Source organism: Xiphophorus maculatus, chromosome 3, assembly GCF_002775205.1.
Source record: "Xiphophorus maculatus strain JP 163 A chromosome 3, X_maculatus-5.0-male, whole genome shotgun sequence".
Lineage (NCBI taxonomy): Eukaryota > Metazoa > Chordata > Actinopteri > Cyprinodontiformes > Poeciliidae > Xiphophorus > Xiphophorus maculatus.
In genome coordinates this window covers 15,346,571-15,631,261 of record NC_036445.1, presented here as the reverse complement: position 1 = coordinate 15,631,261, position 284,691 = coordinate 15,346,571, and the positions used below count along the sequence as shown (strand labels likewise).

General features: G+C 39.2%; 18 protein-coding genes across 31 annotated transcripts in view; 14 read left to right on the top strand and 4 right to left on the bottom strand.

Annotated features, from left to right (window-relative positions):
* The window catches only part of nkd2 (naked cuticle homolog 2), a 29,726-nt gene extending 1,161 nt beyond the window's left edge, over positions 1-28,565 (top strand). Inside the window, exons 4-10 of one of the 2 annotated variants that reach the window (XM_023329711.1) lie at positions 24,020-24,080; positions 24,396-24,523; positions 24,988-25,083; positions 25,238-25,379; positions 25,844-25,901; positions 25,982-26,106; positions 27,222-28,565. In XM_023329711.1, the coding sequence (XP_023185479.1) occupies positions 24,020-24,080; positions 24,396-24,523; positions 24,988-25,083; positions 25,238-25,379; positions 25,844-25,901; positions 25,982-26,106; positions 27,222-27,835 (1,224 nt within the window). In that variant the 3' untranslated portion in view covers positions 27,836-28,565. Of the gene's footprint in view, positions 1-24,019; positions 24,081-24,395; positions 24,524-24,987; positions 25,084-25,237; positions 25,380-25,843; positions 25,902-25,978; positions 26,107-27,221 lie in introns of both variants that reach the window. The other variant, XM_014470856.2, reaches the window with a different exon arrangement.
* Positions 28,566-44,861: 16,296 nt separating this feature from the next.
* plekhg4b (pleckstrin homology and RhoGEF domain containing G4B) lies at positions 44,862-75,173 on the top strand. 2 transcript variants are annotated; one of them, XM_014470854.2, is made up of 24 exons: positions 44,862-45,119; positions 49,060-49,257; positions 50,123-51,368; positions 54,532-54,735; positions 56,173-56,296; positions 56,715-56,808; positions 64,367-64,453; positions 64,665-64,781; positions 65,084-65,182; positions 65,575-65,717; positions 65,792-65,930; positions 66,030-66,152; positions 66,492-66,644; positions 66,931-67,802; positions 67,894-68,143; positions 68,894-68,983; positions 69,103-69,327; positions 69,482-69,652; positions 69,734-69,911; positions 70,728-70,844; positions 71,275-71,556; positions 71,910-72,142; positions 73,382-73,444; positions 74,829-75,173. In XM_014470854.2, exons 1-23 carry the CDS (start codon positions 45,051-45,053, stop codon positions 73,424-73,426), a joined length of 5,259 nt encoding a protein of 1,752 aa, XP_014326340.1. In that variant the 5' UTR covers positions 44,862-45,050; the 3' UTR covers positions 73,427-73,444; positions 74,829-75,173. The 2 variants fall into 2 exon arrangements, with proteins under 2 accessions (XP_014326340.1, XP_023186744.1); XM_023330976.1 differs by lacking the exon at positions 73,382-73,444.
* A 7,687-nt stretch (positions 75,174-82,860) lies between these two features.
* Positions 82,861-84,934, top strand: LOC111608124. The gene is made up of 7 exons (XM_023330977.1): positions 82,861-82,948; positions 83,030-83,195; positions 83,318-83,410; positions 83,505-83,561; positions 83,794-83,895; positions 83,978-84,106; positions 84,195-84,934. The coding sequence occupies exons 1-7, from the start codon at positions 82,917-82,919 to the stop codon at positions 84,222-84,224; spliced, it is 609 nt and encodes a 202-aa protein (XP_023186745.1). The 5' UTR covers positions 82,861-82,916; the 3' UTR covers positions 84,225-84,934.
* Positions 84,935-89,187: 4,253 nt separating this feature from the next.
* On the top strand, positions 89,188-90,991 carry LOC111608184. Its single transcript, XM_023331460.1, has 7 exons — positions 89,188-89,333; positions 89,414-89,579; positions 89,697-89,789; positions 89,884-89,940; positions 90,174-90,275; positions 90,352-90,471; positions 90,557-90,991. The coding sequence occupies exons 1-7, from the start codon at positions 89,236-89,238 to the stop codon at positions 90,584-90,586; spliced, it is 666 nt and encodes a 221-aa protein (XP_023187228.1). The 5' UTR covers positions 89,188-89,235; the 3' UTR covers positions 90,587-90,991.
* A 1,680-nt stretch (positions 90,992-92,671) lies between these two features.
* Positions 92,672-102,809, top strand: LOC102229605 (phosphatidylserine synthase 1). Its single transcript, XM_005804657.2, has 13 exons — positions 92,672-93,111; positions 93,517-93,608; positions 94,903-94,947; positions 95,044-95,168; positions 95,283-95,441; positions 95,644-95,795; positions 96,811-96,952; positions 98,448-98,560; positions 98,662-98,727; positions 99,223-99,322; positions 99,474-99,542; positions 100,686-100,752; positions 101,398-102,809. The coding sequence occupies exons 1-13, from the start codon at positions 92,930-92,932 to the stop codon at positions 101,478-101,480; spliced, it is 1,395 nt and encodes a 464-aa protein (XP_005804714.1). The 5' UTR covers positions 92,672-92,929; the 3' UTR covers positions 101,481-102,809.
* A 1,363-nt stretch (positions 102,810-104,172) lies between these two features.
* On the top strand, positions 104,173-105,629 carry nhlrc1 (NHL repeat containing E3 ubiquitin protein ligase 1). Its single transcript, XM_005804681.2, has one exon. The coding sequence runs from the start codon at positions 104,357-104,359 to the stop codon at positions 105,554-105,556; it is 1,200 nt and encodes a 399-aa protein (XP_005804738.1). The 5' UTR covers positions 104,173-104,356; the 3' UTR covers positions 105,557-105,629.
* A 1,666-nt stretch (positions 105,630-107,295) lies between these two features.
* On the top strand, positions 107,296-152,389 carry kif13a (kinesin family member 13A). 4 transcript variants are annotated; one of them, XM_014470846.2, is made up of 40 exons: positions 107,296-107,682; positions 107,906-107,996; positions 122,549-122,561; positions 124,867-124,927; positions 125,661-125,753; positions 126,284-126,464; positions 132,262-132,349; positions 132,849-132,983; positions 133,067-133,179; positions 133,265-133,376; positions 133,699-133,911; positions 134,001-134,111; positions 134,193-134,327; positions 135,652-135,782; positions 136,033-136,119; positions 136,759-136,934; positions 137,116-137,335; positions 137,958-138,120; positions 138,242-138,385; positions 138,473-138,622; positions 138,929-139,093; positions 139,222-139,395; positions 139,491-139,642; positions 139,732-139,864; positions 139,951-140,097; positions 141,131-141,163; positions 142,968-143,067; positions 143,151-143,277; positions 143,360-143,415; positions 143,511-143,635; positions 143,940-144,116; positions 144,200-144,292; positions 144,407-144,559; positions 146,267-146,335; positions 146,428-146,481; positions 146,749-146,836; positions 146,925-147,076; positions 148,479-148,631; positions 149,375-150,557; positions 150,995-152,389. In XM_014470846.2, exons 1-40 carry the CDS (start codon positions 107,628-107,630, stop codon positions 151,126-151,128), a joined length of 5,940 nt encoding a protein of 1,979 aa, XP_014326332.1. In that variant the 5' UTR covers positions 107,296-107,627; the 3' UTR covers positions 151,129-152,389. The 4 variants fall into 4 exon arrangements, with proteins under 4 accessions (XP_014326332.1, XP_023186894.1, XP_023186895.1 ...); XM_023331126.1 differs by having other exon boundaries at positions 146,267-146,344; XM_023331127.1 differs by lacking the exon at positions 141,131-141,163 and having other exon boundaries at positions 146,267-146,344.
* A 1,167-nt stretch (positions 152,390-153,556) lies between these two features.
* LOC102229344 (RNA-binding protein 24) lies at positions 153,557-161,651 on the top strand. The gene is made up of 4 exons (XM_005804656.2): positions 153,557-153,859; positions 155,152-155,275; positions 155,434-155,488; positions 160,119-161,651. The coding sequence occupies exons 1-4, from the start codon at positions 153,692-153,694 to the stop codon at positions 160,486-160,488; spliced, it is 717 nt and encodes a 238-aa protein (XP_005804713.1). The 5' UTR covers positions 153,557-153,691; the 3' UTR covers positions 160,489-161,651.
* Positions 161,652-162,402: 751 nt separating this feature from the next.
* LOC102229084 (protein lifeguard 1-like) lies at positions 162,403-170,305 on the top strand. 2 transcript variants are annotated; one of them, XM_005804655.2, is made up of 7 exons: positions 162,403-162,527; positions 165,329-165,698; positions 165,780-165,883; positions 166,797-166,997; positions 167,261-167,389; positions 167,482-167,625; positions 169,487-170,305. In XM_005804655.2, the coding sequence occupies exons 2-7, from the start codon at positions 165,374-165,376 to the stop codon at positions 169,634-169,636; spliced, it is 1,053 nt and encodes a 350-aa protein (XP_005804712.1). In that variant the 5' UTR covers positions 162,403-162,527; positions 165,329-165,373; the 3' UTR covers positions 169,637-170,305. The 2 variants fall into 2 exon arrangements, with proteins under 2 accessions (XP_005804712.1, XP_023186897.1); XM_023331129.1 differs by lacking the exon at positions 162,403-162,527 and adding an exon at positions 163,720-163,854.
* Positions 170,306-178,512: 8,207 nt separating this feature from the next.
* LOC111608031 (SUN domain-containing protein 2-like) lies at positions 178,513-184,712 on the bottom strand. The gene is made up of 8 exons (XM_023330259.1): positions 184,636-184,712; positions 180,262-180,352; positions 179,994-180,160; positions 179,821-179,894; positions 179,613-179,733; positions 179,412-179,515; positions 179,114-179,287; positions 178,513-178,846 (listed from the first exon to the last, which is right to left on the bottom strand). Exons 2-8 carry the CDS (start codon positions 180,348-180,350, stop codon positions 178,739-178,741), a joined length of 837 nt encoding a protein of 278 aa, XP_023186027.1. The 5' UTR covers positions 180,351-180,352; positions 184,636-184,712; the 3' UTR covers positions 178,513-178,738.
* On the top strand, positions 184,673-188,741 carry LOC102228553 (sphingomyelin phosphodiesterase 5-like). The gene is made up of 7 exons (XM_005804654.3): positions 184,673-185,791; positions 186,918-186,993; positions 187,069-187,209; positions 187,328-187,417; positions 187,492-187,555; positions 187,681-187,840; positions 187,998-188,741. Exons 1-7 carry the CDS (start codon positions 184,709-184,711, stop codon positions 188,103-188,105), a joined length of 1,722 nt encoding a protein of 573 aa, XP_005804711.1. The 5' UTR covers positions 184,673-184,708; the 3' UTR covers positions 188,106-188,741.
* A 655-nt stretch (positions 188,742-189,396) lies between these two features.
* On the top strand, positions 189,397-190,891 carry malsu1 (mitochondrial assembly of ribosomal large subunit 1). The gene is made up of 4 exons (XM_005804679.3): positions 189,397-189,781; positions 190,191-190,366; positions 190,460-190,541; positions 190,620-190,891. The coding sequence occupies exons 1-4, from the start codon at positions 189,475-189,477 to the stop codon at positions 190,775-190,777; spliced, it is 723 nt and encodes a 240-aa protein (XP_005804736.1). The 5' UTR covers positions 189,397-189,474; the 3' UTR covers positions 190,778-190,891.
* A 6,261-nt stretch (positions 190,892-197,152) lies between these two features.
* LOC102235316 (peptide YY-like) lies at positions 197,153-198,345 on the top strand. The gene is made up of 4 exons (XM_014470849.2): positions 197,153-197,217; positions 197,360-197,542; positions 197,646-197,735; positions 198,248-198,345. The coding sequence occupies exons 2-4, from the start codon at positions 197,379-197,381 to the stop codon at positions 198,270-198,272; spliced, it is 279 nt and encodes a 92-aa protein (XP_014326335.1). The 5' UTR covers positions 197,153-197,217; positions 197,360-197,378; the 3' UTR covers positions 198,273-198,345.
* Positions 198,346-201,130: 2,785 nt separating this feature from the next.
* LOC102227957 (MAGUK p55 subfamily member 6-like) lies at positions 201,131-212,277 on the top strand. Of its 2 annotated transcripts, XM_005804651.3 has the most exons (14): positions 201,131-201,269; positions 203,905-203,989; positions 204,481-204,605; positions 205,212-205,330; positions 206,105-206,257; positions 206,860-207,009; positions 207,171-207,398; positions 208,805-208,936; positions 209,748-209,850; positions 209,947-210,018; positions 210,111-210,272; positions 210,707-210,909; positions 210,990-211,118; positions 211,224-212,277. In XM_005804651.3, the coding sequence occupies exons 3-14, from the start codon at positions 204,575-204,577 to the stop codon at positions 211,398-211,400; spliced, it is 1,659 nt and encodes a 552-aa protein (XP_005804708.2). In that variant the 5' UTR covers positions 201,131-201,269; positions 203,905-203,989; positions 204,481-204,574; the 3' UTR covers positions 211,401-212,277. The 2 variants fall into 2 exon arrangements, with proteins under 2 accessions (XP_005804708.2, XP_023186331.1); XM_023330563.1 differs by lacking the exon at positions 205,212-205,330.
* Positions 212,278-213,234: 957 nt separating this feature from the next.
* On the bottom strand, positions 213,235-224,256 carry gsdme (gasdermin E). Of its 2 annotated transcripts, XM_023330565.1 has the most exons (11): positions 224,138-224,256; positions 223,897-223,932; positions 223,608-223,748; positions 223,313-223,505; positions 222,898-223,072; positions 221,923-222,043; positions 221,737-221,835; positions 214,591-214,718; positions 214,338-214,509; positions 214,173-214,246; positions 213,235-214,062 (listed from the first exon to the last, which is right to left on the bottom strand). In XM_023330565.1, the coding sequence occupies exons 4-11, from the start codon at positions 223,453-223,455 to the stop codon at positions 213,844-213,846; spliced, it is 1,131 nt and encodes a 376-aa protein (XP_023186333.1). In that variant the 5' UTR covers positions 223,456-223,505; positions 223,608-223,748; positions 223,897-223,932; positions 224,138-224,256; the 3' UTR covers positions 213,235-213,843. The 2 variants fall into 2 exon arrangements, with proteins under 2 accessions (XP_023186333.1, XP_023186332.1); XM_023330564.1 differs by lacking the exon at positions 223,897-223,932 and having other exon boundaries at positions 223,608-223,840.
* A 2,845-nt stretch (positions 224,257-227,101) lies between these two features.
* osbpl3 (oxysterol binding protein like 3) lies at positions 227,102-272,040 on the bottom strand. Of its 6 annotated transcripts, none has more exons than XM_023331624.1 (23): positions 271,886-272,040; positions 257,536-257,689; positions 252,650-252,766; positions 251,929-251,982; positions 250,797-250,910; positions 250,435-250,599; positions 250,191-250,314; positions 248,298-248,401; positions 247,957-248,049; positions 247,703-247,862; positions 240,865-240,995; positions 240,196-240,297; positions 238,492-238,650; positions 237,814-237,907; positions 237,466-237,710; positions 236,168-236,305; positions 235,954-236,017; positions 235,789-235,867; positions 235,238-235,382; positions 232,380-232,524; positions 232,172-232,298; positions 230,538-230,660; positions 227,102-227,948 (listed from the first exon to the last, which is right to left on the bottom strand). In XM_023331624.1, the coding sequence occupies exons 2-23, from the start codon at positions 257,629-257,631 to the stop codon at positions 227,852-227,854; spliced, it is 2,676 nt and encodes an 891-aa protein (XP_023187392.1). In that variant the 5' UTR covers positions 257,632-257,689; positions 271,886-272,040; the 3' UTR covers positions 227,102-227,851. The 6 variants fall into 6 exon arrangements, with proteins under 6 accessions (XP_023187392.1, XP_023187395.1, XP_023187393.1 ...); XM_023331627.1 differs by having other exon boundaries at positions 238,492-238,629; XM_023331625.1 differs by having other exon boundaries at positions 257,536-257,686.
* Positions 272,041-274,451: 2,411 nt separating this feature from the next.
* On the bottom strand, positions 274,452-277,795 carry c3h7orf31 (chromosome 3 C7orf31 homolog). The gene is made up of 9 exons (XM_014470862.2): positions 277,686-277,795; positions 277,424-277,498; positions 277,264-277,335; positions 277,128-277,157; positions 276,832-277,022; positions 275,840-275,928; positions 275,577-275,751; positions 275,381-275,469; positions 274,452-275,309 (listed from the first exon to the last, which is right to left on the bottom strand). The coding sequence occupies exons 2-9, from the start codon at positions 277,489-277,491 to the stop codon at positions 274,452-274,454; spliced, it is 1,572 nt and encodes a 523-aa protein (XP_014326348.1). The 5' UTR covers positions 277,492-277,498; positions 277,686-277,795.
* Positions 277,796-281,832: 4,037 nt separating this feature from the next.
* LOC102235053 (dual 3',5'-cyclic-AMP and -GMP phosphodiesterase 11A-like) overlaps positions 281,833-284,691 on the top strand; it is a 13,289-nt gene continuing 10,430 nt past the window's right edge. The window contains exons 1-2 of the mRNA XM_023330352.1: positions 281,833-282,867; positions 284,493-284,651. Coding sequence (XP_023186120.1) covers positions 282,091-282,867; positions 284,493-284,651 — 936 coding nt within the window. The 5' untranslated portion in view covers positions 281,833-282,090. The remainder of the gene's footprint in view (positions 282,868-284,492; positions 284,652-284,691) is intronic.

Here is a 284,691-nt window from a genome sequence, read left to right as displayed (position 1 = left end):
AGCTGGATGGAAATGTAGTTATTTCTGAGAGTGACAGATATAAGTTTACTCTGGTGGCTCCTGGCATCATGACCCAGGGTGGTGTCTTTCTCTGTAGTGCCTCCCATTCTAGTGGCTTCCGAGTGGGCAGCCCTCTGTGGCGTTATAACATTACATCACTTCGAGGACCAGGATTGGAGCTGGACGGCAGAACTCCACAGCCAGGGGCTGACGAATCATGAGATGGGTAGTTGTTATAGTGGAAGAGTTATGGATTATATCAGGGCCGTAAACCGCCCACTCTGTGCAAATTATAAGACTCCTTTGCTCTGGTTCAGAGGAGTCTGACTTTACACTCCCCTGAAGGAAAACCACGAAAGGCGTAAGCTTGGCGCTTATTAGTCTGCAGATCCCACCCACCCATCAATCAAAGTCATGAGACTAATTTCTTTTTGCGTCATTAATTCCTATAATTATGAGCTTATTCACACCCCAAACAGTGGATCTCTATCAACTCTTTTCATGTGTCTTTTAGTGATTGCAGCAGTTACATCTTCTGACTGTGTTGTAGTGAAAACATATTTCTGACTATGCTGTGTTTACCGTATTATTTAATCTATTCTAAGTTTGAAGTTTGTTTATCTACTGTGACTCGCAAAAGTATTCACACCCCTTAACAATTCCCACTTTCTGTCACATTAAACGCCAACACAATTGAGAAGTTGATAATTAAGAAGTGGACCGCCATAATTTTCTGCCAAAAATGTTCAAAACGTTGGCCATGCATTTGTATTCTGACACAGTTTAGTCAATATTTTGTACAACCACCCGCTGCTGCAATTTCAGATGACTTTTGGGATGTTTCCACCAGCTATACATGGGATCAGGAGGAGGAAAGTTATTCTTATGCTTTAATGTAAACCATTCTGGTGAAACTTTGGTTGTTTTTTTAATGGCTGTAATCTGCAGTAAGGTCAATATTTGGCCCAGTCTCAAGTCCTTTGCAGTTTTTGATAGGTGTTCTGAATAAAAGCAATCCCACAGCATGATGCTGCCACCACCTTAATGGGCATATTCTGTTCATGGCGATTTTTGGGGACGTCTGATTAAAAAGCTGCGAGTAAAGATGCAAATCACACTTTTACGTTTCATCTCTAAATCGTGTATCACTTAACTTTCATTTCGTAATCATTTCAGATCCAAATGAGGTGCATCAAAGTTTGACGGAATGTGAAAAGCCTGAATATCAAGAGGTTTTAATTGTTCTTTGAAGAATTTAATTTATTATTCCTCAGTATTTTTAGAAACTTGAGGTCTAAACTTGAAAATACAACTTCACACAAAGTCTTATCTGTGCTCAACACTTTTAACTGCAGCTGCTTTTACAAAAACAGACAGGACTTAGGAATTAAATTTCAACAAGCAGTGACAGCTCTATTTATTACTACTACATTTGTGTAAAATCCTAAAATGTTCCTAACATTAGTTTTTTCTTCTTCTTTGGCGTATATAGGATTTAACTTCATTACAGCACTTTTTCAACTATTTCCAAACTCTGCAAATGAATTATTTACTTGGATCAAATTACTTTGTTGAATTTTCAGGACATAATTATTGGATTAAAGGATCTTGAATGTCTGGAGATCAAACCATGATAAAACATCCCCAAGTCAAACAGTAAATAGCTGGAATGCTTCAGGCAGTTTAAACTTCTGCCTTTTTTTTTTCCAGGCATATTTTCTTCTCCTGTGTGTTACAGCACATGGCTCTCATAAAAAACGAGAGTTAAAATCACTGAAGATTATAAATGTGGGAGAAGACTGGCCAAACACATGGTTTAGCTCTGACCATCCCCCTAGTTCTCACTGTCAAATAGGGGGGTGAGCAGGATTCCTGAGTTGTCTGGCTTTGACTTCAAAGAGAGAACTGGGAGTTATAAAAGGGCTCTGATAACAGTGGAGGCTCCGAACCCTCACTGCTAACTTCTCGAAACCCCCCCACCCGTCCTGCCCTTATTTGGGGGATGGGCTGGATGACAGATTCCCAGAGTGACAGAGGCGGGGAAAAAAAGCATCCATGCAACCAATATGTCCTTAAATCTTCCAAATAAAGCAATCATTTTCATCTAGGAGATCGTGACTGCTTCTCTGTGCTGTAAGAAGAAATAACAAAAGATCAAAGGACTGAAAGAGCTGTTTAAATATTGATAGTACTGCAAATCATGAGTCAAGATTATAGCTGGAAGGCTGCCCTCTCCGTGTGATCCTACTGTCTTCTTAAAGTTTGGTTTAAGGAGACAAAGCCTGTGGGATTTAGCAGGATAACTTGCCTCACTCTGGCTACAGTCACTTGGCTTTTGACACCTCTATGCAGGTGTTCGACATGACTTCAACCTGCTCACACACCTGGTGTAATGTCAAAGCTCCACAGATGAAATGAAAGCATAAAAATGCTGTGAAAAGTCAGTGAATATGTAAAATTGCTTCTTACTTGTGAAGGAAAAATCTGCGTTAAGGTTTAAAGGGATAGTTGAGGATTTTTAAAAATTCGGTCTTGTGGAGGTCTTTATAAGTAATGGATCCCTTTACTGTTGTAGACATATGTCATATTGCAGAGAATAGAAATGGAGAAATCCTCAATGCAGTGGAAGGTAAATATTGTACATATTCATGGGATGCAATGCTATATTAGTGGCTGTTAAGAAGCTGACCATCTGAACTTTTATTCTGAAGTAGTTAAAAGAAAACTGATGCATTACAAGTGTTAGAAATATCTAAAAGTAAAATTTTTTAGATTTTATGACACTTTTTTGAGATATGACAGGAACGATTAGGCCCTATGTATAATAATAATAATAATAATACTTTTACCATCAATTATCGCTTTGGTCAAGTCAATTTGACTAGCAATTTTCATATCTATAGTAGGTAAAAATATTTGATGCAAGGCTAGTTTTCAGAGGAACCATTTTAGGCTAATGCTAGAAAGTATAACTAAGGTGCCTCAAAGGTAAAGGAAAAACAACAGCTTTTGCAAATACGACTTTTGTGTTTTTCTGAATGCACTGGTTTTAAGATGATGCAAGTCTTGTATTGGTCCCTCTCAGAAAACCTGTTAGATTAGCTTCAATCTGTGGGACAACCTAGTCTGGATTTAAACTCACCAAAGACACCAAGAGAGATTATAGAACTTCACTAAAAATACAGATTGTTCCTTAAAGTGTTTCCCCTTTAAAAACAGCGACCCAAAGCTAACATGCTCAAGGAGTCAAATATTGACAAGTTAATTCATCCTTTCTGCACTACCTTTTGTTCCCAAGTTTCCCAAAGAGTTGGCTGGTGAAGTGGGAGTGTGTCAACATTTTAAGTTCCACAACAAAGGCCTGCATTATTCCTCTTTGAAAGGTAAATGATATCTCCCTCCAAGTAAAAAAAAAAATGTTCAGGAAGGGATTTAATAATGTGCCAAAAGTTCAAAGACGTTAATTTATTTTGACTTACAGAGAGTTGCACGTTACTTAACCTTTAATATTTAATTAAGTTTAAGAGCATAGTTCCCATGCAGCCCACTAAACTAATTGTACTCTAATGTTTTTTTTAGAATTCATTTGGAATCTGTGAATAAAACTTTCCCTGCGTATAAAATCCCCTTTCAGTGATCCAGTTCAAATAGCTGTTTAGCTTGGACACTTTTACTGCTGGGCTTTTTTGGGTATGTCTTCTAGTTGTCATGTTAATTTTGAGTCATCTGAGTGCGATTTGCATCTTAGGCTGGAATATTTGTACAATCTGAAAACTACAGCACCTGATGTATTTCTATTTCTCAGCACACTGCTGTATGTATAAAACTGTGATCACCATTCTGAGTTTGTAATTGTGCATGCATGGGATGCGATCTTGTGGGTCTTTAAGTACTTAAAGGCTTCTTTTATGAAGTATTTTTGTCAGCAACATTTTATTTATTTATTTATTTATTTATTTATTTATTTATTTATTTATTTATTTATTTATTTTTGCTTTTGACTCATCTAACACCAAAACTGGGAAAGAAGCTGTTAGCTGAGGCAGGGAACAATACATGGTGGAGAGGAGACAAAAAGGTGTGCTCATATATGTACTGCTTTTGAAGAGACTTGAAGGCATTTGGAGAGTTTGTTTTTTTCCACCTTTTTTTCTTCTTTTTTTTTTATATTTGGCTTCACAAGAAGGCGAGCTGTGAGCCTTCATCTCTGAATGAAAAGCATGTGGCTGGCATCCAGAACAGCGGGGTCTTTCAGCACGGCCCCAGCAGACATCTGTTTCTGGTTTGTACAGCAAAATCCTGGAGCAGGGAAGAGGGGCTGTGGTGGGAAGGGGGTGGTTGGGGAAAGGGAAGGAAAAGCGGAGGGAATAAAACTAGAACTGGGGTTAGGGTGTTTTTTTTTTTAATGTTCTTATTTAATAGTTTTAAAGGTAGGTGGATGAGGGCCTCATTAAGATTATCCACTGACCATTAACCTCCTCTAACCTTGTCTACAGGTTCAATGAATGCAAATGAAGCACTCTTATGATCATTTGGTGCAGACAGTCTGCCTGTGGGTACAACATCTCCTGGTTGTGTTTGACACCTCTCACAAGGTGTGAGATGGTTCATGCCTGCCCTTTTTTTTCTTGCTTTTAATTAATTGTTTCAAGCATGTATTGCCTTTAAAAGGTCAGGTTTCTCTGTCCAAAACGTCTGAGTGAAGAACCGGCGGGGTTCAGGGGCCCGTCCCTAATGGAGATAGATGTTAGAACCCTCAGAGAAGATTAAATGTTTAGTTTGTCTGAGGATATTTGTACTTTTGGAACGGTTCTGAAGCAATTTACTCTCTTTTACTGTGACTGGGCAGTGCTCATTAAAATGCTCACCATCCAATATAGTTAACAACAGATCTGAACCTTTTGGGGATTACTAGAACAATGATGTACCAACTGGTTGTATTGATGCTTTAAAACTGGTCATTTTTACTGAGACCTTTCTAGAAAAAAATGCTAAAAGTTAAAAATATTTCTTAATTTATCTTATCATGGCAATCATAATTTTCTGTTCTGTGCTGAACTACTCTCTTCTGTGTTGTACCAGCCTGTATGGCCACATAAAGATACCAATGTATTGAAGTCACTTCTGTTTGGTTAGCATTGCTAATAATCTCTGTTAAAGAAGCTATGAAAGGGTTACGTACATTGCCTTTCAAAAGTATCCATACATTAGAATCTGTGAACTTTTTCAGTTTTGTGAACCACTGACCTCAATGTATTTTAATGGGATTTTACGTAGAAGATTAACACTGTAGTACATAATTGTGAATTGAAAGGAAACTGATATATCGTTTTTAAATAAAACTGAATAATGAAACATGCCCCCTCTACTTTGACACCCCTAAACAAATCCATTGCACATACTTTCAAAAGTCACCCAACTTTAAAAAAAAAACTCCACTTGTGGTTTTTAATCTCTGAAAATATTAGTAAGCAAATATCTTAAGGAACATAGCAGTAAGATCACGGATAAAGTGATCTTACTAAAATTCACGGAGAATTTTAGAGTTTTATAAAACAACATGCAAAAGCTTTGCAGATCAGGCAAGAAGAGCATAAATGAGCAAAGCTGCCAAGATGCCAATACACTAATTATGTGTGCAGTATTTGTATTTGTGCTCTGATTGCAGTCACATGCAGTCACAGCCTTACAATTTAGATTTGCATGTGTAATTGCAGCAAAAAGTGTTTCTGTAAAGTATATGCAGGGGCATTGAACATATATATGTATTTTAAGACTTTATTTATAAACGAGAAAAACAAAATCTTCAAAAAATTTGCATTATTTCCATTCCACTTCACACACATTTGCAACACATTTGTGTTGGTCTATAACCTAAAATCTTAATAAATACATTGCTGCTTCTGGTTGTGTCTAAAAAATAGCAGAGAATAGTTTACAAGGTATGATCACTTTGGCAAGTTTGGCACAGACTTGATTCAAATTAGATCAAGTTTTTCTTTGTAGAAAAGGTTAAAGTGAAGTCAATGTTCTGGTTTCAGTTTCAGATCTAATTCCATTTTTAGGTTAGCTGTAATTATCAGTTTTATTGTGCTTTTATAGGGAGTATTGACTTGATTAGAGTCACTCTGTCTAGAAAAGCATAATCTAGCTCAAAGACACACCTGTCCTGTCATCTAGGCTGCATTAAAGAAATGTTCTAAGTGTATTTAATGACATGTAATTCATAACAGAGATATTTCAAAGAGGCAGCAAAAAGCAGCACTGCCACTGTTGCCTACTCCTTTTATTGTCCGGCCTGGGCCTTGGCCTCTCCAGTAACTGTCTTTTGCTGGTTGAAGAAGAAAAAATAAACGAGTCTGTCTGAAATGAGTAAAATATTTCATCAACACCAGTGATGCAATGATGGTGGAGAGTTTCCAACCCAGCAGATGCAAAAAATATGAGCACTCCAAGCAATCCTTATTATGAAAAAGTTAGGATTTTTTTGTCATTTGGATGGCAGAATCAACTAATCTATTGCCACAGATGCTTTCTGTAATATTTCATCGAATTAAAAAGGGGGACCAAGCTGACCAATGGCACATGACTGACCTGACTTTTCAGACTGATCTTTTAAAGCTGCATCACTGCATATATATGAGTTATCTTTTGTAAAGTACAAAAAATTGTTTTAATGTGAATGGGAGATAAAAGTATTGTGGCCGTTTTGGTTTGGTAGTGTCTTGGTTATTAATGGTAAGTCGCACCAAGGAGGTGATAATGTTTTAGTCTTGGCTAAGCAAACCTTTCTGTGTGGAGTTGGAATGCAGCATCAGCTCTCAACTCTAGCTACTTTCTAGAACTCTAAAACATTTACATTAGGTTATTAAGTCATCTCAAATTGATTGGACAACTGAGTAGTATGGAGAAGGTGGTGTGCTGCAGTGCCTAAGAAACAAATACAGCTCTTAAATTTGATTCAGTTTGATACTAAATGTTGGAATGAATTTATGTAGGCATACTCCTGCTACTTAAAAACTACAACATTTGTTGTCGATTTATGCTGTATGTATTGCTTATACTATCAGTCAATAAGATCATTGTTGTTTTTCTGTTTAAAATAAGAGCATTTGAATTATGCACATCTTCCACATGTTTTTTTTTGTAAATACTGTGATACATTGAAACGGTGGAATGTTAACCCAAAGTTTGAGAAAGTCTTACCAGCTCTTGGCTAATTGTATTTATCTGTCCTGACACAAGGCACACTCTTAAATAATTGAATAAAAATAATTATACCCATATGAAAATTATGTGCTAAACTCGGTTAACGTATTTTCATGGTTATACCGAACTGAAAGTTTGCTTCTTCACTTTGCAGCCATTGCTCGAAACTTTTAAAAAAATGTAAAATTTCAAACCGTTTTAAAGCCACCAGGCAATCAGATTATTGTATGGATAGTTTGACTGTGTGAGCTTTATATTCCCTAATGACAATCATGTGCAACTCGAGTGTGCATTGCATACAGTTATGGTCTATGTGTCCAGACTAGTAGGCAGTCTGGAGAACATGCATCATTTGGCTTTAAACATCGTATGTTGTTGGGCTTATAAAAGTATGTATTTGTGCCTTGATGTGGCTGTCATAAAACATGTAGCATCCATCCTCCTGGGCAGCCTCAACATTGCTTTCTGACAATCTCTTTTGGTTTGATGATATTGTCACAACAGCTGTCATGCCATAAAAGAGCTTTGTTCACACAAAGCTGTTAGATTTAATGAAATAAATAGATGTTTTTTTTTCTCCTGCACCTCAAACCAGAACAGAATTTAATTAGGGGGGAAAAAAAGGACCCATACAAGATTTAGAAACGTTACAGCGCCTATCTTCAGACACAGAAAATGAAGCTGTTGCCTTTAGAGATAGCTCATCCCCATCAACGCCGCTTTGAAGTCACTTACTTCTTGTCGTTGCTTTCATGATATTTATGAGATGTCTGTTTGCGCACTTCAGAGAGATCTGTGCAGCTTCACAGGAGCGGATGACAGCGAGTCTTGAAACACTAACATGTGAATAGCTCGACTTCCAGGCTGGAATCCATCCCACGCTCTCAGCGACACTTGCGTGCCCCACATCTGCTTGGTCACTTATGATGGCAGGTGGTTCTCACCCCCGCTGAACCCGGGTCAGCGTGCCTCTGGCTGTCCGAGGCAACCCCATCATGGGTTAACGCCGGTCTGTGTCTTTGCCTTTTGCTCCCTGCCAAGAGAAAGAAAATACCTGAAGCTGGACTCCAATGCTTAGCGCTGACATTTTTGGCAAAGGCTGCTGGATTCAAGTCTGTGTTTGATCTTGTGCACTTGAAGCCAAGTAAAACACCAGGAGACTTAAATGTTATTACTTTTTAGTGTGTCAGGTATGTTTCCATATAAACCTCTGTTCTTTTCCAAGTGGACTTTATTTCACAAGCCTTAGAGCTGCTGGGGGAATAAAATGTTTTTTCAGTCATAGCTGGTTGTTTGTTGTGGGATTGTATTCTGTCTTTGTACAGTGTTAATTTTAACTTCATAATTAGTGGGAATAAATCCTAATATAGGCCAAAGGGACAACAGAGGAAGTTTTTAAATCCATTAAACATGATCAGACGAGACATTGTAGATACGCTGCCTTTCAAGATGCTGATTTTTAACATTTTTGTGGACAGAAAAAGCCCGAGGTTTTGCTTGTTTGCTCAAAGAGAGCCGGGGATTCCACTTTTACACATGACTGATCCATTGAATTCAGCAAGTGGAAACCTGAGGTTGGGTTAGACGTTGACCAATGTACACATTACAGTATACAACCAGTAGAAACTGAATCTTTTCATCCCACGGTGGCATCAGAGGGGGCCTTAAAGCTACAAGTCAGATTTTAGTATAATTAGATATAATAATAATTTAAACATTAGTTAGCATTTCACTCTGTTTTCTGTTTCCTCATTTTATTGTACGTTTTAATTTCATAAAAGATTAGCTGTCTTTTAGTTGTCGCCAACAAAAAAGCCCCGTACCTTTTCCCCCTTGTGATATCTCAACTGGCGTGAGGCAACTAATCAGAGGTCAATTTGAGCAGCAGTTGTATTTTGTATGTTTGTTATTTTTTCTCTTCACTCATGTTTCCTGTAATGAATTGTCAATGATGAACACTATGTTCCCCTGATCAGAGATGTATTCAACTCCCACCTCTAGGAGAGCTGGATTCTGGGGGAAGCTGAGGACATGGAGTCTGAATGGACCGTGTCTCTCGCTCTAATATCTGTCTGCCCTTAGTTGTGGTCATAAAGTCTGTGGTGCCGGTCCCTGAATCTGTTGGTGGACACCAGCAGTAAGGGATGCCGTCAAGCTCAAGAAGTTGTCCTACTGAACTGACTGGCTTGTGGGACTCCTGAGGCATCTGAAAGGTACCTGTGTGCTGGTGGAGAGGCAAAAACAAGGACCAGGGAGGAATAGTGCCTTTGGACTGGCAGACTGGGGTTGCTGCTGGTTCCTGGCTACATAGAGGGGAGTCTGGCTGGCAGTTGAACTCTGGCTTCAGGAGGATCAGGTGTGCCATCACGACCGCAGTTGCACAGTTCCATTGTGGTGAAGAGTTCTGAGCCCATCAGGTGAGGCTTTCAATTTAATGGTCAGTCTACATTCCTATCCTCACCAGATGTCATGAAGTTTGGCTCCTGACCTAAAGAACGAGATCCCAGACACAAACAGGGTGGCTGGGCTTTCACTTTGAGACAGAGTGACAATGCCCCCTAGTTACCTCCCTTGGGATTTTAACTAGGCCCCTCCAAAACCCTCTCATTTTTTAGCACTTAAAAGGGTGAAGCAGTGATGAGAATACTGCTTTTCAAAGAACTGCATGCGTTAGAGCATATGCTCCGAGATGACATGCAAACAAAGGAGAATTCACTTATTTTGTTTTTAGTGAACATTTTAAAGGAAAGGTGTGAAGTCCTGCTGTGGATATCCATACTTCATTACCCAGTTTTGTAAATCTATTATCAGTGTATTTAAGTTTGTGGGAAAAAATTCCACAGTGGACATTATTAAAGTAGGACACATACTACAGATTACAGCTTCCTGTAGGCTGAAAACAAAAGGTTAGCCACAGGGTACATGTGGAGAGATCCTGTTTTTGTGAGTCAAATCTGTTATACTTTTCTGTTTATGCAAAGTTTTTGTCTTGTTTTTAACTTCTTCCTTGCATCTGCTGTATTACGTAGATTAAGCCTTACACTCATTCTTACACACTCTTGCGCTATATAGTCAGCATTACCATAAAGGCTTATTCAAACGGTCTCGTTCTCATTGCAAAGAGAAGCTCAAAAGAATTGGAAATCCTGACAGAAATGTGTTCACAAGTGAAAAGATTTCCCCCAACATCCATCTTCCAGCTCTCCATTTTCATGTGCAGAATGCCATTTCTTGAGAGATATATCAAACTCAACCAAACCCAGACCCCTGAGGAGTTTGCCTCTCTGTTCTGCTCTGAGCAGATCCTTTCCCTCTTTGGGACCCCAAGTGCTGCACATGTGTAGGTATCGCTGTTACTCAGCTCATAAAACGATACAGTCACATCTGAAAGTGGTTAGCTGCTGAAACACACTGCTAGGTGCTTCAAAGTTTGGACCTCGACTTCTGCAGACAGCACAGACTGGGACTTCCTCAGGCACAGAGCAATTCCCCACAGCTTGGGTATGGCTGCAAAAAACTTGCTTTTGTTACACAAACCTGTTCTCTCCATCAAAACCTTCAACGGGTTTCCACTACAGCGGAAGTGCATGGTGAGCTACAGGAAAATTTTAATGATTCTTCATGTGTGCTCAGAAGAAAAGAAAATTGTTTTCATAATCTGTGATGATTTTATAGCCCAACACCTTTTGTGTTCTTTCTATATGTGACAGGAAGGGAGGGAGAGGATGAAACGTTCCTGAAAGAGGCCTCTGTTCTCATTTCCTCTGAAGGCAGCCCTCTTTTCTTCCACCCTCCCATTTCTTTCCTGAGCCCCATCTACTTCAAAAAGCTGACCTGGCCCTGTGTGCTGTGTAACATGTTTACCTAAAGGCTCATTTCAAATAAACAGCGCCTCTCCTTGAGATGCCTTCCCCCCTCACTGGGAGCCTTTCAGAGACACCATATGGTTACAGGAGATACATCACAATAAGGACCCTTTCTTTTAAAGCTTGCCGTTCTTTTATTATATCGCAGAGAAGATGATTACTATGGAGAAAAGGCTTAAAATAAACAAAAGCCCTCAGCGAGCTCCAAACTTTCTCATAACGACAGCAAAATTCACTTGTATTGTTGCTCAGCAAGATTTTCCTTTATAACCAGCACCCACTTCTTTGTGTTGATAGGGGCCTGGCTGATCCTATCGCATCAAAGATGCCAGTGTATCAGAGTATTTGAACTTTTACCCCCACTGTCACATGCTTTGCTTTGAGAACTCATGGTAGCACCTGATTATCTCATAACGCTTGAGGTCTTACTGCACATCAGCACTCTCTTCTTTTTTGATCCCTAAATCCTCTTTCAATAAATTCTTATCAGATGTCAAGGGTCCCCCAAGTGGAGCGCTCAGAGACACTCTGTATGGGCTCTGCCAGGCTTTTTGCTTTGCACAAGAGATAAGATAGGGTGCAGAAGGAAACCAACGCAAATGTATTGCAACCCTTGTTTAAGCCTGGACTCTTTCCCAGACTTGTAGACTTGGTTTTTATAATTATGGCTGCCAGAGCAACCGTTTTGCTGCTTGCTCTGCTGCTGCTGCTGTTCTGCAAAAAAAAAAGTGAACTGCAACTGGAGGTGGGGCTGGGCTGAGCTTCCCTCCGCGCCGTAGCCTTTTGATCCTGCTTGTGCCATGGATGAATTACGTTTCAGAATTTCACACTGGGGAACAGTGTGAACACACAGATAGTCTGTCAGGTTTCTTGAAGTACTCACATTTGAGCCTCGATCTAAAGAGAACAAGCACATAGATTTTTTTTCTCAGTGACTTTTATTACTTTCTTCAAATTCAAAAGTTTACATAAACTTTGATAACTATGTCTCTAAGCTCTTTTGGGAAAGCCCAGAAGGTGATTTAATGACTTTTGTAAGCCTACAATAGATTAAGCTAAACATTTTTGAGTTAAATGGAGACATACAGTATATTTTAAAGCCAAATCTCAAACACTGCTTCCTTGTGTGACATCATAGGAAAATATAAAAATCAGCCAATTAGCCATATCAGGAAGAGAACTGTGGACTTTCACAGGTCTAGTTAATCTTTACGTATCATTTCCTGATGCCACCTCTATATGTTCGAACAATTTTACTCAAGAATAAACACCATGAGAATGTTCCTCCATCTTAATGTTTAGGAAAGATAGGATTATTTGTCCCAGAGATGAATGTGAAGACATAGATGATGGCTGAAGTTGGTTGAAGATTGCCTTCATCAAGCCTGTACCTTTATGTGTTGAAATGTCATTCAGACTGGAAGAAGTCAATACCCCAAAAGCATGATTTTGTCAGGGACAAAACTGTATTTTTGGAGACATTTTCTATGATCTGATGAAACCAACAGTTAAGTGTTTGGTTACAATGACCAACTTTGCGTTTGGAGAAGAAATCTTGCAAATCTGAAAATGCCATCCCACGTCAGAAGTACTTGAGGAGGCAGCAATAAGTTATGGGGATATTTAGCTGCTTGAGGGATTTCTGTACTTCCTAAAAACAGATGGCATCATAAAGAAAGAACAATATGTGGAAATAATGAAGCAACATCTCAAGACATCAGCTAGGAAGTTAAAGCTTGGGTACAAATGGGTCTTCCAGATGGACAATAACCTCACTTATAATTCTAAATTAGGAACAAAGTGACTTAAGGACAATAAAGTCAATGTTTTGGAGGATCTCAAGGTTCTGATTCTCAGTCCCATAGAACATTTGTGGGCAAAATAGAAAAGGTGCTTGTGTGAACTAGAAGGCCTACAAACCCAGCTCATCTACGGCAGTTTTGTTTGGAGAAAGGGGGCGAAATTCTAGCATGCTATTATCAAAAGGTTCTGGAAGAAAACTTGTAGCATATCACACAAATTATAAAGTTTAAAAGACAATTATACCAATGGCAAAGAAAAAAATAGGAAAGCTTCTGAATTAAAAAAATCTATAAAATGTACTTTCTCATTATTTAGCAAGTACAAATGATTTTTAACTGAACACAATGTCACAAAGGTGTCTTTTTGAATGAAACGTTTTGGAACAAAACCATGTAGTGTTACACCTGTAAAGTAAATGTAACGTTTTGGATTGTAAACATTTAAAGATTTTTCCACTTGCCACAATTTCTGAAGTGATTTATTGCGTCCATGGCCTCATACTCATTCCCTTATTTCTTTTTGAATATTGTAGGCCTTCAAGTAGTTAGATGCATTTTACCCTCCATCTCATCTGTTCCTCTTCAGCTTTTAACTTGCTTCCCATTTCATGGGAGGTTGCACCTAAAACACCATAGCATGCTCCATGCCTTCACATTAGTTAAAAAAACGTGAAGTCTCCTCGGCTTCCTGAGCACAGCGGGGGTGTATTTTTAGGAATCCTCAGGAAAACACTTGGTGTTGACCCTGTGATGACCTGCTGTCCAGTTCCAGGCGTGTGAGGAACTTCACAGCCTGGAATTGAGCCTGTTCTTCCAATGTTAGGAATTCTCGTGGTCTCCAAGACTGACAACGCCTGTTGGCCGGAGGAGACAGAAGTACCTGACTGTCAGGGAGAGTTACACAACAGCAAAGAGAGAAAGGAGATTAAAGGTATACAGACGCTTTGAACAGGCAGACACAACTTTTTTTCCTCTTTATGCCAGAGTCTAGGTATTCAGTGTCAAAAACTATGCCACAGTCTAGGAAGCCAAGACATTTTTACCCCGAACAGGATGGCCACAAGCCTCAAATTCTTCATAATATAGAGGAGCAGTACCATTTATGCAAACAAGCGGTGTCTGGGGACCTGAGGTTTGGCAGACATTGCTGGTTATAGTTAGGCTATAGCAGATGAGTTATTAGAGGCTCTGCTTCCTTTATGTGCTGCATCCTACTGAACTGCACTGTGTATTTTGGCTGCTTCTGTTCTGCAGCCCTGAATCTCCTTAAGGGTTCAATTCAATAATAGTACACTATAACAGTCATTCATCTCAGTTTCTCCAACATAACTCTTAGACGAATGTGTTGAGAGTTCATGCTACATTGGTGACTCTGGTTTTGGCTCTATAAGCGCCCCTTTTTGTGGTTACTTATATGCATCTGCACTTCCGCAGGTTGGTCATCCATAGGGAGCAGTAACTAGTGGAATGGAGAGTTGTGGTTTTAATCATGAACATGTCCTTCTCTTGTTTTAAAACATGTTAGGGAAATCGGTCTGAGATCTTTCAACAACATGGGTACCTTTCAAAGTGAGGAGACTAAAACTTATGGTAACACTTTATTTGAAGGGGTGTGCATAAGACTGACATGGCACTGTCATAAACATGACATAACATCTGTTATGAACATGGAGTCTTCATGAATGTCCATGTCTATTGTCAGGAAGTGCCATTCAGTAAATGACACTTTTAATGCAAAGTTGTATTAAAAGTTTCATTAAAAGTCCATTAAAAGTGTCATTATTTATCGAATGACCCTTCATGACAATAGTCATAGACATTCATGTTGACTCCTTCATCTTCGTAACAGCTGGTGTGTTTATGATAGCATTATGTCAGACTTATGCACACTCCTTCAAATAAAGTGTTACCAAACTTACACACACAGGCAGATGACACTGTTTTAGCAACCCAGTATATGAGTGAGTTCCAAACAATAATCAATTATTCATGTTGGCCAAATAATGAATCAAAATGCAGCTTGTAACCTCATGAATTTTCAATCATGTTTCAGTCACATTTCACCACATGTGACTGAAACGGTCAGTGTGTCAGTCATATGTGACAAATTAGTATGTTGGTATGTTTTCTTGGAAGGGAAACACCAGGTTGTTAGGCAGTCCTTATCCCAGTGGGGGGGTTTTTCTTTTTGCAATGATGCAACAAAAGCTCATGTATTTTTAAAATCATAAACCATTTCTAAATCCCTAACAATAGCCAAAGTTGTGGTTTGTTAGTTAGCTGAACAAACAGAAAAAGCAAACCAGGATTGTTTGCATCCACATGTCTTAGGGTGATTTTGAGGTTTTATTGATATTGTTGCCTTAAGACAACTTTTTGTATTTAGGCATTTTTTGCACTTAAACAGTTTATAGTGTCATAACATTTCCTGTTCGATGAGGTTGTCTCAATCCAGAAATTTCTTCTCGGAGGAGAACCTACAGCTGCAAACAGATCCTGAGTCTGTGAGCAGAGCTAAAAAAATGCATATTATTGAAACATTTTTAACAATGAATATCTCTTTTTTGTTTTGGAAAATCGCAATCTGAAGATTCTCTCTCCATCTCAATAACATCTCAAGAGTTCATGTCCACTTGATGGCATTTTCAGACTCCCTAAATATCTGCTACCAGGGACACCTCTGCACTAAACACTTTAAACACTAACCATGCGTTCGTTGAGGGAATAACATTACAACATGACATAGAGCTCACAAGTTGATTTTGTAAAATACCCAATTTAATATTTTGGATTAACAAGATAGATAAATAGCTGAGCTGCTAGGTGTTGTAGTCATTTGCTCTGTTGAAGATCCCTTGCCATGGCCTTTCTACATGCAGCTAGTATTTTCAGACTGTGAATGTGTGGATTATCTCTGGGTACTCCGGCATTCTCGCATAGTTGAAATATGCATGTTAGCTTAAGTGGACTCCCTAAATAGCCATTATATGTATGTGCCTATGGTTGTTTTGTTAGGGATGATTTGGGTGACGGTGGTGGGAGTTCGTCCTGCAACTGGTGGGTTGCCAGTTCAGTCTGTCCTCTGTTGTTGTGTCCTTGGGCAAGACACTTGTCCCACCTTGCCTGTTGGTGGTGATCATAGGGTCTGGTGATGCAGCCTCACCTCTGTCAGTGTACCCCAGAGAAGCTATGGCTACAATCCATTAGCTTGCCATCATCAGCATATATGAATGCCTAAAAGTAGTTAGTCTATTACTATTGAATGTTAGTAATGGAGAAGAATTACTGTAACATGTACAACCCATGTAATACCAAAATATTAGTGAGAAAATGTCTACAGCTTCACAATATCTCCATACATACCCAGGATTTCTACTTCAGAGAGAAAACTAACCACTTGTTACAAATAAAAGAGTTAAAAATGACGAAAAAGAACATTATTGAAAACAGATTGTCTATTAAACTTTCTCTAACATATACAAAAGAGCAGATGGTATTTAATGACTGGTGAAAATGCCTCACTTGACCCTGTCATTTAGTATTATGGGGTACCTGGGTTAAAATGGCACTGCTTATAAATTCTAAGACTTGTCGCCACTCTTCCACCCTGACGTGCAGCTGTCCTTCCCCAACATGGTTTGTTTACATTTCTCAGTCACCCACAAGAGCTGTGTAACGCCTCTCGCTCCCTTCAGCCTCCGACCGCAGGGCCTCGCCCCTATGATCTGCCACGGCTGCTTTTCAAAGCTCTGACTCAAATCTCTTGCAGCCCAACAAAATGAGTGGTGAAAACTGTGGTGTCAGGGGTTATCTCACAGGTGAGAGCAATTATAACTGACATCTCAATGCTCGACGGGCAGCTGGAAACCCGATACTGGCGACAGCCGAAAGGAAAAAGCGGTCAAACAGGTGACAGCGATGTGTTGAAATGGTTTATACATTATGGAAGTAGACAAAGCAGTGTTTATCAAGCTTGTTGACCGTGACAGTTCAAACTGTTGGTTTATGCTAAACCTCTGCCAACATGGGATCTGATCCCTTTCATTTCTCAGATGAATGTGTGCAGACAGTAACTACTTTTGGACCGTGACAGGACTGGGTTATAGCCACCTCACCCACAGCCTGGCAATCTGGCATCTTCTATGTTGTTTAAAGGGCCCGTGGAATGTGGAACAAATCCCCTCAGCTTTATCGGCCTGGACGCACTCCCCATTGGCTCCCACTGAGAGCCGGGGGCTTACAGAATTTCACGTGGAGGCCAGAAACGAGGAACATCCTTTTTGGGTCCCAATGTGGGCTTCGATATGCCATCAGCTTGTTCCACTCACCTCTTTCTTGTTGTCAGGTTGTGAATGTGCTCACGGTTGGTTGGGCATGCATCTTTTGTTTGGTTTTGATGAATCCCTGTTGTGTGGTGCTATAATAGAGTTTTATCACAGAAAAAAAATTAATGTAGAAATGTGTGTAGAGTATTTGCATCCTTACAGTTTTTTTCACTTAAATGACAAAGATAAGCATTTTTCAAAAGATGATTTCATTTATTGAAAGACAAAATATATCCAAACCAACCTGAACCTGTTTGGAACTACCCTTGCTGAATTATCAATTAACTCTAAATAGCCACAATTTTTTGTTCATTTTCACTAGCCACTTATATACCTGATTAATACCAGATTTGAAGAATAAAGAAATCACCTAAAAAGAACCTGTCTGAAAACATTAAGATTTCAAAAATAACACGTCTTGTTGCAAAAGCAGATGAGGAACTAAGTAAATGACACAAATCAGGTCACAAAGAAATTTCTATGGCTTTGGGTCTCCACCAAACCCCAGTAAGAGCCAATGAGAGCATGGCCTACTGAAATTATTCCAAGAGTGGATTAACAAGTCATCCAGAAGGTCAACGTTAAAGTCAGTGATTCAGATTCAACAATAAAAAAGAGCCTTAGCAAAAATGACATCCATGGAAGAGCTCCAACTTGAAAACTAGCCAACCAAAAAAAAAAAACACACATACACACACCCACACGCCCACACAAAGGCCATGGCAATGTGAGACACAAAGTCTCACATGGCCAAAAAAAAAAGGACACCTTGATGATCAATAAAACTTTGGGAAAATATCATGGGGATTGGTGAAGCAAGACAAAACTCAAGCTTTTTTAAGGTGCACATAATATTACATCTGATGTGAAGTTAAAACAGTACTTCAGTACAAGAACATCATAGATGGCGGTGGGTGCTTTGGCCGCTTCAAGATCTGGATGACTACTGCATGACTTCTGATTGAAACTGGAAAGTTCTGGAAAAAAAAAAAAAACTTCCACCCATCACTGTGTTAAGCTAAAGGGCACTTGGGTTATGCATGAGCCAAAGCAGACCAGCACGCAGACCCTGAAGGGCTTACAAAGAAAAAAATGAAGGTCTTGAAGTGGCCTTGTCAAAGTCTATGCTTTAAATCCAATTGAGATGGCACGGTCTGACCTTAAACAGGCCCTTTATGCCAAAGCCCTCCACTGTGGTTGAATTAAAACAACTTAGGAAAGACGTGAGCCAAAAGACCTCCACAGCGATGTCAAACACTCACTGCTAGTTATCACACAAACGCTTGACGGCAGTTGTTGCCACCAAAGGTGCAACAACCATCCGATTTCATCCATTTCCAAAAATAATGCATATTTGGCAGATTTGTTTGTTGCTGTAGCATTAACATTCAGTAAGTTGGAACATGCCTGAGTTATTTCAGTATTATTTGGCCTCTGAATTTAATGAAAGACTGCTCATACCTGAATAAGCCTGTCAATCTTTTGTGCGAGTGCTTCATAAAATGCATCAAAGATTTAGGTGTATTCTCAGTGAAGCAGTTTTTTTGTGGTTTTTTAAAAAACATTAATACAGCAAAGACAGCCACAGCTTCCTTCATATCAGTTGCACAAATATGTGAGTGATCTTTCATGCTGCCATAGCTTCATACATTTGCCTCATCTCGATCGGTGAGTTTTATGGAGTCATTGGTATGAACGGCATGATTCCTACGGTAGCTGAATGTGAGACATCTGAGGGCATGGTGCTATGCTCCATTACATCAGGCTCCTATCAAAGCTCATTTTAATGAAGGCAGGCTGATTACAGCAGTGGTGGCAGATTCAAGGCTGTCAGCCAGTGATGCTAATCTTTGTTTAGGGATTCAGGAGGTCACAATCAAAGTGAAAGAAAGATCAGTGACAAAGAGTGAAGAGGACGCTCATTCCTCCGCTGATTGAAGGGGTGCGGCTGACTTTTAGTGGCGTGCACGCTGCTCTTACATAGACAGGCAAGCATGTTCGTCTCTCACCACAGCTGTTGTTATAGTAGGACTGTAGAGGCTGCATTTTAGCAATTCATGTTCTGCCAAGGGAGAGGTTCTGCCTCCTGTTTGACCTTAGAGAGCTTCCTGAACAGGCGGCCATATCTGGGCCATCTCTGCTGTGTGACACAGATGGTCTTCTAGAGTGACCTCTTGTCCAAAGGTATAAAAGATCAGATACACATCCGATTACATTTTTTTTTTTCCAATCGGAAACTCCAATTTATGTAGTCTTTTTATATTAAAAATCAAATTGTGAGCAAACCATATGGCTAAACAAACAGAGGACATTTCATATTGATATATACTATATGTTGGTCACTTATTTAATAGTTTAATGTTTTAACGGTCAAGGTAAGCTAGATCCATCTTGTTTTGTTTTTTTTAACTTGAGTTGCAAAGGTTTGCTGACTCTATGCATATTTCCTGTAGAATAGACTCTACTGTACCATATCATACCCAGATGTTTCCAAACTCAATGTGTTTCAAGACAAACGGGTTCAAAACTGAAAAAGATGAAACAACTTTAAAATATTTTCAGCCTTCCGGTTGTCTGCTGAAGTCCAACTCTCTTTGTGACTGAACTGCGTTGCTTCTGTGTAAACTCACTCTTTCATCTCATTAGAACAAACCTTGTAACATAATGAATAAATCCCTGATGTGATACACATGGCTTTGTAATGGTTGCATGTATGTACATTTTTGCTTTCTGTGACTTTATTGTTAAACAACTCAGTGTTTAAAAAAAAACAGTTCACACTGTGAAATCTTCACTAAATAACCTTTACGTTAAAGTTGCAAAATAGAACGATTAAAATTCTTGACCGAGCGTTCACCGTTCATGCTGAAAACCAGCCATTACCACACGCCACAGGATTTCATATTATGCTAATATTTAAAATTTTGGTATTCGAAAAAATTGTAAATGACCAGGTACATTCAGTTCTCACTGTTTCCTGAGATCATCTGAAAATCCCAAACATCTATTTCCACAAAAAGTAAGGAACTTTTAAGCCACAGAAGGACAGAGATAGAAAAATTACAAAGAGAATGAGGTATTGGTTGTAACGTAAGCAGCTTGTACTTTAGCTCTCTTGCTGGAGAAGAAGCAGAAGTTGCCACAAGTTGTACATCTAATCTTCTTGCTTCAGAGCCCCAAATATTTTAGGCAATGGCCCCTTCCCCCTCCATCCACCCGTCATCTCCTTCTCGTTTGCTCTGCCTCTTTCCAGCAGAACTGCTCACATCTGGTTTTGAGTCGAGGCCAGGTTGGTTTCAGCTGGAACGGGGGGCTTTTATTTCTCAATGGCCCCCGTCCCTCTCCAGTTTCAATCTCAGGAATGCACAAGAAAGTGACGCTTGTTTACGAATGGGTTTTCCTTTCTTTGTAGTAATAACATTTGGGTTCTGATTTTTCTTCACAGGGAACGCCACAATAATTTCCAGTTAATATTGGGGTTGAGAAGGAATGCTGGTCTGCTGGCTGGTGGTCTTGAAGCCTTTTCCGGTGGCGCCCTCTGAAATTTAAGAAAACTCCCACTAATAGCTTCATAGCATTTACCTCCCAATGCTCCCTTTAACATCAAATGCAACAGAGAGCTTAGATTGTTGACCTGGTTTTCCTAGAAAAATAAAAAGGTGCCGATATTTTTGACAAAATAAATGAAGAACAACCTTTACCCATGCTCAGAACTAAGCAGGAAAAAAAAAAGACACACAAATTCAAAACTCCACACAGAAGAAGGTCGGATCCTGTTTTCGTGTCTTTCCAGCATGTGTTTGTACTTCGACACGCATTAAGACATCCGATCGAGCTGCCATATTTCCTCACCCGAGGGAAGAGGAGCCGTGTAAACAATATTAATGTTAGCCTTCGCTATTTTTAAAAGCACAATTTTCAAGTTGCATCATAAGGTCTGGAGCGTGGTCCTAAAGAAGTGTGTGCACTTATTTTTAGGGGGTGAGCCAGAGGGGGAGATGTGAGAACAAAGATGTTCAGTGTTTTCCAGAGGGAGGATGGGTGGTAGGTAGGGAGGGGGTGGCGGAGGTGGGGTGGGAGGACAGACTGCTGGGGGATGTCTGATGTCACCTGGTAGGGAGCTATGAAAGCTTCCCCTGGTTACCTTATCCCACATAAAAGTCTGGCAGAAGACTGAGGCTTTAGGGAAGCTTGGCAGAACAGCGACATTAAACAGGAACAAACATCACTCACCTTTCTTTCTCTCTCTTATGTCGAGGCGTCGGAGAGGCAGAATGTTGACACAGAATGTTGTCACTGCATATTTCCAATACTTAAAAAAAAAAGTATTATCCACATTGGATAATGTGGATCCAATACCTAATGTTTTTTCTCTCTTAAGATGTGCACATTTAAAATGTTTCTTTCACATCACAGCAATGATTTTAAGAAAAGAAAAGAAAAAAACAAAAACAACCCTTTTGTTGTAGGGTAGAGATTTGCGTCCTAAAGAGTCAGTTGTGATCTGATAGTGAAAAAATGAAAGCTGCTCAATGCCAGAGAGCAGTTAATTGCACATGTGGAGGGCAGATTTGATCCCGACACCGTGGGCGATGTGGAGGGAGATGTGTTTAGATGGTGAGCTGCAGACTGCGGTTAGGTACAGGCTGCTTTCTCATTAGCTCCACCAATGGATGTAATGAGCACAGAGGTGGGGCTGGTGCTATTGGTATGGGGACAACATGTGTTTGAAACAAACCCTGTCGGCCCCCTTAAAATAGTGTGTGGCAAGCAACGACAAGTTCTGCATCCCTTACGTTTGCAAAGAAGTCCTCCATCTTTAATGCAACAATTTAATGAAAAAAAAGTTGATGGATAATTCTTCATTGTCTGTTGGATTCAAAATCACCACCTACATCAAACACCTACAGCATGTTTCCCCTCATTTTTGTGTTATGATCTGTAAAAGAAAAAAAAATCTGTGTCAGTTAAAATCAAAATCATCAGGTCAGATATCAAAGAATGCCAGAAATGATGATTCTTTAGCCAGAAAAAGCATGATTGGTCCACCTCTGGAAGATCATGTCTAATTCAGCTGTGAACAGTTTGCTCTGCCACCGTATGGGGGAATGAGGAAGGGAGGAATCAATGGCTGTTTTTGATGTTCCTCTGAGTCCTTACATACTGGCCTTCATTAGGGGGACTGCAGGATAAAAGGGAGGGGATAAAAGCTTCCAGATCAGAGGGAAAACAACAACTTGTCTGAGGAAACCACAAAAGATGGATGCTGTGCGTTTTGTGTATATAAATACACATTTTCTTTCTTTTTGTTTCAAGAATGTGTGCTTTATGATTTAGGGTTTTCTTGTTTATGACAGAAAAAAAAACAGTTTCCATTTCTCCCAGGCCATCCACCAAGCACCATACGTCTGAAAACACCAACAGATTGGTCCCGTCTCCTAACTAGCATTCTCCTCTGCACTTCTCCTCTTATCAACCTTGCTCCTTTCTCGACTTTGTTCCTCTGAACTTCCCTTCCCTCCTTCTTCCCTTTTATCCCTCCTTCCCCTATCTCCTTCCTCCTGCCCGTCTCCCAGGGGTTCCTGTGGCCGTCTGGGCCTTGACCTCCAAGGCTTATCGGACTGCCTCCCATTTAGCTGCGAAGGTCACGACCAGATTACGTCCTGACGTATCGTCCTCTGAAGTCCGGAATAATCAGTCTTTGAGATTCTTAAACAGAACCACAACAGGCCCTGGCGCTGTGATTACTCTGAGAGGCAGAGGGGGTAAACGGGGAGGGGGCTCGCTCACCTAAACGCATTCAGATGTTCATGCTCTCATGAACCTCGGCTCCGTCAAAAGGTACACGGAGTTCTTTTGTTTTCGAGCGCCCTGTCTGTTTTTTATTTGTCTCAATTCAGTGGGCCTCCTTGATTCAATCTGGTGCGATTTTATTTCAAAGCCTGCTGAGCAGCTTAGAGGAACGAGGAATGACGTAAATAAGTTGAATCATTTGTTGTTCAAATATTTGTGGTTTAGGGCCTGTGCTGCACTTAATTTTCATTGTTTCCACAATGCACTTGTAATTAAAAAAGCCTGAGTGTGTGTGTTGCTGCTCCCTCTGCGCGCTTTGCATTTGCACATGTGTGCAATGCTTTGCGGTCCAGTTTTATCCAAGATACGAATTATTCACAAATGGAAGAAGACCAGGTTTTCTTTCCATCCCTCTCTTCTTTCTGTACTGGTGTAATTAGTCAGTTTCATCCTATCTGCAAGGAAATTTCCATCTGGCATACAGCATAAATGCCGCCCAGACCTCATTCTGTGGCTTGTTGCTCATAAGCCAAACTTTTCAGAGTTGAGCTGCTTAAAAAAAAAAAAATGAAGCAATACAACAGAACTTTTTTCCTAAACTCTGGGTTTCCATCAAACACTTCTCAGTGGGTCTCTCATGTCAAACAGGATGAGAATAAACAGGTTGGCTGAGAAAGCGAGCGAGAGAGAGGATGCTCAGATGATGAAGTGCATCACAAGCTTTTTGATGAATGTGAGGGATCCAGTTGAAGGGCTCGGAGGAATCTTGAAAGCTTGGCTGTGGCCGCGCTCGCTGCGTCCCAGACAGTGAAACACAATAAGCGTGCAGATGTTCAAAGTGTTTGGCCGCGCTGGAGCCTGGAGCCCTCTGCCACTCATCTGAGTAGGAAATGCTTTAGCTGGAACTGTTTGTTTTTTCTGTGTCTGTGGTCTGAACTGCAGATTCGCTTACATCTCTAACCCTCTCTCTCCTTTTCCTCTCTCCCATCCTCTGTGTCTTTCTCTCCTCTTTTCTTTTCCCCAGGAGTTTCCGAATGCTGAACTGAAGGAAGGACAATTCACAGACCAACACTGTCCCCTTGAGGGTAGGCGGAGAAGACAGTTAGCCTATCAGATGTATTATGACAGATTGTACCATTTTTTGTTGGCTTGTCCCATGTAGTTGAACAAAAATTGTAAAGTTGTGTTTTAATCTTAAACTGCTCACTTTGAGCTGAGCACACAAAGCCTCATGGCTGCAAAAAGCACCCTTAAAAAGAAATCTTATCAAGAAAAGTAGGTAGGCATCACAGACATCTTTCATAGCAATTAGATTGACATTGTGAGAGTCAAAGATTGTCTTGCATAGAACAAAAGGTTGTCTCCGACTCTTATTTATTGCTTTTCTTTTGCATCGACAGTGATTCTTCCCCAGGAGAAGGCTGAGGGTTGTGAAAGCTACCTGCAGTTCCTGCACTCAGAGGATGGAGAGAAGGAACCTCTCAGAGACGGCACCAAAAGTTCCGGGAAGAAACGCATTAGCGTCAATGTAAGAGTTAATGTGATCTGGCAGCATTTTTGCCTTGTCTGATGTAATTTTTGGATTACAATCTCTCAGTGTTTCTCATCTTAGTAAGTGAGGTTGCAGCTGAAAAAAAAACCTAAGAATCGCTTTGCATTTTTTCATAATTAAAATTTGGTGATTCTGTCTCTCTGTTTTTCACTTTCTAAATGTGAATGCATAAGAAAACGTCTAACTCTATTTTGCAGAGTTAGGCAATCTTTCCTATTCTGTAATGCACGTTTAATGAAAACCTTTGTTGCTGACTAAATAAAACCAGAACAAGCTGTACTTTGCTGCCCCCTGCTGTTTTAAATGCGGATGTGTCTTGCCGTTGGCATGCCTTTGGAGCATAATCGCAGTGATGATGAGGAGGATAAAGAGCTACGCTGAACTGTCTGAGTGTTTATGTGTATGAAAGAGGGACAAATGTTTTTTGTTTTTTCTTCCAGGATGTGGAGTGTGATGTTTCTTTGGAAGATGACAACCGTCAGGAGTGGATCTTCACTCTTTACGACTTTGACAACAGTGGGAAAGTCACCAAAGAAGTATGTGGGCTGGCTTTGCCTCTGGCTACTGAGCTGTTGCTTTTGTAATGCTTCCAAAACGTCCCATCTAATATGTATTTAGACGCATCTTTTTAGTAGTTTTTTTTTTTAAATCAAATTTGGAATTGTAAACGATGTTTTTTGATCTCTAAAGGACATGTCGAGTTTGATGCACACCATCTATGATGTGGTGGATGCCTCTGTGAATCACTCCTGTCATAACAAAAGCAAGACTCTGCGCGTGAAGCTGACCGTCACCCCGGAGCCGAGGAGCCACAGACGAGACACGGGAGCAGGTGAAAAATGAACCGGCTCAGGTTTCCTATTCAGACTTAAAGAGTATTAAAAAAAATCTGAACCTTGATTTTGTTGTTATTTTGTCTCCAGGCTTTATTCCTTACTCCATTATTGGAATAATTAATTCTAAAAAAAAATTAAGTATGTTTTTCATTAATTTATACTAATAGGATATAATTTATATTTGATTTGCAATTAATTTTAACATTTTTTCAAATTAGTTTTTGGTTTAATACAGATTTATCCAGAAACAATAGTGGCATTTTACATGTTTTTTAGCTCATAAGCCCTCTTTTAATGGTTCTGTGATTGTTAAACTCGGCCTGATTAGATACCAAAGTATTTACACTCCCCTTTTTTCAGTTTAGAAGAAGTAAATTGATATGCATTGAGACTAAATCATAACAATACAACAGGTTTGTGTTCATTCAGTCATTATTTAACTTCAACTGTACTTTTTCAGAGCGCTGTCACCACGACGAGAGCCGGTCATCTGACAAGCGTCTCTCCTCATACTTCAGGTTAGTCTGTCTGAAACCTTTCTTATGAAAAATATGTTCAAGCCACACATATGACTTTTCTTTTTACTCTCCTACAGTAGCAAGGGACAGAGCAGTGAGCCTCCGGCCGCCGAGGGTCAGCATTACTGCGTGGATGAGAACACAGAGAGGAGGAACCACTACCTGGACCTGGCTGGTATTGAGAACTACACTTCCAGATTTGAAGGTCAGTTCAGTTCGACATTATTTAACCATTTTGATTTCAGCATACATGTACTATCACCACACATTCAAACTAAGATTTAACTAAAGCAGGAATAACTTAAATACTTTGGCTGTGAAAGATGGAAGCTTTATTCATAATTAAAACATTTGACATATTTTCCATTTTATTTGGTCTATACAAGAACTCAAGTTACATTTATAACTTCTAAAATACTTCAGATGCTCTTTCTTCTGAAACTCCCATCTATTGTCATCATTTTCTTCAGATACCAAATTCATAAATATTTATTTATTCCTGTAAATAAATAATAAAATATTTATAAAGATCTCTCATTACACATTTTTCATTCAGAATTTTCAAGTAAAAATAATTGAATAGTCTAATTTCAGTGAGTTTCGAAATGTATGCTCCATCTCTGAATGTAATGAAAATATCAATCTGGATCTCACTTTTTATAGTCTGTTCTGAAAACATCACTCACCTCTTTTTCATAATAACATGGTAATAGCTTTAAGTCAGCAATGTCTCGTAAGGTGAGCTAAAATAACTTTTGATATTGTAATTGCAGTTTTATCCCAGGATGTATACCTGAGAAAAAATATGTAAAACGTTCCTCCACTAATGCACACCATGGCAGAGTAAAAACAAGCAGTCAGGGTCACTGGAGCTCTCCAGCTGCTGTCAATCTGTGCCACAGCTACAGTTGCTGCAGTTACCGACATGCATCTACATGGCAGCGTTCACTGCAGGGCGGCATAGCTAAAGAAATAACAAGAGGGTAAAAGTTCACCAAGTGCAAGCTGTAAACTTCAACTATTGCATGGTTTCCAAGTTCAGTTTCAGGTTGGATTTTGAGTCGGACATAAACTTTCTTTGGGTCTCTATTATCTCAGAAGCTACAGGTTTCCAGACTGTGTCTCAGCCCCCCTTTTCACATTGACCTGGATTGATACAGTCAATGTGATAGGTTGATGTTTTGTCTGCAAGGGGAAATGTGTCCAGGTTTCCTTTTGTTAGCTTTACTGCAGCATTTCAAAAGTTTCTTTCAGTTTTACTGTGAAAAATATCCATTTACCTTAATTTAATATACCACTACTTTTTATGCTGTCTTTCAGGAACGAACCCAGACTGCCCCGCTCAGGAGACTCAAGTTCATAGCTCACAAAGCCAGAGTCGCTCTCGCTCCCACGAGCCAGAAGCCCAAGTTGTTCACCACCGACGTTCGCAGGTCATTGGTGAAAGCTACAACCCTGCAGAGCCTCGAGCCAAAGGTGCTCAGTTTCTCAAATCCCCTAAAGGGGTCTATAAGGGAAGTGGAGGTAATAACGGAGGTGGCAAATCCAACAAATGCCACAGTTACCACCCTCCCACCCAAACGATGCTGCACAGTGGCAACGCCGCAGGTCACGGGGGTCAGGATGTGTACCACCTGCCACACCAAGCTCAACCCTCAGCCCACCACCAGCACCCTCTGCAGCACAGTCACAGCAAGCGGCTGAAGGCCAGAGCTCGCGATTCCATGTCCCCGACCAAAACCCCTCTGACTCCGCAGCCCCACCACCAACAGCAGCCTGCCATGCCGTCCATGCTGCCCGGCATGGAGAGGGAGCAGGCGTCCGGCCCCCCCGGGAGCCCAGGGATTGTTGTTCCTGTGGTGCAGCGCCATGAGCATCACCATCACCATGAACACCACCACCACCACCACTACCACCACTACCACCAGACATGACAGCTTTATGTATAAATACATATGAGTAACTGAAACCATTACAGGACCAAACCACGCTATTCTGAAGGACTAATCCAATGGAAGCACTCTCCATCCTGGATCTTCAAAGCTTCCTGCAAACTCTACAGATATTCTAAGAAACACTGTACTGAGCTGCCAAGTACACTGATGGTAAATGGTGTCTGCTTAGCAGGATCTCGGCATGTAATAAGAGAGAAATGGCGCAGTTTTTCAGTATTTTCCCCAAATGTTGTACTTGAAAGCCTACACTCCTTCCACATATTTTTTAAGGGGTTCAGTAAAGAAGAAATTCAAATCAGACGACTTCTGTTGTGTCACTCAGTCTCTTCAATCAAAGTCCTATAAAGCTATAGTATGTGTCCGAATAGTTGTTGTTCCGTGTGAGACTTTTTCACAAATGCAGATCTCAGGTGTAAAGGTGCTGCTGCTTGCAAGCTTTCCAGAGAGGCCCCGCTTTCGTGGGACCGGTGCTGTGGGGCCAGGAGGCTTCCTGTTTGTGCGAGGGAGGGAGGAGAGGGGAGAGGGAATATGAAATCACCACTGCCAGTTTTAATGCAAAAATATCTTCGTATATGTATTAAAAATCTATATATGTAAACACATTTTACTGTATAATAATTATGCTCTATATGCATATTTCATCCTGGATCTAATTATGCATATATGTATTTTGTATTTTATATATTTTAATAAACATTATATAGCTCATTTATACAAATGCAGAGAGGTCTTTCTTTTCTTTTTCGCCAGGCATGTATGCCATTTATTTATTACCATACATGATTCCATTGACCCTTTGGTCAAGTGTGCTTCTGTCCTCTGCAGTGCAATTCTAGCCATTCCTGCAAATTATCAGTGTGATCTCAGTTGACATTTTCTTGCAGAAATGTGTCCTTTTTGCTGCCCCTTGTTGACACAAAGCTGTTATCTAAAAGCATTTGCCACATTGTGTGGATTGAAACACTCATACCAGCTTGCTGCCATTTCGGCAAGCTCTGCCCTGTTAGCAACCTGAACCTCTTTGGAACATGATCCTTGGTGCTATAACTGGGCTTTTTTGGACACCTTGAAGTTTGAATTGTCTGATGAAGATTTGTTTTTGGCTCACCTAATCATAACATTTTCTATTACCTATTGCAATTAATTGCAAATCAACCAAGAGTTAGTAAAGATTAAGCAGTAAAATTTGTGAAAAACAGTTGACGTCTGTTTTTATCCTCTAGGTGGCGATAATTGGTCATTCATAGGGATACACTTGACAATTGCAGCTGCAGATGAAGCTATTGACAACACTTGTGCTAAGATATAAACCCAAAGACTGCTTTTAGGATTATGTTTCTTATAAATTAGAGCTCTTGTAGAACAATTAAATTCTATCGAAAATGAAACTTAAACTATCTTTAAATCCAAATTCAAATGTTGCGTTTCAGAGAACATTTTAAATAATTTCAAATATTTGATGTGCTCTGAACAGAAAGCTTTTCTGCCTTGCAGCCTTTATAAAATCTGCTGACGTAAAAATGCCTGTAAACAGGATAGCACCAATTTTCACTGTAAATAAACATAAATAAAACACATCACTTGGCAGCATCTAAACAAATCATGACTTCTGTTCTCCAGCAGAAATGACCCAAAACTAACTGGCTATATAAAAGGTTTTAAGATGGCCTAGTCAAAGCTTCAACTTAAATCCAAATTAGATGATGTGATTTGACCTTAAAAAGGCTGTTCAGAGTTGGAAGCTTCACCATGTGGCTGAATTTAAATTATTCTGCCAGGAAGAGTGGTGCCAAAATTCCCACACATCAATACCCATTGACAGTTTTGACAGCAAGACAGTTTTTTTTTATTCAGGTTATCTTTGACATAAAAAAAATCATAATATGAATCATGTAAGCATAACATAAATAGAAAAGGCCAGATTAATTTATAGGAAGCAACTATTTCTCAGGCCATTGTTTATGGCAAGTATGGACTTTGATATGTAAATTCAATCTAATCAAAAATATATTTTTGATTGATTGAAGATTATTCAGCAGCTTAAAGAGAAGACAGTGAGTAGGTCATCATGCAGTTGGTACTTGCAGCAGCGAAGGAAGACACTTCCTGTCGCTCCTGCTCAACTTGTCTGTTAATGTAATGTGACTACACAGAGTTAAAGAACTGCGCCAAAGCAAAAGTAATTTAAACTTGACCAGTTGTGATGTATAGACGTTCATTTTTTTTAAGGGGTCGGTATAATAGTTTCTTTGTGGCTTTTAGTAATTGCCAGCCTGGGCTCAGAGAATAAAAGCTGCTCCTCGCTCAGTTCGGGAGGGATTTGGCGAGGGAGGGATGAATCCGAGCCCCAACTGTGACTAACAATGGCAGCTAAGAAAGGCGAGGGGAGGGTCACTCTGATGCAAATACCCACTTTTATTCGGCTTGGAAGAGAGCATGCACTGATAGCAACCAAATTCCACCAATAACTGCGAGGATAGGTGACGAAGAAGACTTTTTTTTTTTTTTTTTTAAAGCTCGTATTTTGACTGGTGTCAAAAACTAGTGGTGTGGAGAATTTCATTGAAACCGAGGCAAGTGGAAAACTTTCCAGCGGAACCTGGAGGCATCACTGAAATGTGCCAAATGCACCTGCTGATGGACAACACTCCGTTATATTAAAGGTAAGGTAGCCAACCAACCAGCCTGCAAGTACTTTACGTTTGTTACGCAGTTTACGCTAACGCTCTCTTTCAAGCGCCATTTATGACAAGTTTAGCCTTTAGCAAAAGCACATTTTCTTCTGTGTTTAAGATTCTCGAAAAATCTCTCATTATTCAGAAGTTTTTTTTCTCCCCTTCTCACCCGTCTCTTTCGTTCCTCTCTGCAGCTTATTTAGTGACACTAAGCCTGTCTAGAGAAAACGTGATTATCTGGACCCATCAATACGGTAGATTTCATTCAAAACACGCATGAGAATGGCTTTGGTGCATAATAGATCAGTGGGAGCCTGTCTGTCTGTGAGGAAAACTGAAAGGAATCTCATTTTAGTGTTGGGAAAGTTGAGGGTGCGACAACAGTTTGATCAGGGCCGGATTTAGGATGATGTGGGCCCCTGGGCTGTTGCCAGTTTTGGTGCCTCACCTACTCGCATTTCTTTCATGGATGCAAAGCATAAATTGACATTCATATATACTGTTCAAGGCTTTTCATGTACTATTCTTTTCCTGAATTGATTTCCAGTTCTCTCCACCTCCTAAAGAGTTCATTACAAAAATGTTTTAAAGAAAATATAAAGTCAAATTATGGAAGTTTAGAAACATCTCAACACTAAGATGTTATTCACATGCATCTTAATTTTGATCAAATTAAAACCAAAACTACTCAACTGCATTAGCAGCTTTCATGTGCCATATATGAAACCCACACACTCACTGCTCCAGAATCTCTGTAGCTCAAATACTGCAGCACTGAGCCAATAACAAAATGAACTAACGTTACTCTATAATATTTACACAGATAATGCGACACACATCTCAACCTGCCCAATAATTGAAACTTAAAGTTGAACTCAGTGAAGTTTCTTACTGATGTAATCATTAGCTGACTTCTTAGGGATGTACATGTAGCTTTGAAATTAAATTCCCAGATGGTTAGTTGATTCATGAATAGAAAATGAAACACGACAAGGACAGAAGTAATGCAGCAGAACAATGTGAACTCGACACCCAGAATCCTAATCCAGTCACTTCAAAAACAACAAAATTATGGAAGGAAGATAGGAGCATTTTTAAAGCTGGCTGTTGTCATATTTGATATTTTTAGTACGAACAGTTAATCAAAAGTGGAGCTATGACATCATTATTTTTAAGTTTTCAGATTTTTGGCTTCTTCAGAGACTTATCCAACAAACTTAAACACCTTCCCTGATTTCTGTGAAGACCTTCAAAATGTGTGTTGGTGACACGTAAAACAAGCAAGATAAAATACAACTACATTATCGCTCCTAAATGATCCCTCTCTTTGAATCTGTTCTCCAATTGCTTTAAGTTATTTTTATTACATGATTGTAAATTTGAGATCACCTTTTATGGCTGCATCTTTTCTGCAGGGGTGAACTAAAACCATACTGGGAGTGAAATGCTACTGTAAAGTCCCATCACATCCCACAGAGAGACATGAAAGCAGACTCAATGTGAGGCCTTTATCTGAACAATTGCCCCATTCTGTCTCGCACCCCAACCCTGACCACCCCTAAAAACCCCCTTTTTTCCAGATTTCCACTTGATTAAGCCCTAAGCTGCCTAGAGTTGAATCTGGAGGGAAAATGGCTCACTAATGATGACCCTCAAATCTGATGTAAAAAGGGGAAACGACCTTTTCCTGCCTTTAATTTTAGTCAGACATGCTGAGATAAAAACAAAAAACAAAACATCTTATCAACCAAAAGTATTGCTGCACACTGAGGTGTGCATTTTCCAAAGTATCCCTTTAAGAAGCGAGACATGTCTACTGTTAAAACCTGACTCTTTTTCTTTCACTTTATATTACATTTCTTGGCATTTCTGGCATTTTTTTTTTAAAGTTAAATGTTTATATAAATGATTCCTAATGGTTTTGCTGACCTGTTGCTTGTTCATTGCAAGCAATGCAGTTTTAGCACTTGACATTAATTTTTCACAGCTGGTTTTTCCCCTTATTTGTAAGTAATTACCTCTGTTGGTGAGAGTAAGCAGTGGCAGTCTGCAGACAGCACTACGCATTCTCTGTACGGTGGTGAGGTTGCTGGGCAATAAGAGCTGCTGGGTAAAGGCTTCTTTCTGCCCCGCAGGCTTTCCCCCCTCTGTCACTCTGACTGGATGTCCTCTGGCTCTTCTCTCAGCTTACTTTGTTTGCATATTAATGGATCTGAGCATATGAAGGTAACCACAGACCAGCGTTTTCATTCTGATAACCAGTATTATTGCAGATGCTTGTACATGTCAGTCAGGTATCTTCTAATGTTAAGGTAGTCTAGTAGTTACCTTACATGGTGTAATATGCATTAGTGCGATTCAGAACTTTATATATAATTGTTGGCCACTAGAGGAAGACAGTGTGCTGGAAAGTTTAAACCCAGAAGTATGTCAGCTTTTGTTGGTATGAGTCTGCCTTAGAGCTTTGGCAGCTATCAGCTAGTGAGCATCAAAAGATCCATTCCTGAATAAAATGAAAATATTTCATAAGACCAAAAAAATACCTTTGATACAGAGATGCCAACTTACGTGAAGGATTGTCCATTTTTCTGCGGAGTATAATCGCTTGCTCTTTAGGGCTCTCTTTGAAAGAACATTAATGTGACATGACAAGAGGGTGATCAGTCTGGCGCTCTGCTGACTTTGAGGTGCTAAGGAAGCCCAGGTTGCTTAAATAGCGGCCTTCAGCTTGTTTGCATTGTTAACTCTCTTGATGTTGACGTGGTTTATTTGTGAGTATGTCAGGTAGTGGTACATTTGAGAGTGTGGGCAGCATTTCCATGAAGTTTGCCAGTGAAGAGAAGCAAGAAGTGAAAACACCAGCAGATGTAATGGCTCTCCAGATTTATTACTGACTGGAGAAACTTAATTCTGGGCCTCATTCAAAATGTACAGCTTCTCCTCCCTTCCTCCAGACACTAAGACACTGATTCCCTTTTCAAATTTTAAATGACCACTTATCTGAAAAGAGGATTTTGGACCCCTGAAACAAATCAAATACAAAACTGAGGTCAGAGGTGTATACGCTGTGGTGATTTAAGGGAACTCGATGTGAAACGATGTGTAACCCATGTACTTAAGCATTGTGTGTCACATCTTTTCTCTTGGTATTTGCACTAAATTATGAAGGTAAATATTTGTTGAAATACTGAAATCTCACATGTAATTAAATTTGTTTGTAAGTTAAATTCTGAAGGCATTATTTTACGAATGGTCTCAAACTCCAGTCCTCGAGGGCTGGTCTCCTGCAACTTTTTAAGGCCATTTTACATCTTATTTTCATTTCCTGTGGTTCTTATTCCCATTTGGATGAGATAGGTCAGAAAATGACCCTTGATGAAACCTAAGGAAGTTTGAGTGACCCCCTGCAACAAGACAGGGGCAATGGTTGCTTCAGAAAGGGAGCAATACCAGGTTAAAAAAATAATGTCTTGTCATTTGTATCTTGAACTTGTTGTCTGTTGCTTCTATAAAAGCAGAGTTGATGCCCCTGCTGGATTCTGAGAATGGAAAGACTATTGTACATGCTTTGCGTAGCATTGCTCTGATTTCTGTCTCACCACAAGAATTTAGATGTTTTTCTGCCTTTTTATTGGCTTACGGTGGCAGAAGGAGAGGGTCGCCCAGGGCACTGTTCATACTGCTACTGGATAATAGTTATCAAAGGCACATAATTACTTTTCCTTACAGTATGGTATGAGCAGCTTATAGAAAATCTGTTAAAATCCTCAAAGCGGGCATGAAACTTCAAAGCTACCTCAAGATAAATGACACAAGGTCAACATGAAGCGTTTTTTGGGTGACAACTTTGTTTAATTTCCATCAAGATCCCAACAGAATGCCCAAAACTACACAGATATCTTGGTAAATTTGAAAACAATACCCGCATCTTGATTAGGAAAGTAGATTCAGAAAAATTAATTTAAAAAAAAGACAAAAGGTGCTAACATAGTCATCTGAGAAGACTTGGTATGACAATTCAAGAGTGGAGACCTCTTTCTGTCTTTATTTTCTGAGAAATAATATATAGATAAGTCGTTAGTGTGAATGCTCCTGGCATTCACACTATTGAGTTCCACTTTTCTGCTTGCTCTGTAAATTTTGCCGCTCTTCTTCACCTGCATACTTTGTGCTATTTTCAGCTTTCAACTTTTATACTATTCAGCTTGCTCTAATAATGCCGAATATAACTCTTGGTATTCATAACCTTCATAATTTTTATTATATTCAGCTTTTTATTAATTTTTCTCCGTAAACCGCTCCGTCCTGTGGCAGAATTGAGAATTACAATATAAAATGTCCGTTGTGTTTTACGGCGGATGTTTCCGGTCCTGCCTATTAATTGCAATGAATCATCCAGTTTAGGAGCTGTGATGGAGGAAACAAGGCAGTCGCGATTTTGATGTTGGACAGTATAACAGCTTTTATGCTGTTTAACACCTGGGAATAATTAGAGCTTTTGACATTGGTTTTTGTTGTACTGCATGTAGCATGTTTTTTGTAGTCACCGTGCTAAACGATGCCTCCAAATGAATGTTGATATCTCAGGAACCATAAAAGGTTTGGATTTCATTCACCCACTGTTTTTATCAGAAGGAATAGGGGAACGTTTCTGTCCTTTTCCAATTTTAGGGTTTACATGAGTTGTTTTTTTTTACATTTCATGGAATATATTACTGTAACCCATCATGCTAGTTGTAGCCTATTTGTTATCATTAGTATTTTAGCTAGTTTTAGCTAATTTTGGCTTTTATTTGGGTTTTTTACACTGCATGGACTATTTCTTACCTTTCTGCAAGTCTTCAGCAGTTGGCTTCAAACGCTTTTGCCATTTTCACCAAAAGAATTCAGCATTGAGCATTCACACTTGCATTTTCATAGGAAATGCACACTTTCTAGTTTACTTTGATTTTCACAAGAGACAAACATCAGAGGGCTTTTTGTTCCAAAATGACCATAGGCATTCTTTGGTTGAACATTTTAATTTCAAGCTCTCACTGAGTTAGACTGAAAATGATAAATGTTGCACCTAAACATATAAAAAAATATTGTAAACTTGGATTAACCCAATGATTCTTAGATCATTTACAGAAGAGGTAAAGAGCCAAAATGTAAAATACCAAATCAGGATCTACTGAGCTAAACAGTTTCTGCTATAAAATCTCTTTTACTCCTTTTGGTGAACTAAAAGAAGTCATATTTAGGATTTGTCTTGGGTTTGTTTGTTTGTTTCTGAGGAGCAGTGTAGTTCCTGTTTGTAAAAATGTCAGTGAGACATCTCTTACGGCAACAGACTATTTAGTCCCAAAACCACAAGATTTCAGGAGTCTATCACTGCTGCATCTTTAAACAGGAAGGAATCATTACTCTGGCAGCAACACACAAGTAGAGTAAGCTTTTAGTTTATAGGAACCCTGACAAGAAGAGTACGGACATACAATGTTAGAAGAATTAGCTATTTTTAATTTAGATTCATGTTTAAACACACACTTAGAACATTCCTTATGCTTAATTTATATATTTAATCCATATTTAATCCGGTCTTTTTGTATTTTAAGCATTATTTGTCTTTTTCAGGACGCAAAGATGTTATTCACATACATCAGTGCAGATGTATATAGAAATAACTCTAAAGAATAAAGCACCTTTTGTCTTTGAGGATCTCCTCAATGACCAGTTGCCTCGTTCAGATGGTTCCTGTCCTCAGGAGATGTGTATAATTAGAGCCATGGAAACAGGAAACACCTCACCCTCTCTATCATTCTCTTCACCCTCTGTCTAACCCCCGTGTCTCTCTTTCCCCTCCTTTGCATGTGCATGTACAAGTTATCAGGTGCAAGATGCTGCATATCACTGTAATTAGTCAGGTGATGGTTATCACTGTGACTTATGTTGTTTTCTTTACTGGAATGAGGACATAGTTGTCCTCCATTTTTGTTTCTGAAGAAGGTGGATGAAAGAAAACAGAAACATTAGGGTTGAGATGTTTGGAAAAGTTGACTGTCAATCTGCCTAAAACTGAGGAATGTAGGGTTTTATACATAAACCAAATCCCTTGATTGTCTTAAGGCTGTTAATTAATATTTTAAACATCAACATTAAAGCTTGAATTACACAAAAATTAAATAACAAATTCCTATAACAGCACTAGGAGTTTGGTGTTATTTTATTTTCCATGGGCAGATTGAACTGAATATCTGTTACTTTGCAGCCATGACCTGCTTTACTGAAATGACATATTCTCTTGTCTTTTCCATATTGAAGAGTTCCTGAGAGAAATAGACCTAAGTCATATTTATACCCCAAGAATACCTAAATTACCTAATTACTAATTAAAAGTTATTTAGTTACATTCTTTTTCTGAAACTGCTGATGTGGGCAGGATTGATTTTGGTAAATAAAAATAAAACTGAAAATGGATTTTTTCTTCTACACAATAAATAAATGTCCTCAAATTGAAGGTTGTGTTTTTCAAATATTTTCTTTAAGTGTTTTTTTTTTCATTTTCTTTAGCTTTACATTATTCTTTCATCTGTAATCCTAAGTCCGTAACTATGAGTTGCCATTTTGTCCTTCTTTGTTATATTTTGATAAATAGATGAATTGTCATAAAACACAAAATTCTCCTCTAATTTAATCGAAATGTTTATCGTTTTTAGATTGTTTACTCTACTTCGTGTTGCCAGGCAGATTCTGTTCAAGTGGTTTCTTGGTTTCACTGGTCCGACAGTAATCAGCCTTGGGTTTCACAAGAAAAGCTTAGTTCACTGTGAAGGATGCACTGTTGCGGCCTCTAATTTCTGCCTCTTCCCGCAAAGATCAAAGACTCTGGGAACCAGGTGCACAGCTCGCAACTTGTCATATTTCTATCTTTGTTACGCCACAGAAACGATACACTGCCGCACCATCCCGTGCTTCTGTGGAAGGAGACGCTTCTCCTCACTCCATATCGATACTAACTAACTCCTCTGTTTGCGCTCAGATATGCAGAGTTCACAAGAGAAAAAAATGTCAACACCTTTTTTTGCACCCAGAGGAGCAGCTCCAACCTTTTCCCCTCTTCCCAGTGTGGAATGTACACCTGGAGGTGTTTGCTGAGTGGCTCAAGTAATCCATATAACAATGCATGATGGCGTCTGCTGCAATCAAAGGCATTAGAGGATCTCCTCATTGTAATAATCCTTTATTTTAAGACTTCTGCTTAGAGGACTTAAATATGATTAAAGTTCTTTGTTTCGTGGGAAATGTGAGAAGATTGGTAACTGATTTGCAAAAAAACAAATAAGATAACGAGTAAAATGTTTGGACACCCAGGTTAAGTGCAGTGTTTTGAAACCTCTCTTGTTTGACATGGCAGGTCGAGTTAAAAAGCTCTGCATTTGGTTTCCTCTCGCAGCGCACTCTCTCACACACACACATACACACACACACGGGAGGGAGATGGGTGCAGATAAAACGTGAAAAGGGTTACGCCCCACTGAGGAATTGGGATGCCTTGAGGGGGGGCTGGGAAACCTTCTGCCTGGCTAGCCTTAATAGAGTGATTCCTCCTCCTCAGTCAACAAAACAGAGACTCTCAGATGGGACACGTCAGGTTGCTGCAGGATTCGGACTCAGGGGCTGGTCCTCTCCTTTGGTTAGACAGCTGCCTGCTCTAAGTGCTCAGAGAGTCGGAAACTCCTCCGTGCGCTGTTGGAGGGTTCACATCTGGAGAACAGAGTGAGGTGAGTTCTGATTTTCTTGGGGCAATAAATTAATCAGGTTTGCAGGAATCAATTTGGGTTTGCCGTCAAAGTTGTTTAATCAAGTAGGAATTGGAAAAAGCAAAGCAAGAGGTAATATGTGGTCAGCCACACCTGGAATATTTCAGATACATTCAGAAAAATACACCCAGATGTTGTGTTTGACATAAAGAAAGTCTCGCATTTGACTTATAAAAATAATCTATAAAAAATAATCTATAAAAAGCAGATTATTAGGCAAACATTTAGTTTGTTAGTTCCACAAAATCCAAAATTGGTGTATTTATTTAGGAAATAATTTGTCTCACTCAACTTATTGCTCCCTGTGGTACAATTAGGTGTTAAAGGGAGGGAATCTATTGCCCATGTTTTATTACAACATTTTAATTACAAGGATTACTGGCTGTAACTTGTTTATTATAAGAAGTAAGCCTTGCCTCAGCATACTTCTTGCTCTCATTACATTCCTCGGTGTATTAATACTTTGTCAGCATGTTCTCCTTGACTTTGTGAACCACGCAGTAACTCGATCTGGCCTCCTCCAGCCACCTGTGTTCGCGCGCTCGGGGAAAACACTGGCTTTTGTGTCGGAGTGAGATGTCCACACAGCAGATAGAAGGGGGCTGCGCTGGGGTTAGCCGTGACAGGTGGCACACTCTCCAGGCAGTAAAGTGCACCAGCATGGTTGGTTAGACTGTCAGAAGAACAGCTGTGGCACAGTGCCGAGGTCCGCTACTGGGACAGAGAATTTTATTGAGCGTTTAGAATGGCCTTTGTTGACATTTCTCTACTTTTTGAAGGCCTGTCATAAGTTCTCTTTGAATTTAGGCTTTTTTTTTATCCTTTTGCAATCCAGGTTGTTTTCATATTTACCTTTTAAGGCGTAACAGTTTTTCCCTTTTTATTTAGTTGGAAATATGGGGAGGATTAATATTGCAGCACCAAAAAGTATGAAATGCCATAGAGCTTTCTGTTAATTGTTTTATCATGGAGAAAAGGAAAGAACAGTAAAGACAAGTGTTTGTGTTTGTGGGTGTTATTCCTTATTCTCTTAATGAAACAAAAGTCTTTTAAAAAACATCTTGCATTAGAAAACCTTTCACCAGCTGATAACTGGACTTGACTGCATTATGACTGAGATTAAACAAACACAATAATAGCTAAGAAGCTAAGCACAAAGTAATAAACAAAGTAATAAATCAACATAACAGAACCCTGGTGACAATAACTACTAAATGTGGCAGGATTTTTTCCAACACTAATAAAAATCCAGATGCAACTAGATGAACATTAAAGCAAACCAAAACACAAGCAATTATGGTTGGACACTCTATGTTTCACTTCCACACACAAATTTTCAGATATGCAAATAAATTACAGTAGCTTTCTTAAACTTTTGTAAGTAAGAAAGCCATTTTGGATTTTGAGGTCAGGGTTGGTGACCTTTTAAATTGTAAAATATGACCTCAATAGACTTAGAAATGCCAACTTGTGTGTAAAAATGAAATGCCTAAATAAATTTGAATCCCCAGGTGTAATGGATAGGAACATTTTGTTGTTGTTGGTTTCATAAGGCAACACATCAAACTGGAAAGAACAAGTGGAAGTCCTGCTGAGTTGTTCTAGAATATCTCTATTTATCATGTTACTATGTGCAACATAAACTGAGTTGGAACCTGTTTTAAAATGTTTGGAAACCAATGATAAAAAGAAAAATATGTGAGTTGTTTTAAACTATAGTCGTTTTCTTTGATTTTCCTTACCTCAACTTAAATTTGATCAGTTTCTGATTAGCTTTCCTTTTGCTGACTGAGAGCCATTAGACAGGTTGAGTGAATACTCATCTAAAAAAAAAAAAAGAAATTAGATTTTTTTTTGTTTCAGCGCTTTCACCATACAGTGAATCGGAAGCTGTCAGAATGTGGATTTGTGGTATTTATAAGCCCCAACAAGGAATTTGTTTTACTCTATCAAAAATTTTGAAAAACCTATTAAGTAGTTTTTAACTATTGAATGTCTCAGAAGCCTGTTATTCTTAAAAAAGATAATATTTGCCTATATGATCAACTAAAGAATGTTAAATCTCTCAGGGTCTGTGTCATGTATCTGTTTGTTTCTGTATTTTAGTTTTTATTTACAGATCCAATTCATAAATGGAATAAAAGAAGTCCAAAAGAAAAATCATACACTTTTTATATCAATGAAGATCACTTCAAATATTAAGTCAAAAGATATTGGATGGTTCATGGTCGCTTTAAATGTTTAATGTGAGGGAGATTTTACTAAAGATTTGCACTTCATAATGTGACGTGGTTTTAGTGTTTGGGTAGCTGTGCTAATAAAGCCGAACTGTGAAGCAGCAGGAGAAGCAGCTCCCTAAACGTCCCCATTGATTTTGTTTTTAGCTGACTACTGAGGTTGGTCAGGAAAGGTCAGAGGGGACAGTATCTGGCTGAACCTGAATGATGATGTGAGTTCTCAAGTCATTGTGAGGCCGTCAGAAAGAGAGGATGACTAGTTCACTTTGTCCACCACATTTACTCACTTCCTCCTTCAGTCAGGCCTAAAGTGAGTTGTAAATACAAAACCTATTATGTTATTCTCTTTTAAAGACTCTTATAGCAGCTAAAAGGGTTTAAATGTCTCTTTCAACATTGAAATGCACATTCATATTTGGTTGGAGCTGCTTTGATCCATTAAATGACTGCCTCACAGGTGGAGATACTCTGACTGAAATTTTCCAAGCAAAATTCACAACATTTTAGCCTTTTTACATCTTATTTAATTTTATTTTAGAACATTGTGGAGAAATTCCGATTACTTTTTTGTTTCATAAGATTTAATTAGAGAAACTAAGATAGAGTAAGTCACTGTAAAGTACATAAAGCAAATGTCTAATTTTATTTTTATTTTTTTTATTTTTAAAGGAAGCTTTATATTCTTTCTGCCACAACTTTTTAAGAAAAAGGTTGACGTTTTAAGTTTCCCCCACAATTTTGGGAGGACTGTGTGCCTTGTGGGACTGGTATGAAGTGAGGTAGGAAGAAGGTGTCACATTCCACAGTTTGGTGCATGTTTGCATTAGTTCATCACAATGACCATCAATCTATTGCTCAATATAATCCATCGTCTGTTTACAATGTGGCTCTTTTTGTCTAAAGTTTGCCCAAACTGGGCTATTAAGCTTTCTGGAAGCTATAGCTTTCTCCTCTGTATAAGCACCACTGAAGGAGATGGGTTAAAAAAAAAAAAAGTCAATTAATCTTTTGTTGTAGTAGTATAACCCCTAAACATCTCATAAAATGTAAATAACTTTAAACTTTTAAGTAGAAATACTGGACAGAGGTATAAATGTGTTCTGTCACCACAGAGGCCCAGTTTGTGACTGTTTTCAAACTGGGAAAGACGAGATGTATTATGGGTAATAAGTAATACCGGTATTTGTCATTCAGCCAGGAAATGGCAACAAAAGCATGAATACTTACACAAACTTTCCTATACCTACAGTCAGGGCAACTTGAACTGAGACAGTCTAGGTTGGACAAGGACCTGAGTTTGTCTTCAAATGCACCATCAGTATGAAGGTACGGGAGGTAAAGCTACAGCTACAAAACATTTTGGGGGTCACAGAGCTTTCAAAACTACAATTTATTTCAAGACTTTTTATTTCTTTTTAACATAAGTGCCAATAATTGTGGATTGCACTGCACATCTTGCATCCTCCACCTCCTTTAAGTCCTACTTTTTTGTTATCTGTGAGACATGAAGATGAAAAACGATGAAGCTGCAGCTCCTGTGTCATCTGACTAATTTGTCTTTTATCTGATATCGTGCCTCCCCAGGGGACTGCTCTATCTGATTTTTCACATCACATAAATAATGTTTACCAGAAGCTTGCGTAAATAGGGCTATTTTAAACCTGCGATTGCCAGTGGAAAAACAACCGGAAAGGTTTGACTGTTAGTCGGGCAGAGACATCAGCCAGAATGAGTCTTATATTTCTATCACAGATGAAGACTGAAATCATTACATTTATTTTTGACTTTTACATTAACATAGATGAGCTTACCAGTTCAGCCTTTAGGATGCAGTTTGTTAATCCCAGTTTTACATGGCTCTCTGCTGACCTCAGTCACCAAGAGAAAAAACACACTGATGTTGTCTCCTGTGACCACAGAGGACACATTCCTAAAAAAGACACACTGTATGAAGTGGGTAAACGCAGACAGAAGGAAGTTATTCTGGATCCTCTGACGAAGACAGATCTTTTCAAAGGCAAACTTGAGTAGAATTTCGTCACTGTTGCATGAGTAATCCTTTTGGATCACGTTCTATGATTAGTTAACAGCATATGATTGTATATTTGTCCATATACGCCATTCCTCGTTTTGCGTTTTCCTTGCTTCTTCTAGTTTTGGTCAGGATATTTTTTAGCTACCCTTATTCAGCAGAAAGTAACTGTTCTGTAACAGTGAAAAGTCTGAGGTCAATGAAAGCTAATCAGTTCAAATTAGCGTCTGCTGGTTCTCTGTGTCCATGTTTTTATTGAGGCAGAACTTTTAAGTGGTTTTTTTTCATTTATTTTGACTTGTTTGTTTATACTTTTTGATAAAATTCAAGTGTAGCATTCAGTATATCATATGTTATTCACCCGACTTGCTTCATTTTTTGGAGTTAGGCTCCTTCTATTAATATTTAACTATTTTTTGTACATAGTAGTTGTATGGAGGCAGTCAATCAAAACTTTTGATTGAGTGACTGTATCAAAAAGGTTTCTGATACAGTTAGATTAGGTTTTAAAAAAATACAGCCAGAGGTGCTTCAAAAACATCCATTGTCAAAGACCTGAAATGTTCATTCTTCTTTGTTCCTTTAGATTCTGTTCTAGGACCAATTCAGTTCACAATTATACGACTAATGTTACATTTTCTTTACACAACTTTAATTTTCATGTTTACTTCTGTATTATTGTGAGAAATCCATTAAATCTTCCATTCAAAATCTGAAAGTTTTATTTAATTTCCTAAAATACACCTAAAAGACGTTTACACTGATAACACTGGAATTGACAATACAATACAAAGCATTTGGGTTGATGAAAAGTACAGCAATACTTTGTTTAAACTGATACATGAATTAGCTTTTGTGTTGAGAAATAGACTCAGTTTTACATTTTTCTCAAAAATAAGAAATAACAACAGTTACTGTGGTGTTATTTTTATAACTAAATCGTAGATGCTATTAACCACTCTGCTTTAAGAATCATCACTAAAGAAGGCTATGAAACACCAATGCAGTGTATTATATCAAAAAATATATTTTTAATTGTTTTAATGTTTCTTTTAAAGCTTTTTCAAAAAATCTGAAACCTCCTTTCATTTCCTTATTGTGCTTATAGTTCAGAAGCTCATCGATTCTAGTTTTTGCATTTTCCTCGAGAACAAATGAGAATGAAGACTGCGAAGAGACTAAAACAGAAAAAGTTCTTGTTTCAGAAGTTTCAGTAGTAATTATAGGTTTTGTCTTTGTCCAAATAGCATACTGCTAGAGGGAGGAGGACTATATACTACATGAGGTATGTGTGTCCTCTGTTTACATTGACGATTATAGAGTAGAGACTAAAACAAGACAAGCTTGGAGATTTAACATCACATCACAGAACACATATTTTCATAGTTTAGTGAATCAGCCTTTAATATCTCCTCTACACACAAAAAGAGTCCATTTTATTGGATAGTCGTGCAGAGACTTGGCCCACAAGTGTTGAGTGACTGCAGCCAGTGACAGTGGGTTTTCTTGTTTCTCTCTGGTCATTTTGTTGTCTGCTGCCAACCATTTCTCTAAATATAAACCAACTTAATTACCTTTCCTCACTACTGACTCTGTTTAAACAGGCTGCCTTAATGTGATCTTCGCATTCTCACTGAAGATCCATTCTCCCCTCGTCCAGGTTTCTGAGTCTGTCCCTGTTTAATTTTTTTTGTTGTTGTTATTGTTGTTCAGATGTAATTATTAAGGAATGTTAACTAAGCTGTAATTATAACTTCATTTTCTAGCCAGCTAAAGAACTGCACATTCCACCGTGACAATATTTAATAGGAATGCTATTATACACACTGACCTGAGCCGCTGCTCCTGTGCTAATGTCTTCCTTTCTTTTTCTTTTTGAAAAGCAGCAGAATAAGCTGAAACCCTGGTCCATTTGTATTGTGGTGACAAAGGGAGACCATTGAGGCAAGAGGGCTGGCGGGGAGCTGCTAGTTGGAGGCAGGGGGTGCCGAGGGTTTTATGTGTGGGGGAGTTTGGAGAAGAGTTGGTCAGAGTCTGATGCACACTCATTGTTTGAATGTTGGGGCTTGGAAGCAGCAGGCTATGTGTGAGTATTTTATGAATGATGAGCTGCAAGTTGCTGCATTTGTCTAGCTGGAGGAGGCTTCAGTAGTAGAGCAGGAGCGGCAGCAGTAGCAGGGCGGGGGAAGTTGTTTTGGGAGAGGAAGGGAGGGTGAGTGACGGGGAAGCCAGCTCTCTGCCTCTCTCACGCTCTGGAGTTTAGTTAGTCTGCTCCAGTCGCCGACTGCACAGCACGCTGAAGGAGAGACAGAAAGTGGCAGGCAGAGGGGGTGGAAAAAATGGAGCTGGACCTGGACCAGTTGATATCATGAGAGTGGAGGATCAGATCAGCAACTCGGAGTTGACCACATTATTTATTGATGTTTTGGATCTTCTTCTGGTGCCTAAATGCTGTCACAGGGCAAAATGCACCCCAGGGCAAAGTCCCGCAGCTGTGATAACTACCTGAGTATTAAGGTATGAGCTTCAAAAGTATTTTTTATCACAATAATTCTCTTTTGAGTATATTGTTTCATTTTCATTCTGTCAACTGAAAACAAAACTTTTTTGGGAAATGTCTGATTACGACAACCTATGCGTATGATTGTAGACATTCCACAGATAGATGTTTTTGATATAGCAGTGCACAAGCAGCTAATATTATGACTGCAAGGCCTGTAGACAAAACATACCTTTCGACTTTTTGTACATGCAATACGTGAAGCAGAAAAAAGCGCAGCAGTGTGTCTGATTTTGAGTTACTTTACTGTCCAATACACATGAATATCCCTTTAATTTGATCTAATATCTGTTGAATAGTGGCTTTAAACATGTTTTAGTGTTTAGATGAGCCTTATTTCACCTTTTTGAAACTATACAAAGTCAGTCAGTCCTACATTTGTTTTCTCTGTGAGATGCTCCTCTTTTATCAGCCTCTCAATTGTTTTTGGAGTGCACACTTTCTATATTTACCCTGCTAAGTACCAGCAGAGTTTGTTAGCTCCCTTTGTCTCTGCTGCCCCTGCGCCGTTAAAGAGACCTCCATTCATTATTAGACCTCTTTGAAGAAATTCAATTTTTTCAAAGACATCCAAGAAAACTTTAAGAATGTGTGTTTTCAGGATGTTAATAACATCAATAGGGGTCTGCTGGGATTGTGCGCTCAGCGTGGGGACAATATCCTGTCAGTGCTGTTTACATCCTGTTGGAAAAAGTCATTAGATCCAAGCTGAAGATATAAGTCAACTCTTTCTGATAAATTCTGTGGGAACTTTTTGGGAAAAGTACCTCAATCAATTTACATCAGTCTGATGACTACTCAAACCACTTTTCACTATTTCTCATGTTGTCATATTAAACTGTTCACTCTGAGATGGAAGGAAAATAATAAATGGTGTTGAATATTTCCTAAAAATAGAAATATGGAAACAGTGCAATGCACCCCCACAGCATGATTCTACCATCACCATGTTTTTAGGAATATTAATACATTTGCAAGACTCACTTATCTGTTTAAGATTAGCCAAACCTTTCCCTACTGCCTCTCTTTTCCTGACCGTCCCTCATCAGATGAGGTTACCACTGATGCAGATCTAGAAGCTGAATCCAGCTGCTCAAAGCGGGGGTCTAACCTCGCTCCTTTGTTGGCATCCTGGCACCTGGCAGAGTGGGGCATGTCTGAGCAACCTGCCGCCTTTCATTCACTCTGCTGCCTTCAAGGGATGTTAGCAGGTTGGTTAGTGAGCAGCCTGTATGGGGGCTTCAGGGCTCTCCTGTTTCACTCCCCCGGTGACTTCATGCTCGACTGGAGTCCTGGTAGGCAACGTCTTTTGTGTCCGTGACCCACTAAATGCGTCGGTGACCACCTCTGTCCCTCTGACTCTCTGTTTCTCTCTCTTTTAGCAGCCTCACTGACGCACTCTTTTGTGCTGGTTTTGAATCTTCATTCATTTTAAAGTCATGAAGTACGCTAAAATAACTTTATTTAATTTAAACCAAATAAAACCTCAGTTTCAATTTCCCCTTCAAGTTTTCCCGTTTCATCCCTCACTCTGTGTGTTCACCTTGCGAACAGCTGTTTTCACCCACCACTCAGACGAAACCATCCCACCTGGAACTCAAACCCGACAATTACCACCTCGGCCCTTCCATCAACATAACCAGCCGTTTTACAAAGACCTGGCATCAAAAAGGGTGGGACTTCCCACTTTGCTTCCATCCTGGCTAAAGCTCTGAAGCCAGACACACAAAACTGCATTCCTCTGTGGCTCGGAGCGAATGGGAAGTCCAGCTTTGGTGGTTTGGCTTAGTCCTCCAGCTGATATATGCAGATGTGTTTTTTTTGGAGCAGACAGTATTCTCAGGTGGTGCTTGTGTCCAAAGAGCCTGAAATTTCTCATGAACTCTGAACTATATTATCCCAGAGGAATAAGATAATGCAAATTTATCAACTTTGTGCCATTTTGTTGCAACGCCATTGCGCCGGATCAGATGGAGAGCCACTCCTGCAAGATGAGCTGTATTTGAACTGCAATTGAACTCAAATCTCTGCTCTGTTAGGTAATTGCTCTTCAAAGCCCTGCTTGTGTCACTGGCAAGTTTTTGCTATGCCTTTGAAACCTGAACACAAACTCGCCAGTCAGTCCTAGCAAGGGCTTTCCTCCCATTGTTAGCGCTCCTCTAATAAAACACCGCCTTATTCTTCTCCCCTTAGGCGCAACAGTGACTAATGACTAATGCCTAGAGAAATGTTTGTCTCAACCAAAGCAATGTCTGACTGCTAATGGAAGTGGGCGTTTTTGTTTCTGGGCACCAACACTGTACAGCACATGCCACTTAGAGACTAGGAGTGCACAATGAATGCCTTGTTGCGGGGTCGCAGCTTGTATCCAAATGAGCTGAATTGTACTCACACTAATTCATGATGGAAAGCTGCTCAGATGAACCGGACAGTTCCTGTAAAAGGGTGAAACATAGGCTGTCCTACAGGTTGAAACTCTAAAGGGTGTCTCTTAATTTCCACATGGCATTTTATGCATGTATATTGTCATGTAAATGTAGCATAGATCTTCTAAAGAAAGGAGCATAACAAGCCATAAACCCTGCATTCTTCAACGCGCTACACGGCTGTTATGGTGCCTCAACTTTCCCTGCCATTCGGCTGTATATCTGGATGCTTATCATTGAAGACAGATGTCTTTATTCCACTGTTGTGTTCCACTCAGGAAGGACAGATAGCAGGGCGATGTTTGGCCTTGGCTGTGACTAATCAGAGGAAGGGCACAGCTTCAACCGCAAAAGCAACCTACACTGCAGGTCAACCTCATTGCAGGACCTCAGTATTCTCAGATGTCCTGTCGCACCGTCAGACACGTTGTAGCCAACAGCGTTGGACATTTTCCCCTCTGTCGGTGGCGGATGGTGGTTGGGGAGGTCATGTGCGAGTCAAATAATGTGTGATGACTTTGTAGTTATTACAGAATTACAACCCTGCCTAAAACATCTGACCAGTCTGGACTTTCCAGTTTGGTTGTTTGTGTGTGATGGAGGTGATGTCACTTTGACCAGGTGTTTCCCGTCGCTAGGACGCGCTAACATCCTGACTCTTCTGCTAATCCTGCACAGGGACTCACGTGCTTACAGATGAATGCTTAGTTGAATTTATCTGCTCTGTGTAGATAAAATGCTGTGCAAAAGTTTTAACTCACACTTAATTTCTAATATGTTTGCTGCCAAGGAGGCAAACGATAATGCCCCAGGTTTTTTGATGGTCTTTCGAGAGTTTTCATTGTTTTTTTTATTTTAACCTGCAATGTAAGGGTATGCCATACCAAAGCCTTTATTTGTCTCTCTCAGAATAATTATAATTTCCTCCAAGCTATTGTGTTGTGATGTATATTGTTGCCTCAGTTCTAATCATGCGTTTTAGACCTGGTTTAGTTTGGTTGCCATCAGATTATAAAGCATTTCTCCACCAGGGTTTGGTTGATTTTAGCCAAATAAAATGCTGTCTTTGGAGTAAAATGCTTCTGTCTTGCAATTGTACTGCTTAGCCTTGAGAATACAGCAGATTGTTTCACATGCAGTACATTCCTGCAGTACCTTTCTTCTGATTGATACATTTGTGCAGCTATATCATTTTGGTCCATTGTAATATCTCTGGAAAAAAAGGTAAAAGATAAAGTACGCAAATGTGGAAATGTTAAAAATAAACCCAACAGGAACAGCTGAACTTTATTTCGGGTTAATCAGAACCATTGATTGTAGTTGTCCAAATATTTCGTATGTCAGATGGAAGACGTTTAGATGATGATCAAATTTTTTGCATGACAAAAATCTGTGCAAACAGCATTGTTCACCTCAGTACATGCCTTGGAAAAGCATATTTTTCTGATTTATGCTTCCCGTTTTCCCTCAGGACGCAGAGTCCTTGGATAACTGCATCCAGAGCACCTTGTCTGCACTGTACCGTCCCTTCAGTGCCACCGCCTCCACCGTGCTGTGGCAGCTCTTCAGCGTGGTGGAGAGGCAGTACCGCGGAGACGGCCTCCGCTGCCTCATCGACTTCTTGCTTCCTGCCAAGAGGATCCTGCAGATCGTCCAAAAGGAGAGCTGCGTGAGTGCTTCACTGGACACGGTCAAATTGAGGAATCTGGGAGTGCCTGCTGGGATTTATTTTAGCCTCCATTTTGGGGCACAATGTAGTTAGAGATTTACTGCAGGTTTGATGAAACCAGGTTTCTTCCTAACTTTTGTAGGGAATATGAAACTTGAGAGAAAGGGCATTGAACAATACAGTTGAGGCTAAAAGGTTTTACTGAATAGTGAAAGTAGCTCTGAGAAAGAGTTGATTAATGACTTCAAAAAGAAATAGAATTTCTTTTTCAGGGAAACAAAGGAAAAGGGGTACAAAGTGAAACTCAATATTTCTTTTTCTCTCGAGTTAGGACTCTTAAGACCAAAGCACTGAAACTTTATTCCTCTGTATTCAACTCTCTGCTGATTACACTGTGACGATAGCCACAGAGCAATAGCCTCACATAAGCCTGGCCCCTGAGAACAGATCGCTGTGCATGAGAGTCTTTGTACTGCAGGCAATATGAGAGCTTTCAGGGGGAGATCACCTCCTCAGTCTTTCCCTCGGTTTTCATAAGAAGTGAAAGAAACCAACCCTTGAGCGTTGAATCTTTAGGTCTGTTTTTTTTCTGTTAATGCTGTCACAGCAGAGATTTGTGTTGTGGTTGCTGCGAAACCAGGCCTGATCAGACAGGATTTTTTTGTCTTAAGTTGAATGATCTCTGTGAGTGAGTCATCCAGAACATACTGTAAAAGCTTGTCTCGCCATTACAGTTAAACATGTGTTTGAGCTGCTTTGCACATGTAAGTTGAAGTGAGACCAAGTGCTGGGAGACATAAAACATGAACGATAATAATACGTTTTGGTAAATCTAAAATTAATTGATGTCTCTTCGTTCTTTTAGGTAAAGTTCAGAGGCCTGCTGTTTTATCACGAAGGATGGCCTCTCTGCATTCACGAGAAAGTCGTCCTGCAACTTGCACCGCTGCATAAGGTTCGACTAAAGCAAGGAGACTTCTACTTCCAGATCGTTCCTTTGGGGCGCAAAGCTGCGAAGCTGGTGATAAAATGCCTGTCTGCCAGCGGGCAGGCCATCGCAGAGATCCCTATTCCAGAGAGCATGTATGGCAGCATCTTCACAGCTGAGTTGCTGCAGAATGTGACACGAGATCGAAACCTGCACCCTCTACAGAACTGCCTGCTCACCAGCGGTACGGCCGTGTACAAGACGCCGTGGAAGAACGTGGTCAACCCGCTGTTTGTCAGCAGCACGGCGGACGCCATCATGCAAGCTCGCTGCAGCAGCAGAGGCAGCTTCAGGGGTCACCTGAGCACCTGCAGCACCAGCGGCTCCACCGGGACGCTGGACAGCCACCGCAGCTCCAGAGAGTCCCTGGTCTCTCTGGGAGCTGACTCCATCTTCTCTGAGCCCACCTCCCCAAAGACAAACCACAAGGACTCAAGTGGTGAAAACCAACGTGTTTGTAGGGACAAAACAGTAGCACCAATCATTACAATAGAGGGACATGTAGAGGAGTTTGGTAAAGAAACAGGAGATGAGGATGCTGGTGGAAGAAAAAGAGAATCAGGGTCGAATAGGTTCTCTTTTGATACGGATCTCAGTACTCCAGACCTTCGTCGCCGCCCAAGAGACTCTGTTGGATCAAATGGAAGCAGCAGGAGACGTTTCAGGGAATCCTACATGGAGGCCCTGCAGAACCCAATGACCCTGGGGTCCAGCTCTGAATCCATTCTGGAAGAAAGCCCTGAACATGGCACTGGCTCGAGAGAGCGAGCCGTTACACCGGGTAGCAGCCCCGACACCCGCGCCTCTCCCAGAGAACATTTAACCTGGAAGTTTGGCAGTCGGAGTTGGCTCAGTAGCGACGACTCCAGGCCCAACACACCCCTGTTCTACCTGCAGAAGGGGCTACGGAGCGCCGAGAGGCGGTCAGACAGGCGCTCCAAGTCGCTGGAGAGGACTAACAAGGCAGGCCAGGTAAAAGGCCACCGAGAGCGATCCTCCTCTGGAGGCTCAACGAGCGTCTCTCCCAAAAAATTGATGAACGGTTACACGCTCCGCTTTGGGAAACTGGATGTGGAGGCTGTGTTTAATGGAAATGAGAAGAGGAGCAGCAAAGAGGACTCAGGTATGTCCTGGTGCAGCAATTATTAACCTCATGACATAAAATCCCAATAATACACATTGAATGTCGCACTTATAATGTGCCCCAATCTGGTGTAAATAAGATACTATATAAAACATGACCTAGCGACACAAAATGTATTAAGGCTGCTCTACTTCTTTACCCGTTTAGTTGTTTTTAGCTGTAAAACACAACAGCTGCTGAACCTTCTGTTAAAGCAAGTAACTGAATGCTAAATGTGTTTTTCAGGAAACCTTAGAAAAATTATGAGGTAAATTTTCATGTACAGTTATCTAACAAATTAAGTTTACCACAAGTTTATTACATAACAGTAATTATGGTGGGTGATATGTTCCTTCATTGTCATGTTATTGTACTTCTAGCTATCATCACATACGCCTTGCTTTTACAGTAAATATTTCTGTTCTGAAATGTGCATTAATCCCTGACAAGAAAATTGTCCTAAAATGACAATGCCTCACGTAACTATTCCTCAAATCTGTGTAATCGTTTTCAACTAAGAAATAATGCATTTGTGACCTAAATGAAGGGATTTAGTTTCTCTTTTTCAAATTCTCATGACTGCTTGACAAGTTTTGCTTTCTCTAACGTTATTTGGATTATGATGACTTATCACTCATCAAGTAATGCCCTCTGCGCTTGACAAACCTCAAACTAATAGCAGGGTGTGCAGTAATGCCCTGCAGCAGGACCAGTCGCAACAGTTCATCCAATGGCTGGTTCTCTAGTCGGAGTAGAGGCAGCTTATGTATCTTAGGCTTTAATGTCTCATTAATGAGTGATTGCCTTTTTTAAACCCCACGCTATGTGTTCTTTGGCTCATTCAGGGAGGCATGTATGGCCCTACCCTGGAAAAAAAAACGTTTGAGCTCAAGCCTGTGTTTTCTTTCCCGCCATTAGTCTGTTTTGTTTTCTGTTGGTCTGCGATGGGTGGCACAGGAAAACAGAGATGTGAGGGTCCCACCTCGGAAATCGTGCTGTTTTTAAATTATGCTGGGTCTTCCGTGAATTGTGAGCGCGCACTGAAAACTGTGTGTGTTCTGCTAAATATCTGGATGCGACCAGGAATATTGCTGAGAGAGACATTTCCTGATGAAAGAATAACTGTCGATCATCTAAAACACTGTAGTAAAAGCACATCACTCTTGCCGAGATTGTATTTCAGCGTTTGCATAGCCAGTTTTCTCACAGTGGTAATTCAAAGCCTACAACAGATCCTGTAAATCCTGTAAACTGACCGTAGGGACCCCTGCATCCCACAATGAGATGAAGCTGCAATGCTATTCGGGTTGCCGGGGGATGAACTGATCCCAGATAGGTTCCCTCTTTTACAAAAGTTTCCTTTGTGAGTCAAACAGTCACTGGGGATCCAGGGAAAGAAAATGCTTTCAAACCATGGTGATGTTGAGAAACATTACCTGTATTGACTACTTCTTGTTTTGAAAAGAAAAACCCAGCCAGATGCTGAATCTCTCATAATGACAGGAAATATTTGCAATACTTGAACTCAGTTTTTATCTCGACTGCAACAAGCTATGCAGATTTAGGATCACCTTTTGCCTAAAAACACAAGATGATACAAGGGCGGCTTTCCTTTACGTCGGTTACTTCCTCTCTAAACAAAGTATTTTAGGAAATGTGCTGCAAACACAGACCTGGTGACACAGTCGCACAGGAAATGCACAAACTGTTTAAAGACAATAGAGGCTGATCATGGAGGGTTTACTGTCACGGAGCACAACAGGACAACACTAGAGGCCTCAGTCTGGTTAAAAAGACAACAGTTAACAGTCATCCTTTAAATCATTGACAAAGACAAGCAGAGCTACCCGCGGAGTGGGTGCAGCACTTTATTAGTAATGGTTTGATGACATATGTGTAAACAATTACTTGAATTTTCAAGTTTGGTTTACACCAAGGTTCACACTAGTTACTGGTATCAAGACACACCAAGGTTTTTAAAAAGTTACAGTTTCAAAATTGAGCAACTTTTTTTTCATATTGCACACTCAAAAATCCACAGTGACCAGAGTTTTCTCTTGCTGTGCAGCACTTCTGAGTTCCCTCTGAACTTCCTACTTACAACCTTTCCAAAGGTTACATTTTCAGCCAATCACAAAGTAGTAGTCTGACACCAAGAGAAAAGAAAAGGGGGTTTTCAGAGACTGTGTGATGCCTGATGGGTTGAGAACAAGGTTAATAAAATGTATGAAAAACCAAAAAAACATTAAACATGCAATTATTCAGTATATTCACTTAGTTTGGCTAATTAAATAAAATTTACACACCAACATCGGAGAACTTGAGTCACTTGTGTTAAAACAACAAAAATGTTTAATTACAATAAATCCATGTAGTAATTTGATGTACAGTATTTGTTTTATTACTGATTAACTTATTTCTCAACAACAATTCTTGTGTTTTGATGTTAGCATCCTTTAGTAAGGTACCCAGGAGTGTGTTTGCAGTCTGTTTGTTCCCTCTGGAAATGAATTAATGGGTTTGTATCTGTAGGAGCAAAATACGCCAGTGCATGACTGTTAAGCAGAAAATTAAATGAAATGCTTTTCAATTTTTTCTTTTTAAATTTTTTTTACTCTGAAATATTTGTGTATTTGAACCAACCCCAATCAGTCTGATACTCCTAAATAAAATCAAGTTTAATTAAATGAGTTCAGAAGTCGCATAATTAGTGGAGTCCACCTGAGTGTGATTTAACTAGAGGCTAGAAAGCAACTACGGCTGAGGGTTTACCTTCTGCCAGGAGAACAACCAGAAATGAACTGCCAGAGCGAAAGTGGCCTTTAAGGCTGTGATGTGTGGACTCACTTGGGAATGTTAGACCATCATTCCTGTAAACAGAGCCTCCGGGTTGACTGGGTTGAACAGGCGGAGGTAAAAATATGAAAGTCTAACAACACCAGACTCACCTGTGACTCAGAAAAACCACACACCTGGTCTCATTGATGACTCAGGGTGAACTCACTGATAGATAACATCTAATTCTCCACAAATAACCACTTCTTCCAGGGTGCAAGGGACAGTAAAAAGGGAAGCCTCTAATTTAGTTCTATAGTTGAACACTGGTAAACCTCTCTAAGGAACCTAACAGAGCTGTGCTTACAGTTTGTACTTATCTCTACAGGTCAACGTACCGACAGCGTTAGCAGTGACATCAGACGGCACAAAACAAATGTTGAAGAATCACACAGTCCCAAAGATGAAAATGGGATTACCCTAAATCCAGGTTCTGCTCAGAAATCTTCCTGTGACTATAATCCGGCCTTTCCCAAATTGATGTCAGAAATCAATCAAGAGCTGCTCACTTCAAGGGCTGTGATCTTAGCAGGTAGGAAACTCTGAGTATCCAGTGAGCTCGTCTCACATGTACAGTGCTGTTCAAATGCCGACTTGTATTTCTTTAAATTAATTTGACTTCATTAGTTAGGCTTCTTTTATTTTTTTCATTTCTTCTTTTTTGTTCTTTCTGAAGGCCTTTTAGAAATTTCCTTTAGATTTTTTTTGTTTTTATGTGGTCCAATACCTGAGCATTTTTAATTCAATACAGTATTTAACCAATTAGCCATTAAGGATTGAGGCCTGTATTTAAAATCATTTAAATCAGTGAAGCATCAACATGTAACAGTCAATAAAAAGGAATCCATTTAAAATCATGCTTTTTGGCACTTTGTGACTACTAGCAAGTGAAAATACACTATTTGCTCCAACTATTTTTGTTACTTCGCACCAATAAAGTTATTCCCAAATAACTTTTGGGAAACCGGACTTACAGGGCATAATGATCTGAATGTGCTATTGTTACACACGAAATCAATATTGTTCAGGTTTTTGAACGCAAGACCGGATTTTCAAAGTCGAAGCCTTGTCTTGGATGTACTGGACTCTGGACCAGTCAACCTCACAGCACATCCTTTTTAAAATCCAACTTAATCTGAAACTGCTGGCCGCATTCAAATGTAATGAATTACCTTTTCAATGAAAAAAAAAAACTTTCATGTTGCTATCTGTGCTCCTATGTGCTAAAGATAAGAAAACAAGAGGAAGACACATGTTCCACTGGAAATATTATACTGCTTTAAGACTTCAAGGGATTTTATTGTGATTTCTTGCAGTAAATTAAAAATATTGCGTAATTACAAGCAAGATGAGAAATGTTAATTTACATTTTTTACAAATAAAAATCTTTACATGGTGGCTTGCCCTTGTGTTCAACCCCTAGCACATACATTTCACTGCAATTACCACTGCAAGCCGGATTTCACAACTTCTAATAGGTTTAATAACATTCCTGTATTGAGCTCCATCTATCTGTCTTCCTGTCAATTCAGATTAGGCTCTAAGTCCCATATGAGGAAATCCTTCCCACAGCATGATGCCACCACCAACATGTTTCACCATAGGGAGGATGTAATCCATGGGATGTAGGGTGTTCTCTTTAACTGATCAAATTTAACATCATTTGATTACCTAACCCTGCTTTTTGCTGACTTGTCTTGTGTGTCCCTTTGCCTTCATGGTGCTATTTGTTCACTAATGTTTTTCTAACAGACCATTAAGACCTTCACAGAACAGCTTTTTTAGGTTAAATGACATATAGGGGAACTCTATGGACTAGTTAAATGCAATTGAATTTGTAGCATCAGAATATAGGAGGTTGGATGCAAATACGTATGTGTCACAGTTATTTTTGAAAAATCATTTTCATTACACTGTAATCACATGAAATCCCAACAAAATGCGCTGAGATGCATTTTCTCTGTTCCAGGAAACCGAGACCGTGGAGGGAGACCAGTGCTTCAGGTGTGCACCAGAGCCGAGGTGTGGGCGCTTGACACATGCAGAGTCAGCGATGTAACGTGTTTACTGGGCTACTACCACTCAACTCTGAGGTATGTGTCACGTGTTCAGGATTATGCACCATTAAACGCAACCAAATTGGAATAGTAACTACAAATGATGAACATAAGTGATCTTTTTCACTTGTCATTTCACAATCTGTACAAACTGGTTCTTTAAAGCAGCATATTTGAACATTTTGTTCATGAAAGGAGTAGGCACTTTTACCCAAACATGTCTGCTGCTGGAGACGTCTATAATACCTACATTCAGCATTCCTCCACACAGAGAACATTGTGCATGTCTTTGATGTTAGTCAAGCAAACATAAAATGTCTCTAAACCCAGCACAAGATAATCACATATAAAGGGGGTTTGCTCCCTTAGAATAGAGAGTATTAATTTCTGTGTAACTGCATGCAATCATGTGCTGGCTCAAGGCAGCACACTAACCGTAACTCTCTGGTTGTAGGAAAGAAAGGCGTGATCAAGGTCTGGCTGTTATAATAGACAGCAGAAAACAGCAGCCTGTCCCAACTCTGTTGTCATCTCTGTTTGAATTTCAGGTGAGCCCGCTGTGGAAAGTATGTAATTACCCTCCAACACACCCAACGGCTTTTTTTTTTTCTCTCCGCCTTGCTAAAAAAGTCTGTAATGTTATGTCTCCGCACCAGAGCTATGATATGTCTCATTCCTTACACGTTTGCAATTGTTCTGCCTCTCGGACTCCGACACCGTGTGGTTTGTGTTTATGTTTTGTGTTTTTTTTTGTTTGCTTTTTTTTGAGGAGGCACACCTTAAAGAGTATAGTGTGTCAAGAAAATCCGAGCTCATCCCACTTCCCCATGCTGGAGATTTTAGTTTAACAGTAATAATAAATAAAGTTATCTTTAAAATGAATCACTCAAGTGACATCAAGGCCCAGCAGTAGACTTAAGTGTCAATAAAATAAATCTAGTTGTGTGTGTTGTTTTTGTCTCATGCAAACTTTGCTTTAATTCTACTTTTTTCTATCTAATCATAAGAAATCATAGTCAGTCAGAAAGAGTCATTAAACAGGAAAAGCAGGTTTCCTGGAAAAAGAGGAAGTAAGTTCCAGCCTGCAGATTTATAAAAAATAGCTGAGACTATTCCTTATTTTAAATCATGAAAGTTTAAAGAATGAAATCTAAACATTTTTGGATAATTTGATAAGATTCAAAGTAAAATACTTATATTAATATTGGTTTACTTGTAATAATACTTACACTTATATTTGTGGGAACACTTACAAGGAAAACAAGTAACTGTAACTTTAGTAGTAAATAATTAGAATCATGTATTATTCTTTTGGTTTCTTTTCAGAAAAACATCTGTAATAACTCACATTAGGATTATAATAAGGATAATTAATAAGTTATGGTTATAAAATCATAAATGAATGATAAATCAGAGAAGCTGAAGAAAATAAATGTGATATAAGTTATGGTTATAAAATTATAAATGAATGCTAAAATCAGAGAAGCTAAAGAAAATAAAAGTGATATAAATGTGATTTTGACATTGAACTTGAAATGGTGTAAAAGGTGTAACTGCAATTAAACATCACTGATATGTTGGAGGTAGAGAGTAGGTGAAAGGTGAAAGGCAAGGAACTAACAGGAGAGCAGAGATGATCAACGCCTTATTTAGAAAGTAGGTGAAAGGTTGTGCAGGCAATGGACAGGAGGTTGAGCAACTCTGAGACATTAGCACAGACATCAGGACATAATGTCTGTAAGACAGTGATGGATATGAAATCATCTGAGCAGTCAGCCAATGAAACAAGCCCAGCAACAGTGCTAGCCAAAGAAACCCTATAAAAGGTGAGTGCAAAAGAGGAACCTTTCGTTGGATCCTCCGGGCAGCTTCGAGCCAAGAGATGGACAAAGAACTCTGCAGCTGAAGAAGAGCCGGGGCCACGGAGCCGAAGACTGTCCGGCCATGGGGACCAACCCGTCAGCCCCACAACCTGTGGCTTCAAATCGCACTTCTCTCATCGGCTGGGTTCAGACCCCAAAGACAAAGATGAAGACAAAGGCAAAGACAAAGAAGAAGAACTGGTGCCTTCCTTCCTGCCAGCACCAAGTCCTGTGTGACCTCACCATCCATGCGGAGAAGAAGCTCATCAGACCTACAGAGATTCCTGCCTTCGCTGATCAACATCTTCCTCCTGCTGCAACACCTTCCTCATCATCAGACCTGCGGAGATCCTGGCCTTCATCGATCGGCGTCTTCCTCCTGCTGCAACACCTTCTTCATCATCAGACCTGCGGAGATCCTGGCCTTCATCGATCGGCGTCTTCCTCCTGCTGCAACACCTTCTTCATCATCAGACCTGCGGAGATCCTGGCCTTCATCGATTGGCGTCTTCCTCCTGCTGCAGCACCTTCTTCGTCGTCGTGCCAGGTCTGGGGTTCGAGGCGCCATGCTCCGTCCGTCTCTCTCAAAGGTTCCCTTTTTTTAGTTTTCAGTGTCAGCAGTAGGGAAAGATAGACTAGATGATTGATTTTACTTATTTGATTATTTCTGCTACTGAATTAAGCTGTACTGACCCTTGCAAAAATGCCTTACTAATAAAATATTTAGCATAAAGAAAATCTAAAAGATGTTGTGGACATTCAGTTAATGAGTCACCTTAAAGTTCTTTGATGGTTGTAAAATAGCTGTGATGTTTGATTCTGGAGAGGAAAAAGTTTAAAATGTTTTTAAGTTGCTGGTAGCCCAAATTTAAAACGTCATCCTTGGGACTCGCCCGAGTCACTAAAACCTACCTGGTTCAATAACAAATGCAAGTTGTAAAATAAGAGAACGAGCGACCGTTAACAGGTGTGCTCTGTGAAACTAGTTGGCTGTAGGCTGCTCAGTCTGGCTAATTCACAGAGGGAAGAAGGGTGAGACACCTGGATGTAGGCCGTTAAAAATCAGGTGAATCGTTTCTCGAAACCAGCTTAAACAGAGTTTACTTCAGTTCTGGACAGGGTAAATCCCGGCAGATTTAGGAAACTCAATTAACCCGTTAGATGGAGAGCTGGTAGCACATCTCCCCTCTCAGAAGAGGAAGCAGAGAGTGAGACAGTAGAGACAGAAAGGAGGGGGGGGGTGTTGCGCAACAACAAGTGGCGCCCGAACAGGGACTCGACTAACGGAGTAGGAGGGCCCTATGCCAAGTCAGTAAAAACAGATGTGAGGATCTGAATAGCTCACTTGGTTTGTTAACTCTTAAGGAATAGAGTTAATGGTGACTGATATGGCCGTCAGTCACAACCCTTGCAGTAACTGTATGGCATACAGGTGAGGGAAAGCTTCTACTGAGGATAGATGACCGGATCCAGACAGTGAAGCTAGTAGCCAACATAGTCTAGACCCATCCCTGCTCGAGAGCGCAAAGAGAGGCTTTGGGGGATAGACAACTCGAACCGACAGAGAGACGGAGTGATGGATGATCACTTCGAGGAGGAAAATCTGGGGAAGAAACCGGAGGAAGCCGGCCGCCCAGATCGTTTGGAAAAGGAGGAGACCTCAACAGAACTGCATCAACTTTCTACACAGCTACTGTGACTCAGACCTGAAGCAAGGGGGGACGTTGGTTCCAAGAATGAGGAACTGAAACATCAACCCCTGACAAAGGAAAGTTGGCTCAGTCTTGCTGGAGTGGTTCGTGATGTAATGCTGACAAGAAAAGAAAAGACCAGCCTGCAAGCATGCACAAGAAACACAGAAAAGTATCATCAGCTGACGATGGATGAGGAAGCACACCGCGTCCTCCACTGCAGCCATCGAGAAGACATCCGGCAACAGAGGAACAAACACCAGCAGCTGACATCATCACACAGACGCAGACATGGTTAAAGACATCCTGCTGGACCCGGAGCTTGAAATTGAGCCAGCACAACCCACCAGTAAGAAACGACCGCAAGCGACATCTGAGAAGCCAGGACAACTGGAAGGGGCAATCTACACCGATGGATCCAGAAAGGGGTCCGACCAGTCGGCATACTGGGGATTTATTCTGAAGCAAGACGGCAAAGAGAGATGCCGTCAGAAAGGAAAAGCTCCCGGTAGTGCTCAAGCCGGAGAAGTAACGGCAGTACTGGAAGGATTGCTGGAGCTGGTGAAAAGGAAAATCAAGATTTGTGGAAGAAGAAAGCAGAACTGAGGCTCCGCCCGAAACTTGAGGTGCAGCGACAAGGCGCACACCTGAGAAGAAGCCCTATGGAGGGGCAAAGATGACGACCTTTCGTGCCACTAAGAAAGGTTGTCTCTGCCGGTGTCGAGGTGGGACAGAACACCTAAGGACAGGTGGTCCTAGAGTAGCACGGGGACCAGGTAGTACGGTGCGTGCATAAGGCCCTCGAATATGCAGGCGTGCTACACCCCCGTGAAGAACTGAGCAAGCAGGACTGCTGGATGTCCCTTCAGCCCATCCGATGCAGCTGTGTGACTTTGAGGTATGTGGTCGATACGCAGGGCACCCAGGGCAGCGGATGGAAGGTTTGTTCATCAAGAGCACAGTCCCATGGGGTTCAGTCTGCATGGACGTAGCAGAGCCAATGGGGATAACAGGAAAGAGAGGTGAGAAGTACCTCTTGGTGCTGATGGACACAGTGACAACTGCTAGAAGAGCAGGTCTTCCCCTGCAGAGGAACTCCGTTCACGTCACAGAAAGCAGGGAGGCGAAGACACTTCTTCTTTTTGCTCAGAGAAGAAAAAGGGAAGTTGCAGCTCAAAGTGTCACTGAAAACAGGGCAGAGAGTTTGGATTAAAGCTCAAGATCGGCCTGCAGCTACGGGGATCAAGCTGAGATTCAACGCCCGAGTTTTTGTAAAGCAAGTACTGAACTTCAACACAGTACTACTGATGAAGAAAGGGGTCCATGAGGAAGCAGTGCTCAAGCCAGTTCTTAGCTACAGCGAACCAGAACATTACGAGACGATGGCCAGAGAATCAAGCACCATGCCATCCTACAGTAGACTGGCCACTATTACAGGAAGGTTGCCGTTCAAAGAACAACTTCAAGGCTTTGGACTGGGAGGGCCGTGAAGAAATTGGGCTATGCTAAAGAAGAACTCCAGTCACAACCTGATGGATTAAAATGGAAAAGGATCATGATTACGTATAAAGCATCACGATGCTTATGCGTTTTGCTTTGCTCTGCTGAACAGCCAGAATTTTTTTTTTTTTTTTTGAGGCCTTCTGTCTCAGCCCATCTTCCCTAAAGAATCATCCCACATCCTGAAGAACCGACAGTTCATCCAGCGAAGGTTCCTGTAGAAGAATCAGAGCGATCCAAGTTTTCTTCGACATTCATCACCTCATGGGGGAAATCAAAACTCCAAGGAGGGGGTGTCAAGAGAAGTGGAGTTTTGATGACTACACTGAGCCCTCTGTGACAACTGAGGATGAAGAATCTGCATCTTCACATCCCAGACGAACATCTTCTCTTTCCGGGGGATGAGGACGGCGAACTGCAGGAGGGTGATGGACTCCCAGCATGTGAAAGGTCTGACCTCGTGGAGGGGGTGTCAAGAAAATCCGAGCTCATCCCACTTCCCCATGCTGGAGATTTTAGTTTAACAGTAATAATAAATAAAGTTATCTTTAAAATGAATCACTCAAGTGACATCAAGGCCCAGCAGTAGACTTAAGTGTCAATAAAATAAATCTAGTTGTGTGTGTTGTTTTTGTCTCATGCAAACTTTGCTTTAATTCTACTTTTTTCTATCTAATCATAAGAAATCATAGTCAGTCAGAAAGAGTCATTAAACAGGAAAAGCAGGTTTCCTGGAAAAAGAGGAAGTAAGTTCCAGCCTGCAGATTTATAAAAAATAGCTGAGACTATTCCTTATTTTAAATCATGAAAGTTTAAAGAATGAAATCTAAACATTTTTGGATAATTTGATAAGATTCAAAGTAAAATACTTATATTAATATTGGTTTACTTGTAATAATACTTACACTTATATTTGTGGGAACACTTACAAGGAAAACAAGTAACTGTAACTTTAGTAGTAAATAATTAGAATCATGTATTATTCTTTTGGTTTCTTTTCAGAAAAACATCTGTAATAACTCACATTAGGATTATAATAAGGATAATTAATAAGTTATGGTTATAAAATCATAAATGAATGATAAATCAGAGAAGCTGAAGAAAATAAATGTGATATAAGTTATGGTTATAAAATTATAAATGAATGCTAAAATCAGAGAAGCTAAAGAAAATAAAAGTGATATAAATGTGATTTTGACATTGAACTTGAAATGGTGTAAAAGGTGTAACTGCAATTAAACATCACTGATATGTTGGAGGTAGAGAGTAGGTGAAAGGTGAAAGGCAAGGAACTAACAGGAGAGCAGAGATGATCAACGCCTTATTTAGAAAGTAGGTGAAAGGTTGTGCAGGCAATGGACAGGAGGTTGAGCAACTCTGAGACATTAGCACAGACATCAGGACATAATGTCTGTAAGACAGTGATGGATATGAAATCATCTGAGCAGTCAGCCAATGAAACAAGCCCAGCAACAGTGCTAGCCAAAGAAACCCTATAAAAGGTGAGTGCAAAAGAGGAACCTTTCGTTGGATCCTCCGGGCAGCTTCGAGCCAAGAGATGGACAAAGAACTCTGCAGCTGAAGAAGAGCCGGGGCCACGGAGCCGAAGACTGTCCGGCCATGGGGACCAACCCGTCAGCCCCACAACCTGTGGCTTCAAATCGCACTTCTCTCATCGGCTGGGTTCAGACCCCAAAGACAAAGATGAAGACAAAGGCAAAGACAAAGAAGAAGAACTGGTGCCTTCCTTCCTGCCAGCACCAAGTCCTGTGTGACCTCACCATCCATGCGGAGAAGAAGCTCATCAGACCTACAGAGATTCCTGCCTTCGCTGATCAACATCTTCCTCCTGCTGCAACACCTTCCTCATCATCAGACCTGCGGAGATCCTGGCCTTCATCGATCGGCGTCTTCCTCCTGCTGCAACACCTTCTTCATCATCAGACCTGCGGAGATCCTGGCCTTCATCGATCGGCGTCTTCCTCCTGCTGCAACACCTTCTTCATCATCAGACCTGCGGAGATCCTGGCCTTCATCGATTGGCGTCTTCCTCCTGCTGCAGCACCTTCTTCGTCGTCGTGCCAGGTCTGGGGTTCGAGGCGCCATGCTCCGTCCGTCTCTCTCAAAGGTTCCCTTTTTTTAGTTTTCAGTGTCAGCAGTAGGGAAAGATAGACTAGATGATTGATTTTACTTATTTGATTATTTCTGCTACTGAATTAAGCTGTACTGACCCTTGCAAAAATGCCTTACTAATAAAATATTTAGCATAAAGAAAATCTAAAAGATGTTGTGGACATTCAGTTAATGAGTCACCTTAAAGTTCTTTGATGGTTGTAAAATAGCTGTGATGTTTGATTCTGGAGAGGAAAAAGTTTAAAATGTTTTTAAGTTGCTGGTAGCCCAAATTTAAAACGTCATCCTTGGGACTCGCCCGAGTCACTAAAACCTACCTGGTTCAATAACAAATGCAAGTTGTAAAATAAGAGAACGAGCGACCGTTAACAGGTGTGCTCTGTGAAACTAGTTGGCTGTAGGCTGCTCAGTCTGGCTAATTCACAGAGGGAAGAAGGGTGAGACACCTGGATGTAGGCCGTTAAAAATCAGGTGAATCGTTTCTCGAAACCAGCTTAAACAGAGTTTACTTCAGTTCTGGACAGGGTAAATCCCGGCAGATTTAGGAAACTCAATTAACCCGTTAGATGGAGAGCTGGTAGCACATCTCCCCTCTCAGAAGAGGAAGCAGAGAGTGAGACAGTAGAGACAGAAAGGAGGGGGGGGGTGTTGCGCAACAACAAGTGCCTGCACTTCCAAGGCATATTTTAAAAAATGCCTGACCTCAGGGCTCTCGCACCGAGGCCTGTCTTTACTTGTCTGTTTTTAACCACCAGCTGGGAGCTGGTTGGCTGCTAAAGCCAAACGATACATATCATCATGCTATGGTTAAGCTTTTCTCTATGTGATGTAAGATTGTCTTTTTTTTCTCTCATTGTGAGACACTTATATGGGAACATAATGCATTGTTTTCAATTGGAGTTTTTCCTTGATTTTCTCAGGCTTTAGTACCAAATGCACTTTATTCAATCCTGTTCTTGGTGGACAAAGATGGATCAGCCAAACTGGACAGGGATTTTGGCGTACAGGTAAAAGTGACGTCTAATAGTTTTACTTATTTATACGTCTGAAAGATATCCGGTTGTTTCTCATTCATCTTTTCACTACATGATCTGATGACTGAGATTAGCTGCGTGCAGGAATTGACCTGCAGGCATTTAAATCTACTTTTCCTCTGAGGCGAGACTAGCAGCATGGTCTTGACTCAGACGTTTATTTTTTCTTTCTTCCTTGGCACAGATTGAGACGCTTTCATCCCTGAAGGCACTGCTGAAGCACATCGACCAAACCCAGCTGACACGAGACCTGGAGGGCACCTATCATTACGACCACAACCACTGGATCGGCTTCAGACAAGTGCGTCTGACGCAGGCACCTTTTCTGTTGCCAGAATCGTAAATACATCTGTTAACCCAGTTTTACAAGGCTCGAGAAGCTTTAAAAAAAGTTTTCTTTTTGGTTGTTAGCATTATTTAGTTTTTTATTGCAAATAAAAATACAAAGGAAGATCATTGTAATGTTGCAAACAATTATAGGGAAAAGCCTGCGAGCTTGTTGAAGCATGATTGGTTTCACGTGTGGCAATAGTTTCGTTTTGACTGTGGTAATGCTGTTAATCCATGGCTGTCTCGGTTTGTTTTCTTTTCTGTTCCCTGCAGAAAATTGAGCCCTTTGCCAGCAGCTGCAGTGCAGCCATCAGCTTCCTCCAGGAGTCCATCAGGACTCTGAGTGTTTCTGGAGACCTCAAGACCTCTCAGGTAAAGCACTCACTTAAATACAATAAAAAGCTTTGTGCGTGAGAAACATCTGGAAATTCCCTAAGGGGACAAATTTGGGTGTTTTTCTTAACCCTGACTTTATTATTTACACAGTGCCATGCAAAAGTATTCCCACTTTTTGCACCTAAAATGGTGGTTTTACAAAGTATTGATTCGTAAGCTAAATAAAAAATGCACACCACACTTGTCAGATTTTTATTAGGAAATAACTGACAACCATGTTACTCCCCTATTACTTCACTATTATGAACAACTTTGTGTAAGTCTATCTGATAAAATCCCAACAAAATGTAGAGAAGTTTGTGTTTGTATCAGTAAATGTGAAAACGTTCTGACCGATCCGTTGTGAAATTCGTTAATTTGCCACTCAGGAGGTGTCTGAGGTGTTGGAACAGCAGAGGCATCTCATGAAGAGTGTACTAGACGACACCCATCTGAACAGACTGCGTCTGGAAGGAGGAACTGTTCTCGCTCGCATCAGGAAGGAGGAGGCGTGTGAGAATGAAAACTACAGGTACAATTAGACGACAACTTGGGACCCGTGACGTGAAAATGTAAATTACCAACTGTAGTGATTTTGCTTTTCAGAGATGCAATTGAGATGTTGAATGCACTCTACAACCAAGTAGATGAAGAGGTTCATAAACTGGTAATCCTGTCCAACAAGTCGCAGAAAGAGTTGGAGGATCTGCTGGAGCTTCACAAGTTTGAGGAGCAGACACAACAGGTGAGTTCAGATTCAGACATCCCTTTCCACCAGATCCTTATATAATGTTTGCTGTTGATAACAAAACTACTTGGATGATCATTGTGTTTTTCTTTCTAGATAAAGCGCTGGTTTAGCGTAGAGGGAGAGAAGCATCTTCTACCTCTGGAATCTGTAACTTTGTCTACGGACAAAATAAAAGAGATGAAGGAGAGTTTGGAGCAGTTTCTGGAGGAGTCAGAGGTAAATAAAAACTACAAAAAACAACTTCTGCATGGTTCTGTTGAATCATGTTGTGGTAGACATGAGGAGTCAGTATCTTATCTACAGTATTACCTTGATAAGGAAAATAAACGCTTAAAGGCTAAAACCTATTCCAGTTTTCCTCCCATTCAGAGAAGCCTTTAGCTTAACACGTCCGTGCAACTTTTTTACCAATTCTCCAATTCTGTTGCCTGCTGCATGTAGTATACTGACTACTCATGTCTTTTTATTGAAAGCCCACCTGAAAAATCCAAACTATCTCTTACAGACTGTTTTGTCATTCATTCGTCATTCTCATGCATTCTCTTTTCCTGACAGTTCCAGACGAGGCTCCTGAAACAGAATCCCAGCTCCCCTCCAGAATCGGCTGCTTGCAACTTTAAACAACGTCTGGGGTCCATCTTAAGCAGAGTACAGGAGCGGAAGGCTAAGTTAGAAGTCCTAACAAACCTGTACGAGTTCTATGACTCGGTGAGTTTCAGAAATCATTTTTAAATTCTGCCTAAAGTCAAGTGATATGTTAGTTGTTTTTTTTCTAGACACACAATTTTAAGAAAATATATTCATATTTAATTTACTATGCATCGCTATGAAAAGTATAGAGAATTTGTTCTTGTTTTTTCCTCATTTTTGTCACAGTTAAATGTTTCAAATGATCAAATCAATATCAGCCATTAGTAATTTGAATAAACCCAAAATGCAGCTTTCAGCTTATGCTTTTGTTCTACAAGTGAAATGCTTTCCCTCGCATGTTTAGGCGCAGCAGTGGATAGAGCACTGTCAGGATTATTTCCACCAGCTGAGTTTGGACGGCCCCGATCAGACATTTTCACCGTCTGTGGTGAAAATCCTGCAGGATTACTGCACGGAAGCATCTAAATTCTCCATGGACAACTTCAGTACTCTCAACAACATGGTGCTCTTGCTGGAGTGCCCCCAGCAGCTGCAGCAGTGGAACTCCATGTGGCACAAATGCCAGAAGACCAAACGGCAGCTGGAAGCGACGTTGGCTCGAGCCTCGTTGTCAGACCAGAACCCTAGTGCTGTCGGCACCGGGGATTCCTTACCGGCTGCAGAAAGCTGTGTGGTGCCCCTAGAACTTCCCAGAGCTAATGGATGTCTGCACTTGCCTGGAGCTATTACCTCGCTTACATTTGAGGACAGCAAGAGTCTCTCTGCTGAATCTTTTTCAAGGAGCCCCTCTGGCTCCATCTCATCTCCATCGCACTTCACGTTCCCCGTGGACAGAGAAGACAAGCTGGGGCAGAGCTCATGCACTCTCGATGACACGGACAGCGACTGCACCATCGACTCCACCGTCTCCTGCCACTCTGAGCCAGTGTACTCCAAGGCCACTCGGCTTCGAAAGCACCCGATGAAGAAGATCATGAAGAAGACCATGAGCTACGAGCTGACCCCGAGGGACGGCGGCCACTCAGACATCAGCCACGTTCACGGCTACACGGGGGTCTACATCAAGGGCTTGGAGGTTGCCAATAATGTGTCAGCAGAGAAGAAGCTGCTGAGGCCTGATGTGACCAGTCCCGTTCTGGGACGCAGCCGCAGCCTGTCCACACCTTCAAGGACACACAACAGACGCAGTGAAGGAGATGGCAAGAAACAGAGCAGGTGACGGTTTAACCCAGTTATTCTGGCAATAACTTCACATTAACAGTAAGTTGCATTATGTGCTTATCATTCACATGTTTGTGTTTCCCAGTAAAGTTCAGCACATCATGGATGAAATGATTTCCACAGAGAGGGAGTACGTTCGCTCTCTCAGCTACATCATTGAGCACTATTTCCCCGAGATGGAGCGTCTTGACTTGCCACAGGACCTGCGAGGGAAGCGCAGCATCATTTTTGGGAACTTGGAAAAACTGTGGGACTTCCACAGCCAGTACTTCCTGAAGGAGCTGGAGGCCAGCGCTCACTCTCCGCTGAGCATCAGCAGCTGTTTCCTGCGACATGTAAGTGAAGGTCTCTGTAAAAGTGCCCTGAGTGAGAATGAGATGTAAATCAAGTCAAAGCTCTCTTAAAATAGATGAAAATCTTAGGAAATAGATGTATCAGCAACTGAAAGCTGAAATCTGTCAAAAATACACCAGCATACTATACTACTGGTGTATAAGCAAAATAAATAAATTATATCACATATGAATAAGAAGGTTTTAAAGCAATTTATCATATATAATTTAAAGAAGTTGAAATATAGAAATTAAATTCAATTACATTTTTATTATTATTTCAGTTTATGTGCCTGGTTTTTATTTTTCAATTAATTGAATCAGTATGTCATGTTCTTTGTTTTTCTATTAATTGTGATCCTTATTTCATTTTTTATAATTTGTTTTTATTTTATTTCCCACATTTTATTTGCATGTTTTTTTCTGCCTAGTTGTTTATCCTTATCTCAGTTTTATATTTTTCCAACATTTGTCAGGTTTTATGTTTTCCATTATTTTTTCTTTCTACAATTCTTTTACGTTTATAGCTTTAATTAATAATTAAAATTTAGAGGTTCTGTGTTTTTATTTCTACTTTTAAAATTCTGCTTAAGGCATCACTGGATTTACGTATGTAATTAGAAATAGTTTCTAATTTTTCTATAATTCATGTGCCTCCCAGTATACTCTTGGTCTTTTAATGTGTTTGTGAGCTGAAATGACAGCGTGCTCTGTGATGTAGACGTTGTGGTAACTGATTCACGTTGGGTGCAGGAGGATCAGTTTGGAATGTACGCTCTGTACAGCAAGAATAAGCCGCAGTCAGACGCTCTGCTCAGCAGCCATGGCCATGAGTTCTTTAAGGTGCGTTTAAAACTGCTCTGGTCACATTCCTCGCGGCCCCAGAGTTGAGCAACAGGTCACATCACCAGAAACCTGTTGATAAAAAAGTTTGAACTGCCTTCCTCTATCTGTTTGTCTAGAATAAGCAGCTGGAGCTGGGAGACAAGATGGATTTGGCGTCCTACCTGCTGAAGCCCATTCAGAGGATGAGCAAATACGCACTGCTGCTCAAAGATCTGATAAAGGAGTGCAGCTACTCGCAGGAGCAGGAGCTGAGTGACCTTCGTACTGCTGAGGAGATGGTGAGGTTTCAGCTTCGCCACGGGAACGACCTGCTGGCGATGGATGCAATCCGTGGCTGCGATGTGAGTACCCAGGGAATGCAATCACATCTCTATAACTAAGGTGACTGGGGGGTCATCAGAGCTATTTTCTGAAATGGAAGTCATCTTGTTTTCATCCTATGAGGAACTGCATTGTTCTCTGTGACGCATGTGAGCGGCCATGTTTCCTCTCCAGGTGAACCTGAAAGAGCAGGGTCAGCTCCGCTGCCAGGATGAGTTCATCGTTTGGTGTGGACGCAGAAAATACCTTCGCCATGTCTTCTTGTTTGAGGACCTCATCCTCTTCAGCAAGACCAAGAAAATAGAGGGAGGATACGACATTTACATCTACAAGCAGTCCTTCAAAGTAAGATTTCCGGGTTTTTCAAATGTATTTCTGTCATTGTTTACTGACTTGAGTTAAACTTTTCTGTGTTTTCCTTTGCAGACAGCAGAAATAGGTATGACGGAAAATGTTGGTGACAGCGGCCTTCGCTTTGAGATCTGGTTCCGTCGGAGGAAGTCCCAGGACACGTTTATACTCCAGGCCAGCTCGGCTGAGGTCAAGGCAGTGTGGACGGCTATTATTGGGAAGATCCTGTGGAGGCAGGCCCTCAGAAACAGAGGTGGGTTATAAAGTCAAATAAAAAGTGTCCATACAGCACATAAAATCTGTGACTATTTTTATACCGATTTGCTAGAAAAAAGTAAAAAATATTGCTAAGTTGTTCACCATGACTAGATAATGTTAGGAGAAGACAGTGGATTTGTTGCCACCAATGACAAAGATGTGAAAAAAGCTTTTTCTGTCCTAGCATCACAAGCTGTAAACATGTTTTACTGAACTCTTCATGTGCAATAATGTCAAATTCTTTCTGCAACAAACCCTCCAAAAAGGCTCAGAGTGAAACAATGTCACTGTTATGTATGGCAGAGGATGTGTCATGCTGTGGACCTTAGAGTTCCATTACTGTTTTCTTTTTTATTTCATTCAGACAATAATAAATATGAATAATTCACTTAACTAAAATAAATGCTCGAAAGGGAGCAAAAAGTATAAACTTAAGTAACTTTTAACTTATATATTTCTTATGTATACTTATGGATTGCATGACCTCTTGTGACCTCTGCCAGAAAAAAAGGAAAATGGGTTTTCATTTGGTTGTTCAGCAGGATGATAATTCAAAACATATCATCGTATTATATTTCTATACTTCATTTTTAACTGCATCCAAGTTATTCTTCCATCCAACATGGATTCATTTCATCTTTTCCAATTTGTATTTCTTGTGCTAAGATCATTTATATTCTTGGAGTATATTTTAACTTTCATACAGATGTCTCAAAAATAATTTTGAATTCCTGTGATGGTGACCTGATTCTTTTCAGGTGAAAATAATATAAAAAGTTTTTGTGTTTTGTTTTTGTTTTATTCACTGTAGAGCTACGCATGCAGGAAATGGTTTCCATGGGGATTGGTAATAAACCTTTCATGGACATAAAGCCCAGTGATGCAGCCATCAGTGATAGAGCCATTGACTTCATCATGAAGGGGACAGGTGAGCTGTGCTCTTCTAATCTGATTTTACTCATCTTCCTTTTTCATTTGAAGCCTTAAAAGTACCGTTTAAATTTGTCCAAGGACAGGTTCTGTAGATAAGGTGTGAGTGGTCAACATTTTATCCACACTATCCATCTTATCCAGATAACTTAATTTTTAACCAGTCAAAGGAAATGTGTAAAAATGTAAAACAAAACAAACGTTTGAGAATTAATGTTTTTAACACCCAGTTACTCTCTGGCAAGCTACAGAACAGCTGCATCAAAAATCATAAAGTTTAAACTTTTTTTTTTACTAAAGCCAAATCCAAATTATCTTTAAAAACATTACCTAATTCATGTCAGAAAATTAGTTTCCTTTCTCAACACTGGAAATTACTTTTGCCTTTTCAATTCAGGCATCGTCTCTATTCTCTTTTCTACCCACAGAGTGTCGGACGCGGGCGTCCATCGCGGTGTCGTCGTTCGAGCACTGCGCTGCGTTTAAGAGGCCCCACTCCACCATCTCCAACAGCAGCACCTCCTCCTCCAGCAGCCAGTCGTCCTCCTCCCTGCTGGGCTCCCTCAACCTCCATCTGTACTCCTCGCCGTCTCACCCTCACCCATACCTGTACCCGATGGGCAGCGTGGCGTCCTTCGCCCAGTGGCCATATGACTGCATAGAGGAGGACGAGCTGGAGCAGGACGTCGTGAGCAGCAGGCCCTCCATGAGTCAGTGGCAACTTGATTTGAACGTTTAGATAAAATAGTTTAAAGTTAGAGTTTAGAAGGTATTACAGTGCTCTTTTTTTTATTATTATTATTTCCGATTTACTTTTTCTTCTCTCTTTTTTTTAACTCTCAAAGCATTTGCTGAAAAATTGGCAGGATAAAAATATTATAATGTTTTTCAGATTTTTGTTCTCCAAAGTGTCTTTTTTGGTGCTACCACTAGGAGCTGCCAAACGCAAACACATGCCGAAGCTTTAGCTCCATCGCAGTCCGTGTGAAACATGAAAACTTTTGCCTTCAAATATTTTATACTTTCTTTCTTGAATAACCTTCTCTGTGTGTTTCTGTGCCAGTTACTGAGAGCTCAGAGACGTCCTCCTCCCAGTGCAACTCCAGTGACAGCGTAACAGGGCTGAGCACCCTCACCATCCCTGGACCTCCCAGCGTCATCATGGAGACGTTTAACAACAACAACGAGTCGCCTGATTTCCTCTGCTCCTCCACGCCTCCTCCCTCCATCACCTCCACGCCGATGTTCCACAAAGATGAAGACCTCCTGCCGCAGGGCACCAAGTTCATCACAGCAGTAAGTGTCCGTCTGATTGTTGTTTTTTAGGCCTTTTTATCTGAAGTCACACTCTGTGCTGCAGATGAGCACATTTCTCCGGGGATTTCTTTTCTAGCGGTGCTCTTGGAATCATGTCTTCTGACTTGCTCCAGTCCAAAGAAACACTTTTGCCCCTGGTGCTACTAAATAAAATTTGTCTAGAGCTGGAAAACCTACATGAGGCTTAGAGGAAAAATTTGCTTATTGAGTTTTAGGAATATCTGATATTTAAAATGTGTCCAATTTTACTTCTCCTTTAGATTTTGAACAAAAATTGTTACTGAAAGATAATGAAAAGCTTATGTAACCTTATTTTCTCATTTTTGGCCAAAATAAAGCCACAATGTGGAGCCTGATCAGTCGCAATCTGCTCTGGAGATCTGCTGAAGTGGCTGAAGTGTAATACAGTTTGATGAAAGTGTTGATCCAACATTTTTCAGAAATCTTCTTTACAGTCAGATGAGGATAAATTATCCAAGTTTGTGAATACGTGGGAATTTTTGTCACACATTCATGTTCTTTATTTTTGCATTTTTTTGTAGCATTCTGGTCATTCGAGGTTCATTTTATGATTCTTTCAAATGAAGATCCAGAGTTTGCAGAAGAGCAGACAGTTAAATGACACTGCAAGTCATGTCATCAATTTTTGGCCATTTGTGTTTTCTGGTAGAAGTTTTGCTTTTTTAAGAGCTACAAAAAAAGTCAGAATAAAAAACAGAGGAGCGCTTTCAGTATTTTAACATTTAACAAAACTAAAGACGACATTGTTTGGATGCAGCCACTGATAACAGCCAGATTATGACTCAGAGTCAGAGCCTTCTTTTTACCCCGTAACTAAGGCTACACACCATTATCATATTCGGGGATTTTAAATTAAGGCTTTTATTGATGTTTTTGAATTGTTCCTTTTTTTCAAGGACTGATTGTAGCAAACTATAAAGGACTTTAAAAGTGAGAATTGGATGCAGTTGAAATTTATTGTTGTTTATACTACTAATACTAATAATAATTACAATAATTATTATTAATATATAATTATTATTATTATTTTTAATCATTTGACAAGTTTATACTTACTGTTTTGCGTTGTTATTAAAATAACTAGCTCTACTGTAAATGAATTTCTCGCCTGGAGGTTTAGATTTTGGCTTTAGATTCTTGTTGAGGCTTTAGATTCTCACACCACTTCTATTTTCATTGCTGTTCTGCTTTTACCAGAGAGCAGCCACTCATGTAGCGGTCGGCCTCTCCACAGTAGTCTGACTGGTGAGGGTTAGCCCTGTAAGTAACCTCAGTCACAGCAGTGGACATTTTTGTTCTCTTTCCATCCGCATTAACTCCTGAACTGAGTACTAATCTAAGTAAAAGTGTTTTTGGTTTTTTTGTGTCGATGTTCGTGTTGCATGACGGTGTGTACAGATGGATTCAGCAGACTCTTCCTCTGTCTGGCTGTGTGTTCCTGTAAGCGTCTGGCTTTCTGCTGCCTCATTCTTCTGTTTTTATCTGTGGACCCAACATCAGGGGGAAAACACAACCCACGAAAGACGCTCATGTTCTGCATGTTTGGACACACGCATGCTGTCGTGCATCTGTGTTTTATGGCCTTGCAGTGCATATGAATGTATTGTTTTTGAATAAAACCATTCAACCTGTTCAGCCGACTGCTGTAGGAATAAAAATGAATTCTAGTAGGGCGAGCATTAAGAACAATATATGTATTTTTAAAAAATAGCTAACTTCTCTGTCTTTGCCCTGATTTAAATACACAAATATCATTATATTGATTTTTATTTTGTTGTATTAATTCATAATTTCTTCTTATTGTTTAGGCATATATTTGCATTGTGATAGTTTTTTTTTGTTTTTTTTATTTTATTTTCATCCTTGATGACTTAGACTTAGACTTAGACTGACTTTATTATCATTTTGCATGCACAGGGTGTATGCAAAATGATAATAAACTCCTTACCAATTAAAAATATACCATGCACTCCTTGACATTATTCTTATTTTTAGTTTTAGTTAGTTCTAGAGTATTTTATATATATTATACACTTATAAACTAAAGCAAAATTCAAATGTGAATGCAAGCAACTAGATCTTTTTAAAATAGTATTTAAATCAAAAGTAAAGAGCAGAAATAAAGAGATTATTGGACTGAAGGAGGTTCAAAAGGTAGGAGTTTGTGTGAACATTTGAGAATTCCTGAATGTAGTGAAAAGCGCTTTGAGACAAGATAAAACGCCTTACAAGTGCCTTACATTTTCCATTTAAATTAAGTTCAAGTAAAACAAAAATCTATTATTATATATTATTATTATTATTCCAGAATTGTCTAAAGCTGTTTATTGTTGCAAGGTAACACAGAAACTAGTACTTATCTCTAGAGAAGAAAGCTTTATGATTTTTATTAATAATAATATTATGTAACTAATACTTTTTATGCACAACCTCAATATTTTAGTGACACTCACACATCACATTACCTTGTAAAGGACTGTTTGACGAGATATTTTCCTTCCAAAAACGCTGCTTTGTCCTTGTTTAGCATGTCCAGCGTTGCATGTTCACTTAAGTAGAAGTTTTACTGCTGCGATGTGTGTATTTTTGATGTATAGTCATTGAAGCTATTTATGTTTCTTTTCTGTCTTTTTTTTTTTTGCAGTTGTGAAGTTTTCAAGTCGTACAGCAAATTTCACACAAGAGAAAAAGAAGATGAAAATAAGAACGTCTTGATTTTTGGAGCACTAAGACTTGGATTAAACTGAAACAGAAAAATAGCATTTTATGACAATACTGTAACTCACTTAGACTAACACGTGCTGTTATGTTTCTGTCTGTGTCATGGTACGTCAGAGGTCTGTACATTTGATTCAATGAGATAGTTATGTGTTTATATTGTAGATGTATTTTGCAAATAAAGTAGTAGACACTTTCAGACAGTGCTGCGTTGTATTCCCGTGACTTCTGAGTTACACATTTGTACAGATTAATAAAAAGTTTAAAGCTGTTTCTGCTTTTATTCCTCCAACACATTAATGATTGCCGCTGAAGCTTTTTATTTTTATTTTTATTTTTTGGCTAATAAAGATAGAAGTGTGAATGTGCGAATATACCTCAGAACAAGTGACAAAAATATTTCCACTACTGGAGTGTGAACTTGAAACCACACAGAGCCCTCTGCGTACAGACACAATGCAAAAGGAGACCCGATATCACCGTTACTCAAAGAGACGCAGAGTTAAAATGTGGTTTATGCTCTCACATGAGGGAAACTGACGTTTGGTTACCGCAGCTCTTGCGATTTTGCAGTCCATGTCAAAGCATCAGACGCAGACCACAGCCCGGGCTGCGCTGCAGGGGCTTTTGCTCTAGCACAGGCAACAGAGTCAAAGCCACACATGTAAGCATAAAAGGTGTCACTGTCTCCTCTAAAAGCGTGCAGTTCCACAGTTCTCTGTGCACAAATAGCGTCACTGTACCACGATTGGTTTAAACAATACGAGCAGTTTAATCATTTTGCCTTTTTCTCTTTGAAGAACCAGAAGCAGAGGATTGCAGAGAGGAAAACCTCCAGGCCCAACACGCACAGCCCCATCACTTCAATCTGTCACAAACAAAAAACATCATTAATAAACAATATTGCCACAATGGAAATATTTATGTGAGCTTCTGCTGATAAATGTATTGGGATCAGTTTTGGTGTTACTCTTACTCTCAAAAACGGATCATTTTTTGGATTCCACCGAGCCAGGTCGACACTTATCAGAATTGCACCAATAATGGCTACAACAATGCAGCCACAGTTAACTGCAATGGACACCTGTAATGACAAAAAGTCATGCATAGTTTTTTTATTTATTTTTTATATAGATAACTACTGTTGCTTAAAAAAGTTGTTAAAGTCTCACCATCAGCAACGCTGGATATTTGAACAACAAGTTGGAAACAAGTCCGGCTATTACAAACTGTAAGGACGGAGAATGTAGACGTCAGACTTCCTTTTATTGCTACATATTTTTAAAATGATTTAGTGCTAGTTGGAGCAATGACTTACAAGGGCTCCGGTCAGCTGTGAGACTCTGAAAAGACAGAAAAGGGACTGGTCCATTTTCTGAGTTGCAGCAAAGAGTATGCCCACTGCGACACTGAGGGTGCCGCTCATTATCTGCAGAGACTGAGAGAAAAAGGTTGAAAGTAAAAAAAAAAAAAGAAAAGATGTGTCAGCTAAGACGCTAAGAGGTTGTATATGAGATCGGGTTGAAGATAAAGTAGATGACTGCAAGTAATACTATTAATAACATTGAATTGCGCAGATGGGTTACTTCAGTGGAAAAATGCTCAGTTTTTAAGGAACAGGCAGTTTTGATGCAAGCAGTAGGAGACGTGTTTAATTTAGATGTGCAATAAGAAATGGAAAATAATATTCTCTGTTTTCTGGTAAGCAATAAATAACCTTGTGATCTTTATTAGAGGTGGTAAGTAAAAACAATGTGCTCATTAGTGTCTGAGATATACAGTATGTATGTCAGTTCTTTGCGCAGTGGTGGGGTAACAAGCTTGCAGTACTTGCTGGTGAGATACGGGAAAGGATCTCACCGTGAAGTTGTTCTGCAGCAAGCTGCTCATTATAAATCAAATACTAAAAACCTGATAAACAAATGTGATGAACAGAGAAGTACAGTATGTATCGGTGTCTAAATATGTTTGAAAGCAGAACAAATTATTTTGTTATGAGGACCAAAAGACGAGTGAAGATTATTTTTCACACCTATTTTTTGATGCACCAGAAATAAGTTATAATGCAGTAGCAAAATATCAGATGATTTAAATACAACTGGAAATTCACACAATGTGCAAAAGTTAACACTTAAATGTAGAAATAAGTAAAGGTTTAAAAAAAAAAAAACTAAAATTTGTACTTATCATTTGTTACAATGATAACCTGAAATGTGGGTTTGAAGATTATTTCAACATGCTTTGCAGCTTTTGGACAAGTTTTCGTTCTAGAATTGCCTCACAGCATGATGTTGCTGCCATTATGTTTCAGCGTGAGAACGGTGTGTTCAGGGAGATATGTAGTTTTTGTACTTTTGCATGTGTAGATATTTCTACACATGCAGAAATATTGTGAATGCATAGATATTTCACAATGTGAAAGCTGGATGAAATGTTTGAGCTCCAGCAGACATTTTTAAATCATCACAGTATGATGAATCTGCACATTTTAGTTAAAGTCATAGACTTGTTTTTGTTTTTGCTGTTTCTCATTGTCAAACTCACAGCTGAAGGGTTTCTGTATCTTATGTTTTCTCCTACATATAATGTTGTTTTTAAGATATTTAAGTGCCCAAAGGTCTGTATTATTATTATTATTATTATTATTATTATTATTATTATTATTATTGTTGTTGTTGTTCCACGTTTCCTATGCCCCCTTCACGCTTTCTAGTAACCTCAAACTAAACTTCTGACGACTTTCTGTCAACAGTAGCTTTTCTCTTGTCACTCTGTCATAAAGTCCAAAGGATTTCACTTGTATAAACTCTTTCTGTCCAGCAGAGCTGCAGGTCTCTGCAGCCCCTCCAGAGTAACTGTGGTTATTCAGGATACTTTTTGCTCTCTACTCTCTGAGGCCTTCGGACAACAACTTCATTTATCCTGGCATTAAATTATGCACAGATTCAACTGGATTTTACTTAAAGATCCATCAATGACTTGTTTTAGTTGAACAAACATATTATTCAGCTGAATTATCAGATGAATAAGGGATAGACTTAGACAAGTTGCGTTTGTTTTGTGAGAATGTTTATGGTTTCCACTAATTCAGACAAAACTGGTGTTATAAAAACATCCCCTATTTTTCACCACTGAGTGAGTCATAATTTAGAGATGTTATCAGTGTAAGAATATGCTACTCCAGTAAAGAAAAATAAAGTTACTAAAGTTAAGATTAAGAAACACATTAAGATTAACTTAATCTTAATCACAACTCCTCATTCAAGTTAAGATAGCATATTTATTTTCTAGATTCCAGTTTCATTGTGACCCCAATAGTCTATTTTCTTACCTTTGCTACATGAACAACTTTTATTTAACATTTTAAAATTCTAATTTTGATAGATATGAAATTATAGATTCGTGTTGTAGTTTAGTTTTAGCTATGTATCTTTCTGTAGAGAAAGGGGTAGGAGTCATTTTTTGTGTGCAAGATGTTGTTTTACTGCGATCCAGTGATGTATGTGAAAAACAAGAAGTCCAGCACATCCTGAGCAACAAACAGAAAGGGCTAAGCTGATGGGAAAAATAAAATTGTGTTAATTATGTAATACAACAGTTTTCTTTTTTTAAATGCACACTTGCACGCTTGGGGAGTTCTGGATTATAAAGTGTGAAAACTTCAGCCATTGCACGTACATGAGACTCAATATAACCTAACCCATAAACTTCCTCTTGCTGCTGCCCAGAAGTGCAGAAAAACATCTCTGTGCTTCTTTTTGCCTCCGCCATGTTATCTCAGCCTAAATCTTGATCTCATTTTTGACTGTCAGATGAACTATTTAACAAAGTCTTGGCGCTTTGTCTTCTGAGAAAGCGCAGCAGATCTGCAGTTTAGACTGAAGGCTTCTCCTGCTCACCTCCTAAAGAGCTCGCCTTCATACCGCATCTGAAAATCTCATCTCATGTAGTTGTCCTAGAAACTATCTTCTGATATGTAGGACAAATAAGCCTCCAGCTGTTACTGGTACGTGATGTATTGGCTGTCAGACTGTTGTAACACTCTTTTGTCTGTTGAGCTCAATGATCTAAGTTCACCTCACTGGCACAATTTCTGAATTTTCAAGCAACTTTTATAGCGTTATAAGTTGTCAACCACTCAAACCTGATCAAAAACGTACATAAGCAGTTTTTGGTACTGCCTGCTTTGACATCAATGACAACTTGATGACTTTTTGGAAAACTGGTAAAGTTCTTAGTCTGTTTTGATGGAAACAGGCATTAGAAGGTTGAGCAGGACAGACAACAAAACCTTCATTTATTTGCTGCGGTGCCTCAGGGAAAGGTTGACTTCTCTGTTTTGCAGGGATTGCCAAGTACATCCCATTTTTCTTCAGTATTTTTTTCTAACCTGCTCCTTCCATCTTGCTGTCAGTTTTCTCCTGACCATGCATCCGATAGCGTCTCTTTAATATGCCATTTAGACTTATTTCTTAGAATCCTGCGTGCCATCTAAAGTTATTTATGCTTTCTTCTTTTTTTAGAGCCTGACAGTTGTATTTAATTCACTTCCCTTTTTTATTTTAACCTTTCATAGCAACCAATAATGCAATAACAGCCGATAACATTATACTTGCCAACAAGGTAATAATCATTTTGCACCAATGTCAGTAATGTGTCACGTTATTCCATTAAAAAGCTGTGCTAAAGGCTTAAGTCATTACTTCAGCTGATAATGTGAGAATAAAATGGAAAATCCTATTTTTCCTTTGCAGTTCATATATAACAATGGGTAAATTATTTTTCATAGTCAACATAAGCATTCAACAAGTACATGTTCACTGTATTACTATGTACTACATATATTACCTTTATATACTGTACTGCTGCACTATCTCTTTAAATAAAGTATTGGATGGAATTTTGTACAGAAATTTATTTAGAATATTGTGTAGTTCCTTAAATGTTTTCATGTATAATTCCATATGTTAAGGAATAAAATTCAACTAATTAACATAAATCATTTTTGATAGTTTGAAATGTTGAGAATAGTGATCATTTGTTTACTTAGTGTATACTGACCAGTAACTGTACCATTTCTTATGTAATTGAATTAAAAAAAACAATTACTGTAAAGTTATTATGCTATTGGCTTTATTGCATTTAAATTAGCAGAACTATCAAATTATTGACTATTATTACATTATTTGTTGCTACATCATTGCTTAGTATCAAAAGTCTACTTTTCTTTATATCATTTTCTTATAAAGTTTTACTGTTTTCTCCCACAGAACTTTTGAAATGTCTCCTTTCGGCTCAAAATCCTGCAAAGCCAGCGCAGCACTGGATGAAACGTGCAGAGGTCCATCATGAGTCCAGACAAATTTTCTATTTTTTAAATACTCAGCAGATAACCAGAAGTGCACAAAACACGGGTAAAGCTGGTGACCTTTAGTGTCTATTTAAACCACGTGTATGAGGTTGTTGGTACATTATCAAATTTCCAGATTTTGCCAGATTTGGTTATGGTCGTATAAGACGTTTCTGTGTGATTATAATTGAAAAGGAGCAGACTGTTTGGTTTTTTTTTTACTTATTTTCCACATTCTTACCCCCAACACAGCTGGTTGTTTCTGTAGCAGGTCGTGCAGTTGACCTTTTTTTTCCGGCAGCATCTCTGAAGCCTGGTAATATCGGATCTGACTCGGCGGAGGAGGAGGTTGTCTCCTTCCCATTTGCATTGGCACATCTTCCTCATGGATGTCCATGTCTACATCAGCAGAGGCCATGGTGCTTCTTTAACCTAAAGAAATAAACTCATAATTACCTATATAAACAGTGCTGTTTTTAAAAGTTTTTATTTTTTTTACTTTTTTGACAGTTGCCAGGCAGGAATGGCAAAGGAGAAGATGTCCAGGATGGCCTAGTCAAAGACTACAGCCTCTGTAAATAAATGGGTCCGCTCTAGCGCTACGCCACGCGGTGCCTCCAATTTCTCTATTTATGTGCTTCCGTTTCATTTTAGCAGTGTTATCAAAATGACAATTGCAACTTCAAGATGTTGTCAGATTGTCCTGAAAAACTGCAGGTAAAGTTACACTTCAGTAAAGTACAACATTAGAAATTCATTTAAATATTCAAACATATTAGGACAGATAAAAAAATAAAAATACTGAGCAATTTAGTATATTTATTGCTGTTAATTTTGAGGTTTGTGTTTTCTGAAAAGTGAAAAATGTGATTAATGTTACAAAAAATAAAAAACAATTATTTAAGAGGTGGAAATATTATGCTGTGTCCTGCACAGTCTTAACGGTCAACAGACAGGATGCTGTGGTGGCGCAGGGGCAAAACACGACCCACTTATTGAGGCCTTAGTCCTCGTGGTGGTTCAATTCCTGGCCTGGTGACATTTGCCGCATGTCTTCCCCTTCCTCATTACCCTCTTTCCTGTTGAACTACTTTTAAATAAAGGCCAGTAGAGCCAACGAAACTTTAAAAAAGAATGGAGGAAATCAATGTCCCAGAATCTGTCAGACGAGTGCAAAAACATCTACAAAATCCTTGATGCTTTGAATCCAGAGTGGAGTTTCTGCAATCAGTGATATTAGGGAGAGTCATGTCATCCACAGCTCTTCGCTCACTGTGCTGTGTCAAGTTCAGCATCAGCACAGCCATCTAGTAGAAACTTTTAGACGACTTTATGCTTCACTTTGCTAACAAATCCTCTCAAGATGCTGATTTTATTCATCAAAAGCACCAATACCTGCTTTACTGACCATGGAATCCCAGAAGAAGAAAGACTCCAAACTTAACAATGTATATGACCTGAAGGCCACTATTAAAGCAACCAGAGCTTCTCTAACGCCTCAGCAGGGCCACATGCTCATCGCCTCCAAATCATTCTGCACTGACTGATGCAGTTATTTATGTCAAATGAGCTGAAGCCAAGGCTCAAGGACAAACTCTGCATGGGCATCACATTTTGTTTCCTCTCTAATTGAGAAACTGGGTGATAAATATCACTCTTTTTCTGATTAATCAACGTAATATAAGAGTTTCACTGTTTAAACTGAAATATTAAAATCAACAAACTTTTCAAACATTTTCTAATTCATCGAGATCTTCCTGTATCGTGCACTCCAGTAAGACATAGATTTAAGAAAAAAAAAGACTTGACTAATTTACGTAAGGTCGATATAATAAATACTTTTATGTGGTTAATCCTAAGAGAATTTTGTCTTTGCATCTGAGTTCTTACAAAATTTAAAATAGGAAGACATTTATATTATTGTTGGCTTTGGTTAATAGGATAATTATGAAGAATGCTTAAAATTCACACATTAATTTAGATCATTTTTGATAAAAAACAAAAAAAAACAAAACAAAAAACAACAAAAACAAACAAAACAAAAACAGTACTAAAAACTAAGAACAACTCTTAACCAGAAAAAAGAAACTTGTTAATGCTACAATATTTCATCACAAAATTTGCAACATAGTTTCATAATTAAACTTGCAAAAAAGATAACTGAGATACATATTTTATACTCATAAATTGCTTGTTATATAAAATTCAAGAAATCTCTCAGCCATTTAATTAGGAGAATTTTTTTTCTAGAAAACAACTTACCGAGTTTCACTCGAGCAGAATCTTTTTCACTCTCTGTCTCAAGCCAGGCGTCACTCTACAGACATTATTTTTACTTCCCTAAAACACACATGAGGTCATTACCCACTTTAACTTCCTCAACCTGACACTCCTCTCTGCAAAACTGCTTCATTTAATCAAATTCTGCACTTTTTTATGTTTCTCTTACTGAAAAAGAAGCACTCTACAGAAACAAACTCGTTCTGCATGAACAGTCTCACCTTTTAAAAGTGTGTGTTTTTCTAAGTCTGTTTGGTTGCAAAGCTTCTTGTGGTTGTGAGAGATGGTGGGGGTGTTGCATGAAGGTGGGGAGTCAGCGAGCGAGGAGAATTGACATTCGAGGTCATTTCCTCTTCGGACAAATGAGACAAAGCTGCAAATTTCATGTCTAAACCGAGCAAAGGAACAATGGAAAGGTGAAGCTGGCATCAGTGGAAACTTTACTAACTGATCACTGTCAGCAGCATGAGCTGTATTAACATTTTATGGCTTTACAGGAAAATGAAGAAGACGTTTATTTGCAACGAGTCAATGATCATCACCATCCCAATCGGAAGCCTGAAGAACATTCGGGAGGGTCAGCTGATGCCGGAGAACTTCCACTGTGTGTTCAGGGACAACTTCAAGGTGTTTGTCGTTCGAGGGAAGCCAAAACCTCTGGGGGTGAGTTTCACTGACTTGTGCTGTAAATTAAATCATAGGCACCCGCTTGTCTCTCAAAAGAATCCGCAGATTTTTCTTTGTTCTGTTTACTTATTTATTTGTATAATTAAATTTCTCATTAGGCAGCTCAAGCAATTGCTGGTGTGTTTATTTTCGCTCTTGGGTGGATTTTGCCATCAATGGAGATCTACAATTTCACTCTTCCAAGTGTTTTGGTAAAAATATTTGAAATGCCCACATATTTAGCCTTTTTGTTAATCTGATGTGGTTATATTTCCACCCAGTTAACATGATGTATTGTTTTGTTAGTTCTTGATCTCTGGCATGGTGTCCTTTGCTGCAGGGAAATGTCCAAACATGCATGTGGTAAGTCAAATGAATTATAATGAAAAAACATTAAAAGGAGTTCCTCTAAGAAAAGACACAGAGTGATTATTTTTTGGCACAGCTTCCTTGAGAAAAATGCGTTCATTTCAATTCTACTTATATAATGTTTCTAAATGGTGTGGTGGTTTAACTTCATGTAAAACCACACAGCTTATGATGCATCTTGTATTGCGTTATCTGAATGTTAACTCGGCTTTATTCCACTTTCCAGACTAAGCTGTCATTCTCCCTGAACATCTTCAGCTTCTTCTGGTCACTGGTGGCTTTTGGTTTCTGCGTGGGCAACTTTTATTCACATCATCCATTTGACCCGGTATAGCACAAAATCAATGTGTTTCATTCTATCAAATGTTGCTCTTCGGGATTCTAAGTATTTGTTTGTCCACATTATTTAGCATCATCGGAGGATAGCTTATGGAATTATTGGCCTGGTCATAACTCTGCTGGTGTTTGAATGCATGATCGCGCTCTTCTTGATCTACTGGCTGAGTAAAGCTGTGTGCAGAGAACATTTCAACACCTTGGTATGTGTGTTGTTTTCTTCATTAGTTTCTCTGCCACATATATGAAAACATGTAGAGTCATTCATTTGCTTTGTTTTTTTCTCTGCAGCCCATCATACTGCTGAAGCAGGAGGACTGAATGATGAACACAGAGCAGAACCACAAATAATCAACTCCTGTGTGCATTTTTATTTTGCTGCCTTAAACTTTCTTCGTTTTTTTTTTTTTTTTTTTTTTTTGCTCAAAGGCAAATAACAGGAAAGTCTATTTAAAAGAAGATAATGTGTATTCCTATACATCACTGCTAATAATCGCAGTACGCTTTAGAAAGCATGCTTCTGTAAAGTTTCTTTTGTATTTCAATTCATGGGGTAAAATACTGGAGCGAGTTAAATGAGGAGTTAAAGTCAAAATTTAATACAATGTAAAAGGAAAAATATAAGGAGGTTATTTTCACAAGATATAGAAATATGGGTGACAGCAGAATGTGTATATGTAAATTGAGGCTAACGCATTTGAGTGTGTGTGTGTATGGATGTATATATTTGAACATATGTATATCCAGAAAAAATGGAAAATGAATTAACCTACGTTTACTTTTTTAAAATTTATTTTATTTGATTTTATAATGAGGATGATTTTATAATGTGTTATGAGTTTGTGGGGTAGGAGTTCAAGTTTCTTACTTCTTCCTACAACTTTTTGAGCATGTTAAGATTATCGTGGTGCAAAAATGTATATATCTTTTGTATTCCTTGTTCTTGTGTGTGATTTTATACTTCTATCAGGTTCAAAATAAATAATTTTCACTTATTTGTGGTAAAATAAATAAATGAATACCGAACTCCGTAACTATTAAAAAATCTTGAGCGTTTTGCTTGTTCATGTTCATGTTTGTCTTATCAACTCATCTCTGAATGTGGGTGGTTTGCTAATTGTTTGTCTTCTTACTGAACATAGAAAAGATTAAAAAAAGGACATAAAAATATTTGATATATAAGCGACATACTACCAATAGGCATTTGTTAAATTTGATTGATATTTATAATAAATTACTGTCATTTGTTCAATTGGAAAAAGATATTGTATTTGTTTATACAGGGGCAGATCTGCAAAGGGTGAAAAGAAGGCAACTGCCCCGCTAAAGTTTTTAATCATGCACAAAAACTAAACTCTTTTTTCCCCAGAAGTCTCTTGTAGCCTTTAAATTAATTTAGCTTTATTAAGCTTTATACTAAATAAAACTCAGTTACGTCCCTGCGTCTCCCGCTGTGGGGACGCACACGCTGCTGAAATTGAAATTAATGAGGCGGTCTGTCTGCAGGCCAGCAGAGAGGAGCAACTGAGTTCTCCAAGTAATGTTTTAATACACAAAGTTAAAGTCTAACTAAGTGAGCAATGAATCAAATGTTTGTCGAAGATGAAGAACCGTCGCGGTTTAATACGTCTCTTCTTGGCTTGTAGACAGTGTGATTTTTAGGAGCTTTAGCAGATCCCCCTGATTTTGCTTACAATAAACACAATAACAAACTTGTTGAAATACAAAAAAAAGAATAATTAGGGCTGTTTTACCGATGTCTCTGTAAGAACAGTGTCACATTAATGTGGTCACACATTTAAACTGTGCTGCACACTTATTGTCAGAGTGTGGAAATAAATAGGCTACAATGACAAAAAGTGCTTGTGTGAACGTGCTAAATTCACACAGTTTGATTTTGTCATAGATTTCTTATGAAATAGCAATTTAAAAAGAAAACGTGACACTCGCAAACTGCAGACGACAGCGAAAAGGATTTAAAAGTAGAGACGAGCCTTGTTCGGTGGCAAAAAATGGAGGTAAGACCAGGAAGAAGAGAAAACAAGAACTGAAAGAGTAAACATTTTAGATAAAGCAGGAGGAACACGTTTGAAGAAGAGCAACAGGTGAAAAACTAGATGAAAATAAAGAAAAATATGTTAGTGTAAGAAATAAAATGAGAAGGTTTCAGAGTCTGAGAGAGAGAAAAGATTTACGGAGGAAACTCATGAAGGAGAAAAGCAATGAACTGATTCAGAAGCCTATGTTCCAGCTAATATGTGTGTTTTATTTGTAGAAATTCCTGTGCAGAGACATTACAATGAAATAACATTTATTCATTAACAGTCTACAAGTGTGTTATGAAGCTACAAACAAAAGTATACATGTTATCATTAATTACATCAAATTAAATATGAAGCAAATCCAATTACTACATAAATGTATGCAAAACATTAAGTCATTCTGAATGTCACTATATGTTTTCAGACATATCAAGATACAGAGACAGAGACACAGACACAGACAGACACAGATAAAACACTTTTCAGAGCATAAACACAGTGGGTTTAATGAACCTACCAAGTCAGACAGACAGATGGGGGTAGAGATGCCAAAAATATTAAATCAGCACTTCTCCAACAACATAATATTCAACTACAAGTAAAAAGTGGCTGTCAAAGAAATTACTAAAGAATAAAAATGTAAATGCTAGAAAGAAATTGCTCAAGCAATGAGTAACTATTCGATCATAATACCTGATTTAATATCTTAAAAATTATGTAATCAGAGTGATAAAAGTAGAAAGTTACTTGCACATTTTGGTATGTTAAATATTAAAATGTGAAAAACAATACAAACAAAGTAATTATAAAATAACTAAATGACAAGGGAGATTTACTGTATGTCTATTCCTGTCTTTGGTGACTTTGGAGACAGTAAATGGTTTTTTAAGCGTTCTTGTAGACTATTTGTTGTCTCTATTTCAATGCCACCAAGACCTTTTGTTACTCCCTCAACCTGAATGTACTGTTTGCTTTCATTACATGCAAAATACTGACTTTTATTCTGCACCCTTGGTGTCAAATATTGACTGAACTACATTGTGCAAAGCAACACTTGTAACTTCAGGTTTTCTGTTCATGTTATTTATTTAATTACTTATTTTTCTACTTATGATCTAAAACACTTCCTGTCTTAAATAGGATAATAATAACTTAGGTACAAACATAGAGAACATTTCATGTTTTTTGAGGGATGGTAGTTGTAAATCCATGGTAATCACTCTGCCATTTTAGACAAATTTATACATATTTAGGAACTTGCTAACCTTGGGTGTTGGGTTCCCTTGGACACAAATGACCACAAGAGGGAGACAAATCCAAAGCAAGTCAAGCTGTTAGAACTGTGATAATATGAAATTACAGGTAGAGTCGGTTTTGCCCTGGCCTGTTTCAAAAGGTAGCTACATTTTGTTGAACCACAATTCAGAAGCACCTATTTGATTTTTAGTTTTGAGTGAATTTTTATTTTGTTATTGCTTCTGTGAGTATTAAGTTATTCCAGTGGCCAGTCTGGGTCGTTCGGTCATTAACAGAGAGGTACCAACAGTTTGCAGAAGTCAACTTTTCCAATCTAAGTTCAAAGAAAAGCTTGTCCACACATTCATAATTCTTGCAAAATGTTTTAAGTAGAAAAATGTGCAGGATAACTATGAAGGGTACGTAAAATTTAAGTTGTTTTTTTTTACTTTACAAAAAAAGATTGTGCTACACCAGAGCAAAACAAAACAATCCAACAAGAAGTGAGTGTCACAGTAGCCCATTTGTAAATTTGTAACATTTATTTGCAATTTAAAAAAAAAAGCATCCTAATTTAACTCATTTCTGGCACAACAAAAAGTGTGACACAACCAACAAAAGTAAAACACTTTTTTTTTTTACCAGAAAGAATGACATTTGATTGGAAAATTATGTTCCAAAAGTAGATTTCTAATTTAACATGCAAATAAATTTATAAATAAATATAAATGTATTCATATTTAAGTAAATATAAAAATAGAAAATATTGAAAATCGTAAACTTCTCCTGCCTGTACAGTAAAATTATTCAAGAAATCTTTCTATTGTCTAATGAAGAAATAGATTTTAAGATATTTTATTCTACCGTGTTTCCTTTGATCTCTATTTCGCTCTCTGTCTCAGCAAGATTCTCATCATTTTCTCATCATTTTAATTTTCGTAAGACACACATGAGGTCTTCACCCACATTAACTTCCTCAACCTGACGCACGTCTCAGCAAAACTACTTCATTTGGTCAAAAGCAGGGGTGTGTGTGTGTGTGTGTGTGTTTTCTGGTTAAAGTCAGGTTAGGTTTAGCAAGAGAAGATAGTTGGTTTGAATGTCATTTCCTCATTGGGTAAGTGTGAGAAAGCTGCAAATTTCAAGTCTAAATCGAGCAGAGGAAGAACGGAAAGGTAAAGCTGGCTTTAATGAAAACATTCGATCCGCATTTAGTTGTGTCTACTATCTTCTACTCTTTAAGTCAAATGAATCGTGGAGGTTTTAGATTTTTTGTTTTTACCTAAATGTGTGTGTTAGTGAAAGATAAACTTACACTAAGTCCTGTTAGCTTTTTATTAATTTTGTCAAACTTCCAGGAGTTGAAGAAACAAGAGTTTTTAGTTTAGCACTTAAAAAAGTGAAAGAAGAAAAAGGCAGGAATATTTCCAGAGTGAGGAGGAAGTGTGTTACGTTGATTTAACTCTTGTGTGTTACGAAGGCAAACGTTCATTTTAATGTAACCATCATTTTGCGAAGCTTGAGGATAAAGTCATGACACGCTAAATGTATTTGAGCAGAATTCATTGTGATGTTGCTTAAAATTAATTATCAGATCAGAATTATTGTTCATGGAAGTTGGAACAATAATTTAAATGATTCTAATGTAAAATAAATAGTTATTTTAACTTGTAATGTGAGTAAAAAAAACAGGACTGTTCGCTCCTTTAACAAGGTGAGGGCAGTTAATTGTTTTTTTGCATATTGTAAAATAAATACTTGGTTTAAATTCTAGTATTAAGTTAAAAGTCACATTTCAAGATTAATGAGTTATCAGAACTAAAAAAATCAAACAAGCAATGTTTAGACAATTTGTCTCTTTAATTTCTGAGTTAAACCCAAAACAATCTTGTTGATTTTAATTGCATTTTCAAAGCAGCAGGCGAATTTTCATTTTCAAGTTAAGCCACTTTCAAATGTTTTTTTTTTTTTCAAAAATATTTTTTAGGGTTTTATTAACTCTAGTGTCCTTTATTTGAGAGCAATTATACAGGGTAGTGAGAGAGGGGGAAGACATGCGGCATGTCACCAGGCCGGGACTCGAATCTGTCATGTTCACTTTGAAGACGAAGGCCTCCACATGTGGGCGCTGCTTTGCCCCTGCACCACCACAGTACCTTCAATTTTTTTTTAAGTGTAATAACTGATCACTATGAGCAGCATGAGCTGTATTAACATTTTATGGCTTTACAGGAAAATGAAGAAGACGTTTATTTGCAACGAGTCAATGATCATCACCATCCCAATCGGAAGCCTGAAGAACATTCAGGAGGGTCAGCTGATGCCGGAGAACTTCCACTGTGTGTTCAGGGACAACTTCAAGGTGTTTGTCGTTCGAGGGAAGCCAAAACCTCTGGGGGTGAGTTTCACTGACGTGTGCTGTAAATTATAGGCATGATCTTTTCTCTAAAAAAAAAAAAACATCAGCCATTTTTCTGTATTCTCTTTAATATCTTTTTCTTTGTTTTTAAATTAGGCAGCCCAAGCAATTGGTGGTGTGTTCATTTTCACTCTTGGATGGATCTCCTCAAACATTTTAATCATCATCTTCAGTGCTCCAAGTGTTGTGGTAAAAACATTTCCAGTGGTCACAAATTAAAACATCCTGTTTATTTGATGTGGTTTTAATTTTACCCAGTTAACATGATGTTTTGTTTTGTTAGTTCTTGATCTCTGGGTTGGTGTCCTTTGCTGCAGGGAAATGTCCAAACATGCATGTGGTAAGTCACACATTCTGGGATTTTAAGGAAAGCATAAAAAATTGAAGGAGTTCCTCTAAAAAAGGCCAAAGCTAATTTTATTGGCACATCTTTGTTCTGTTTCAGAATATTACATTTATATCTCTAAATGATATTGTGAACTGGTTTGTTCTAATAACCCAAAACGTTACAGCTTATGATGCATCTTGTATTGTGTTATCTGAATGTTAACTCAGCTTTATTCCACTTTCCAGACCAAGCTATCATTCTCCCTGAACATCCTCAGCTTCTTCTGGTCACTGGTGGCTTTTGGTTTGCACATTTGCATATTGCGTGATTTTCGTTGGACAAATGAAGTAAGTATGTTTCATTCAGTCAAATGTTGCTTTGCAGGATTCTAAGTATTTGTTTGTACTCTCTCCTTCATGGTAGAAGTTCTATATGGGAATTACCGGTCTGATCATAACTCTGTTAGTCTTTGAATGCATGATGGCGCTCTTCTTGATCTACTGGCAGAGTAAAGCTGTGTGCAGAGAACATTTCAACACCTTGGTATGTGTGTTATTTTCTTATAAATGTCTACTAAACATATGACAGAACATGCTTAGTCATTCATTTGCTTTGTGTTTTTCTGCAGCCCATCATAATTTTGAAGCAGGAGGAGTGAATGATGGACACAGAGCAGAACCAGGAATAATCAGCTCCTGTGTAGTTCTTAAACTGTAACAGGATTTTGGCAAATTTTGTTCTTTTTTGTCTTTTCTTTTTTTGCTTCACAGAAAAACAATAGGAAAGTGTGTTTGAAAGCACACAATGATTCCAATTTGTAGTACATAATAATATGTAGCTTTCTGCCTTTTCGTTTAATAAATATAGTCCGCCGATTATAGTAACGTGTTATAAAAAGCTTTTGTTCATATGCTGCAGCAGAAACAATTTTATGGTTGCCTAAAGTTTTGCTCAACCTTTCCAAAAACAAAAGAAGTTTGTACTTCTTCAAAGTGCACAAGATGTATAGAGAAGCTTCATTTTGGATATGGGAAATTTCATGTTTCAAAAGGTGAGAAGTGATATAAGTGTTTTGCAAGATTAAATGTAAAAAAAAACAAACAAAAAAAACCCCTCTGTAACTATTAAAACCTTCTTAAACCTAAAATAACTGTTTGACCTTATTGTGTTGCTGACTCATCTTGTTAATTTCTCGAACATAAGTAAACTGTGTAAATGCAATATATTATCAAATATATTAATATATAATATATACATTTATTTTAATAATTTTTTGAATATCATACAGCTAAACAATTAAAGACCATTAGATGGAGAACGTTGAGACTACAACACTTCTAACTCTATGTTTGCTTTTATTTATGTATTTATTTATTTATGATCAACACACTAACAACATCCTGCTTTGTATGAGATAATAACTTAGGCACAGACGGGAAAGTGCATAGTGAACACTTAATGTTTATTTTAAAAAAAAAAACAATAAACCCTGCATGCATAATGTTCATTTGTACAGATGGAAGTTTGGAGAGAAGATTTACAAAAGTACGGTGAAAACTTTTACATTTTAGACACAAATTTATATTTAAATATTAAATTTGTTGTAGAAGTATAAATATTTTTAAATTTATACTTCTACATATTCAGAAAATTGCTAGCTTGGGTGACGATTCTCATCGGAAGCCAGATGTGCAGTCATGAGTGGCCACAAGAGGGAGACAAACACAAAGCAAATCAGGCTGGTTTTTTTTTTCCAACATTCCCTGGAAGTCGCTGTTTGTATTCCAGGAAAAACATTTTATTAAAACTTTCACAGCTTTTATATCTCGCTCAGTTGTCTAAAAATCTTCATTGGTGAGAAGTTCTGAGTTAGCAACAAAAAAAAATAAAAAATAAAACTAGACAATTTTGTTTGTTCGGTTTTAGACATCTGTTCTCCACTTCATTTCATAAATTGCTTTATTCCATTGACTCGTTGTGTTTAATGTTACACCTGAAGAAACTGAAGCGGTGACTCAAATAAATTTTTAAAGCGATTTGTCATGGTTTAAAGTCCTTCAGCTGAAAACTCACCTGATGTGCCAGTGATGACTGAGCCACCTTACTGTACTGACTCACTTGAACAATTAAGGTCAGAACGTTTTAGCAAAGGATATGGATATTTATCTCCATTTTTTGGGTACTTGATATCTAAATGAAAAGGAAAGTTTTTTTCTGAAAGAGTAGATTGTATCACTGAGCAACAGTCCAGTCTTTTTTTCTCTTTAGTCCATGTAACATTCTTCCAACATGTCTGGTTCAAGAGTGGCAAACAGATGTTCCTATTGACAAAGCACAAAATATCTGAAGGACTCACTGACTGGCAAATTGCACTTTAAACAATGATTTAAAAAATCACGACTGCTCATAATCCATCTGACTGGCTGCCACAAAGAATCACACTCTTGAACGGGCTTTGCCTCACAATCATCTGAAGGCTCGTATTTTCATAAATATCCTCTATTTAAAATCTCCTTTTTCATTGGGCTCATATAATAATCATCAAAATGAGCATAAAAAGAATCTTCAAGAGTTTAACTATTTGAACTAATTAAGGGATGCATGCAACAATTTGGAGTGAAGAGCCATCTGGATGCCGAAAGAACTGATTCTTATTGGTGATACGAGTCAGAAGAACCAGATCATTGTCGGGAACCCTAACTCCCATCCCCGCACACAGCTACTCGTTCACATAAATGATACGGTCGAACAAAACTCTTCCGCTTTGTGTAGCACCTCAGTTTCCCATCATAACCTAAACTGAACGCGTTCCCTGGAACCGGGTCTCTTCTCTGAGCTCATCGCGTTCTGCTTGTTAGTTATGTAACTTTATATAATTTTTTTTTTTTTTCGTTGCCTGCTCGTCTGATCTGGTGGCTGCGGATCACTTTCTCATGTCGCCCCGGGCGCTGTGAGGAGCCGCCGCCGCCGCTCCTGCTCCGCTGGCCGCGTCCTGCCTGCCATGGCGTCCGTGTATAGCGGATCCCACACGTTGAGCAAAGATGATGTCAACTACAGGATGCATTTCCGAATGATTAACGAGCAGCAGGTCGAGGATATCACCATCGAGTTTTTCTATAAACCGCACACCATAACGCTGCTGACATGCACGGTGCTCAGTTTGATGTATTTCGCGTTTGCAAGGTGAGAGGAGTCCGCCGCTAACGCTAGCCTAGCCTAGCTTAGCCTAGCCTAGCCTAGCGTCAGTGATGCTCGGATACAGGAAGCTCAGCTAGCGAGCTGTGGTGCTCTCTGAGCTTTTCTCATCGTTAGCATCGTGGATGATTTTATTTTTAAAATCTTTAAAGTAATAAAACATGGACTACAAAGTAAGCGTTGTGTAGGTTATGTTGTTTTTCTTTCGCTGCAACATTGCAGAAACGAGTGACAACATTGCATTTTTAGCTAAATGTGCCATATTAGTTTATGTTTTGTTATCTGTGAGCCCGAGTTACATATTCACAGTAAAGGCAATATAAACTATGGTTACGCAACGCGCGTCATAGTTCAGTGTTATTAATTAGTGGCTGTTTTTCATCCTGTCTGCAGAGATGATGGAAATCCTGACAATAATGTCTGGGTGGGGCTCATCCTGGTCATCTCCTTCTTCCTGGTCATCAGTGTTTTGGCATTCCCCAATGGTGAGTGCACAACATGGCTCGCAGGAATTGTGGATGTTATTTTGTGCAGTAATGTCAGTAAGGATGGTTGAAGACATTGATGCTGTAAATTAGGCAGAGAGAGAAGTTTGTCACGTAAGTTCATGCATCTGCAAGCAAGCAAGAAACCTGCAAGCATAATGATTGAAGTCCTTGTCTAAGAGATGCGCCGATCTGGTTTACAGCAACCCTGATTTCTTTACGGACTGTAAATTACTAAACTATCCCTTGTGTGTTTTCTGACCATGTTGAAAATTTAACTGGGTTCACAATAAAACGATTACAGTTAAATAAAATAATGATTTTTTTTTTTTTTCTACAAGTGCAGGAAAATCTTTTAGTTTATTGAGCAGAGATTTAACCTAGCACAAGATTTTTCTGCAAAATCCTTTGAAAATAAATAACAATGGAGTCCAACATAATATTTGAGAGAAAATAAACTCTTAATTTGCCTTCATGTGTCAGACCGTTAAATCATTGACAAATTTATTGGACCTACCGTACAAAGAATTTTTAAATGGCTTCTCTTCGATCGATACGTTAATTATTTATGAGGACCAGAGGAGTGATTAGCCCGTGCGTGCGAAAGAGTTTAACAGGATTTCAATTGAATTTCAAAACAGATACAATTATTGACATTTTTCAACTGTCTTTAGTATCTTAGTGAGGAATTAATGTAGCTGGCATTACTTTCATTGGAGCGTAACTTTACACAAAAACAGGAATCGGTACCTTACTTTGCTTACTTTAAAATATGGCGTGGTACGTTTTTCTTTTTAAAGTGGTCAGTATAAATCTGGCTGAAGATTCAGCAATGCATGGATAGATTAATAATAAAAACAAGAGTCAAAAGGTTTTCATCTTACATCTTTTTCTTAGATACCAAAGCAGGCCTTCGCAGACCTTGTGTAGTCCTTGACATCTCAAAGCAATTTTTGGTTGACAACGGAAGATCTACTAAATATTATGCAGGTGATTATAATAAGTAGATTAAGCTGATTGTAATCACCTTAATCTAGTGTGAAGACTGCTTTTTTACAATAAAGGTAGTACAGAAATTGCCTGTGTGTAGGAGGAAAGAGCAGAACATTTGAACACAGGCGTGAACAGCGTCTGTCAGTGGGTCATTCTTGCTGTCTATTGTTAGTACAAGGCTTAGGCTGGCATGAAACCCGTGAAGTATCTCCACTATGATTTCAGTGAATCAGTAAATCTTAGTTCAATCAGATATCGGTTCCCATCATTTGACATGTTGGCTTAATAAATCTGCTTTCAGGCCCCTTTACCAGGCCGCATCCAGCAATATGGCGGATAGTGTTTGGTGAGTGTCTAGCGAAAGTATTTCAGAGCAAAAATAATATTTTTTTTTTATTACAAATTCTTTCCTTGCTGAAGGTCATGTTCTTCTGTTTTTAAGGTCTGAGTGTGCTCTACTTTCTGTTCCTGGTTTTCATCATCTTCCTCAACTGGCAGCAAGTGAAGCAGCTCATGTACTGGTTGGATCCCAACTTGCGCTACGCCAAGAGAGAGGCAGATATTATGGTTTGTGACGACGGCGTACAGTAAAAAAAAAAATGATATTCTCTTCTATTTGCCTTCTGCTCCCACCGTTGGCGGGGATCGCTGTAACGTGGGTGTCTGTGTTATCGCCTGCAGGAGTATGCAGTGAACTGCCACGTCATCACCTGGGAGAGAATCATGAGCCATTTTGACATCTTTGCGTTCAGCCATTTCTGGGGCTGGGGCATGAAGGCCCTCCTCATCCGAAGCTACGGCCTCTGCTGGACCATCAGTATCACCTGGGAGCTCACGGAGGTAAACAAACTCTCCAAACAATAAAAACTCCACAGCTGTGAGGCTCCTGGCTGCCTGCCTGTCTAAATCACCAAAGCTTGTGATGTAATGTGTTTATGTAACGGAGCAAGAGTCAGATTAGTTTGACATTAGATATTAAATTCAGATTTTATACTTGTGGTCTGGTCTCCAATAATAATTGTCCTTTTTTCTGAATTAACAGCTTTTCTTCATGCATTTGTTGCCCAACTTTGCGGAGTGCTGGTGGGACCAGGTGATCCTGGACATCCTCCTGTGTAACGGAGGAGGAATCTGGCTCGGAATGACCGTCTGCCGCTTCTTGGAGATGAGGACGTACCACTGGGCCAGTATTAAGTATGAATTTTTACACCCCAGAATTTATCAGCAGCCGTTTCACATCAGCGTTTTGTCTTTTAGCTGTGACTTCCTGGTACAGATTCTTGTTCGTTCTAATTTCTCTGTAAAACTATAACAAAGCTTGGACCGTCATTAATTATGTCAGAAGCGAGGAAATACATCTCCTCTGTATTTTTCAGATGATTAAGACAGACAGATTTTTTGTAATATTTAAACAAAAAAGGCAAAATAAATAATAAGTTAACATTTTAATCTGTCTTAAGCGCAGTATATTAGCTCTTGTTTAGGGAAGCATTACTGAAATGAAACTGAGATTTCCAAACGATTCATAACAAAACAGAGGTTGAAACGTCAAAAAGATGAAACGGATCAACTGAATTTTTACATCGCTCAGCCTTTCTGTTATCAGCTGAAAGTCCTGCTCTCTCTTGCAGGCTGAACTGCAGACAGCTTTTGGGATGTTCTTACACAATTGTGATTCCTCTGACTCTGTTTTTAAAAACCTCAAAAATAACTAGCTAGCTTATTTTTTTCCACCCAGTAACAACTTCCATGCTAAAGATAGTTGATGCTCTCACCTGGAAGCATGCATATGCTGCGTTTACTGATGAAAAAAAAAGGATTTCTGAGTTTGTGAATAAGTCAACTTGATTTAAATCCAAATGTATAAGGCGTTAATAAATAATAAAACAAACTCAAAAATGTTTCTTTTTTGATAATGAAACAAATTTCATTGTCAAAGTATATAGTGTTTCTTGTTAATGTTGTTTATTTAGCTTCTTTTGCAACTTTAGAACATTTGTGTATAATTTAATCCCCTGTATAAAGGTATTACAGATGGGATTCTGAAATTATTTTAAAAGATAATCCCAGAAATTAATCAAAAAGCGAAGTCGAATGCTTTGTGTTGTGACGTTGGTTCTGTTTGCTCTTGCTGAAGGCATTAGAATAATATTCTTTTATAAATCTGTCAGTAAGTCTGTGTAATCCCACTTCTATCCCACTCAATCAGGGACATCCACACCACCACGGGGAAGATCAAGCGAGCCGTGCTGCAGTTCACGCCTGCGAGCTGGACCTACGTGCGCTGGCTTGATCCGAAGTCCTCCCTGCAGCGGGTCACCGGCGTCTACCTGTTCATGATCATCTGGCAGGTGGGTCACCGGGCAAATCCTGCTCTGGCGTCTCGACAGTGACTGAAGCGCTGACGATTCGGGTATCATCCAGCGCGCTAAGTCCCCGCTGAGCTGATTCCTTTGTCTGTTGGTGAAATCCTAATCCTCACGGATCCATTAAGTACACAGGTGTCTTGTCGTCGACACATTGACTGCTAATCCTTTAAGGCTGAGACTGTTTGCGGTAATGAGAAAACAAAGGATGGAGAACATGAGTAAATGTTCTATCCTCTTGCTGTTAAATGCGATGTTAACGATTTTATTTTGTTGGCAAAAAACTGCCTTTCTTTTCGTAACACACCCAGTTGAAGCATTGCATGCTGATGATTGACTCTTTTTTGAGAACTACTTTAAGAGATTAATTCTGATTCAGAGTGTGGACTGGCTTCTCTCACATCCTCTTCTGGATTAGCTGTTTGCTTTGTTGTTGCCAACAGGTTTGTTTTCTGGTACCCCTGCAAAAATGCCGAGGATAAAATACAACAGCTGTTTAAGATCTCAGCCCTTGTTTCTTTACAAACATTTCCCACATTTTGAACAAAGTCTCTATTGAATGTCGTTTTCCACACCCATGCTTGTTCTGCACTCATGTCAGCATGTTTCAAGATCATATTTCTATTAGGTGGAAATAAAAAAAAAACTGTCTACTTTGTAGCTGCTCGAAACTTATTTCCTCCTTTTAGAAATGTTTCCTGAAATAGCAAGTTTAGCATTATTAAAATAAGATGGGGTGTATTTTATTCATTCTTTTTACAGTTCAGAACAAAAAAAAACACTCCACAAATATTGTCGCCACTCATAGGAATGTTATATTTAAGGATATTTATTCAATAAACATGTTAAGAAAAAATAAGTTTTAACTAAGTCATTGGTGCACTTTTTATTGTCAGCTCAATACTTTCCTATAAACCATTTCAGAGTAGATTGATTTTATACAACTATGTCAAACGTATAACATGATCTAATTAATTTAGTAAAACCATTTATGAAACTCTGTTTCACGCCACTGTCCAGAGGTGTGCAGCAACACGTGGGGGAGGGACAGTAATACACTATCTTCTGTGCACCTGGTGACAACTCATCCCAGACACTTTCACTGTACTTTTGTGTAAAAGATTTCCAAATGTAGGGACAGTATAGCAGTAAATCTTTGTGGTTTTGAAACCATAACTGTCGAAAACCTGTTTATACTGAGAAACTGCTAACCGGTTCAGGCCTAGTCAAAGAAATACTTAAAACGCCTAAAACTTCTGCAACTGTAACAAACAAGATTAGATTAGGAGACACGTTTGTTTTGTCATTAGAAACCAGCAATTTGTTTTCAGTTGTTTCTCGGATCTTTTTATTAGCCACAGGCAACGCATGGCTCAGACTTCTTCAAGTCTGGAAGCTACACTGTATTTGTCAACAGGCTTTCTTTGGGTGTTCACACGGCCTTAGTTACTGAAATCAGCTTTATTTGTTTTTCTCACAGCTGACAGAACTGAACACGTTCTTCCTCAAACACATTTTCGTCTTTCCCGCGAGCCACGCTCTCAGCTGGTGTCGAATCCTGTTCGTTGGTATCATCACAGCTCCGACAGTAAGGTACGCTGTTACGACTTTTCTTTTTCTCTGGGGCAAGAAAGAGGCTGAGAAGTATTAGTGAAATAAATTAATGCCTGCATTGTGTTTGTTTTTTGTTTCAGGCAGTATTATGCATACCTCACAGATACGCAGTGTAAGAGAGTGGGGACACAGTGCTGGGTCTTTGGGTGAGTATTCATGGAAAATATGCAACGTTAGTCGAATAAAAACAAGACTATAGTGGCAGACAGACAGACAGACAGAGGTGGAGATAACTCATAAAATCAACAGTAAATATCCTCCTTTTAGTTTTTTTTTTTTAATTTCTCTAAGGTATCCGATTATGAGGGCTTCTGTCCTAAACCTTCTTTAGGTGACCCACAGATTCCTGTCGTTAGATTTTGAAAAAAACAAAATAAATCTTCTGGTAAAATTGTTCTTTTATTTTATTTGAAGGATATATGTCAAATAAAATTTTGAAATAGATCTAACAATTTTTTTAAATTTTTGGTTCAGTTCTTTTCATCAGAAATAATGGTATTTTAACTGGGGGTCTGTAAACTTTTTATATCCACCGAACATGTTTGACCGAGACCTTGAGTCTCCTCGTTCAAGCTAAAAATACCCTCCAGGTTGGCCAAAGGTTTCAGTCCGTGATCGTTTTCCCCTCTTGTTGTTTGCAGGGCGATAGCCTTTCTAGAGGCCTTGGCGTGTATTAAATTTGGACAGGACTTGTTCTCAAAAACACAGATCCTCTATGTGGTCCTCTGGCTGCTGTGTTTGGTAAGATCAGGATTTCTGTGCAACTTCACACAACTGCTGCTTAAAAATATGTACTTTAACCACCAATCAAATAACTTTCAATAACTTATTGTTATAGATGAATGCCTGTTACTGAATTATTTGACAGCTTGTGCTATGCTTCTGTTTTCAGGCCTTCATTACATTCCTGTGTCTGTATGGGATGGTGTGGTATGCAGAAACATATGGTCCAAGGGGAAAGGTGTGTTTATTGTTTCAACATTCAGGAATGTGTGTTTTTATTATCCAGTACTTAGAAGCAGGGTGTGTGGCATAGAGAGACAGTGACTTTCAGGTTTCACCCAGGGTTGGCTTCCTGTTAAGATACATTTTTGTTATATCTGAAATGAGCGCCAAATTATTTTTTTTAGTGCATTGAGATGACATTTGTTGTGAATTGGCGCTATGTATATAAACTGAATTGAATTGAACTTACAGCTTTTGTTAACAGACCATTCAAAAGCACCGAATTTAACTTATAGCTTTAATACACCAGATACCATCTTTAATGTTCACTTCTAATTATTTTTAGTGAACTATCTCAGTAAAAGGAAGCTATATTTTTTCCTTACATAACTCTTTGAAAGGTTATCTTAGTCAGTTCCTTCATGTTCTAATTAATTTGGAAAATAATTCATGTAATTTAAGTGATGTCATGCTAATCTCAACAGGATTTACAAAAACACTCTATAGCTTGTAAGCTAGTTGTGTCCATGTCTGAATGTGAGAATAATGTAAAGTAAAAAATACAGAGAAATTAATCTTTAGGCCAAAAGTAGGGATGGCAAAGTCTTAATCTTGAATGTGTGTTCATTATGTGAAGAATTAAATGAGGATTTATCTGGAGCACCCTCACCAAGAATCTAACAGTGACAGTCGTTAATACCCGGGTTGTCTCCTTTATTTGAAGCCGAGGTTCTAGTTGTTTCATTTCCTGGGGCGAAAAAGTCAAATAGAGATACTTTTTTGGTCGGTGAAGAAAAATATATCTTCTCCATTTATTTACTATTGCTTCAGCTAAGGAGCAGTCACATTTCCATTTCACTTTCTTTCAAAATATCTTGTTCTGAAAACTAAACAATTCTTTTCTTTGCTGAAAACAATTGGATGTTGTGCTCTTCTGTTACATAAACTTTGCCATCATTCATTTATGGTAGTAGTTAAATTTTCTCTAGGGCAGTAACTGAGCTCTTATTGTTGGTACAAAACTTTAAGGTTTTGTCTTGTCAAGTCTACTTGGTCTATTGGAAACATTGTGCAGGATCAGTTGCATGCTGTTACATATGATGTGTGCTCTGTTACAGGAATGTGTGTCATGTGTCTTTACTCTCCTCTCCTCTTGCAGAGCCTTTCAGAGTGTGAAGACAGTAATTACGCAGAGTCTCCTGACCACATGTCTGGGGATTTTAAAGGTACGGAGTCTCTACTGTTGTCTGTCAGTGACAACATTTAGGTTGTTTTATTTTTTGTTTTTTTTGTAAAGCACTGGCCCCTAGTGTCTGAACAAAAATTCAGGGTTTGTTTACGGTCTTGAGAAGTTATGAAATCTGCTTTTACCAATTTCTAGGTCTGGATAAGTATGGAAAATGTCAAATTGAGTTTGGGTAAAAATTGTATTTTACAGACTATCCTCCACTTGGATTATTTTTTTAATCTAATGATTTTGTTTGAGCATAACCATGACTAAGTTTGGTTAAAAGGCCAAGCAAAGCATAAAAACTGCAATTATATTTTCTTTACACAAACAGGATAACGGTAGAAGTGTTCACAGACTATGCTTTAAAAATTATGCAAGTAATTTAACATACTTTAGCTGGTCTTTGAAAAGTCCAGGTGTCAGATTTTGAGATGGTGCTTTACTCCAGATGCCAGAGCAGCAGGGGAACAAAAATCAAAAGTCAAACTATTAAACATAGATGAGGCCCACCTACTTAAGTACTTAAAACCTGATAAGTTTTATTTTATTTTTTCTAGTCAAATGTTCTGAATCTTACAAAAACTATAAATATGCACTTTTTACCTGAATTTATTTTAAATGTTTGAACTTCACATTTTAGATGACATGGACTCAAACGGTGAGAGCCCCACGATCAGACGAAGAGGGAAAAACAAACCCTTAAACGGCATCGACAGCCAGTAGTAAGCTGAGCCGGGGAGGCCGCGAGACATCCGAGCTCCTTCTGCAGAAGATCCTGAAACTTCACCATCCCACCACCGCCGCCGACACTTTCTGGAGAGGAGGAGAGCAGACATCAGATAATAGGAAGTGGATGAACAGGTGATTGCTGTGTTGTGATGAAAAGTGTTGCGGCTCAAACTACAGAGATGCACGTCGCATTGTGTACTCAAGAAACTCCTAAACCACTAATCACAGGTTTCTTTGTGTGTGACTGAGAGCGAGGCAGTCTGTGGGCGTGTGAGAGAATAAAAGCGGCTGTTGCTATGACTGCATGTCCATTGTAGCTTTTAAGTTACAACACAATATCACTGAAGGTTGGCATTCATCTGGCTGAATGCCAGTAAGTTGGTATCATAATGTTAAAAGCCATTTTAAAGATTTAATCACTTTATTTGAAGCCTGTATGTTTTGTTGGGGTTTTTTTTGTCTTTTTTTGATACTTGCATTCTTCACTGATTATCGGTTTATTTCCTAAATGTTTCTCTCTCTTTTTATTTGTTTTAATACTTGAATGTGGACAGAATTTCCATGCCAGACAGCTTTAGCTTGTTAGCGTGATCAGCTGAGGTTCATTTTGTAAAGAAGCACACGGTTAAAGCACTTTGCAGGAGTTTTTCCCTGAAAATACTGTACATTTCGTAATGTTCTAGTATTATGTGAACTATTGTGATCCAGAGTGACTTTACTTTCTCCACTCCGCCTGTGGCTGCTATGTTATTTTAAATTTTGCTATATTTGAAGGACAATTATTCAGACCCTTGCATGTCGGTGCGCAGGTGGTTTTCTTTTCCTGCCGACCTTCTCGCTCTGTTCATTTCTTTTGCATGACTGTCAAATCAAGTGTTTCAATAGGATAATGTTACAACAGTAGGAAAAAAGAAGTCTTTATAATATCTAAATCTGAACACATGTATTGTCTTTTACTGTCATAACATTTTTATTCACGCCTTGTGCCTGTTTGCATGGAATTATTTCTTATTCCTAACGCTTCTCAGTCTGTATTTAGACTAAGCTCTCTGTTATTGAATACTCTCACCTGGAGTTCTTTGTTGTCATTTTGTTCTATCAGTATCATCTCAGCACTGAGATATTTCTCGTATCCTCGACAATCCAAATGCTGGCCTCGGTGAAACGGTCTCCCGGGCAACATTAGGCTTTGTAAATGGTACAATGTCTCTGGATATACATTTCATTTTGCCAAAACCATTACTGTTGAAGATGACGTGTGCTGTTTGTTTCACTGTGAAAAAACAAATTCAACATATTAAAATGTTTTACATTTCCTCTTTATTTTCCAATCTTTGTGTATTTTTTTTTAATAATCCTCCTTAAGTTTAAATTAAGAATTAGAAACATGTTTAAAGCTGATTTTACTTTTTTTTTTTTTTTACTTAACACTCGTGGAACTTGAATAATCTTATTCAGGCTCTGAAGGACACCCCTGCAGGATGTAAGTGCTCCTCGACCTGCTGACTTCAGCGCCGCCCGTCTGGAGTCAGATTTCATTCGAGCTGCACATCTTGAAAGTCATACAGAAATAGCTTCCTAAGGCTGACCCATACCAGGATTTACACGGCCTTGGAACATATGTACTACCCCTGACCTTTTCCACATTTTATTTTATCTTACAACCACACATTTTAGTATATATTTTTGGGTTTTAGCTTTATGAATACAAATTAATGCATAAATATGCAAATCATTTGAAATGTTTAGCATACATTTGTATTCAGATGCCCTCAGGCAAAGTTTAATAAAAACTACCTTTTCATAATTTCAACTTCAATATTTTTTGGATCCATCTCTAGCAGTTTTGCTAAATAGCATCTGCAAGCATCAATTTTCTTTTGTATTTTGGTCTGGACTTTGACTGGACCATCCTAACACATCAACATGCTTAAACAAGTCGTCCTATTGTAGTTTTTCTTAATCCCCTCAGCATGATGCTGCCATAACTCTGTGTACAGGGTGATGTGTAGTGATGTATTTATGCAACATAACCATTTTGCATGTAAGATAACAAAAATAAATTTTGGTCTTTTCTGATCAGACCACTACACAGTGTTCCAAATTATTATGCAGGTGATATTTTCTCAGATCTTCTTAAATGGTCAATGCAAATGATTTTCATCAGCAGAGATCCTTTCTCTTTCCCATATTGCTTGAAACCTGTGGCCTGCTTAATAATGTGGAACATCCTTCTTAAGTAGATTTCCTTTAATTGAGGCCACCAGACAAACTGATCAACCCAAATTAATTATAGTGATTCAAAGAGCCCTGACACACAATACCATCTATAAATTTAATAGCACAACAAAAAAAAAATATCTTTATGACACTTAAATCCAATTTGCATAATAATTATAACACTGTGTATTTTCCACATGTCTGTTGTGTCATTAAACTTGCCAGTGCCAATCTAGTACTTTAAACCAAACCTCCAATGGAATGGATTTCCTGTTTCCACTCTGTTCCCTTAACCTTCTCAGATTCATTACGCTTTTTGCTCACTAGTGTTCAGCAACAAACTTGTGCAAATGCTAATTGCAAATAGCAGCAATAAATGTACAAAATTCATCTTATGAACTGTTATGTCCAAAAGAGGGCGCCAGAGAGCCTCAGCTAGCTTTAAAACATCACGTGGTGACTGAGGCCTCCAAGCAGAGGACATGTAAACACAGAGCTTCTCCAGTTCATTTTGTTCTCTCCGTCTTTCTTCATCGTGTCGCCTGAAATTCCCAGATTTTCTGCTTGGTTTTTGAACCTTATTCAATCTGCATCAGTTAGCTGAACTACCTCAGCAGAGGCTACCAGGACGTCACTGAATTTCAGTCATCATGGACCAGACCTCTGATCTCCCACATCGTTCCTGCCTGAGTCCAGAGGCGACCCTGAGGGAAATCCAGCTCAACTTACTGGAGTGTAAAGTCTGCTTTGAGATGTTTAACTCTCAACAGAGGGAGCGCAGACCACAGAACCTTTCCTGTGGTCATGTACTCTGTCTGGAATGCATCACAGCTTTGTCCCACCCTCTCCTGAGGAAGCTGGAGTGCCCGTTCTGTCGACAGCTGTGCAGTGTTGACAGCACCTCCCATTGCCAGGTTCTCAGTGACCTGCAGGAGCTCCTTTTGTCCCAGAAATCCTCGTCCTCCGCTCCCCCTCACAGGTCCAAAGGAGGATTTATCTCAGAAACAGCTCTGCATCTTTTTGCTGCGTTTGGGGGCTGGGGGACTCTCACCAACCCCACTGGAATCGCAGTTTTGGGCTCTGTGGGGGGAGTAGTCGTGGTGCATGATGGAGAGAAGAGAGTAGTGGTGTTTAACCAACAAGGGAGGAAGCTGCACAGTTTTGGAGAAAAAGGAACAGGTAATGGGGACATCTGTTACCCAGTGGATTTGGCAGTGAGTCCTACTGGTCATGTCATAGTGACAGATGCAGGGGATAAATCTGTGAAGGTTTTCACATCCAGGGGAATACACGTAGTGACGGTCAAAGATTGCTTCCAACTTCCTTGGGGCGTGGACACAGACTGTTGTGGGCGCATCCTGGTTTCTGACCTCCAGGCTGGCAATCTGCTCAGAATTAAAGTGAACTTTAGTCATGGCATTATCCTGGAGAGTCAAAATGTCCTAGCCAACCTTTGTTGTCCCAAAGCGGTGGCTCACTGCCAAAAAAACGGAAACACAGCAGTGTTGGAGCATCCAAGAGGAAGGCACCACAACAGAAATTTGAAGGTGTTTACGAAAGACTTCCACCTTCTTTACCAGATGGACAGCTTCAGCCTGATCCTCCAAACGTCCTTCAGGTTCAACATATCAGATGTGGCTTTCAGCAGTGATGGAGATGTGGTTGTGTCTGACTGTGATCAGGGGTTGATTTGTAGTTTAGGAAACCTTCAGAACCACCCAGTCCTGACTCCTCTTGTCGGGGTCCATCTCATTCGACCTGCTGGGTTGGTAATACTGAACAACACGCTCATCACAGTGGATGGTGGCGACCATACGGTGAAGATTTATTCTAGTAAACCCGGTGCTTGATGCAACATGGTCATTACATAATAAGAAACCAAGACAGGGTATTGGAAAAACAGATTAAAGTTTGTTTGAAGTATTTTGTTGTTTTCATGCTTTCTACTTTTAAATATTTCTGTAGATTAACTTGTCTGTTTGAAGGATACTTATTATCTGCTGGGTGTACGCTATGAGCAGGGTAATTAAGATACCCTAAGAAGTTGTGATTTATTGTTTTCTAAATTTTGCCCTTACACTGAACAGCTAAGAAGCAGTTCTGTTTGTTTAAGTATATTTTCCTGCTGTAAAGTGAACCTCCACTTCAAGCCATCTATGTGCGTTTCTTCATCTATCCGTTAACGTCTGGTGTCCTTCTGGTGCTACATTACTAATACTTAATGGCAAAATAAGAGATGAACCCCTCCCCCCGAGCAAAATCTTCAAGACAGGTTCATCCAACAATGACTAATAAATACTGGGATGACTACTTAAACCAGCCGAGTCTGATTACTGAGTGTTAAACTGCTGAAAACGGAAACAGCGGAAAATAAGCGATTGTGATGAGTAAAGCAACAACAATAACAGTGAACACAAAAGTAGAAAACAAAACAACCCTGCCACAAAAGTCCAGAAAGAACAAAAGTGACAAAACTTCACATTTAAAATTGGCACACAATGTTTAAAAGTTATAGTAAAGGCACTGAGATGCTGATTGTGTAGCAATTTTACACTATCATCCCATATTTTTGTGTGCATTGAAGAGGTCAGTGTAAGTTTTGGTAATTTGATAGTTTTATAATAAACCAGTAATGAAAAAGAAGAAAAACATGATCTGTTTTTGCATTTTTATTTTAAAAATATAAATAAATAAATGTAAAAATATAAAAACATAATAACTGAAAAATGTGCCGGTTTTACCTTCTTGTGGTCAAGAATTTAACTTAAGTAGAAATTCAATTCAAAAAATTCAATTTTCTTTTCTTCTTTCTATTTTTAATGCTGATAAGATCACTATCAGAAATAGGGTAAAAAGAATTGTCCCTTTTTCATATTTCACTTCGACTATTGTATTTTCTGTCGGTAGGAGGCGCTGTTTCTTCAGAACAAATCAATGGCGTTGCAATATATGAACGTTTTCGGATATATTTAAAAAACAGAGAAAAGCTTTTGTCTTGTCCGGATGTAAACAAATACGTATTTGACTGTTTTTGTTGAACTATGTGCTCAATCATCCCCACCATATGTGACTTCATGGAGCATCATTCTTGATATGAAGAAAAAAAAAATCTAAGTTTTACTGTTTGTGAGGACAAGCCCCAAAACTGCTATTATTTATTTATTTATTATTATTTTTTTTTTATATTAAAGTGTCTAATAATTACTGTTTTTTGCTGAGAAAACTCAATTACAACATCAACAGACTTTTAAATGTGAAAGAGTATTTCATGGGAAAGAACAAAAAAAAAAAAAAACCACAAAAAAAACAAACAAAAACGCACCTGATAAGTTATAATCTTAATAATCTGACCAAGGTTACGTAAGTTATTAACATACTATCAGAAATTTTATTTTGGTGTGCTTTGGAGATAGTTTTGCTTCATAAATCAATTTAATTTCTTTAAAGTATGCCTTAATTTATGCTCATGTTTGTTGCGTGTTTATCACTTGTCATTATGCAGTTTGCCATTTCTCTGCCGTTGCTTTTCTCCTCCCTGTTGAGGAGCGGCGCGGTGCGTAAATCCTTTCCCCTCCTTTGGCACAGCCTCTCCAGCCCTGCCAGAGGAGAGCAGTCGAGCTCCCGGTGGAAGATGGCGGTGTTAGGGATGCTGTCTGGGGCCGGAGCAGAGGGCTCGATCCGCACAAGAAGAGATCCCGGATGGATTTAAAGGAAAAAAAATGAACTTGTCCGGATCTATTTTCCTAAAAATCTGGACTCCTTGGGGGCTTTTTCCGATGAGCAGCGTCTGCTGAAAGCGGTTTTAGTCTGCCAGAAATCCGAGGCTGCTTGTCGGGGGATTTACAGACTATACATTTATAGCTCGGCGCACAGACAGACCAGACAGGGTGGGAGTTAAAAAAAAAAAAAAAGTGGACGAAAATGTCGGATACAAAGGTAAAAGTTGCTGTGAGAGTTCGGCCCATGAACCGCAGGGGTAAGTGTTCAAAACGACGATTTCCGCCCGCAAACTCCTCTCTCGTTCTCGCTTGATCTTAAACTTTTGCTTTCCTCACCATTCTCTTGAGTTATAACCCTGAAGTCATGCCCCAGTGTATTTTCAACACAGCGAAAGTAGATCAGATTCTCTGACTTTTCACATCCCCACATTCTCCCTTATTTTTTCCCACAAAACAAAAAAAACTTCTCTCTTTCTGCAGAGATTGAGCTGAATACAAAATGTGTGGTGGACATGGAGGACAACCAAACAATCCTGCAGCCTCCACCCTCAAATGCAAAAGGAGAGAACAGGTAATCAAAGCTGAAATGCAACACGTAGTTTGTTTCAGCAGATGATTATGAACGCAGTAACATGCATCGTATGACTTTTTTTGAGATCATCAGAGCTGAAGTCGTGGTAGTGGGTGAAATGTCAGAACAATATTACAAAGCCATGAGAGAGCAGTCTGCTGCAAGAAACGAGCAAACAACTATGTGTGTCTCAGAAAGGCTGCAAATGTTTTCCTTCTGAATAAAACTACACAGGTTATAGTTTGTTGAGAAACTTTAGCGTGTTTCGGCTGCATAGATGTCAGCAAATAAATACAGAGGGTTTACAGAAATACTGCACTGCTGCTGCAGAGGACACAGTGTCTGTTAGCCACCTGACTGCAACATGACACATCTTATGTCATTCGCTTGATCTTTCCAGTACCAATCATTGCACTGTAACACCTCTATAATACGTCTCGTCTAGAAAGATTCCAGAACCGTACAGTTCATCGTCCCACTTTTCTCGGTCTCCATGGCTTCCTTCAAACTCTGAACTCTGCTTATCTGTAAGTGAGGAGGACACGATCAGGAAGGGCATGGGGGGTCTCTGCTGTGTACGGTTTCAAAGCCCATCGTCGTGTTGCAAAGAGGAAATCGAGAATGGGTTCCTGCAAAGGGACAGTTGTGGAACAGGGCGGCAATGGGAAATTGAAGAACTGGAAGTGAGCAAATGTAGAACATTTGACTGAATAGAGCAGAGATCTACAACCTGCCTCTTAGTGTCTCTTCTGGTCCTCTTTATTAAGGGATTCTTAATAGCTGTTGCAAAATGGTGAAAAACTACAATGTTTTCCAAACATAAAAATAATAGACAGTTTTAGCAGATTTTATATGTTTTCTTGCAATGCATGGTTGGTATTTCCACAACAGGCCAGTACTTAAGCAGCATCAGATCATTTTTTCTTTAGTGCTTTTCATTTATCAATGTGATGCAAACTACAAGCTGTTTTTCTTTATTTTCCATAAATATGAAACCTTCCGTTGTTCTATGGCATGTTCTTTTGTTGACTGCTTTTACAGGTTTTCATAGAAATTCATAAACTGTCTTTCTTGGGTAGAGTGAGAAGGTTTTGTGGCTCTACGCTAATGTTATTTGACATGAGTGAGGGCAAAAATGGTTGCTGACTCTTGGAACAGATGAAAACTCCATTCAAACTGGTTAAATTGAAGCAAATTATCACTGTGAAATTACAGTTTCCTTATTCAGATAACTTTAGAGGACAGTGATTATTGTCAGGCTTTTAGTACTTGGTCATGCAGCCACACATCACAGTGTGGCTGCATGATATCAGAAAAATGTGATATCCTGTTGTGTTTCTGAAGGTTTTATTGATGACTATGATGTCTTTCTGCTTTGGGTTAAGTTGAAACATTAACCACAGATGGTTGACATTGTGGAAAGAAGGAAGTATTTCTATCATGGCAACATGGTTTTGTTGAAAAACCGGAGTCAGGCTACAGCTGCTATTTTTGCAGGGAAATTTCTAAATGGCTTGGGAATAAAGTTTCCTATTAAAATTTTAAACTAGCATGAAGCATGGCACTAGATAACCAACTAATATGTTTACTGCTTTCCAAACTGCTTTTTGTTGTATTGAAATTGGGCACAGTGACATTGTGGTAATGTTTGATTTTCAATATATTCTGTAGCCATGCATGCCAACAACAACTGTCTATGGTAGTGGCAGGATCATTCTGTGGGCATTTCTTTGCTGTTATACCTGTTACTGACTGTGTGTAGCACTTAGCTAAGAAACCTCTGGTCAAGCCAGGATTGGATCAGCACAGGAACAAATATAGGTCTTGGGTTTGTTCCTAGAAAAAGTCAAGGCTGCCAAAAAAGCTGCTGGGATAAGATTTAAAAGTAAATTACAGTAAACTCATTTTGTTCTGAAACATAAAATTGCTGCCTGGGATCTTAAACAAGGTGTTGCAGGTGATGTTAAATATAGCATAGTTTAAAGAAGTTGACTTTATTTGACACGAGAAGTCCAATTTGTTTCAACTGTTTAACCCCAAACCTCAGAGTGTTGCATTAAATCTCCAAATCCAGGACTAATTTATGGGGTCCTGCACCAAAGCGCCATTAGATTGGATCAGTTCTATCAAGCTCCCAGCATGCTCCATGTTTCATTAAGAGTCATCTCTGCTAAAAGTGAAGAAAGGGTGAAAGTTTCACATGATCTCTGTGCACAAAGGCTCGCTGAAAGTGTGTGATCTGCGCTGCCTTCTGATCTGACATGCTCTCCCGGTGTAATGAGGAGATCAGACTGCGTTTAGGCAAGTGATGGGTGTATGCTCATATTTCATGCCCGTTAGCAGTTGTCAAAAATGTCATATTTGTCCCACAATGAAAGCTGCGCCTCAGTCTTGCGCTCGGCTTGCTAGCTCTCCTCTGCTGTCTGTGTCACACATGATTAGACACCTGACCTGATTACCCACAGGCGCGCAAAACGTCTAACAGAATGCTGTAGTTTAGGCCTGATTGTTTTCCTGTTGTATTGATCGTTTTAAATGGACAAACAGCTTTTTAGGGTGCTCAAATATTCCCAGAGTGACTGCAGAGAACAAGAATGCATGTGAGATGTCTAGCTCTTTTCTTATGAGCTAAGGGGAATCTTGTAAATTTGTAACACTTTCTTAGTTCCCTAGTCAGCATTAAATAATGAGCTTACTGTGCCAGTAGCTCTGGTCGTTGCACTAATCTGTATTTAAAGCAATTATCAGAAGCGAGACTGCTACACAATGGCTGCCGTCCAAGCGATCAAGCTCAGAAATCAAGCTCAAAGCGCAGTTCCTTGCAAAATAATTTAAGCATTTTTAACCCTTTCACTGCGTTACAATCACAAACTATTATGTACTCTATTAAAATTCTAACAAAGTTTAAAGTATAATTACGCTATAAAACAATTTCTCGATCATTGAGTATCTCTTGGAGCACACAGTGTGTTGGGACTGCTTCAAATCCAGCAAGATAATGGGTGTCCACCTAAACTGATGAGTAGGACCAGGAGAGCATTAATCAGACAAGCAGCCCAGAGGCCCATGGTAACTTTGAAGGCGACATACGGGTCAGATGGGAGAGTCTGTCGATTGGAAAACAATTAGTAATGCACCTCCATCAATCGGGCATTTGTGGAGGAGTGGCAAAAAGAAAGCCATAAGCAGACCAATCAATAGTTTGCTTCTGTCATATAGAAGACTCTGCAAAAAGGTGAAAGGTGCTCCAATCAGATGAGTCCAAAGTGTCCTTTGTAGTCTCCATTCTAAACTTTCTGTGAGGCAGAGAACTAAAAATACACATATTCCTGAACACACCATTCACACTATGAAACATGGCATGTTTTTTACATCAGCAGTCCCAGAAATGCTGGTCAAAGTTCATGAGAAGATGGATAGAGGTAAATGCAGAGCAGTCCTGGAAGAAAACATGTTAGAGGGAGCACAAGACTTGAGGCATGGCGCAGAGTTTGACCATCCCAAATATGTTTATTATTCTAAATAATAATAATAATTTACAATAATATAAATAATTACATTAAAATTTAGGCCATACTTTAACTAGTATGGCCTAGTTAAAGTGCAGAGCAAAATCCAATTGTGAATTTGTGAACAGATTAGACAGTGTGAAAAATTGCTGATCTGAGATACCCTCCAACCAATCTTGCTGAGCTAGCTTATACAGTACCACAGCAGAGTAGAACTTTCAGTATTGTTCTAAAATCCCCAATAAAACATGTAACAAAATGTAAAAAAAAAACAACAAAAAAAAACATGTACATCATGGTTCAGGAACTGTGAGAACTTTATGCCAGTTATGTGTTACCTCTTTCCATGTTGACAAGCGAGACACAAACATATTTTACCTTATCATCCAGTGGAAGCCTTCATATCTGATTGATGTTCAGTATCAGATCCACAGGAATGTATTTCATGAAGTTAAAATATGGTGGAAAATGTTCTGTGGTTTGTTTCAGTTTCACCTTCACTTGTCTTTAATTCTTGGTGTTTTAGATTTTGATAAAGTCATTTTGGTTCTGATCCTCAGTCCAGTTTGCAGCCATACAGCTTGGATGGTTTTCACTGTATTTATGTAACATTTCTGCTCAAAGATGCAATTCAGGCATGTAATTATTCAGGATCTCAATACTGCTGCTGCTCACTGTGTGTGTGTGTGTGTTTTGGCTTCCTTGGTTTTGTAAAACCATGTAATTTTCCCGTTTTTTCTGCGTGTGGAGCCCGCAGTAGAGGGGCGGGAGTGCCCTGATCTGTGGGGCTTTGCCAGCTTTTGAAGACACCTGTCCCTGCGTGTTGGAAATGTGTCAAATTCAGAGGGTATTAGCCTGCTGAATATGGCTGCAGGGGCCATGGGAAACTTTCTCTCTCGTGGGAATGCTCAGGCAGAGCGTCAGAAAGGAAACAGCTATAATAGATATTTTTATGAACACACCACTAATCTTTGGGTGTTTGCTTAGAAATACATGGGTTTCTTGATGGAAGAAGGGGGACATCTAAACATTCTTTTAAACAGTTCTACCACCGTTTTTGCTTTGTAAAAATGTTCGCAATTCTACATTTTTATTTGCATATTCTTTCAAGTTGATTGAATTGCACAGCTTTTCCTAAAAATAAGGACTTTTTTTTATTTCCTTTGATGACTAAGCCTTATTGTCTGCTCTGCAGAGCCTTTGGCCTTCCCTCGTGAGCTCCTCACCCTTCTCCCCAGCTCTCCTCAGAAGTGAACACTAATCTCACTGAAGGACAAATCAAGCAGTTTGTGACTTCAGGCCAAAAGGTTATATTTCCCTGAGTCTCACCTTTCTGCTCGTTGGACAGAATGGCATATTTGAAACAGAAGTCTGAGAGAAGTATTTTTTCTTTCAGGTTCCAGTCATCTCTCCTTAGGTGCATAGACATAATAAATGCTGGAAGGAGCTGGGGGTGAACAGAAATACCTGAGGCGACTGTCTGTGTAGGGGGTGAGTGGTGGTGTGTAATGACAAGAAAATACCCTGCGACCCACAGAATGGGGCCATATTACACTTATGGTGCATGTTAGTCACCATGCAACAATTGAATGTATTGTTCATGGTGAAAAACACCTGAATCTCCACAATTTTGACCTAAAAAATCAAATGTTTGTCTTTTTATCCCCAAAAGTGAAATGAAAAACTGCTTTAATCTGACATTTTATGATGATCTGCAGAGGAATGTCTTTATCTGATAGTGTCTGTCCCCTAGCTTGTAATTTCCACCCTAATCTCTTCTTATCATTGGTGGTTACAAGAGCTCAATTGGGTTTATCTCCACCAGACTTTGTTGTGTTGCTTCCTTAGGTATTGTAGTCTGGTTGGTGTGGAGAGGGGCTACAATTAGAGCCTCCTCTGTTAGGATGCTGCTTTTACTGTCCTCCCACTCTTTGAATTATCCTGAACTAACACCCCCCATCACGCTTTCTGCATATTTCAATTCAGTGACTGGAAAGAAAAAAAATTGTAGGAAAATAGTGCTCCCGTTTTACAATGCTGCACATTTGGCAATGCTGCATACACTATCTGATCACTAGCTAGGCCAGAGTGCCACAGACTTTTTTGGGTATGATGCAAAATTGTGCTGCATGACCACAGGAAATGTTATGCTATACGTACACCGCACGTCTGCGTCTTCATTGCAGAATCAACAACTCAAGCACCACATCATGGACTTAACAATAAGGTCACTTAATTGCATTTTACACTGTCTAGTCGTTATTTACTTTCCTCAGGATGCTGGATGCTTGAAAATGAAACTAATGGGAAGTTTGTCTGGTTAATTTGGCTAATAACCACCTGACCACTTCTGGGAACTCACACATCATTGAAATTTAATTCTCAGACAGTCAGCTGACCTTTAACAAGAAAACATGAGAGTCACATCACAGCAGAATGAACAGAACCGTCTCAGCAGAACATTGTGAATTTCACATCCATTGATCCCAACACATGCGCTAATCAGAACTAACACACATAATTCAGAGATGTGACAGGGTGCTCTCCCTTTGTACTCAAGTATCATATTTCTTTTAGTTTTGTGTCTGATTACAACGAAAACGGCCTTTGAGGTCAAAACTCAGTATTTGGAGTTTCCCCAGCAACCCGGAGTTCTATATTTAATTTGGCTTGTGTGTGTGTGTGTGTGTGTGAAAAAGTCTGAACTATTTACAAGCACTTGCAAAGGTTTGTTGTTCATTAAACCAGTAATACACACAATTCTGTCCAACAATTATTTGTAAACATGTTCCCCTAGTGTTGGAACACATAATATGGAGAAAAATATATCGTTATTGACCCATTGTGAACTGGAAGGGGTAGATATCACCTAATCTTAACTGCAGCTGAGAGGGACTGATGTGTAAGGATGAGGCCACCTGTGAGTGCTTATGGGGGGAAGATGCCTGGTTTTACATTACAATGTTCAGGAATCTTCAACAACACCAGAAAAAGCATCTAGATTTTTCAGTATTGCTATTTTGCGAGAGATGGATCAGTGCTTCTGCTAAATATGGAGATGAGGCGACATTTCTTTAGAAAAGTCAATCACTTTGGAGGTTCTACTAGAGACTGTATAAAAAGCATTTAGTGTTCTCTGTTCATTTGTAACTACTGCCAGCACAGATGTTAGTGTTAAACTCGTAGAGGTCAGTAACTTTTGACAAAGTGTCATCATGTCTTCTAACCTCCAAATAAAATGACAATGCTGCCTTGTCCAGTGACTGACCTCAGGAATGTTCTTTTTGTCTTTCCATGCTGCTCATTTTGTGCCAATAATCAACCTTTCCACTCTGCGGGATCTTGTTCTCAGAGTCATTTGGCTCTAAAGTATTCCACATCGGCTCACATTTTCTCCATAAACCTGTGGGTTAATTTTTTTTCTTTCTTTTTTTTTTGTTTTGTTTTGGGGGTTTTTATTAAGGGGAAAGTGCTATAAGCAAAGCCCTGAAGCGGTTGCATTCACTTTGCACTGTTCACTGGTTTATTTAGAGGGTGGGATATTGTTTATGTCTTGATGCGGAATTGAGAAAAGATGGCGCCCTCCCTCTTTGTTAAGCCTGCACCTCATTAATGTCAGATGTGGCCTCTTATATGGAGGGGCAGCAGCGTATGTAAAAATCCGCATTCAGACAATTCTTCCATAATGGTTTTCTTGCATGATTCTTTGTGATGAGGCCTTTTTGAAGTTTACAAATTAGCATTTAGTTTTCATTTTAATTTAGTCACACTAAGGGGAATAAATGCCAATAACATTTTAAAGCTTTAATTTAAGGTTGTCTTAAGTATTTGCTTAGTTTCTTTAATATGTTCAGGCTCATGACTTGTGTTTTGTTTTGCCCTCAGTGAGCCAGCTTACTCTGGATTTTGTTGTCAGCAGCAGCATGCCAGGTCTATTCAAATGAGTGGCATTCAGCCGACAGAAAACGTCACAGGAGGTGTGTCCCGGCGGTAAAAGTGTCACTTCCCTTCCCCTGGAAGAAATCAAATCTCAGTGAAACATTTCGATGAACTTCACGTCTCCTCAGCTGATGTGCTGCCTTTCAGACCTTTTAAGACGTTTGGAGCACACGTGGTCTGTTTTATGCTCTGTGTTTGAATGCACACTGACGTGGACCTCAGCCTGCTGACCCGACTTGTCACTGCGGTGTCAGAAAATGGCGGAGCGGATTAAATTAGAGCCTTCCTCCATCGTATGCCACATTGTGAACATTTGTTATGGAAACTTGGAGGCCCCATGCTGATGATGGCATGATTATCATGTGTGCTGCTCGTGGCAGTGCTTTTTCATTTAGCCTGTTTTTCAAAATGCACAGTTTGGCTTTCATATTGGAACTTTGACTCATGAGGCTGGTAGGCTGTGTGTCTCCTCCATGTTTACTGCCGTTGCTTAGAGACAGCAGACAGAAAATACAAGAGGCTCCTGGGGGTTTGTTGATGACCCAAAGAGTGATATCCCTCAAGCCACTTCAAATATTTGCATAAGAAACTAATTTTAGCTTTTAGAACAGTCTAAGCTCTCCTTTGCTTCAAAAATCCTGAATTAGTTATGACAGAGCCAAAAATGTTGTTTAGAATGCTGTACTCTTGATTTTACTGGCATACTGTATTTTTAATTTGTTACGTGTTACATCTGTTCTACATTTCAGGGGAAATAATATAACTTTTATGCCTGTAAATATTGTCTAATCTGATGCTTAGTTTTGGTTACTATGCAAATCTTAAATGTGTGACATGCAAAATATTAGTTAAGATGAGTTTGATGCTTTGCTACATGTTTAGACCTCCTGAATCTCTCTAGCTTCTCTACAGAATTAAGGAGCTGTCATCGGTTTAATTAATGCTTTAGAACATCATCATATTTAGCAAATCCTCAGGTTCCTCGCATCAGCAGGTTCAACCAATGTCACTTCACCTTTCTTCAAAAAATCTGAACTAACCCTTTTAGCATTTATTAGAAATGTACTGAAAAATCATTTGTTGACCGGAATTTGCCCATTTTCATCTTGACTGGCATGAACAGCCAGCTAGAAATCAACTAATCCAATTAAGTAATCACACCATACTGGAGTGCTAATGGGTTGTGCTAACAATAACACTTAGTGGTGGAAGCTGTTATGGATGGAAGAAAAATCCAAGTTATCCATTTCTAGTAGGGTTCAGACCATTTTTGTGCATCCAACAACAAATTTAATGTGCTTTAATTCATTTTCTAGGTTTGGCAAAACTATAAATGTTCAGAACATATGCTTTGATGACTAAAGGAGGATAATTCTTATTCCTATGTTTTCTGTTTCAAAACGTCTGTCCATGTCAAAGTACATTTCTTTTACTTTACTTTTTTAAACGTGAGATTCATTACTTCAATTGCCCATTTAGATCTCAAAGAAAACTGAAAATCTGTTATCCAGAAACAACCTGGTCATACGAAACTATGATTGCTTTAAAGTAGCTTTGCTTCATATAAGCATGATGTTGATGCAGTATTGTTCCAGTTTACCATGAAACACTGATAAGAAAAGTTTCACTTAACATTTGTGAATTCATTAGATATTTGATAGATAACATTCTATAAATATCTAAATAAACAAATGTGGTTCTGTTTTTTAATGGGTTTTTTAAAAAATCAAGAATCATATAGATGATGAATTAATTTTACATATTTTGTTTTGTTAAAGACTTCTAGATATTTAACATTGACACTAGGTGTGTTATGTAATAAAGCTTAAGAGTTCGTTTTAGCAGAGGAAGCCTCCCAAGTGAGAGGCGTGTAAGGAAGAGGTTCCAGAAATTGTTTGTGTGGCGGGATCGAGCTCCCTCTGCCTGTTTTTGTCATTAGTCCACTAACTTCCTTCAGCGTTGTGTTGAAAGCATTTCCAAACATTCTTCACAGACATGTCTGACTGCAAACACTTGTCCTGTTTACTTTAAAATCACAGTTCCTGATAAATACAATAGCTTTGCTTTAGTTCGTAACTTTACATGGAACCAGACTAAATGGTCAATGGACAGATTCTGTCTGCCTCTACTGTAACACTGCCTGCTGTGTGTGCAGCAGGATGACCTCTATTGGAAACTCAAGTGTCCCATAAAACACTGAAAGCTTATTTTAAATGTTAGCTCATAGCCGCCCAGTGCACAGTCCTATAGCTCTGATGTTAAACTCCTGAGAGGTTTCCACTGCACTGCTGTTTGAAAAGTCATTGTCTCAAAGCTTGTTGGCTGCTTATGCTGGGAATAATCCATAGTTGGGGGTCAAGGGAGGTTAAAAGGGTGGAAGGGTGGGGGTAGCTGCAAGAATAGACCAAGAGGAGGGGCACAAGTATGTGACGGGGAGTGGCGGTAAAATATCTCACACTGTAGATGTGTGCATTTGCACAGGAGAAGATAATCTGCATTTTCTACTGGGATGATTAGGTATTCTCTTCAGACAGAAGTAGAAATCTTCCTAAAATATAGAACATTAGATAAACATAACTTTTTCTTTATTTATTTACATACATTTTAAAATGGATAATAATCGCTGTTTTTAATTGTCCTGCTTGCAGGGTGTTTATAGATAGTGGTTTAAATCAAATGATTTGCAAAAACATGCAAACTGTTTGCTTTGTCTAATACATCTGAGCTCAGCCTTGCATTGTAATTTTTTGTTTTGCATGGATAGATGGCTCAGTAGTCAGATGATACAGTAGATTAATCTGGTTTGTTGCCTGCTGAGCTTGAAGAGTGCAGTTTTCAGTGGCATAATAACCCAGTGGCCTTAATCCAACTCTGTAGCCACTAGGGCAGTGTGCGGGGGTTCCTCTGCTGCAGCTCTGCTCTTCATACAAATGCTCAAATGAAATAATAATAATAATAATAATTAAAAAAAACATTCCAAAACATGTTCTGTGTGATCGGAGTGTATGTAGTCATCCACAGAGATTTAATATATTTTACAGGGATCTTACTCAGTGAAAACCCAAAACTGGTTGAAATAAAAAAAAAGTCATTTTTTTCAGGGTGCATTTTACAATTTAAATCTTTCTATTTAAGCAACAAATATTAATTAACAGAACTACTATTGTCAATATAATGATAATGTTGACCTTATTAATTAAAAACAAAAATTATACTCATATAAGTCTAAATAATCCTTAATCTAATGAATTAGCCAGGATTAGCCAGGATAAAAGCTAATGTAAAAGTTGCCTTAGCATAAAACACATATTTGAAATATCTGAAACAAAAAGCTAAATTAAGAAGACATAAAAGAGTGTCCAGTTTGCTTTTAACAACCAGAGAACTCTGAAACATCCTCCTGTCTTCATGGATGTTTATCAAGTTAGATAAAAAAGAAAAAATTATGAAAGACAATTTTTCACTTAGTTAGTTTCTATGAACTGTCTCAGCATCAGGTAACTTACCTGGAGCTCTCCCTGCAGACCACACAGACCTCATGGGAGTCCCGGCCTCAGGCATCCTCTGATAAAGCTGAAGCAGCAGCTGAGCGCGTCTGCCTCCGGTGGGGTACGAATCTGATGCTATCTGGCACTTCTGGGCCAAACATGTACATTAATAGAGCCAAAACTGTGTCTTTAATAAGCTCTCAGCATCTAATGTGACATGCATGCTGGAATAATAATAGAGACCAGTGGGGTACAGTAGACTCACTGACTGATAATCAGATTCATGTACAAAACAGTGAAAATATAGTTAGAATATGCGGTGAAACACTTGTTTTTTATAGTAACATGAAGTCAGAATCTTCACCTGAAAGTGCTCTTTTAGATACGAGTATAATTACCTGAAAATCCCAATTTTAGGGAAGAATCTCTGACAGGAGACAGACTGTGCTAAAGCTTGCACGGATTCGGAGGAGCACTCGGCTTTTGGGGGGGATTAGGGAGCTTATTTCCACAGCAGAGTGGGAGAACTGGAGCCTTATGTGCTTTACCTTACTGGGAGGGGGGGAGGTTTTCGTGTTTTGATAAGGAGAGGGAGGCAGTTTAGATGAACACTTGAGTTTTAGAAGAAGTCTTTTGTTGGAATAAAAATGAGAATGTCTCAGGAAGTTATATTCTAACATCTTAAATAAATCTTGTTCCTCCCATTGTCACGCGGAGCATTCCAGGCATACCAGAGCTGGAGACATTAAATGTACACTCAACAGATTAAACAATGAGCAGGAGGCGACGGACTGCAGCAGCAACACTGTGGCGGCTCGTTTTCTGCTGCAGATGCTGAGCGGTTTATTCATAAAGTTTCACACATGTGTGTTTTAGTCCCATTTTTCATTTTATATGTGGTTTCTATAAATTTCCCTCCCTCTTAGTATTTCTTTGTTGGGCAGCATTTTGTTTTTGTGAATTACTGAGCCGGTTTATTTTTACCTGATAGACTTATGCTTTGACATCTCATCCATTGTCTGACCGTGGGAAACGAGACTGTAGTTTCAAGGTCTTGAGCTGTCTGCAGCTTATCTGTATTACAGCCTGATGTTCTTCCTGGACATCCTCTCATGTCTATAGTATGAATTGATATATGAGACCTCGTCACTGTCTTTGTCATCAGTAGTCAGTACAGGAAAAACAGATTTAAGCAGTAAAATGTGCTGTCCATAATGTTAAAACTAAGCAAAAAAAAAAAAAGCAATAGGACTTTTTTAAGTGCCAAAGAAATGTAAAAAGGCCCATTTCCTTCTGCACCTCAATCCCCCTCTGTTTAAAGTATTGCTCCTTCGTTTAAGTCATGTTTTTGCTCGAGTATGTGTTGTTAAACTGTTTATACAACTTCCTACAACTTTTCATTGGCAAGATCATTATTATTATTTTTTTTATCTCTGCTAAGGACAGTACCAATAATATTGGTACTAATAATACATTTTTTACTTGTTGTTCAAGATATCCCAATCAGGCTGTTTTGGAGTCCCTGAAAACGAGCCAAGTCATATAAGATTAGACATTATCTTTTGTTGTTGAAACAGTAAAAAGTTGGTGACAAAATGGTAATATCATTTTTGCTTTCTAGTTCAAGCCAAATGAAGGCAAAATTAGAGTCAAAATGATGACATGATGAGTTTTTAACAATGAAAAAACCAAAACTTAAAAACTGAGCCAGGAGTGGAAACGGCAAAGGAACCAGGTGAACTCATTAGTGGTGGCGAGGAACAGCTGTGGCAGAGAGGAAGCAGGAAATAAGGGAAGAAACTAATTAACACAAAGAGAGTTGAATTAAAGACAGAGAAGTAAAACCTAACACAGAGCTAAGAGAATAAATCCAACTACACAAAGAACTGGAAGATAAAACTAAGAAACCCAAACACCCCAGGATTGTGACAGGGATTTGCTACTCCTGCTCAAATACTTCTACCTCAGTTTGATGACTTTAATCACCCACCACTGCCTGTCTTTGAAGGAGTGGTTGCGCACGGCACCGTTGATGCTGGATCAGCCACTGCTCAACTCAAACACAATAACTAAAAACTTTCCTTGTGTCCTTGTCACAGGAAAGTTTTGCAATGTTTCTGAAGTGAATAAAAAAATAACATTTCAGTTCAGAGTTAAAGACACTTCGATTCTGCCCCATAAATGATACAGACTCCTTGCATGTGGATGGAGACTATAAGACAAAGATCTTGAGGTGCTTAAATTAATTATTGTGTTAAAGAGAGACAAAACGCAAAGGTCTCGGATTAGATTTGGATTATGAACCCTTACGCCCCCACCCCTCTGCTTCCACTACGGCCCCCTCGCAATCATCATGTCCTTCATTATAAAGAGCTCAAGCACAGCTACAGGCTCACATGTATCCTATAAAGGAGATAATCATTTTTGCTCTGAGGAGAACACTTTGCATGGCAACAACAGATTTGAATAGAGAACATTTCTTGTTTGGATGGGTGTGGGTATCCTCTGATGCAGCTCTCTAGTCGGTGACTCAGCTCAGATTTGTGTGAGACTCTCTGGAGGGGCGTGTGTGAGGGCGAGTTGGAGTCTTCCTGATGCACCCTGCCCTGCATTAGTTACCATGTGAACCTGATGCCCACCCTTGTCTCTGTGCCAAAGGAGTTCTGCAGGAAAGATGTGCTGACTGCAGAAGGATTGAACCGGCTGAATCGCTAGGGGTGGAGGTGTATTTTAATACACTGCTGTGCACAATACAGCACAGCATGGTTGCATTTATCCGTGTACAGCAAGGGGCTGTAACCTGAGTCAAGGAGCTGTTTAGCTTCAGTTCAGATAACAACCATTCATGTGATAGACAGACGTAAAGTTATGCATGATTGTAAAATTTAAAAAAAAGGGTAAACATAGTTTTTAAAATGTTTTCACTGCTAAAGTCTGAAAAGTGCATCTTGTATGTGTATTCAGCACTTTTTATTTGGCACAAAGGCAGCATCGTGCTACGGGAATCCTTCTCTTTGGCAGGATTGTAGCTTAGCAGTCTGGAAGATTCACAGTTTAACACCACACTTCAGATTTTCTGAAGTGAAAGTGAAATGATCCAATGAGGTACATTTAAGTTAATGGTGACAACAGCAAAATGTGAAAAAGTTCCTTCTGTTCAGAGGACAACCTTACGAAACATAGGGACGTATAGTTGGCTCTTTTGTCCTCGATGGCAGTTGCTGGTGGTGGAGAGAGCAGCTTCCCCGAACTGGCCTCTGTGTTAAGTCCACAGGAATAAGAGCTATTTATTCAACAGAGTCAGTGGGACATTGAATCTTAAATCTCTTCCCTTCCTCTCGCTCCACTGGCCCAATTATGAACCCAATCACAGCAGCACCTTCCAGCCATGCACTTACTTAGTGGAAGTGAGAAAAACAAGAGAATAAAGATGTCACGTGAAGCAAAAGTGTCTTTTACATAAAAATTAAGCATTTTCTCATGACCGGAGAAGAGATTTATTTTAAGTGAATTTGTCCTGTGTGAATTCTAACCTCTTTTTCCTGTCTGTCTCTTTTTTCTGCTCTATCCCTCACTCACCCCTGTGTATGATGGATTTGACCTTCTGCTTCAACAGAAAACAGTCCAAGGTATGTATGTTTTATCCATTTATTCGACAGACATTTGTTACTCACAGATCAAAACATCCAGAAGTAACAGACCCAAAAGGCCGGACAATTTCTCCTGCACAGGTCGATTCTTCACTGTGACGTTGTTTCTACAGACATGATTGAGTTTGGTTTTTTTATTGGTCGATCGGTGGGTGAGCAGGAGCCAGATAGATGTCCGTGTGAATGTGTCAGCACTCTGAGATCTCCCAAACACCCACAAAGGCTCCACAATGAGAGAGGGATGAGTGCGGACATTGGGGCTGTGTGTGCGCTCATTGAATGCCGCATTGTTGCAGCGCACCCCCATCTCCCCCCCTGACAACATGCTAGTGACTAGCTCAGAGATGTTTCACACACCAGGGACGGGCTTTGTGCTCAGTACACTCACTCAGGCACCCCCCACACCCCACCTCCACCCCTCCCCGACTGGACTGTGGGCGTGCATGGTCTCTGGGGCATGCGAACCTGAGCTGCCCTGTAATAACCCTCCACTAAGATGAGCACGTGGCCGTCTGCTTAGTTATGACACTCAAATCATTCTTCCTGCATTTCTCAGTGCAGTCGCAGAAAACTAGTTTTTTGTTTTGTTTTGTGTTTTTGACAAAAAATTTGTCTTTTTCCTTTTTTGCATCATCATGATTTTCACTGCTGATTAATAGTAATTGTCCAATCAAGAGAAATCTGTTGTGCAATCACACCCTCTGGCTGGACGGAGACAGAAAAGAGGGCACTGGAGCCCCAGTTTCCAAACCAGCTCTAATTGAGAATGATGGCACTTTTGTTCCTTTGAATGGAACCCACTTACTTGTCTGAAGTCACAAGAGGAAGTCTTGCTTTCAGTGCATTCAGTGATCTCAGAGATTCCCAAGCTGACTGTGCAGCCACGACTTTCCCTGGCCATTAGCCCTTTTGGTGATTAGGAGGGAGTTTCAATTATTTTGTGGTATTTGTGTTGGGAGGGAAAGTGTTTTGGCAGTGCTACTGCAGCAGACTAAGGATCAGGGAGGAGGCCCTCTGCAATCTGAGGATGAGTATGCAGCTTCTTTTTCTTTTGAGTCTTGGAAAATAAGGAAATAAACTAAATATTCCCTGATATGCAAATAGATCCAAAAATCTAGTGAGAAAATTTCCAGATGTAACACATTAGAAAAATGAAAACATTTAATTTAAAAAAGTTTAATTTAAAAAAGAGCAGTTTAAAATTTTACAAGCAGTATCTACGAAACAAAAAAGAAATCAGAAGTAACACATTTTACGTCTAATCTGCACAAATTGTGGAGCTTTTGATCTTTTGCAGATTAAGTCAGAAATGCACCAGAGATTAGAGGGAGATTTTATTTTGTTGGGCTTTGATTGGTTATTGACAGATCAAATCCTAATGACTCTTAACTTTTTCCAGTTCATTAAATGCATCAGTATTGACCGGCACCATTTTTGGTCTACAAACACATCAAAACCCCAGGCAACATGTTTTTTATTCCACTTGATTTTGAGTTTAGTACAAATCACATTAATGTTAGCAACATATGTTAACACCACCGCTATCAAAACCTCTTTGACAAAACATTTTTCTCTGCAATGTGGCACACCTGAAAATAAATCCGAAATCAGTATCGGCGAGGAAAAGCCTTATCAGTGCAAGAAAAACATTACATGTCAGTGTCCACTCTGGACTTAAATCCTGCTGAACTGCAACTGGCACATAAACAAACACAGATGCATCTCACCAAAGCTGTTCAAAATGAAATTAGAGATGCATAAATGATTATATGCTGCATGCAAACTAGCGGGGGGCTGCTCTGTCTGAGATAGCCTTCTCTCTGTGCCTTATTAGCCCAGTGTTCCTGCAGGTGCCTGGAGGATAGTGGGCCTTTCTGTTGTTAAAGTCTGTGCTGAGAGACCTGGGCCTGAAAGCCAAGAGCCAGCCAGCCTCCAGCACCGGGAACAGCTATGACCCAGTTTCCTTGGAGATGAGGGTCACCGGGTGCTGAGATTCTTTCCTCGGAAGCGCACACACTGATTTATGAATTCATTCCACTGCAACAGAGAGAACTCTCTGCTGCTTAACGCAGACAGTCACGGTCCAACCTTGATGAATGTCACCTCAAACAAAGCCTCTCGGGTTTCATCTTACTCTCTCAGACAAGCCCTGTCCTGCTGTTTGACTGTACAAAGCTGTACAATAATCCCCGCTTCTGTGCGCTTGGGGTTTTCTTTGCACCCGGCGTGCTCCGACAGGTGTGACAATCCATGTTTACATTGTCTGACTCCATCTCCTTCACAGGTGTTTGCTTTTGACCACTGTTTCTGGTCCATGGATGAATCCAACGTTCCCAAATATGCCGGTGAGTCACTGATCCTGCCCTCTACAAAAGGGCTCAGATGATGAAGCAGGCCTGTGTGAAGAGCTTTGTGTTGCAACTGTATAGGCAGGGAAATTCCAGCCTTGATGGGATGCAAAGCCTTAGCAGGATTTGGACAAATGGGATCATTTGGATTTTGGATACATACATTATCCAAAATTAGTTGGCGCTTGTTTTCTTCCAAGTAAAAAAACATAAAAGCATGTAAGACATTTACCTACGTCCTCATCTTGGAGTGTCATGCCCTCTAATGTTGTAGATGAAGCCTTCTCAGGAGCTTTTCAGCTGCCTAACCGGTGCTATGTTCAAACAAATTCATAAAACTTTCATATAATAATCCTTCTGAATACTTGCTTTGCCATACTTCTCTCATTGTGAGACAGAAACATAAAGCTTGCGTCTACTTTGTGTTGAACCGACCGGGCAGTCTGCTCAGTGAAAGGCTGTCTCAAGGGCCCGAGCCAAGGCTTTATTTAGCTCATTAAACAGCTGTCCCATTCAATGGGTCCGCGGCAGCGAGCAACAAGAAAGATTTCTCTGCACAGCTTTACATTTTCCACACGACCAGACAGGAATCTGTCAGACCCTTATTCAGTGCTCTGTGGACCTTGTCAATACACATTTCTGAACTGGTTTTGCAGACTAGTGAGGCAACCTGATAATGGTGAAGACTGTTTATCCTGATCTCCATGGTGACTGAATCTTTCTCTGAAAGGTCAAGAGGTGGTGTTCAAGTGCCTTGGAGAGGGAATACTTGAAAATGCATTCCAGGGGTACAATGCCTGCATATTTGCCTATGGACAAACAGGTAATAAGAAAAAAAAATCTTTTGAAATGCTGTTTTGCATGCTGGATTGTTGGATAATGCTTTCTGTTTACACTTAACAAATTGATCTAGAATGCCATAGCTGCAGGCAGGTTTATCTCTTCAATGTTTTGTATAGGCTTCAAAATTTAAAATTGTTTTTAAAAAGGGATAATAATTAATTTCTCCTCACCAAATACTTTCCAGTTAGGACATATAAAAAGGGAAGAAGTGTTTTCTTAAATAGTTTTAATAAAACTACTGTTTCTTTAAACAGTAGCTTTAAGAAACATCCATCCATCCATTCATTAATCTATTTTGCTGTTTTTGCTGGTTCTGTATTTAAATTCCAACCAATCAGCCATAAAATCATAGATAACTTTTCCATTTATTCTTTAAATATTTCTAAAAAGGATAGTGAACTTTGAGAACTCTACAAAAGCATGGAATTTTTACATCAACCATTCCGTCTTACTCTTTCTCTTGTTTTTTTGTTTTTGTTTTTTTTTTACAAATATCTGCTATGAATCCAGGTTCAGGGAAGTCTTTTTCCATGATGGGAAACGGAGAGCAGCCTGGTTTAATCCCTCGACTGTGCTGCTCTCTCTTTGAGAGGGTCCACAAAGAGGAGAACGAAGCCCACACTTTTAAGGTGGAGGTGTCCTACATGGAGATCTACAACGAGAAGGTCCGAGACCTGCTGGATCCCAAAGGGTGAGTGTGGCCCTGGCAGTTCAATGAGTTTTACATTTTGGTCTGCTTTCGATCTGGCGGAAAAGCAGCTGGCTACCAGAAACCTGGTGTTGATTTACTCCAATTCATAACATGGCACTGCGCTCTGGTGTCACTGTTGTGTCTGCTAGTCTGAATGGTGGGATGCTGACAGAATAATGTGTGTAGGAAGCTGACCCAGTCATTTCCTGCTGAACAGCAGCTAGCATCGTCCTCTGACACTGTTGCATTCTTTGCCTCTGTGGCCTGATGTGGGTTGGCAGTCAGACTGCGAGGAAGAGTGAGCTTTGAAAGAGCATGCTTCAGGGTCATCTGTTCGTGGATGTTGGATCATAATGGATGTCAGATCGACCCTGTGGGCTAACAGCCAAGTAGGAGCAGCAGTTCACTGCTTAGTTTGTTACAGATGTCTGAAGATGCGGCTAGATTCAGGTTTTGAAAAAACACTTTCTTCCTGCTCAATCTGTGACCCTTGATCCTGTCCTGACAAGTAAACATTACCTACTGTGGTTTGGACATGAAGCATTGGGAGTGAGAGGCATACTCTAGCACTAATGTAAGCTGGTAGTTGGCCATTGTCCTCTGTTGCCTGGGTAACCCAGGCTGTTGGGTTACTGCAGTAACAGATTAGTAAAGATGACACAAGGATCACTGTTTCAGTTACTGATTCGTATCAATATCTGAACGTTAAAGAAGAATGGTTTCCCATGCAGTGGAGCATCTGTTTCACTTGGGTTAAAAGCAGATATAATACAGATTTATTAATAATTAACAAGGGTAGAACAGGATCAATACTCATATTGCCATATGCTTACTGACAAGGCATTCATGAAAGTCATAACCGGGAAAAATTTAGAAACTGTTAAAAATTTCCATCATACCTGTTCTATGGTTCGAATTCCTGTCAAAGAGACATCAGTGATGAAATGATCAGAGTTTCTGGAATCCTGTGCTGCTCACTACTACTCAGCTGGCTGAAACAACGCTAAAAACATCTTCCCTTGCTCAAGAAACACAAGTTTGATTGGAAATTTCATTTGAGAAAACGTATTTACATGAAAGCTGTACTCTATTTAGCAAGTTTATTAAATAGTTAATTCTCTCTGTTGATTAAATAATAAATGGCCCCATTGGGCAGTAGTGGCTCAGAAGGCAGAACTTCATTTTGTAAATGATGGGTATTTGGTTCAAACACAAACTCAGTCCATCTTAGTTGTTGTGTCCTTTGGCAAAATACTTCACACGAATATCCTGTTGGTGGTGGTCAGTGGCGCCAATTGAATGGCAGCACTGCTTCTTTCAGTCCGCCCCAGGGCAGCTGCGGCTACAATGTAGCTTATGACCATCATCGTGTGAATCTGTGAATGACTGATTGTTATGTAAAGCAGTTTTGAAGTCCTTGAACTTAATACAGAGCTATACAAATTCAGGCCATTTACCAAATGAAATCTTGTTTTATATTTTCACTTAGAGTACCGATCTTCATACTAAGCTTGTAACAACATCAAAGTTTCGAAGTCGATACTGATGCCAATCGAATACTCTATTCTAATGGATACAGCTTCATGTTTTTATTTTTTAAGGGTTATGGCTCTTTCTAGGAAAGCTCAGAAATATCTTATCAATAACAATATGATAATGTTTAATTCTCTTAATTAGTATAAAGCCAATAAACATGTGAGAACTATCTAAATAAGTCTTTATTTTAACACGTGATTTTAGTGTATTGCGAAGCAATAGGGAATATAACACTTGGTAGAAGTGGTAATATCACCAGTGGAAGTATGTATCTTGAATTCATTAGTGCATGTAATTGTAGAACCAGTTCATTGACAGTATAAATATGGAGCAGATCCAGCGATAGTGCGGTTATGCCTGTTTGTTTTTCCAAACAGTTTTATGTAACTTTGTCTTTATGTATCAAGGATTTTCTATATTCACTCATTGTACACAACTAGCAGACAGCAAGTAGCAGCACAAGGGAAAAACAGCAGAAAAAACACCACTTTATACATTTTACACTTTAGTGTCATAAGGTGTGGTGAGGGTTGGTGAGGCAGACGCTGTAGACCCAGGTAAGATGAAAAGGATGTCTTTAATGAAGGGTAAACACACTCTAGGAACGGGCCGCACGGCCGAGCTGAAGCCAGGGCTCGACGCCGGTAGCCACCGCTAACAGACAGAAACACGGAAGACAGAGCACACATTCGACGAGGACCCGACGAGGAACAAAGAACACAGGTGGAGTTAAATACACGGGAGGGTAATCACAGAGACGAGACACACCTGGGAACAATCAAGGGGAGGACAGGACAACGAAGAGACGCAAGGACACAAAAAACTCTAAATGAACACAGAAAACACAGATCCTGACAGTACCCCCCCCTCAAGGGCGGCTACCAGACGCCCAAAAAAAAAAAACCACAACAAGGGTGGGCGGAGGGGCGCCGGATGGGGGGCCAGAGTCCAGAAAAAACAAAAACACAACAAGGGTGGGCGGAGGGGCGCTGGACGGGGGGCCAGAGTCCAGAAAAACAAAAAACTACCCACCATCGTGGGCGGAAACACAAGAAGGGCCAAGAGTCCATAAACAAACAAAAAACTACCCACAGGGTGGGCGGAGGCAAAGGAGGCGGGAACCACGGAGGTGGTCCGGTGGTCGTCCGCGGCGCTGGAGGCGGGAACCACAGAGGCGGTCCGGCGGCCGTCCGCGGCGCTGGAGGCGGGAATCACGGAGGCGGGAACCACGGAGGCGGTCCGGCGGCCGTCCGCGGCGCTGGAGGCGGGAACCACGGAGGCGGTCCGGCGGCCGTCCGCGGCGCTGGAGGCGGGAACCACGGAGGCGGTCCGGCGGCCGTCCGCGGCGCTGGAGGCGGGAACCACGGAGACGGGAACCCCGGAGGCGGGAACCACGGAGGCGGTCCGGCGGCCGTCCGCGGCGCTGGAGGCGGGAACCACGGAGGCGGTCCGGCGGCCGTCCGCGGCGCTGGAGGCGGGAACCACGGAGGCGGTCCGGCGGCCGTCCGCGGCGCTGGAGGTGGCGATGAGTCCCGGGGGCCGCCCACAGACGGCGACAACGAGCCCCCCGAGGCAGGGTCTCTGGTGGAGCACAGGGGGTCTCGGTCGGAGCACAGGGGGTCTCGGTCGGAGCACAGGGGGTCTCGGTCGGAGCACAAGGGGTCTCGGTCTCGGGAGGAACGCTGGGGGTCTCGGTCTCGGGAGGAACGCTGGGGGTCTCGGTCTCGGGAGGAACGCTGGGGGTCTCGGTCTCGGGAGGAACGCTGGGGGTCTCGGTCTCGGGAGGAACGCTGGGGGTCTCGGTCTCGGGAGGAACGCTGGGGGTCTCGGTCTCGGGAGGAACGCTGGGGGTCTCGGTCTCGGGAGGAACGCTGGGGGTCTCGGTCTCTGGAGGAACGCTGGAGGTCAGGGTCTCTGGAGGAACGCTGGAGGTCAGGGTCTCTGGAGGAACGCTGGAGGTCAGGGTCTCTGGAGGAACGCAGGGAGTCTCGGTAGGAACACAGGGAGTCTCGGTCTCAGGTGCGCCGGCTGGAACGCCGGCTGACTCGGCCTCGGGTGCGCCGGCTGGAACGCCGGCTGACTCGGCCTCGGGTGCGCCGGCTGGAACGCCGGCTGACTCGGCCTCGGGTGCGCCGGAGCGAAGCCTTGGAACCGGCCGCGTAGGCGAGCCGCAGCGAAGCCTTGGAACCGGCCGCGGAGGCGAGCCGCAGCGAAGCCTTGGAACCGGCCGCGGAGGCGAGCCGCAGCGAAGCCTTGGAACCGGCCGCGGAGGCGAGCCGCAGCGAAGCCTTGGAACCGGCCGCGGAGGCGAGCCGCAGCGAAGCCTTGGAACCGGCCGCGGAGGCGAGCCGCAGCGAAGCCTTGGAACCGGCCGCGGAGGCGAGCCGCAGCGAAGCCTTGGAACCGGCCGCGGAGGTGACAGCTCCGGAAGGCGACGAGGGGCCGGGTCCACCGGCGGCTCACGTCGCTGTCTCCGGGCGGCCTGGGGTGCGCCTGCTGGAACGCCGGCTGATTCGGCCTGGGGTGCGCCGGCTGGAACGCCGGCTGATTCGGCCTGCGGTGCGCCGGCTGGAACGCCGGCTGATTCGGCCTGCGGTGCGCCGGCTGGAACGCCGGCTGATTCGGCCTCGGGTGCGCCGGCTGGAACGCCGGCTGAAACGGCCCCGGGTGCGCCGGCCGCACCGGTTGGGGGTTCTGGTCCCGGAGCTGGAGCTGGATCCGGGCTGGCGGAGAAACTGTGCGGCTTGGGAGGCAGAGGTTCGCCAGCCATGACGGCTAGAGCCGCCATACGCTCCCACTCTGCCTCCCTCTGCAACTCCACCAACCCCTGGTGCGGAAAACGAGGAACCCAGTAGTCCAGTAGGAGCCCCAAGCGGATGGCGAAACCGAGCCGTCTGCAGGCAGCGTACGGTTTGGCCATCGCCTCCTTATATTCCCCGATCGTGTCCGTCAGCTCCTTTAACTCCACCGGGTCCATGGTGAAAAGAAAAACGCGTGCCTCACCGTACTTCCTGGTCGGGTCCTTCTGTCATAAGGTGTGGTGAGGGTTGGTGAGGCAGACGCTGTAGACCCAGGTAAGATGAAAAGGATGTCTTTAATGAAGGGTAAACACACTCTAGGAACGGGCCGCACGGCCGAGCTGAAGCCAGGGCTCGACGCCGGTAGCCACCGCTAACAGACAGAAACACGGAAGACAGAGCACACATTCGACGAGGACCCGACGAGGAACAAAGAACACAGGTGGAGTTAAATACACGGGAGGGTAATCACAGAGACGAGACACACCTGGGAACAATCAAGGGGAGGACAGGACAACGAAGAGACGCAAGGACACAAAAAACTCTAAATGAACACAGAAAACACAGATCCTGACATTTAGGTCATTTAAACCACAGAGACATAGGACAGAAAAGGTGTAGCAAATTTTTTAAAGAAATTTTTTAAACTATAAATCTTATCTTTAAATATTAATATGCAATATAGATTATGTGATTTTAGCAAGTCTAATAATGCAGTATTTAGATTGCTACTTTATTATAAATATGGAGAATTTAAACAGAAGGCAAAAACCTTGAGACAAAAACATGATTTCACAATGTAAGCTCATGAAGAAAAAAAAGAGCCATACTATAATATAATGTTACTGAAAAGGATTCTGAATCTTCAAAAGAACACAAAAACATTTTATTCGAGTCAGTCCGTCAAATGCCATACTGTTACCACAAACACTTATTAGTACAGCCACAATCTTCACAAACAGCCCCCTACCACCGAGCCTCAAAATGACACCCTTTGCTTCTTGTGGTGTTGGGTTTTGTTGATTTGACTGAAATCTGCTGCAAACTCCTGCGCCTGTGTTTTACAAAGTGAAGTCCACTTCAAAGACCTCGCTGGCTGTGACCAATTTTTCTGTAATTTCCGAGAACTGACAAACTCTCACACAATGTGTATTTTGCAGGGAATCTTGCAGTACACAATGTTTCTGTTGCTTCTTTGTTTCCAATTATTGACATACTGAAGCTATAAACTATAGTTGACTCAAAGTGTCGCGTGATCACATAATACAAAATTATCTTTGACATGACGTCTAGTTCAATGTGCCTTTCCATCATTAGGATGAGTTTATATCGTTTGGTCTTCAATGAAAGGAGAGTCAATACATTTGTCATAATGGCGGCTTCAGCGACGCTCTCCCATTGTTTTTGAAATAACTAAATTCCTCTGCCCTCTTGACTCCTTCCAACCTGCTCTGTTTTCCCAGGAGCCGCCAGTCCCTCAAAGTTAGGGAACACAAAGTTCTGGGTCCATATGTGGATGGCCTCTCGCAACTTGCTGTTACCAACTTTGAGGTTTGTCTTTCGCTTTTCTGCAGTCATGACACAGCCAGAGCCGAATCCAGTTGGTTATGTTCTTATGATTCATAAAGTACATCAGAAATACCTTTGTGTAATCAAACCACTGATTTATTATCTTTAGTTAATGGGAGGATTTAGTTTAAAATCCTCCCATGTAGAAGTCGTAATGAGACATATCCCTGCTGTGGCTACAGTAATGAGGTTGCATGCAGTTTATATGCCAGGCCTTGGCAGGTCCTTCCTCAGTGACGGTAAAACGTCTCCACCCTGTTCCTCTGGGCTCGGTGTTGCCTGTTCTGGGTCCAGTGGATTTCCTACTGCCTGTTGTGACCCAAACTTGAAGAAATGGCATAACGCCTCATGTGAAAACCTCTAGCATTTAAATCGGTCATAACAATTTAGAAGTCTTAAGCTTACTCTCTGAATTTATTGAACATGCTGACAAAAAGCATTCTTTCTCCGTCATTATTTCCTTTTGATTTCCCCCCTTTAGGATATTGAAGTGTTAATGTCTGAAGGAAACAAGTCACGCACAGTCGCAGCAACCAACATGAACGAGGAGAGCAGTCGATCGCACGCCGTCTTCAGCATAATCGTCACGCAAACACTCTATGATCTACAGTCCGGAGTTTGTATTGTTTTGCTCCTCACACACCTTTATGGCGGTGGCTTTTAATTTTCATTTTGGATCTTTAAATCTGTCTCAAACAGAATTCAGGGGAAAAAGTGAGCAAAATGAGTCTGGTTGACCTGGCAGGAAGTGAGCGTGTATCCAAAACTGGAGCTGCCGGGGAGCGACTCAAAGAAGGCAGCAATATAAACAAGTATGTTGATTATGTGTTGATTATTGTCAGTAAAATTTAATTACTGGATGACTGCACTGTTTGATGCATATTTGTGTTGTTTTAGGTCTCTTACCACATTGGGGTGTGTGATTTCTGCTTTGGCCGATCAGTCTGCTGGGAAGGGGAAGGCCAAGTTTGTGCCTTACAGAGACTCTGTCCTCACCTGGCTGCTAAAGGTTTGAACCCTCTGCTGTTACACTTTTTAAGAACTGATTGGTATAATTATCTGAAAGTTTATTAAAGCATTATCTAGTGGCAAACACATTATCAAGTAAAAAAAATCACCTATGCAATATAAATACAAATTAATCTTTGATTTAAGTCTAATTTGTCTTTATTAAAATAAGACTGAGGATAGATAAACACATTTACCCATAATTACGTCTAGTGCCAAATTGCCACAATGTAAAAAAACACAAATATACAGTTTAATATTTATTCAGTTTGTTTGTCAGTATGTTTGTCACCATATTTAACAGTATTTTACCTTGACCTCAGGATAACCTTGGTGGGAACAGTAAGACAGCCATGATTGCCACAGTGAGTCCAGCTGCTGATAACTACGAGGAGACGTTGTCCACGTTGCGTTATGCTGACAGGGCCAAAAGGATTGTCAACCATGCTGTGGTGAATGAAGATCCCAACGCTCGCATCATCAGGGAGCTCAGGGAGGAGGTGGAGAAGCTTCGTGTTCAGTTGTCTCAGGCAGAGGTGAGATCTGGCCCGTCACAGATTGCGACTCTGTTCACCAATCACCAGTGATCGTGATCCGATTCTTTTCCCTCACACTCTTCCTTCAGTCCATGAAGGCACCTGAGCTGAAGGAGAAACTGCAGGAATCTGAGAAACTCATTCAGGAGATGACAGTCACCTGGGAAGAGAAGCTCAGGAAGACCGAGGAGATTGCTACTGTATGGATATGAGTCACAGAAACCTTAGCAGCTGGACTGCCTTTCCTTGCACTGCTGCACTGTTATTATCTGTGTTTACAGGAGCGACAGAGGCAACTGGAGAGCATGGGTATCTCTTTGGAGACCTCGGGAATAAAAGTGGGAGAAGACAAGTGTTTCCTGGTCAATCTGAATGCTGATCCTGCCTTGAACGAGCTGCTGGTTTATTATCTGAAGGTAGAACTGTTTCCAAAAAGAAATGTAATTCTTCTGTCTTTGCCATCACGACACTGTGACCTCCAGGGTTCGATGAGATTAAAGTAGCATTTGCTCAGCGATTGCGAGCAAATGTCAGATTTCCAATTTTTGTTCAGCTTTAATGTAATCTGATTTCTCTTTCAAAACAATAATTAAAAAGCTCTAAAACTAGTTCTCCGCAGTCTTCTTGTTGTAACTGTTCATTATATTATGAACAAGATTGCCATCTTGCTCTCTGTGCCTGTGTGTGATACAGAACATACAGTACTTTTGTTGCTTTAAGAAAATGTTTAAATTAAGGAGACATTTCAAACTGCTTTTACCGTGGGATAATTAGTGTGGTTAGCAGTAATAACTCTCTTTTGTAATTGACAAATTTGCAATGATAAGCAACCAAACCGAAAGAGTTTTGCTCTTGTTTCTAGCCTGACAGAACAGCTAGCATGCCTCCTTTAAAAACAAGCTGGCTTCCTTTCTAGAAGTTCTTTCTAGAAATTTCTTAAACATTTTTGCTTGCTTGGTTTCTTTTCAAATTCCTCTGTGATACTTAAAATTGCTAACTTTGAGTCTTCTTCACAGCTTCAATTTGTGAAGAGTGTTGTTGTTCCCCCCGGCTTGCTAGAAATCAGGTCTGATGCCTTCACCGATTGGTAAAAGATCAGATTTTATGAGTTTCCCAACATGCCAATCATCTACAATTGGGCCTGTTCTGGTCAACAGCCGAGTTTTCTAGTTCTCTTTTTCCGAGAGTGAGCTAGAAAACATAGTGACAACCCTCTTGTGTTGTCAATTATTACATCATCATACACAATGTCTGTAAAAACGTCCTAGCATTGCTACAGGAGGCAAAACTCCCTTAAAAAATACAACTGAGTCTTATATTCAGATGGTAGAGAGAGTAAAAGAATTTGTCCAGTTAGAGCAGGCCGGGACCATTAAACAGCTAGAGGGACCTGTAATAGCAGAAGTATGTGAGAAAACAGTCTGCATGGCGTACAGAACAACAGCCCTTTGTCTGGCCTCTGCAGTCCGGCCCGGCGTATCTGTGAGGAATGACTAAGGCAATGTGAAATGGGCTAGAACATCCTCTGTTTGCTGGAATGTTTGTGCCCCCTCTGCACAGGCCATTTTTATTTTTACCCCACTTAAACCTGCTCCTAGTTTAATTTTCACTTTCCCAAACGTAAGGGCTGGATTGCTGCATTAAGATTTTTATAAATGTTCTCATGCAATGCGTTAATACATCAGCTTAAATCAGATTTGCTGTCCTGCTTTGATCAATATGCTCTCCATCTGCGTGAAGGAGCACACCCGCGTGGGTGCAGACACCTCTCAGGACATCCAGCTCTTTGGCATCGGGATCCAGCCGGAGCACTGCGCCCTGGACGTCTGCCCCGATGGTGATGTCACTTTAGTGCCCATCGGCAATGCCAGGTGAGCTCCTGTAAAGTCTAACTGGGTGCTTGCTATCTCTCTGCCTATCTGTCTGCGCTATGGATGACTGGACTGCAAAGTTTCTCATGACCTCATTGCTGTGGAAGCTTATGAACTGCTCCTACACTTTGATACTGGAGCTTTGTCTTCCTCCCTCTCGCAAAATGATTGTTTCTGCTGAGCAATTCAGTTTTTCCCCATCTGTAGATGAAGATCAGAAACTCCACTAACATGTTTGTGTTTTCTGCAGGACCTGTGTGAATGGCACAGTGGTTGACTCCTTGGTGCACCTATGGCATGGAGATCGTATCTTATGGGGAAACAACCACTTCTTCAGGTATGAGTCCTTCACTGTAATCCAGATGTTAACAGTTGTGAAAATAAAAGGCAAGCCAAAGCAAGTTTATTTGCGTAGCACCGGTTGTACAGAAAATAATTCAAAGCACTTTACAGGAAAAATAAAGACACGTGGAAGAAGAAAATTACAATAAGATGCAAAATACATAAGAACAAATAATATTAAAGTTTAAACGTCACCTAAAAGAAATAGAAATACATTTTTATTTCTTTTCTCTCTTTTGATGAGAACTCTGGCAGCTGCATGTTTCATCTGGATTTTGCAGCTCCGTTAAAATAACTGACTGAAAATAAAGGCATGAACAAGCTTATACTGCTGTTACTCCACATGATCCAAGCTTCTCCTCCAGTCTGTTAATGTTTTTGGATGTTTTTGATTAAATGCTACGCTGGAAACCAACAAAACAAAGACAGACATTTTTGGTGCGTCACAGGACGCACTGCATGTCACTTAAAACCTTTACCGGTGCTGTCTTAGTCCTTTGGAAAGATCAAAAACTGGATTTTAAACATGAAAAGAGGGTTGTTGATACATTTATTAATAAACTATCTTTGGAAAAAGTGAAAGGCTGGTCGTGAGTCGTGAAAGGGACTGATTAGGTCTTGCGTTGCCTTTCAGAATCAATTTGCCGAAACGGAAGCGGCGGGACCGTTTGAAGGAGCTGGAGAGAGCTTCACCCAGAGAGAGCTTTGTGGAGGCAGATGTGGAAACAGCCAGCGAGGCTTCCTCTGAGCAGGACTACAGCTATGAGTTTGCCCAGATGGAAGTCATAATGAAGACTCTTGGAAACAATGGTATGATTAGGACGATGCAGCAGTTCTTATTTAAATATCGCAATTCATCCTTGAGTTGTAAACTTTTATTTTCTCCTTTTCTGACTTTTGCCAGCTATTTCTTTGCAAATTACAACAAAGAAAGTGTATTATTTCATGTTATACATTGTAACAGAAGATCTGTTTCTATCCACATTTACAGACCCAATGCAGAATGTGGTCCAGGTGCTGGAGAAGCAGTACCTGGAGGAGAAGCGCACTGCTCTCGAGGAGCAAAGGCTCATGTATGAGCGGGAACTGGAGTCGCTACGGCAACAGCTGTCTCCGGAGAAGACACAGCAGTACCACCGACACAGCAGCGAGCGCCTCGCCTACCCGACACACACTCCCCACGGCAAGCTGAGACTGTGGACAGAGGAACGGTGAGTGGAGTTTGACCCAAAGACAAAATGAAACACATACAGACAAACCTGCTGCACTGCCTCCTTGTGGTGTTAAATGGGCATAGCAACTTGACTTCTCATCAATATTACATAAGCAACAGGGAAGAATCCTAAATCTTTCATTAGTGGAGAAAATTTATGTGGTAAAAAGAAAAATAATAGCTAAAACTGAATATTCTGTTGGTTCTTCTTGCATACAATGCTAGCATTGGTTCTCTAGCACAGCTAATTGCTACAGGAAGTTAGAAAAGTCACAGTTTAAAACTTCCCTATATAGAAGTGGTGGAATTGCTCATGTTCAACCTTTTCTCTACAAATATAAACACAACTTTTATATACCACTACTTTTTTTCATATGGGACACAACAACTAAGTAAATCAAGTTAGTAAACAACTTTGTCCATGTTAATCAGATTTTTTTCAGATGATTCCAAACAGCTGAGTTGCCAAGTGCATTTTCGTTTGACTATTACAGATTTAAATATATTTGTTAACACACTTTCATCTTATGTATGAACAACATCGTACGTCTTCCACCTCATGAATGAATGCTTTGTTCTAATCAGCTCTCTGTATGTCTGTGACACATCCTGTGAGGCAGGGATGAGCTTTTCCGCCAGAGTCTGTCTCGACTCAGGGAGCAGGTCGTCAAGGCCAACACTTTGGTGCGAGAAGCCAACTTTTTGGCTGAGGAGATGAACAAACTCACCGACTACCAGGTCACCCTTCAGATTCCTGCTGCCAACCTCAGTGCCAACCGCAAGGTCAGACTTCTTGAGCCTCACTTCTTAAAAATATCACCACCTTTTTTGTGCGGACTGCAAGTTAGGGCGAATATAAAAATGTTGAGACACATTTCACCCTTATCTATTTTTTTTTATGTAGCGTGGAGCAATCGTGAGCGAGCCAGCCATTCAGGTACGTAGGAAAGGAAAGGGGACCCAGGTGTGGACCATTGAGAAGCTGGAGAACAAACTGGTTGACATGAGAGACCATTACAGAGACTGGAAAGAAGGCAAAGAGGAACAGGTGAAAAGCAAAAGGCATAAGGAGAAACCAGTGAACATAACATCAGATTAAAAACGGACAAATAACTCTTCTTCTGTCTTTTTACAGCATAACAAATTAAACAAAAAGAACTGTGATTCTTTCTACGAGGGTCAAGAGAACCACAACCTGATCGGCGTGGCCAATATTTTTCTAGAGTGCCTTTTCCACGATGTCAAATTACAATATGCTGTCCCAATCATCAGCCAGCAGGGAGAGGTGAAAATAATAATGCAAATTTCTTGCAAAAAGTTGTAAATAAATGATACTGACTTTTTCATAATGTGTAAAGCTCAGATAGACATACACAGTAGACTTGTGACTGTAAATGTAGTTCGAGTGTAAAAATATACTTAAAATATCTATGACTTTTCTTCCACTTTACAATTATGCACTACAGCCTGTTGTTCAAACACATATGATTGTTATAGAGTCAACTGCAGGCCCTGATGGTGAAGTGACAAAATGTGGAAAGGTTTACTTTGGCTCTATTTTGAAAAACATGTTTTTTGTTGATGTGTTCAGGTAGCAGGCAGGTTGCACGTGGAGCTCGTGCGAGTGAGCGGATCGGTACCGGAGCGCCTCTCCGGGGGAGATGACTCTTCGGAGAACTCCAGTGAAAGCAGCTGCTATGAGGTCATGGACACAAACGGGGAGATTGTGCACATGGCCAGAAGGCTCACCTGTAGGGTAAAAAACACCTTTAACTTTTAGAACCAAAGAATTTTAGGGTCATCTGCAATTTCATTCTAAGGATTAATTACTGGGATTACCAACAAATATAATCTGCATCTTGTTTGTTTTCCTCACCGCTGCAGGTGAGGATCAAGGAGGCCACAGGACTGCCGCTCAACCTGTCCAACTTTGTCTTCTGTCAGTACAACTTCTGGGAGCACAGCGAGCCCACCGTGGCTCCTCCCATGGTCAGCCCAGACACGCCCTCCCCTCGAAGCCCAGATTCTCAGTTTACAGTCCAGTTTGATCACTGCAAAGTATGGAAAAATCTCCTTACACTAGACAAAATAAAGACTCTTATTTCCCTTTTAATATTAAGCTAACATTTGTACATCATTTTTGTTTTGTCCAGGAGCATGTTGTTCATGTGACAGATGAGTTTTTGGAGTTTATATCAGATGGTGCTTTGGCTATCGAAGTGTGGGGCCACCGCTGTGCCGGGAACGGCCGTGCGCCCTGGGAGTTAGATGTTCTGGAGGCCAAGACCCAGACGCTCCGAGACAGGTACTATGGGCCTCCTGACCTCTGAAGGTAATACCTGATGCTCAAACTTTACACCAGGCTCAATCCCTGCTGCTGCTGCTTGTTAAAAGGTGGAACGAAGTGTCTCGCAGGATCGAGCTGTGGATCTCCATCCAGGAGCTGAATGAGCAGGGGGAGTACACGTTTGTGGAGCTGCAACCTTCAAAGGATGTCAGCACAGGAGGCATCTTCCAACTCAGACAGGTCAGAGGAAGATAAGGGAGGGGACCTTACTTCATCTTAGACTGATGGAGTGACGGCAAACATGTGCAACATGTCTGTGTGAGCAGGGTCATTCCAGGAGACTCCAGGTGTGTGTGAAGCCGGTACAAAACTCGGGCACACTGCCTCTGCTGGTGGAGGCTGTGCTGTCTGTGTCGATCGGCTGCGTGTCGGCTCGCTCCACTAAGCTGCAAAGACCGCTGGACAGCTACCAGGTCTGTGAAAAGCACGCTTTTACAGTCTGAACAGCCTGTACATGTGTTGGACTAAATAGGCTTGACCTCAAAGGGAGGGTGTGCAAAGGGATGAAAGCAGATATCTGTCTGAGAACAGCATGCTCACATTGTGCCAGAGTTATACAATATGATGCTGAATCAGCCTGTGTAGGTTTATATTATTGGAGAAAAGCAACTCAGGTGTGCTGCTGGGTTCCTGTATTAGATTCACGTTGATTTTCTGTTAATGCTTTTGGGGTTTCTGGCTTCTCTGTGTTGCCTTTAAGAGGCTTTTCAATCTGTGTGAAAAACAAACTTTCTCATGTTTTCTTGAAAATCAAAAGGAAAGAAAATGAAAGACACATTATGACATTAATTATTTAATATTATTTAAATATTCTCTCAACATTTTTCTTTACTTCTGCACATTTCTTTATATATTTAACTTTTTTCTCCTTTATTTTCATTCTCTAATTATTTTTTATAGTAACCTAGCTTTTCTTATTACTTGAATGTTTTTTGTCTGATGACCATTAGGTACACTTAATGGCATAAGTTTACAATCTTTGGCTGATTAAATAAAAGATTAAATGTATCTTATACCAACAATACAAGAATGTATTGTTGGTTGATGCTCCCATTATAATACCAAAAGTAGTTTGAGTTTTTAAGGCCTTTAATATATAAGAATTCAATTTCCCAGTATTAGACCTGCTGATCATCGACCACAAACGAAGATAGAAAATTGGCAGATTCCAATTGCTGGACTATTGATTAGTGCTGCTCTCATTTTGTTCCTTGACTTCCTAGAGACAGGCTATCTCTTTCACAGAGGCCAAAGAATACAGTAGACTTATCGTTACAATTATAGTTTTGTTACAAATTCACCGTTGCCTCCTAAGCAACATTTTTGTTTATCTTTTATAATAACAAAATAAATAACTGCGATTTGTAGATGTTTTGCTCCTAGTTTTATTCCCAGAGCTTGCTCTGATTTCCTCACCTTTGACTGAGTCTCCTCTCCCCTTGCCAGAAAGAGGCGGAAGACGATATGGATAGTTATCAGGTACCCTCCATGCCTCCTCCTGCTGCTGTTCTCCACCCTGTAGTTCACTGTGCAGCATGAGGGAGACCAATTGATTGTGTGTTCGTAAAGGCAACTCCCTCCTTTGACTAAAAAACATGCTTTATTAAACAGCATCTGCACACATGTGGATGATTTTTGATGCTGTAATTATCCATTGCACCAGCAGTTTGTTGATGTGAAAAACAGCTCCACCCGCGGCTGAGTTGGCACCCCCGGAGCAGCATGTCTGCCAGGGTCTCATCCCTTGCTCAATTTTCTTTCCACTTCAGGACGTGCACATTAATGCCACTTATTGCATGTCACCGCTGAATAGCTGAAGTAACAACCCTCATTTACACCCAACGACATTGCATGGCCGCATGATTTACTGCACATTGCATGGTGAAAGCGTGCTGATATCAGAGTGGCTTTGAGGTCTGTTGAGTAAAAAGCCATGCTGCAGAGGGAAATCGGCTTTCTGCTGTCTGGTCTGTGGTTCTGTGACAATGGCAGACCGATGTGCCTTATAATCAGGTAGGACTGAGGGTAATAATTGTAGACGAGGAGGGCATGCAAATGTGCGACTGATGTTTATGGGTTACTAGATCCTTAAAAAGGCTTTCAAACTAAAGTATTTTTTTACCTGTTTGACTGTTTTTGTCTCAGACAACCACAAATTTTAATGTGGGTTTAATGTTGTAGACAAACACAACGTGTGCATATTTAAGAAGTGAAAAAAAGCAATGTATGGTTTTAAAGTCTTTTCTTACTATAGAAATTTTAAAGAGTGTGACATACAGTTGATTTCAGCCGCATTTACTGTAATACCCCTAAATGTGTAAATAGGTAATGCATAGTGGAAGTTTCTCTCAGTATAAATAAAACTCTTTGCTTAAGTTCTCAGAGGTTTGTTGGAAAACATTAGTCAATGTTTTCCAACCTATAGAACAAGGAGCATAGCAGAAAGGTCAGGGATAACGCTGGACAGAACTTTAAAGTAGGGTTTATTTTATAAAATAATATTTTGAGCTTTGAACATCTCACAGAAAACTGCTTTAATTCATTATTTTGAATAAGAAAGAGCATAGCATAACTGCAAGCCTGCCACAATGTGTCCTTTCACCTAAACTAAGGTTTAGGTGGGGCAATCCTGCAAAAAGCCAGTTTAAAGTCAAGAAAGCATTGAAACTAGAGTGGAGGTTCACCTTAAAGCAGGACAGCAACTCTAGCCGTTTGTTTCGATCAAAGCATATTCATGTGTTGAGATGGCCCAGTCTAAGTCCAGACATAAAACCAATTACTAATAAATGAATTGTTGTGAACAGACAGTCTCCACCCAGTCTTACTGAGCATCAGGTATTTTTAAAGCAGAATTGGGAAAAGTTTTGGTCTCCAGATATGCAAAGTTGTTGCCACACAAAATGTATTCCACACTTATCAGATTTTTATTAGCGAGAAATGTTTCCAAACCATTTATGATTCACCATTATGCTCTACTTTGTGTTCGTCTATCACATAGAATGTCAATAAAAGACCTGGAGGGCTGTTGTTAAGTGACAAAAAAGGTTCATGGGGTACGAAGACTTTTGTAAGGCACTGTCGATCATACAGTAACATGTGCTTTTAATTCTAACATCTTCAGTTTATTTCTTAATTGTGAATGCTTTATCAAGAAAGAGTAATAGTACTCACATAAGTGAGACCTGTGAGCCCTCACCTCACCTAGGGAAGCACTAGCCTATTCCCTGTAGCGGCTCATCTGCCTCATTTAGCCAGCTGACATTGATTCTCTGCCTGGTTCCAGGAGGAAGACCTGAACTGCGTGAGAGAGCGCTGGTCAGACGCCCTCATCAAACGCCGGGAGTATCTTGATGAGCAAATCAAGAAAATCATCAACAAACACGGTTGGTTCGAAGACTTGCGCGGCCGGAGGAAAGCAGTCGGTGATGTTTCAATTAAAACTCTGTTCTTGGTTTTATGTTTTCAGAAAAGTCAGAGGAGGACATGGAGAGGGAAGCCCGGCTAGTGGAGCAGTGGGTCGGCCTGACTGAGGAGAGGAACGCAGTGCTGGTGCCTGCAGCTGGCAGCGGCATTCCCGGAGCTCCTGCAGATTGGTAAGAAAGAAAAATACACACACATACATTCTCTGTACTCTTGAGACTTTTCCAAGCATTAACTATATTAATCTGCATATAGGATCCCACCTGCAGGGATGGAGGCTCACATTCCTGTCCTATTTCTGGATTTAAATGGTGAGTGAGGATAAAACCGCCTTATTCACAGCTTCCTCTTTGTCTTTCCAAACTCTAAGCTTTTTTTTTCTTTTTGTTGTTGCTTTTGCTGCCAGCGGATAATCTGACAGTGAATGAGCAGCTGACTGGACCACACACTGCTGGAGTTAACTCTATCCTGCCCAAAGAGCATGGCAGCCAGTTTTTCTACCTGCCGATCATCAGACACAGCAATGAGGAGGTGAGCAGTGATTATACTGCCCTCCGGTGGCGAAAATACAGAAAAGGGCCTCTGAGTTGGAAGAAAAATGTTTTGTAAACATTTTAATGTTGTGAATATCTTTTTATTATTAACAAAAAACCTGAACCCCAACAAAAATTGTGCAGTTATCTCTGTTATATTTGCTTTGTGAAACTGTCCTAAAAGTATAATCACACTCAGAACTCCATGTTTCTAAATGAGCTGTTAGCCACTCATAGCTTCCTTCTATGTGATTGTCTCTGGAGCTACATGTTTCAAAATCTCGGCTCCTGTGGTCCACCAGGTGCTGGCTGTGTGTTCCTGGGACTCTTCGATCCACGACTCTGTGCACCTCAACCGGGTCACGTCACCCAACGAGCGCATCTACCTGATCATTAAAGCCACTGTGCAGCTCAGCCACCCGGCCTCCATGGAGCTGGTCCTCCGCAAGAGGATTGCTGTCAATATCTACAACAAGCAGGTCAGTACTGGAATGGGTCAGAGGTCAACATGGAGGCTTCCTGCAGTGAGTCGTGTTTTATGCTTCTGGTTTGTTTCATTCAGAGTTTCACTCAGAGTCTCAAGAGGAGGATGTCTCTAAAGAACATGCTGTACTCCTGCGGTGTGATCTATGAGATTGTTTCCAACATACCAAAGGTATGGCGCTGAGTCCTGCTTACAAATATATGAATTTAAAACCATATTGAGGTTCCTCAATATATTACTAAAGGCTCAGAGTTTTATATTTATCATCATTTTCTCTCCCTTCAGGCATCAGAAGAGCCAGAGGAGAGAGAAACCTTAGCCCTTATGGCTGCTCGAGGCGACAGTGAAGAAACTCAGGATGGAGACACATACATAGAAAAATACACCAGAGGGGTTCTGGAAGTGGAGAACATTTTGAGCTTAGAGAGACTAAGACAGGTATCAGACAGACTGATTTACTCCGTGACACACAGGTGTCACAAATGTAACCTAGTTCAGCTGATTCTGGTAATGTAAACCACAGTTTGGACTGAAGCAGAGAATTTTGCAGATGGCTCAGTTAAAATGTTCCTGTGCGTCTAGTAGGCATGGGCCAGTTGCAAGTGTCAAGATGCACCAAGATTTAAACAGGTTTCAAAACCATCAGACTGTCCCTAAGGTTTAAAGTCATTTTAATGAAATGTCAGGAGTTATTGGTGGCGAAGTGCTTCCCCACCTCCCACTGCATGCTGTGGACTGAAAGAGTGCTACCTTTTCCTCTCATACAAAAAAGTCATATTTGATTGTTTAGAATTGCATATAATAATAATTACTTTTTAGTCCCTTTTTTTGTTTAGATGCCATAATATTTTTACTTAATTGCTACACCATAAGACTCTCATACACTGTTCAAACTGTTCTAGCATGATAGTTTGGAAACATTGTCACAAACAATGATGCTGGGTTACTTTGTTTGTAATTAAGCAAAAAATAAATAAAAAGAAAAAGCTCAAATAGAACTCAACTCTATTTGGATCGTGTCATCTTAAGCATCTTATTTGCTTAAGGTGGTATATTATGAGCTACTTCCGGTGATTGTGGTTCTAACTCTATTTTTGTTTGTCTTATGAAAAGACAAGCAAAATAAATATCTTTTAGACTCATAGAACCACATTTGGTGACTTCGGCCTTTCCGTTCATCAAAGGAAATTACTTAGTCATGGGTTGTTGCCGTTGGTACAAAACGTCTTCAAGGCAGGTTGGGGTTGACGTGTGATCAGTATGAAAGGTCTTGCGCCAGAAAGCTGCTTTTTGTACTCATCTAGGAAATGACCAAAATCCAAAAGTAAGAAATGGTGAAGAGGTGAAATGACTGGCAATGTTCTCTTCAGCCTGTCATAGTTCCTCGCAACACTGGAAGTAAATTGACAACTTTTTTGGTGGCTGTTTCAGGTTGGATGGTCCTTTTTTTTCAATTGCCCAGAAAAAATACATTAAAAACATGACATTTTTAACTCACACATCCTGTCTAAATGTAACCTAAACAAAGATGTTAAAGGTCAGGCTTGGTTAGCTAATTTAATCTATGATCAAGCTTCTTGTATTATATTATATACATATATAATCCATTCCCTATCATTCTTGTATATTCTGTATAATCTGTATAATCTGTGCATATAGCTCCCATATTTATATTTATACACAATATCTATATCTCTTTGCTATAACCCATTATAGTCCATACATACATAGTCTTGTACATCTGTAAATAAATATTTATATCTCGTATAGCACTTCTGGATAGATGCAAACTACATCTCGTTGCTTGTACTTGTGACAGTGCAATGACAATAAAGTTGAATTCTATTCTATTCTAAGCTGTATTTGGATATGAATAGACGTCTTTATCTAGTCACCTTTTCACATTTTCTAAATGCAGAGCAAAGTCATCTTTTCAAGAAAACTTTGCTCTGGAGGCTGATTCTCTTTTAAAGTTCAACGTAAATAAACCCACAGCCTTGACCAGTACTTCGCTACTGCTATTTTTTGCCTGGACTTTAACAGCATTAGACTTTCTATATATAAGTTCATAAAGAGTCAGAAGATCACAGACTGTAGATCTGACTAGAGTTGCAGAAACAGATCTATCCTTGTGTTTCTTTGCAGGCTGTGACGGTGAAGGAAGCGCTTGCAGCGAAAGGGAGACATTTGCGAAGGAGTGCAAGCACACCAAATGTACAGCATGTAATTAACATAACCTTTTGCAGCTGAACACATGCAATTTATGGTTTGACCATAAAGTTACTTTTTTTTCCCTTTATCCCCAGTCTTCGTGCAGCAAAATTGACCTGACTGAGGATGAAGACGGCAGGACTCATCAGGCATGGTTTAACCTCATCCAAAGCAATCTTTTTTTATTATTATGTTGGTAAAAGTACATCCAAAAATAAAAAATCTGTATCAAGAGATTTGAAGAGATTATAACAAAATTATATCCATTTTTATTTTCTATTGGAAAATGATTAAACTCTTGCTGAGATACATTCTTTGATCGATTTGAATGTTTCAAATAATTCTGTACTAATCCCAAGTGAATAAAATGGGCATAAACCTCATGGTATTTTCTGGGACTGTGTATTGTTGCATAGGAGCTCTGTGATCATGCGGACAGCTTCAGTTGCAACCCTCAAGATGTTTCCCTTTGCACCACACCCATTAAAAACAATCAGAACTCAGGTAAAGCAGAATAAAGTCAGCTCCATCAAATGCATCGAATTTTGACAACATGCACAAAAATTGTAATTTTTTTAATGTTTCCACACAGGATCGGGTCCTGAGAGTTCCACCTTTTTCAGCGCCAGCCCCTTCAAAGCTCTTTCCCCTCAGCCACCCAAATTCCTCAAGTCTTTGCTTCCTGTCAAAGAGGAGAACAAGGCAAAGAAAGCACTGGAGGCTCGGCCGCTGCTGGGAATGACGGTAAAGAGGGCATGAGTTCAATCTGTTCCTTGTTTCTTTCAGGATTCATGTCTTATATTTTCCTCCTTATGCCATTTGATTCTTCCCTAGCTCCATGTGTCATTGTTTTGTCCGTCCTGACTTTTACATCTGACCTGGCACCCCATTAAAATTCCATTTTAAACTTGTTTTAAAAAAGGTGAACGAAAAGAAAAGATCCTCCACATTATTTGGGATATTCCATTGGCCGACACATAACTTGAAGCTAAAAATATCCTCTTCAGTTAATAAAAATCCTGCTGCCTGCAGTCCTTTGTGATTTTGTTTGTAATTATTGAATGTTCCATATGTGGCTGCTCTGATCAATTGAAATAACCATGTTTTATTTTGTTTTTATTGGTAAAGTGTCCTAAATGAGGTTTAGGTTAAGTTAATTTGGTGTAAACGGTCTTAAACCAGCTGAATGAAAACACTAAACAACATTACATTGATACATCATTTGTAACATTTTAAGCTAAGCTAAAAAACTCATCATACTCAGTAGGTCTTCAGGCTTTCTGAGGTTTTCTTTAGTTTATCTTTGGACTTTGCCAGGTTATTTACTCATTTCCTTATATAGTAAGTTGCCCACAGATGTAAAGATCAGAATGGACATTCTGTAGTCTAGGTTTCAGCCTTTCAACTCTTTATAAAGCATAAGCACCTGTGCAACATGTGTATCTTGAGGAAAAGATGTCATATAAAATTTCGATAAACACCGTCAAATTTGCTCAGCTGGTCTAATGAAAAGAATGAGGCACCCAAGATCAAACTTTATTACTGTCATCAAACTTTCTGGCACACTGTTGACAAGAGAAGTGGATATGACTTAAATTTAAAATCAGTGTGTGTATAAAAATTTAAATAGTTCATAAGTGGCAGGAGTAAGTTGAGAAAATACAAATTGTATCTTTTTGTCACGTTTCTTTAAATAAACTAAGATTCATTTTACCAAAAGAATCTCTGTTGTTTGGTGTGAAACAAGAAGACATCTGCTCATCCTTATAGTTGTTGAGACTTTAGTTCGTCTTAGTTAAGCGTCCTATGAAGGAAACTTCTTTTGTCTGAAAATTGTCAATTGGTTTCACTGAAAATCATTTAAAAGATCAGCAAAAGTCCAAAGATTAACTTGACAGCCTATTGATTAATAATTACAACTTATCATGTTTTGGAAGCAAAATACTAGAAAGAAATCAGTAACATATTTGCACTATTTTGCATGTTTATTGCAACAAAGAGGTTCTGCACCTCCAATTTAGGGCACTTCAAGCACTGTTTTTGTGAAATATTAAACTGCATGGCACTAACTGTGTAACCAGCCTGCCCAGCTCCATGCATGCTGTGTGAGTGTGAAGTGTGTGCTGTCGTTCTGACCCATCTGCAGAGCATGCGCTCACTTGTGGACAGCCCTGCACTGCTCCCCTCTCCCTGCTCCTGGCGCCGACCCAGGGCAGGCAGCGAGGGCCACTGCAAGCCTTCCACCCCCACCTCCACTGTCACCAGCAGGCAGCTCAGCCGCACACAGTCACTCACTGCTGTAAGTGCTACACCAACATACATGCAGGTCGTAAACATAAAGCTGCACTTCGTGACACATGTTGGCTCATTAGCCGCTAACTACAGTGGCATCTCACTGTGTTCTTACTTTGATTGACTCTGCTTAGAGAGCCTCAGCTGCTCCCTGAGCTGCTGCTACTGCATTCTGTGAACTATGAGTCACGCAACTCGGGAACATTTTTAGGTGTCTGATCATAAAATTACATTTCCAGCACTGTGCAGACAGGAGGAGGTTAAAGGTACCAAGAATATCAGATTGTTTTTCTTTTTTTTGAGAAATCATATTTACAGCTAATATTTTTGTGGCCACCTTTCATGTTACATACAGTACATTATATCAATCAAAAGAAATCATTTTTTTTAGATTAACTGCACAGAATATATATCAGATTAAAGGTAACAACTAAAAATGGACAATCACAATGTAATAGTGGGATTGTCACTATTTTTGAAATTCCAAAAAACTAGTATAGGAGATCAAAACACCAATCTTCAGGTTGAACACATGATCTCACTTGTTCTGATTCACATTCACCCTCTGCTGGGTTTGTATGAAATTCAGAAACACTCAGGCACCACAGAATTCATAAATCATGTTTCTGTTTCTTCATCACTGACCATCTTCCTGGACTCCATCCTCTTTATAACTCTGAGTGATTACATAGATCACAGTACTACATAAGCTAAGTTCCACTTTTGTCTTACTGCCTCTGTTTTGATCAGCACGACTCTGAGGACGAGGACACAGATGTTTCTCTGAATCTAAATCGGGGCCCACTGGACCAAAGCAGCTACCAGAGTTACGTCCCAGAGGATTTTGCAAACTTTGAGATATACAACGCCACTTTGGAGAGCCAGGACGGGTTTCGCTCTGACTCAAAGGGAAGCCGGTGTGGAGGTGGGAGCGGGCACAGGGACATGTCCCGAAGCCCCACAGCCAGCAGCTGCACCAGCGGCTACTTTTCCCACAGTGAATCCAATGCCACCCTGTCTGACGTGCCTTTCAGCACCAGTGAAAGCTCCGACCACCTGAGCTGTCCCTCCAGAGAGTCCCACGACCCTGCTGGGCGAAGCTCTCCACAGACCAAAAGTGTTGCGGTAGGGGGCAACCTGGAGCAGCCTCCTTCAACGTGTGGTGCTTGTGAACAGCTCATCCATCCACTCTCTTCACCTGTCATTATTCCTAACTGCACAAATAAGCAGCACAGTGTCCCACTGCCTCATAATTGTATTCTCAGCACCAGCCAGGAGTTCACTGACTTTAAAGGGGCTGATGACAGTGTTGGAGAAGGGGATTTGGCTCATTTTACTGAGAAATGGGGACAGGATGGTTTGGAAATCTCTACAAACCACCCGAAGGAACCAGAATATGTAAAGACACATGACAATGACAATCAGCTGTCGTCTGACGCTGACAATGTAATATTCAGATGTCCTAATGTCGCAAACCTTGCTAGCATACCTGTGTCTAGTTCCAACACAAAAGTACCTAGCACTTCATTAAACGCCCCAATCACTGCACCCGATAGAGGCCTGACCCTGACCTCATCCTCCAAAGATCCCTCTACATCACTCCCACCTCCAGCGTCAGCGTCTGAAATCAAACCTTTACCAACAGCACGATCCTCTGGCCCAGCTCAAAGAGCGGGAGGAGAGCCTCCTATCCAGGAACCAGCCCAGGGAGATCTGCCTCACGGGAGCCCCTGCCCCAGTCCGAACCCCAGCAGCGCCGAGCCCTCCGGAGACTCCAGCGGGGATGAGAGCACCCCTGTAGCTCAGCTTCCTGACTGGATGGCACCTGGGGAGCAGGTGTGGGTAGGGAAGAGAAAAGGAACAGTCTACTATGTGGGAGGTGTGGAGTTTGCCAAGGGGATCTGGATTGGTGTCAAGCTGGATGTGGCAATGGGTAAGTAACATGTTTGTGTTCTGATAGTACTTTACTTTTGAAAGTACTATCAAAAGTATAAAAAAAGTATCAAAAGTATTTGGTTATTCTGGCAAATATTGATTTCTGAACTCTTCCTGAGTAACATTAATATTGTTGTTTCTAAATGAATATGAATTTGTTTTCTTTGTATTATGAGGTCTGAAAGCGCTGGATCTTTTTTATTTTGACCATTTCTAATTTTCTGCAAATAAATACTAAAATTTTTGCTTGGAATTTCAGAGGCATGTTGTCAGTAGTTCATAGAATAAAAGAACAATGTTCATTTTACTCAGACATATAAATATAAAAAGTAAAATCATAGAAACTGATAATTATAAGTGGTCTCTAACATTTTTCCAGAGCTGTATATAATAATTCTAACCTTAATACTAGTAATCACTTATACTCTTCTCCAGGTAAGCACAACGGGACTGTCCAAGGCAGAGTGTACTTCCGCTGTCCCCCAGGCCACGGTGTGTTTGTAAAACCGTCTCGGCTCACCAGAGGGCCTCCCTCCATGGAAACAGAACCCCAGACTTTCATCAAATAGGACCCAAAGAAGAACTTCCTCTCTGAGGGATGTGAATGACCCAGGCTCCTCTCCTTCCCATCCCGAGTCTGACCCCCATGGCTAATTTCTGACCACTGATGTGCTGTTTGTGTGGATGCTTTGCTCAAAGGCATATCTTACCTGTGCATTTAATGAAGTATTTTGTAGTTGCTGTTCACTGAAAACAAACAAAATCACTATGCACATATCTGAGTTTTCTATATGCTCATATTTTTATAGAGGACTTGACTTTTTTCTGGGAATATTATCCGCCTAAGTTTTCTTACATCGCTTCTGAAGAATATATGTAATATTTTTGTATTACAGAACGCGACCCTCTCTGAGGCTCATAATGAAGTGATCTGGGATTCGAAGATTAAGAATGTACTACTGTTTATAAACTTTGATATTTACGTCAATATGTTACGTCAGGGCTAACCAAAGAACTACGGTTCCATATCTGCTGTTACGAGTGTTATGTTGTATTTTTTTTCTATTGTATCTATACATGGATATCCTCACTATAAATCGACGTGTCCAAGTAAAGCTTAGTGCCATATCTGTAGGAGTGATGCCACGTAAAGTTGAAACAGGAGAACTCTGCCAAACCTGGGAGCAACTTGCAGCGTTCCCTGGCAGGAATTACCCTGTTGATGTACTGTAACACTGTGGAGGAAATAAATCCCATTCAGCTTGAGACTGAATGAGAAAAGGTTGCACTGGAAAGGATTCTTGGGAAGCTCTCCGACTGTCTTCCGTACAGGACTGATTAAATGTTCGTAACCCTGACGACTGTGAGTGATTGCTCAGAAGCCTGGATATACAAATATATGCCTTATTGTGTTATTTGCAAAGACACCCCCTGTATAATTAGCTATGAATCATATAAAAAAGTATGGACCTTAAATCAGTATGTGAAATGCAGAATATGATCCTTCCTGTCATGGTGGATTGGATGAATATTTAGAAACAACAAATTTATTAAGGTAAGAAGATTACTTTTCCTCTAAAGTTTTGTTTTTTTATTTTGTGAAAGTTATGACTTGTCCATAAAAATAATCAAGCTGCAATTTCACTTAAATAAAACAAACCCAAGACCTTACTTTAAAGAAGAGAACAAAGCTGCTCTCCCTAATAAGGAGTTGTTGATGTAAATGTATTTGAACATAGTATTTACACTATTGTATTGTACAGAATTGTATTTATAATGTATCTTGTTTTAATTGGTACACAGTGTTCTAGAATAGAACATTTACAATCAGTTTTTGTGTGTTGTCTCTTCATTTAAAAAAAAAAAAAAGCATCGCTGATTGGGCATAATGCTTCATTATGTGTGGTTTCAGACATTCGGGACACAGTCATCAATTAGGGATGGAACAAAATTTGTATTTTAAGACTTTATTCCCTGTGCCATTATTTGCATGATAGACTTTACGCCAGTCAGACTGCATTTTATGTTGCTGTTTCTTAATAAAATATCTCAAATTTGTTCCTCCATCCACCATCCATCTGGCTGCTCAGTCATCAGTCTGTCCATCTGTAGGTTATCCTTTATGTTGTCCATCCATCACCCAGACTGTTAACTCATTTGTCTTTCTGTCCGTGATCTCTAAAAAAAAAAAAGGAATAGGACTTTTGACGTATTTAAATATTTTGGTCTACAGTTGTCATTTCTGCCCTCGGCGGGGCTAAAAATATTTTTAGAGCCACAAAAGCAACATGACGCTTCAAAACAATATAGCCTGTATTTGTACTTTCTGTATGTCGTTTTTTCAATTTTTTTTAAGTATGCTACTATTTTATTTGTTTTAAGGCCTAATACTTTTTCTTAAAGTCAAATTTAGTGGAACATTACTTAAAATATTTCAAAAGCACGTATATTTTGGAACCTATTGACAAAAAATGACAAGAAAGCATATTCCTTACACCATTACTATTCTTTTTTTTGGAAATGTTAAGCATCTAGTTAATTAAAAATCACTACTGGAAAAACTGCTAAGATTAGTATTTTACAATTATCCGTGTATTTTCAAACATTGCTCTATTCGCGAGCATTTTTGGACATAGTTACTAAAAGCTACAGTAGTGGGTCACATGCAGACCCCTGATTTAGGGGAATGTATATTTACAGCAGTGAATTCATAATTTTAAACATATTTTCAATCATAATAATAATCTAAGATGAACAGATTTACGCTTACACACCGAGATGCAAAGTTTAAAAAACTTTTATCAGAGTAAAAACTCCTTATCGTTGTTTAAAGCGGACAGAGCCCAGGCCTCTGGCCTCCATTGAGTGTCCTTGCCACTGTTGCAGCAGCTGTGCGACAGTAGGTAGCCTGAACTCTGAGTGGTGGTCTGCAGATGTGGGTGGAGTTAAGTTTCTGTGTCACACGAGCTGACAACTGGGAGAGCTTCACAACAAACTAACAGGTGTCCTCCTCCTGCTTCAGGTCCTCTGCCAGTCCGTCACACCACCTCACCGATCAACCACACGCGTTTCCTTCCCGTTTAGTTTAACCCCAAAGAAAAACTCCAACCGGGACAATTTAATCCACAAATCATGCACTCGGCACAGAAAGACACTACCTTCACCAAGATCTTCGTGGGAGGCCTTCCTTATCACACCACTGACTCCAGCCTGAGAAAGTATTTTGAAGTGTTTGGAGACATCGAGGAGGCTGTTGTTATCACCGATCGGCAGACGGGGAAATCCAGAGGCTATGGATTTGTAAGTACAAACCTGCTGATGTAACTGAAACAGCTTTTATCGTTTGCCGTATGATTGGGAATCGTTCGTGCCAAATTCAATATTTGTTGTCTGCTTGGCTTCTTCTTCTTCTTCTTCTTTTTTTTTTTTTTTTTGGTTCACAGCAAAAAATTAAATTGCCCAGAACTCCTTAAAAACTAAATTAAACAAAAATAAGAAATCGGTAAAACTGCATTAAACAATTTCTTGGCAAGCGTTTTTGAGTTGGATTATCATACGGCTTATTATTAAATGAAATGTGTGTTCAGTTTTTAGAAAGGTTAGACACGTAAGTATCAGTTTTATGCATATATTTGTTTTAGCATTTCAGCGCCCTCCTGCTTGTACTTACAGCTTTAATGATTTCGATGTCCAAAATCGAGAAATGTTTAAGCTTTAAAAAAAAAGGTAAAAATAGATTGAGAGCACAAAGTAGCCGAGAAAAAAAAACGAAGGTTGCTAAAGGGTGATGACGTCACGTTTGGATTGGAACGTCAAACTCAGGCATCAGTCAGTCCATAGCCCTGTCTACCCCAGATAAAAAAAGTAGCAAAAGCAAGGTCCTCCGTTTTTAAGTTCAAATTGTCAATAATTATTTTGTCCTTTGTCCAGGGAGGAGGACCCAGAAGAATTGTAGTTAACTTGGAGCCCTAACAAACCAGTAATCTATGGAGGTGGTCAATCTGTTGGGAGACCACGCTGCCTGTTACTTAATACAGTGATGAAGGACAGTGTGTTACAAAAACTGCAATTAAAAAAAAAAATCTGCTAGTACTCAAATAAGATTGTAATTTCTGCTCCTGTTCTGACCAGCATTATTACATCTGGACCTGCCTGTAGTGACGTGTATTGGCATGCATTAGCACATTCTTCTTTGTGTTTTTTAAAGGTGCTTATGTATGTAGCTCTCTCTATTTTTTTAGGAGGATCCCTATCACCCAACTCGACACTATAATTAGTTTTCCTACAAGTACATATTTTACGCTAAAACTTCACTTGAAGCTAAAGATGCTCAGCTAAGATCATGATACACAATCAGACAGCATCTGCAGATTAACAGATGCACCAGTAAATCTAAGTGATTACATATATTTTGTGTAAACTGACATATAAAGTCGCTTTTTTTGTTTTTGTTTTTTTTTTACATAAAGTGGTTTCAAAATTACTTATCTGCTTTGAAAACTGTGGAAAGTCAATAATGATGTACTAATGTTGGGTACTTTTACAAATTCATGCTTGCTGACTCTAAAATATGAACATGTGTATTGTTAAAGGTGACCATGGCAGATCGGGCCTCAGCTGACCGAGCATGTAAGGATCCCAATCCCATTATAGATGGAAGAAAAGCCAATGTGAACCTGGCCTATCTGGGGGCCAAACCCAGGGTCATCCAACCAGGTGATTAGTATAAATACACCAGCCCTTGTTGATTATTTTTACGGGAATAATGCAGAGGTTTGTAATGGTTGCAAACATTAAGCAATACAGTTTTTTTGTAGTTTTGTTTTCTTTTAAATTTCAACTCTGAGTTTGACAGTTCTCTATCTTAATTCTAGGTTTTGCATTTGGTGTGCCTCAGATCCATCCGGCGTTTATCCAAAGACCATATGGGTATGTTTAGCACTAAAACTTCAGCTTGTTTTACAAAATCTGTCTGTATAAAATTGGAAAAATAAAAATGTAAAGATCAAATATCTATTTTAAACATACATTTATTGTTGCCTCCACCTTTTTTTTCCCCACATGAATGAGGACTTGTGAATGTCTATGTGTGCTCCACTGCTTGAGGGTTGACTGTGAAGGAAGTGCGCATATGTCCCAGAGCCACTGCAGGACTTGACTCCATGTTGTCTTGTCTCTCTCTGATCTGACAGGCTCGGTAACGGTTAAAATAGCTGATGGGGGGACATGATGATTTGAAGGAATAGCTGAGTCTGCATTGGGCAGAGCGCTAAAGTGTTACCTGTATACTGTGACATACACAAACGAACCGCAATGGTGACTAGATGCATGGAAAGTATTTTGGTTGTTGTTTTGTTGTTTTTTTTCTCCAGTTTTCTTATAGTACATAGATTGGTGTGTGCCTTGTGTTCAGTATGATGTGGTGTTCAGCTTAACTGTGTGCCTATTTCTACTTGCAGTGGGGGGAAGAGGGTGGTGCAGAGTGGGCAGATTTGGTCAGATTTTACAGGGAATTATAACTCTGCTGAGGAGTGTTGATCCTTCCCCCCACCCCCTTTTAATTGGTTGTGCTCTAGCCTGTTTCTTTGATTTTTGTTTTTATTTCTTTCTCGGTTTCTAGTTAACACGACATGTTTTGTTGTGCAAGGGGCGGGCCGACAACCACTCACAGTGTGTTAATTTAAATTTCTCATCCCCTGCAACAAAACAAACACTGGCTTGCATGTGGGAGTTGATTTTCTGTTTATCTTACCCCCATGATGCTGTGTTTTTATTTCATTAACCTAATGCATTAATTTGTAGATTAAATCAGCAAGCAGGCCATGCTTGACTTTTTTCCTTTTGCTGTATATTTTCAGAAATGTGGCAAACCAAAAATGTCATTTAACTGCAGATTAAACACAAAAAATAATAATAATGGTGAAGCTTTCAATTAACACTTTGGCAATTTAGTTGACTTTATATTAGGTATGGGACAGTAACCAGTGTCAAGGTTTTATAAAGTTACGTTTTCAAAACTGCAAATGTTTTCCATCATACTATTTCTACTGTTCAAAGTTCTTTTAATGCGATGAAAGTGAAAGTGTTGTTTGTAGCGTAGAGTAGTCCCTCCCCCAGCTAATGCTGCACACTGCCATTGAGCAGACTGAAAGGAAGTTCATGCTTTTTCCACTTGCTTACAAATAAGACAAATTTCCTTCTTGGAACTACTGTTACTCTCACAGATGTAACATGTATTCATAACTCTGCAATAAATCACAGAAAAGTCCCAAAAGCCACAATATTAGAGCCCTGAGCCGCAGCATTCTTGTTATCAAAATATCGTATGAAATAAGCGATATGACTACATTTATTTTCTGGCCTGTGTTTTGCATTTAGCCACTGTATTTTTGACATATTTTGCTGCTTTAGCAAAGCTATGACTTAAATAATAACATTTAACAACATAAAACTTTTATTTTCACTTAGTGAAGATGGTTATTGTTGTTGTTTTTCTTTACAATTGTTTTTCATTTCAGTCAGTCCATACTTTCATTTTCTCTTGTCCATTTGCTCATTTGCTCCAGACTTAAAAAAGCAAACCTTCATAAACAGAAATGTTTTGACATGTAAAGCCTGTGGAAATACTAGGTTTTCAAATGGCAACTAAATGAATGTATATAATAATAACAAGAAAGTTACCTATAGTCATTTAAAGGGTTAAACTGCATTTGGAAAGCAATCAAGGACGTCTAAGCATCAGACTGCAGGCTGGCTACCACTGCAGATTGCCTTACTATTTAAGAATTTCTGCGGAACTCAATAAAGAGCCACAGAGGTATAATGTTCTTGTACCATAAGCATGTTTACTTAGAAACTAATATAAAAATGAATGCTATAAATTATAATCCTACAACTTTATAAGTCCTATGTTTAATATTTTTTAGTTTATCAGCAGTAGGAATTTTATTACTTTAAAAAAAAAAAAAAAAAATCAGTTGGATCATCTGTTGTTAAATCCAGTTTATTGTACTATACCAAGGACAGCTCATACTACTCCATGCCTACTTTTTGATTTGATTGTACAATAAAAGAAAAAAAAAAGAAGTCTGAATTGGGCCTTCGGTTGGAGACGAAGATCTTAGCCACACAGTTAGACAGCAGCTGTTTGCCACAGTGATCTGCACAGCGTCTCAAATTCTCTTGGAAAATAGGAGTCAGTCAGCGGCACTGTTAATAATGTATGGCACAGACGGGGCCGCTCAGCTTCGGGACAACAGGTGGACCGAGCCATGCGCCCATGAAGGCTTCGCGTTATGTGCAGGGGATTACCCATGTGTCCTGCTGATTTACAAAGCACCTTTATTTAGCGCCTAACTTGTGGGACGATGAAATGTTCCTCTGCTTTCAAGAAAACATAGTCATGTAGTTAAACTTTCTCCTTTGAAGGTGTCATATTACAGGAAAAGTTTTGTCACAAGGAATCAACACAGTTTGTATTTTGTTCGTTTGTTAGTTTTTATGTCTTCCGATTGAATATGGCTGAAGTAACTGTCCTACACTCACCCAAAAGAATAATATAACAAAGTCCTAATTATTTAAATTAGCCAGCACTCCCTGGCTGTGATGATTAAAAATTAAGCAATGTAAATGAAACCATAGAACAGTTGACCAGCACTCTGCCATGTGCACTGGAAGATAAGATCAGCTTGTCCTTTTGAGATGACAAGGGGAGCAAAAATAGCACGCATCCAGCCTCCCTTGTCAGTCAAATTGGGTATGTTTGTGTGGGGGGGTGTATGTCTCTAAAAAAAAAAAGGGAGGGGGCCCACTTATGTGTGAACAGATATGTTTCACACCTGTTCCTCTGTATATTTACTGAGGGTGACTTCAGCACAAGTTTGAACTGGGGAAAAGTTTACCCAGATACAAAGATTTCTTTTTGTCCTCTCATGTACTGTGCTTTGCTAAGGTATTCAGGTTCTTGTAACCATTTTTATTACATTTCTATTTTATTTTACAAACACAAACTACTTTTTTTGTGATGGGCCAACAAAAATGTGTGCAGGATTGTGAAGTGTAACAAAAGTATATATATATTTTAAAAAGAGCAGTTTTTAAAATTTGGTGTGTGTTTGTGCTTAGCCTCCTTGACTCTAATGTCTCTAAATAATATCCAGTGACTAAGAATGCACTTTTAAAAGAGCAGAAAGACATTAATGAGCAAAAGCCATTAGTTTAAAGTACCTACAAGTTATGTTGGGATACTGCAAACATATTCAAGGCAGAGAGCTCTCATAAAATTAAATCAGAACCGACTGCATACAAAAGGCAGTTAGTGTGCTACTATGCAACAGGCTAAACAGACAATCTCTACAGTGAAATATAGTGGGGACAGCATCGTGGTGTGAGGATCCAGCAGGGACATGACAACTGGTCAATTAATGGAAAGTTAATGGAGCCAAATACCTGGCAATCCTGAAAGAACCCTTTAGAGCAAAAGATGTGGACTGATTCACCGTGAAGCAGGACAAAAACCCAGAACAGATCTGGAGCTGTAATGGAACAGCGTAGATGAAAAACATAATCATGTGTTGGAATGTTTCAGCCAAAGTTCAGATCTAAACCCAACTGAGAAGCTACGGCAATACTTGAACATTGATGTTGACAGATGCTCTGTGCCTAAGCTGACTGATTTTGAGAATATCAGATTTTATCTTGTAGTTCTGTAGCTATTAGAGACCCACCTCCAAAAAATTGCTACTGTAATAGCATTGAAAGGAGAATTGAATTAAGCGGTTAAGTATAAAATGAACTCCACAGTCATAAGATGTATGATTTTCTTTGCACTTCACAATTATGCACTACTTTGTGTTGGTCTATTACATAGAATCCCAGTAAAATATAGTAAGGTTTGTAGGTGTATGATGGCAAAACATGGAAAAAATTAAAGGCTATAAATACTTCTGCAAGGCTCTGGATCTCCATGTATTGCTCTTCAGATGGAATATGCTGCTACAACTCAATTATTTCTTTATTATTGTCATTTTTTTTGTTTTGTTTTGTTTTTAAAAACTGTGTCCAGTCATTTTGGACACAGATATATTTGTGTTTTAGGATGTATTAACATGTGTGGCATGCCAGTATGTGTGGTGTTGTGCCAGACTATGGACAGGGGGAATAATGTCCACTTCTTGTGCTGGGATGTTGTGGTGTTTTTGTGACAAACTCGCATTTTGTCAAATATGATTTTGTTTTTTTTCTTCTGTGGTGCAGAGCTTGGCTGTGCCTTCTTTTAATGCCTCACTGTGTTTCAGATTCAGGTGCTTTTTTTTTCAGAATTAAAAGCTGCACCCGTGTTCCTTTTGGTTTTTGCTGCTTTTTTTTTTTAACTCTTCATTTCTAGGTAGGGTTTTTTTTTTCAGTTGTTAATGAATGGATTTGCTGTGCCTTGAGTACTGGGTTGATATATTTGGCACCTGCTTTTCAGTTTTCCAGATTTTTTATTTTTTAGTTTCAGCGTCGGGAAGATAACAGGCCACTACTCTTCTCTGAACCTGTGAATGTTTCTGCCCAACAGGATCCCGGCCCACTACGTCTACCCTCAGGCCTTCGTCCAGCCCAGTGTGGTGATCCCTCATGTACAACCCTCTGCTGCTACAGCAACAGCCGCTGCTGCTGCTGCAACTTCCCCTTACCTTGACTATACGGGGGCAGCTTATGCCCAGTACTCTGCTGCTGCCACTGCTGCCGCCGCCGCTGCAGCTGCTGCTTATGATCAGTACCCTTATGCGGCCTCGCCGGCACCTACGAGCTACATGACCACAGCCGGGTATGGATACACCGTCCAACAGCCGCTTGCTACTGCTGCAACACCTGGAGCTGCTGCGGCTGCTGCCGCCTTTAGCCAGTATCAGCCTCAGCAGCTTCAGACAGATCGCATGCAGTAAACTCACAAAGACCACCTTCATGCCAGGGAAGAGGGGCGATTCTCTCCTTCGCTCCTAGTTGACATTCGCTCCTAGTGAAGACATTAAAGTTATGAGATTGAGTTTTTCCAACTTTATACCCAAGAGCCTGAAGGAAATATGGAGATACATAAAGAATAACTGTATATTTTATTCAAGTGAGATCAGTATTGGATGTATATGAATATTTAATATTTATTCAGCATTAAAACATGTTAGATAAAGAAAATTTGCTTGATCTTGTGTGAACTGCTGCTGAGTTGTACATATACAGCACAGTGTCTTTTATACGGAACTCCCAAGTGCATATTATATCTTATGATCAGGTTTTTTCTTCTACAATTTGAAAGCAAAAATGCATGAGAACAGTGGGTTATATCATCATCCACTTCAGTATTTAATAGTATCGGACCATTATTTTTGTTTGGAAGGGCAGCGTACCTTAAGTCAGAAGTGTTTTGTTAGGACTAATTTTTAAGCAGCATTTAGAGTGAAACAGAGTAGTTTCACTTCAGTGGTTTGCTTTACAATGCATTTCTTGATGGCACATGTGAAATATGACAACTGTAGCAAGTAAAAGCACTCACCTTCACCTCTCTTTGCTTAAGCAAATGAGAAGGAGAAACTGCTGAATGTGAATCTTGTATTTTGATAAAATGTTTTCACTGTGTGCCTTTTTAAATTATGCTATTTATGTATTTATTCAGGAGCCTTGGAGCAATAAACGCTTTATTTAACACATGTAAGTAAAAGGCCTGCTGTTGAACATGCCCACCTGTCCTGCTGCATTTCTCATGATCAATAGCATGTAATGACTGAGTTATCTTGGTCTGACTGAACTCTGTTCTGTACATTGAACAAGTGTGTGAACGGTAACTATAAATTTAAAGCTTTTTGGGTTTTTCTTTCTAGTTCTAATTCTTTTTCTAAAGTTTGAAACTCTTAAATGTATCGTTTTATACTTGACCTGTTTGATAAGGACAGCGCTTGAGCCGCATGAACTTTTAACTTGTTCAAATGTGCTGTGTATTATGTCTTTTGACGTCAAAATGTTTCAAATGCAGGTACGTGAGCTGTTTATCTTGTAATGCATGATTCTAAATAATGTAATTTGGGAAATAAATTGAAATTTTCTTCAAATTAAATGTTTGATTATACTCTGTTTAACACTGTGCAGCTCATAAGGCAATAATAAATAACAGCAAACATTTTTAAATAAAATTATTATGAACAGAAAAAATACATTTAAGCCCCTGATTAAAAATATATTTTTTTAAAAAATGTATGAATGGTCACAATAGAAGAACACCTTTCAGTTCCAAATTGTAATTGTTGAAAAATGAGGCTGCAGCACTGCCACACATCTAACACCGTCTTATCATCCCTGTTCCCTGTTGTAAATAAAACACTGTCTGCTCAACATGTGGGGTCACGCAAACTTTGGAGCGCCTTACTTTCGATTCCGTTCACGCGTTTCAGGCGGGGCGAAAGCCAGTTTACAGTTAACTCACAAACAGACCGTGCTACATTCAGGTCAACTAGAAATAATCATTACTGTGTACGTTTCTTATTTTAATAACATGCAAATAAAGCGTTTGCTTTATTTTGTAAATGTAGACATAGAAATGAACGTATATTTTAACAAACTATTTGGTAATAATGTGAATTCCCCGGAAATATAGGGAATATGAGCCCATCTACTAAAAAATAATTCTTATTCCTTAACAATCCAAATTGTATAAGATGACTTGCAGTTTTTTTAATACGGTACATTTTTAGTTACCTGGGTTCCGTTTGCCCAATAACATGGCTAGCATTAAGAAGCTAATGCACTTGAAATGTTAATGTTCTGGTGATAGTTCCCATATTTCCTATTTTTTCAGTGTATGGTTAATGCAGCCACACAGAGAAGCCGAAGCGGAAGTTTCTCACCGTCAACCAGACAGTTTTCAGGCAGCTAGTAATCTGGAAAACAAATTACCAGTCGGTCTTAGGGGAACAAAGTTTGCATTCGCTTCAGTGTAAGTGCTCTTTTACTTACTCCACTTTTTGTGTTTCAGGAAGTAAACTTTACAGGTTGTTTTTCTTGTGGACAAAAACGGGTATAAATGAAAGGAAAGTCGAATACAGAAACTCGCTAAACTGCATTTCTATTAATTTCAGTCAATTGAATTCGTGTTTTGTTGCTTTTAAAGGTAAAGGTCAGACGGTAAAGGTCAGACATTGATGTGAGAGTGAAACCAATTTATGTATCCTAATATAAACTCTGCGAGATGCTTAAATAATCGTGGCGAATGTTTAAAACTCTGTGTAAAATTGTATTTAACTTGATTTTTAAGCTTTCATTCAGAGAGCGTTATAATGTTACAAAGGACAGACCACATGTTCAACTGTTGGGGACTGTTTGATGACGGATTTTGGCTTTTGGATGCGTTGTGTCCATTCAAGTCTCCCCGTCTATACGAGTGTCCGCTAGCTGCGTTTCTACACGGTGTTTTACGGCCGCATTTTAACTCTGGTAAATTTAAGCCAACTGGTACAAAGGAAAACAACTGTTTACTTTTTGTTTTGTTTTGCTCACTCATTGTGTCTAAAAGTTATTTATTGACACTTCATAAATAACATTCTTTGCTGTTTCAAGGAGGGGTCTCCTCCCGGAAACTGTGAAAGGGGTGAATGACGTTAATCAAAGTGGTGACGCACCAAAAATAAGAAATATTACAGAATTTGTTGAGGCAAATTTTGTTGAGTTCTTGTGAATCACAAGGTCTCCCATTGAGTGTCATGAGGGCACTGGTGTCCTCATAGACCCGTTGGATAACACATAAGCGTTTTGAGGTTTGACAGTGGACACCTTAGCTGTCAAATTGATATTTGGAAAAAAATTGCATCATCAAAATTTTACTTAATGTAAAAGTTACTTCTTTGTGAGCAGAATAATTTTTTGCTCATTATTTTCACAATGGAAAAGAGGAATATTGGCTTCACCATTGAATGAGCACTTGTGTTTGCCTGGAAGTTATTTGTTTTCTTTTCCTGTGTTTTTTACTATGTCCATAAAACATTTCCGGCATTTTTCACAGTATTATTTTTCTAAATGCATGTTGTCACTGTTGAGCAAAACGAACACAAAGGCCTGTTTTTCATTTTCAACAACTTGATTATCCCCAAATGTTCTGTAGACTGGTGACACAAATTTGGAACTTTTTTTAGAGGGAGAGGTCCTTGACGACATATCTGATGAAAACCAGCATTGCAGAAAAAGGAACGTCAGACAGAGGTGGTAGTGTGATTGGTTGCTTTGTGCTTCAGTACCTGGGTGACATTCAAAGGACAAACTTTATTCAGGTAGTCTTTATCTCATATTGAAATTTGTTTGATCTGAACCATTGTGAATTTCTAGTGGACAAATACTTTTTCACTGCACAGTAGAAAAAGCTTTTTCCCCAATATAAGCAGCTATTATTGCCCCTAATATTGTTTTTCTTTCCTTTAAGCTTTACATTTTTTAAGTTTTGTAGGGAAAGTTGGTTTTCATGGTAAATTGTTTTTGTGTGTGTTTGTCTTCCGAATAGTCAAAGGCCAGACTCTGGAATGTAAAATATATCTGATCTGTTGATCAGATATATGATCTGTTATCTGTTTTAAATTCTGTGTATTTCTTGGTTTTTTTGTTGTTAATTTAAAAAAGCTGTGGTGGCGCAGGGGGTTAGCACGCCCCACGTTTGAAGGCCTCAGTCCTCGACGCGGGTGTCGCGGGTTCGACTCCCGGCGACCTTTGCTGCATGTCTTTCCCCCTCTCCTTGCCCTCTTTCTTGTCTGCCTACTGTTGCAAAAAATACGAGCCACTAACTCTTCGGAGAAAAATTTTTTTTAAAAAAGGAAGCAAAAGAAGAGACTGGGGGGTAGTCATTCATCTGTCATCTTCTTCTTCATGTGTAACACAAATCTTACAAAAACACACCATGAGAATTTCTAACATGATTCACACCATTGTTGATTTCAGTATCAATACCTTTTTATGTTTATTTTTCCTATATTTTTTCTCAACAACAGTATTAAATATTAATATAATTGGTAAAAAATGAGGTAGTTGCAGAGGTACTTAATACTTTCCTTATCGTAACATATTTTAGAATGATTAATTTTGTTTGTTTGCATATACCTTACCTATTTTTGTGTCAGGCTGTGTTGCATTGAAATATATCATTCAAAGATGCTGATGTATTCATTTGTTTGATTAGCCATTAATGTATATTGTGCTTTCCTGGTAACAACTTTTCATTTTATGGCATTTGATTCCTGATCAGTTCAGCAATTTAAAAAAATAATTCAACAGTAATGGTCTTAAAATGGCCAAGAACGTTTTTTTTTTATATACTTTATTTAATTATTCAACCAGGTGAGTTATTAGGAACCAATCCTGATTTACAATAAACACAAATATGTTGAGTGGTTTTGAGTAAGAATAGTAAAGTTTGAGCGTTACATTGAATGATTATGGGTTTTGTTTTTCTTTTAAACTGATTGTATAATATACGAGTTGTACTTGAATGCACCATGAGGTTTCCTTTCATGGCCGTAAAATACAGTGTAAGAGCGCAGCGGGTGTCATGGCAAGACACAAACGCATCTAAACTGGAACTCGATAGGACTCGACACCGGAAATGGTGCTTGTCACGTGACTTCGTTGACGTTATTTCGTTTTTTTTTTTTTTTTTTTTGTGGGTATCTTCAACCCATCATCGTCGTTGTCCTTATCATCGGCTCTCCATAACAGTATTTTCTGTTTTTCTCCGTTACATTATTGTTTTATCTCCAGTTTTTCTTCGCACCTGTCATCTTCTTCTCCCGATCTAAAGCAAGGATGACCACCGAGAGGGCCGATTACACTCCCGTGGTGGTGGGCACCTCTCACCCTCCTGTCTTCGATCAACCTCATTTTCCTGCGGCGTTTGGCGTCACTGTACCGGACCCGGAGGCGCACGGCGGGGCCATCCTTGCCCCTGGCGGCCTGCCGTACCCTCCTCCACCGGTCGCCTTCGCCCCCGTCATCCCCGGAGCCTACGGGATGACAGTGAAGCCACAAGATGGAAGCTCAGGTTATGTCAACCCCAATTACCCAGGTTATCCAGAAAATGCCCCGCCGTATTCTCCACCTGCCCCGGGCTTTGTTGACAGCTATAGTGGTGGTGAGTGTTTCTACACCTTTAGTTATACTGATTGTGATGATGGTATGGATTTATTAATTAGATTTTTTTTTGTCATTTTAGGTAATCCTTACCTCAGTGAGGAAGCTCCTCCACCCTTCAATGAGAATCAAGACTTTGATTTTGGATTAGACAACAAGAGCATAAGAAGGGCCTTTATTAGAAAGGTAAGACAATGACATAAAACTAACCTTAAATCACAAAACTTAAACCAGATAATCTTTTCCTTCCAACACTAAATAATATGGATGAACCTCATTTTTTGCATAATAAATAGGACAGTTGTACTTTTTCAGCTTATTTAAACCCAAACCAACATTTCAAAGGTCAGGGTTAGTTTGCTCTTTTGTTTGCACCACCAAGCACCTTTTGACCACATCTGGATTTCAAGAGTCATCTTCAGAAGTTTTGTCACTTTCCAACCTCAATTCAAATGAGGGTGGACATTGTCTTCAAATGGAAGACATTGTCATATTTTCTGTGTTTATTCATCAGACATTTTCCCAGGGCGGACAGCTTTTTGTCAGTGCTCTACATTTTAATTTAACAGATTGATATGGCAATGTAAAACAGATATGAGTTGGTTGCACAGTCAAAGTTAAAAAGTTAGCGTTTCAAAGCTGTTCCAATTTTCCATTGTATCATTCTCATGGTTTAAAGCCCATTTGATGTGATGTCAATGATCATCACATCAAATGGGCTTGGTGGGATGTTGGAGAGGCAGCATGTACCTCTCCTACATGCTGCTGTGCACTGATTGTCAGCTGGGTGAAAATAAAACCAATAAATACAAGAAAGATTAATTCAGCTGTTTGGAAAGACTGACAGACAATTATTGTGTGTAAATTAAAAGAGAGGATCACTCTTAATAATGTAGCTATAGTTAGCAAACTGCGCACAACATGTTTCCTTAAAAGCAGTGTATTCATTTTGAAAAATGTATTCCAGTGCTGCTGGATATTATGAAAATTTGCAGTTATGGCATCGTTGTGGAATATTGCAATGACAAAATTGATTGAAATTCTGCCTCGGTTCCCTAGCTGACTGTCTCTCCTAATGTGTTCTTGTTTTTCCCTGCAGGTGTACTTGGTGTTAACCGCTCAGCTCATGGTGACATTCGCATTTGTGGCTGTTTTCACCTTTGTGAGACAAGTGAGGTCTTTTGTTTTAGACCATGTCTGGACGTACTTCTTGTCCTACGGAGTGTTCGTGGCGTCGGTTTTGGCGATCAGCTGCTGCGGAAACTTCCGCCGAAGACACCCCTGGAATCTGGTGGCATTGGTAAGACAAACTAATTTTCACAATAGGAAACGCATGAGGAGAGGGAAGAGGTTTCAGCACAGGAAATTGCGTGGTTGTGTCATGATGATTTCAGGGCTGCTACTGCCTTCTGGGGGAGAAAAGTTGCAGGTGGAGTTGACTTCTTCATAAAAGATTAGTTTAGGTCACAATCTAATGAAATGATAGATGAAGCAGTATTTCTATTTTACCCCTAAAATGATGTCTGGATCAATGCTGTTGTGCTGCTTTTGTCTGGTTTCCAGTCCATCCTGACTCTCAGCATGTCCTACATGGTGGGTACCATCGCCAGCTTCCACAAAACCGAGGCTGTGATCATGGCGGTGGGAATCACTGCCTTCGTTTGCTTTACGGTGGTCATTTTCTCCATGCAGGTTCGTATCCCTCAGCATCCCCATTTGTGAGTTATGTACTCTCACAGAGAAATTGCAGTGCTATGATTGCTAATCTTGTTTGTGGCCCACAGACCAAGTATGACTTCACTTCCTGTTACGGCGTGCTTTTTGTTTGTTCGCTGGTCCTGATTTTCTTCGGCATCCTCTGCATCATTCTGCAAAACAACATCCTGCAGATTGTCTATGCTGGACTGGGAGCTTTGCTCTTCACAGCAGTGAGTCCTTTGTTTTCTCACACATTCCTACTAAATAAAAAGCATCTAATCCTCTGTTTTATGGCTGTTTGGTGCTACTTGTTAGCCAACCTTCTGCTGAAAGAAATCAGATTTTTTTTTCTATTTAATGTTATGCCGGTTTTGATTGTACAACGTAGGTCAGCCATTCTCCAATCATTTCAGAACAGATGGCTGTTTTGGTTTGTGCATTCATCTTTAACTTTAAAACCAAACATATCTCTAAATACTTTTTAAAAACATTTCGTAAGCATAGTTTCTACTTTCAGTAGATTATTTGAAGCAGTTGTTTAATGTTTTCAGCTTCCAACCCAAAATAGCTGCTGCAGAAACCTGGAACTAAAAGCTGTGTATGCTTCATTTTACTTCTGCAATGTTTTATGCTATTACAGTTTTTGTCTTTTTGGGAAATAAAACTACCTTCATTCACTCAGTGATGGATAAAGATCATTTCACTCATTCGCCATTTTGATTCTTTGTGGTTTTGACCATTTAATTCCAAAAGTTTGAGGGTACCAAAATGTCTACAGTGTACCCTAATAAGGAAATGTGATGATACGACTTACATAAAAATATTTACTAATAAGAAAATGTTATTTATAGAAATCTGCCAGCAGGAAGTGTCTTCACTTAATTTTTGTTTGATCAGAAGTCCTAATCTCCCACATTTCAAGAGTCAACTAGCTTAAAATGTGTGGGATAAAATGCTTCAGCATTAAAACATTTCTTTGTTTTGAGGTTTTAGTTGGACCTTCACCAAGACCGCAAAGAAATCTGGAGACTGTGCTTGTTGTTTTCTACTTAGAATTTTTCTTTTTTCTTTCTTATTTCCCTAATCTGTTCACTCAACGTGGAACATTTAAAACGCTCAGACTAAAACCTCAGAATGTTTCTACATTAGCTTTTCAACTCTGTGGTCACAACTTCTGTAATTATGTTGTCTAGTGTGCTGTATTTTACATAACAAATTGTGCAAAAACAGATTTTACTTTTAGTTTTTCTTTGAATTTGTTTAGTTTCTCTTTGGAATAATAATATTAATATCTAGATTTTTCATCTGGTTCTGACTGACTAATGCGATCAAAGTTCAACGCAGACTTCTACACTCTACGCAATTTTAGTCTTAAAAACACTAATATTTTCTGAATCCATAATTACTTGTCACTTTCAAAACAATTTAAAGGTTAGTAACACAGAAAATAATGGTAGGAGGCAAGAAAATACCGAAGTACATCCCCTAACCTGCCAGATAAGCTCCGTGTTTAATATTAAGGGACTTATGAAGGGAAATGGTTGTGTTTGGTTTTATTTAAGATTACTGGTCTAAAGTAGCCTGTTTTTTTTTTTTTTTTAAAGGAACATTCCCTTGTTCTATAATGCCTCCTACAGAGGATCTGGACTCTGGGCTAGTTTTATACTAGCCCTAACTTTTGACCATGACATGTGTAACGCGCCAATTCAGTGCTGTGAAGCTTAGCGGAAATTGTCTGAGCCGTAAAGAGAGAAGTGCCCATCTATTAAATTGAATTCAGTTCAAATGTGGGCTGAACGGCTCCGGTCATTTCGCTGCCATTGCTAAAACTACAGGCAGACTACAATTCTAAAACCGCACAGACAATTGATGTCATCGTTTATAACGTCTCCTTCTGTTCTCTGATTGGCCCCGGTAGAAATTCTACCAGAAGAATCCAAGTCAATGATAAAAAGCCCTGCCAAACAATTTCTTAAGTTATGTTCATTACCAATTTACACAATATATTTAGATGCATAGTTAGTTTTTGACATGTTTAGAAGAGCTACATGAAAGTGTTTGACCGGCGTTGAACTTCTTTGTGCCTTTCAGTTCCTGGCTGTGGACACCCAACTGCTGCTTGGCAACAAGGAGCTCTCTCTGAGCCCAGAGGAATATGTCTTTGCTGCTCTCAACCTGTACATGGACATCATTAACATCTTCCTCTACATTCTTGCTCTCATTGGAAGAGCCCGAGGCTGAGCGGAAGGAGTGTCCGACAGCGATTAAGGCAGAACATTATTTGGAATTTGCATAAAGAATCAAGTTTCCATAATCAAAGCTTTTGACTTGCTTTCTAGTGTGTATTCATCATATGGTTAAAGGCTGCTTTTGGTTCATCCAGTGTAAACGCTTATCTTTAATTGATGCTGTCAGTAGTGTTTTGTTGATAACTGAAGTTTTCTTTGTTAAACTTATTTTAAAATCCTATTTTTGTTTATGGGGAGATTTGATAAAAGCTCAGCTGGCGAGCATCTAATGAGGCTTTCACACTTAAGGAGTGTAGATAGGTCAGTATGCTTGATGCAGTTTTTCTCTGGTATGACTGTGTGATGATGTCTAAAATGATTTAGTCACCAACCAAAGACCATAAAATCATAATCTATCGGATCAAGGTTGATGTTTTGCTGAAGCTGTCAGTAGTAATGCGAAGGGCAAAATTGTGAGAGCCGAGTCTCTGAGACCGCCCCTGCTAAAAAACCTTATTGAAAAGTGACTGCAAAGTGGTCGTTGTGAAATATTTCTCTTCTGTTTTTTCCAAAGCACTGTTTGAAATTCTATACTGTTTTCACTATGGTCTAAAGTCTTAAGTACTTTTGTAAACCTGATGTCTGTTCTTTATATGGAATAAAGTTTTAAAAATGCCTTCTATCAGAGCTTGTAATTATGTTTTGATTCAAAATGTCCTTGGAGATTCAGCTGTGCTTTGAGCAGTTTTGGGTGCTCAGCTCTGTGTCCTAGAGCCTCAGGATGAGTCTAGAACAAGCTGCTGCAGCCTTGCTGGTCAGAAACGATCAACTTAAGCGGGAGATTGAACACCTGAGATATATAGTGAACATGCTCCAGGAAAACCAGATGCTGACATCCAGGACGCCCAGCAGCAGCGATTCCACACTGACTGATTTGACAGGTAAGGTATTCCTCTTTTGCCGCCAGGTGGCAGTCTTGGCTTGCTCCAGAAAAGTTTTTTTTTTTTTTTTAAACTTTATTTATTGTAATAAACAACAATACAAATGTACTGTGAACAAATCTCAGGAAGATAATAACAATAATTTACCAGGGGGAGCATAAAATAAAGCAAGAAGATAAGAAAACGACAGCAAATATAAATATGTATAAAGGAAATAGCACAAATTGTGATACGTGTGCCAGATGTCACAGTGCATTAACTTAAAAGATAATCCAAAATTCCAAGTTGATTAAAAGCCCGTATTGTTGATTCTGCTTTTTGATTAGTGGAGGATTGAATTGTTGATAAATAATGTTTAAGTTCGATCAAAAAAACTAAAAAATTTGTTTTTTTCTTCAAAAATTTGCATTTATGTAGGTGAAATTTAGCCTTAATAATTAGTAAATTGATAAGGAGACTCTTTACATTCATTCCTCCATTTTGTTGAAATCCAAATAAGACATTTTCCCAATATAATTGCTCCAGAAAAGGTGGTTCCCTAATGTCTTAATTGTGTAGTGGCATGTTTTATTTAAAATTGTAACATAGCATGGCTGTTTGATGAAGTAATAATAGGACAGTAATTTACGGTTTTAATTTGTTTGATGCTATGAAGCATAATCTAAACTATTAGGATTGATAGTCTGTTTCTTGGCAACACAAAATTTATAAAAAAAAAATTCCTAGTTCAAATTGTCATGAAACTTGCTTTTTTTTTTTTTTTTTAAACAAATATTTAATTTACTATAAGATGGATATTTAGATGGACAATAATTAACCCGATTATTTTGTCATTTGCGTTTCTAAAGCAACCTCTTCCCATAATCTTAACGCTGCCCATCCGTGTCCTGTGCAAACGTAGCACAGAAGGATAGAAACATATAGCACAAAACATAGTTTATGGCCAACACAGGTGGCTACAACAACAGTGTTCAAAAGACCCTAAATAGTTTGTTTTATGTTGAGTACTACTGTTTGTATTACGTGATTTCTGTTCAGCGTCACTTTTGTCCCTTAATGTATACCGTAGTTAGGGCAGCGATGACGTCCTCACACTGCTGTAACGAATTGACGCCGTATTGGCCGCAAAAGGAGGCCCTACACCATACTAATAAGTTATTGTGGTCTAAAACCAGGTGTTTCAGTTTCATTGTTCAATTAAGAGTACATGTTCCCTTAATTGAAGCTTGGGTTTTGCAGGAGTCTTTTTAGTTGTACTGTAGATTTATTGTTAATGCCACCAACACTAAGGCAAATTAAACTGATAAACTTAAACAGTGTAGATCTAATCATGCCCACACATGCCTCTGTTTGAAAATTTATCAAATTTTGGTTATTTCTTAACACCAGGATCTAAGCACTTAAACCAGTGGCACAGCAGCATTGACGAGCGACAGTTCATGAGAGACCTCCATCAGAACAGATCCAATATGAATTTCAGAACATCGTCTCCTGTCAACTTCAAATCGTTCCTCCAAAGTTCGGTATTGAAAGATGCAGAAGAGCTTCAGAGCTAGGCTGATGTTCCTCCTTAGGTCTCACCCTTTCCTGTGATTTTAAAGCTAAAGTTGTATGTTTTTGCTTTTTTTTTTTTTTTAGTAAATTATTTTCAGGTAATCCAAGGCTGCTTTGTTTGATTGCCTATCAGCTGGATAGGAGTATCCTGTCCTATGTGTTCCAGGCTCATCAGAGGCTCTATGGTTTCATACTCAACATACCACAGAGGATTGTCGAGGTAACACCTGTCTCAAAGACAAACCTGCAGTCTACAGGGGAATTTCTTATGATCAAGTGATGTTTTGGGCGGCAATCATTGGAAACGAGCTGGTAGGACCATTCAGAGTTGCAGATAGGGTGAAAATGACTGCCAAACTCTACATTGACTTCCTCAAGGAACACCTGTTTCAGAGATGTGTGATTTAATTTAACTGTCGCATAAGTGTAGCTTCGTTTCGATGCTATGGGTAAAGTTTTTATGCCTTTTTTGATTCCAGGCTAGCTAACCTTTCGGCTGCATTCTTTCAAAGATGTATTCTTGCAGCATATTTGGAGAATCGGTTCAGTTCGTGAAAGATTTGAATAGAATTTCAGATCTTTGTATAACTTTTCTTCTGGTTAACTTAGAACGTGAGCTATTATTGTTACAGGTTAGTTTTCTAAACTACAGAAAGTAACTGTTAGGGAAGCTCAAATATGAAAAACTGGACTGATATTGATATCTGGTGTTATGCCAGATTTACCAATATTTTATTTGATTTTTTTTATCCGATTACTCGATTAATCGTAAGAATAATCGATAGATTACTAAGATATCTGTTTATATGACCAGCAGGTCATGTTTTTAAAACAAGATGCACCAGAACACAGAATAGTTCACAATATTTTATTTAAACAATTTCATTTAAAACATTTCTTTTTAAAAGCATGGCTTCGGGCCCACTACTCTGTCCCTGGAAATGAAAAGGGATCATGTGAAATAAAAGTGACAACTTGAATTATTCCAAAAAAATAAATGAACAAACAAAACATGTAATGCCAAAGAAAACAAATTAGTAAATCAAAACAAAAAAAGCAAACTCATTAGTAAGTTCAATAATAAGCAAACAAACTGTAAAAGGAAAAAAACACAAACACTTTAAACGGTGGAACAAATCGTCGTTGTCCAATTTCAGTGCCCTTCAGATGGGCCAGAGGAGTCGTGCCCCGCTCGCTCAGCCTGTCCAATCAGCAACAGGTTGCCTTCAGAGCGGCCCAAACAAACACCGACAAGACAAGACAGCAGAGCGTCCAAGCGCTGCAACTCCCAAACCATCCTAAACAAAAAAAAAACGCATTAGAAAACCCGTGGATTCAGGTAAAGTAAATTAAAATCTAAACAGGTAGCTTACCCAGGAGTAGTAGCACAGCCGACCCTGGGAGAGAGCGGATCAGCAAGCGAGGGCTAGATGGAAGCCGCACGCCGCAACAACCTCCAGCTGCAGCCGCTAACGCCAGCCGAGCAACGCTGCAGAAACGCACGGCAGGTATAGCACCAAAACTAGTGATGTTACGTGATGTGCCGAGGCTCCGAGGCGTGTGTCGAGTAATGGAGGGGGCGTTTCCGTAAAGCGCGTATCGAGGCTTGCTTCATTTAGGGGAGGAGCCGAAAACGATGACGTCCGAAGCCTCGCTGCCTGGCTGTACCACGTGACTGCTTCGGGAAGTGGCTCAGAGTTTGGCGCGGGGTTTGACAGCTTTAGAAACCCCACAGGCTGCATTCAGTATGTGGGTTGTTGTAGGCGAGTTGCAGTCAGTTGAGAGAGTGGATAGAGTTTTGATAGTTTGGATAGCAGAGCTTGGATAATGGTTATTTAGTTTGAGACAGTTTGGTGTTGAGAGAGAGAGAGAGAGATAGAGAGAGAGAGAGAGAGAGAGAGAAGGATTTCCCCTATGTGGGAACATTTTGATTTGATAAGCCCTAACAAGTAAGGTGAACTGAACATTTGCAGATGCATTATGTTTGCTTATGAGGAACTGTATTTTTTACTGTTTCTTATGTTCTGTAAAGGTGAGGTGTCTATTGTGACCAAGGAGTTGGGGTACAATAATAACACCTCATCCATGTAGTGTCAAGAAAGAGAAATCGTTTGAAACCAAAAACTGTGGAGAAATTGTTGTTTCTTAATAAAAATGCATGAAATCATCCAAGTTACACAAGCATTAGCCTATTCACCACCCCTCCCTAGTTCCACAAGCACTTTCACTGTCCTCTGCCTGATTAAGCCCAGGCCATTTTTCTAGAGTCACAGAAAAACTTTATTACACAACATGCCATATCACATGACACTACTATTTTGGGAATAATTACACACAGAGGATACATTCAAACAATATTTTATTATACACATATGTGTATACATAATTTATGTAGACAAATGATTTCGTCCTACACCTTTTGTGACGTCATTCCCAAGAGCCATAATAGACAAAAATTCAATGCATCACACGTGTTAAGATACAGCTGGCTGTGATTATACACCTGGCCAGTAGGTGGTTTCGTGTGCACATGAAGCCTCAAGAAATGAACCCTTTCTCGAACCATTTGGCTCAAGTGGTTCAATGCCTCATGAGGCTTCATCTCACCATCACTAACCAAAACCTAACCACAATCCCAGCCAGATGGTACAAAATGGCATTTACAATTCAGATGAGCGGATCAAGCACACCAGCCACTTGGGCAGCCGTCATATAGTAGGGGAAACAAAGACACACACCTTGCAGCGGCCTGCTCAGCTATAAAGCCGTTTGCCCCGCCCACCAATCAACTGCAAGCTACTTGATACACCTGGTGCACATAGTTGGGAGGGTGGAACACCATCCCACCACATTTACAACAGCCAAGTAGTTCTGCTTGTAAAAATTGCATTATTATTTTTTTTCCATCCTTACCTGTGGAATCTAATGCCAATGAATCCAGTTTGTCTTGTAAAATGGTTGAAACAAGTATACACAGCACATGACTTGGGGAGCTCCGACCGCTCTACTGCCACATACAAGATGGCGGTGACGTAACATAGGACTCAGCTCTCAATGCATCTACGTATTTATGTCTATGGGTCCAACTGTTGCAACGGTTGCCTTGAGACGGATACTGCGAAGGGGAAAAGGAGAATGGATTTATCCCGGTAGGTGATTCCCACATTCCAAGCCCGCTCTGCACGATATGGTGACCGACTCGTTAATGAGGGAATTAAGTCTTCAAACTGCTTCACCACGTAGAGACCAAGCACCCTGTGCATAAGCAACACTTCGGGTGTCATCGTCTCTCATCACTCCCAGATGGGACCGTCTTATTGCAGAGAAACAAGCTCAGGGCTTCCATTAGTCATTATTGTGAGTTAAAATTTTCACGAAAGTAAAATGTTCATTTTTGTGGTGCATCTGCATCTTATTTTGAATGGATATGTAAACGTTACCATACCATAACTATCTGTCTCCTAGAAATACCTGATCCCTTTGGTAGTCCTTCATTGAAAACCTTGAATCGCTCTTAGTCTGATCCCTCCCCAATGGTTATCTGCCCTGAGAATCCTCACTACTGACTGATCCCCAAGGCAAAATTTCCATCTGGTTCATAGGGATACTCAAACCCCTCCACCACATTAAGGTGGCGATTCTGCGGAGGGGTCACCAGCAGATCGCGATGGATGTTTAATCCAAGGGATCCCCCATCCTGAGCAAGCACAAGGCAACAGTGGAGAGGAAAACTCCCTTTAAAAGGAAGAAACCTCCAGCAGAACCAGGCTCAGGATGAGCAGCCATCTGCCGAGGCTGGCTGGCTTCAAGTGGGCAAAAATAAAAAACAAAACACAAAAATTGCAGCAAACCTCTGAAAGAAAGACAGATTTAGTTACAATGTTAGTTTACATTACACATGTTTAAAAAGGGAGATTTAGGAAAGTAGTGCTCTGTCTATAAGATAGCTATTGACAGACTGTTGCAGTCTGAGCCTGTAGCAGTAAACTACCTCTCACTGGAGTCAGTCCTGAAAGAACTTAAAGAATTGTGTTAGTTCACCATTATCTAAAATCCTCTGAAAGAAGAAAGACAGATTTAGTTACAATGTTAGTTTACATTGCACATGTTTAAAAAGGGAGATTTAGGAAAGTAGTGCTCTGTCTATAAGATAGCTATTGACAGAAAATAGTGCCCAGACTGTTGCAGTCTGAGCCTGTAGCAGTAAACTACCTCTCACTGGAGTCAGTCCTGAAAGAACTTAAAGAATTGTGTTAGTTCACCATTATCTAAAAAATCATGTTGCTGTGTTCCCATATCCTGCACAGAAAATCTTTCATTTTGATTAAGAAATAAAGATGCACTGTTTTCAGAGTTTATGTTTATGTTTGAATATGTTAATGCTCTCAGACAGTTTATGTTAAATGTAACAACAGTTTATGTAAAAGTGTCAGTGTTTTCATTTTAAATGGTGCAAAAACTAGAACTTAAATTCACAACATGGAATTGTAAAGGTTGCCAATCCATCCCAGGGCAACACAGTGACACACAGGACAAACAACCATGCGACACATACTCACACCTAAGGAGAATTTGGACAGATCAATTAACCTAACAGTCATGTTTTTACTGTGGGAGGAAGCTGGAGCACCCAGAGAGAACCCACACATACCACTTTTATTATGTCTGAACCGCTTGTCTGCAAGGCAACAGTGCTATCAATTGTGCCATTGTGCAGCTCTCATACTCTAACCATTAGAACAAAATCTACACTATTACAGTATAAATGGACTATGAGAATGTACATCACTCCTGTAAACCTGAATAAATTTAACCCGATCATCCTAGATTTGTGTATGCATTACATTGCTTATGGCAATGCAACAAAATCAGTGCTTTTTGGGAGGAGGTAAAGAAAATAAGAATTATTCCAAAAGATATTTTAATGGATCCTGCTCAATTTAGAGAGAGGCAGGACAATCAACCATGCATGCACACACTCACACCTAAGGAGAATTTCGACAGACCAATTAACCTAACAGTCATGTTTTTACTGTGGGAGGAAGCCGGAGCACCCGGAGAGAACCCACACATGCCACTTTTATTATGTCTGAACCTCTTTGCTGCAAGGCAACAGTGCTACCAACTGCGCCATTGTGCAGCCCCCATACACAATCCATTAGAACAAAATCTAGACTATTACAGTATAAATGGACTATGAGAATATACATCACACCTGTAAAACTGAATAAATATAACCCCATCATTCTAGATTTGTGTATGCATGGAGGAGAAACGGCACTATTACATTGCTCATGGCAATGCAACAAAATCAGAGCATTTTGGGAGGAGGTTAAGAAAATAACAAGAATTATTCCAAAAGATGTTTTAATGGATCCTGCTCAATTTAGAGAGAGACAGGACAAACAACCATGCACAGGACAATCCATGACGAGCACAGAAGTCCAGCAACAGTTCACTACTGGAGTTCAGGTCAGCGGGGCCATTCCTCCCAACCACACCCCTCCAGGTCTCACTGTCTTTGCCCATTGTCCCGTTGAAGTCCGCCAGTAGAACAAGGGAATCCCCATGAGGGGCACTCTCCAGTACACCCTCCAAGGACTCCAGAAAGGGTGGGTAGCCTGAACTGCTGTTTGGTGTGTAAGCACAAATAACAGTCAGAACCTGTCCCCCCACTCGTAGGCGGAGGGAGGTTACCCACTTGTTCACCGGGGTAAACCCCAACATACAGGCACCAAGATGGGGGTTGGGGGGACAACAAGAAAATGTAATTGGTTCATGTTGTACATGTCTGAGAGCCTTTATGTATGTGTGTGTGTGTTGTTTTTTCTTCTTCATTTGTTTGTCTACTTATGGTTGACTGGTGTATCTGTTTTTTGTGAGGACTTAAAATTAATTATCTAAACATATACAAAAGTAATATATGAAAGGAGAAAACCCTTTCCTCCTTGTTGTCCTTGTCATTCATCAAGTTCTCCATGCACTCTAAAGCTATAGAGGCAGGTGTAATCCGGATGACCCCAGTTGCTGTTCACCTGTAGATTCACGTAGCGGAAGGAACCAACTTTATTGGCCTGTAAGGTAGATTGATAATCCATAGTTACAAATAGAAAGACAATAGAAACAAAGGAGGTCTGTCTTAAAGTGCATGGAAGCCTAGTTCAACTGGCCTTGCTGTAAAAATATTTTGCATAGTTTTTCTCAAGATAGCATGGAGGTTATACTGATATCTTGCTAACCAGAAAACAAAATGTTATGTACTAACACAGGGATTTTTTTCGTTTGTTATCATGACAAAAAATAACATTTCTTGCTACAAACTTGACTAATTGATTAATTTTTCAATGCTATCTACCAGTTGCAGTCTCACCCAACAGCTCTGGAAGTGCAGAATTAACACAATTTTTATGATTTAAATAGAAATTTTCATTGGAGCATTTTAAATGGAACAATAATACGGTATCTGCCATTTTATTTAAAGTTTTTTTTTTTTTTTTAATTGAATGCTAGTAACACCCAGTGAAGAACCTTATGGTTGTATGTTAGGAAAGATGATCAATATTTATAACAGGGTCAGTCACTCTGGGCTTTTGTGAGAACTGTATTTAGTTAATAAAACATTAATTTGACATATTTACGGGAAGTCTGAAGGTCTGTATTCGGTCTCCATCTTCATCATATAGAAAAGTTCCCAAATGACTCTCCTCATCTTCTAAATTCTTCTTTCCCTGAGACAAAATTAGATAGAAATGCAGTTCATTATCTTGTTCTTTCTATATACTGTATGTGAAAGTTAGTTGGTGTTTCTAAAGACACATCACATCCTGAGATGAACAGAAAATTCATTAGTGCAGACAGAAAGTTTGCATAGTTTAGAATGAGATCAAGTGATGTCATAATGAATCATTGCTATCACATTTTAAATGTATACTTAAAATATACTATAGGTGGATATATAGGATTTACAGTTTTGACACTCCTTTTACTTGACTTACATAGACAGAAAATTCTCTAGGAGCACTGGAGACTGACGCAGTTGGGGAAACAATCTTGGAAATATGACCCAACGACACATGAGTGACTGTGACTTTGTTTGACAGTTCGACGGATAAACGTCCCGGGAAGCCTTCAAAGGCCCAGCATTGTCCTGGAATCAGATCAGTTCCTCCCTGAAAACAGCGAACAGAATAAAGTTTAGGTGGCGTACCAAGACTAAGAGAAAAGGAAATCCTCAAGCCTAATATTACACCATTTTTCCTACTATTCCTTTAATGATCTGAGTGTCATTCAGACCTGAATAACAATGTTTGGGCCTATAGGAGGTAGCTTCCCAAACCATCTACATCCTTTAATGCTCTGATATGTTTTTGAGGTCATCTTGTGTAAAATCGTTGCTCCTGTACACAGAACATAAAAACAGAAATAATGTGAGTCAGAAAAATTTAATACTGAAAATTTGAAAAGTAGTTTACGATCATATTTGTAATGGCTCACCTTGAGACCCCAGAGCAAAGTTGGGCCACAGATCTGCTTGTGGTAGAAGGTACTCAAGCTTTGCCTCCAACGACTGCAGCCTGGAGAGATATTCCTGATCCTCACCTCCAGAGATTGTAACCTGTGCACAACATAAAAGTTAACAGTTTGTTCTCATGTTTGCTCGGGATAGTTAAATCAGTGTTAAGATTAGGAAGAGAAAGCCTACCATGTCTGTTAGAGTTGGTGTGACATATAATTCTGAAGATCGCGAGTGCAGGGAAATAATTCGGCAAATACAAGCTGATGAACATGAGCAGAAGATGACAGTGAGACAACATTTAAAATACAGCCTTTCTATAACACTTCCAAATCGACTATTTGTTGAAGGAGAGTATTTACCAAAGACGACGAAGATGACAAAGACAAAGACAAAGATGTTATAACAATCCCGTATCAGAGTGTCCATGGTCTGGTTTTCTTGGACAGTCATATTGTCCTCAAGGCTATGAAACCTCTCTCTAAATGTTACCTCCCCATGTACAGGGCGACCTGTTATGCGCCTCCTTCTGACCCAAGATGGAAAATATACAAGTGAGTAAAGATGTAGATATATCAGCAGATGACTGCATAAAACATAAGAGTTAAAAAAATTGCTGATTTAATATACCTGTTTGGCATATCTCTGTATGAAATAAGTGGTTGTCCATACATGTCATAGTACCCATTTCTTATCAAACGTTCACTTGTTCTTGGCATGACTGAAAAAAAAAAAAAACAAAGACATGGAAAAGTGATCGGTGACTGGCACAAAGCATGTCTAAAATGTACAACACAACTCTACAGTAAGTCATTTTAATAGTAAACACAAAATTTAATGATGTAATAAATCTAAAACTTAATTTAATGTTGATCAGATCATCATTTACCTATCATAAAAAATCTATCATTTCATGTGTGAAAATGATAAACTATCTATAAAACTTGAAGGAAGAACTTTTTTTTTTTTTGCATTTAAAACTACCTCATATATTTCTGCTGTTTCAATACTCAATGAACTTAGCAAATATGCAAAAAAGGTGCTAAAACACAAATGAGACATTGGATATTTACATCAAAAAGTTAGTTTGATGTTGAGCTAAGAACATCAAATCATTACTAACAACTTGTCTTGCTTAACCTATTTGCAACATTGCTGGCACAAAAACTCTAGCACAAAATTACAATTTTTTCTTTGCCTCACTAATTTTACATACTTGAACAACTGAAGCTCAGTTAAATTCCTTGAAGTTATATATCCGAAGTCTAATTCTTCAAATGTATGAATTCCTATAGGAACTCCTCTCTTATTGACAAAAGTTCCAAAAGCACCTGATGACAAGTCAGCCTATGTGACATCACAATGCTCAACAGAACCTGCCCACAATTCATTTCTGTCTCTTTGAAATGAATTGTTGAAATTCAGTTCAAACATTTAAAAACCTTGGCTTGCTCTACAACGGGTGGTTACAATTCCTAATGTTTTAATTAAAATTGTAACATAGCATGGCTGTTTGTTGAAGTAATAACTCCCTTGTCCCTAGTGGGGTCAGGAGTTGCTGGTGCCCATCTCCAGCTAATGTTCTGGGCAAGAGGCGGGGTACACCCTGGATAGGTCCCCAGTCTGTCACAGGGGAACGCAGAGATAGACAACCATGCATACACACACTCACACATAGGGAGAATTTAGATTTACGTAACAGTCATGTTTTTGGACTGTGGGAGGAAACCCAGAGTACCTGGAGAGAACCCACACATGCACAGGGAGAACATGCAAACTCCGTGCAGAAAGACCCCATGCCGGGAATCGAACCCAGGACCTTTTTGCTGAAAGGCAAAACTGTGCAGCTAGGACAGTAAATTACAGTTTTAATTTGTTTGATGCTATGAAGCATAATCAAAACTATTAGGATTGACCTGAAAAAAAAAAAGTCTGTTTCTTGGCATCACAAAATTTATAAAAAAAAAAAAATTCCTAGTACAAATTGTAATGAAACTTGCTTTTTTTTCTTGCTTTTTTTAAACAAATATTTAATTTACTATAAGATGGATATTTAGATGGACAATAATTAACCAGATTATTGTCTCATTTGTGTCTAAAGCAACCTCTTCCCATAATCCTAAACGCTGCCCATCCATTTTCTTCAGGGGCAGTGTGTCCTGTGCAAACGTAGCACAGAAGGATAGAAACATATAGCACAAAACATAGTTTATGGCCAACACAGTTGGCTACAACAACAGCTTTCATTTGTCAGAAAACAAGAACTTTTTCAAGGTTTTGTGGTCATTATCAGGATTTTTAGTAATAGCCTTTATTTTTAACAGAACTAAATATTAGTTTATATGATGTTACTCTGAAGGAGGCCATATTGTAGCTCATCAGATCCATGAAATCTTTACAGTATACTAAAATTAAGCATTTATTTCACAAAGTTTTGTAAATTGTCAGTTATGGTGTTGACACATCATGGTTGTGACTAACATCTTAGGAATAAAACAAGAAGAAACTAAATAACATAAGCTAAGTAGAGCTGCTTAGCCTTCTTAGCAAAGGAAGAGAAAGGAAGAGGTCATGGGGTCCTCAGAAGTTTTGATGCCCTCCAATAATGCCTGATTTTTTCCCCCCATTCTTTTTATGTCTGACAGTGTTGACAAAAACTTGGGACAAATTTCAATTGAGTTGGAAAATATATAAAAATGATTTTTGATTCAGTTTATTGATACTTTTATAATTATTTATTTGAATACTTATACTTAATTGTCATAATATATTAACCTCCTTTAATTGTTCTAAACTATTATAATGTATTGAGTTCTGTTCCAGGACAAGGGATTTTAAAGACACCATCCACCTACTACAATATTTAAAATAAAAAAATATTCAGCAAACACTGGGAAAACTTACATTGTTGTGCTCAGATGGCTCAGGTTAGTTTAGTCAGATATTTGAAAAAATATATATTTTGTTAAAATGTTGTGCTTTATCCATAGGACCTGTTTTGTCCCTCTTCTCAAGAATCACTGAAATTAGTTTTTGGCTGCAATATATTTCTTGCCAGAAGTTTAAAGAAATTGAATAAAAGACAAGAAGTGTGACAATTGACAGATTGCACTTTAAAGAATAAACATAGTTTTATGTTGACTTGATGTAAAGTGGTTTACTTTAAGTAAGTATATAAACTCATTCCAGTTAAATACAAAGCTGTATGTTTAAATTTGAATTTAAATGTAAAACTTTGTATATTTAAATTAAGATTTGAACCATTTTAATTCATATTGACTTGAATTAAGATGGTTCAGTGCAAAAATAAACAAAAACTGAAAAGATAGTTTAAAATTAAAGTTGCATAATGCTAAACGTGTAAATTCCTTTCCTTAGATATAAAATCAACCTGTATTCATAGATTTAGAAAGTAAAGAATAGAAATGTTCCAGTTTCAATGCAAAACGTTGTATATTACGTTTGGTAGTTAAGCGGAACCTTATGCCATTTGACAGAAGTAAATATCAATATTTATAATAGCAACATATGATGAGAAACTGCCAGTTAGACGCTAAAAGGTTCACCTGAGCAGTTTCAGAAATATTTTAATATCCAGAGGAAACCAGCAAAATACTGCTTTCTGTCATATTTTTAAAAGTTAATAGAATATAATATGCGCTATTGATTTAAAAGGGGAAATTGCTTATTTCCTGACAAGCCTCGCATCCTAAAGTTAAATATTAGTAAATACAAACAACCATAAGCGATATTAAATTAATCGGGGAAAAAATAGCACAGAGTTACAGATTTTAATATATCTTAATAGGACATGAATTAAGGGAGCCAAAATAGCAAAAAAAGAGAAATAACAGAAACAAAAGAGCCTTGAGCTGATATCCGATTATTTTATGAACAGTGGAAAATGACGGGGCACAAACGTGACTGGCAACAACGAAGGGGGCGTGGCCTAAATTCAGCCGGGACAGGAAGGGTTTTTTTTTTTTTTTTACTCTTCAAAGTGCTGCTTTCGCGGCTCGGTTATTCTGATTTCCCCCGAAAGCCAGCATGTTCGAGGTGAACATTTGATATATGAAAAACAACAATAGATATGATGACATTAGTACACCAGCAGTGTTTATACTGAATGGGTCCATCACACGGACTTCCGATTTTGTCCCTTTCAGGTAAGAAGACCATTGGATCAAATCATCAAAAGACAGCTAAGCAGTTTAAGCTAGCTGCCCTCCCTTATAGACACAGGTGATTGAGGTTACAGAATGTGAGTGATGTGTTATAAGCCATGTGGAAAGCGTGATCATTCATTAGTTTTATGTTATAATCTAGGTCTGACGTTTTGGTGGCTTTATGTGAATTTTTGTTTTAAGTGAAGCTGTTCACTGGACGTCAAATGGAAGATCAGATTAAGAAATGTCCTAACTTGGTGAATGTGCTTTATGTGAAATAATTTAAATTTCAATTAAAATGTTGCAGAGCAGGTTTAGAGAAGAGTTAAGCTGTGCCTCACCCAATATTTGTAGACGGTGTATTTCATGTGTAAATCCACACAAGGCAAGGGTGTGGTGCTCACATCAAAAATAACAACACCTAACAACACCTTATGGACATTACACCATGTCCATATTCACTGATGATTTTAAAGGGAACATGACTATTTTACACTGTTTTTAATCATGACTCGTGGCATAACCATACTTTCAAGGAGTGTGGCTGTTAAACTATTCATATTTAAACTTTTTGTCATTTTGTCTGTTTACAGCAGTAAGTATATTTTATTAAGACTTTATAACAACATAAACTAGTGCATAGGCCTGCATTTTATTTCAACGGAATGCAATGTAATTCTGTGACTTTGTATTTTCCACTACATGCACGGACATGCAGTCAAAAGCTAGTTCTTCCTGGGAACTCTGGTGCATATGTTGGCGCTGTTTGCAAGAAGAAGGACACACCAAATTTATAGTCTCTTTTTCTCTTTTAGCATCTCTGGGGAGAGAGACTTACCTCTGGAATAAGGCCACAGCAGGATATCTGGATGCTGTTCAACCTTGTTTTTGTTTAGAGACAACGGGGAGCCATGGTTCTACGGGTGTCTCCTTTCCCCAACGGGTTTGTTGCTGGCATCCACGCCATAGGATGGGCATTAATTGTGCCGTGCTTCTGGTATCTTGATCGCGTTATTGCTGTGTGCAAGTCCACCACAAAGGAGAGGAAAGAGCGACAGGAGGAAGAATGCTACCTCCACCCTCTCAAAGTCTTCTTCGGCTCTATTTTCTTTTTCATTTTCTTCCTCCTCACAGCCCCCCTGGCTTTCCTGGGATTTTTGCTCTGGGCGCCGCTTCAGGCCTGCCGCCGGCCGTTTTCCTACCACAGAGTGGAACTGACCTCAGCAGAGAGGGAGACAAACAGAGGCTTTGAGCAAACAGGAAAGGCGTCCTTTACCTTTGCCTCAGCCAATCTGTGTCTCTTACCAGACAGCCTGGCTCGCTTCAACAACCTGGGCCACACCCAGCAGAGGGCGTACGAGATCGGCAAGCGTATCGCGAAGAGCGTTGTGCGACCCAATGTGATAATCACGGTGGAATCTCCCAGCAGCTGCGGCCCTGTCAGCCCCTCTGACAGCATCATCCCCAGAGCATGCTCAGACACAGACGGAGGCTTGGAGGGGCAGTCTCAACCCACAGGAGATCATCGATCGGAACCAACCGAAAGTTCGGCATCCTCTGATGACGCAGAGGAACCACTGACCGAACCATCCTCTTCCCAACTGAATTATAATGAGAACTCCAACAAACAGGGTCAGTCTGATAACAAGAGTCCTGCTGTTTTGTTCTCCCAGCGTATTCGTCGGCAGGATGAGGAACCCTGGGAGGTGTCACCCTTCTTTCCAGCCAATATCGATATACTGTGTCTGGAAGAGGTGTTTGATAAGAGAGCTGCTAAAAAGCTCACCAATACACTTAAACCATTGTTTGGACACATACTGTATGACGTCGGCGTGTACGCCTGCCAGCCGCCGTGCAGATGTTCTGCCTTTAAGTTCTTCAACAGTGGTCTGTTCATGGCCAGTAGGTTCCCAGTGCTGGAGGCCCAGTACCACTGGTTTCCCAACAGCCGTGGGGAAGATGCTCTGGCTGCCAAGGGTCTGCTCTCCACTAAGGTACCTGGTTAATCTGACAATAAATCTATTTTGTTTTTTATTATTTGTGTTGAGGAATGTACTAGTATATCAGCTGCCTGAGCTAATCTATTATAAGAGATTGAGTCACAAACATCTAAAAAGATATCCTAAATAGTTAAACATGCTGGTTCAACTAGATAACCTTTGCTTCCTGATTAAGGCACAAAATGCTGTGTAAATAATCCAAACAGGTTATTAAGTTAAATTAATTTAAAAACTGTTGGAACTAAAGGTGAAACGATCAAAATATTCCTGACCGAAATTGATTTTGATTTTATTCTGAAAACTATCCTGCTAATTCTATTTTGTTTTTAATTTAAAGACTATAATGCGCAATAGAGAAACCTTGTGTGTTTTTTAGCACATAAGGTATTTAATCCATCAGAGATTGGAGGAAAATTAGCCCCACATGCATTGAAGCATGTGGGGATCTGTTTTTTATTAAACTTAGAACAGTACAAGCTGTTGGGTGATTTGTTTATACACTGCTCAAAAAAATAAAGGGAACACTTAAACAGGTGTTTAACACTTAAAGTGTTCCCTTTATTTTTTTGAGCAGTATACTTCAAAAATGCTGGGAAGTCTTAGTTTGCATAAAATGAACCTGAAAAAATTCTGATTTTTTCAGCACTTTACCTACCATTCGTCTATCTAGCTAACTAATTGGAACCACAACACATGTCCACTGTTAAATACGGTGAAACATCTGTGATGCTGTGGGCCTCTTGCTTGGCTCTGGGAATTTTCTTAAGGATACCCAGGAGTCTGAATGATCAAGAGAGATTGTATGAAGAGGAATAATAAGATTATTCTCCCTGTATGCTCCAATCTACCAAGTAAGAGGAGAGGTGTATTGTTGTCAAAATAAGACTTATCAGGTTTAGTTTGTATTTTTTTATTTAAGCTATATGAATGCCTTCAAATTAAAGGTTGGGTTGTCTTTTTAGAAGTTAAATTTGATATGATGCTCCTGCTAAACATGATGAATTTTTTGAAGAAGGTAGTCAATAATAGTGGAAGATGCCAATAAGTATGGGAGGGGGCTGCATTTGTTTTACCAGTAACCCTAAGATAAGATCAAACCCTTTGATTTGAACATTTTCAGGTTCTAATCGGGCAGAATCAGAAACAGAAGAAAGTGGTTGGCTATTTCAACTGCACGCATCTTCATGCACCGGAGGGTGAGCGCCAATTTCATATTTGGTTCGATCAGATAGGCGCACATTCTTAAGCAACATTCCCCGTGTTGTCCACAGGTGAGGGGAAGATTCGCTGTGACCAGCTGGACATGGTCACCAGGTGGATCGGGGAATTCCAGGCCGCCCACAAACAGCCTGATGAGGAGGTGGTTTTTGATGTTCTCTGCGGGGATTTTAACTTTGATAACTGCTCACCTGGTATGTCTCATTCATAGTTATAGCTAGTATTATGTTAAGATTTTGGACATTTTCCACAGTGTTATTTTAAAGCTCATTTTAGACCTATTTCAATAAGCATGTAATCTGTGCTGTGTAGATGATGTTTTGGAACAGAACCACAGTTTGTTTGAGGAGTACAGAGATCCGTGCAGAGCAGAAGCTGGAAAAGAGAAGCCCTGGGTTATTGGTTGGTATTATTTACATCTTTAAAGCTAGACTACATACAGCACATACAGACTGTTTTCTTTTCATTAACCAAAGGTACTCTGCTAGAGCAGCCTTCTTTGTATGAGGAGGATGTGAATTCCCCAGAAATGCTACAAAGGTATTTTTTTTCTAGCTTTCTTCTGTTTACTGAGGCAGAAATATGATGAGAGTAGCATTATTTGAATTTAGAGTATTCACTGTGGTGACATAACAAACTGTTTTCTTTTCTTTGGGTCTCTGTAGGACTTTGGTAACAGAGGAGGTGAGGAAGCAGTACATCTCTCCTCCTGTTCCTAAACAAGGTGTTCCTCTGGTTTACCCAGAACCCGGCCAGCCTTGGATTGGGCGTCGGATTGATTACATTCTCTACCGGGAAACCTCTATTTCAAAGCTCTGCAGAACAGTATGTTCACTGTTGAGTTCTTTCCTTACTCTGCTCTGTTCCCATTTAACCCATGTTCCTCCTAACTCTAGAAAATAGCCTAATAAATTGAGAGTTCATAATATATTAACAAATTAAAGCAAGACTAACATATTTGGATTTGCTTTTACCCATGCAGGAACTGGAAGAGGTGACCTTCATATCTCAGCTGGCTGGGCTTACTGATCATATTCCTGTTGGCTTAAAATTAAAAGTCAGTATGAACGGTGACTATAATGATGAATGAGAGCTAATTTTAAAGAGCGGGGCCAAATGTACACAATTTTACACAGTTTTACTTTAAACTGTTTATTGACATACTTGAATTTGTAATTTTAGAAAAACTTTTAGCCACTGGTAAGTGTGTGACACAGGTGGAACTTACTTTTTTAAAATATTTTTTTATGGTTTCACATTTCATATGCATTTTATACATTTAGAGCTGCTCAGAGTTGTTGCATTGATCTTTATAAAGCTACATTTTGAATCAGCAGAAAAGAAAATTCTTAAATAAATTAAAAAGACTACTTTCAGTTTTCTATCTTGCTATGATGTGTCATCTAATATGATGTCATATCTGACTATTAAACTCATTGATCACAGGTGCCATTAAGTTCATAAAGTTTGCATGCATGATCACAAATTTATTATATGTTATAACCAAACAGCTGCTACGGGTTTGTGTATTTATAGGTTGATTTGATTATATCACTCAGAATAGATTAGTATGATCAGAATAATTAGGATGATTACTAAGAGATTAGATTATGTCAAATTGGTTTAATTGTATTTTTATGTAATAAATTATATAATTTAAAAATGCTCCTTAGTGTCTTCTCATGTTGTGTTCTTTAACTGTTTAATGATTAGCATTATTTTATGCTATAAAACATCTACATTCGATTTAAAAAAAAAAAAAAAAAAACTATACAATATCTATAAGAGAGCAGCATTTTTTCATGGGACTATTCAAGAGAAATGCAGTGTACTCAATGTTAATTTTATACAGTTAAACCCCAAATTATTCATACTCCTTTTAGATATGATATTAATGTAAATAAAATCATCTAAATGATCTTTTTAAAATTGGTACTTCTTTTACTTTGTTTCATTATCATGTTTAATTTTCAATCACAAACAACCTTCTTGGTTGAATTTAAAAAGTGTCTAATCAAAAGCCACCAGAAGGTCTGTGAGTATTTCTTACTTTAACTGTTAGTCTCAACAAATCAGTGAAACAAAAAATGAAAATATTACTATCTATTTACTACAGATGACTAGTGTGTCGTGATTCTAATTAAGTAATTAAACATGTTACTCTGAAAGTGCTCATTGTGTTAGGACTTGTATCACTCTATCATAAGTCAAAATAAACCATTTAAAGCTGGTTTATAATCCTTTTTTTTGTTTATAATCCCACCTTGTAAAAACAGCCAGTGCTGTTTGATATTATTCGCCGACAGGTGGCGGTACTTCCAGTTATTTTGTTCTCCTCAGAAAACAACGAAGAACTGTACAAACCAATCAGAATCCAAAGGCAAGATCCACTTCCTGTTTTTACCGCCCGTGGGGAACGTTAACAGAGAACGACTGTTTTGTGTTGTAGCTTAAAAATCATGAATATTCTGTGTAGATCCAGGATATTGGTATCTTCAGTTTGCCGGAAAAGTAGTTTAATAGATCAGTCGGCTGTTCCTAGGTGCACGAGTTTGATATTCAAAGCCCGGTGCCACAGACTTGCTGTTAATTTATCCTCATGTCAACAACGGTGGCGTTACGGAGCGCGTCTCAAGTGTCCCTTTGAGTCAAAACGATGCTACACAGACAGAGGTGAGGGCAGATTCACAGAAAGACCGGAGAACTTAGAGGACGAAACCGAGGAGGTGGAAGATAACAGGAGTAACTCTAACTCCCAGAACCAGGGTAAGAAATATCTATCTGCTATAATAATAAAACATATTATTATAGCAAGCATGTTTTTTTTTACTGTATAAATGTGATAAAATGATCCAGAAAGTGAAAGACTCATAAAATTATGGGAACATGCTGTTTGTTGCTAATCAAGGCAAAATTAGCCAGTTCCTGTCATTTATTGGTGATTGACTAGTCCAGCACTGTTTTTTTTATTATAATCTTATGTACTAAATATTTTTAATAGAGGCTAGTTATTTTTACTATTAAAGGTTACAAAAAGTATTTATTTTTCACCTTGCTTTCTGAAATTTAATATAGAATACTTTATATTAATAATAAACAGTCAAATTAATTCATTATGAAAGTCAGACAGTCTTTAAAATCCTCAAATACTTCAAAATGTTCTTATTTTGTCCAGGATTTTGCGAGGTGTTCACTCTCGACGTTCTGATCTCTCTTCTGCGTCAAGAAAATGCTGTGGACCTGTGTGTGATTAAAGTGCCGGATCATATTCAATATGCAGATTACTTCATTGTGGTCAGTGGTGTGTCACCAAGACATCTCCGTGCCATGGCTCTTTATGCTATCAAAGTGGTAACTATTCTTGACTTGCTTTCTATTTGATATATTTATAAAAGCAGCCTACATTTGTTTTCAAAGTCAGTACTAAGACTTGCTCTCCTTCAGTTCAAGTTTATGAGGAACCATGGAGAGCCACATGTCAAGATTGAAGGCAAAGATGCAGAGGACTGGATGTGTGTTGACTTTGGTGCGTAAATCTCCTAAAGAAAATGTTTTTTCCCTACTGGTGTTGCTGTTTTAAAAGAAGCTTTTGTTTCTTTCTCAGGTAAAATGGTTGTTCACTTCATGTTGCCTGACACCAGAGAAGTGTATGAACTGGAGAAACTGTGGACTTTGCGTACCTATGACGAGCAGCTGAAGAAAATTCCTGCAGAGACGCTGCCTGAAGACTTTATATTTGATGCCAGCGAATTTACAAAATGACTGTATATTTAAACAGAGCCAGAAGTCAACTAATTCATTACAATTTTTAGCTGACCTTTTCAGTGATTAGTTGGTTCATGTGCTTTTGTATTAAATAAAAAAAAATTAACAAGATCAGTCCTTACTTTTTTTTTTTTGCATCGCCAGTATACCATACTGGTAAAGTTTGTAAAATGACTTTGAGTTCTTTGATATCTGCAGCACAGTTTCCAATAACTTCGAAGGACTTTAAAATTAAAATTTAGTTTTACTTCCTTTATCATCTTGATAACAGTGCCAGGTAACAAGATCAATATGAAACCTTGTTAGTTACAGATCCAGCTGGTTTAACTTTCTAAATAGTTGCCCAGTGCAGGTATGAGAAACTTGAGACCAGAAGCTGTTTTCTTGTCACCACATCCTGACTTATTAAGATTCAGACAAATCTGTCTCACCTGAATGAAGTGTTCTCCTATATTTCCCACTTTTAAGAGTGGATATGAGAATTGGGTCTTTGTTACATTGAAACTGTACTTTGAAGCATGAGATAAAGGATCACAGGACAAAAGTACAACAATGTGGAGTTTTTATTGCAGCAACTTGGATATGCAAAAATATTTAATTTTACCTCAGAATTAATGGTTGTTTGCAAACATGATTCTAATTCAATCAGTCAATTAACCATTATTTACAGATATTCTGTGGGAAATGTACATGAATATATAGTGAACAGGTAAAATTAGTCTGTAGGACTGAGGAAAAGCTGTTTTTTCATGATCAGGAGGAAATAAAAGATTTAGACATAAAAATGCTATACTATATATATATATATAAAAAAAAAATAATAATAAATATATATATATATATATATATATATATATATATATATATATATATATATATATATATATATATATATAGTACAGACCAAAAGTTTGGACACACCTTCTCATTGAATTCAATGAGAAAGTGTGTCCAAACTTTTGGTCTGTACTGTATATATATATATACTGTATATCGCAACACTATTTTGTCTTGCACACCCCTAGTGGGTTTTTTAAGGATATTTTGGAATTTTCCAGCAGTGGAAGTTAAGCAACACTGTTTTTTTCCAGAACTCCCCTTTACAATGTTAACATTTCAAAGTATCTGTAGGGATGAAGAGTGGTTCCAGTTAACTTCATCTAGAAAGCTGTGCAATAGCAGATTATAGCAGTTTGCACACCTTGTGACCTTCCAATTATTGGACTGACTCACTGCAGTTTGATGGGTACAAAAAGAGGGATGGAAGGTAATCAAAGCCAACCATTTCAAATTGATGTTTTCTACTTGTTCAAACAGTTTGATTGGAGCATACAGGAAAAACGATGCTGTTAGCTAAACTTTTGCATACGACATGGTTTAACCCAGCACTTAAATTGACTGAAAGTCTGACCTCTAGCTGAACATCACTGGACCATGTTAACATCAGTTTTCAAAATCAAGTTTATGAAGTATAAAAACAGCAGCACCACTGGTTCAAACCTTCTACTCAACAGCTTCAACATACTAGGCAACCTCAATACACAATCAGTGTCTGACTCTAATATAGGGTCCAACTCCTAACTACTAATTATAACACAATGTCTTTAAAATCAAACACACACTCTGTTTGGTGCCAGTGGTGATTCTGACATAAAATGTTGCTCTGGGCTACTTTTAAACCATGGACAATTATAAGTGAAATTGGTCATTTTACCCAGTAAGCAGTGGGCTTCAAGCTTGGCTATATTGATAAAATGTCTCCCATTTATATCTGCTTTATCTTCATACTGCAGATTGTCACTTCAGTCAAACTCCAGTCTCTTGATAGGTCAAACAAAATTATTTCTAGTGTTAGTAAAAATTTGTACATGATTAAATAACAGAGGATTCATTTTTGAACATTTTCTTATTTTATCATGCACTAGCCACATTATGTGACAGATCAACACAAAATAGAGCAACATTGTAATATGGAAAGAAACTACTACAAGCAAGGTTTTCTAAATGTTCTATAATAAATTTGTGAAGTGTAGCATAATTACTATGCCCCCTGTATGCAACCACCTAATAGCTGAGTTTCTTTGGGGGGGTGTCTCTACCAAGCAAAGACTCATCTGACTGATCTTGAGCTTTTTGTTGGGTATCAAGTAAAATTGAGCAGCAGATTATGTAAGACATTGAAGTTTTTGATTGTGATGTGACAAAAGGTGATAAAGTTCAAGTTGCATTATTAATTTTGTAAAGCACTGCATAACACATAGCATATTAATATAAACCTATAACCTCCAAGGTCATAGGGTCATATAACCCTATGTAGCCACAACTACACTTCATTGACTCGTCAGGTGATATGCCTGTGCAAACCTCCTGCTTGAAAGCTTTTGTGCTACTTAAATTTAAAAAATGAGGTCTGGTGATGTGTTTTTACCGCATTCTGTGTTGTGGTATCAGTCCAGGTCACTTTGTCCCCTTTATCTGCATGTTTACAGGTTTAACTGGCTCTCTAGCCACAGCTATACTTGTTCTTTCGACTTGTATACTGATAATCACTCTTGACTGTTTGAAGATGCATAAATGTCTTTTTCCATTTTCCTTTTGACCTTTATGCTGTCTTCCGATACTGTCACACTGTCTTGTTCCTGTATAACAAACTCTTAGGAATAAAGAAATATCAAATAAGTTTCGACAAGCCTCTATTTTAAATTGCACTGATTTTGTATTTGCAGGTCTATAAACATGCCCATTACTTAAGGTTTATAAATGTTTTGTTTCTAGTTATGCTGTATAATATAAGCTTATCTCTGGTGAACTTTAAGGAACACTGAAATGTGAAAGAAATTTTCCACTCAGATTTTGCTGTGTGACATAACGATGTCATTTTACCTACTGTTGTGTGGTCATTAGGAGTCGACTTGTTGATGGAGTAGATTATGAGGAAAGGGGCGATTGGTTACAGCATTCTGCAAGCAGCAGTGGCAGACTATCTCTCCTGCATGAGTTGTTTTTGTATAAAGGTGCAGCACGCTGCCCTAAATGGATCATTTCATGCAACATAAATGAGCAAAGCCAATATAAAGCTTTCCATCCTATACTTGTGTGTATGTGACAACTTAATGTTCTGCAGAGAAAACAGGCTGGATAATGGGCAGCTGTTTTATCACTCTCAGTATGCATCTATTGGGGAATTAATCATTCATCTCCCAGTGCCTCAGAACACTTTCAGGCCACTGTTGTCCACACTGTTGGGATTCCTGGGCCATTTTAACATCAAGTAAAATATGCTTTGATCAAAACCATTCCATCTTAGCTGTGGCCTTAGGGATTGTTGCCTTTCCAGACACTGAACCTCCACCACAGTTTAGTCTGTTGCAGCCTTTTATGTTTTCCCTGTAATGATCTTTGGAAATATGTTTATTTCTAAAATCATGTAAACTTCAACCAATTTCCATGTTTCTCTAGAAGAAAAGCATCTCTTTAGCATGATACTGCCATCTCACCATGTTTTGACAAAGGTGAAATCAGGGTGATATTTTAGTGTTAGTGATAGTTTTATGTTTGGCACAGAGACCAAATTATAAATCTGGTCATATTAATCTGGTCAGACTAGAACACCTTCAATGGCTGTATTTGTGCTTCTCTTTTGAAGTAGGTCATGGTGGTGACAACGTTAGGAGTAATCATTGGGCAGTCATTGGGTTGCCAGCTCAATTCCTGCTCCGCCTGCCTTTATTACTGGAGTTGGTTGTTTTTGTCAGACTGCCCCAGGGTGTGGCTACAGTTAACTAACTTGCCATCATCAGTGTGTGAATGTGTGTGTGAACAGAAACGTCTGATTTTGGGGCTTGAACAGCGCTATGTAAGTTTGATTTAATTTCATTTAACTGGATTGAAATGAAGCCTAGGCGCAAATTCAAACTGGAAGACTCTTTAGCCCCACCTGCATCATCCAGTCGGCGCGTCCCGCTCATCACCGCCGACCTATCAACGCAGGACCAAGCCACGTCACGTCCACTCACCGACCTAGGCCCAGTTGATAAGGACCTCCATCCATGGCATCTTCCGCTTTCCAGCTGCGCTCAACCCTCCTCCACCCCTTCTCCACCTCCACTCTTCAGGCTCCCATCCTTCACCGACCCCCACCACCAGTGTCGGGTCCCGGGGGATGACATTCCTAACCTACATCGGGAATGCTCATCCGAGCTGATCACAATTCACAGCTCAATGTCCTCAGCCGGGGCCCGAGCGCCAAAGAACTTTAAATTCATGCATGTCAATAAACCTGTTTAATCGCTGTTTTTTCCGTCTGAGTCTCTCCAGATTGAAATGAAATCGCGGCACATGAGATACTCAAATATATTTTCCTCCTGATGTCACCTAACTGAAATTGCTCTCAAAACAAATCGCTTTTGATCAGTTGTGTTAACTATGTGAGATTCAAAGTATTTGTGTGTGATGCTTGTGTTTATGTAGTTTGCAGGCTGCCTGTTGCTGTTTGGAATACTTTAATAGCTTTAAAACATTTGACATGTCAAAAACATTTGACACAATTTTGTTAAATTTGATGGTAATGGATGGGAATTCACTTATGTCTGAGGGCTCCTTGATCTTCACCACACTGTTCACTAACGTTCTATGACAAACTACTGAGGCTTTCATGGAACAGCTGTATTTGAGCTGAGATCAAGTATGTCACATGTCAGATTTTTGTTTAAAAACAAAGAACTCTATTTTTATGCACAAATACGCTCTTGTTGCTGTTCTATTGTGTAAAATGTAAAAAGAAATTGATATCATTAGTCAAAATGTCATACATTGTATTTGTTGAAAGAACACAGATGATGTCTCTTGTACCAAACGGCACACTTGGGAGACTCTACATTGTAACCACCTGGTCCATGTTTGTCTGCCAAACGCAGTGAGACAGAGTATGTAAATCAGATGTACAACACTGAGCAGATTCTCTGCACAGCATGTGTTTATTTTCTAAGGAAAATTATAAATTGTCAAAGAGAAAGACAGCTTTGTGCTATTTAGCTGTTATTTTATTGCTTTCACTGCCAGAATCCAGAGTGACAACTGAACAGGAATAAAAGAAGACACTGAACACCATGACACGTTGACAATATGATTGGTTGTATCAACAGAAAATGAAGCTTTTGTTGCTTATCACCATCAGAAGGCAACTGGGAAATGATATAAAATTGTTAATACATGGCTATGTGTGTTTTATATAACATCTCAATATTTATTGAAAAATGTGAGACCAAAAAAAAAAATTTTTTTTCACTTTTCTATGTTCTGTTCATGTAAGACCTGTGCTAAAGTTCATGTCTGTCATAGATAACAGCAGCACTCATCTCCTGTCAAATTTCACTTGAGTGCTCCTCAAAGAAAATAGTTGCCATTAGACTTGTCTTGCCATTTAGAGGGCTGAGAGCAACTTGTACCCTCCATCACCTGAAATTAGAAGTTTGTGGGTTTGTCTGATTTGCTGAGCTGTTTTCCTGTTGTTTGGTATGGTTTGAACCTGTGCAGTCTGGTATGGATCAGAATTGCCAACCTAAATCAACTATGTGTCAGTGCAGAAAAAGCACGAGTGCAACTGTTTCGTATCCCTGTTGATTCAAGAGATGTGTTTATGGCTATAGCTGGACTGCTCGAGTGTGATTATGAGGCATTACAACGGAAGGAAAAGCTGTTTTCACTAGTTTGTTTTATAGAGGAGCTTATCTGGATGTTTTCTCAATCAGCTGTAGCATCATTTAACCAGGCACATGCAGCTTTCAAACATCAGCCATGGAAAAAGCTTCATATCATTACCTTTACTCAAGAATATCAAGCAAGATGTGATCATCTAATCTAATTACTGTGAGAATTTCCTTTATAAGAAAATGTGCTGTTTTAACCCCATAATCAATGCATAATAAAGTTAAAATACAAAATAAAATATGAATCCATGATGTAGGGCTCTGTCTGACTTCAATATTGAAATTTCCTACCAGCTGCACAGGACTCAGTGATCTTGCAAAACATTAATTTGTGGTACTATAAAGCAGAAATAATTAATTACTCACACACAATGAACTTCTAATGTGATTCATCTGAAATTATTTAATAGAAACAATGGGGCATATGTAGTCCATCACGTCAAACAACTTTTTAATGAGCCTAATGCCGACACCTTTTGTGTTTTCATAATGTAACTGTGCATCTCCATTTTATTTCACTGCTCGGCCATTACAGGTTTAATTAAGCTAATGAGGCAACAGATATTTCTCAGGAGTGGCTTTGAAGGAAAATGAAATCAGCCCCTCTGCCACCCCCTCTCCTCACGCTCTGCGCTCACTATAAAAGACAGGGCAACGTTGGGAATCTGCAACAGGCGCTCGTGAACAAGCAAGAAAACCCACAGCGGCACTTTTATCAAATTATCAAGAGTAAGGAAGTTTTCTGTTTCATCTCAGTTGAAACTTCATTTTTGACAAGAAATCTGGAATACCTTTTGATTTAGACTGTGTATTCTGTGTTGGTGTAAAATCTTTTTGCTTAGTAAGCATTTGCCCCTCATTTTTAACCTAGGACACACTCAGACGCTGTGATGTCGCCAACTCTTCTGGCTCTTTGCTTGCTGGCATGTTTCCTCTCTGGCAGAGATGCTTATCCAGTCAAGCCTGCCAATCCCCGGGAAGGAGCTCCGCCTGAGGAGCTTGCCAAGTATTACTCTGCACTGAGACATTATATCAATCTCATTACAAGACAGAGGTAAGTTTTTAAATTTCTTTTATATTTTCTTAAGTGCCTTAAATCACCTGAGTCTTATCAAGAAGGTGCTGATGTGATGATTATTTTACTTTTTCATGCACAGGTATGGAAAAAGAGACAACCCAGACACTGTATTTTCTGACCTGTTTGTGAAAGAGAGCGCAGAAACTCTTCCAGGATCCAACTATATACGGTAAGAATCTAATTGGCTGAATGATGCGTAACTAAGACACAAGAGTTTTACAAATAAAAAGCAAGAGAGATAGAGATGCAACCATCAATTGATAAGAGATCAGAGTCAGTTTGGCTTTCTTAATTGGTTCTAATCAGTGACTGGCAGGTTAAATACTGGAAAGTCTGATCTCTTTCGCACTAGAACTTTCATCATTAGGTTTATAACATACTCCATGCACTGTAATACTTTTTTGAGCTTAAACAATTGGAATAAAAGTTAGGGACATACACTTTGAGGCATAAATGCGGTCAAATGTGTAACTTCTTCATTTTCAGTTGTATTCAAAAACCACTACCTCTATCAAAAAACCTGCAAAAGATGTATTTCTCCATCATGTAGTATAGTCAGAATTGGTCAAACCGTGAATCTGTAGGGCAGATGTAAAATGTATCGTTCAGTAAAACTCTGACTGGTGCATGTGTAAGATCAAGACTATCAGTGACTGATGAACTTTGTATGTATTCATGTAGATACGAAGGTCTCCCGGGGTGGTGATTCTGCCTGCTTTGTCACGTCCAGAAGATGGTACAATATGTCTCTTACCAACATGGCAGAAACTTGTGTTGCATGAAATAAACTTCATTTGTCTGTCTGTCTGGCTGTGCTCTAATTTATTTGATGATTTTTGATCGTGGGCGGAGAGGCACTATTTATCACACTAAAATTAAGAGAGGCTTTTTTACCATATAGAAAGATGGGAATGTTAGCCCTTATGTGACTGCAATTAGTGCACTAAATATATCTTTTGTAGTAGAATATAGGTAGAATAGAGATTTATCACTGCTTATCTGAAAACTTGAAAAAAAAGGCAGAAAAACACAGTTTGCTGGAACAAAACTATATAATATATTAAACTTATATAGAGCTTTTTAGGACAAAGACTCACACATGTAATCAAGTGGAGATTACCTGGGGTTTCCTTTGTGTCCCATATTATTTAGATTAGTCATCTGTGAATTCATTAATGTATGCAGCTAGTTAGTCTGAAAGCATGACAAAACTCAACGGCTGTCAATAATGGTATGTTAATAGATCCTTTAAATATTTTAATTTCTTTTAATTCAAATACTTTTTGTAGCATCTTATAATTCTGCAATAATGTTGACAACCCTCTAAATACCTTACACAGTAAGACAAACAATTGCAACAATTCCTCATCATGCATCAGCTTGGAGTCAAATCATTCATCTTTGCAATCTCTGAAGTTACCACATTCAGAGAGATGTCCAGGTAATCCCATCTTAAAATAATCAGAAATTAAAATCATTTGTAGGTGCAGTCCCTTCAAACATTTTCACATTTTGTCACATTAGAATGATAAACTTCAATGTAGTTTTATTTATCTTCCTTTTTAATTGATTAACAAAAAGAAACCCTGGTCTCTGAAGGAGTGTAGTGTTGCAGCATGTATGGCATATAACGTCTGCAAATAGGAGATTTAGGTAGATGACAATCCATGTAAATGCCAGTGATTCCCAAAATTGGAATCAAGATCTATTTGGGAAAATGTTAATACAAAACAAAGGTAACAAATGTAATTTGTAAATGTAAATTATACTGCTAAGTTACCTTATTGTAATGGATGCATGTATACTTCATTGAGTCCTTTGCTACCTGTAGGACTAAAGCTGATAATTTCAGGAACCACTGACTAAGCAGAACCTCCATAACAATGCCACTGATTGAAATAAAAAGTGGTTTATGAAAGTAAATAATTAGTAATAATTAATAACTATTAAAGTTAGTTACCTCTGTTTGGGTGAAATTGATTGCTCCCTCAATCGCAGCCTATTTCTACATAGTCTCAAGACTGGAGCTGCAGTCTGCCTTACAGAGCACTCCACTCACCCTCCAAACTAGCGGCAGCAGTAATCAGCAAAATCCTGGTTGAACTGCATGTCTGCCAACCTTATCAAACACACTACTTCTCAGTTCGAAGCTATAAGTGCGGTTGTTTCTGGCATAACAAGAAGCCTTGTTGTGATGACTTGCTGAAGGCTGACTGTCAGAAGGAGCATAAGCTTTTTAAACAGAGTCCAAATTTCAAGGCATCAGCTTATAAAGTCTAATGTCTTTTAGGTTATGTTTGGTATATACAACATTTTTATATAAACTGAAGGTAACATAGTTACTTGATTGTACTATGAAATGGCACTCTTTGCTTGGAAAATACATACTGTAATACCGGCCCTTGAAGCGGTTGGACTCAGTGTCATAAAGTCGTAGGGTAATAGCAACCCCTTCTGGTAAATTAAAGCATTGCATTTTCAATGGGTATACTATGCGGAGATTTATTGCTAATAAATGTTTGTTTTTTTTATTGACTTCAAATGAAATGTAAACTGAGACAATTCTATACCATGGTCCATCAAACATCCCAGCACTGGGAGCCTGACTGAAAACAGATCAGCAGTTTAATCCTTTAGTGACCTGGAGGAGTCCAAAGCACAGTATGTAACACCACAACAAAAGGCATTTAAGGATCTCTGTAAAGAATAAGTGAAACAAAACCAACTGTACAGTGTTTATCAGTAGATTATGGGAAAATGTATTGTAAGTATTAAGATGATCATTCATTACTAATGATGTGCAGCTAGATCTATAATCTAAGGCAGATCTGATGTCACCGTATTTAAAAAAAAGTTATAAAATGACCATTCTAAAAAAAACACTTGTAGCCATCTGTAGGTAGATGAGGTGATGAACCATCTGCCTTATTGTTAGCTCACAGCTCAAAGACCAGCATTAGAGACAGATGAGTGAGCATTTGTTTGTGTACATAGCATGGTACATGGGTAATCATAAGCACACATCTGTGAAAAGCAATGGATGTAAAAAGACAAGCCAGGTTTTGGAGTACCATATGCTGTCATTCATCTGACATCTTCTTTTCTGGTTATGGTGTGCATAATGGTGTTATGCAAAACTACACTGATCTCAAACCTCACAGGTGATCAGAAATAATAAAAAAATGTGATCGGCCTGCAGTCTATATCTGTCATCTACCGTGAGACACAAACTTAACAGGGAACATGGTGGTGGCAACATCATGCTGTGGGGATGCGTTTATTCTACAAGGTCCGGGAACCATGGCAATACTTTTGCAACTGATGAACAGCTAAAGTAATGTTTATAGGTAACAACAATGAACATCTCCACACACTAACTTTCAAGTTGAAAGAGAAAAGATGGGATGAGAAAAGTGTTGTTGGTGATATGTAAAACTGAGACAATTGCAGATTGAAAATAAGTGTCTGAGTTTGTGTAAGTCTCCAGTGGCTGTGGCGGGTTTGAATGGGTTGGATAACTCGAAGCAGCTCTGCGTGACATTCACACAGCGTGTGTGTGGACTTACAGGCAGCTGAGAGAGAGGAAGGGGGCAGGCACGCTGGAAATGAAATCACAAGTTACTGCTGCGTGAGAGATCGGGGATTAATAAATCTATTGAATAAAGGAAAACCATGGAGGCGTGACTGGATTACAGCACATTGGGTATGTTATAACCGAACTGAAATTGAGCAGCAAACGTTTCAATGTTGTACCTGCTGCTGCTTCTTGTTTAATTAACTCTGAGGCTAATGTGGAGTAACGTTGAAGCGCCTAACTAGCTAGCTGCACAGCACTAGAAAACGGCTCATTTCCCCTGATAAATTGCTCTGCTTATAAATAAATAACCTTAAAACACAGCTGGATTAACTGTCTTATTTCTGTTTAGATACGACGCAACAGTTTAATTAGTCACACTTGAAAGATATTTTTTACAGCTAGCTAGCAGTTGCTACTTGTTAGCATTGCTAACCTGCATGTGGACTGCAAAACGAAAGAGGGTCGACTCTTTTAAAATGCTGCTAAAGAAGACCTGACAGCGCGTAGTTTTAAAAATTGAAAGTCAAACTAATAGAAAGTGATTGGAAATTACTATGAAAATGTCAGTTTTCCTGTCAGTTAGCCAAGAGAGGCTACTTATCATAGCAGCGAAAAACACGTGTAGCTTTGACAGCAGTTCAGTCCGTGGAGCCAGCACAGCTTTTCAACATGTTGACTCTAAGATAGTTTCAACCCAACTTTTATCATAACCTCAAATCCTGCATGGTTACTTTTATGCAATCAGTGCAAATCACTTGGCATGTTCTTTTTAAAATAATATTACTCTGTTCTCGTAACTTTAGCTGGATTACAATACTTCTCAATACTTTTTTTTAAATCACTCGCATTAAGAAAGGTCTTCCATGCATAACTCACTGACAGAGTTGCTTTTTCACTCAAGTCATCTCATAACAGAAATTTTTTTTAAAAGGATTCCTTATATTTCAGGCTGCGGTCGACTGATGTGGCTTTTTCTGTGGCCCGTGGCGATATTTAATAAAATAGCAGCCAAGGCTAATAGGCCACTTCTTTTTCTGAATTATAATGTTTTTCACTTTGCTGATTTCCTTTATATGAAGGAAGCATCAACAAGTTAAGTGAAGCATCTATTCTAATTTGTGATAACAGATCTTTTTTGCTTTTCGTTATCTGCCTCAAAACTAAGAATGCTTATAAGTTTCAGTCTTTAAATGCTTGAAGCAACAGAAACTTGGTAAAAAAAAAATAGTCAAATGGAAATCAGACAAGGTCATGTTTTTATGCAGTGTATGCAAAATCTTGTTGTTACAAGATTAAAAAAAAAAAATTATTTTAACCCTTTCATGCATAGTGGTCACTACAGTGGACAGCTATCTAAAAGCCATTTTCTTGTGCGTCCTGTGGATTTTTATGTTATAAATGCACATAGACCACTGAAGTGGACACTAATGCGTCATAAAATATACCATCAACTACTGGCCATCAGCTGCAAATGCAAGAAATTATTTTTGTTAAATACAATATGGCCGACAGACAAAAAAGCATGAGAACCGACCCGGTCCCTCCTTCCACTGTAGACGACTCTTGCAAGTAAAAAATATATAACCCCTAAGGAACAATACTACTGATGTATTTTTCAAATAACAACTTTGTATTTGGACAAAATTACAATAATTACATAAAAAAAAAATTCCTACCTTTTTTATGCCTTAAGAAAAAAATTTTTTAAAATGGAAAAAAAATTCTGACACAAAGGATCATAATTCATGCATGGAAGAGTTAAGCTTCTACCTCTATCAAGAAACCAACAGCACATTTATTGTTGTTCTTTACTTTTATATGTTGAAGAAAATTAAAGAAATAGAATTGGTTAAAATAAAGTTAGCAGGTCAGATGTAAAAAAAACAAAACACACTCAAATTGGTACTGGCCATGAAAGGTGCGATCGGTGCACCTCTACTTATACTCTGAGACCTTCTGCCCATTGAAACTTGTGGCACATTGAGCTGTGGCTTTTCTCTCTATCACTCCTCCTGCACACCCCAACAGGAGGCCACTAGATTGACAGCGCACTGTAATATCACACATTTCACACCTTTACGGTATGCACAGCAGCGCAGTGCATACCGTACTGAGTCCCATCTCAGCAAACACAGTCCCATCTCTGTGTTTATCAGACAACTACACTCAGTCAAGACTAATATTTAAAAATGTCTAATTGAAAAAAAACAAAAAAACTTTTAGTTGTGAGAGGGAAATGACTTGGCACCGGAGAGGCTAATGTGGGTTTTGCTTCTATTGTGCTGTGAATTCAATTTTTATTTATTTTTTTAGGAAATTGAAAGTTTAAACAAACAATCCTTAATATCTGTTTATCCTTCATATGAAGCAGTAGGACAACATGATCAGCTGTTTTATTTGCGTAACATTTCTGACAAGTCAGGGCACGGTCGAAGGACAACGTACAGATGCCGTTTGAGGTAACCTGTTTTACCTCAAGTGGCATCTTTGTTCTTCATTGTGAAAAATGACACAAGCAGTTGACCTTGGAAGGAAAACTCAACTGATCTTTTACTGTATGTAATAACTAGTACTATTTGTGTATTTAATTTGGCCATTTAGATTGACTTCAAAAAAGTGCTTCCTTATATGGATCAGAGGTAGACAACTAAAGGTTATTTATCAGCGTAGTCAGCTTCTTTAAATATTTAAAAGGCCTTTCATGCACATTTTCAAACAATTGTTGATGCTCAGTGGATTGTTTTTCCTCTTTGTGTTAAAGGCAGACATACCAGATGCCTGTTTTTTAGAAAGACCTGACGCTCGGAGACAGCCTGCCGCTCTGATGATTTAAACACACTTCATAGGTAAGATCCTGAAATGCATGCAAGAATGGTAAGCTGCTTTTAGTTCACACCATGCATATTAGGACGCTGCGCGTATTATGCATTAACGGTGCAGGATGTGACTAAATAGAGTTTAGAAGACCCACAGCTGCCATCACCTGACTTTTTACTAATATCATAGATTTGGTTTGGGAGAATGTTTATACAAAAAGCCTCTATTGTGAGTGAATTGTACAATCTTTAACCAAAGAGATGATATTCAGTCCTTATTCAGTTGCCATCTTTATATAATTTACTCAGTTCATACCAGTTCATAGCAAATCCATGCTAGAGAGATTCACATAAAACCCAAAGGGAGGCATATTTTCTGTGCTCTTTAGTTGTTCTCATTCTCTAGTTTGGATCTGTGTTAGTACAACATGTCAGCTTGGTAGATGTCATTTCAAGGTTTGTATAATGTGGTTATCGTAATGTAAACTGTTCTGACTTGTTGGGTTTCTGTCTCCCTTCAGCTCTGCAGTTGCTCTGGTTTTTTTAAACGGGCATTTGGGCGGCTGCTGAGCGTGTTCAGAGAGTTTGACCATCCTGAGCTCAGGAATAATCAACATGACCGTGGCCAATGCAAAGTCTGGCTCAGGTAAGCCACAACGGACAGCAAACTAAAACAGCTGTTTCTGATTTCGAATCATTAACTATTTTGTTATTTTTCATGTCCTGTTGCTGCTTGTGAACTTCACATTGTCAACTAAAAAGTTGATATTGCATTAACAAAACAAATGTTTTGAAGTAATAGTCTTTACTAAATCAAACACTATCATACATCAGTACGTCTGTTTTATCTGCTTATCTAATGTGAAAGAAAACACCTGTGTATGCTTGTATGTCGGTGTAGGGAAACGTTGAAAGAAATTTTTAGCTGTCTTCTGTGAGCTAAAAATAAAAAAAACCCAAAAATCTTTGATTATTTTGTGGCTTTCTTTGGACCAATCTTGTTGAACTATATGAATCTGTGTTTGTTGCTGCTCCAACAGTAACGGTTGATGCTTTTAAGCTTATTTCTGTCAACTTGTTCGTACCTTGGGCATTTTTACTCCAGTTATTTTCCAGTAGATGTAACAATCAGCTCCGATTTTTACTTTCACAAATGCAAGTCATACCACTTTAAGCCAACATGCAGTTGTCTGCTGGTCATGATCTTTCATTTGGTCAAGCTCGTGTCTGAGACGACGTTGTTCTTCTCCAGCCATGCAGCAGGTTCTTGACAACCTGAAAGACATGCCATCAGGAACTGGAGCCAAAGATATTGACCTCATCTTCCTCAAAGGAATCATGGAGAGCCCCATCGTCCGTTCTCTTGCTAAGGTGAAGCGCAAACTTCCCATTAGTACTACTTTGTATTCTTGCTTAGCAAAAGCAAATTCTAACATTATAGAGAGGAGAGGAATTTCCAGGATCATGGTATATATTGAGGGATTGGCAGGTCTAGCTTTTTCAAGATTGGTGATTGACCAGAAAATTGAAATCGGTGCAGCCCTAGTTTTATATGCAGGTGATAGGAAAAAGTGTTAAAAGAGTAAAAATGTCATGTTTTAACTGATCTGTATGCTAAAACTGACTAAAAGACAAAGAAAGTGCAATAACCTGGTTGCACACCCTTAAATTCATCTTTGAGTGGAATTATATAATTAACTTTTGATTCAATTTCAGCATTCAGTTTTGTTTTGGGTTCTTCACAGCAACAACAATAATATTTCTTCCCTCTGCCTTGCACAAGTTGCTAAGAGTCTGCCATATTGTTACATCTCTCCACTGCAGCCCTCATCATGTGGGGCCACAGCTGAACTTCATCAACGTTAATCCTATTCTCCATAACTCATGACAGGTGTAAACTGAAGGAGACTGAATGTTGTAAAAAGACCAAAAGGTCCTTAAATAGCATAGTTCGAGCAACATTATGCAGCCAGGCTATTGCAGCGCATATTTGTGTTGACATGTACACAATATTTGTGAACTTCAGAGGTGAAACAAGTCTTTAAAAGTATTTAATGTGGTCCCATCTTTTTGGTGTCATGTACATTCTCATCTCTACTTTATGTATATTTTTTCAGTCATTTTTCTGCTGCTTTGTGCATTCAGGCTCACGAGCGCCTTGAGGAAGTCAAGCTAGAAGCTGTTGGGGACGACAACGTTCAGCTGCTCACAGAGATCTTGGATTCCCTCAACAACCTCGAAGAACGAGATCCTGCTGCAGCTGAGCTCGCCAGAATCCTCCAAGAACCTCACTTTAAGGTATTAAGACTGTAATCCCTCATTCAGTGAAGGTTTATTGGATCAGGAGGAAGGATGGTAAAGTTTTTTTTAACTTGTGAAATAATTCAATTTTGAGCCTTTTTTTTTTTTCCTTAGTCTGCTAGATGCATGACAACTTGTCATGTTGAGTCTCTGGGCCAGCATTAGAGGCTAAAATTAACTTTAGGCAGAATTATATAGATAGAGTGACAGCGCATGTCTTTGGCTTTTAGTTTTCATTGAAATAAAATCCTCAGGAAATGGTTGTTGTTGGGTTTGTGTGAATACTAGAAAGCACGTTTGAGTTGGTTTTAATGGTGGAGGAAACAAGGTACAAGAGGGAAGGGCTTTCATCATTAATCCTGTAAAATGGCTGCTATAAATGATGCTGGCTTTATTTTATTGCTGGAAGGACAGCAATAATGGTGAGTCATGTTCTCCAAATCATCAGTCAGCGCCGACATAAACAAAGCAAAATAGTTTGAGTGATTCTTTAGGAACAGTTTTGCTAAATTGATGTTGCAGTGATTATTTATTTATTTATTGACAAAAAAGCTTTGTATTGTTGTTTTTTAAAATTTTTCCCTATGTTCCTGTTTCAGTCTTTGATTGAAGCTCATGACAAGGTGGCTGCAAAGTCCTATGAAATGGCTAATGCCATGGATAACAGCAATTCCCTCTCTCCAAGTTCCCTAATGCCCGCCGACGCTGTGAGGATGATTGGCATCCAGAAAAAGACCGGGGAGCCTTTGGTAAGCACCCGCATCTCTGCAGAGGAGGACATGTAGCACTGCAAATCCTCCATGTTTTCCATCTAACGTGACTCAGTTCAGCGTTTTAATTTGACTTGGTCAAGTTGTTTCATAGCAAGAGGTTGTGTCACTGTCAGCGACCCACTCGTTCTCTCCTTCAGGGAGTGACGTTCCGCGCGGTGAATGGGGAGATGGTGATCACACGGATCCTGCACGGCAGCTCCATCGATAGGCAGGGGATGCTGCACACAGGCGACGTCATCCGGGAAGTCAACGGTCAGGAAGTGGGCAGTAACCCCGAGGAACTCCAGGAGCTGCTGAGAAACTGCAGCGGGAGCGTCACACTCAAGGTCCTGCCGAGCTACAGAGACATACCGGCGCCCCCGCAGGTGAGGTGAAGGCAGTGTCACCAGCATGTCAAATCCCACACAGTCCTAATGAATTATATATTCCTCGAAGTACAAGTAATCCAGACACAAGGACTCTTACTTGGAATGGCATGGATTTGTCCTGAACCTGCCAAGGACTGGGGGGGAGCAGCCTGACTGGCTGTTTGCAGAATGCCAGGTGTTTGAAAACTGAGTCCACGAGGAACTATTAATAACACTCTGCACTCTAAGTAGGACACATACCACTCTGTTCACTGGAACACCCCTCTGGTCCTTACTGTAACAGGCACACACAGCGGCTGACACTGGCAGAGTGTGTAAGGTTATGTCACACACTGACATCTCTGCCAAATGGGACCGATTAATCCCTCTTTTCTACTATTTTTTAATGTCCCTGTTAGCTTCCATTTATGTCTAACAGAATAAATTATTCAATGCTCATTCTGATATATTTTAAGCTCCCTACAGATTTCAGCTTTACTTTTATCACTGCAGGCCCACGCCACATGTTAAACGTGTCAGTTTTCATGATTCAACAATAAGAAAGTGAGTGAAGAAATTACATCTATGGGAGTATTCTGAGGTAAATATCACGGCCAAGAGTCATCAGCTGTCAATACGTGGTGGTGGTAGGGTTGGACAATAAACCCTACCACCACATATTAACAGTATATGTCATGATAGTCATGTGACCAATATCAGCAGGTAATATATCTGGTAGAATATTCAATATATAGAATAAACTCTGATCCAGACCCACATGTGATTCTGGGGGATGTAGGCAGAGGAAAGGCTTTGGCCGCTCAACCTCTCACGGCCAGCTAAGCAAAGTGAATGGCATCAACTAACTCACTCTTTGGTTACCTAGTAACAACCTGCTGGGTAACAAGCAGTTTCAAGTTCCCTTTACTTCGGTTACCTAGCAACAACTTGTTGAGTAACTTTGCCTCTGTGTCTCATAACTCCTGCAAAATAAGAAAAAACAACAACGTGGAGTGAAATCTGTGGGTAAAACAGGAACGGTCACACCACCAGTTCGGCAGTAACTCAGATATTTAAATCGATGAAGCCATGCTTTCTACTCTACTGGAAAATCCTGAAGCAGAATGTCCAACCTAAGCCTAGTGAGATTAAGCACAAACACAGCTGGGTTGTGCAGATCCGACACATCACCCACTGGTCCGCCTTTGAATGCCTTAAGAACAAAATGAAGGTTTTCAAATGGAGTAGTTCAGATTCAGTCTGTTTTAGATGCTGCAGCATGCCCTTAAATGTGGGGTTTAAGTTCAAAAATTGACCAGAATTCTTCCACACCAATATAAAAAATTCATAGGCATTTTAAAAGAATTTTATACATTTAAGTTGTTTTTTTTGCACCGAATTTTAACTTAATTCTTAACTTGTAGGTTTATTTGAAGCCATACTTCAGCTACAACCCAACTACAGATAACCTGATCCCTTGTAAAGAGGCAGGTCTGGCCTTTGCTAAAGGAGACATACTTCATGTTGTCAACAAGGAGGACCCCAACTGGTGGCAGGTGAGTCAACAGCACCAAGAAATACTGAAATATTATGTTCAGATTTTCACAGGCCTGGTTTATTCAGTCCTTTTTTCTGTGTTCTTCCTTGATGTTTGGAGTAGGGCTGCAAAATACTAAGAAATCATGTGATTTCAATAGTATTACTGATAGATATTGGAATTATATCTGTGGGCATGAATCCACCTTTTCCTCACTTAATATGGACGCATCTTAATGGGATGCTTCCATCACTCTCTGTCCTTTAGCTTCTTGGACAGTGCAAGACACTGACAACTGATATATTTCTGATATATTATGCGAGTTTGGATTTAAATAATTTGATTAAGCACCTTTTGCTTTTCAGCAAGGTTTAAGAAAATATCTTCTTGTATATCTGCATTAGTTTCCACATGTAAATAAGAAAAAAAGTGCTCTGCAGAACTCATCTTTCTGTCTAATTAACTGACTTTAACATGTTTTAGATTTATTTTATCTAATTTATTCTGGCATCATTTACAAATAAACAATTAATTCCTAAAGAGGTCAAGGCCTTTTTCTTTGCGTAGTTGAATCTGGAAAAGCATTGATTTTATAAAAAACATTTCCACAGCTTTACTGCGTACAGAAGACACATTATAGTTTTAATACAATCTCGATCCCCATTTTAAAGGATCAAAGGTGAATAGGGAGACCAGGTACTGGCATATACAAGAGACTGTAGTTGAGATTCAGTTAAATGTTTTTTTTTTTTTCTTTCTTTCTTTTCCTGAGTGCCACATTTAAGAGATCGACCTCATTTCTTTTCTCAACTGTTTTAATTCCGACAAAGGCACGCAAAGTTGTTGGTGGAGCGACTGGCCTGATTCCCAGTCAGTTCTTGGAGGAGAAGAGAAAAGCTTTTGTGAGGAGAGACTGGGGCACTGCTGGTACAGGTCAGCACACATCACGTCCCCAGTTTCCCAACAAACCAGACACCATTGTTGAGACACTCTGACAGATGCACTTTGGATTTGGCGTTTGTGTTTCAGGGATGCTCTGTGGGACTCTGACTGCAAAGAAAAAGAAGAAAAGAATGATGTACCTCACTTCTAAGAATGCAGGTGTGTATCACCAAATGTGCTTTATGGTGTTTTTGTCAAAATGCATCTGAGATGATGCAGTTCTCATTCAGTGTGTGCATTGCCTTGAGCAGAGTTTGACCGTTATGAGCTGCAGATCTATGAGGAAGTGGCCAGGATGCCCCCGTTTCGAAGGAAAACGCTGGTTCTGATCGGAGCCCAGGGGGTCGGAAGGAGGAGCCTGAAGAACCGCCTTGTTGTTATGAATCCTCTAAGATATGGAGCCACTGTCCCCTGTGAGTGTGCCAGACAAACCTGGACAATTACAGAAATTGTCTACAGTGTGCTGTCAGTATTCATACCCATTGAACGTGTCCACTGACAAATTTAGAAACAAAAAATCTGAAAGTGTTTCACTTCAATCAATCATTTCTAGAACCATTGATTGTTGTTCTAGATGCAGTTTATGTTGTCTGTCCCAACCAGCACTACACAAATACACACTTGTGTTTTTTGTCCATTACTCTTTTCAAAGTAGCTCGGACTTAGGTAAATTAATATCATATGGCTCCATGCCAAACTTTTCAGATTTTTATTTTACTTTTCACCTCATTTATGTTCTTTTTTGTTTTGGTCTCTCACATTAAATACTCCCCCCAAAAATGACGGGGAAAGAATGCTTCTGCAAGGCACTATATGTGATTATTTTCCTGACTTTTTCTGGCTGTAGTTACGTCCCGCCATCCCAGAGAAGAGGAGAAAGATGGGCAGAACTATTGTTTTGTGACTCGGGAGGAGATGGAGCGTGACATCAAGGAGAGCCGGTACCTGGAGCATGGCGAGTACGACGGGAACCTCTACGGCACCAAGATCGACTCCATCCACGAGGTGGTGCAGGCCGGCCGCACGTGCATCCTGGACGTGAACCCTCAGGTAAAATCTCCTCAGCACCTTCCATACAGGGAGCTGTTTTGCCCTGAAGCTTTGGTTGTGACATCACAGTTTATGCACAGGCCCTGAAGGTGTTGAAGACTGCAGAGTTTATGCCGTTCGTGGTGTTTATCGCTGCTCCTGAGCTGGACACACTAAGAGGCATGCACAAAGCCGTGATCGATGCTGGCCTTACCACCAAAATCCTAACGGTAATCCTGAGAAATTCCCGTACGCGTGTTGTGTGGTGATCGTTGGTGCTCTCGAACAGTAGCTGCTGCCATCAGAGTATAACTGGACTCCCGCTTCTGTTGCAGGAGAACGATTTAAAGAAGACGGTAGATGAGAGTGCCAGGATTCGCCGGGCGTACAGCCACTACTTTGACCTGACTATAGTCAATGACAATCTGGACAAGGCGTTCGACAAGCTGCAAGATACCGTGGAGCGATTATTTGTCGAGCCGCAGTGGGTTCCAGTCAGCTGGGTGTATTGAAGCTCCTCCTACTGGACCTGCTGTCTGAGCTGCTGGGCCTGGGATTGAATACAATTTTTAACACTGTGCTGCACACAGGAAGAATGGGACGTCAAACTGCATCCGTCACCTTAGTCTAAATCGCCAGTTTTCTTTTCCGACACACTATGCAACTGTCCAAACAACAGGAAGAGTACTTATTTAGTGCCAAATATGTTGTTTTGTTTTTTTTTAGAGAGTATTTCTATTTAAATGGATGCGACTTTTTTGTCAGATTGCTTTTAATCATCTGTCAATTTGTCTAATTTCACATCTTATAAAGGTAAGTTTTATTTATTCTCCTAAAATGAGGGCTGTCAAAGAAAAGGATGTGATACCTCAGTGTTAAGTTTACAGTGTGTGTCCACTGCTTCAAGTCATTGTCACTACAAACTTAGTCATTCATCATGTTTCTTATATCTTCTTACTGCTAAAATGTATTCCCCTACATTATTTTAGTTCAGTGTTCTCTCTGAAAGCCGTTCCTCCGATCACTCTTTGAAGATCATTGTTGCACAGAAAGCAAAGGAATACTGTAGTATTTGTCCAGCATTCACTGAAGCTGGACAAAAGGCTGGAAAAGCCATTCTGATAATAATGCTAACTGTTAGAGTATTTAAGTTTTTGGACTGTTAAACCAGTGGATTTGGTGCTGTTTGTGTTTATAAAGAAAAAAAAAAACTTACCCAGGGCCGTTGAAGAGGGTACGTCATCTCAGTAAACTATCCCTTTAGATGTGATAATACTAAGACTTAACAGTTTTAAATAATGTTCATATTTACTTACTAAAGGTTTATTTTACAAGATTTCAGATAAGATGTATTTTCAGATGTGTAATAAAATAACAGGTGTTTTCTAATGATCTGCTTCGTATCTTTTTCAGTAAAAATCCCCTCCTGTCCGTTCAGTAAGCAAACATTCAGTTTTAGTTATTTCTCCATAAGTGTTCTAGAATATTTGGACTACTGCAATGATGCAGCTGTTTATATATGCCATCACACTGTTGAACCAATGTTTTAATAAATATTCAAAATAACTATTAATAAACATATCCTCAATACTCTGGAGCTGTTAAACATAATTTGGACCAGTTATTCTGAAACATGTCTATAGTCCCTTTCCTGGACCAGTTTCATGTTTTATATGAACTCTGGACCTTCATCTGAGGTTTAGGTCTATTAAACACTCTTGTCCAAATTGATCAATCTTGAGATTTCAATCAAAATGACTTTTGCAAAAGTTACCAAATTCTTTGAACTTCTTAACATTACAAACATCAATGTAACTGTAACTGAGGCACACCAAAGCAACGTTTGGACTAATTGTAACTTTGTGGCTTTTTGGTTTCACAACCTAAACTTTAGTTTGATCTCTGGCTTGCCTGCTGTGTTCCTTGATCTTAATGATGCTGTTCACAAAATTTCTCTAACCTCTGAGGCCTTCATAGACCAGCTGCATTTTTACTGAGCATACATTTCTCAAGTTAAATGATTTCACTGGATGTTATTTAGGGGTGTCAGAAAGAATGCAGCTAAGCACAAACATCTGCTGCACTTGTGGAAAAAAAACAAAACATGCACCAATTTACTTCCACTTAACAAATTGTCTCTTATGTTTCGATCCATCAAATAAAATCCCACTGAAATCCATAGAAGCTTGTGATTGTACCATTTCACAAAACACCTGTATTCAAGTGTATCTATCCTATCATCTTTACTAAACAATTATTTGTTAATTTGTTGGTCTGTCACAGAAAATCCTAAATGAACTAAATTTTTACTTGAAATCGAGAAAGTGGGATCTTTGCAAGACACTGTTTAATAAGGAAGCACCATCATTTTATTGTGCACAACTTCTCATGTTTAAAAATGTGCAAGTGAGGCCTATGAATACAAGCATTTGTAGTAGAAGTCGGCCTTCGATGCTTTAGGTGAAAGAATCAAGTTTTTTGTATAGCACATTTCAGCAGAAAGGCAGTTCAAAGTGTTTTTAAAAACACAAAATTACAACGTTTTAAAGAAAACACCACATAGTCAATAGTCAAAGCCTAAATCAGTTTCTAAAGGACTTCTTTGGTTTTATGTAAAAAAAAAAAAAAAAAAAAAAAAGATTTGTTGACCAATTAATTGAAAAGGGCAAAAACAATCTCAAGCCACAAAAGGCTTATTGTAATACAACATGAATTTTGCTGAAACAGATTTCTAATTATCAGATGGTGCCTATTTAGGGTATCGACGTTTGATCACATTCAATTCAATGAAGTCCAAGTCCTATACAATGTAAAATCTGCCAATAAAAAATATTCAGTCCGATGTTCATTCTCACATTTATGTTTCAAGCACTTATTTATAATTGTCCATACTAAATCCCCAAAGAAAACATAATATATTGGATTTCCTTTTAATCAGTATACAGTTCATATGGTTCAACAGCCACAGGCTAAAGAGGCGAGACTTTTAATAGCAATGCAGAGAATCAGGGGATGATTTCCTGGTTCATGCTTGATTTCAACCCGTAGCATATCGCTGTCTCTCTGTAGAGACACATTACAGGAGGCAAAAATATGTTCAGTCCTTTCATAGTCGTCATCTGGCAATGCTGTGCTGCTCAGAGTCGTCTCCCGGGTTCCTGACACACACTGCACCTAGAACAAATGTAAGGAAAGCCATGTGTTTCAAAAGAATAAATAATTTAGCTTCTGCCTTTGAAATGATCTGTTGAATTAACTTGAGGGAGGGAACGGTCCTCACTAACCAGTAGCTCCAAAGTCTGTAGGGTTGCAGGATTACTGCAAACACTTAAAACAGGAAGACAATCATCTGGTAACTCTGAAAGATAAAATTAATAAACAATGTAAAAAAACAACAACAAATACAACAGTTCAATTTCTTCCTTTCTGCACTGGGGATTTTGTCTTACCCTCTAATGCACTGACAACCAGATGCAATGCGGTGAGGACTGGGCTCTGAGTCGACTCCTCTGCACCAGACTGCTCCAACACCTCAAAAATCGCTTGGATGCTCTGCTGCTGAGATTCCTTTAATCCGTCATCATCCAGGCTGGGTTTCTTACCCAGATACATCCGGTCCAGCTGTCACAAATAGAAGCACCTACAGTTATCTGCTCTGTTAATGTTATGATAAAAACCAGGCACATCAGTGTGGCTCTTTACCACGATCTGAAGTGCGCCAACGGCTGCCGGTTCCTGCATCAGTCCCGTGATGTGCTGGAGCAGAGACGACCTGGTGGAGGCTGGGAGGGTGGAAAGCTGCTGGAAATGATCCTTCAGTTTCTCCAGTTCTTGGATAAAAAACATCAAATTACATCATTTGTTTTACAAATATCTACAATGCCCAAAGTAAAAGTTAACAATGACAGGGGCACATTCAGGATTCCTATGATTCTATGGATATGCTACTTTGGTTGGAGTATTTTTCACATCTGACAAATTTAAGTTAATTGGAGCTGTTGAAACAGTAATCACACTACTGACGTTAGCATCCACACTTTAATGGTCGCCATTAACCGTTAACAACTTCTGATCCGCACTCCCCACACACGAACCCCCAAGGACCCCAGATCTAGCCCCGCCTCCCACTCCTTACATTTCACACATGCGCAGTATGCTACTTACAACTTAACAATCTCCCTTCTTTCTTTAAAGAACACATAACAGGCTAAAGAAATTTTTTAGCATTCTAACTTTACTTATTTTAACTCCATTTACTTGAACTTAACTTATGTAAGGAACAGTAGTGTTTGTTTTAATCTTTAAATTGCCATTTCCCTTTACTTAGGGCTCTCAGCAGTCCAAGAGCAGACGCCCCCACTTTTGTTAAGCAGTTGGCAAGTTGGTCTTTGGTAGGTGTCCATATGATTTCCTGAATTGTCCCAGAACCCATAAGTTCTTTGATGCTGCTGATCTCAAGCCGGAGTCTCTTTTCAGTTACACATTTTGTGGATTTGACAGCATCAAGGAGGGAATGGTTGTCCGTTACACAGGTAATGGGTAGGATGTTGCGCGTGCCATCACCAACCATGAGCTCTGAATAGAGTGTAGTAAGAAAGACAGCACTATCAATCCCATCTGCTAGTGCTAAAGTCTCTCCAGCTAACGTGCTACGTACCACTCTCCTAATCCGTCTGGATTGCCAGCATATGGGTGAAAATTTTCCATCTTCTCCCATCAGCATGACAAAATGTCCTCCTTGTGTCCCTCCATCTGAGAGGTTTCCCATTGAGGAATCGCTGAACACCACTAGCTTGTGGTATTTGCTGTCTCCTAAGCATTGGAATCTAAGGGTAACTTCCTCAGATTTAAGTTTTCTGATTAGTTTGTTTGCAGAGTGTAATGTTTGAATTGTACCATGTTTTGTGTTTGACGCCAGGATAGATATGTCACACATGATGTCAGGTCTGCTCTGTCGTGCTACCCACAGAATCTGTCCAATCTTGGATTTTAACATGTCCATTTCTGTGTCTGTTAATGGAGCCTCCCGCTGTGGTGCTCTGATGGGATCCATAGGAATGGGCTGTAGGTTTTTAATGTATGCACGCTGTTGTACTCTGATTTCATTCTGCAGAGAATGAACCTCCATTCCAATGTAGTTGAAGCTGTTATGTTCTTCTCTTCCAACTTGAAAAGCAGTTTTCAGTTGGGGGATAATAGCTGAAGAAAACCTGTCTGAACCACCCCATACAAAGTCATCTACATGGCATGCAAGAACTCCTGTCACCTTACAGAAATCATCTTGCCAGTAGAAGACAGCTGGATCAACTTTTGACACAGTTCCTCCCAGCTTCTGCATGGTTTCTTTCACCTTGTTGTACCAGAACAAGGAAGCATCTGCCAAGCCATAGACACATTTATTTAACTTCCATACGATTCCTTCACTCTCTGCCTCTTGAGGTGGACGGAGATGCACATCCCGTGTTAAATCTTTACCTTGCAAAAAGGCTGCTTTGATGTCCATAGAGTTCAGCTTCCATTTATTTTGGCATATAACAGCTATGACCATCTTTAGAGATTCAGAGGAACAAGTGGGTGAATCCTTAGGAAGTTCTTGAATGTTAATTTCTTCAAAGCCTCTTGCAACCAGTCTAGCTTTGGGTACTATGTCTACTTGTGTTTTCTTGAGTGTGCACACCCACCTCGTTGATATGCATTTCTGACCTTCATCTTTTTCCTCCACAAATACATTGTTTCTTTTCCAGTTCTCAAGTTCAGTTTGTTTAGCGTGTGAGAAGATATCCTCGTTCACTACTAATATATCATCTCTGTTGTCAGTATTGGCCTTGACATTTTCAACCACTTTGAGGTTGCTTACTTGTCCCATATCAATGGATCCTGTGGATCCAGCAATTTCCTCCGGCTCAGTATATTCTAAGTTGTACCAGTTTTTGTGTTTCCCACTGGCTTTCCCTGCACGGCTTGTTATTTGTCCAGCATATTTTTGACCTGTTTCTTTGTCTGTGTATTTAATTCCTTGTCCAGCTTTTAGTTTTATTCCTTCACTTATAGTTGTGTGTGTCAGTGGGAGACCATCCCCTTCAGGTTGTACTGGATCACAGCAGGATTCATTGTTTTCTGCAACACCAAGTGATTCATTGCTTGTTGGTGCCATCTCCTTCTCATGTTCACTTTCAAAGTCATGTTCTTCATCAAGTACCGCTGCTGGTGTCTTTGAAAGGTGGTCATCCGTTTTAAATGGATTTTCGCTTTCTCTTTCCCCTAGTTTCTTTTGTGTCTCATTCATTTTTTTTAGTTTAGACTGGTGTACTCTGACATACGTTCCACCATGCCTGACGAATATTACTGCACCATCTTGGCCAATAACCACACCTGGCCCTTTCCACTCCTGACAGTCTGTACGTTTATAATATACTTTGTCTCCTGTTTCATATTTGTCATCTGTGGGTCGCAGCTGTTTTCTGAGGGCTCTTCGGATCCTCTCAGAACATTCAGCCTCAGCAAAGGCTTTTCTCATGCCATGCAGTGTTGCAGTGTGATGACCCATCCATGTGTTGACATCAGTTTCCAATGCTGGAGGTCTATCAATTAGAACTGAAGGCAGGTTTGGATTTTGACCAAAAACAAGTTGATAGGGACTGTAGCCATGTACATTGTGCATGCTGTTTTTTGCCATCAAAGCCCAGTCCAGAGCCATTTTCCAGTCACATTTGTTGTCTCTCTTTACCTTGAGTAGCATTTCAGTGAGAATCTGATTGTGTCTTTCCAGTAGGCCGTTGCTCCATGGACTGTATCCAGCAGTGGCTTTAACCTCAATGTTAAAATGTTCAGCCATGTCTCTTATTTCTTTATTGTTAAATTCACCTCCATTATCAGTGAATAATCTGCGTGGTGGGCCATGAACGCTTATCCAGCAGTGAATAAAGTGCTTCACTATCTCTTTTGGTCTTTTTGTGGTGATAATACTCCCTGCACTGAATCTTGTAAAATGGTCGATGGCATGTAGATACCACAAACCTGGCTCAAGCTCATGTAGGTCCACAGCTACAGTTTCATTATACGTTGAAGCCATGGGTAAACCCACTGCAGGTTTAGGTTTTGCTCTACTGTACCGGATGCATATTTCACAGTTTTTTACAATTTCCTTCAGGATTGTAATGCTTTCATCATCGGTGTTGCCTGAGCAAGACAAGAGCTTTTGTAGTCTGTCAACTGAGGCATGTCCAAATTGTTTATGTAGCTTTAGCAGTACTGTTTTTTTTTCTTTGGTTGTCATGTTTTCTGTCACAGTGAGAATTTCATCTTCATCATTTGGTGTCTCACTTTGTTTAAACTGGTTTTCATTATTGATCTTTTCCTTTCTTAAGTTTACACAATAATGTCCAGAAGATGTCAGTTCAAGTTTTACGGGTTGGTCAAACATCATTGCTTTGTCTTGAGCAATGTCTAAAACAGCACTCGCTCTCTTCAGTGATGTTTTGCTCAAAAGCATCGGTATATCTGCTGGAACTACTTCTGTCTCAATGTTGCATTTAGTTTTTCCTATTGTTGCAGGAATAGTCACCTTTCTTGTGGATTGCACCAGTTTTCCATCCCCAAACCGGAAAGGTCTTGCACTCTTTTCATCTTTAATCTTTATTAATTCTTTCTGAGGCAGCCCACTTACATAATCTGCAAGCCATTTTTCACCACACACAGTTCTTGTACAGGCAGTGTCAATCACAGCAGATCCCAAAGCTTCTACCATGAATATCTGTGTGTCAGATGGGAATTCGTCTGAAAACAGAGTAATATTACATTCTTCAACAATGTCTTTTGATCCCTCAACATTTGTTAGCTTCACATGTTCTCTTTTATTGGGACAGTCTTTTGCCCAGTGATAAGTGCTCTGACATATTGCACATTTAGTTCTTCTCCCATACTTGTCGAGTGGATTAGTCCCTGCAGCTGTTCTTGGGCTTTGCTCTGAGTTAGAACTCCGTTCACGCTTGCCTGTGTATTTGGTGAAAAAGGCTGAGTCGCCCTCTTGTGGAGGATAGACATTATCACCGAAGATTCTTTTCAAAGCCGATTTCATGTTGTCAAAAGATACAGTGGAACAGGCGGTAAGAGCTAGCTGTTTGTCTTTAACGTTTAGCCCCGCGGTGTCTAATAGCTTGAATGCTAACACTGCATCCGGTAGTTCCATTTTGAACTTACGTAACTTGTTGTACCGTCGTTCAAATTCGATAATGTAATCCATCATGGACGTGTCGCCACGCCTGTCGATCCGATCAAACTCCGTGTAAGCTTCGTACTGTCGATCCTTTTCTTCTTTTAAAAACACTGAATCCAACTTGTTTAAAAGAACGCTCATTCCTGTATCGTCGTTGAGATGTTCCGCAGCGATTTCCAGCGCGCTTTCTCTCGCTCTTCCTGATAGCGACAGGGTAACCGCTAGGGCCTGCTTCTTTTTGTCCAAGTCGGTAACAAGTCTCCAGATTTCAATTTCATTTTTCCAACTTTCGTAAGACGTCTTCTCGTCGAACGGTGGGGGAACTTTGTAATTTCCAGCAGCGGCCATCCTCTGCTACCAATGTTGAAACAGTAATCACACTACTGACGTTAGCATCCACACTTTAATGGTCGCCATTAACCGTTAACAACTTCTGATCCGCACTCCCCACACACGAACCCCCAAGGACCCCAGATCTAGCCCCGCCTCCCACTCCTTACATTTCACACATGCGCAGTATGCTACTTACAACTTAACAGGAGCCACATCTGTGGCTGTACCTTAAAGACCACACCTCAAACACAATAGGAAAGCCAAACCAAATCAGCCGAGATTCCAGGAAGATAAGTGTGGTGCTTCACACGTCTGGTTCATGTTCGGAAACAATTTGAAGAAGTTTCAATGTCCAGTTGTTCAAACAATTACGTTCAAATATGGACATGATGGGAATGTCCAACCATCGCGCCACTCAGGAAGGAGACGGGTTCTGTGTCCCAGACATGAATGTCTTTTGGTCCAAAACTCAGCCTCAGAACAAAAGCCAAAGATCTTGTGAAGACGCTGCTGAAGCCAGTAAGCCAGTGTCTCTATTCACAGACATGGGCTGGAAGGCCACTCAGCAGGGAGGAAGCCATTATTTCAAGAGACATAAAAAAGCCATATGGCAGTTTACAAATGCAGACAGGGTCAAAGACTTTCATTTTGGAGACATGTCCTGTGGTCTGATGAAACTAAAGTGGAACTGTTAGAGGCGTAATAAAGGCGTTGGAAAAAGGGTTATGCTTGGAAGCCTGTGAACACCATCTCAACTGTGAAGTATGATGGTGACAGTATCATGTTGTGGGGCTGCTTTTCTGCAGGATGAACTAGTGAACTTTAATGTGGAAATATTGAAGCAACATCTAAAGATATCAGCCAGGACAATGACCCTAAAACTACCGCTAAACAAAATCAATGTTTTGGTGTAGGTATCACAAAGCTCTGATCTCAATCCAGTAGAAAATGTATGGATAGATGTGAAAAGGCGCATGCAAGTGAGGCAGCCTGAAAACCTGACCTAGTTCCAGCAGTTCTGTCAAGAGAAATGAGCCAGAACTCCAACAAACTACAGTGAGAATCTTGTGGAAGGAAACCCACATCTGACCCAAGTCATGCAGGTCAAAGGCGATGCTACCAAATACAAGGGAAATGTATGTAAACTTCTGATTCAGAAGACTTTAATAAATACATATTACATATTCTTCCTCTCATTGTAGTGGCATTTAGGGAACAGAAATAATTTAGGTAATTACAGTTGACCTAAAACAAGATAAGTATGGTCTGATTTCAGCTCAGGCAATGAGGAAAAAGAAGAGCTCACTTTTTATTCAGTGAGTGTAAACTTTTGGTTTCAACTGCAAATTGTATCTGTCACCAGGGCTGAGCAATAGTCTTAAGTCAGCTCCCAACTTCTATAAACTTTAGACATTGGCTGGTTTTTATTGGTGCTTCCACTAGTCTCTGTGCCTGACTATTGAAGCATATTTTGCAGAAGAGAAATGAGCCAATTTGTCTAAGTAAATTACCTGGTCAAGTAATGGAGTAAAGTGGTATAAAACCTTAAAAAGCTTTAGAAAAAGGCTACTAGTAATAAAGTGTGAAGTGGTCAGATTTAAAATGTGTTCTTTTCTTAGTTGTGGATTAATGTATCAATGCCACACTGATTAATCCATTCAGAATCTCTAATATGCCTGAAGGTATGTCGATTGGCAAAGCAATGAAAAAGTCAGGTCTGCAGCTGAGAATGAGGGCAAAGAGTGAGTAAGTAAAATTTTTATTTAAAGAAAAGTATTACAAAGTGCTTATAAAAAACAAAATGAAAGCAAAGGCTAGTGTAAAATGTTTTCAGCTCTGAAATAAGACCACCGAATCCACAAATCTCAAGTTCAGACGGAGACAATTCCAGAGTCTGAAGGTCACTGTTGCAAAAGCTCTGTCTCCTTTAGTTTTTCATCCTCGTCTACTGAACAGTCAGCAACCCCTGATCAGAAAAGAGTGGTTACTGAGCAAAGAAAACTTTAAAGCCAGAGGTAATACTGTCCAGGACTAATTTAAATTCTCCTTTAAATCTGAACATTAAAAAATAGAAATGTCTCGAGACATTTGGATAATCTGCACTTCACAGATTATCACACAGGCCAGAAAAGATACACTAATGTAAGTCAGAGCATATAACTATCGTGCTATTATAATCCTAAAGCTTCAGAATGTATTTGTGAAGCAGCAGTTATCATCAATGATGCTATTTTCTGTTAAAAAGATAAGACAGAAAAAAGAAAAGTGACAAAAGTAACAAAAAAGCAAAGTAATGTTACCCTGCTGAATCACATTGCTCTTTGGAACTGAGAAACACAGCAGACTCTTCTTGCCATGGCCGTCTACTTCAAAACCTCCATCTGACATCACACACAGCTCTGTGGAAAAAAAGTTTATAGACAGTTCATCATTTTTGTCTTGTTAAATTAGCAAAAGTTATTAAATAGAGTTCAGAGTATCCTCACCAAAGTTCCCGTCGCTTTTGATCTCCAGCTCTATGATGCCGTAGGCCATCGTGGCGTGAGGAGGAATCTCCAATGTGACGTTGCTGTCTTTGCTCAACTTTCCACTTTCCGTCAGTAAAATCTGGGTGGAAAGTTAGCAGAACTTCAGGGAAGCTCAGACATAATATACCACATCAAACTTTTGTCTTTTTAAAGAAAAACTCAAGTTTTTACTTTTTACTGAACTGGAAATGATTCCATTTCCAGTTAACTTTTATAGATTGTGTCAATGAAAACAAAAGCTATTAAAAATACATCTAAAATATGGTTTTTCTTATCGTCCCATCTCTAAAATATTATTTCTATTCCCAACATATTACAACTTCAGCTGTCAGGGTTCTGACCATTTTTGAGACTGAAGTTTCCAGCATTTCAAGTCCATTTATGACCAATTTTTAAAAGAGTGGACGAATGGGTGACGTCAGGGTGACAAGTGAGGATCTTCTGTATAAATCTGGGGAAAATACACCCTGATTCGACATAATTTTAGAAATTCTGGTATTTATAATGTAGACAATGAGATGGTGAATAATTAAAAATATGTCTATCTTATTCGAGTTTTATTTTTTAATCATTTAAATAAAATTTTAGACTTGTATTAACAATGACTCAGATGTGGTGTGCGTGCATGCAGTTGCCACACGTTGCGTCTTTTTAAATAGAACAATATTTCCGCTCCCTCTGCTCAACAGTTGATGATTTGCCAAGTTGCATTCAGAACTGAAACTAGTTTCAGGAACAGTAGGGCACCTAGTGATGATAGCCCATTTCTCAAATCTGCCATATTTATATTGGGCAACATGAAAAAGAGAACTCAGTTCTCACAATCATCATGCAGGCAAAAATGGAACAAAAACACTTTTACAATAAACTTAACATACAGATACTGTAAGCATGAATGTGTTTGGTGTCTGTGGTAGTTCTTATTCACTGTACTTTAGACACTTTGGGGATGCAGGGAATTAGAGTCCCCACGAGCCATCCTCGCTGCTGCACGTCCTCTACGACTGAACATGGCTGTGTGGTCATGATGCGCTCCTTCACAATGCCAAACACATTTTTCTTTTTCTCTTTCGTCTGCTGGATCAGAGAGTGCGACATGTCCAGAACTCTTAAAAAAAACAGCAAAAAACACAAATGTACGATATTCAGAGAAAGTCTGGTTCTATGAAAGTACTGAAAGGCCTGTCATTTTATTTTATGCGTTTGTCTATTGTACATAGAAAAATATGATCATCTCTAATCAATCCCTCATACACTTGATGGTTGAGGGGAAAAAACATTCTTCTGTTTATATTTCTTCAATGGGACATTTAAATCTATCAGAGTGGACTCAGTTAGGGGAGCTAACCTGCCTTTGGATTCTCGCATCAGTTTCGGGACGTCCGCTTCCTCTTTCTTCAGACTGCCAAAGGACAACTGGAGTTTGGAGGAGCCTTCACTCTTTATATTCAATTTGGTTTTGACAAAACTGGCATCCACGGTTCCCTGCATGTCGCCACCATATGTGCCGCTGTACTTAATGAAGTCTGTATCTAGCACAGCTGTAAATATAAATAAGCCATTTAAGGTTTGCTGTCACTTTGCTGTAATAAATGCTTAAAAAAACAACATGAGTGTTTTTTTTATTTTTTTTATTAACTTACCTGGTGTTATGGGCGAATCGCCTGTCAGCAGGTCATTCAGGGTGAAGTCAGTTGGAAGATATTTGGGTTTCTGCCAGAACCAGGAGCGTTCACGCTTCACCACCACCGTCAGAAGCTCCAAGTTGTCATTCAGGCTGGACACTGGGATCAGTAAGCCCCTATTATCCACCTCCTTCACAAAGTTTTTGGTTGCTATGGCAAACATTTCTCCCGCGGCTCATAAAAAAAACAACCTTTGACGGATAAAGTGAAATCAAGTTAGCAAGACATAAGAAAAGGTTATGTTTACCTTCATCTGGCACCTGGATTCTGTCGGGTCCAGGTGCTAATTGATAAAAACGTAGCTTCGATTAAGGTTCATAAGGTCCATTGAACTTCAATAATGCAAAACTCGGTTTAAACACTATAGTTCAACGTCTAAAGTAGCTCCAACCACCTAGCATCTACAAACAGTATTTTTAATCAGAGCTGTGCGCTTATCAATAAAACGTCAAAATAACACAATATATACATATGAAACATGTTCTTACCGCTTCTCTGGAGTTATTGCTTTATTGCTAAGCTAGTTATAAAAGTTACGTGACAAAGAAGGTGCTAACTACTATTATACTGTTGTTACTTCAGTCTGTTTTGGACAAAGGACTCGAAAAAGCCCCGCCCTCAGTACAGGAAGCGCTGCTCTACTTTCTCTTCCTTTATGATCAAATAGACTGAAAAATCACTTCTACAGTGATTATCTCTTAAATTGACGAGCTCTTCTCTAGTTGACTTCTAAATGTGCGTGTTGAAGCTACAAATAAAACGGAATATTGTTTATATTCGCAGAACAACATCCCCACTGGAAGATTTGCTATAAATCAGGAGAGGCCAAAGTGCGGCCTGGGGGCCATTTGCGGCCCACTGATTAACTTTGGTCGGCCTCCGACCAAAAGAATCTGGACAGCAGGGCATTAAAGATGGATTTTATTTGATGTTTCAGGAGAAAGTAACCCATATGCTGTTTTGTTTCTGTTCTGTTTTTCTTGCAAGATCGTGGTCTGGGACACTTTTCAAATGACCTCTGGGGTGCATATGGCTGACGCCCTGTCATTTGAACAGGCCTACTTTACAGAGCCCTTTTCTACAAAAATGTGATTTTCTTTTATTAGATTAAATAGAATGTTGCATGTTGAGTTTATTATTGAGCAGATCAAATTAAAAAGGGCAAAATAATTATTTTTTTTATTTACTATTATTAACATTATTTTGACTACTGCTATTGTGACCCCCAAGAACTTTTACTGTTATTTTGGCCCTCATTGCAAAACGTTTAGGCACCGATAGATTCACTCAAATTATTGATCTATGTTGCCACCCAGTGGCTGCTAAAATTCAGTCGCTTGGATTTTTTGTTCTAAGAGGGGAGAATTAACTGGCCTGAGCATACAAATTAGGTGCACAGATTTTCCTTTTCATGAAAAAGAACATTTTCAGGTACGGAATTTTTAGTTAGTTTAATTTGGCTCGTTAGAAAACTGGAATGATGTCTTACAGCTTTTAAAATATGTAATAACATTTAAAAAATGTCCTGGTTATCCAGGATGATAAGCAGTTTTACATTGTTGCTATAGAACTCAAGCCACACTGTCTTTCCACTTAATCACAAAGATTTCATTTCACAGAGACTTGTAGGGTGTGAAAGGGTTATGCAGACACTTTATGCTTACCTTCACAGTAAAGGTAAGCATACAGTAAAGGTAAGTGCCTGCGTATCAGCAAAGGCTTTACTGCTTTCAAAGGCATTTGAAAGCAATAAAGCCTTTAAATGCTAGTTAGAGTTATTTTTCTTTCAAAAGCATTTGAAAGCAGTTATAGAGGCTTTCCTGCTTTCAAATGTTTTATAATTGGGCAGCCTTTTGGACTTTTCCCCATGTAAACAGGACAACTGTATGCAAAACTGTTTAGTGAGTAAAAAATGTCACTTTGAGTCTTTAATAGACCCATTTTAATATACAAAAATATTGTCTGCTTGTTACACAGGTATTATTTTACTTTTTGATGTTAATACTTTAGTAGGAGGTATTTTGTTCATGTTTGTCCAAACACAACAAGAGAGCTTCTGAACCAATTCGATTTTTAAGAAGACGGGAGCACACAAACTGCAGCAGCACACAAACTGCAGCAGCACACAAACTGCAGCAGCACACAAACTGCAGCAGCACACAAACTGCAGCAGCACACAAACTGCAGCAGCACACAAACTGCAGCAGCACACAAACTGCAGCAGCACACAAACTGCAGCAGCACACAAATGCATCACTGAACAAAGTGATGCATTTGAGAAGATGATCTGTCATCCACACCCAAACTGAAGTCAACTTTAGATAACCTTTATTACAGGCTAATCTTAAAGAGGTGTTGCTTCACATGCAGGTATTTGCTAAAGTAGCATGAACCTCGAACTTTTGCATTTGCTGTTATATCCACAAACATCTGTTTGTGTTATTGATATTTTTATCTCGTGGACCAACACAAAGTTGGAGATAATTGGAAAAAGAAAATAAATGCAGACATGGTTGTCATTTAGTTTTTAATTACAACTGCCAGGATAAAAAAGTGTGGGTTGAGCATTTGTATACAACCTGTCTGACTTTATGCTTTGTAGACTCACAAGGCAATTTTAGCTTCAAATGGTTAACAACATATTTCTAGTTCAGGGTTGAACTGACCTTTTTCTCTTTCTTCTTTGCAAACAAACTCTTTAAAAGTCAACAGTCACAACTTTGATGTAGCTCTGGCTGTATGCTTAGAGTTATTGCCCTGGTGGAAAGAGAACATCCGCCCCAATCTTTAGCAGCTGGTCTTCCTTCAGGATTTATTTATCTTGATCAATCCAATCTTCTCATTATCTCTGACCAGATTCTCCATCCTTGCAGGAACAAAAAGATGATGCCTTCACCTTGTTTTACATTGGTTACGGTTTGTTCATAGTGATGCTCAGAGTAATTTCTCTTCGGCAGAAATAACAGCGTGCCTCTAGGGCAGTAATTCCATCCATACTTTGGATGTTTTCCCTAAGCTGACTGAGGCAAACTTTCTTTTTGCCACTCGTCCATGAAGCCCAAATTTGTGGACTAAACATCTGGTAGTGGTAAGGTGGCTGTTTATATACTGAGATCAAATTACACAAACATGGGCTCTTTTTATTAATAAGTTGACTACTGAGGGTTAACAAGTTGTACTGGATTTTATTGACTGGTATCAGGGTACAGAGATCTAAATATAACTTGAGAACAAAAAACAAACAAATAAAAAACTTGTTTTTATCTTTCTCCAACACAGTACATTGTATTGGCCTGTTACATAAAATAACTTAAGATTTGTGGCTACAATGTAATAAAATGAGCAAAGGGGAAAGTTTAAGGTTTATGCATTCTTTACAAGGCACTATAAAGAACAACTAACTGCACTTAGTCATCCTGCAGTCTTGAACAACAAACAAATAACTTGACAAATAACAGGAAAGAATAATATTTTATTACTCTTTTATGAACATTGATTTGGACATTATTTTAACTCCAAACCCAGTGTCAAGATGGTGCAATGGGTAATGTGGGAACAAGTGATTGGAATTAATGTTGGCTACCGATGCTCATATATTATTGTACAGTCATTCACAGAGTAATAGCTAAAACATAATCACTTTATGAGACATGAAGACACCCTCAGCACAGTGAGAATATAAAGATCATTTCAACAGTTGTTGCATATCCTTACAAAGCAGCAATGCAAATGCAAAAATTAAATTAAATAAAAACAATAGAAGTACAACTAGTAAGGCATTAGGCGAATAAACATGTGTGCACACAATCACTGAAATATCAAGGCTCGTTTTTCTCCGAGGTAGAGAATGTCCATTATAAGACACAACCTTAAGTGACTAAGTAATTCAGCATTTTCAAGCTGGAATTATGGAAACAATGACATTTTCTTTCATTGATTTTACCAAGTTTCTTCCCTTTTCTGAGAAGCCATAACATAAAAGATGCAGAAATGTGGGCGAAAGTTTCAACATCAGCATTCCCTCCCAATGGTTCCATGAACAGATTTGCGCAACAGATAAGCACTTGTTATTAAGGCAATAATTTGAATGGACTGCAATATAGAAAACAGCAAGTTGATGGGTAGGAGTGGGCTACAGACATCGCCAGAACCAGCCTGGGTCACAGTGGAGGCTGTGTGGGTAGAAACTGTGGGTTCTGAGGTCACCACAAAGTTGGAAACTCGATGTGGGAGAAGCCGGGGTCCCTCCTCAGCTCCCAGTAAGTGTTGTTGCTGACCCAGGCGTCCTCCTTTGACTTCCTGTGGAGATAACGTCCCAATCAGAGCCGCATAAACATGATGACGATGACAAAGTTATCTCACAACCTTTTAGTTACTGTGACATGATGCATGTAGGACAGAAGAGACAATAATTGTAACCCTGCAAGGGATTTTATTTCTTTTAGATTCTGTACCCAAAGGGAGTCAGCATTTTTTTGTGTGGATGATTTACGTATGTTCTATGCATTAAGATGGTTCAAACTGTTGATCTTAGTTGAAACGTACTGTTCCGGTGAAAAGTTTGCATACACTCATTGCCAACATTCATATTGATTTGGGGCTTATATTGTTTTGGGTTTTTAGAACATTTTCAAAAAGAAATTGTTACATTTCATGAGATTTTAAAACTTTACATATAGCGCAACATATATACACCCAGGCTAATAATTTTTAAATGTCACTAAGCAAGATGCAGAGAAGCCACACATTTTTATTAACCACCAAAAAGCTTCTGGCATTATTCTGGTTATCTCATTTATTTTAAATCTGGTGGTTCCTTTGCACTGACCAAGCATCTAGCTGTATCCTTCATCCATTCCAAATCCAGTTTTGATGTGTTTTTGCCCTGCTGGGACACACAACTGGGTCAGTTTTATCCTTTTATCTGTTGATTCGGGGTAAAGTTGACATTTGTTAGATCTCAGAGAATTAGATCTCCCCATTACTCCACCACTCTGTACAACCCACTAGTGTTACTAGAATCAAACAACCCCAACATGAGACTCATCCACAAATTTAAATAGAAATAATTTCCTTTTGTCATTGTGACCAAACAGCTAAATCTTGTATTGTCTGTTCACAAAACACTTTCCCTGAATACATCTGGCTTCTGGTTTCTGTTTCAGTTCACTGCTCTCTGAGTCTTAGCAGTTTGTGGCATCTTCATGAACATACCACACCCAATTAATTTGCTTTTCTCTGAGGGTGACAGTTTGGATCAGATTATTAAACCTGAGTGTTTCAATAGGACAATAATCCCAAAAGCTAATTTAGATTAATCAGTCTAACGTGAAGCTGCTGAAATGGTCTTCCCAAAGCCCCAATCTTCTAATTGTGAAGCATTAATAGACTAAATATAAACGCCAGATCTGTGCTAGAAAAACTACAAATTTTAATGGTCTCTATAATATCGTGGCCAAGCCTCAAGGCTTCTCTTCCACTAAAAAGTAATAGCTCACGTCTGTTTTAATGAATGGTTTCATTTACTGGTGTACACTTTGGCTTTTGGGACAAAAACCTTTCTTTCAAGCATTCTAAGCATGTTATACTTTTGTGGTTTGGAATAATTATTTTCTGTATTTGTATTTAACCCAGTGGCGACTCCAAAGGTGCTGTAGCTCCCTCCAATGAAGACACAGAATCCCCAAGAAAATAAGAAAAATAATAATAATTTCTATCTGATGACATGTTTTACAAATTTTGATTGTGATTAAATCCCAATATCCCAAACAAACGTAACAACAAAAAAGGACAATGGCAAATTGTAATGAGCTTCATTTCACATCCTGTAAACCAGTGGGTGGGAGAGCTGGACTGTTTGGCGATTATTCAGATGGAACGACCAATTCTGCAAAAGAATATCCACCGTGTCTGTCTGAGTCGCAACAGAGAAGTTTCAGAAAAAATGATCTAAAAACACATTCTGCTTCTGTTGCATCACTGCAGTCAGTCAGGAGCTCCTAGCAACATGCTGCAGAGCAAGTAAGGGTGAAGGTCTCATATATCATGCAGCATTACAATCCCATCTCACATTTTCAGACTTCAATAAGTTGATATCTGTGTCTTTCACATTTCTGGTTAATCAAAGAGCTGTAAACTTATGTTTGCTTTGTTGGAAAACACTTGAGACAACAATGACAGTTGAACCACTGACCTGGGAAAAAATCTCCAGGACCCTATATCAAGACAGAATTTGTTAGCGCCTTCCTCCAGAACAACAACTATCCTTTCCTTTTGTGCACAGATCTGACACCAAGTGACTGTCACCTGACATTGAGTTTTGGTGTTGAAGACCAACCTTGTTTCTAAATAAATGGGTTTCAGTCGTCTTATTTTGTATGGCATCACTGAAAAGCCAGAGATTGTCTATGTATTGTGTTTGGTGCTTTGTTGGTGACTCTAGTGTCTGTTGAATGTGTTGTAGAGAAATGTAGGGAGTCCTACTTCACAGTGCTCTCAAGAAAATGGCAAGCTCCCCTATAGCACCTGCAGAAAACTGGTTTATGTTTGGTCAATGGTCCATAAAATACCTGAGTGGAATTCATTCATATGGACCTTTTTCATTTACTATTATCTGGTTAGTTACCTGCATTATTAAGGCCTTTTTACTTGATGACAAATGTTGACTGAAAACAAAATGAAACACCAGCATTACCACTGTGTTATAAAACCATTCCATCTCACAAGTGAATCTAAGTAGCATCTTGGTTTAGGTTTCATTAATAGAAATATGCATCTACCCTTTATAGCTCAAAATAATCTATTCAGCACAGAACACACTAGAAAAGGGGGGAAAAGAGAATAATGAAAGTTTTTTGCTTGAACTGTTAGTGTATCTGCTCATGCTACCTGAAGAATTTAGGCTGATGTGACACATTGTTCTCCTCCAGGATTCTCCGTCTGTCTCTCTGCAGCTGTTCAATCCTTTGCTTTTGTTCTTCTGCTGCTTCCAAGTTCCCCTCCTCCAGCAGTCTGCCAGAGACACACGCTTTCATTATGCAAACGTGGTTTAACATTTATGTTCAATTTCCAGATTTAATCTCCACTCTGATGTTTTGTTTGGGACTCATTACCGTAAGATAATTTAATAATATAACCAGAGAACCAATAATGCGGAGGGGCAGAGTTAGAGACGTTTTTTTTATTTTTTATTTTGATGGCTAAATCATGAATGTTTCTTCTTCTTGTGCTGCCTGAGGATAGAGGTGTTACATCTGAAGCACCCATATTTAAATGTGAGCTAAAATTAGCTCGCTCTACCTGCCTGCTATTTTTATCGGTTTTGCTGTGGTTATTTTTGACTATGTGTTGAAGAAGATCACACTTTTTTGACTCTCAAGAGCCTGTGATTCAGAGTCCTGATTGTCAAATTACATTATTATCTTTCGAGCATTTAAAGATACCTTTTTAAACTTTTCTTAGTGAAATATTATTAAATTGTTCTTTTATGTCAGTAATTAAATTAAGAAATATGATATATGCTCACTTTTATTAAGTTAAAGGTAAGTTTGAAGCATTTTTGTCTGTAAACATTATTGAGGACAGCAAGTGAAATTCTAAAATTAAAAATTATTTTCACAAAAATTTGAATGTTACATATAAAAGGATATTTGATATAAAAATGATCACCTATAAAAAGGTTTTTCCATATGCTGTAAGGCAAAGACAATTCAAAGTGCTAGTACAAGGAAGTTAAAAACAGCATATAAAAAGAAAAAGCATATCAAACAGATTTAAAATGAGACAGACTAAGTTTAAACAAGACGGTTTTTTCCATATGCCGTACAACATGTGCCTTTAACGTCGTTATTAATAATGGAAATCTCACACTTAATCTCAAGCCACCTGGATTCTGTGCTTTCTCCAAACTCTGTGACCTGGATTTACCCCCCACAAAAGGCAAATTTCCTCGTCTGAAAAGAGGTCTACGAAGCAGCTTAAACGTTGACTCTGACTTAATACAAGAACAACAAATGTAGCTCATGTCCTGGACACGTCTGCTTATGGCGGCTTCTAAAGTATTGACCCAACCTTGACAAAATCTTAGGCTAGTTTTGCTTTACAATCCCTCAAAACCACAGTTATCTTTTTAGTTTGCACACATTTTCAACCAAACGTTTTCCTTCCATTCAACCTCTCATTAATATGATTAATACAGCGTAGTAAGTCTTTGCTAAATGTCTTTAGCAGAGACCTTTTGTCTTTCATAAAGACAAAGATAAACATTATCTTTAACAATAACCATTTATGGCAGTCAGTCTGTTTAATAGTGTAAACAATAACATAGTATTTAATAATATTTCTGTATTAAGTCTCCTTTTATTTGTGTTTTGTAGAATTCAAATTCTAATAGAAACTGAATTTTAGGTTTAGATTAGCTGCAAGACATTAAATTTGATAAAAGTAACTCTGAAATGCAACCGTATCTCATATTTAATTACTGCTAATATGCAGGCACATGCAAATCTTCTTTTCGCCTTTACCTCTGGTCCACTCGTAGTCTGGTGTCTGTAGGGGGCAACAGCTGTTTCAAAGAGGGCTCCAGCTCATTTAGCTCAATTGCAAACTTTGTAAAGCCATAGTACTGCTCATAATTCATTGGCATCTGGCCTAGACAGAAATGAAATGAGACACATTAACCAGGAGAATTACTAGAAGAGCTGATTGCGCTCACTAATGGCAGACACATACTTGCCCTCCAGATGCAGGTAGCTGACGGCGGGTCTCCGCAGTAAACTGCTTCGTGCCACTTCCCAAACAGTCTGTGGATGACCTTTCCTTTGATATCCGTAATGGTTCCCTCCACCTCATTTACGCTTGAGTTCCAGTATCTGGCCTGTAAGAAAAGGCACCAATAAGCGACGGCCGGGGAATGAATGAGAATGGACATCTCATGGTAATGTCCTCTTCCCGTCAGCAGATGATACCATTGTGTAAACAATCCTCCTCTCCTGCCCCCTCAAGTGTGTGTTTGAGTGGGGGTGAGTAGCAGCAGGGATAGAGTGTGTGAGATGAGAAATGAGGATGCATAATGAGTTCTGACATGTCTCGACTTGCTATCCTGCACAGCTTTAGGACGTCTTTCAAGTGGCACACGAAGGATCACCCTGCTCCTCTTATCAGAGCAGGCTGATGTACAGTATATCAGCAATTAAAAACATGCAGGGCAATGCAGATGACAGGCACCATCTGTGTGGCTAGTTCATAAACTAATGAAAGAGAAACAGAATTTACTCTAATACATTCAATTTACGAACAAACATATGATGAAAGCGAATGATTCTATAAATAATAATATTACGGTCTTAACCGGGATTATATTTTAGACTAGCAGAAGTGGCATCATTCCCAAAGCTTAGATGCTGTTGCAACACTATTATAGCATTGCATAATCAAATGGTTCTCTATAGCTGCAAAATATATATATTTTTATTTATTCATTTAAAACGATTGCAAGCAAAGCATATCAGTTTAACATGGAAAAAGGTTAAGAACTTGTATTCATTTTCTATGAATTACCATAGAAGTGATTTAGATGCTTAGTATTCTTTGACTGTAGCAAAGTTTTGTAAGTATGAGGAATTAAAGTTTTCCTTTGCTGTTAAATTTGAGAGGGAGGAGTACACTCACTAGCAAATTAAGAGCTTCTCATTTTTTATTCCGTTCTTTTCTGATGCACCGCCTGTACTGCAAATGAGGCATTCCACATCTATCCATCTTCCATCCGGCTGTCACTCATGAGAAAAACACTAAGATACTTCAGAGTCTCTGCTTGAGGCAGAAACTGACCCTGGACCTGGAGGGAGCAGTCAACCTTTTTCTGATTGACAACTGTGGCACTTAGACTTAAAGCCACTTAAAGCCACAAACCACTACAAGAGTAAGTTTTGAAAATGCAAAAAGAGCTTTGTAGAATTCTACAATTCTACAAATTGTATAATTTGTAGAATTACAAATTCTACAATTTGTAATTGTACTATACTAACAAAAATATATAACTTTTGTTAGTGAGATTTTCCCTGACTGTTCCTGATTTTGTTCATTGTTCTACATTTCTTGTACTATTTGCAATATCTCATTTCACATTTAATTCTTGGGATTGCTTTCTAGTTTTATATAATCATTCTACTGATTTTTGGGGTCAATGTCCCAAGAACCAGATGTGCATGTGCACATTCGACAACAGCCTCCATAACTGCTATTGAGAATATTCAGCATAATAAAGAGAAATTAAGTAGTTTGAAGTAATTTATTAGTTGGCACAAAGGTGGATGACTATTTTGGAGTTGTTTTGAAACTTTCTATAAAAATTAAAATAATTAAAAGGAAACATTAGTTAAGCTGAATGTCTAATTTCTTATTTAATCAGGATGGCCATTCTTTCTTCCATCAGATTGTAAAATCAAATGAGTTATTTTGTGTAAAAAAAAAACACACACACAAATGTTTTTCAAGTGGTTAACAATTAAAACACTAGGGTGATGACAAAAAAAAAAAATCACATTTATAACCTTTTGGACTGTAAACCATATTTGAACAAGCGTTTAGCTTTACACACAGATAGTAAAACAAAAACGTTCTTAATACGGATGTAACCGGGTGGTTTTATTGGAAGACGTAGTTTACATCTAGTGGTTGTAAATTCCCACCGTGGTTTGGGCCTTTGAATACATCTCGGCCCCGTTCCCCACCGTCACTTCCGTTCACAGCCTTGTCGGGCTCATTAAGCGTATATAGGCACCGGGTGTGCACGCCAATCTGTGTGTGTTTGTTTGGTCCGTTGGTTGAGTTGGCTCTCAGGGCAGATGAGCGCTGGCGCCGTGCTCATCGGGTTGCTGTGAGTGTTCGGATCGTGGACATTTAATACTGGTAGGATAAATGGATTTTTATGTCACTACTCTACCTGTCTATTATTGTCAGCGGATGCGTCATTGTTTTCTTTTGGTATTGCAGATTGCTGCTGTTGCCTATTGTGCTCCCACAAACTATTCAGAACCACAAACCGTGTAGAACCAGAACAGCATAGCTCCTTATTTTTATTAGCGTACTGGGCACAACCTTAGGACGGGGTTGGGGCAATGCGGGATTTGTTTTCTTTTTTTTCCTAACATTATTTTGTGTTATTTTGTGTTTCTACTAATCTGGTTTGCATTCGTTTGGTTCCAATTGCTTCTAGTCTTGCCCTGGGTTTTTGAGCCTATTGCGTTTTAAATTAGAATAATAAAGTCTATTTTTAATATTGTAAAAGAATGTATAAATAAAACATATTTGGTATACTATTTCTGTTTCCTCATTCTCAGCCAGACCTACCTGGGTAACATTAATTGGGAAACTCTAGACCACTTGATATTTCAGTAGTTTACCAGTTGGCTCTAGGGCCACGTCCTCAGTCACAATCCGGGTTCTTTCCCCCGTGTTACACATATTTATGATGCACATCCGTTACCAGAGGAGTGTTAATGATAGTAATGAAAAAAAAGTGCAAAAAATGAAAAAAAGTAATGAAAAAAAGTGCATTCACTTTGAATGCTTTCAGTTGTTTCCATCACCTTGATAAAAGTGATCTTGCATTGACAAACATCGCTGTTGGAGTTTCTGATTGAGATCTCCCCATAGTGCTCGATCCAGCGCTGACCACTAAGGATGTTGTGGATGCAGGATGTCACTTTGTTCCATTCATAGTGATCCCCAAATCTAAAGGGAGCAATCATAACAATTCTATTACAGCTGTCACTCTTGGACTCTTTTTGTACAAGAATGTCCACATACAGATTTGCAGCTATTTCCTATTTCTATATGGGCAGGTGGCGAAATGGTTGTCTTAATTTATTTCTTGGGTATTTTGATCTATTGTAGACATTATTATACACATTTAGATGGAGATCACAGCTTTAAAAACCAATACATGTCCTAAACAAACCTAAATGCACTATGACTAATGGTCGAAGTGAAAATAAAGCAAAAACGTAGAGGAAAAATGCAAAGTCAGTACTGCATTAGGATTTATTGCAGGATTTTTCTTTTACTGTAGTTAGTGTTAGAGGGAGGATAAACAAAAGGTTGGGTCAGTGCTTGTTATAATCAGAGCAAACAGACTTACCTTGGCAGCGTGACATGAGTGGTACCCACAGGAACAATCTCCATTGATTTTCCCCAGAATTTGTTCTTGCATCTCACATCTAAAGAAAGCAGTTTAACAAATTACCATCGATCCTACGCAGGTTGGGAATGAATAAAAAGAAAAAACCAAACAGTATCCACATACCTTGCCAGAAGACAAAGTTTTTAGATTCTGCATGGCAAGCTGAAATAGGTGGGTGATGACTAACCTGACGTTGTAGAGAAAAACACAACATTTATCTTTAATGTGTCACACACATAATATTGCTCATTCAGGTAGGACTGGTTGCCTCAGACTTCTCAGTCAGTCCACATATTGTGGTATGCAGAGCTGACAAATGAACCAAAAGCAATCCTACCTGCTCACCAACAAACCGAAAGCCTTTGTCTGGACGGTCGCATTCATACGTCTCTCCCAGAACAGGATTGAAAGGTTTTCCTCCAGTCCTGTAATAGCTGGACGCGCATCCGGACACAACAAATGTGGCGATATAAATCTACACAAACAGAAACCAGAACAGTTAGAAGTGTGTGTGTGTGGTGGTCTATATGTCAGACTCAAACCATCTTATGAATATTGTTCATCTTACCTTAGTATCCACTAACATTGGTGCAAAATGATTACCAGATAACATAATACTGCAATAAATACTGGAGCTGAAAAGTCACTGAAAGCCTGCTCCACCTCATTGTTTAAGGTCAGAACATGCACTCCTTCACTAACGCGACTTATAAACACTCCTTAGACAGTCTTAGTTGATGTCTCAGTGGATTTTTCTTTATGCGTTTGTTATGCTTTAACATAGATTTTCCTCATAGATTTTTTTAGTCTGCAATGCACAACATCTTGTGGCAGCCTACTCTCCATGTACTTGTATAATTTATCATGCTTTGTACAGCAGACTGAATATATTACTCCACGTACAATCAATTTCTTAAAATTATGCCTTAATGCATAATACTGTCAGCAGATTTTGGCTGTACTGGTCTCACACAAGAGAAGCAAATTTCAATATGTAAAGTTTCTTCCTTCCTTTAAAAATAAAACAAAAAACATACAAGAAATCCTTGGTAAAAAAATATTTACTGACCGACAAAGAATATTTAAAGTGAGCACTTTTTCTTAAAGGGACAGCCTTTGAGGACGCAGTGTCTCCTCAGAGCTTTAGTTTCCAAGCTGAGCCTCTGCCTCACCTTCAAACTAGCGCCAGCAGTTTGAAGGAGTTGCCGGCTAATTGCAAATCAGGTTTTGCAATTAACAAAAACCTGGAGGAACTGTGCATCTGCTGAGCTCATCACACCACACTAAATGATATTAAAGGCTTAACAGAGGAGCAATGTTGTGATGACTTCCTGAAGGAGGAGTGTCAGAAAGAAAAGGAATTTTTAAAAGAGACAGAAGCCCAATTTCAAGGCCTTAATTTACAAAGTCAAATTTCTTTTAAATCTTTTTTGATATATGGAGTATTTTTTATAACAACTGAATGTAGTTATAATCAAGTAACTATGTTACAATCAGGTAACAGTCATTTGATTGTGTTATAAAATGATATTATGTGCCTAGAAAACACATAATAGCGCCTTTTCTCAAATAAACAACACAAGACAAAAAATAAATCCCAAAGCAAAAGGGCAAACAGACAATTTTCTATCTCACCATTCGTTCAAAGGGGTCCTGTGTGATAGCAGCTCTGTCCAGCAGCTCGCTGTACTCCAGCTCCTCACAGAGTCTTTGCAGGGCATTGAGGGGCTCGTTAAGATGCACAGGCATCGTCACCTTGGATAAATCTTTGCCTATGTTGTTTCTGAGGATGTTCCACAGGCTGATTGTGTTGTTGGTAGGGCTGGGCGTGGGCAGACAGGATCTACGTGTACAAAGGACAGAGCCCTCTTCCACAGAACCTGCATTGGAAGAATAAGATGGATAAGCTTGTAGGCGAGAGGCTTTCAGAGAGGGAAAAGCCATTTACCAAATTTATCTTTGGACCTGCATGGCGAAAATTACCTGAGTTAGGTCTTTCACTCTCTGTCTCGTTGCTGAAATTGTCCATCGAAATGTTGTCACTAATGTCACTGATGTATGAGTCATCATCTGACACCTAAAGAAAAGGACATGGGGACTTCAGCTAGTAGACAACTGACATACTTGCACAAAGGATGTGGACAGGTCTCTTTCAACATCCTGTCATGTCAGCACTGGTTTTAATAAGTTGAGATAAAGGCTCTCTGAGCACACAGAGACAGAGCTGCACCTCGCCTCGCTGTATTTTTAGATGAAAGTAATTAACCTCTATTTTCACATTTCTGCCGCTCAAACTGCCAGGCCATTTGTCACGAAGTATGAAGAGAAGATTCAAGGTTAGAAAAAATGTAAATGCATTGATGCTTATTGAAATCCTACATCTTCCTCTATGTAATATAACCACTAATTGGCAAATACTGCTTTAAAATGTAGTGTTGAAGTAGTGCTTTGTGAGAATCACTTCAAATGTTAAAATTCTGTATATTTATTTTTCTTTGCAAATCTTTAAGTTGTTGCTGAAGACTTGCTGCAACACAGCGAGATATTTCTGTAAACAATAAAAAACGTCTCTGAATGCCAAAAGTAATCCTCATTTCATTACCCAGCTCTGACTGTCAGGCAACACTACACGGGATTCTTTAGTTTACCAACCAAACTTACCTCATTTTCAGAGGAGCTAGCTGACAAGAGAACCTCTTGTGCGTCAAAGAACTCTGACAAAGACTCTGCAATTGAAGCTCTGCTCTCATTGGAAACTTGGTGCACAAGAGGATGAGGGTCTTCTGCTGAGTCCTGCTTCTGAAAGGAGCAACAGTCATACTGTAGTCACAATAAAAATGAGAAAAAAGCAAATCAAAGCTCCAATTGCTTAGAATACACAGCACCTTCCACATTGATTGACACTTCTGGTAAACCTTGTAAAACAGATTCATCTTCTACTGCAGCAGCAGAACCTCACTCTAGATGTTTGATAAAAGTACTACCTTCATGTTAAAAAATTATTTCCTTCATGACATTTTTAAAATGCTACTGGGACTTCAGCTGAAACCATTTAGTCAGATTAGACCAGGAAATTTCATAAACAACCACTTAGCTTGTGTTAAAAAAGGATGAGCAGGACAATAATTACCCTACATCAACTTCACATCTTAACCAAGGGTACCAGTAAATATGGAAGGTCCTGTCTTACAGTAAATATGTAAAAAGATATACTTTTGGCATGCAGGATACTGAAAAACACTGATATCAAGCATTGTCTATCACAACATGCTCCATGATATGATTGGATTTCTTCTTTGGAATAAAATAGAAAAAAAATTAAGCAAAAGTTGAAGGTTGACACAAAAAAACATGGAGTTTTACTAACAGAAATGGTTAGTAAAACTATAATGAAAATTTAGTTTCACAGATTTCTTTTTGCAGGGAAGTGGAGCTTTGGTGCTGCATCTCAAAGTTCTCACAAGAGTTTTGTCTCATTTCAGAACTTTTAATGATCCGTGGGAGCAACATTATTGCACCTTTTCTCTTTTTAATGAAAGAAATTAAATAAGATTGTTCAAAATTCATGTTTTTAACACGATCATATCATCTATGTGGTCTGACTCATTTTCTTTTTGGTCACTTCTGGACATTATAATACACTTTGCCATCCTCATTAGAACACTTTTCTCACTAGCATTTTAATGTATTTATTTAGCTGTTTTTAAACGTATACTTTACATTTTATAAAGGTTTACAGGTATGTAAGGTTTTGTGTGCAGAGGTGTGTGGGTGTGTGTTAGATTGTATGTGTGTCTACTGCATTGTTGTCAGTCTGTACACTGTGAGCTACTGTAACCAAGAGCAAATTCCTTGTATGCGTGAACGTACTTGGCAAAAAAAAGCTTGATTCTGATTCTAGATAACAATAGGTAAAAAATTTTTTGAATGAAATGGCCTGAATTTAATATATACAGAGGTGAGGAGGGACAATGAGAATAGATCTGTATTACCCTGCATCATTTCTAAAACTGGTTAATTAACCTGGACTTAATCCCAAAAGGTGTTCTCATTTCCTTTTGTTCCTTCAATAATTTTCAAGGGATACAATGAACAGAATCAGCTCCCACTCTCTGCATACCTGATTAAACAACAAAAGGGTTTACTTTAGTAGACAATGGGGAGTTTGAGGTCTTTTTCCAAGCTGCAATGATGTGTATAGAGGGAAAAAAAAGAAACTTAACATGCAACTTATGTTCTTTATTCTTATTGCTGAGTGTAAGGAGTGGAGAGGGACTTCACTGATATGGGTGAAACTCAAAAAAGGGATAGTAGTAATAATGATGGGATGGGGTAGAAACCAAGTCACTGCATTCCTGCACCCACCTGCACAGGGGCAGGGAGATTTATTAGTGTGGGCTCTACGATCTGGGACTCGGCATGAATCTTGTTCAGGCGCTCTCTCAGCTCAGAGTTCTGCGCTAAAGCCTGGAAAAATAATCGGTGTAAACAACGTTTATGCACACACACCCAATCCAAACTATGTCGAAAACAGTAGAAAACAAACTGGTTTCCAACATGTCATTTTTGTTTAATTTACAGATCTATTACACTCTACTGGTTTAAAACAGATGTGAAGGGATCAGGGGGGAAAAAAAAGTTGGCACAATAAACACCAACATTTTAATGTGGCCAATAAACAAAGACATTCCTTACCCCACCTCAGAATTTATTTGTGCTTTGTGCCAACACATTTACTCACTGAGTGTGTGCCAATAAATGTGTGATGCTATAAACAGAAAACAGAAAAAGCCTCCAGGTGGGAGGCAGCAGCCACGGGACACAATAATGATGAATGTGGTCTTATTTGGGTGGGCAGACATCATACTAGGAGGCTGTACAGTAATCCCGCTAAAAGGCTCATCAATGTGTCACGTCTAACAGGAGGTGTGGGAGGACATGCAGTGTGAGGAGGGGGGTGTGTGAAAGAGGGTGAAACACCTAAGCCACTTCCGCTGGCTGAGAGAGTGCATGAGCAACTGCTGCTTCACCTACCGCTGCCAGGGTGTTCTTCAGATTGACGACTTGGGGTGAGGTTGGGGGATACGAGTCGTGATCCAGACACTGCTTCAGTCTCTCCCTCTCTGATGTTAGCGAGCTCAGTACTGATTTCATGGTTGTGTGCACTGAAGCAATGAGAAAAGATTCAAACATTAACCCCTTTTGATATGATCTCAGAACTGTGTACATCTAATGTATTTGAACATAATAGGCAGTCACTTAATTATGGTTAAACAGGAAGATTGGATTATTTTCTTCAGTTAAACCCGGTGTCTCACAATGTAACTCCCCACTGTGCAGGGTATTTTTGGCTGAAGAACATGACTTGGGCACTCATTCAACAGTCTGCTAACTGACTTTGAAAAACAAAGAATAGTGAGGCATGAGGTTAGTGACTACTTGTTGGACGGAGTAATCCTTTCCTCGAACAATCTTGAGTTGTCAAATTTATGTTATGTTGTAAATTTCTCCTTTTATTAATATTTTTAATGTATCAATCATTATATTACGACCACCTGCCTAATACAAACCCAATACACACTTCTCTTGGACACCCATATGTAAGACAAGGCTATACTTTTGGTTTCGACCGACTCTGAAATCCTTCTTGTAATGAAACCACTGTTTCATAATAATTAAACTGTGGTTCTGCTGTCTGACCATCTTGGTAAAACCTTTTTTTTTTTTTTTACCCCTCCAGGGGGTCTTTTTGTGGGCTCTAGTGTCCCTTTTACGAAAGTAGGCTGACAGGAATGGGGAAGGAGAGGAGGGAAGACATGCGGCAAATGTTGCCGGGTCCGGGAGTCGAACCCGCGACGGCCGCGTCGAGGACTCAAGGCCTCCAAATATGGGTCGCGCTAACCGCTACGCCACCACGGCACGCCCTTGGTAAAACCTTTAAAAAATATTGCTAAACTTCTTCACCAAACACTGTACAGGTAACCAACCTGGCAGTCATGCTGAACGGGTCCCATCATATTACATCACTTCCAAAAAATAGTGGTGATAGTGAAAGATCAAAGCTGAGGGATGCTCACAGCACAATGAAAAATCAACTCTTGTTCAAACTTGATAAAATGATAAATAAGTACCACATATATGATTATGTCTGTTTTAAATTTGTTGCAAAAAATATATTTGGTATATCATCCTTTAACAGATTACATTCCTATTCTTAAAACCATCAAGACCAATATTGCATTTTGTTTTTAAATATACAGCTGTGTGCTATAAAATTAATGTTTCTCAATTTAGAATGACCTACAAAACATACCTTAGTTTAATCAAATATGATTTTAAATTAAACCTCCTCCTTTGTATAAGCTTAAAGTAAATTTACAGTTTTTAGTCAATGTGTTGTACCTGTTATCAGCAAATGCTACCAATTTAAGTATCAATGATTGACTAGATATACAATTTCCGTAAAATAGATTTTTAGGGTGAACTATTTTCATAACTTTGGTGGAACAACATTTTTTTGTTGTATTTACAAAATACAACACTGGTTTTCAAAACTGTTTCTGAGAAAGATGAATCAATAGGCTTCTCTTGGAGAAATCTGTTCTGATTTATACCCCAGCATATTCATATTCATTTTCATATGCTAAGATGCTACTTGTAGTCCTCCTCTGAGACAGCGCAGCACTGCTGTTCAGCAGTAAATTTAATGAAACTGCCAAATTCAAGTGGTTGCTTCTCAAAGCAGTCATTGCACAAGGCAGGTCTCAGTGGATATTGTCTAACAGTTCTCACCTCTCCAACACAAAGCTTACAAATCACTGCCTCGCTTCAGCAGAAACGGACTCGAAAAGGATAGAAAGCAGACATGGCAATCAGCTATTTTTCCACATGATAGAAAAATGTAATTGTTTGCAAATAGAGGCTTGACTTAACTTTAAAAAAGATGAGGCTTTCATTTTAAACAGCAGCTACATTAAATCATGACGATAATAGAAAACGCTTTGTAAGCCACAGGGCACAGCGCATTTGCTGAATTAAAGAGGATAACAAGAGAGCAAAACTGCAGTAATATTATTTCAATATAATGTTACAAACACTGCAGAAAGCTTGGCCTTAGGCAGGACTGAGCATTCTTGTAAAACGATATTCTGGTTTTGCAACCTAAGAGGTAAAAAAAAAATAATAATAATAAAAAAAATAATAATAAAAAAATTTATATATATATAAAATCAACATTTTGTTCAACGTCAGGGGTCAGGACCCGATAGTAAACAAAAATCAGTTGAAATACCTATCATACAATAAAGAAATACAATTGTGATGCTAAAACAGTGGGAGAAGGTTCATTACTGCCATTGCATTACACTGATGTGTCAAACTTTGTGCTTAACTTTGACCAGTATCACTGAGGTCTGCAGGCATTTGGTCTGAGCCTATTTTCTAAAAAGTGGTTATTTGGTACAAGTATTCTTCATCTGACAGTTCTGCAGACAGAGAGAATAGATGCAGGGAAAGGCAGAGATATGAGGGGCCGTTTAGGACAAAATTTACGTTTTGTCTCTCACACACTACCAAAAAGTCTCGCATACTCCAAAAAAGTAGCCACGCACACTCCAAAAAATTACGTTTTGTCTCTCACACACTACCAAAAACTCTCGCATACTCCAAAAAAATAGCCTCGCATACTCCAAAAAATTACGTTTTGTCTCTCACACACTACCAAAAAGTCTCGCATACTCAAAAAAATAGCCTCGCACACTCCAAAAAATTACGTTTTGTCCCTCACACACTACCAAAAAGTCTCGCATACTCCAAAAAAGTAGCCTCGCACACTCCAAAAAATTACGTTTTGTCCCTCACACACTACCAAAAACTCACGCATACTCAAAAAAATAGCCTCGCATACTCAAAAAATTACGTTTTGTCCCTCACACACTACCAAAAACTCACGCATACTCAAAAAAATAGCCTCGCATACTCAAAAAATTACGTTTTGTCTCTCACACACTACCAAAAACTCTCGCATACTCCAAAAAAATAGCCTCGCATACTCCAAAAAATTACGTTTTGTCTCTCACACACTACCAAAAAGTCTCGCATACTCAAAAAAATAGCCTCGCACACTCCAAAAAATTACGTTTTGTCCCTCACACACTACCAAAAAGTCTTGCATACTCCAAAAAAGTAGCCTCGCACACTCCAAAAAATTACGTTTTGTCCCTCACACACTACCAAAAACTCACGCATACTCAAAAAAATAGCCTCGCATACTCAAAAAATTACGTTTTTTCTCTCACACACTACCAAAAACTCACGCATACTCAAAAAAATTACATTTTGTCTCTCACACACTACCAAAAACTCACGCATACTCAAAAAAATAGCCACGCACACTCAAAAATTACTCACGCACATTCAAAAAATACTCAAATTGCGTATACACACACTACTAAAATGTCACACACACACACACAAACGTTAACTTTCTCGCTCACATACACTACTATCAGCTCGCTCACATACACTGTACTAACAGCTCGCACATTCACAAACGTTAACTTTCTCGCTCACATACACTACTACCAGCTCGCTCACATACACTACTACCAGCTCGCGCACATACACTACTACCAGCTCGCGCACATACACACAAACGTTAATTTTCTCGCTCACATACACTGCTAACAGCTCGCACGCACACACAGACGTTTATCTCTCACATACACAAGACTAAAGTTGAACACACACACAGTACTAAGACTCGTTTTATGTATGTGTGAGAGCGAGACTTTTTATGAATGTGTGAGAGCGAGACTTTTTATGAATGTGTGAGAGTCAGACTCTTTTTGAATGTGTGAGAGCGAAACTCTTTTTGAATGTGTGAGAGTTGTCACGGAAGAGGCGGGGCATAATTTTTGGATCAAACTGCGCATGCGTAGATCCTAAACTATAAGTTTCGATTGTTGACTCACTGTATGTTCTATTACTTAGTATATTTGTGCTTTTAAATATATATAGAACGTTTAACTTTCTTGTAGATTAAATATGCTATAGAAATAAATGAATCTGATTGATTGATTAAAAAGAGCAAAATTGCTGTAGTACAATCTGTCCACTGGGTGCCAGTATTACAGGAATTATTAACCGGCGCCAACTAGTGCCGAAGAAGAAAGAGTTTGCTATACCGAACATGGCTAACTCTAATTCGAAACGAGAGAAAATTGGTCAGGCAGCTGCCATTTTAAACACCGCTCCGGAACGGAACAGAGATGAGAGTTCTGAATCTACTGTAGCACTGCGGGCAGTCGTTGAATCGTTTAATGCGCCTGTCAAAGTGCTGGTTGCCTCCGGAGAAGATAGAATGGTGTTTAAAATGGCAGCTGCCATTCTATCTTCAGTCAACAGTCAACAATCGAAACTTATAGTTTAGGATCTACGCATGCGCAGTTTGATCCAAAAATTATGCCCCGCCTCTTCCGTGACAACTCTCACACATTCAAAAAGAGTTTCGCTCTCACACATTCATAAAAAGTCTCGCTCTCACACATACATAAAACGAGTCTTAGTACTGTGTGTGTGTTCAACTTTAGTCTTGTGTATGTGAGAGATAAACGTCTGTGTGTGAGCGAGCTGTTAGCAGTGTATGTGAGCGAGAAAGTTAACGTTTGTGTGTATGTGCGCGAGCTGGTAGTAGTGTATGTGAGCGAGCTGGTAGTAGTGTATGTGCGCGAGCTGGTAGTAGTGTATGTGCGCGAGCTGGTAGTAGTGTATGTGAGCGAGCTGTTAGTAGTGTATGTGAGCGAGAAAGTTAACGTTTGTGTGTGTGTGTGTGACATTTTAGTAGTGTGTGTATACGCAATTTGAGTATTTTTTGAATGTGCGTGAGTAATTTTTGAGTATGCGTGGCTATTTTTTTGAGTATGCGTGAGTTTTTGGTAGTGTGTGAGAGACAAAACGTAATTTTTTGAGTATGCGAGGCTATTTTTTTGAGTATGCGTGAGTTTTTGGTAGTGTGTGAGGGACAAAACGTAATTTTTTGGAGTGTGCGAGGCTATTTTTTTGGAGTATGCGAGACTTTTTGGTAGTGTGTGAGAGACAAAACGTAATTTTTTGGAGTGTGCGTGGCTACTTTTTTGGAGTATGCGAGACTTTTTGGTAGTGTGTGAGAGACAAAACGTAATTCTTTGGAGTGTGCGTGGCTACTTTTTTTGAGTATGCGAGAGTTTTTGGTAGTGTGTGAGAGACAAAACGTAATTTTTTGGAGTGTGCGTGGCTACTTTTTTGGAGTATGCGAGACTTTTTGGTAGTGTGTGAGAGACAAAACGTAATTTTTTGGAGTGTGCGTGGCTACTTTTTTGGAGTATGCGAGACTTTTTGGTAGTGTGTGAGAGACAAAACGTAAATTTTGTCCTAAACGGCCCCTCATACAGAGACCTGGAGTAGACACAGCACAGTGGCATCAAGGACTGTCAGCCTTTGTAGACGGACTGAATGCTCTACTCTCAGTGCACAAAGCAGTCCACATTTGGCCAATTTTAAAGAAACAAGCTCCTTTGTATTCCGGCATTATTGTGTCCACGTGGCTGAACGCGGATCAGAGAAAGTTCTAAAGGAGAGAGCTGTCAGTAAGAACATTATAGACATTTATGTCCAAGATAAAAGTATGAGAACAGTTGAAAGCAGCTTCCCGCTCCTCTGACCATGACTGCCAATAGCATTAAAAAGTTTATGGGAGTACATGCAACCTCACCAGATGTGGATGAAAGTTGTAATGCAACTGGGATTGCTTTGTAGTTTTATATAAAGCAATTTTCATCATATGGATTTTCCATCCTAAAATATCCAAGTTGGGACCAAGGTCAAGGTAAATTGCTTCTAGCTACTGTCATGATTATCCCCTGAGGTAGTGGACAGGACATTTCCTGGACTTTCTAGGCAAAAATGAATTATTTTAGACACATTAAATCCTAAATCCTTTCCAACATTATGGTTTTTTGGGGACCACAATCTTTTTTTTTTTACTAATACTAATAGTAGACTAATAGTAGTCTATTACCTTTCTCACATCTCAAACCAGTCTGTCCATTTTCCTCTGGTCTCTGACACCAACAAGAGATTTTTATCAACACAGTTATGGCTCTGTGGATATTGTTTTCTTTGCTAAAACACTATGTAAACCTTAAAAATTGCTTTTCTGTGAAAAGCCTTGTATATAAATAATTTCTGAAATGTTGCACCACCAAAAACAACACCTCATTTAAAGTCATTTAAATCCTATATCTTCTCTATCCTGTCCAATTTTAACTCCAAAAATTGTCTTCAGCACATCCACATGCCAAAAGGTCAAAATGATGTGTAAATGGCTGATTTCTTATTTGCGTTAACAAGCAATTTTTAGCTGATGGCGGAATGATACCAAGTAACTTGTTCTTGTTTGCAAGAATCTTAAACAATTCATTAAAGCAGGGGCTTGGTGTATTTATTTTAAATCAAAAAGTCTTTAAATCCCTTCTTGGAAACCACAAACTTACATAAGTAATTACTGAGGGGCACTATGCTAAAATTTGTGATGTCACCATGTACATGTTATGTTATTTAAAATACAAATGCAATATCCACTGTGACCTAGAATAAATTTAGAAGTTTATTTTAACAAGAAAGAAAAATTATGTTAATATTATATTGACTTTCAATCCAAAGATCTTACTAAGACCAGACCACTAGCAGGACAAAACTAATAACCAAACCCAACAGGTACAGAAGACTGACTGATTTGGTAAAAGTGACCAAAGCACGTGACAATCTACAGCAAGCGTTCCTCAAGCATTTCTTCAAATAACCACTGTGAAATAAATCAACAGTTTTAACTCACAGTTGGTGGCAACACGGCAGAAGTCCTCCTGCAGCTTTGCTACGTCAAACTGTGAATCCAGGGATTCGGGGTCGACTTTGTCGTTTCCGAGTGCAGCGGTGGAGAGATTGGGGTTGGAGGCGTGAAGGCGGATCGAGCCAGAGGAGATGCAGCTGGGTACCTACAGTAATAGCAGGAGGAAAAGTGTTTTTATTTCACAAACTCACACCAGGAAAATATCAAGCTTGGCCACACTTTATTGTCATTCTGGCTACCTGCAGAGTTGTTTTGACATCTTTATTGTAGTTTTTATTGCGCCATTTTCTTTGAAGTCTCTTTTCTTTTTTGGGACTGTCCAATGTGGATGTCTAGTTAAGATAAAAGAGAAATCTAATGAGGATAAAGTTTACTTTTAAAAGAAAAAGACAGTTCCACAACCTTTGCAAAATGAAAAAGTCTTTATATTTGGCAGCAGATAACTTGACAAAATACAAGGAAGTTATTTTAAATACATTACGAGTCAAGGTATTTTGAATATGATTTACAGTATGAGTCATGCCGTATTGCAGTCACTTCGATTAGACCTGTTTTAAATGGTTAAAGTAAACAGTCTGACCTGTAGTGCTTGAATAGATGGAGCAGAATAAGTGCGGTGGAGGACTTCCATGCTCTGTATCAGGTGGTTCAGCTCCTGCAGGTAGGCCTCACACACTGCTAAGTCTAATAAAAGGAAATAATAACAAAAACAACAAAACAGGACACCACTTTAGCATATGCTCTCTGGAAGATATTCACTGGTTTGGTTTACACCACTTTTAAAAGTGGTATAAACGTGGTAAGTGTTTGGTATATCACTTTTGAAAACCCAAAAGTGGTAAAGAACAATATATCTTTTCCAATAGGAACAATAGAATGTAACCAAACAAACCAACCAACCTTTAATGTACAATTTCAACACAACCGGCGTAATTTATTTTGGATGAGTTGGAAAAGTTTAGGAAGGTCAAATGAAATGTACTCTTACCATTTATTGAGACACACAGAGCATTTTGATTGCTCACTTTTAACATTTGTAAACTTCTGTTGGTGAGATATTCCATGTCTGACTTCCTGAAGGTTCTTTATATAGTAATCAATTATATGGATATTGAAGCTATTTCAATGCTCCTCAGATTAAATTATTGGTCATTTTTGCCACATTGAATGTTACCTTCTTTCAATCACAATCATTTTTACAATCCTTGAATTTATTGTTTCCTGACTTTGCAGACATGTTTAGTTTTTCGAAGAAGGACATCATTGTTCATGAAAAAAATTAAAGTCAAAACAAACAAAAACAATAGTGGAATATTAATAACAAGTCTGTGCTCACTGGATATTCTAGCAACGTTTTGGTATTGTGAAAACAAAAGCGTTGCTAAGCAGCTTGAGGTATTTTCAAAAAAGTTCCTTAATTTATAAAATCATGTCTTCTCAATAAACAGTCTGCTTAGCTTCATAACGCATGTCAACAGAATTATAATGACTGAAAACTAAGACGAACACTCCAGCTGTAATTATAGATTTCCTTTGTTCATTAACACCACTCAGTGAGTCTTATCTGATATGCAAGTCAGATTTTACATAAGCGTTATTAGTGTTAAAGACAATATGGGGAGTTTTAAGATGAAGTTGAACAGACTTCAAGATATATTGTTTGTGCAACATCTACACTGCACTAGCATAGGCATTAATCTCATACTGTTTTTGGCTTTTATCAAATTATTTGAACTTCTTTGTGAAAAAAATCATTTTATGAACAATTCCAACAAGCTATTGCTAAGACGATTTAGATGTAGAAATGCTTGAGGTTACTGTGAATTTTCTCTAATCCACAAAATCCTCAAAATTATACATACAGATAAAGTTTTACATACATCACCAATGTTATTTGGTTGAAACTCCTTTAGCAAAATGTACTATTTCTGAGATATCAAGCTTTTGGCATAATTCTGACTAGATGTTTAACTACGTTCTTTGCTGAAATGGTAGATTTTATTAATACTGATTGGTTTACTGGCACAACCACCGCTTTGCATTGTACTTGATTTGTCTGCATTTATCAATTATTGCAAACAATTTCTTGCACGGGGGAAAATAGATCAGATGGAGTGGTAGCAGTCACAAGCCAGATCTTATTTCATTTCACTGTACTTTCTTCCTTCTCTACAGTTTGTAACAGAATGCAAAAGGAACTGAGTTCATTCTGTTGAATTATTTACTAACTCAACACTAAGTTTAATCAGCCATTGCTAATACCACAAGACATAATAGTTACTAGAACAAAAGGAAACGGAGATATGAGCCATCAGAGCTTCAAAGCTGAGCATTAACTGAGTTGTTTCACCATCATTTGCATTTCAAAAACTGTGTTGACAGGCAGTAATTTTGTGGTGTTCTACTTAGCAGGGGAATTAGGAGCTTCTTTGAGTGTTACAGAGCTCACATAGGTTAGCGGTCACAGCCTCACCTTTAGAGCATTTGTCCATGTCATCTGATGACTGGAGCCAGGCAGCCACCTTTGCCTGGCTGTTGGAGCTCAAAGGGAATCCTGATGCAGGATGCACTGAGGACTGCCTCCGTATAGACATGACCTGCAGCAGCAAGCAACCTCTAAATTACTGCACAAACAACTTTCTCTTATTAGTAAATCTTTCTCTACATTAAGTTGTCAATATAAGTCTAATTGTGTGCTATGTAGTGTTCAGGTGCACCTTCCTCAAGGAGGGTCCCTCAGCTATTCCAGGGGAGTTGGGGGAAGGGTACATGGGGTAGAAGAAGGCTTTCTCGTTGGCACACATGGCAATCTCATTCTGCCGATAGAGCCGATGGTGGCGCAGCTTGGAAACCCATTCGTCAAACAGCTCCTGTGACTTAATCTGCCATCAGAATTAAACACAAGATTAAGGAGTTGGAAACATCTGCAGGAAGTTATCAGCCCACATTTCCTCTCACAACCAAGACAATAAATTCATTTAAGTCTTGTTACCGTTAAGGAATCCAAAAGAAAAAAAAAGAAAGGAAACCATGCTGTTCTTCTGGGTGAGTTATTGTACTTATTGGCTTGCTGGTTTACCTTCAGGTGATAGATATTCTCCTCAGCGTCAAGATCAATACACTTGGCTTTCTTCTTAATGGCCATGACGGAGAGACCCACGTCAATGCAGCCATGCAGTTTCCCCTTCTCAACCTGTGAGGCAGCATCAGCACAAAATATCACAGTCATGTTTGATGGATTGTTACGCAAGCGCTGCAGGATGATGTCCAGTTTCAGAACGAAAGAGTAATCCCATTATTGGCTCATGGAGGCTGACTTACTGCCTGGTTTAACAAATGTGACTCTAGTAAAACACACATCATTCATTGCAATGATAAAGAGACTGAGAGGAACTTATGGACTTTTGTGTGAAGGTTCTCATGTGTATAAGAGAATATTTACAGAGGGCAAAAAGTGTTCTTCACAGGATTACCTGTCCTTCAATTTTACCACATTTTGTCAGACATATTAATGAGTATTATTAAATTTTATGCATGTAAATATTCTGGATGTTTTATTTTTTGCTTCCTTGGGGGAACAATAAACTTTGCTTTGAAAGTTTTTTAAGTCTCTTAACATGTGGCATATCAACACAAAGCACAACATCCTTTGGATGTAGAAGTGTAGACATGGTTTCAAAACTGATCAAAACTGAACATTGAAAAGTTGGGTGATATATTCATGTTTGATCAAGAAATTCTTCTGATATCCCAGAATGAAATCCAGGGCAAGCATTTACCTCTCTGAAATGAAATGCTTGCCCTTCAGAAGGCAAATGAATTTAATTAGATTTGGATTCTACCTACATAGGCAGTATGAACTTAGTCGTTTTATGGAGACCCCAGAGATTTTTTAGAGAACATTAAAGAACAAACACCATCATGAAGACAAAGGGAAAGGAAGCCCGGTGCTAGATCAAGTCGTATTTGTGTGTTTGAATGAAAGACTTGCAGCTGTAATTGCAGCAAGATGTGTTTCTACAGCATATTGATCCAACACAGAAAATTTAATTTTAAGCAATTTTCAGTCTCCTTGTCCTTCCTTTTCACAGTTATTCATTCTTTTTTTTTGATCGTCAAAGAAAATTTCAATGAGATGCACAAAAGTCTGAAGCTGCGAGTACTTTTGCAGATTACTATATTATCTGACTACATGATAATTATGTACTCACATCAGCGCTGCCCTTGCCATATTTAAGAATCCCTTTGTCCAGGAAGAAGTATCTCTGTAAGGAGAGAAAGTGACAGTGAATACACGCGATGTAGCTGGAGGGATATGGAGCATTCCTGAGAGCAAAGCGGGGACTCTGCCATAACTCTGTAATCGGGACAGAAAAAACCTCTTGATGATGTCTGTAATTAATTTTTCGACAGCAAGATATTTGTCATCCCGGACTCTCCTCTTGTGTCTGCCTGCCTTTATTACTCCTCCTCTCACTCAGAGTCACTCTTTCTCTTCCACTAAATGTAATTCTCATAGCTCATATTGTACATCATGAGAATCAGACTGGCGAAAGCCCAGAAATCCGACTTGAAGTCAATACTAAATGCGGTATAGTAACCAACAGGCCATCAGCTAATGCATCTGAGTGGAGCACTAAGATATCTAAGCATTATCTTCCGAGGAAAAGCTTTCAGACTGAGTGTAAACAGGCGCTGACCCCGGTCACATGTGACGCTTTCCAAGGGTGGAATCATCTGCTGCATAAGCTCATTCAATTAGTTTGAAGCGTCCATGAGGCGTGTCAGCAGGACTGGAAAAGCAACATGAAAATTGTGAAGGAAAGATGTAAAATTAAATTGACCTTCAGTCATCGTGGCTGGAAATAATTCACTCCAAAGGGAAGCACATATGAAAGGAAACTTAAGGAGCTTGAAATAGTTTTATTTTACCTTGTGCCAACCCTTCATGGGCCACTTCCTCCTCTTCAGCATGTAGCCCTCCTGTTTCTGCGGCTCCAGGACATTACTGACCCCCCCACGCAGACCCTCCACTATTTCCCAGCTGTCCTGCAGGCACAGATGGACGAAAATATGTAATTGTGATGCATCTGCTAAACATCGTTATGATATTGATTACAATTAATCCAGCTCATCCTCATAGCATCTCCGCTATTGGAATACACTGTACATCAGGCAGTAAGAGGGAACAGAGGCTTTCCAATTCACCAAATATATCAGTGGTAAGCTGGGTTTTAATGCATAGCACTTAATGGCATAATGGTCTGACAATTGTTGCATCCTTTGAAGATGTGGTATTGCACTGATGCTGTGATGACAACTGCAATTCAATACATTGTGCTCTAAAAACTATATTTATTCAGATCAGACACAGAGGAGGCAGACACAGAAAGTTTTAACTTACGGTGCAAACATCTTCATAGTTCTTTAACTTTTACAACCACAAACTCAAAAGTATTTTACTGTGATTTTATCAAAACAAAATCGCATCGCAGATTAAGATATGAGGATGTTTTTCTCCAGCAGGAATAGGGAAGCTGGTCCAACATACAGGACAATCCGGTAAGAAGCCCTCTTGCATCTCGCAGAAGATTTCAGATTGGGGATCAGGACAATAGACCTAGAAATACAACCTGAAGTACAATGCCAAGCTCAGTAGAATAGTCATATGGCCCAGTCAAAGTCAGATCTGAATCCCATTCCAATTTATGAAAAGCTAGAAAATTGATGGTCACGTCGTGTCCTCCGCCTCAAAAAAACCAACAAAAAAACATGATGTTTAAATCACAAAAGTGTTTGAAAATGATGTGTCACTTTTCTTCAACTACACAAATGTATCTACTTTTGTACTCCATTTATCCAAATGAAATACAACATATGTTGTGGGAGTAGCCTCACAAAAACTCAAGGAATACTGATACTGTAAGAATCAAAATCCTGCTTTGATTTGTTCCCTCATTTCCTTTGATCATCAGAGGGCGATTGCTGTTGAAACAAAGTGTCCAATGAATGAACTTTCTCCTCATTGTCCCATTTTACAAAATTAGCCTTCTGGTTGGGTCTGACTGTTTCCAGACTGAGATTAAAAGGTTTAAGTCCAAATCCCCAGCAGATACAAAGATTGAGATGATATTTTATCATAAAATTAATCCCCACGTCCATGTTTCTGTTACAGCAGTGAGATTTCCAGGAAGGCTTTAGAAATCCTAAGAGGAATCTAGGATATGTGTGTGGCAGGGGGAGTATTAGGATGTGGAAACATGGGGGTTTGACCCCATTCAGAAATAGTTGAACTTGATATGAATGCAGTGAAGTTTATAAGCTATTTAACATTAAAACAATATAGGACGTATTAGTTTTCTGCCTAGGCTGGGTTTTAAAGAAAAGTGATTTTTAACAAAAAGTGTACCTCCCTCTATTTGTTTGAATATTTTCTGTCAGAAGCTGACTCAAAGAACTACTGCTTGATAGTGCAGACTGTGCATCTGTAATACCATAATCATAATTTCATGTCATTATTTAAGGTTCTGTTTCTTTTTAGGTTAAGATTTGTCTCGATTTTAGATAGGGACCAATTTTTTCAACAGCTCTTCTTGTGCGCTCCACTTTGGTCATTCTTTCTATGTGTTTCACATGATTTTGGTTTGCTCCCTGCCTCTTTGTCACACCAGGTATCTGTCTCTAATCAACCACCTACAGGATCTCTGTGATTATTCTCCTCTCTTTATATAGTCTTACAGTTTTCTTTGTTGCTTGCCTGTCATGCGTTTTTGGTCCTCAGTAGTACTTTATTCATCTTTAATTGTTTGGGCTTGCAAATAAAACCCCTCGCTTAGGCTTCTATTCACTTTTTCCTAACTATTCCAGTCTTTCAAATTATTTAAGAATAAAGCCAATTTCCTTAACCAGTTGCCAGCAAAGGTTGGATTTAAAATCATTGTGTAAAACAGTACCCTGTGTCCTGAACCTTTTTTAATTTTATGGTTTTCCATTACCTTTATCATCTTCTCCTGCTGGTCTAATTAATGAAGAAACCAACATCTGATCAGTTTTGTAATATTTTAATGCGAATATAAAGCTAGATTGCAAATGACAGCTCACGACAGCTAAACCAAACACCCAAAGCCCTTCAATGTTTTTGTGGCACTACTTCCCTGTATTTACAGTAATCAGAGAGAAAATGAACAGAAAAAGAAGGTGGGAAGACAGGGAGCAAAGATCCCTAGGCTAGGAATCGAACCCCAGATGGCTGCATTAAGGTCTAATGGCTTCCATGTATGGGGCGCCTGGTCTACCTGCACCTCTGTCCATCGTCCTGCCCCAGGGACAGGGACAGCTGACGTCACGCTGGAGTGGGCCAATTGTTTAAGCTTGAAAAAGATGCTGCTCTTGAGGTCATATCTAACATCAACCATGACTTAAATACCACAGCTATCATCAAATGTAGCTGTATGATATTTACTCAACAGTTAACGTTTTTACATCACGGCTGTTTTGACAGGCTTTGGGTGTTTGGAAGCGACTTGCACATTGTTGTCTCAGTGCATGCCCTTCCCAGTTAAGCTAACAGTATCTGTCAGGCAGGGTGAATGCTGAAGGTGAGAACATCTAAAAAAAAAAAGAAAAAAGAATGAGGGCAGGCAAGGACAAAGCTCGTGGACTGCTCTTTGAGTCTCCCCCTCTCGGTTTGTCATGAGCCCCTCCTCTGACAAAGTCACACTGTGACTCATTATCGTAGCGCACTGACTGGACACTTCAAGGTCAACAGATTTCTCAAAAAGAAGCAGCGATATGAAGCCCAGAGGACAAGGGCTTCTTACTAACACCACTTAAATGGAAATTGTTAATGAAAATGTATCATAGCAGGTTCATTTATTGTTTGTCCTTAAGGACTAAGTCTTGACCTTCAAAGATTAATGTTCTATACTTTTGGTTCCAGTTTCTGATTAAATAAAACAACAAAGAATGAATTGTTTCATCCTCTGCTCTCTGCTAAATATTCTTGCTTTCAAGAGTCATTGTGGCTCTTTCTCTTTGTGTGTCTTGTGCTGATTGCAACAGGTGGCTCAAATGCACTACTGCCACAGACTAAAGTCAACCCTTATTTCCTGTGGTCTCAGCTGCTTCTTCTACAACTTCACTGCCAGGTTGGAGAGTCAAACACCTGCTGTCAGTGCTTAATCCATTATTTCAATGTTTTGGATGGCTGGATTTGCAGTAATCCTCCTTTTTCCCCCTTTAACTCCCAGGCTTTCTGGCCTGTCCACACCTGCATGATTCACCGTCCAAATCCGCTCCGATTCAGTTCATTTCTCCCAACTTATCTCACTCCTGCCTTATTCTGCTTTTCTGACTAACAAAGTCTACTGACTCATTTCCTAATTTGGATTCAAATTAAACATCTCATCCTTTGTAAATTAAACACCCTACTAAATTTGGTCATGACATAATTCTTCATGAATTAAAATAAGGAGCGTTGTCTGATTTAAGCTTACAGGATAGAGATCTAAACATGCCCCTGGCATAATTGCAGAATTATTTTTTTTATTTTGTTATTGTGGTTTTCTGGAAATGGAAATACCTTCTCAGTTCCTCTATTTGTTATTCCCATTAAATGATCACTCAAATGTTTGTTTGGTGGATAATGCTTGAATAATATTAAATTACATCTCCCAAAAAGAAAGTCTGCTCTGTAGTAGTAGCTAAAATTAATAGGTCTGCTGAAAGAAGCTTGAAGCAAAAAAAAAAAAAAAAATCTATTGTTTTTTCAAATAATTTTTGTTTGCCTGGCCCTGACTGATCAGCTGCAGGGTCCTGCTAACAGCAACACTCTTCTTTTAGTGCATGCTGTGGATTGCACAAAAGAAGAATGTTTCAAGGTTTAAAAAAAAAACATTCTTACGAGATTTTGGTCGATATTGAACATGACAGGGTTTCTACAGATTTGTCGACTTAGCATATTTTCTCTGTCTTTGAACATTTCCCAGGAAAGCCAGCTCCAGTTTCTCGAACAAAGCTGCCTGACAAAAGCAAACGCACCACATCCTCATTGTGATCCTCAGTTTGGGCTTCAGTGAGCCGCCCTCAGCTACAGATGCCTCAATGCATTGAGTTGCTGATTAACTTCTGTTGACAAGCCGTTGAAAAGGTGTAGCGATAACCTTCTCTTGTTACACTACAGGAAGGGTTTCAACTCCAGTCCTCGAGCATCGGTGTCCTACAACTTACAGATGTGTTTCTGCTTCAACACAACACAGTCATATAATCAGGTCATTAGCAGGACTCTGGAGAACTCGACTGCATGCTGACGAGGTAATTCAGCCATTTAATTCAGGTGTGTTGGACCAGTGACACATAAAGGTCACACAACACTGGCCATTTGTTATTATCATTAGCCTTTATTTCACCAGGAAATTTTCATTGAGATTAAAAATCTCTTCTACGAGAGAATCCTGGCCAAGACCGGTAGCAGCACACTGAGTTTACAGAACATTCACAGCAAAACAGAGAAAGTTGGCGCTGTCATAAACAAATTAGTTAAAAGATCCTCGTCCTTGAGGACAAGACCCTTTAACTATGGGCTGTAAAGAGAAATTTGTGACCAGGTTTAGTCATAAAAGGTGTTGAGCAACAGGCATTTTTGCTAAGCCAATTTAGGTAAGTTAGCACAAAATGAAGATTTTCGTGCTCAAATGAGAAATTTGAAGAGTATCTGAGTCATACCAAGTCTCTTCTTATTCACCATGCAAACTGCTAGCTGAGGAAATCAGTCATCAAACATCTCTCCTCCCTCACATTCAAATATTGTGAATTGTTACCTGTCGGCTGTCGTGCTTGGACGAGGAGCTGCTGTTGCTCCTCGATAAGGAGGAGATCTTCTGTGACATGGCTGAGCTGCGCTCCTCTGAACTCATCCTGCTGCCGTCTGGCCCCTTCAGGCTATAGCTGGATCACGAAAGGCATCGTTTCCTGCTGTAAGAAAAAGAGGGTGAAGAGCTGGTCAGAAGAAGAGAGAGTGGCAAGAAATATGCTGTGAATAGGAAAGTCCTCTAAGAGGCTTTTAGCGTTCACTGAAAAATGCATAAGGTTATTCAAAGTGATTAGGTTTTCCATCTCGGTATAGCAGAAACTTGGTCTTTAATGAGCAAACCTTCACTCTGCTCCCAGAGTGAAGGTTTCCTATCGAGACAGCAAACTCGAAAGTTAGGACTGGGGGACATAAATTAGGGTGCAATTGAGAGACCAGAGGTTTAAATATTTCATACTTTACCCTTTCAGAGGGTGATGAATTGTCAGCAGCTAAGATCCCATAAATCTAAGGTACCCACTTGAAATGCATATGCACAGCAGTGTGGGAACATATACTGTATTCAAAACCGAGGAGAAGTATTGAACTCCTCTCTGCCATTATGATACAAAGTGGCCTCATTTGCTGTGTATGAAAAAGTGTTTGCTGTGTATGAAAAAGTGCTTGCTGTGTATGAAAGTGGTGAAATTATGAACTGTCCAATATAAAATCTGGACTAACAACTAATGTCTATCATCCAGTTAAAATGTGCTTATTTTTTGCTTTAGCAAAAAGACACCAATAAGAAAATACATCATTTCTGCCAGACATGGAACTAATATTCCTGTCGCAAAAAGTGGAAGGTAAAAACACATTCTAATTAAGATTAATCCTCCCTTTGAGACACATGATCCGTACAATTGCTATGACTCATTTCACATTGCATCTCCATAAAGTGGAAATTAAAGACAAGTGGCACGTGTAAACACTCAGTGAGATGTGAGATTGTGAGTGAAATATGAAATGATCATTTCAGCAGAGGGTAAAAATAAATGGGCGCCTTAAAGAAATGTCAGCCTTGAGTCCTCTGCCACACAATCCTGGGATCTTAGTAAATAATGTGCTCATTATTTGGCAGAATCAGAACATCAGTGGTTTGCTAATTTGATCTAAGAGGCGGTTTGTCAACCTATGCTGATCAACGTCCAGGTGTATCTGCATATTTTATCATCCATGCAGGAACAAGCAGAAGGTCAGTTTTACCAAAAATGTGACAAAACATTGATTTTATGGCTCATTAACCTCCTGCTCATTAATGTGTGAAGGGACCATCTGTAAAACTCAAAGACGCAGCTGGTCTTAAGGCTCTTCATCATAGTGGCTTTGGTGTGTAGAGTATGCTACTAGCTAATTTTCCCAGAGTGAAAGGACATTTCACTTCTGTTTACCTTAGCTTCACTTTAAACATTAGCCAAAACCACTTAAGGCTCACACCCTAATCTAAAAAATAAAAAATAAAATAATAGACCATGGTGAGTTTTTATAATTTTCAAAGAAGATATTAACACTAACATTTTCTGCCAGAAATCAATCTGTGTGATGTAAGATTTTGCCTAATACATATGTGCTTAAACAGATTATGTAATCTGGCTTTGAATCTGCCACATGCTCTAGTGTTGGGCAAAAAAATGATCAGTAAACACCGATGCCATGTCGCCAAGTCGCACCAGTTCTTTGTCTCTGAACCGGAGGCTGCGGTTAACAGCGCAAAGCACTTAGAATGAATCCACAACAATAGATCAAAGAGGCTGGACGTAGAAAAGAGACACAATGTCAGGGCAGGAAATTTTCCAGCTCAATTAGATCTGAATCCCATTAACTAAAACCATGTCAGGAAAAACAAGCCAAGATTCAGACAGCAGTGATTTAGACAGCACTATATGCTGCCTCTCAGTTAATCCGCTGCTTTCTTACTATATTTGCATGATTTATTCATCCACTTTTCTTCTGACCAGAAAAACTAAAGGTCTGTGACACGTTGGTGACACAGTCAACGTTCAAGGTGCAATTCTCCAGTCTTTCATCATTGTGGCAGTAGCATCAGAATGCTAACATTTACCCCTTTTCACTGATGATCACATGCACTGTGCGCTCATAGTGAAGCAGCCGCTTGCAGAGTAGCTGTGTTTAAAGCAGGAATGTATGGATGCTGCTTCACTTTACTTAGGCAGGATGAAGAAAAATGTGAAAACAGGCCAACATGACGAGATGACAAATTCTACTGCATAATATTATTCATTTAAAATGAGTTACATTTGTTGTCTTAAAGGTTTTATTGGTGCTAGTGGTCTTTACTTGAGAGTGATCAGACAGGAAACTGGGTAATGAAAGAAGGGAAAGACATGGAGGTAAGGTCATCAATCAGGCCGGGTTCAAGCCTGTGATGGCAGCGTTGAGGACAAAGGCCACCGCAGCTCATCCCAAGTTACATATGTTTGAAAAGAATAAATAAAACTGTAATGTTTATAGTGGCGTTTCAATGTGTGAAATGTGTCTAAGAAGAGAGGAAAAGGGGTTGGATGAGTTTTAAGTAGCCTAAATGTGTGTGTAAATATTTTATTGCTTGCTAAAAACAAATAAAAAAAAATTACAGGAATAACAAGTGCTTATGATATGGGTAAAGATTTTAAATACATTAGTCAGGGAGGACTTTACCAGTTTCTCCTAATGTCAGACTTGTGTATGGATTTTAAGCACCATTATCACGATTCTACAAATGTGGAGAAATTGAGCAATAGTGAAACTCTTGTACTTTTTTTTTTGATTATTACTATTTCAGACTGTGTAAAACCAATGATTTACATCTTCTCTCAGGCTTAATGACTATGTTGTACAAAACAAAGAGACCTATAAATATATATAAACCGATGTTCGTTTTAAAGCAACATCAGAGACAAAAAGATAAACGGTTTGCCCATAGAGGGGGATCACATCTTTTGAAAACTTCAGCAATGTGTGGGTGGGCAGTAGCCACTACTGTTTCATAATGAGAAACCAGAATGACAGTTGGATAACATCCGTGTTTAACTAGCAAAAACGAACTGATTTTCTTGGTTTTCTCACTTTGTGTGTTTACTCAGCTTCTGCAGAGTAGTTTAATGTAATTTAGTTTATTTTTGTCATTAAGAAGATAGGAATAGGCAAAAATGAGAAAAAATTGTGCAGCCAGTAAAGGATGGCATGACTAGACTCCCAATCAACAATGTGGAACATGGAAGAAAACTCTGAATAACACTTGCCAAAAATAAATACAGTTTAAATTGCATGGTGATGCACTGAAAATGTTAAACCTGCCAGTTTGTCTATAAGCATATAAACAAAGAGCAAAATAAAAGTATAACGTAGAATGTGAAGAATATAAACCAGAATGACTGAAACGCCATGTTTGAAATATATATTTTTTAACTAATTGTCTCTTCTCAGTGCCCCAGGTCTAGGAGGGGAACCCAGACTGGCCCGTTCATTTCTGGAACTTCCCCTCAAGTCTGAAAAGTCTAGAAATGAGACGAGATGGAAGTAGTTCAACCCAGATCTATTTTTGGTTCACACTATTGAGGTGTTCAGGGAATACACTGGTTTCCCTAAACTTCCGTCATCTGTGAGCAAGTAGACACCCTAGCAATGTAAACTGGGTATCTAATGTTTAAGCTTAGGCAGAGATGTTTTTAAGCCTTGTGGACTGTGGCCCCCAAGCAGCTGGCTCGTTTTGATTAATTTCATCGATGGACTGGGATCAAGGGAGATTGGATTTATGGCCTCAGTGTTATATTCCTTAAGCTTTTCCTTAATATCTTTAATTGCCAGGAACTTTTCGAAGTTCTCCTCCACAGCTGATGCTGATAGTGGAGTTCTTTGAAAAAGGCAAATGAGAGACCTGTTTATGAGTTCTGCAAATTTCAGCCTAATCTCTCCTTATGCTGTCCCAAGTACAGAGATATAAGCCAAAAGCCTTCCAGTCTAGCTCCTCTGCACTTCCTGTTACAGATGTTCCTCTGTCTATCCACCGTCTCCAGAGGCTGCAAGAGCAGCACACAAGCCCAGCAGGCTTTCAGGCCTCATTAGGATGTGACTCACCAGACTGAGAGGTTTTTGGTCGAACATCCCACAGTGAAGCTTTCATCGGAAATAGAGTCATAAGTTGTAGAAATTACAGTGCTTAATCTCCTATTAGCAGTAGATGTGACAGTGTTTCAGAGAAGTTGGGTGGAGATGGACTCTCATTTCTGAGAAAGGATGAGAGGAAAGTAAAAACGAGAGCGCAGGTCTGCTAGAGTTTAGTATTTAGGAAGGAAAGAAAAAACTCGTAAAGCAGTTCTAGAAGTAGATGCGATACAAGAAAAGTTACAAGAACGTCTAAAATTTTTGTTAATATGCAAAATGTGATAACTATGGGCTATCCTTATGAGGGTGTTTCAGAAAGTAACCAGTGTTTATGTAAAAGCCAAGCAAAGTGCAGATAAAAGTGTGATTGATAACCCAGTTCTATCAGGCTATTCAATTTGAAGTGAACTCTTAACTGAATCCCTGCCTCGTGATAATGCCTCAGCGAACGAAGCAGAAGAAAATCAATGTTGATTTAGTAATGCCTCACAGGTCAAACGTCGCTCTAAGCCCCTGTGTGGTCGTCTAAGCTGTGCTTACAGGTGACAAGCAAATGGTCTCTACATATGCCACACAGGTAACATTGTGCTTGGTAACAATGTTATTTCTGCAGCCCACCAGCAGTTCTTGTCAGCTGATTCTTCTTGTTTAAACTGATTAATTGCAATGTAAAAGTTAGTAAAGTGGGTGGAATGCAGAGTCCTCATCTCGTAACTGGAAGTTATTTATTTATTTATTCATTGAATCTATGCTAAATTTGTTAGGGTCAATTCTCCTTTATCTTTTTCACTTTTCTTAATGTAGTTAATTATAACCCTTTGTGAAAATTTTTTTTGATAAATTGTAAAGTATGAAGAAAATTATGCATGGATTTTCACTGCAAAATAATAAAAAGGGGGAGGTGTGCACATATATTTATGTCAGGATCTGTGTTTTCTGTGTTCATTTAGAGTGTTTTGTGTCCTTGAGTCTCTTCGTTGTCCTGTCCTCCCCTTGATTGTTCCCAGGTGTGTCTCGTTCTGTGATTACCCTCCCGTGTATTTAACTCCACCTGTGTTCCTTGTTGGGTCCTCGTCAATTGTTCGTCAATGTTAGCTTCTTCGTCGTCAGTGTTTCCTTGTGCCTGCTGTTCGTAGTTTGCCTGTTTTTCTCATTAAATCATCATTTTTCATCATACCTGGGTCCGCTGCCTCTGCCTCACCACCCGCACTTCATGACAATTTAGCCTTTTTTTAGAACTACCTTTCACTGTGATTACAGCTGAAAGTCAAATTTTCGTTGTTATATACACCCCAGATCTGTGGAGTGAACAACTAATACTTGTCCAATGTTTTTTCCAGATTTGTGGATCTCTCCAGCTCTTTCAAAGTAAAATTGAATAAAAGAATTAAAATAAGAATGACCTGTGGACTGATATGCTATATTACTTTATGCACATTATCTAATAAGTCAGGGTGTCAGTTTAAGCAGATGGCAATGTCTGCCATACTCTCTCCATTGTCAGAAGGTTTGTACAAGGTTCCATGGGATGCTCATAGCATATTGTTTTAATAACTTAAACCTGACCTTTCTACTGTGTTTCTTGGTCTATATTATGTTTTTTGTTCTCTAACAGAGCTATGAGCCTTTCACCGAACAGCTGAATTTACACTGTGATTAAAACACCTGCAAGACTTAGTGTTTCCTTTTCACAGGTGAAAGAGCAAAAGGAGCTGAATAAATGCCAGCCAACCTTTCAGATTTCTATAAACAAAAACTTGGAAAACAACATATCAGGTTTTATTCTACTTTGAAATTATGTTGTGAAACATTCAAGAAATATTGATACTTTTGCAAAGCTCCACAAATCAGTGTCTGATTGTTTCTCATTTAGTGGGAAACTCCCAGCTGTCATGTGTCATTTAAAACATACCACTTTAATAACAATAATCTTGTTACAACTGTGCATCACCAGGGTGGGTTGGTGCCACTTAGTCTTTGTTTTTCCATTAGTGAAATGCAGAACAACAGTTTTTCAGAAGAAAATGAAAAGCTTAAAGATAAGAGGACAATTACACACAGACTGTGACAACAATATCAATGTTTTACCCCAAGATGTTCAAGCAGTTAGTAAATATGAAAAGAAAAGATTCAAATCAAGTTTATGAGTCAAGCTCCAGAGGAAAAATGCCAACTTATGGATAGTTATGGGAACAGGAAAATTTCTCTTAAACAATAGCATAAACTTGTGCTAGCAGCTCTTTCTAAAAATACTAAAAATACATGGGCTGATCTGCCCTTACACTAAGACAGTGTAAGGGCAGATCAGCGCCATAACAGAGGCAGCTTATGGCTTCTAATAGAAATCCTTCAGATATTGTTTGTTAATGAAAATTTACTACGATTAGAGAATTATTGCAGAAGTTTTTTTTATGTGCAAAAAGCAGAGAATAAAAAATAAAATAAAATGAAAAAAATCCCTCCAGACGGCATCCGAGGTTGCAAGTGCAAATCAATACCCTTAATTGTTTCACTTTAAACTTGGTGGAATTAATTATTCATAAATTAAAATGTACAGTGTCTCAAAAAAATCCCCCCAACTCTGACAAGGGTCCAGCTGTACAATCCAATAACCACACTTTGAGCATCACAAAAGACTCAATCAGGCATTAGCTTAGAGTCACACCCAGTGTAAATGCTTGCAAGGCTCAGAGCTGCATGGCTTCATGACCAAATATTGTAATGTGTCAGCCCGTCTGCTCTGGCTGCAATCCAACTCATTCTCCTTTTGCAAATTAATTTCACATCTCGACAACTAAACTGAACATCTGGTAAAATTCTTCTTACTGAGCATAGACTGTTAAGAACCAAACAAGGAAAAACATTATTTGTTCTGAAGTAAAACTCCCTTTTCCTAACTGTGCAAGGCTTTTGATCAGTCAAACAAATCAGTGCTTGTATTTCTTTTAAGACACACCCTAACTGGGAACCGCAATGAAAATCCAAATCACTAAACAAATGTAAGAGGAAACATTGTGGACGTAGAGCAAATGTTAAAACCATAGTTTCTTGAGTGTAATGGGAAAATTATATCTTGGGAATATAAATTAAAGAAATCTGTAGCACTGTAGCAACACATAGGATTTAATACTATGTATAGTGTTTGAAAGAAAAAGTGTGTTTTTTTTCCTGGCTTTCACTCTATGACTGAAAGATTTCATACAAAGTGGAAAGGGAAAAGGATTTGCTCGCTTTTCAACACTGACAGAGTAATATTGAACAATATAAGAGCAGAACTGTATATTTACTGTTAGTTTGTGTACATTCTGTTTTCTGTTGTTTTGATAGTTGGAATTAAATAATCAAAAAGCACTGTCTCGTCCACTCAATGAGGGAATAATGAGAAATTTTGCAACATTTTTGTCTTCTTTAATGTGGTAGTGACTGATATGATGCTGGGTGGCTCCCACATTTGAAATGTTATGCTTTTATTATGCAAATATCATAAGAGGAGGATAGCATCATCACCAACTCGAGGAGTGATTAGAAACAGCAGGAGAGCACGAGATAGAAATACTCAGACGCAAAGTTGCTCATGCTGTGTCACTCAAAAATGGGATTGGAGTTTCCTTCAAGGGGCTGCAATCAGTCAAAGAGGATAAATAATGGCTTCTGTCTGAGTCAGCTAACTACTTACATTTTTCTGGGTAGTCAAACAAAATCACCCCTAGAGGAAAAAAGAAGAAAGTCAGAGTTTCTCTTTTTCTATAAAGAAATGAAGATTTTCTCTGGAGCAGAAAACAATGTTGATCTTTTCCACAGAGAACCGCAAGGAGATTTCAAAACATTTCTGTAAAATGACTGTGTCTTATTTAGCTGGTAGCACAGGTCGTCACAGTGAGATCCCATTAACCCAAATGGCTGGAGCAAACAAAAAACCGGCTCAGTTCCGGCATGAGATTCATTATTCAGAAGACCATCTCCTGAGCAGGGAGGGTCATTCTCACCAGCCCACAGTCTCTTGTGCATCAGTGTGTTTGTGAGCCACACCTCTTCTGAAAGAGATGCACAGATGGCAATGCGTGTCCCTGTTCTGCTTAAAGGCATCTCGGTGAAAAGTTGCCAGTACAAGAGGGAGCCACTCCAAAAAATAAGACACACAGAAAACAAAAGTCTCTCAATTCTACAGAAAAAAAAGATAATACTCACATTACAACCATAAACTTTAATCTATTTTGTTGAAATTGTATGTGATAAAGCAACACGAAGTAAGCTTATTTATAATAAAGTAAATGGTTGTTCACATTGTTTGTGATGAAAACAATATTGGGCATCAGTACCGGAGATGACTTTTTGGAAAACCTTTAAATTGGTTCATCAGTCCTCCATCTGTGCCTGCCATGGGGGGAATCAGTGTGAACTCATGCACCAGCTCTATTACCGGTACACAAATCATAAACTATCTAAAATGTATCCCGGCACAGATGACTCCCTGTTGACCTTGTACACATTCGCTAGTACTGCCTCAAATTACGGGACTTCTGGGCTATTATATTTTGATACATTAGCAAAAGGATATAACGTTACAGCACATCCACACCCACTTCCAGCTCTCTTCGGCAGCACATCAACCTGTTCCCAGCCAGTTGAATCTCATTCCTCTGCTGACTATCTTGCTTTGGTGGAAATGTGCTATACCCTCTCTCTATTTTGCATGGATCAACGACTTTTTATAGAATATAGTGTTAGGAAGGCTGGGATTCTCTGGTAAAGGCTTTCAAAAGATTTTTGAGCTTATCATGATAGATAATCATTATTCTATATTAATGATTATCTGTAGCTACAGATAATCATTAATATAGAATCATGAAGGGGCCAATATCTGAGATCCTTTATTCACTGTTTTTACAGAATTATTGTTTTCCTATTATTATTTTCTTCTTGTTAATTTATTCTTGGGGTAATGGTTTATTGGTTAGGGTGGAGGGGTCTGATGCCAGATATTACAGATCGCTTGCAGAAAATGGACCATCAAGGACTGCTCTTGGACATCAATGGTGTAAATCAAAGCATATTGGCCCACATTGTCAGACTGGTCCAGTCAAAGTTACGACTAATTGAGAATCAGTGGCAAGCAAGACATAAAAATTTTAATTCTTAGATGCTTCCCACCCAATCTCAGATCTGTCCCAAAGATGATATTCTCATATTAATGAGAATAAAAATAAGACATAAAACTGATTCAACTGTAATTGAATCAGTTAAAAAAGGTTCACTCAGAAAGACTAAATACAAATATACATCACAATTTCGAACATGTGTTTGTAAAAATACTGAAAACTATGTATTCTCTTCCGCTTCACGGTTTTGTGATACTTTGTGTCAGTCAATCACATAAAATCCCCCCAAAATACACAGAAGTTTGTGTTTGTGGCCCAGCAAGACAATGAATAGTTCAGGAAATATGAATACCTTGGATCACAAGTTCTATAGTTCAGCTCACACTGATCCAAGAGTGACTAAAGCAGTCAGTCCTCGTTAAGTTGCCGTGGAGGATGTATTTTCATTCATGTCTAAAACTGCGAGACATACGAGAAGTGTTGCATCACACACTGACAAGCACCACACTGCATCCTGTTAAGCAACCACATCCTCGTCACACAGCCTCTCCTCTCCTTAGCTTTCTCTCTCTCTTGTCCGCTTACTCTATTGTCAGCCCCAAATGTGGCAGAGGTCCTTTCCTTTGTTACACACACAGTGAGGGGGAAGCCTGACAGCCTCATAATTCAACACCAGCTCATGAGGACACAGAGGAGCTGCGGCTCAGTTCAACAAACACTCACCAAAGAGCAGGGGGAGAAAGAGCTGAACAGAAGGGTGAAAAATGCTCCTGGTTCTGAAATTTGGCCTACCTGCAGTTTTTCCAATTAAAAGTTCTGATACCAGTGTAGCAGCACTGATCCTAATTCACAGATTAACGAAATAATCCATCACTGTTAGAGGCCAAGGTGAAACATCACAAAACAAAACTGAAACAACGTCTGCACTGCGACAAGCCGTTTAGATGTCCTTGGAGAAGATTTAGATAATGGCACAGTTTTTTCACTGATTTCCATTTATGGACAGACAAAGATGAAGTGTCTATCTGATACAGCTTTAATTTTTTATTGCAAGACTGAGCACTGTGAGTTACATTAGCAGAGCAATTTTTGACTAAGTGCACTGCAAGAATGAATCTGCAGCATAAAACTATCTCTGATAAGGCATATCTAAGAAGTTGGAAAGTTACAGAACCAAAAGCAAAAGTCATAAAATGATGCAAAAACTTGACAGCAGCTCTGAATTGTTTTGTGTTTTTGTGGTTCGATTTCAGTTGTGTTTTTCTTTTTCTCAGGACTTTGTTTTCTTTGCAGTTCAACTCAGGGCCTTTCTGAAGTTTGGCCTTGGTTTTTAAGTGCAAACATTTATTGACCCAATTTAGTTCAGTTATCAAATGTGTTTTAGAGTAAGAAAATCTCTTAATCCCCAAACCAAATGTTCACCATATGGTGGACTATTTTTATTTCCTAGAGATGAGAAAGAAAAGGTTAAAAATAGTCCTCTTTTTGTCACTTAAAGTGCCTAAATAATCATAGGGACGACATGAATAAGAACAAATCACTGGTATTACTACATCTAAACAACTTTTGATAGTGTTGACCACATAGTTCAACTATATAAAGTCTGACTGATTGCAATCTTTAGAACTGTCCTCAAGCCCTTATCACACCGCTGTCAAATTAACTGGAAATTTTAGATAACAATTCATTTGCATACTTTTGACTTAGACCACAGAGTACCCCAAAAGCTCAATTTAAGGTACCGCATTTTTTAAATCTATGAATCCTATAACATGTAGATTTTCATAGTTGATGCAGAGTTCTAAATTGTCGTCCTTCCTACTGAACAACTGATGAACTCTTTAATAAAATTTTTGATATGTGACAAATTTTACAGAATTTTACTTTGCTCAGTCAAGGTAAAAACTTAAGTTCAATCTTTGAGGCAGACATTTGGAGACAGAACCTCACCATGTAACTCTGAACACTAGCTATTGACCGCTCAGATCTGGTCAAAGACCTCAGTCTCATAAATGTATTATCAGAATATATCTTCAAATAGTAAGCAAGGGAAAAGTGCAGTAGCTTTTTATTACCCAGCTAAGTGTCAGTAGGAAGGGACAGGGAAACTATAAGAATATGACAGAAAATACAATATTTGCATGTTTCTGTACTAGTAACTAACCCACGCCTTGAATCTATACCACATACTGCAAAACATTTAAAATGAAAGTTATAATTTTGCTAACAGATCCAATTTGTTGTTATTTTTTGGATCTGTAACATTGAGAGATTTGAAATGTATGATTTTATTTTCAAATTGCCATAAATAACAACCAAAGACAACCAAAAAAATCTTACATATTTGCAATATTATATTAATATGAGATATAAAACTGATCCTGAAGTGACCAATTTATTTATTTAAAATTATTTACAATACAGATATTTATCTCCATTGTAAAGGAACTATATCATGGTGTTATTTTATTATTCAAAACTAAAAATGTTTAATAGCCTGGTGGAGAGCGCTATTGTATGTAAGTATAATGTAACTGCCAGAGCCACCCATGTAAAAATTTGATGCTGATATCTGGCAGTCTGGGAAGAAGTTATGAAATCAGCCCTGAAGCATCCTTCAGTCTCTCTGACGCCTGGAGAAGGCTGAGGAGACAAGCAGCCTGCCATTAAAAACCTAATGCTACTTATCTAACAACAGCGATGAAAGCAGGATTGAGAAGTTGCTTGTTTTAACAAAGAAACTCTAACATTTTCTGCAAATGGTTCAAATATCTTAATGTCTCAAAATAGATGTGTAAAGAAGACAACATACCGTACATTATGAATCCAATGATGCAGTTACTTCAGTGACAGTCTCAAATCACATGAATATATTTGTGCATGCAATTAAAGAACTACTTCACATAGTGCTCCTGCCCACGCGAGGAGAGAACCAACACCTGCCACATGCTAAGTTCAGCTGTTTGGTTGTTTTTTAATCCTCTTTCTGCATTATTCACCTTTTACTTGGCAGATATTCAGAAGACTGTGGAGCAGAGCTGTGCAGACCACTGTATAATTTACAGCGCTGTGGCTGAATCACTAAAAGTATTTGTACTTTGCAGTTTGTTTCTATTATTCCTGCTCTGTTAATGAGTGTTTCGCTTTATAAACCATTAAATCTGCATGACAATGAATTCTCAGGAGGAGAACAGCACACAGCAGGTGACCCACAAGCTGCAGCGAGACTCAACACAAAAATAAACAGAGGTGACACACATGAAACACCATGTCCCAATGGAGATATACCTCAACTGTTAACGGTGTTTTCTCTTCTGTAACATTCCTCAAATTCTATTGACTCCTCTCCTGCACAGCCTCATTTCGCTTGTTTGACTTGAGGCTAAGATAAGGAGAGAAAAAACACAGAGAAGGCCAACTGGCCACCAAACATACCACAGACCCACTGGGGACAAATGTTCTGAGAAAAGAAAAATAGAAGGCACAGACAAACAAGCTCCTAAGTTCTGACTCACAACAAACACTAGAAAAATAAGAAAGTGCAATACCTCTGACAAAGTATGAGTAATCATACCCTTTTAACTTGTTCACATTTTGTCACAATATAACTACAATGTATTTTCTTGGAACTTTATGAGATAAATAAAATAAAACTTAGTGGGAAAATTGCAAAGTTCAAACAAGAGGAAGAAGGTTTCTCCAAACTCGCAAACAGAAATTTGAAAAGGCGCATGTCTTGTCTAGCACATCTAGAAACTGAATGTTTTGCTCTTTGAGAGAGGTACAATCATCTTCTCTCTTTGAGAGGCACAATTTTTCCTCTGAATTACAGGAAGGCCTTTATTAAGTCCACAACATGTTTGAACAGACACAGCACCTGGTAAGCCTCCCCTGATGGCAACACCCAAGAGAACTTCGAGGACGCTACGCAAGTCCTCAAATTAACAGGAGTACAAACATCTCACTATACAGATGAGGCACAAGTTTCAAACCTATTTTTCCAATCTGAAGTTTAATGTGCTCATTGTGTATGTTTGGATTATACTTTTTGTGGTGAAATGTTTAAGCATTCTTTTTATTAGTATCAGTACACTTATTTTAAATGGGCTGTTTACTTGATGTGTATCCAGAACATAAGCATGAGGTCGATCCAGAGGTTAGCCTGCTTAGTCATACTAGAACCAGTTTTGATAATTACTCTGAATTATTGTCTTGTTGGAACATCCAGTTGTGTTCAACATCTGACCAAAACTGTCACGGTGACAGTGAGAATGTTTTTCAAGAATCAACATTAGGAATTCAAACTAAGGGAAACTGTAGCCAACTTAAAGCCCAAGTCCAGTATATTTAATTAGGTAAAAATGTGTCTTTCTATATTTGAGCCTGTTTGTATATGATCCTGTTGTCATTCAGCCTAAAAATAATAAAAAGTTAAAACTTCCAAATTTATAACAGTCTTACCTATAAGTCTGCGTAAACCTTTCAACCACATTATGTTTCATTATGCTAAAACTATAAATGTTGTCAACATATTAGTCATTTCCATCTAAAATCTCTGCTGTTACGCAACTAAAAACTAAAAATCCTAGTTTGTCATTGAACACTATGCAGCGAGGAAGAGACGCCCTGACGAGATCTTCTGCATGTTCACCATCACACACCTACATCCTCTCAGCATGACATAAGATCACACTGAAGCCGGTTCACTATTTTTACCTTGTGGGCTCAGACTTGTTAATCTCCGCTGAACTGTTTTAGCTTTATATGGAAAAAAGCAAGTTGTCGTCTTTCATCCAACACTTCATTTCTTCATTTTATTCAGAGGAGTAGGGGGCACAGAGTAACCATGGAGACTAAAAAAATATCTATTGGTGCTTACAGGCCGAACCACAGATCATCTTCACAAAATATCTGCTGCTCAGGAAGCGCCACAGGCTTTTACATGAAGCTTTACTGTACTTCTCTTGACCTTAAGCACTTTATTACGAGTTTGTTTGACTTAATAGTTTTACTTTGAGAACTTGGAAATGTCATATTTAGACTGCAATGAAAACTGAACTCAAAATGCCCTTTATGTAGAGAAAAGGTAAAAAGAGACTGCAACAAGCTGACATCACTCACCTTGAAAGTCCAGATGGGAAACACTGGGTGTGATGCGGGTTATAAAGCTGCAGCCAGTGAGGAGATTTGCATGTCAAAATTACCGAGTGAACAAAATGCAGCCTGAAGCAGTACTCCCGGGTGACATGCACTCACATGCAGCGCTCTTTCCCTCTGAAAGCATCAATTTCTCCACCGCTGTGAGGAGGAGGGCACAGCAGCGTGACGGAGTGAGACAAGCTCCAATTAAAATCAAGTCTTCAGCTCCTACTCTTCTCCAAGGGGGCGGGATCTGCATCTTTGACAGCATCTTTTCTGTGACGTTTAGTGAAGGAGACCCCCACCAACACTCAAACAACTGAAAGAAAGAAAGAAAAAAAATCAAGCCAAATTATTTTACTCGTCATCTTACTTGTCATTTCATACTGGATAGAGTTATACAGAAAAATCATGTTTTATATGTATCAGATGTTAAATACCACAACAAAAACAATAATGATGCTACTGCTTCTACTACTACTACTACCAATTTACTTGTCTATTTGTTTAATTTGGTCAAACATTATGTTAAACCAAACTAGCTGACCCTAACTATTTCAGAGTTGCAGGAGCAGCTGGAGGTTATACTGTGCTGCCACCTGCTGGAAAAATTAACGATTTGCAACCTTTCAGAAATTACAAACGCGAAGATTATAATTAAAAGCAAACCAACCATTCAGGAAACGAATGGTTGGGGTGTCTTATGTCTTATGTAATTCAGAAAAATCTGAATTACAAATCTAGTATTTTTGTTTTTTAAGTAAAAACAAACACACCACACATTTATTTCAAGAATGTGTGTTATATTTCATTTCTTTTTTCTTGATGTACAAAAGTAGATATACCAAGACAATTCAGCAAGACGTGGCTTAGATAGAGTCTTCATAACCAGACCTGCTTGCAGTCTTCATCAAAACATGTTAATTTTGCTTCGAATTCTCTTGTATTTCTTCTAGAAGCCTTTATGAAAATAATAAGCGAGCTTTTTCTATCAGTCCTAGATGCAGGCTTTGATTCTCAAGGACTATCTGCTGTAGAAAAAAATACATAAAAGCCTTTTACGTGAGTCTGCTTGGCTGCAACAGATTAAGAGCAAAGGAGCACATTTTTGCTTCTCACATTTTTTTTTATAACGAGTTTGAACTACAGATTACAGGTGCAGCAACCTTCAAAGAGCTGAATTTCATTACAGAGGAATGCAGCACAGAACAGCTCTCTGTGGTCCACTCGGTTTGACTTAGAAAAAAACGTAATCTTGTTCATTTATTTCTTTTCATCCATGTTAAATGGCTATTTCTTGGAACCATGAAGACATCTGTTCATCTTAATGGACTTAGTGCTTTTCAAACATTCAGTGTGAGTGCAGACACTGAAAGAAGAAACATTCTATGAGGATTCCTATAGAAGAAAGTGCAGGGATTTTATTTAGGCATTTAGGGTTGCACCCAGAACTCTTGGAGAGTTTGGCATGTTACACTCTCAAACTTGAATTTATTTATTTTCGATTTTATTTGACATAGCAGCACAAAAATGTGCACATTTGTGAAGTACAAGAAAAACATTTGTTTTTATTTCTTTACTTAGAACCCTGTATAGGGTTCAACTGTGTGTTGTTGAATCTCAGTGTAAGTACAGATGTTCTGTAGAGTGCTCAGTGATTTATTAGTGACCAAACAGCATCATAAAGACCAGACATCAAAGATTCAACAGTTAAGAAATTAAAAGCAGGATTAGGCCGTAAAGCTATATTTCAAAGCTAGAGCTATGTCTCAGGGCGCGTTCATCCAATCACCCAAATACAGAAAAAACAGCAGAACTGCAGACAAATTACAACAAAAAAGTTCACAGCATCATGTTATGGAGATGAACTTTTTTAACAGCAACAAAGAAGCAGCAAAATAGCCAGAGTGAAGGAGGTGGAACCTTAATGGTATGGGGATGATTTTGTTATGCAAATTGTGGATGCACTCCATTCCTCCACTGAAACACGACAGTGGGAGCATCTTAATCTGAAACTTGTCAGTGGTGATAGAAAAATAGACCCATCTGTGACTACACAAAAAAAACTGCAAAAAAAAAGTGGTTTTTTTTTCAAAGTATCATTAAAAAGTGACATTAGGCAAAGGTGCGTCATCCAGCAGGGCATAAAGTCAAGGTTATATTATTAAGAAACAAATTAGATCAAAATATTTCTGTGTATCACAATGATTGCGTCACAGACAAGACACTTTTTCAAATACAAAAGGCTGTAGTTTTGCAAAGCTTGTTGCTAGGTGATAAAATGTTCACGGTATTTAAAGGCAGTTGTAGAGGACAACTAATGTTGCACTTAGTGCAGCTGCTTTTTTCACACATCTAATTTGAAGATATTGTAATGAAAGTCTGTTTTTTTACTATGAACATTCAGAACAACCATGTATAACTACTAATAACAGAGGTTGCATCAAGCAATTGACTCACAAAAAATGTTGTAACTGGGTGAGTTGCCGGCAGTTCAAGTCCATTTGAAAACATTATTTGCTATTAGCTGGAAAGTCAAAGTTCATATTCAACCATGAATATGGTTGCAGTTAATTCCATAAAAGTTGTGTCTTTTCCCAGTGACTACATTGTCCCTCAGGTCCACAGCAGCATGTGTGATGGAGTTGTTGAATCTTTGATGTGCCTCCGACTTACTGAATGAGTTTTGGAGGTCTAGAAGGGTGAGGTTTGTGCCTGTCCTACCTGCAGTCTCAAAGGTGTTTGTAGGAACACCCAAAAAGACAGAACCCCGCGGCAGGATAGAGACATTAGGAAGAGAGCTTAGCAGCTCACTGCCATTTGTCTTATCGTCCTCTTTACTTGATAATGCATCGTGTAATTCAGACCTGAGTGGATTTCCAACTCTGAGAGGCTGCTTTTTGATTTGTGGATCTTCTTTTTGCAGCTCCTCCATTGAGTTTGTCTCTGTCTTTACTTTTGCCTCTCGTTGGAAAGAAGACTCTCTGCTCAGGTTAAATTGTTGTGTATTTGAGAGGTGAACAGTAGCACCTTCGCTGCTTTTTGATTCAGATTCTTGAATTAGACTTTTGTTGAATCGAATTTTGCGGTTTTCCCTTTCTCTACCATGATCAACAGCCCTTTGCTGTAAGATCTCTAGGGATGGATCAGTATGCTGCACATCTATTAAGCCAGTTTCAGACTCTGATTGACTGTGACCCATTTGGCTCATATCTGTCACTTTGTTATAATTAGCCATAAGCTCCTGGGGCTGTTTTTGGTATACGTAAGATGGAGCAGTGCTTTGATTTACATTTGACATTTGGAGACCAGCAAAATTTGGGCTGTCACTCCGTTTTGTCTGCAGTCTTCGTCTACGTCCTCCTTTGGGTTTTGATGGAACAAACACAGGACAGGACAATTCTCTCTGTAAGAAAAAAAGAAGCATCAGCATTTCAGTTTTACATGTGACTGACAAAATTGTAAAACGTGGTTTACCAGAGGTGCGGAGTGTGAATTAATCCCAGTGAGAGAACTTATTTTCTCCTTAAAATCATCAGTCTTTAAAGGGTTTGCAGGCCCTGATCCTGCAACGTTTAAATCACTTGGTCATTTGAAGTTTTAGAAAATGCTAAAATTCAAATCTGTGTTATGTGTATCCAGATTTCTAACAAAAATCCTTTCGGCTTCTCACCAGTAAAGTCCATCTGGTAAGACGTGATCCAGAGTTTCCTCTCCAGGTTTCTCAGAATGTTGCTCGTGCGCTCTGATAATGACAGATCCCAGCGTCGGAGTTTTGGGTTGGGCAGTATTGTTTTCGGAGGAGCTGGGTAGAAAATCTTTGTCTCCCCTTTTACCGGTTTTGAATGCTGGTGTAAAATGATGGAGGGTAAGTCTTGACTTCTTTATATTTGCCATTATTATTGAGCAAAAATATTGCATGTGTTAAATGCTCACATCCAAAAATCCATTTTCTCCTTTCCATGAAACGTCCATTTTCCTGGATTTAAATGGGTTTTCCAAGATTTCATGTCGGTATGGACCTCCTGTGGCCGTAGACAGAGTGGGATGAAATGAATTAATAGGTAGCACAGTCAGCAATGAGGCACCTGTCTATTCAACGACTGCAGGTGCCTCTATATGATGTTCTCTCATAATTTCACAGTCAGAAGCACACACTAAGAAATGTTTGAAGTTTGAGCAAGGTAAATCATTTTTCAAATCACCTGTATATGATTTTAACCATTTCATGTCGGACTACGTTGGGGTGTCCTAATATAATCCTCGCTCGCAAATAGTTTCAATTATTTTTTTACAAAAACACGCAAGATGTCTTTTTTCTGTTTTAATTTCTTGTTTTACATTTTCAATAGAAAAAACACAGGATTTTAGATATCTTAATTTTTCACTTGATCTGCTTGTTGCAGTAGTGTGATCGTCTTTAAACCATGTCAAAGTTTTCATTAACTTGTCAAGGTTGGTGTTTGACAATGTGAGTAACTTAGTGAGTTTCTACTATTGAATCTTAAATTATAACAAAACTCACAGCTGGACAAAAGGCAAAAGTGAGACAAGGAACTAGAGTGGATGGAAGAGAAGGAAACCAGCAAAGAAAAACAAAACAAAAAAAAAACAGGAGGCTTAAAAACTGAGGAGACTGAAGTGTGACATTGAAACCAGTTGAGTCTTATCACAGGGATGCAGGGCGGCTAGGGGAGAATCCTGAGGGAAGTAGATCAATTAACATCGAGGTAGCTGAACTAATAAAATGAATCCAATTAGAAAAAGCCAAACACTAAACTCCAGAAAAACAACAATAATAAATGACCCAGGAATGATCAGGGGGAAACTAAAGCACATACAGATCATGACAGATCCACTCGTGCATGTATATAAATATATATATATATATTCTTCTGCAGAAAGAATGTATAACAATAATATCTCACCTATAGTTTTGCTGAGCAAAGTGACGTCAGGAGGTTTGTTTGGAATGAGAGGGTTTGTGAATCTCTGTGAAGCCGCTCTGACTCCCCTCTCCGGGTCATCCGGGGAGAGGAACGAGGGGAACATGGCAAACCGAGAAATGTGCGATGAATAAGGATGCTCTTTCAGCGTAGTAGTCTTTGTCATTCTCTCGCTATAAAAGAATAAATAATCAAGAGTAAATACACAGTTTACCTAGAAAAAGATATGAGAAGAAGTGTAAAACTCAAGCATTTATTTATAGATAAAATATACTCACAATAAATTTATATCAGTTGGTTTTGGTATGCTGGAAAAAAAATACAACCTTTTTTTTTTTTACATTATCAGAAACTTCATTGTATTTATTGAAATTTTACAATCAGTTTGTCCATGACAACTGAATGACAACTCACAGTTGGTCATTGAGGCGAACCTTGCTTTTTTTTCTGATAGTGCTGGCGTGGCACGGCTGAGTGCTGACGGGTCTGCAAAATAAAACCACAGAAAATCAATATGCCACAGCGGTGAGTGATTCTGTTAGTGTCTTCCCATGTTGATCAAACCTAAACCTACGCAGGTATCGTTCCTCCATATCCCCAGGCAGGAACTCCGCTGAAATCAGCAGAAGACTTTGGCTCCATGTGGGAGCTGAAGGGAAGGGTTTACTAGTTATGAATCAAAGGCACATAGTTCTAAGAGTTAGAAATATATGCACTTTGGGACTCAAACCATAAGAGGAGAACAACAAAAGTGGGTTTACTAAAGTGCTTTAGATATTAATGACTGTTAAGCTCAACAAAAACATGCAAAATAAGATGCAGTCATATTCGCTTACCTGCCAGAAAGTTGTACCTCTTAAAGTTTTTTTTAATCTTCCTGTCTTAGATGTCTCCTCCAAAATGAGTCTTAAAGCTGAGTTAGACTGATCTGGACTAGACTGGACTTCATCCTCTTTGCTTGTAACCAGAGGTGGGTTTAAATTTCTGTGCCACCTGGAAAGAGAGTGCGGCAGTAAACAATAGGCTAAAACCTGGCTGACACCCAATCCAACCACACAAGCCGTTAGCACAAATGTCTTCTTCTATGAACTCGAATATCTCACAACTTTTCAGTTTTGAAGAAAGGAAGTAAAATTTGCAGTACAAACTTTGGTTTTAGTCACTGCAATTCAGGGATCAGGTTGTGTGGATGCTTCCTACCAAGCTCCGGCTTTTGTAGCAGTGGGCAATCACTGCCCAGGATGTCTATCTTCTACTCATCAAGTGTGAATGTGATAATATTACATGTTCACAGCTTGGTGCACTCATACAACTAAACATAAGGTGGAATGAAAATGTAGCTGGCTCCAACCAGACACTGACACCAGACCCAAGCTGGTGTTGAGTTTCAGGAGTCACGTTTCAGAGCCCCAATTCCCAGGCAATATAGAAGAGGCTGAGGCAGAGACCTCCTATGTGGCTTACTGAAAGCCAAAATATAATTAAAATCCCTGTCAGTAGAAATTACTTGTTCTCAAAACAGTTTATCATGCTAAACTTCTTGCTTTTCTTGGGCTGATTTTGAACTCTGAGCTATTCTGTCAGTCTATCTGAACTTTCCTTCTTGCTTTTAACGCAAAGTAGTTACTGCAGACACAATTCAGGCATGAATGTTGGTCTGAGAAAACCCTTAGTTGAACCCTAAATAATAAAAAAAATATATATATTTTCTTCAGAAAAACGTTTATAACTTTTTTTTAATTTCAATTACTGTAAATAGGTCAAATTATGAGAATTAAGTAAAAATGCAAACCCTATTTTGGATATCAACTAAAACAAACACCTATATCATTGTTGTACCTTTTTATCTACTAAAGTAAAATAATAAAAAAAAAACATTAACTCTGCTGTATCCAAATACTAAACTCAACAATATGGGTATTTTAATACATAAAAAATAGTTTAGTCAATTTGTGTTGGCAGTGTCTTTAATGTATGCGTAGTGGAATGCTTCATTTTTGAGATTTTGTAGAATTTGCACAAACAAACAAAGAATCCAGTTTCAAATGACAAAACATGTACTGTATTTTAGATCCTCTAAAATTAGCAAAACACCACTTTCATGCCTTTTCTCATTAAATAATGAGAAAAAACCTGAAAACTCCACTGACACGTAAAATCAGTGCATCTGTCTCTCTCTCTCTCTCGCTTTCTTGACAAGGCACAGACTGCTTTCCAAAGCACCAGAGCTTGTCTCCTTTCTTAGTCTTACAAAACCCATATTCTGCATTCTGCTTTTTAATTGGGATTCTCAGGAGACCTTGTCTAAAGTCTTTGCAACACGCCCAAGCCCTATCAAGGAGCCCATAAGCTTAAGTCCAGTAACCAATTACCTCGCTTTGCCTCAGCAGAGCCGCCGCTGTACGGATTACAGTTCACGCTGTGGCTTTACAAATGCTGCAAAGCTTACAGTGATTTCCCCAAAATTAAGTCGTTGTGCAGAAGGAAGTTGGTGTTTACCCTAACAACATTTAAAACACAGAGAAATTGAACCTAATCAGACAGCTAACTTGTAAAGTTAACAACAGTTCCAAAGCTGTAAAAAAAGTACTTTCCCACACTTATATATCACTTCATTTTGTGGTTTGTGTGACATGTTACAGATCTACAAGTATGAAAAGAAATACAAAAAAGTCATTTTACAGAGATGACTTTCTTTATTTAATAAAAAACTTAAATTATGCATGTAACATTTGTCATTCACTCAACTCACTGAAATAATTTCTTAAAATTAATCAACCTATAAGCTACTTAAAAATTTCTAACTACACCTGTAGCCTGAGATTTGTCGTACCTCTTAAATTCTTGCATTTGTTATAAAGCAAATCCATTTGAATGTTAGCACAGGGTAAATAGAAAAAATGGCAGCAGAACACAAAAGGAAGTAAAGGATTCTTCAACTTTTCTTGCAATCAACCCAAAGAACATTCCTTACAACAGATTCCTCTCGTAAACTTAGTTTGAACAACAACAAGAAAATAATCTCTCAGGATGATCTACTTTGTGTGAAAATTATTTCCAAACATTATCCTTTCACTGTTAGGGACGCTGTTGGCATCAAGCCCTAGCTGACTGTCCCTTTCTGCCTTGTCAGTGGACTGCAGGCCTCCTAAAAGCAGTTTTGCAGACGTTACTGATGTTTCTTTTATGCCAGAGAAAGAATGAAAGCACAACATGTGAACTTGGACCTCAAAGCTCACAGCTCTGAAAAATGTTCTTTGTATTATTATTCATTTTAATTTCATGTGTTTTTTTCTTCTTTTTTTTTAAAGGGAAGAAAAAAAAAAACTACTTCCAATATCACAGAGGTACAGAGGATGCGTAGGTGTTCGTATGAATGTGTGTGTGTAGCTCCAAGGTTAAACACTCATTCCTTTTGCTTCTACTAAGTATTTGAAATGATTTTTTTCCCAGGCCAGTCAAACCCATGAAAGCAATGTTTTTCGAGCTGCAAGCATCGATGTTCTCATATTTATTTTAAAGTTATGCAGTTACATTACCCAAGGAAGCTAAGCGCCCTTGAGTTATTCAGAGCTGTTCATAAGGCAAAAGAAGACAGTGTACAACCTCTTTATCTATCTATCTATCTATCTATCTATCTATCTATCTATCTATCTATCTATGCCAACAATATTCTTTGTTGTGGTTAAATTTTTTTTTTACCTCCCCAACAGAAAAATCCATTGGATTTCACATGTATTCGCACATGGTTCTCATTTCTCACATGTGATCAAATATTTTGTTCATGTGTTCGATGTTACATTGCGAGACTGCCTGGAGTGGTCCATCTGTAAAATTGGAAATATGTGATACACATGTTCCAAATCCACATGTACACATGTGCCTTCTTTCATTATGAAATATGTGAACATTTGTGTACCACGTGTGATACATGGTTTTCATGTGTGATTTTGAAATGTGACATCATGGGATTTTTCTAATCAGAAATTTGCCATTTGCTTTTGTTTGACGCGTTTCCAAGATTCTGGTGTAGAGAGCAAAACTGCAGCAGGAGGTTTGGTTTTTTTTGTAAGTCCGCCTATCACAGATCCACAACTTGAAGGGAGAACACATGTTTGCCATGGCAAATGTAACAAATCAAATCTCAAACATGATAAATCTCACATTTTCTCTGGTATATTCCCCACAATCATACACACACAATTTGATAACATCAAAACTGGTGTCCTGCTAGAAATAGTACTAACCCTTTCATGCATGAATTATGATCCTTTGTGTCAGAATTTTTTTTCCAGTTTTAAAATGAATTTTCTAAAGGCATAAAAAAAGGAAGGAAATTTCTTTTGTAAAAATATATATATATTTTTTTTATGTGATCAATTGTAATTTTGTCCAAATACAAAGTTGTTATTTGAAAAATACATCAGTGGTATTGTTCCTTAGGGGTTATCTGATGTCACAATATTTTTTTTACTTGCAAGAGTCGTCTACAGTAGAAGGAGGGACCGGGTCGGTTCTCATGCTTTTTTGTCTGTCGGCCATATTGTATTTAACAAAAATAATTTCTTGCATTTGCAGCTGATGGCCAGTAGTTGATGGTATATTTTATGATGCATTAGTGTCCACTTCAGTGGTCTGTGTGCATTTATAACATAAAAATCCACAGGAAGCACAAGAAAATGGCTTTTAGATAGCTGTCCACTGTAGTGACCACTATGAAAGGGCTAAGAAATCACCAAATTTATGTTTGAACTTTGAATAGGACATTCTAACAAATAATTATGCTTTTTATGTACATCCATCAATTTAACTCTGACTGGATGTGTGAAGTTGCTTACTGATTTCAATCTATCTGAAAAATTACAGCCACAGTTTAATCTCTCTCTCTCTCTCTCTAGACACACAATGAGGAGAGAGAGAGTGAGCAAAGCGCTGCTCTGCATTTTTTCAGCTACTAGGTATAATATATAGGCGCCACATTTTTCTACACCTCTGCACACTTATCCACCACAGACACAACTCAGGCTTTGACTGACAGATGTTTCCCAGCAGTGCCTAAGGTCGGTCTCAGCAAAACGAATGTGTTTGACCACCGTTGGTATTTAAGGCGAGAGTTTGGGAGGCTGGATTAGACGATGCTGGGAATGAATAGATGAGTACAGTTTCTTGGCTGAATCCGTCTCGTTTCTTTACTCGCTCAAAAACTCTTCTACTTTTGCACGCTTTCTTTCTGCTGTCATCATGACAGCCTTCGACTTCACGGATGTAGAGGCGTTTTTGGACAGCCACCCGGATCTGTTCGAAGAGTATCTGGTTCGGAGAGCCAAATGCGATCAGGTGAGCAGGTGGCTGAAGGAGCATCAGCCGTCCAAAGTCTCCGCATCCGAGGAGAGGCGCGCCGCCGCCGCCACGGACCCGCTCTGGCCAAGCAGCGCCGATGGACTCCGGCGCAGGTCGTCTCACATGGAGCTGCGGCGAAACTTCGCCCGCTCCAAAGCCACAACCGCGCACCGCACATACGACGAGCATGTGAGCCTGAACGAGCACGAGTCCCAGTCGAGCATGAGGCGCCGTGCGCTCCTGCGCAAAGCCAGCTCGCTACCTCCGACCACCGCGCACATCCTGAGCGCACTGCTGGAGTCCAGAGTCAACGTCCCCCAGTACGCGTCCAGCGCCATCGACTACAAATACAGACTCAAAGAGACCAACGAGAGGGAGTTCTTCCTGGAGCTGGTGAAGGACATCTCCAACGAACTGGACCTGACGAACCTGAGCTATAAAATCCTGATCAACGTGTGCATCTTGGTGGATGCGGACAGGTGCTCGCTCTTTCTCGTGGAGGGACCCGCTCACAAGAGGACGCTGGTGTCAAAGTTCTTTGATGTGCACTCAGGCACCACGGTCAGACCCTCATCCAGCACTCTGAACTCCAATGAAGTGCAAGTGCCGTGGGGAAAAGGGATTATTGGCTATGTGGCAGAGCATGGAGAGACCGTCAACATCTCTAATGCATACGAGGTAAAGGACATAAATTAATGTAATAAAACAAAAAAAAACCCACAACTTTATAATGAATTTGTGTGTTTTTGTTAATATAATCACATAGAAATCATTACTAAAAAAATATTTTAAAAATCAGTTCTACTTATGAGGCCCCCTAGCAGCCCCGGGTAACTAAGCGGCCGCTTAGTTTGCTTGTGCCTTGGGCCGACCCTGACAGAAGCCCTAGCCCCTATTTATTGAAGATAAATGTGCCATTGTATCAGGCTTCACAAATTGATGCACCTTCTGCCACATTTCACCTCAATGCATAGTATAACCAAGAAAGAGAAAATAAAAATAAAAGTAAAGTTTCTTTTTAGAATTTGTATTCATTCATTTTCCCTCAAACCTGAGTAGAAATGTAAATGTAAAATATGGCGCAAGAGAAACATAAAATTGCGATGTTCACATCTCAATTGGCAAGACAACAATGCCCTGATCTCCCATATACAGCATGGTTGAATGTTTTTAAGACAGGATTCACAATGAACAAGACAACTCATAAAAAGGTGCTCCTTCAGACCTACAATTTAAATCTGTTTATTTTAAATGTACTTATTTGTCTGTTTAGTGTTCGACGCAGTTAACCATCACAAAGTAGCTTAGCAGATAACTTTGAAATGGAAGGAAAAACGATACTTTTTTTTTTTTTTTTTACAAAGACTAATCTAAAAAAATTTGGTAGTACATTAGTAAAAATGTACTACCAAGTCCAGCTGTTCTGTCAAGGTTATTTTGCAACAATGAATAAGCACAAAATACCAATTTCTGTGCAAAGACAGTACAGCCACAGAAATAAAGATTTTCCATGTTGAAACAAGGCAAAGGCAGCAGTATGCCATGGAGACAATTTAGTTTTACCAGTTTAAAAACAGAACAATCCTGGAGAAAAAAAAAGCAAATGAGAATCTGAGGCAATACCTTATATTCACAGTTGTCTTCATGCACTCTGATGAAGCTTAAACTATTTTGCAAAGAACAGACAAGAAAGTTTCCAGATGAGCAAAGCTGACAGAAACATAGCAAAGAGCTTGCAGTTGAATAGATGGTTCAACAAGTTTCAACTCACCTTTGGGTGGAATACAAATGCATATGACACTTTCCATATTTTTATCTATTAAACATGTGAAATGCATTTAGCACATAAAATCCCACTTAAATACAATAACATCTATGGTTGATTAGTTCAAAAGGCATGAACACTTTTGCAAGACATTGCACATCTAGTGCTGTATGAGAATGAAACTCCTTGGAGCAGTTACTTTCTTTTGCAAACAAATCCCCATTAAAGTTTTCATTGAGGAAACGGCAGACAATAGTATGAGCTTCTCCCTGGCCAGATCTTCCCTTGCGTGCAGCATCATTATCTCATGGCCCTGGGCTGCTGGACCTGCTGAGGCAACATGATGATGTGGATCCCCCTGCAGAATATTCCTGCATTTATGCGCCCCAGCAAAGGTTATTGTTAACTTCGACGTGAAAACATTTGATTCTTGCAGAGCTGGAAATAAAAATTGTGCAATGTTTGTTTTAAATGAGGGACTTTGTGAGAGCTGATAGATGTGTAATGTTTGTTTGCATAACCCCCACCCCCTTTCCAGGACCACCGCTTCAGCGACGAGATTGACAAGTTAACCGGCTACAAGACGCAGACCATCCTCTGCATGGCCATCTGCAACAGTGATGGAGACGTCATTGGTGTTGTGCAAGCTATTAACAAAAATCCCATGGGCACCCCTTTTACAGAGGACGATGAAAAGGTGAAGCTCTATTGTGCTGGAGGAAAAAAATGCAGAGGCA

Coding starts and splice junctions, on each gene's coding strand:
- plekhg4b (XM_014470854.2), top strand. CDS start 45,051: ATGCTGTCACAGGGCAAAATGCACCCCAGGGCAAAGTCCCGCAGCTGT. Junction 67,803..67,893: donor GATGGCAAGAAACAGAGCAG/GTGACGGTTTAA, acceptor TGTGTTTCCCAG/TAAAGTTCAGCACATCATGG. Junction 71,557..71,909: donor GAGCAGCAGGCCCTCCATGA/GTCAGTGGCAAC, acceptor TTTCTGTGCCAG/TTACTGAGAGCTCAGAGACG.
- LOC111608124 (XM_023330977.1), top strand. CDS start 82,917: ATGTCTAAACCGAGCAAAGGAACAATGGAAAG. Junction 83,411..83,504: donor TCACTCTTCCAAGTGTTTTG/GTAAAAATATTT, acceptor TTGTTTTGTTAG/TTCTTGATCTCTGGCATGGT. Junction 84,107..84,194: donor GAGAACATTTCAACACCTTG/GTATGTGTGTTG, acceptor TTTTCTCTGCAG/CCCATCATACTGCTGAAGCA.
- LOC111608184 (XM_023331460.1), top strand. CDS start 89,236: ATGCGGCATGTCACCAGGCCGGGACTCGAATCTGTCATGTTCACTTTG. Junction 89,580..89,696: donor GGAAGCCAAAACCTCTGGGG/GTGAGTTTCACT, acceptor TTTTTAAATTAG/GCAGCCCAAGCAATTGGTGG. Junction 89,941..90,173: donor AATGTCCAAACATGCATGTG/GTAAGTCACACA, acceptor TCCACTTTCCAG/ACCAAGCTATCATTCTCCCT.
- LOC102229605 (XM_005804657.2), top strand. CDS start 92,930: ATGGCGTCCGTGTATAGCGGATCCCACACGTTGAGCAAAGATGATGTC. Junction 93,112..93,516: donor ATGTATTTCGCGTTTGCAAG/GTGAGAGGAGTC, acceptor TCCTGTCTGCAG/AGATGATGGAAATCCTGACA. Junction 95,796..96,810: donor TACCACTGGGCCAGTATTAA/GTATGAATTTTT, acceptor CCACTCAATCAG/GGACATCCACACCACCACGG.
- nhlrc1 (XM_005804681.2), top strand. CDS start 104,357: ATGGACCAGACCTCTGATCTCCCACATCGTTCCTGCCTGAGTCCAGAG.
- kif13a (XM_023331126.1), top strand. CDS start 107,628: ATGTCGGATACAAAGGTAAAAGTTGCTGTGAGAGTTCGGCCCATGAAC. Junction 133,180..133,264: donor GAAGGCAGCAATATAAACAA/GTATGTTGATTA, acceptor GTGTTGTTTTAG/GTCTCTTACCACATTGGGGT. Junction 146,345..146,427: donor GCACACCAAATGTACAGCAT/GTAATTAACATA, acceptor CTTTATCCCCAG/TCTTCGTGCAGCAAAATTGA.
- LOC102229344 (XM_005804656.2), top strand. CDS start 153,692: ATGCACTCGGCACAGAAAGACACTACCTTCACCAAGATCTTCGTGGGA. Junction 153,860..155,151: donor AATCCAGAGGCTATGGATTT/GTAAGTACAAAC, acceptor GTATTGTTAAAG/GTGACCATGGCAGATCGGGC. Junction 155,489..160,118: donor TTTATCCAAAGACCATATGG/GTATGTTTAGCA, acceptor TCTGCCCAACAG/GATCCCGGCCCACTACGTCT.
- LOC102229084 (XM_023331129.1), top strand. CDS start 163,747: ATGAAAACCAGCATTGCAGAAAAAGGAACGTCAGACAGAGGTGGTAGT. Junction 166,998..167,260: donor CCTGGAATCTGGTGGCATTG/GTAAGACAAACT, acceptor TCTGGTTTCCAG/TCCATCCTGACTCTCAGCAT. Junction 167,390..167,481: donor TGGTCATTTTCTCCATGCAG/GTTCGTATCCCT, acceptor TGTGGCCCACAG/ACCAAGTATGACTTCACTTC.
- LOC111608031 (XM_023330259.1), bottom strand. CDS start 180,350: ATGCCAAGAACAAGTGAACGTTTGATAAGAAATGGGTACTATGACATG. Junction 179,516..179,612: donor CTTTGCTCTGGGGTCTCAAG/GTGAGCCATTAC, acceptor TTCTGTGTACAG/GAGCAACGATTTTACACAAG. Junction 178,847..179,113: donor CTAGAGAATTTTCTGTCTAT/GTAAGTCAAGTA, acceptor ATTTTGTCTCAG/GGAAAGAAGAATTTAGAAGA.
- LOC102228553 (XM_005804654.3), top strand. CDS start 184,709: ATGGTTCTACGGGTGTCTCCTTTCCCCAACGGGTTTGTTGCTGGCATC. Junction 187,418..187,491: donor AGAGAAGCCCTGGGTTATTG/GTTGGTATTATT, acceptor CATTAACCAAAG/GTACTCTGCTAGAGCAGCCT. Junction 187,556..187,680: donor TCCCCAGAAATGCTACAAAG/GTATTTTTTTTC, acceptor GGGTCTCTGTAG/GACTTTGGTAACAGAGGAGG.
- malsu1 (XM_005804679.3), top strand. CDS start 189,475: ATGAATATTCTGTGTAGATCCAGGATATTGGTATCTTCAGTTTGCCGG. Junction 189,782..190,190: donor CTCTAACTCCCAGAACCAGG/GTAAGAAATATC, acceptor TATTTTGTCCAG/GATTTTGCGAGGTGTTCACT. Junction 190,367..190,459: donor CTCTTTATGCTATCAAAGTG/GTAACTATTCTT, acceptor GCTCTCCTTCAG/TTCAAGTTTATGAGGAACCA.
- LOC102235316 (XM_014470849.2), top strand. CDS start 197,379: ATGTCGCCAACTCTTCTGGCTCTTTGCTTGCTGGCATGTTTCCTCTCT. Junction 197,543..197,645: donor AATCTCATTACAAGACAGAG/GTAAGTTTTTAA, acceptor TTTCATGCACAG/GTATGGAAAAAGAGACAACC. Junction 197,736..198,247: donor CCAGGATCCAACTATATACG/GTAAGAATCTAA, acceptor GTATTCATGTAG/ATACGAAGGTCTCCCGGGGT.
- LOC102227957 (XM_005804651.3), top strand. CDS start 204,575: ATGACCGTGGCCAATGCAAAGTCTGGCTCAG. Junction 205,331..206,104: donor TCGTCCGTTCTCTTGCTAAG/GTGAAGCGCAAA, acceptor TTGTGCATTCAG/GCTCACGAGCGCCTTGAGGA. Junction 207,399..208,804: donor ACATACCGGCGCCCCCGCAG/GTGAGGTGAAGG, acceptor CTTAACTTGTAG/GTTTATTTGAAGCCATACTT.
- gsdme (XM_023330564.1), bottom strand. CDS start 223,812: ATGTTTGCCATAGCAACCAAAAACTTTGTGAAGGAGGTGGATAATAGG. Junction 223,073..223,312: donor ATGCGAGAATCCAAAGGCAG/GTTAGCTCCCCT, acceptor GTTTTTTTTAAG/AGTTCTGGACATGTCGCACT. Junction 214,063..214,172: donor TACAGACTTTGGAGCTACTG/GTTAGTGAGGAC, acceptor CATTTGTTCTAG/GTGCAGTGTGTGTCAGGAAC.
- osbpl3 (XM_023331624.1), bottom strand. CDS start 257,631: ATGAGTTCAGAGGAGCGCAGCTCAGCCATGTCACAGAAGATCTCCTCC. Junction 240,996..247,702: donor CTGCCGTGTTGCCACCAACT/GTGAGTTAAAAC, acceptor TCATTGCTTCAG/TGCACACAACCATGAAATCA. Junction 236,018..236,167: donor TTCGGTTTGTTGGTGAGCAG/GTAGGATTGCTT, acceptor CTACAACGTCAG/GTTAGTCATCACCCACCTAT.
- c3h7orf31 (XM_014470862.2), bottom strand. CDS start 277,491: ATGGAGCCAAAGTCTTCTGCTGATTTCAGCGGAGTTCCTGCCTGGGGA. Junction 275,752..275,839: donor GAGAAAATGGATTTTTGGAT/GTGAGCATTTAA, acceptor ATTTTACACCAG/CATTCAAAACCGGTAAAAGG. Junction 275,470..275,576: donor TTACCAGATGGACTTTACTG/GTGAGAAGCCGA, acceptor TAAACGTTGCAG/GATCAGGGCCTGCAAACCCT.